General features: G+C 44.3%; 1 protein-coding gene, 7 long non-coding RNA genes and 1 pseudogene across 13 annotated transcripts in view; 6 read left to right on the top strand and 3 right to left on the bottom strand.

Moving 5' to 3' along the window:
- The window catches only part of LOC134474261 (dnaJ homolog subfamily A member 1-like), an 8572-nt pseudogene extending 2640 nt beyond the window's left edge, over positions 1-5932 (top strand).
- The window catches only part of Rad51b (RAD51 paralog B), a 569590-nt gene extending 514702 nt beyond the window's left edge, over positions 1-54888 (top strand). Inside the window, exons 10-11 of one of the 3 annotated variants that reach the window (XM_003472290.5) lie at positions 42983-43061; positions 52627-54888. In XM_003472290.5, coding sequence (XP_003472338.2) covers positions 42983-43061; positions 52627-52643 — 96 coding nt within the window. In that variant the 3' untranslated portion in view covers positions 52644-54888. Of the gene's footprint in view, positions 1-11300; positions 40783-42982; positions 43062-52626 lie in introns of those variants that run through there. The other 2 variants (XM_063241557.1, XM_063241556.1) reach the window with 2 other exon arrangements.
- A 31529-nt stretch (positions 54889-86417) lies between these two features.
- On the bottom strand, positions 86418-163409 carry LOC106028207 (uncharacterized). 4 transcript variants are annotated; one of them, XR_001201802.2, is made up of 4 exons: positions 163280-163409; positions 133441-133735; positions 113895-114033; positions 111009-111226 (listed from the first exon to the last, which is right to left on the bottom strand). It is a non-coding gene; the product is annotated as an uncharacterized LOC106028207 (long non-coding RNA). The 4 variants fall into 4 exon arrangements; XR_010044910.1 differs by lacking the exons at positions 111009-111226; positions 113895-114033 and adding an exon at positions 86418-88546; XR_001201807.3 differs by lacking the exons at positions 111009-111226; positions 113895-114033 and adding an exon at positions 118771-121039.
- LOC134474217 (uncharacterized) lies at positions 86860-89968 on the top strand. Its single transcript, XR_010044911.1, has 3 exons — positions 86860-86992; positions 88114-88265; positions 89618-89968. It is a non-coding gene; the product is annotated as an uncharacterized LOC134474217 (long non-coding RNA).
- A 347-nt stretch (positions 163410-163756) lies between the features above and the next one.
- On the top strand, positions 163757-191239 carry LOC106028208 (uncharacterized). Its single transcript, XR_001201808.2, has 2 exons — positions 163757-163895; positions 171662-191239. It is a non-coding gene; the product is annotated as an uncharacterized LOC106028208 (long non-coding RNA).
- A 9042-nt stretch (positions 191240-200281) lies between these two features.
- Positions 200282-212140, bottom strand: LOC134474219 (uncharacterized). The gene is made up of 2 exons (XR_010044913.1): positions 211041-212140; positions 200282-200710 (listed from the first exon to the last, which is right to left on the bottom strand). It is a non-coding gene; the product is annotated as an uncharacterized LOC134474219 (long non-coding RNA).
- Positions 212141-220415: 8275 nt separating this feature from the next.
- Positions 220416-233115, top strand: LOC134474218 (uncharacterized). Its single transcript, XR_010044912.1, has 5 exons — positions 220416-220547; positions 220900-220955; positions 228100-228306; positions 231690-231773; positions 232204-233115. It is a non-coding gene; the product is annotated as an uncharacterized LOC134474218 (long non-coding RNA).
- Positions 233116-254338: 21223 nt separating this feature from the next.
- On the top strand, positions 254339-257975 carry LOC134474148 (uncharacterized). Its single transcript, XR_010044793.1, has 2 exons — positions 254339-254607; positions 255999-257975. It is a non-coding gene; the product is annotated as an uncharacterized LOC134474148 (long non-coding RNA).
- Positions 257976-269221: 11246 nt separating this feature from the next.
- On the bottom strand, positions 269222-273275 carry LOC134474149 (uncharacterized). The gene is made up of 2 exons (XR_010044794.1): positions 273054-273275; positions 269222-269558 (listed from the first exon to the last, which is right to left on the bottom strand). It is a non-coding gene; the product is annotated as an uncharacterized LOC134474149 (long non-coding RNA).
- Between the last annotated feature and the right edge of the window lie 15083 nt (positions 273276-288358).

The raw sequence follows: 288358 nt of genomic DNA, 5'->3' as shown, positions 1-288358 counted from the left end.
CTCTTTTCCTACTCTGCTTTCAACCTACTTTATTCTTTTTTCCAAAGTTAGGCTCTTAGAGTAAAATTAATATGGCATTATCAGTGAATAGTTTGAGTGACTGCTGTAAATCCAAAGGAGGTAAAATCATTAGATGCATTTAGGTCTTTCCAAGAGAAAGTGGAGCCCAACCCTAAACCAGTAGTACTCAAGCCTGGCTACACTTCAGACTTTCCACAGGAGCATTTACAAAAAACCATTGAGAGAGGCCCACTGTTACCAATTAAATAAAGGTCTCTGCTGAGGGGCGAATTGGGAGGAGTGCTGGGCACCAGTATTCATGTTAGTTACAAAGCTGGCCCAAGCCAGCCATGGTTTGTGCACATCCGTAATCTCAGTCCTTGGGAGGCTGAGGTAAAGGGGTCATTGTGAGTTCAAGGCCAGCCTGGACTACATAGTGAGCTCAAGGTCAGCCTGGACTACAGAGTGAGTTGTCAAAAAACAAACAAACAAACAAAAAGCTTGCCCAAATAATTCTAATATGCAGCGAAGTTTGGGAATCCCTGCATTAAGTAATAAGTGCCACTGAATTGGCTAGAATGGAGAGATATTGAAGCATGGTGAACAACACAGAAGAAAAGCAGGAGTGGCAATCACATCCCCAAAGGCTGGGTTTTGCCTCATACTCTGAATAGACTTTCATTCGATGAATCTTTATTTAATCATCCCTTGTCTACTAGTTTCCATGCACAATGCTATAGAGTGAAAGGATGAGGAAAGTCGTGGTACCCTTTAGTTATTCACCATCTACTTGGAAAAGCATAGCAATGTGAAGAGTGTGTGCTGTAAGAGGATCATGAATTAAGTGAGCATAGAGGAATTGGAGGGCCCTCCCCCTAAGGAGGGGTCTGAGGTGTTTACAGAGCAGCAGCATGCAGAGGAATTGGCTGTTGTCTGCATCTGAGAAACTGTCACAGTAACCAGGTACGCTGTGGAGAGAGACTAAAAAAGCTGGAGGGAGGATGGTTACACTTGAAAGGATGAAGTAAAACCCTGATGAAACATTCAGAATATTTCTCTTCAAATTCTCATAAAGTCTGTTCCTGCAAACCATATATGGGGTTATATAAGTTGTGAAGCACCCTAGAAGAAATAACAAAATAAATTAATCCTGACTAAGCCGCACGCTCTCTTGATGAAATAAATATTATGACTCTCTTATTTCAACAAATTAGAAGGAGGTAATTTCTTCAAATGGTAACTTTATTTAAAAGGGCTTTATAATAATATTTTCAACTTTTATTTAGAACAACCCTGAAGTTACAAAACACTTGAGGGATGAGCCAGTGAATTGTTGACAGCACCAGTACTATTACTCAAGTTCCTGATCCTAACTTGGATCCATGGGCTTTTCTCAGAGTCCCAGGTTTTTCATGTTGAAATTATTCAGTGTTTCCTTTATGGTAATCAAAGTATTCTTTCAGAGTCTATTTTATATTTTCAATTTTTACACCTTTAAGCTCTGAATTATGAGCCCATTGAAGTCAATGACTGAATTTATTCATATATTCTCAGAGATAAGGACAATGCTTGACATTTAAACACATTTGATATATTTATTGGAATGAGAGAAAGAGATAAACTCCATGTATCTAGATGTGAGCCCAGTCTTGAGGAAACAGGACATACTGCTGATTTAGACTCGCTCTTCTGCATCAAATTGAAAATTGCAGCTTAATAGTTCCTTTAAAGTATTAGTCATTGTTGGTTTAAAAGTTTAGCATCAAACGTTGAGAATTACAAGTAGTTATCCATATGAAAATACACAATACTAGAATATAAGAATACTTTTTTGTAGAACCATTCAGCTAGGGTCTTTTGGAGAATAAGAAGCTGGCTCCCTCTAGATTCCTAGCAGGAACTTCTTTGTATAACCAAGTGAGCCCTGAACACAGAGACCAAGTGAGGAAAGAGTCCACAGCTGCTTTTAGAAACAGGCATTAGAGGATGTAGGGGCCAGGGAGACAGAGGTCTTTGTTGCCCTTTTCCATGAGTCTTAACTTCTCTCTGTCATTGAGAAAGCTTAATGGAGGATAGAATAGCCGAAGAAAAGATGATAAAAATTTTCTCCAATAGGCTGAAAGGTAGGCTTGGGGCAGAATGCTTGTGTCCACACAAAGAGAAATGTTGTTCACCCAAACTTTGGAAATGATGCTTTACTTGATATAAACCATAGTTGTACATTTCCTCCAGAGAGGGATCAGGCCTAGGTACCCTGATTCTGATGTGAATCCCTCATGCTTAGTAAAACACTCCCAGATCATCACATTCTCTTGTTTTCTACCTCTGCTCACCTGCTGTTTTAAGACACAGAGGCTTTTTTTAAATGATTGTATCCAACTGGAGGAGAGTTTGACTGTACTATAGAGGTAAGAAAAGAATATTTAAGCATATCTGCAGAAATAGCAAAGGGAATATAGAATCCCAGCCAAGTATATTGCCTTGGGTGTAAATGTTCTCTCCATTTTAGAGCTGCTCTAGTGTGAAATCTAAGCCCCTACCCACATTCTTTCATCAGAAGCACTCTAACAGATACTAAACAGACTGGGAAAATGGTGACTCTACAATGATTCTTTCTTTAAGTCACTAAACAAATGTATTAAAAGCTGAGAAAATCCTACATGACAGTACGCAATAACTACAAGTGAATGCAGTGAATTCGTACTCACAAGGCATAAGGACACACTACCTGGGAGAAAGGACAGCACAGGTGCCCCCTGTTTCTATCACCACATACAAACAAATAAACTCAATAGAACTCTTTTTGGAAAAAAAGTCATGTGTCTAAGAAAACATTCTGTGTGGGTTCCAGTAGAGAGCGTGGTCTCTTAAGGAGGTGTCACTGGGCAGCTCCAGATGAAAATACACAGCTTTTAGTGAGGATCTGATTTTCAGAGGCTTCGGCTACAATGGACTGTGAGCCTTGGATAAAGATAAGTCCATCTTTCCTAGAGATTTTGAACCCCCTGAGGACAATAAAAGCCTAATTAAAAATAAAAACACTTTTATCAAGTATAATTGTAAAATGTTACCTCCATTTCAAAAGGAAAAGGGCCTCTAGTATCAAAAAGTAGGAAGAATATATTTGTGAATGAAGAATATGTGCATTAAATTAATATATTTAAACTAAAAGAACTTATTTTTATGGCAGACTTGTACATTTCTTGAGACTCATGGTGTCCAACCAAAATGGGTCCCGCCACAGAGCAAAAGGTGATTTCCCCATGAGCTACACATTCCACCAGTGTTTTATCACCTCTGTCATTCTCCTCCAATGCTGACTAGTTTAATTTTTACATATCATTTGGTTCTAAATCTCCTAATGCAGTAACCCTCCTAGCTCTAACTACTACGTAAACCAGGCCAAATACCTAAAGGAGATATTTTTAGAGAAATCTGAGGTGTTGCAGAAAGTAGAAGAGACACAGGGCTTTGGAACCAAACTGAAGACCTGGTACATTGGGCTAGAAAGAAAATGTTTGAAGTTTAGGAAATAATGTTGGAAATAGCTATGAGATCTCTTGGACAAGGCAATGACCTGAGAATTAAGGATGCTGAAATGTATTTGGCACATTTAAGAAAGGAGATCGGGGAACTTTCCAGAGCATTGCAAAGTGGAGGAGCCATGGCTGCTCAACCTGAGCACGGCTGCACGTTCCTTCCTGCTTCTCCCGCTCTGGCCCAGCCCGCTCACCGCCTGTAGAAAATGGGGAAAGAAACCACTTACTATGATGTTTTGGGGGTCAAACCCAGTGCCACCCAAGAAGAACTGGAAAAGTTTGTAGGAAACTGGCTTTGAAGTACCACCCTGATAAGAATCCAAATGAAGGAGAAAAGTTTAAACTGATTTCTCAAACTTACGAAGTTTTCTCTGATGCCAAGAAAAGGGAATTATATGACAAGGGAGGAGAACAGGCAGTAAAGGAGGGTGGAGCAGGTGGTGGTTTGGGACCCCCCATGGATGTCTTTGATATGTTTTTTGGAGGAGGAAGAAGGATGCAGAGAGAAAGGAGAGGTAAGACTGTGGTGCATCAGCTCTCGGGTACCTTAGAAGACTTATATAATGGTGCACTAGCTCTGCAGAACAATGTGATTTGTGACAAATGTCAAGGCTGAAGTGGTAAGAAGGGAGCTGTGGAGTACTGTCCCAACTGCCAAAATACTGGAATGCAAATAAGAATTCATCAGACAGGACCTGGAATGGGTTTAGTAAATTCAGTCTGTATGCATGGAGTGCAGGGCCATGGGGAGTGCATCAGCCCTAAAGATAGATGTAAAAGCTGCAATGGAAGGAAGATAGTTAGAAGAAGATTCTGGAAGTTCATATTGACAAAAGCATGAAAGATATTCAGAAGATAACTTTCCATGGTGAAGGAGACCAAGAACCAGGACTGGAGCCAGGAGATATCATCATTGTGTTAGATCAGAAGGACCATGCTGTTTTACTCAATGGGGAGAAGACCTTTTCATGTGTATGGATATGCAGCTGGTTGAAGCACTGTGTGGCTCCCAGAAGTGAATATCTACTCTTGACAACAGAACCGTAGTCATCACCTCCCATCTAGGTCAGACTGTCAAGCATGGAGACATCAAGTGTGTGCTAAAGGAAGGCATGCCAATTTATCATAGACCATACAAAAAAGGTCATCTAATCATTGAATTTAAGGTAAACTTTCCTGAAAATGGCTTTCTCTCTCCTGATAAACTCTCTTTGCTGGAAAATCTCTTACTCAAAAGGGAGGAAGTAGAAGAGACTGATGAAATGGATCAGATAGAACTAGTGGACTTTGATCCAAATCAGGAAAGACGGCACCATTATAATGGAGAAGCCTATGAAGATGACAAACATCATCCCAGAGGTGGTGTTCAGTGTCAGACCGCTTAATGGGGCCATTTACTTCTGGCAGTTAGTGCAGCAGTGAATGCGTGAAGGACTGTAATCATCATATGCTCACTACTTGCTGTTGTTTTTGTTTCAATATTCAATTATAGTAGTATTTTAAAAGTTAGATGAAGAATAAGCACAAATACAAAAGGTCTGACTTTGTCCTGTATATATGATGACTTCGGTGTGCAAGATGAAATTCAATGCCTGCAAAAAGTATCAAACCCTGTTGTCTGTTAGGCCATACCTTGTAATTGATTTCAATTGTATACACGGACAAGATTAGATTGAATTGCTAAGTATATGTGTTGAATTTAGTGTATGACCCTTCATTGCTAAGCTATCGATTAAAAATGTATTTAACTGACAATCAAAAAATGACCAGTTTGTGGAAGTGTTGGTTTGTATATAGTTATTTGTATCAAGTGGGACTCATTGTGATGCCTCTGCATTCTACTGCCTCAACTATTGTTATAAGGTTGCATAAAATGTAATTTAGCCTGTGATATCAGTGATAGAAATAATACCTTTCTAAAGAAGAAATTTATCATAATATGCTGCTTCTTAAGGGCCTGCATCTCTAGGATTACATTCCCATCTGTGCCATCTTTTATATACATATACATATACATACACATACACACACACACACACACACACACACACACACACACACACACACAGACCGTGTTGACCCATTCTGGTTATTCTGTTTTTCCCTTCTCTTTGGACCATGATAAGCCCTTGAGTTCTGACTTCCGAGCCTGGTAACTTTGAAATTAAAGTAAAGAGACTACACAGAAAGGTAATTTGCATGTATAATATATGAAAGGTGTTCCTTAGGTATGTTACAGGCTTACTTTAACCCATTTGACTTAATGCTCCAAAGTAACGTAATTTAATGGTAATAGTATAGCAAATTATGATGAATAGCTTTACTTGTAAGTTAAAAGAGTACTATCTTCACACAGTTAAATCTGGGTATCAGGATTTAAGTAATTGTTGAAATGGTTTTTTTTTTTTTTATCGGTACCCGGGATTGAACTCATGACCACCTGCTTTATGCCGCTGAGCTAAATCCCCAGCCCCCGTAATTGTTGAAATGTATGAATGTTTCCTTAATATTCTGATTACAAAGCAAAAAAGAAAGAAAGAAAGAGAGGAGATTGGACAGGATGCTGTGTTTTAGCCTTGGTTCTTTAGCTGTGGGTGAAAAGAAAATGGGGCAAGTCATGGGATGGAGAAAGCAAAATGAAAAAGGGGTTTACCGAGTGGCAAACTATGAACTGATTTACAAATGACTCAGATATAACAAAAACTTTACAATATGACAGTATCCCATTTGGGGTACCTCTTAGAGATCTTTGTAGCTAGAAGATCACTGGCACTGCCCCCAGAGATGAATTCACTGAGGATGGATCTGCAAGCTCAGTATCTGCAGTTTTTGCAGGTACTTTGGATGATTCTCACATGTGTGATTCTTTACCCTGTGTTATTATAACCCTCTCATTTTATAGATGTGAGTAATCAATTGGGATTAAATGATTCATTTACACAACTAGTAAACAGAAGAAATGGAACTGGAAATCCAAGTCTCCCAATTCCTAACCTATTTCTATTTTCAATTTATTTGATGACTTTTATTATATAAGGGAGACTCTGGACCAAAATGTCTCCAAACCCAATCAAAAATGGCTCACAGGTAGTGTGATATTTATATCTCCTAAAACTTTTAGTAGCTCATGAAAGAATTCTATTGAACTCTTCAAAAAAATTTTTTTAATGGTAACATTTTCCACCCCACATTGAAATGAATTCAAGATAAAAGTCAGTTTTGTAAATCTCTGGGCTCAGACATACGAATACGCAACTTTTCCAAGTTGCACTTCCCATTTGAACAACTTTCAGTATAGAGAATGTTATGTGGCAAGGCTGGCTGTGTTACCCCTTTCCTCCAAGTAATCACTCATGCTTGTGAAGGAACAGGACACCATTAACCCCCCAAGCTTCCTAAGGTTTCCTAACTTCCTAGGGCAAAGGTACAGGAGGATTTGGAACCACCGGAGTTTTCTGGCCTTTTGTTTATCTGGTCTTCTTAGCATGAGGGAAGCTGTATAGCTATCATATTTTTGAGTGTCTGCAAAAATATTTCCATGGTTTCAGGTATCAAGTTAGATCTTTTGCATGCATATTTCCATTAATCCCCACAATAATCTTTAAGCATGCATGTTCTTAATCTCCATTTTTGTAAACTGAGAAACTGAGCTACTAGATAAACAACTTATATTCAGTGGTAGTATTAAGATCTGTAGTACCAAATTTGCATAGCTCCTGAGCCCAAATTATTTTTACCACATATTATATTCTCTAAAATGTAAAAGGTTTGTTGTGGTGGTGATAATGGTGATGTTGATGTTGGTGTTGTAGTTTTTAATTTTTTAAGTTTAGAAATAAAATAAATAAACTGGAAAATGAAGCTTCTTTTGGCATGTGATGAAGGGTTCTTGTTCTTTCTGTCTGATTTCCTCCAAGAACAACTGGATTTAGTATGCCAGTTAGGTTACCTGCCAAGCTTACTGAGTTTCATGTGACAATAGAATATCCCACTATGGGGTAGTGACATGAAGGGAAGGAGATGATGAGCTGCATCTTGGTTTTGTTTTTTTTTTTTTTTCCTTTGCTCCTAATGTTATTTGGCTTAGAACTATTCCTGGCATATTACTGTGAGTAAAAAATGTTCTGTCTGTGTGAAAAGTACAGCTTATCAACATGGAGCCAAACCAGGTCCTGCTTGTCAGGTTGCTACTATTGCTAGGGAACATCCTTACCGTGCATGACTTGGTCACTGCTTGTACATACAAGCTGTACTTCTGTCCTGGAGGAGCTATGGCTGGAGGGTCACAGTGTGGTACAATGGTGGTTTGCATTTCTAATCCTTTCCTGAAGTCACTGACTGGGGCAATGGATAAAGTAAAGTGCTTAAGGCCTTTCCAGCATCTTAATAGCTTGTGAAGTTAGGGGCAGACAAAAGATTTACATGATGGAAATGTGGGGCAAAATGAATCAAATAAGTTTCTAGTGCTGGGATTGAATTTATATAAATCTTACTATGTTACTGTATCATTTTTGCATATATAATTGATTGTCAAATACAATATAAGCCATCGGGCTTTCCTTGTTTCTACTGTTCTAAATAATTTCAGTTCTCAGTTTCCATAAAGTGACGTACATATTCCTTCCTTCCATTAACCTTTATCTTACCCCTTTGCCCCTTTCTCTGTCCCCAATATTCCCTAGATTTTTAAATCAACCAATGGCTCCTGTCAACGGTATTGGCATTAAAATACTTCAAGTAGGTTTTTTTCTTTTGTTCCACTGAGGGTGTCTTTCTGGAAGTTTCCTTTCTTAACTTGGCAGAGTTTAAAACTGCTGGCCTCTTGGACAAAGATCTTGTGTGCTTGAGTCTTGGACTCCTGTTTTATTGTTACCAAAGGGACTGTGATTTTGAGAACACCTTTGGAGAGCCAAGCTGCAGCAGTTGTACCTACTGCCTGTTTTCTGAATCCCCTCACAACTGGCAGTACTCACAGTCTTCTCACTATTGGCAATGAGAGATTGAACTGAGATTATGATCCATGATTCTCTAACCAAATTCTTCTCTAAATGTCAAATCTCCAGGAAAGAGGCACATCTTTACTAACTTTAGGAAATGAGAGCTGAGGCACCTGGTATATCTGGGAGGGATTTAGAACAATCCACCCAATGCCTTCACAGCCCTGACTTTCTAGTTTCTTTGCTTTGTCTACTCAACTTTATACTAAGAGTTTCTTTTATCAGTTACTCTAAGAGCTTTGTGGGCATTTTCTTGTTCAAGCTTCAAAACAACTGTACAGGGTAGGTATTTATGGGTATATCTTACAAGTGAGTACACTGAAGTTTATAAAGCTTCAAAATTGTATTCTAAATTGCGTGGCTTCTAAAAAGACAAAGCCAGAATTTCCTTCTCCTTTTCCCCTCCATTGCACCCCCAATCACACACTTGTACCCCATACTCTACATCCCTCAAATGTTAACCTTTACCTGACACTGATTCCCATGTTAATATAAAGTTATTTATGCATACCGCTTGGAATTAATTTCTCCTTTCAGTCCCCATGAGATAGGCACTTTAACAGCTACACTAAATAGAACGCTTCTTTCAAAGAGTAGAAGGGTCCTTTGTTTTGAGAGACCAGTTGTTTTAGTCTCTGTTAAATAATCATTATTTACTTTGCGTAACTGTGTGGTATCAGAACACTTCTGACAATGAACAAACTCTAGCAGATACTGTCTCCTGAATCTCACTTAGGGAACTCCTAGCTCTTCTCCTCTCAGCTTCCAAACTCTAGACTTGCAAGCCAACATTGTTTTCATGTCATGGGTTGACTTTAATGTTCTGCTAATTATTGGCAAAGAAGAGAGTCTCTGTGGAGTCTTGTCCACAGTGGGGACAGACTGTGCTCATCTGTCCAGAGTCTCTTCTAGTGAGCACCAGAAGGACCCAAGAATTATATGACGCACCCTGAAGATGCATCCTTTCCTTCATGGATGGTAAGGGATTACCTACAAATGATGTCTGCACCTTCGCTTTTCCTTGCAAAGTCATTTGCCCACATAGTAATCAATTTCGTGGTTTTTCTTTAAATCTATTTTGAGTTGTCTCTTCTCTGAAAGTGTTATCCTTGTGCTATAACAAAAGGTTTTATTTTGTTTTGGTTTGGTTTGGTTTATTTGTTTGTTTGTTTTTGGTCAGGGGATTGAACTCATGACCTCACTCTTGCCAGGCAGGTGCTTTGCCACTGAGCTAAATCCCCAGTCCCTGAAAGTTTTATCAATGTCTATAAAACAGGAAAACTCTCTGGCACGTCTATGTTTTTGTTGTTGTTGTTGTTGTTTAACTGGTTCTTAAAACAGAAAGGTTTAGTAGATTCAACATAATTCTCTGACCCTTCAACAGCTATGCTTATGCCAAACTATTCTCTCTTATTTCTGGCAACTTATACAATATTCTCTCCAGATATACTGTCTATACTGACCTACTTTAGAATGTGAGACTCTTACTCATAAGGCTCTCTAATTCCTATTTGTGCCTCTATCCTGGCCTTTTTATGCCATCCCCTACCCTTTTCAATTTAGACTTGGTTCCAAAATCTCTGTGAGTAGCTCTGCTAAGATTCTGTCAGCATTTGATTCCATTACTTGAAAAAGAGGCTGTTTCTTAGGAAAAATCTGTAACCCTCATCCTACTTAAAAAGAAGGCTATAGGACCTATCTGTATAGGGGATCTTGCTACATACTATGGTTGTCTCAGGGCCAAGTATTTTCCAATAAAACTCAGAGATGAGTTGAATAAGTGAACACTATTGCATCTATGAAGTCTTGCTTACTTTTTAATAGCCTAAAAATCTAATATTTTTCTCAATTAAGAAAAGTGCTACATTTTAAAAAAGCATATATTTCAGACTTATGGTCACTGTAACAATATTAACTGGAACTTCAAGAAATAATTGAGCCATGACCTGAAAATGTTGAGCAATAAGTCTTATATAGACTATACTCATAATAATACTTTGTTTAGCTCTATAAACATAAGTCCTTTTCTAACTCTTCTGTCTTCATTTAGTTAACATGATTAAGTGTTCTTTGTGTCAGATGCTGTACTTTTTCTTTCATTGCTCCTTTCTTTATTTTCTTTTAAATATTTTCCTGGAAGATATATGAACCAAACATTGGGACCATGAAGTCAAACAAAGTCCCATTTCCCATTCTGAAGAGCCACCCTAGTATTGTACCTAGGAGAAGGGAGCAGACATGTAAATACTGTATCAGAAGATAGTAAGCAACTGTAGAGAATAATGTGTGGTCATCAGAGTTGGGCTGGTTGAGTTCTTAGCAGGAAAGGGATGGTCAGAGAAAGATTTAGAGGAAAGTATAACGTTTTCAATAAACTTAAACAGTCTATAGGTATTTGTCAGGTACATAGAGTAACAGTGTAAGGGAGTAATTTGAGTCAGAGCCATGCTGAAGTGGGCACTATAAATGGTTCCTCTTTGATGTACAGGTGTTATGGTTTGTGTCCAGATGTTCCCTCCCCAAAAGCCTCATGTGATCATGGGGTTTTTTCAGAGGTAGCTGAATCTAGAATGTGTAATTGATGCATAGTACAGTGTTAGGATTAAGGATACTGGGATTAAGATTAGGTAATTGCTAGATCAGTCCATTGATTGGACTGACACCACCCTAATCTCAGTAGACTAGGTACAATATAAGGGACAAAAGATGCTTGTCTCTCACTTTTGCTCTTATTGCTTTTGCTGTCTCCCCCCTCCCTAAACAGTTGTCCCTCTGCCATGTGCCACCCTACCTTGGAGCCAGCTGATTATGGGCTGAAACCCCTACAAACTGTGAGCTAAATAAACCTTTCCTCTTTTAACTTTCCATGTTGGGTATTTTATCTCAGCGAGAGAAAAAAGACTGAGATAACAGGGGAAGGTAGAGTCTATACAGTCAATGAGGGTGGGAGGAAAGCTGAGGCCTGTAGTGAAAGACAAGCAAGCAAGCAAAGGACAGATCAGACTTGACCATGAAGGCTCTCAGGAGCCCCTCTGGGGGCCTCCCAGCAAGGCTGTGCCATCAGATTCATACTTTTAAACTCCCTTCAGCATGAGTTTGTCATATGGATTTGGAGGGATTAGGAGTAGGATGTAAGGGGCTGGGGATTTGGCTCAGCGGCATAAATGCCTGCCTTGCAAGCAGGCAGTCGTGAGTTTGATCCCCGGTACCAATAAAAAGGAAAAAGACAAAAAAAAAAAAAAAAAAAGAAGTAGGATACAAAGAAATGAGGGCCTGAACAGAGATATGATATGGTAAGGAGGCAGGATCAACAGCAATTTATTATTATTATTATTATTATTTTGTCTTTTTTGAGATGGGGTCTCGTTATACATTTCAGGCTGGCCTTGAGCTCACTTTGTAGCCCAGGCTGGTCTCACAAGGATCCTCCCACCTCAGCCTCCTGGGATTATAGGTGTGAGCCACCACACAGCTCAGCCATTTATTCTTGATTCCTATGGTGAGTGGTAGCTTCTAGATGCTAATTTCTGGATTGTCTCATTGTCTTCTATTTTCCTGTCAATTCTACCAGTATGTTTAGAACTAGTTCCCCAAATTAAATTCTGTCTGTTGAATTATCTGGAATGAGTCCTATTTTTCTGATAGATCTTAAATAATATGAGTCTACATAAACTGTCTGGTTGGCTTATGGTTAATGTAAGACCCTAGATCTGATCTTCTTTGGCTCTGTTCCCCAAAGGACTCCTATATCTTCTCTGGTTCTCTAGCTGTGAGAGCTGGGCTTCTGGGTTAAACTCTCTTGGATGGCAAAAATTTTGTGATCTGCTTCCTGAATGGTATAAGACAAGGTGCTCTTTTGGCCCAGTATCCTTCCTGTAGGATTTTTCAGAAATTTCCAGATGTATTTAAGCTCAGGAAATATTTTAATGATTGGAAGTAGTGTCTTATGGGGTTGGAGGTTTGAAACCAACAGAGCCTCCTCTAAAAGAGATGTGTTGAAATGTTCCAGGATCTGTATGCACACATCCAGACTTTACCCCTCCCTCGTTGAATGCATAGCAGGCTCCCATTCATTAGTGTCATACAAGAGATGGTGGCATTCTCTGAATGCCCCGATGACGTGAAGCAGAACAGTTCCAAAGGCTGGAATTCTCTCCAGAAAAGAAAGGATTGTTAAGAAGTTAGTAATGCTTTTGGACTCCAATTCAGATGCCATTTCAGATTCTATGAGGAGGCCTCTCTAAACTTTAGGCCATATTTGACCAATAGTAATGATTGTTAGATTGACTTCAATCATAATAAATCTTTTCTAAGTCCACTGCTACTAACTTAATAAATCAGAGCTTTCTGAGATTCATATAACTGCAAAATACATTATTGGGTCCCTTCAAGCAGCCCATGGCTTATACTTTACTATATTGCTGACATTTCATAGCATACTTTCAGTATGTTGGAGTATGAAGATTACTATCTTAAAGTATTCATCAAAGAAAGGCAGAAGTAAGGAGTTCTACTTTGGTGCCTATTCAGATCCTTCAGCCCTGGACCAAGAGGTACAAAATAATCATTTCTAATCTGTGAGTGAGAAATTCTAGAAATTGCTAAGAGATTTTTTACATGTTCCATCAATACAGAGAACAACTGAAATTACATCCTTTTGAAAATGACTTGAATCTAATACTGTATTGATTCATTTGGGTTGTGTCTAGAAAATTTCCAAATTCTTTTACATAGTAGTCTCTCACCAAAATACTTGGTTATTTGATGACATGTGAAATTTTATAGACCTTGAGGTCAAATATATTTTTTATATTAAAAGAATAGAATTCTAATGAAAAGGAATCAAATGGCGTACACAAATGTAAGTACAATTCCTGGTGTCTCTGAAACATCCATCACTGTGACATTGTTTGTTCTTTGTTCTGCCCAACTTTACCTCACTAGCCTTCCAGGAAGCCCACAAAATGAAACACAGCCCCAGAAATACCACGGGAAGACTTTTGCATTTGAGTTTATCCAAAAGCTGGGGTGATTCTTTTTCTTTCAGAGATTAAGATTAATTTATGGATTCTAGAATATTATTTATATACATAAACCACTGCCTTCATCTGTAGATACCAAGAAAAAAATTTTTCCATCATCAAAAAGATAATGATAATTTAGGATTAAATTCTAATGTTGCCTCCAAGGAGATACGTGATCTTGAGTGAATGATGGTGAGTCATAGGTTCCTCTTCTGTAAGAGATAAGTGATTTAAAAGATGATTACATTTTCTGGCTCTATGAAGAAAAAGCAGTGCCATGCTCTGCCTTCTTTACTGTTTTGTGCACTGATAATACTTTTCATTATCTATAGGAACTTTCCTCATTGTTCATTTGTGACAAACTATAGGATACAATCCTAGCACTCGGCTTATTTATTCGATTGAGTTCCTCTTATAATACTTCTTGAAAGTTAGTCAGGGGAACATCTCTTGGAATCCACCAACACGGCTTGTTAAAAATTCATCTTCCTGAGCCTTCCTAGACTAAATTAGCAGCTTTGGGAGTAGGGCAACAAACCTGTGTTTCGATGGTGGGGTCATTCTTAAGAACATGAAATCTGAGATCTTCCAGCTGGCGAAATGTGTATGTTCTGTGATGGAAATGGCTTTACTTCTCTTTACTCTGAGTCTAGTCTGTAGGGTCCTGGCCCCTCCTAGGCTGCTGCTCCCTAGATGATCTGGCCAGCCTCTTGAATCTAGGACTGTTTTCTCATTTATAAATCATAGGGCTGGAGTTCTAATCTCTAAGGAATCATTGAGTTCTAATAGTCCATGAAAATAGTTCTCTAGTGCCCTATAAGAGTTACTCAACATACCTTAATAAACCCTTTATCTTGAATGCCTACAATGTGCTGAGCACTATGTAACTTTTACATATCTTATTTGTCCTTAATTAATCTATGATATTTATATTATTTGCATTTTACACAGAATTTAAAAAGTAAAGTGACTTGTTCACATCTTCTTAATCAGTGAGGAACTACAGTGAAGGAAGATTAAGCTAAGTTGATTTAGTCCCAACACAGAGAACTGGTGAATTGCTGCTCCCCCAGAGTTTCCAAAGGCCCAGAGCTCAGCCAGTGTGATGCTTCTTCACTGTGTATTCCACTCCCCAGCAAAAAAAAAAAAAAAAAAGCCAGCTTTGGTTTCCTTAGATGTTTACTTGGCCTCTTGCTTAAGCATTTGCCTTTCCTACTCAATAACAATGAAAGGACAAAAAAAAAAAAAAATCTCTGGGCTGGAAACATTTTGTTTCCTACAAAAAGAATATTTTGCAGCCAGCTCTGTGGTTGAAAGTATTTTTCCTGTGGTCTAAGGATGGGTTGGATCCCATCTCTTCTTGGCCAGTGTCTGAGAACTTAGCCCATGGCTTCCCATCAAGTCAGCACACAACACACTGTTTTTTAAAGTGAGTGTCTAGTGCTGTTGAATGTGTGCATGAATGAACAAATAGGTCTGGGTGTGTAAGGATATATACATGAGCCCATGGCCCTTTCAGAGCTGAGAGAACCTGGGAATGGTTTTCCACATGCTGGACATATCAACATAGCTTTTAAGTTTTCATCACTCACAAGACAACCAAACAAATTCTTTTGCTGACAAAGTGAGACGAGAGTGATATGTGAGTCTTGTGTGGATTTGCAAGTAATCACAAAGCCAGGGAATCTGAGATTTTGACCTGTCACATTTCTTTCCGTTCTCAAATGCACAAAACCAAGTCATGACATCGGTTTTATTAGATGGCAGGGTGGTCTGATGGTAAGGCAGAAGATGGGAATTCTGAACTCTGCCTCCAACTTGGACACTCTCCAAGTTCAGTGTGCTGACCTCTGCCCAGCCTTAGATGACTCACTTCTCCTCCTTCTTCTTAAAAACTACATTTCCTTGTCAAAAAATGTAACTTTATTTTTAAAACATTAAAACTTTTAAAAATGTTGTATTTCTAAGAATAAAAGCTCTCAGTGAAAGATAAATTTTGACTATTCAAGCAGAATTCTTGAATAAGAAATATTACTAGTGTGAACTACCATTTCTTCCCTTGTAATTTGATTGCTATTCATAATTTATACATTTCTAGTAAGATTTTGCAGTGTGTAGTAGTACCTAGAACTTTTCAGCCTCACTCCTCATAATCTGGCCTTGATGACTGTATTTCTTTATGGTTTTGTCAACCACCATGAAAAAGTAGACTCTCCCATTGTCCCTGGCTTCCAGCGCAGTTACCTGCTGCCTGCTTTCCTGCCACACAGACTGCCTGGCTAAAAGTTCCAACACAATATTTGGCACAGTGTAGATGCCCAACATGTATTTTTTACTTGAGTGAAATAAACTTTTCCAAAGATGAGAAGCTACTATTAGTAACTTCAGAATTCCCTTATAGGAAATCCTCTACCTATCTTTCTAATCTGAGATGTTTTTAGAATTCAAAACATTTTGACTTCCAGGGAGACAAGCTGAAGTCACTGGATTTGGAGGCACCATTTAAAGAGAAGAGAAAGTCTCAATAAAAAGAACAATGAGCCCTTTTGTTTGTGTGTCTTGAGGTAAAGGGTGTCAGGGCAGATTGGAAAAGTTATTGGAATAGAAACTGAACCGTAAAGGTATCTTATTTTAGAGAGACAGAAATCAAGAGAAACTCAGATTAACGACACCAACCACGGGGCTGCTCCTATGCTGGGCTGCAGAAACTGGCCCATCTTAGTCAGCCTCGTGGGAAAAATGACCACAAAGAGATCAGGAATCAAATGTGGGGAAAACTGGCATTTGTTCCATTTTGTCACACAGGGAAGTAGGGCTGTTCTCACAGCAGGGGCTGGGGTCAGGTAGAGGGAGGGATGGTGATTTTAGTACTGATGATGGAGGAACATTTCTGCTTTTGCCCTTAACAATGAGACAACAACCCAAATAACAGATCCCTTACTTCAAAATGCCAAGGCTAAATGAACTGGTGGAACTTTGTGGCTTTGGCTCTTGGCTGACAGGCGTATCCGTGCATTAGGGCCATGGCTTGGCAGTAGACAAAGCATCTGTGTGGGTCCTCAGGGAGCTCTCTGGCTCTGTGGCTTTCTTTGATATACAGTTGAACTTTGGCTAATTTCTTTTCTCATGGTTTGGTTTATGAACTCCAGAGGTAGGCAGAGACCCTCATTATGAAGCCCAAAGCCAAAAGCAAACTGGATCTACAGGGTGTTTTCCACAGTCATATTCTGCCAGGCATGAAAAGCTGGCCCACAAAGCTGACAACCAAAGGACAAGTTAGGGGGCAAGACTTGCTGCTTTCTCTTCTCACTTTCACACAGCTTTGCGTCTCTAAGATTGGTCAGGTCTCTTTAACTGCTCTTGTTTCAGAAGCAAAGAATTCTTACTTGGAAGGGATCAGTCAGATACCAACAACAGTAGCATTCAGTATTTATCATGTATTTACACATTTGCAGGATACTAGAGATGCACACATGATCATTTAATTATCACATTTTTGTAAAGTAAGTACTCTTATCTCCATTTTATAGATAAAGAAACAAGTCACAAAAATTGTCAATTGTTGTTATTCCCCAAGTTGGGGCTAATTCTGCAAATATACCTTAAAAATGACTGTCCTGAGTCCTTTACTTCCTTCAATCTATAACATTGGGCCATAGATAATAAAATAAATTGAAATTAACTTCCTTAAATTGCTGATTCACCCTAAAACTGGGCTTTGGCCTTTTTATATCATTATATCATTCTTATATCATTATATCATTCTTATAATGGAAAACTTGAAAATAAAACTTTCAAAATCATGAACTTTCAAAATCATGAAGTATACAGTAAGTAATTGTCTTCATAAACAAGTGGGGTCCTTCATCGTACCAAACATACACAACACCGTGGAAGTAGATGAGCTGTTGGACTGAGAAGCATTTATAGAATTGGAGGTAACAATTCTGTTCAAGTGTCAGGACCAAGCCCAGAGACTGTAAAGGAGCTAAAAAGTGAGGCTGTATTCTATGGTTTGGCTTCTGAGTTGTAATTGTGCAGTTTCTTTCCTACTTATGTTCACTATAGTCTTTGTGCTTTCTATGGCTGTCCTGGCCCCAAGAAATGCTGATAGTAATGTTAAAAACCTCCATTTTTGTGCCAGACCCATGTAAGAGCTGCATGAACATCTTTATAATATACTATGAAGTAGGTTTTCCAAAAATATTGCAAAATGGATATTACTACCCTTAATTTACAGATGGGAAAAATAGTCCTACAGAGATTAAGAAGTGTCCTTAAAAAAGCAATTGATAAATAGTGGGAAAGGGAATGAAACTCATGACTCTAAAGTAACTTTTACCTACTAGATTGTCATTGTTTCATACACAGTATGGTAGATATCCAGTATTTTGTGTGCCCTTGATGTCTTATTCCTTGTTTTAATATCTGCTCCATGATTTTCCTAAAAGGAAATAGCCTTATTCAGATTTTAGTCTGTCTTGTCTAGGTAAAATGGACTGTATCTACTGGCTCCTTTTGTAACCAAGAAGTATTACATTTCCTTTCTTCAAAGATTGATTTGTAGTAACTGGTTAACCCAAGCTAAGCTGATTAAAGTAAACCCAAGTCTTAGCTAAACAATCAGAATTGTTAAATTAGTGGAATGTGAGCGTGGAACTTGCAAATGGCCACCTTTGCCACCATACAAACTTGAAAAGTGACAGTAAAGTCATCCCAGTATAAAACAAAAACAAGAAGTACAGAGAGAATTTTCCAGGAGTGGGGCAAGTCATCATCTGAAGTTATAGATCCAACTCTGCCTGAGGTCAGTGTCGCTTGAACCTTTCAGGTATATGAGTCGATATGTTCCCTTTGTTGCTCAGTCTCAATTGCATCTCTGTTACTTGAAAAAAAAATTGCTAAATAAGACACATTAGATGCTCTTAGTTGTATGTCCTTAATGTTCAGAAGCCAAAACATTCTAATAATGAGAACAATTATCATTAAATTGATGTTCTTATCTTCCCATTTAGAGACAAAGTCTGCCTTTTTCTAGATTACTTTGTTTTCTTCTCTTTCTCCTTATACATTTGCTTTTCCTCTTCCCAGTTTCTTTTTGGCCTTTTCCTCACTCATCTCCACCACCAAGAGAAAGAAGCATCAAACTTACATTATACAGCTTTGTTGGCTTATCAGTTTCTTTGAAAAGGTTCAGATAAAGAGTAAATTTAAAATATCAATTTAAGACTAATTAAAGGATCATTTGGAGTTTTCTGTTAGCCACTCTAGCCAGAATGTCTTTGTTACATATAAACTCTATGAAACTCCTTGATGTCATTGCTTGTACTACAAAAATACAGTCTTTTCTGAGTTAGTCTCAATCATTAATGGTGGGCTATAAAATAGTCTTTCCAATTCGAAAGTAGCATCAAATGAATAAGATTAAATTAGTAATTATTTTGGAAATGTGGTTATACAGCAAGTTGATACTTAAAAAACATCTGTGTAGAATCTGCTAGATTCTGGGGAAAGCAAAGATGAATAAAACATCATTTTCAAAATCCAGCCAGATGGGTAGGTCTCAGAATCACTCCTCATAATGTAGTATGTTGGGCAGGAGGATAATAAAAACGTGTAATGACATAGGAAGGGACCAGGCAGGACAGATGCTAGTCATTTGGGGAAAGGGGTGTTGGTTCTGGTGCAGTCCCACCCACAGTGCAGCAGACAGTAACCCCTGCAGGGCTGGGTCATATTGCAGTCTTGGGGTTGTGGCAGCCATGGGGCATTTGGAGGGTTTTGAGGCAGCTACTCTTTGCCAGATGACATGATAGTACGTCAGTGTTTATACAACAGAAACAGCTGACCTGGTACAGTCAGCCTGCAAATTGCTCTGTTAGCAGTGCTTCCTCACAGCGTGCAGGGGGATGGCTAGCTGGTCCTGCCTGAGCAGGAGAGAGGTGAGGTGCAGCTGAACTGGAGAGCTGGGCTCTAACAGAATCCACTCACAGGGAGTGAATAGGCCAGGGTATTCCCGTGTGCTCACTCAGCAAGGTTGTATTTGGAAATAATCAAAAGGTGTGAGGTAAGAGACGCGACCAGAGCATCCAGTCAGACCATGTGGAGAAGGAAGTGCTGAGGGGTGCAAAAAACAGATACAAGGAGCTGCTGGTGGCTTTCCAGAAGTCACAACATGGTAATCCATTATTGAGCACTTTGGGTTTCTATAAGGTGTGACTGAAGACTACAGTGAAAATTAAAACCTTTTAAAAAATATTACCACAAAAGACATGTTACCCTTCACCCCCTCAAAACACTCTCCCTGACTTCAAACATACCTATCCCATGTTTTTGGCACTTTCTCAAACATTTATGGAAGTTTCTTTTTTTGAGGGTTTTAAATTCACAGTCATGGCTGCCTCAGTGTCTTCTATGTTTCAAAATATTTACCTTTCTTTCATGGTCATTTTGACTTTGAGGACGAACCAGAAGTTGCACAGTGTCAGATCTGAGTAAAAAAGTGGATAAGGACACCCACAAATGTTTTTATGATCCTTTCTTTCTGTTGGATGCTACTCGCCATATTGTTTAATCACACCTTATAAAGACACAGAAAAGGCCTTCTAGAACTGTTTCAGAAAGCGGCAAGAATGATGGGCTAAGAAGTATTTTAGGGGGAATTAATACCAATGTGTCTTTTACTATAATAGATTTTTAAAATTTAAATGTTTACCAGATACATTGATCACCCCTTATCCACTGGGTTATTGCTTGTCTGAAAAAAAGAAGAAACTTACTTTCTTAAGATCGTTTGGACATATGACCCATCTGTTCTGCTAGGGCACATCTCTTTTAACATACACACAGGGGCTGGGGATTTAGCTCAGCGACATAAGCACCTGCCTTGCAAGCAGGCAGTCGTGAGTTTGATCCCTGGTACCGATAAAAATGAAAAAGACAAAAAACATAACATACACACATATATTTTAAATTTTATTTTATTAGTATCTGTTTGTAGTGCATATTGATTATGTTCACTGTGGGAAGTAGGTGGCATGTATGTAAAGTATCTTAATTCTATTATTCCCCCCTTTTCCTCCCCCAACCCTCCATCTCAAGATCTCAAAGATCTCTCTCTCTTTCCTATTGTCTATCTTTTCTTTTCCTCTTTGAATTATTTATCCTTTAGAAAGCTAGAAGCACAGGCAGTTAAGCCACTGGACTGCTGCTCGCCCTAAACAAGGAGCTATGAAGCAAGTGTTTTTTAAAGTATGTGTCATCTTCTGGATTCCCGAAGCCTTCTGGGTTACTTCAAAACTGGGCCTTTCAGATCCGTATGGGCTGGGACCTCATCACATTCATTTGTGTTTTCCCTAATGTGTAGCTTAGGACCTAGGACATAGGAAGGACTCAGTAAACATTTGTTGAATGAGTATAACGTAAAATAAGCCATTCAATTCTAAGTAATCATTGCTTACTTAGCATTGCTTATACTTCTTGTAAATATGGTTTTATATAATTACAAAGTGTGTCTGCCCTTTTTAGGTCTTGTATTTTCATTCTGGCATAAGAGCCTTCCATGGTGCTTAGCTAGAGGCTGTGCCTATTCAACAAAAATGTTCTAGCAGCAGCAAATTGCAAATCATGGCATAACTGCTGACTGAATATGACAGAGCACTCACAACTCTCCTTAATTTCCTACCTGTATAAGAAGAGGATGTTTTTGTTTGTTTATTCTGAAATGGAAAACAAAAAGTAATTCATGCTAGTTGTGGGGCAAATCAAGCAATGTAGGTTAATACAGAATAATAAGGAAAATCTTCCAGAGGGATATAGTCATTTAGACTTTTTCTCTCTATATAAGAAAATGTATATTATATAACCTGCCCATAAAATAACCTATACTTCACAGAAAGTCTCTGCATGTATGTGTATATATATATATATATATATATATATATATATATATGATATAGGGGAATGAAACTCCCGACTTACTTTATGTTCACTACAAGTTTGTGTTCTCTAACATTGAAGAATGAATTTTTTTTTAAAACAACAGGGCTGAGGATGTAGCTCAGCCACACAAGTACCTGCCTGGCAATCACAAGGTCCTCAGTTCAATTCCTGGTACAAAAAAAAAAAATTTTTTTTTTATCCAAACAAGGGAAACAGAAACATAGTTTAATTTCAAAATAATGAATTCTGGCTGGGCATGATGTTGCACACCTATAGTCCGAATACTCAGGCAGCTGACGCAGAAGGATCGCCATCAGTTCAAGACCAACCTGTATTACATAGTGAAGTCAAGGCCAGTCTGAGCTGCATTGCAAAATCCTGTCTCAAAAACAGGAAAAAACAAACAAACCTGTTGGGTGGGTGGCACATTTCTATAGTCTCCACACTCTGGAAACCTCAGGCAAGAGGATCCCAAATTCAAGCCAGCCTGGGCAACTTAGTGACTTAGCAAGACCTTGTCTCAAAATAAAAAATTAATTAATTAGTTAATTAATTACATAAAAGGGAACTGGAGATATACCTCAATATAAAAGCGCTGGGTTCAGTCCTCCCCACAGCTAATGCATACTGTAGCTATTCCTTGGTTCATTATTAACCTGACCTAGCAGCCTTTCTCCCTGAGACTCAGAAAAAGACAACAGACATCTTACAAAGACTCCATAAATGGTGTTCTGGACTGATCTGGACTGAATGGATCTTTAAATACAGTTGTTTTAAGTATATTTTAATTGAGCCCCCATGCGTTGGGCCTCTTACCGTATTTTAAAGGGAGAAATGAGAGTGAGGATATAACTCAGCAGTAGAGCAATTACTTACCATGTAAAGAGTCTGTGAATTTGACCCCCAGTACTGCACACAAGCAAACAAAAAGAAGTAAAAATTGAAGGAGGAGATGGGCACAAAACCTGCCCCAGTTCACCAAGTAAATTCAAGCTCGGAACCATGAGGTACCTCAAGGCCTATCCCCTAAACTGTCCCCACGTTCACATCCCTTTACCATGTGATCTATGAAAGTCCTAGATTCCGCGGCTGCACCTGAAGCCTGAGCTTTGCAGGCTCTTAGTTGCTGAACCTGGTTTTTGTTTTTGCTTTTTGTTTCCATTCTCTCTCCCTTGGCTGTTCTTTCTCCCTGGAGTCTTTCTCCCTGGAGTCTCATTCCTCCCAGATGCTGCCTGGCTCCCCTGGAATGAATGTGCCTGCCCCTGGGTAGGAATCCACTGTTTGGGGTGTAGTTATCTCTAATTCATTCTTCCTCCTTGTATTACAAGAATTCTGCTTCAGCACTGAAGAAAGCTCTTGTGGGTTCTCTTGTCTCGGAGATAAAAACTCCGTCCCATAGTAATTAAGCAGAGCTCTAGTTTACTTCTAAAATATGATTAACTCCTTGGGAAGGAAGGGAAATTTTGAGAGTTGTTATTTAAGATGGCTACCTTTGGAGAACAAAAGGGAGACTTTCACATTGTTGCACCTCCTAATTAGGCCAAGCCCAAGGTTGCTGTGAGCCATTCCAGAGGCAGTTGCCTGCCTGGGAGCTGGATTGGAGAAGAGGAGTGATAGACTAGAGCTGTTATTACGAAGCTCCACAGAGCTTAGGCCTTTTTAAGGCCAGCTCTTCTGGACTTGCCTCCAGTCCCACCTCTGAAGTGCCCTGGGGAGACAGGCCCACATTCCGTTCTGTAGATCCCAATGTAAAAATTTTCCCGCACTCAGGCAGAGAAGGGAATGGTTTGCATTATTTCTTGTATATCTTTCTATTGCTTGCCTTGTTTATAGTGAATATGTATTATGTATATTAAGCAGAAAAACATAAAATCATAGTCATAGTATGGGGAAGGCAAAGAAGCCAAAGCAATCACTGAGACTGGCTCTTAGGATTTCTGTGTAAGACTAGTCCTAGCATGATGATTCCCGACTTTCTAGTCCAGGGAACACCTTGTGTTGGACAGTTTATGACTCCTTTGATGGCCGATATTCATCTGAATTCTCAGCCTTGGGACCCCATTTTCCAAGTAAAACAAACTACTGACACATTCTAGAAAATATTTTCTACCCAGTAGTATATGTGTGCTTCTTGAACAGTTAGACACCATGAAGGCACAGGTTTAGTCTAAACGTATGAGAATTTCTTTTCTTTTCTTTTTACTTTTTTTTTTTTTTTTTTTTTTTTTGTCTTTTTCATTTTTATTGGTACCAGGGATCGAACTCACGACCGCACACTTGCAAGGCAGGTGCGTATGCCACTGAGCTAAATCCCTAACCCCACGTATTAGAATTTCTGACAAGTCAATGAGAGAGGGTCCACTAGTTCTCAGGCTTCTATAGATAAAAGTTGTAGGTATGGGCAGCCAGTTACCCCCCTGCATTCATCAGGAGACTTGTTGCACATGCTAGTTTCCTCATTGGTCAAATGGGGATAATATTTACCTAATAGGGTTGTTATGAGGATTACGTGCCTTGAAACAGTGTTTGGCACCAGTAAGATCTTAATTAATCAATGTTAGGTCTTATCACTATTATTATCCAAAGTCTGCCAAGTGTTATAATATTTGCAGTAGACCTCAAATGGAAATCTGGTTGGTTCCCAGAAGCTAGGATAGTTTTTAAATTCTTTACGTATTTAACCTGGTTGCTATCAAGCTCTTGTAACCAAATTCTTTTTAAAGTCCCTGTCATACAGCTCCCCATTTCTTGAATTATTTCAGTCTATAAGCTAATTTCTGCAAGTTAAAGATACCTTAATTTTCCAACAATATTTCATAAATGAGTCACTTTGTGTTTATATATAGTATAATACTTGGATACGTTCGCATTAAAAATACAAAATTCCAAGCTGACACATTCCCAGTTATGCCTTGACAGTACTGGAGTTATTACATGAAGTTCCAGCTCCCCTCCATCATACTGAGCACATTACAAAGATTAGCTCAAACTAGACTGAATTTGAGCTCAAAAGAAAAGGGCGAGAAGGGTAGTCTACTTCCTGTTGCACTTTTCAACAGAACTGAAATCCTGTCTAAAATGTTTCTTGTCTTTCCCCTTTCTTCACTGAAGAGGACTTTAGAGAAACAGTAAGAATGCTGTCATCATCAGAACTAATTTGACCATCCTCTGAAGAAAAAGCATGTTGATTTCTCACATGGGTTCCGCCACCCATCAGAGCAGGGTCAGGTATAGATGTGGTACATTACACAAACTAGTCCCACTTGACCAGTCCAGATTTCAACCTCTTTACATAGGAACATGTTTCCTTCCTTGAATCAGTTCCTGTGAGACTAAAGAAAATCCAATGTGGCATGAACATAATGTAAGAGAGATGTGTGCTTGAGAATTCAAGACACACCCTCTTAGTTCCTGGTATCTTTTTACCGTAATAATGATACAACCACAGGCTTCCTCCCTTGACCCTTGAAGGCCAAATCTCTGTTGGTGTGGCTGTGTTTTCTAGCGAGCCTGGACAAGAGGATCCATCTCTACTTCCTATGGGTCTGTGGACAGTGCTAGAAGTCAGGCCTGCCAAACCCAGTGTCCAGATTGCTCAGCATTTACAGTTGGACAGAACTCCTGTGATCCTTCTGGACCATATTATATCCCTGATGGAAGATAAAGGAAGGGAATGGGTCTCTATCACTTGAAATACTCTGGTATAGTATTTTGTTGCTTTAATTGGACATGAAATGAACTTTCTAAATTCAGATGATAGTAAGACCTGTTCATACTCATTTATAAATTGAAATACTTATGTTAACTTCTTTAAATTTTTTTTATTTTTTAAAAATATTTTTTATTTTAAAGAGAAAAAATAAAACAAAATTTCAAAACACATTAATTAGGGGTAACAGTGGTATATATATTAGGTATTATGTGTGTACATATATATATTACATATACATATATTGTTTCAGCTTCTCACACTAGTGAGACAATGTGATGTTTACACATGCATGACTGATTCATTAGTATGAGTATGATCTTATGAGTATGATCTTAAGTTGCATCCATTTACCTATAAATCTCAAATTTATCTTTCTTTATGGCTGAGTAGTACTCCACTGTATAAAAATACCATGTCTTTTTTATCTGTTCCCAAGTGGATGGGCATTTAGGTTGTTCCCACAATCTATCTATTACAAATTGTGCTGCTATAAATGTGGGTGCACATATATCTCTGTGCTATGGATGTTTTTAATTCGTCTGGGAAGATACCCAGAATGGGAAGAGCTTGGTCAAATGGGAACTCCAATCCTAGTTTTTTGAGGAATCTCCACACTGATTTCCAGGTGGTTGCACCAGTCTGCACTCCCACCAACAATGAGGGCTCCTTTTTCCCATGGCCCCTCCAGCATTTGTTATTGGTTCATTTCTTGATGATAGCCATTCTTGCTGGGGTATAATTTCAGTGTTGTTTTAATTTGCTTTTCTCAAATGACCAGTGCTGTTGAACATTTTTTCACATATTTATTTGCTGTTTGTATTTCTTCCTCTGAGAAATGTGTGTTCATCTCAGATGCCCATTCTTGGATTGAGTCTTTCTTTATCTGGGAGGATTGATTTTTTTAAAAATTCTTTATATGTTCTTCATAATAATCCTTTATCTGAGGAACAGCTGGCAAACATTTTCTCTCACATTGTAGGTTGTCTCTTCACTCTGTTGGTGGTTTCTCTTGGTCTATGATAGCTTTTCAATAGGAGAAGATCACAGTTGTTGATTCTTTGTGATAGTTCCTGTGCAATCAGAGTTTTGTTCATAGAGTCTTTACTTACACCAGTGTCATCAAGAATTTTACCTACTCTGCCTTGCAACAGATATAATGTTTCTGTTTTAATATGTAGATCTTCGATTCATTTTGAATTTTGTTTCATGTGTGGTGAACGATATGGGTGGGTCCACCTTTAATCTTCGACATGTGCAGAGCCAGTTTTTCCAAGCACCATGTGTTAAAGAGACTGTTTTTTCCAGTGAATGTATTTGACACCTTTGTCAATGATAAGTGGCTTAGTGTGTCTGGAGTCATTTTTGCACCTTTTTATCTGCTCCATTGATCTTTGGGTCTGCTTTTTTGCTATTACCATGCTGTTTTTATCACAGTAGCTTTATAGTTTTAAGTATAATTTTAAGTCAGGGATTGTGATGTCCCTTGTCTTGTCTTTGTTGCCCAGGACTGCCCTTTTGTAGGTCTCTTCTGGTTCCAGATTAGCTTTAGGATGGTTTTCTCTACTTCTGTGAAATATACTATTGGAATTTTGATTGGGATTGTATTGAATCTGTATAGCGGTTTTGGAAGTATGGCTATTTTCACTATATTAGGCCTTCCTCCCCAGGAGCACAGCATATCTCTCCATTTTCTAATATCCTCTTCCATTTCTTTTTTCAGAGTACTATATTTTCCAATATATAGGTAGGTCTTTTACGTCATTTGTTAGATTGATTCCTAGATATTTCTTTTTCTTCTTCTTCTTCTTTCTTCTTCTTCTTTGTTTTCTTTCTTCTTTCTTCTTTCTTCGGATGCTATTATGAAAGGTATTATTTCCCTGATTCTCTGTCAGTGAGTTTGTTACCTGTTTACAGGAAGGCTATTGATTTTTGAGTATTGACTTTATATCCAGTTATACTACTAAATTTGCTTCTTAAATCTCCCAGTTTTTTAGTGTAGTTTTTGGGGTCCACTATATTGAGTATCATGTCATCTGCAAATAATGATAGTTCAACTTCTTTTTTTTTTAATCTTTATTCCTTTTATTTCTTTTTCTTGTCTAATTGCTCCAGCTGAAGTTTTAGGACTATGTTGAAAAGAGTGGAGACAGTGGACGTCCTTGTTCCTGATTTTAGAGAGATACTTTTCAGTTTTTGTCCATTTAGTATGATGTTGGCTGTTGATTTGTCATAGATGGCTTTTATCAGATTGAGATAAAGACCATCTATTCCAATTTTCTGTAGGGCTTTTATCATGAATGGATGCTGGACTTTGTCAGAAACTTTTTCTGTGTCTATTGAGATGATCATATGATTTTTGTCCTTGGTGCTTTTGATATGATGTATTACATTTATTGATTTACCTAGGTTGAACCATCCCTCTATCACTAGGATGAATCCCATTTGATAATAGAGTATATTCTTCTTGATGATTTGCTGCATTCTGTTTGCCAGTATCTTACTGAGGATTTTTTTCGTCTATGTTCATTAGGGAAACTGACCTGTAATTCTCTTTTTTAGTTATGTCCTTCTCTGATTTTGGTATCAGAGTAATGTTTTCTTCCAAGAATGAATGTGGGAGTATTGCTTCCCTTTCAATTTCATTAAACAGCTTGAGAAATAGTGATGTTAGATCTTCTCTAAATTTCTTGTAGAATTCAACAGTGAATCCGTCAGGATCTGAGCTTTTCTTTGTTGACAGGTTTTTAATTATATCTTTGATTTCATTAACTGATATTGGTTTATTTAGGATTTTTATATTTTTTTTCCTTTTTTTATTTTTTTGAATAATGCTGGCTAAGGGTTTTTCAATTTTATTTAGTCATTCAAAGAACCAACTCTTCAATTCATTGATTCTTTGTATTGTTTTTAGGTCTACAGGACATTTTTCTGCTCTGATCTTTATAATTTCCTCCCTTGTGCAAGATTTTGGCTTAGCCTGCTCTTCTTTTTCTAGAAGTTTGAGGTTCACCACTAAGTTGTTTATATTCGCTTGCTCTGTTTTTTTGCTATGGATATTTACTGCTATAAATTTCCCTCCTAAAACTACTTTCATTGTGTCCCATGAGTTCTGGTATGTATGTTATATTGTCATTATCATTCATCTGTAAAAATTGTCTAATTTCTTCTTTCATTCCATCAGTGACCCATTGGTTGTTCAGTAGGGTGCTATTTAATTTTCCATGTATTTATGAAGTTCTTGTGGTTTCTTTTGCCGTGGATTTCCAATTTCATAGCACTGTGGTCTGATAGTATGCATGGGATAATTTCAGTTCCTTTGCACTTACTGAAGCATGTTCTATGAGCCAGTATGTGGTCTATTTTGGAGAATGTCCCATGGACAGCTGAGGATGTGTATTCTGATGTCGTGGGGTAGAACACTATATAGATATCTACAAAATCTATTTGTTTAAAAGTTTGGTTCAGTTCTAATATTTCATTATTGATTTTTGTCCAGTGATCTGTCTTTTTGTGACATTGGGTATTAAGATTTCCCAATACAATTGTGTTATTGCTTATTTGATTCTTCATGTTCATTAGTATTTGTTTTATGTAGTTGGGTGCCCTGGTGTTTGTTGCATATATATTTATGATTGTAATCTCTTCCTCTTGGACTCTTCCTTTTATGAGGATGTAATAACCTTCTTTATATCTCTTAATCAGTCTTGGCTTGAAATTCATTTTGTCTGCAAATTGAATAGTTAGCCCTGCTTTTTTCTTGGTTCTTGTCACATAAAGTATTATTTTTCATCCTTTGACTTTCAATCTATGAATTTATTTTCAAATTAAATACATTTACTGTACACAGCATATTGTTGGATCTTGCTTCTGAATCCATTCTGCCAATCTGTGTGTTTTGATTGGTGAATTGAGACCATTAATATTCATGGCTATAACTGAAATGTATTGACTTATCCTTGTCATGATATTTTTCTGTTTTTGGCTTCCCCTTCCTCCCTCTCCCTCTAATTATTTGCCTTGCCTGGTGGATTTCTTCTGTTGAGGTTCAGGGAGCTGTAGTTCTTATTACCTCTTTCTAGAATGTCCTTAAGTACATTTTAGAATGCTGGTTGGTGATTATAATTTCCCTCAGCTGTTCTTTGTCATGGAAATATCTTATTTCTCTATTAATTTTGAAAGATAGTTTTGGAGAATACATCAATCTGGGTTGAAAGTTGTTTTCCTTAAGGCTTGGAATACTTCAAGCTGTCCTTGACTTGAGTGTTTGTGCTGAGAAGTCAGCTATAATTCTGATGGGCTTTCCTTTATACATGACTTCTTTCTTTTCTCTAACAGCTTTTATGATTCTATTCTTGTGTTGAATTTCTGGAATCTTGACTATGATATGACTGGCTGTAGGTTTTATTTTGTTTTTGTTGTTGTTTTGTTATTGTTGTTTTGATTGTGAACAAATGGAGTTCTATTTGTATGTCAAATTCTGTTTCTCTACCAGGAAATGTTCTGCCATGATGTCTGTGAACAATTTTTAAACATCATTTGTGGTTATCTCCTGCTTTTTCATTGACTCCAATCAATCTTAAGTTATCCTTTGTCTCATCCAGCAGCTGCTGAATTGATTTTTCATGATCCTTTGATGTTTTTGAGAAATCTTTCTCTTCTTGGTCACTAAATGGAAACCTGTCTTCAATATCTGACCTCACATTGGTCTAATCTGCTTCAAACATTCAATAGAATTTTTACTCTCCTGGATATCTGCTTGAATCTGGTTTATAGATTTCATTTCTTTCCTATGTTGAGTTTACATAATTTTCTTAAGCATATCTAGTTTTTTTGTCCATATCTGCTCTAGTGTCACTAAGCATGATCTTTATTTTGGATAGCACCTCAGTAGTTGTCTGAGAGATTATTTCTGATTTCATTTTTTCTAGAGCTTCATTGAATTGCTTTATTGCTACCACTTCAGAGAGGCCTGGTAGGAGGCTTTCGGATTTTCCCACTTCATTGCCTCCTGGATTTGCCTTTGGTGAACTGGATGGCTGGATTGCATTTTGTTTGTGTGTCTTCTCATTTTCTTTCCTTTCTTTTTTAGTTTAATTCCTGGGGTGATGCATGTAAATTGCCTGCAGTGAGTTTCTTTATTGCTAGTATTTAGGACCCCTAGGTTATGACTGTTTTTTGAGGTATCATCCAGGTGTTGGGTTTTGAGTCTATTGAAAGATTTTACCTCTTCAGTTTGTTGACAGTGAGAAACTGTTGCTTGTTTGGCTCAATCCCTGGTTCTTTGGCACTGTGCCACAGTATTTTCTGTGACCATTAGTCAATCTCAGTTATGGAATACCAGGGCCAACAGCTGTTTAGATCAATATACCACTTTTGACTATAGTGATATCAATAGGATCAAACACAGCCTAGAAAATCACAAGCTGGGCTGGGGATTTAGGTCAGTGACATAAGCACCTGCCTGGCAGGCACAAGATCATGAGTTCAATCCCCACTACCAAAAAAAGAAAGAAAGAAAGGCAAAGCAAAGAAAATGACGAACTAAGCTAACCTTTAATTTGCCACTTTTAACCATATGAACTACATTTGTGGTTATATAACAAAACTTAAGAGAAACTAGAAAATTATATGCAGTATATGAGTCCTTAATATTTCAATTTTCCCCTCAGGGATTAAAATTTAAAATGGATTATGGAGAAAAAAAAGTAGAAGAGGAAAAGATTAGAAATAAGGTTGAAGGACAAAGGAGGGTCACACCAACTTTGAAAACTGATGCAGAAGATTAAAGGAAAAGATAGATGAAAGAGATAAAGGAAAAACAGAATAGAACAGCCACAAAGAGGCTAGGAACCACATTCACATTTATATAAAAACAGGATCAAACAATGAAGGAGAAAGAGAAAATAATGTCCACTTCCAGGGTTCTCTGTAGTTTCACTAGTACGTAACCTGTGGAGACAGAGTCCTGATTCATGCAGATCTATCCCAGCAAGTCAGCAGTAGGTTTATGGTGGGTAATGGATAACCTCAGCAGGCCTGCCCTAAGACCAGACACATTGGGCTCACTGCTGTCTGAACAGTTTCTGTAGGTCTGACCTCCACTGAGGGCCACTAGATGGAGCTGGCAGTTGTTCTGGTTTCTGAGCTCTGCAGGCCTGTCTCCAGGGTGGCTCTTGACCAGTTGCTATCTCCCATGGGAAAACTCCACTCACCATTAGCCAGTGCAGTCTTTCATGTACGCTACTCCCCTCCTCTGCTGTATCTCTTTGTAGAGGCCTCCAGTGTCAGCAGCCATCACAGTCACCATGCACCCACATGTTCGAACAACTCCTTTTGTATAATGAATCCCACCTTAGGGAGAAGGTGCTGCTGGCTACCTCTTTCTTCTTCACTGAAGTTTCTCTCTTCATTCTCTCTATAGGCTTCAGTTCACACTTCAGGTTCTTCCTGGGTCCAGTGGACCCATTTCCCTCCTTTTTGTCTACCTCACAATGTTCTATTCCAGTGTCTGAATGACAATTCTCAGAGAGGTGGTTTCCTCCACTGCTTACCACTCTGCCATCTTGGTTTCCCAACATTTTATTTTAAAAAGTTAAAAATAAAATTTACTAATTTTCTTACATTTTTATTCCTGTAAGATTCTCCTACTATAATGAAAAGAAACCAACATGAAAACTGATCAAAAGGCAGAGATTGGCATAGTGGTTAAAAGGAAATCATGATTCAACTGTATGCTGTCCATAGGAGACATACTGTAGAGTCAAAGAAACTAATAAGAAAAAAATAAAAGACAAATCAAAGTACATTATGTACAGGTACAAATTCCACATGGTGAATGTGATCATTATATATATGTAAATTATAACAAAAACCTAATGACATTTTTTAAAAAAAATACTAATAGGTTGAAAACAAAAAGATACTAAAATATACACCATGTAAACAATAAACAAATGAGGTTAAATATCACCTGGGATGGTTAAATATCACACAAGACAGACTTTAAAATTATTACTGGAAAATAAAGGATATTTTATCATGATGAAAATTTCACGCTGTTAGGAAGACATAAGTATTATAAATATATTTATGTGTAATAACTAATACCCCCCCCCAAAAAATACATGAACCAGAAACTAGCAAAACTGGAGAAATAGATACAGTAACAGTTGGAAATTTAAATACCACACTTTCAATAATGGATAGAACAACTGCACAGAAATTCAATAAGAATTAGAAGAGTTAGGGCCTGGGAGTTTAGCTCAGCAGCACAAGTGCCTGCCTGGCAAGCACGAGTTTGTGAGTTTGATCCTCAGTACAGGACAAAAAAAAAAAAAAAAGAATTAGAAGAGTTAAATAACACTATAACCTAATAGGTTTCTACAGAGCACTGTACCCAACACTATGATCTAATGGGCTTCTAGAGAGCACTGTGCCCAATAAGAGCATATATACATTTTTACCAAATATACATGGAATATTTTCTAGCACCAACTGTATGTTAGACTATAAAATGAGCTTTAATAAATTTTCAAGAATTTAAATCAAGGGGCTGGGGACTTAGCTCAGCGGCATAAGCACCTGCCTTGCAAGTATGCAGTCATGAGTTCGATCCCCAGTACCGATACAAAGAAAAAAAAAAAAGAATTTAAATCATACAAATTTTGCTAATCACATTAGAATGACATTAATAAGAGATGAACATTTGGAGAATTCTAATGTGTAGCAATTTTAAAATACAGACACACTGCTGAATAAGCAATCAGTTTAAGAATAAATCACAAAAAAATTAGAAAATGAGAAAAATTAGAAAATGAGAAAATTAAATAAAATATAACATACAAAAACCTGTGTGGTATAAAGTGGTATTTAAAGGGAAATTTACAGCTTTAATGTCTATATTAAAAATAATTTTATTACACATAAATTATATCTCTTTAAAGCAGGTATTAATGTTGAAAGAATCAGTAACTCATATTTCTGACTGTTGACTTACACACTACCATATATCTGTAGCCACTAAATTCTAATTCTACTATAATTTGAGAAGACTCACTAATTCTTTGAAACCACATGTAACATTCACTGAAAAAAAAATCCAAAAATTTTAAGCATATGAACAAATCTTAAGCTTATAATTAGTTATGCTCACACAAAGTATTTAAGGGACAAGATTCTAATGTTTGCAGTTTACACAAGAACCAAAGAAAGATGGATAGATGAATGAATAAATACATGATATAAATAAATATAGTACTTGTAGAACTAGTTAATAAGTTTATGGGTATTCATTATAAAATTTTCTCAATCTTGTTTTGTGTTCAAAATTTATAATAAAAATTTGGCAAAAACAACTGCAAATATCTCTCTAACCTGGAACTACATATTACTATGCTATAACTTACTAAATTAGTATCCTACTGATCTGAAAAAACATCAATAAATTATTTAAGGATGAAGCTGTTCTCTAAACAGTAGCTTTGTATACTTTTGGAACCTAATATGTAATAGATAAACACTTGACAACAATCACCAGAGAGGTATTATGAATAAACATAATGATAGTCTGTGAAGGAATAAGTTCTTCCAGCCTCAGGTACAAAATTTCTAGAAGCTTCTTCCAAGGGTATACAGTTATATTTCATTAGAGATTCAGACCAGCTTACTCTCTGACCCCAAACTGCTATAGGAAAAGTAAAGTTGGCCATATATAAGTAAATTAATAAACTCATGCCTGCTCAAATACATTTCATTTTTCCAACCTGTATTTTCCAGCACTATATTACTTCTACAGGTTTTACTCCCCGCTTTGAGGAAGGCAGTTAAAAGATGCCATTAAAAAGTCATTCCTTGCTCTACCCCACATCTATGGAGCTAGGTGTTGAGGAATCCCTGTTCCATGGAGAGTGACTTTCCAAGTGATGAAGTAGATTCTAATCAGCATCAGAGCCTGATAGGCGCTGGAACTGGACCGCTGCCACTTTTGCCTCCAGCGCTCTTAACACAATGACTAGGGAATTCCTATGAGGATCACTGGGTATGTTGCAAGTCTCCCCATCTCATAGCCTCTTTCTAGTTGTAGATCTTCCTGTCTGGAGCATTTCCGGCCCTTCTGTCCCTTGGTGTGGAGAGTTCAGCTCAACCTGGGAAAGGGACAAAAGACTCAAGGTTATCAAAAGCCTATTGAATTATCTGATGCAAGACGAACTGGCTTGTTTGCCTGCCTGGCTCTCTTCCTAGGCCTACAAGCAGCTGAGAAAACAACCTTTTTTCTAAGTCTTGGACAAGAAAGGAAAACCCTGGCATGGTGGAGTTTTGTCACAGACACTTGGCATAGCTAGAGGAAAGGTTTGTTTAATTTAGCAATGGGTTTTATTAGCCAAGGACTCCAGTCAAAGTGAGATAATAGGGCCCCCTGTTGAAAACATTCAAGAGTCAGTGGAACTCACTGTCACTTCTCAGCAGGTCCTTTGCATGTGGTGAAGCTATCAAACATATTCAACAAGGACGTGATCACTAAATTCATTGAGAATCAATCTTGCAGATCATGGGGAGATTAAGACAAGACTGAAGAACTAGCCAGACAACAAGTGTGGATGGACACAAGGCCATATTTCTAAGCTATCTCTTTCAGTTATTTCTCACCATAGTGTTCCCTGTGGAGCATATTATATTGTCACCTTATAGCAGAAACCAGGATAAAAAGAAAGCCAGTCCAACTGCCTAGGCCTAGAGAAGAAATTCGGCTTACCTTTTTCCTCTGGCAGCTCATTTCACTCCTCCCTTCGCCTGCAAGCCATGTGAGCTTTGGGATAGTGGGCAGGAATGGGAAGCAAACAGAAGAAAGGAAGAATTCATCACGGGTGTTAAAAGAAGCCTTCCTGCCACAGCAATTGAGGAAGAGAAAGTGGAAGAATCAGAATTGTGTGTCAGCTTGCCCTTGGTACATGGCTGCCTGTTTATATCTGCATTCCCAGGCCACAGAAGCAAAACTCACTGTTTGCTAAAGCTGGACTCCCCTGCAGGAACTCACAGAATCTGCCAGAACCAGAGTACTGCAGAATCAGCCTCCAAATTAGCCTGTACTCAAAGAGAAGGATTGGGCTGGGTTGACCCAGATGAGGCCCCACCTATACTTTAAAAGAGGACACAGAAACTATCCCTAGAAGGTGTCACCATTTTGGAGAACCGTTAGGGTTTCTATGCCCAGCACTTTCTGTTCTGTGGCTCCTTTTCCACTTTCTGAGACTCATGGAAGTGAGACATGCCAGGAAAAACATGTGATGCTATAGCGAGCTAGAACCAAACACTTGACTTTGGGCTCTGCCAAAGCTGAAAATCTTGGCAGAGATTGACTGGGTAGCCTGCTCTTTTCTATGGCATCTTATAAATCCCTTAATTTGAGGTAATAGATATCACAGTTCAGTCCTCAAAGTGATTATGAATCTGTAGAACTTTTGTGGATCCCCAATTTGTGTATTTATTCACTAGGTAATATTAACTGTACAAGTGATGAAAACAATATCATTATTAGAGCTATAAGTAAAGCACGATGGGATTAGAAAGTTGGCACTAGGCTGGGGAAATGGGCATACACTTCTGTAAGAGATAACCATTTGTTGTTCTATAAGAGATAACCATTTGAAAAAAAAAAAAGAGATAACCATTTGGCATTTGTAGGTAAGAGTAGGTAAGATTTGGACATTCAGAGGTGAAAGGAAAAAGGAAGATTGCTGGTATCAAAACTAGGAGCAGAGGCAACCATATGGTCCCCTACCTGGTTCCCTTTTCACCTTGATTCATGCAATATCCACACTACTGTGGCAATAAGGGTTGCCCTTACCTGCTGTTATATATTCTGGCTTATTTAATGTATTGATCTGTAAGTGCAAAATTGGGGGCTGCCATCATGGTGGTTCTAAGTAAGGACTAGAGAACTAGGTAGCCTAAGTTGGAGCTATCTTTAGCATTCATAAGTTACTTACTTCCAAAGGCTCTCATGAAGATTGATGTGTTTTTGTTAGTCTCTTCATCATTACTGCTATAGAATCCTGGAACACTCCTCCACCCACTTTCCTCTTCCCATTCCACTTGGCACCATTATGGACCCATTCTTCTCCTTTAAGAGTATTATGTTAAAATACGGATACCTGATAAGGATAATGCTGAAGGTTTAAACTAGCTGACCCTTTTGGGCTAGGGAGAACTAGTTAACAGCTTATTTGCTGAAAGCAAAATTAATACCGTAGGAGAGAGACATAGGAGTAGGAGGAAAGGATATACGAGGACTTCTACCTTTTATTTAGAGTCTCTGTACCTTCACCTGTAAATTGTGTGACACTTCCACACAGACAGCACAGGGAGATAATGAACAGTGAGAAACAATACTGCTAATCACAACTGCAAAGTACTGACAGAGCCCTGTGGATAGGATGGGAATGAGATCAGAGAAGATGCCTGCAATCTTGATCTCATACAGAATTCAGAAGATGCAACTGAGGAATAAACTGAGGTACAAGCAGATGGACATCTTTTCATAAGTGCAGATTTACACAGGGTACATTGAACACACCTGTCCCAGATTAGATGCTCAGTAAACTTCAGTCATTGATGGATTTGAATGCTTAAGAATGAAGGACATATGATAGAATGTCAAAATAGCAAAAATCAAATGCCCAAAGGCTTTCTTCCCTTGGCTTTCTTCCATCGTCATATGTCAGCTTCATGGGAACAGGGACTTTACTGTTTTGTTCCCTGTGTTGCCTGTACCTGGAGCAGCCTCGTGCAAGAAAAAGAGCCCAGTAGAGATTTGTGGACTGAGTGAGTGCAGGGATAAGTGGATAGTATAAACAATGGAAATTCCTTCCAGATGACTATGGGATTTGGAACCCAGCACCTAGTATGTATCAGGTCTACCTTACTCATTCCAATGTAATATTACTCATTTCCAATGTAATCTTTTTTTTTTATTTAAAAAAAGGAGATTAAGATTAAAGAGGACGGGGCTGGTAATATGGTCATCTATCTTAACACACCTAAACACACTTGCAGTTGTATCCTTTAAAACGCTTTTTTTCCCCCTCTCTTTTTTACAACAAAATTTACACATCTTGGGTTTATTACTCCCATAGTTCTTATTACTTTTTTTTGGAAGAGAATAAAACCAAATATGACAAAACAAAGCAGTCAGTCAAAACAAAGGATAGACATAGCACATAATATAAAAACAGAATACAAGGTGATCAACAATTGGTTACCATAATGCCTCTTGCTTCCTTAAAAAGAATTGCCTATATCATTAGGTATAATAAAATTGAACAAAACAGTACAGAACAAGATCAATAAAACCTAAACATTGGAAACATTACAGGACTTCAAAAGAAGATAATAGTCCAATCAAAATGGGCATCATAGTGAATCTTATTGCCTTCAAAGTAGTTGACTATACCCTCAAACTTGATACTATCAAACAGAACAGAACAGAGTAAAAATCAGTCAAAACAAGACAGAGGGAGTAATACAGGGCTTCAAATCATGTTAATAGGAAATCAAAAAAGTTACTATAATATATCCTGCTAATTTTTTTGACTTTTTCCCTTAATTAAAAAAATAATAATAATAAATAAAATTTTTTTATGAAAAAGGGGGAGATTGAGATAAAAGAGGACATAACAACATAACAATACAGGTCAAAGCATGACAATTTCAGCAACCTAGTGCTTCACCACAAGATAGTAGTAGTTACCCATAGTGTCTCTTTCCTTGAAATATTTGAATATAACTTCGTATACTATAGCATCAAACATATCAAGACAGTGTGAAACCATTCAAGAGGATGAAAGTATTACAGCGTATTTAGAACCAGCTAATGGAAAACAAACGATGGTTTCTATATTATCTCTTTGCCTATAGCATTTTTTGTTTATACTATTATATATAATAAAAGACAGCCAGACAAAACAAGATAAAACCAATGGAAACAGAACAACAGTTTTGTGGGACTTCAAAACAAGATGATATTAAATCAGCACTAGCTATTATGATGTCTTGTTTTCTTCAAAACAGGTGTTCATTCATCACAGGTAATAATATCAAACAGCCCAGAATAAAGCCATTCCAATAGGACCTGGAGTTTTATTAGGACTTGAAGCCTCCCTGTAGGTCATTATGTATGAGAGAAGATGGAATGACACTTGGCAGCAGCCCAAGTCACACAAATTAGAACACCCGAGTTTATATCATGGTCGAACATCTGAAACAGAATAGCCTAGTTACCTGCTGGAGTGGAGTGGGAAAGGGTGCTTTTGAATAGGGTGATGAATGGTTTGAATGACCAAAAGCACAGGTTCTGACGTATTGATTCAGATCTAAGAAAAAAGAAATCTCTGTGTATACAAAGGTACATAATAACTGTCACTTTTCCCCCTCAAATCTATTGAGCTAAAAGAATAATTTACACTTCCCCTAACTAGTATGTAGCATAGAATTTCTAGATCAGAAAACTCATACTAAATGCAATGTGTACCTTCCCCCCCAGTCTCCTTCCATCATCTTTGCACTGCAGTGTTCAGAGTCACAGATTGTTTTACATATCAGAGCACCTTGTTGATTCTCCTCTGTTTGTTTTCCTGTTTGTGGGTTTCCCTTTTAGACTTTGAGTGCCAATCAAAGCACATTTTACCAGGTGCATTTCACTAAGAGGAGAACAGTTGAGAGGTGCATCCCCTCCTGTGTTCCAGATACTGTGCTTTCATTGATACAACCTGAGACCACCTAGATTTTTTGAGATTCATATTTCACAGCAGACTCATATTGAACTGTAGTGAACCACACTTTTAAGCTATTTTCTGAATGCTAAATCTCATCTCTTGTATTCAATAACCAGTAGTTGTCCTCTGTTCTCAAGGACAAGGCCTTAAATTTATTTCATTAACATTGTATCCCAATAGATATGTAGAATTTGCCCTAGTATTTTAACCAAACTGGAATTTGTTTCACTATCATAGTTATCTGCTATAATATATGAAGCCTTTTTCTACATTTCTCATCTTCTGTTGCCTTCCTATCAATTCAGCATCCCACCAATTAGTTTAGTTACATGATAGTACATATCTAAATATTTGACATACCATGTTTATTTATTTTGTTTATCTTTTTCCTCCTTTGGAATGTGAACTTTATTAGAGCAGCAGTTTTCATCGATTCTGTTTCCTGCTGAATTTCATGTTTACTGAATGGATGTATATCCAGTGAATATATTTGCATCCAGTCAGTAAACATATTGAACATGACAGGACAAAGGCTGAACCCTGTATATTCCACCAGAGGTTGCAGCCACTCACAGATTTTCTGATCTTATGGTCACTTACAATCCACCTAATAATGTAAGAATGCAGCACAACTTGTTTTCACTTTATCCAGCAGGCTATCAAGAGAGTCTGTCATATTTTTGCTAAAATCAGATGTTTCATGTTGGTGATAACCCTCTGATCTGTCAATCTGGAGCTCTTTTCCAAAAAAGGAAAGGAATTCATCTGACACAATGTATCACTTCCTCTTTTTAACTGCACACAAATCATCCTTTGAATGACTCATGTTGAATGCTGCTCCAGAAAGACACAACATTAGTGGGCGACCCATCTGCAGGGAGGTCCCTCCAAGTTTGAGAGCCCCATGGCTGGGCTTCAAGCCTTGTTCACAGGGTGGCATTAGATGACAGGTAATACCCCAGAGTTAAAAGACAGGCTCAGAGGTCATTGTTTTGATACTGAAATATCAAACCTTTTTTGTCTGGGTCTTAAATTGTACAGCTTATAAAATAAAAATGATGAGATCATTTCAAGGAACCAGAATATAGCTCAAAAGCACAGTGCCTACCTGACAAGCATGAGATTGTGAATTTGATTCCTGATACCAAAAAAAAAAAAGATAATTTTCAAGAATATGCTGTGGTACTTCATTGATTGCTATTTATATCCTTTTGGTTTCATGTCTAGTTGTTACATATAGACAATAATGGTCTGCAATTTGGGAAATTTTTGGTTTCTTGTATGCTGCTTGATCTAAAGGATTTATACATCTCTAATCCATTATCTTTTTCCCATTTTTTCTGACAAGTTGTGGTTTAGGCCTCTATCATCTCATCACTGAATTATTGCAATAGCCTCTTTACTTGCTCCAGACCTCTCATCTCTTGCTTTTGTATCTTAGCCTCTTTGATCAGGCTACTCAAGATGTAATCTGTGGACCTACCATCAGGATCTCTTGGAAGCTTAACAGAAGTGCAGGCTCTCAGGCCCATCCAAAACTTTCTGGGTCAGAATTTGCACATCGGGCCGAAGATTTAGCTCAGTGGCATAAGCACCTGCCTTGCAAATGTGAGGTCGTGAGTTTGATCCCCAGTACCAAAAACAGAAACAAAATAAGACTTTGCACATCAGCAGAATCCATAGGGAATTTACACCTACATTAAAGTTTGAGAAGCAGTGTCCTTTCTTCTGCCATGCCATTTCTCTACTAAGAAACATCCCTAAATTTCACATGAATCATCCCCACACTGTTTCAGAAAATGATTTACTTTAATTTTTTAGATGAGTTTTTTTTATATGAAAGTATAATGTCCACCTATACCTTCTACTCATTGATTCTGAGAATGATGAAAAAGACTATCAGAGAAATATAGAACAGTTTAAGAAAACTACTGTCTGGTAAAAGTAAAGTATATTATGTTTTGCTAAGTAAGAATTACAGGGCCTGGCAAGCAAGACATCCAGAGTTAATTCCCAGTACCAAAAAAAAAAAAGTTACAGGGAACTTGGAAAGCACATGACACACTTAACATGTATCTGACACAGTGATATGCATCTCACATACTTAATTTAATCCTCACTATACTCCTAATTGGGCGAGTATTTTAATCCCCACTTTATAAGTGCAGAAAACTAAGATTTAAAATGTTTACTTTGTCCAAAATCACATCATCAATTATAGTTCAGACTATACTATAGTAACAAAGACATCTGAAATGCAGTGGTGGAGATGAGTGTCCTCAGGGGACAGGTGACCTGATTGGGAAGCCCTGATCCTCTATGAGGTCCTCCAGCTCTCTTCTTCCATGTTTCATCACCACCAGGATGTTTGTCATCAGCATCCCAGTAGTTGGAACGTGGTCGTGTCGTTGGGAAGGTGGAAAGAGGAGGTAAAGGACATGCAATACTCTTATGAAAACATACCTGTCAGTTATTCTCACATTCTGTTAATCAAAGCTAGCATGTGACCACACCTAGTTGTAAAAGATGGGGAGAAATGTGAGAGCTTGAGCAGTTATGTAATAAATGAAAAAAGAGAAAGAGCTCATCGGAGGTGCATAGACACCTAGTCAATCAGTGGAAGAGCTAGATTCAACTCATGACTAAAACCTGTGATCTTTTCACCCAATTATTCCATCACTTCTCATAACTGACAGTCAGTAAATGTTTGTTAAATTGAGTGAGAATGAATATTATGTGTAATCTTTTTGTAATTTATGATTACTTCTTCCTTCTTCCTTGATTCCCTGATTACTTTAGTAGTTCTATGCCAAACTATCACTGCTTTTGATGATGCAATAGAACAGATGATTTGTAAAACAGAAGGATGATATTCATTTTCCTTCAATAGACATAATATAATAAAAGAATCCTCCAATTCTGAGAGGATCTGTGGGATCATCTGATATGTGATAATAAGTTAATGTTTCTGATATTTTAAATAATCAAATGACCATCTCCTTTAAAATCGGTGCAGTATTTGTCTTGCTCTAATCACTTTCCATGGTTTGTTTTGGCTAGGTATGGGTCAATTCTTACTGCGATAATGCTGTATAACATCACCACCAACCCAAGAGCTATACAGAAATATTTAATTCACATGTATATGGACCTCCTAGAGGTCAACTCTTTAAGCTGGGCTTGACTGGCCGGCTCTGTCCTTTTTCTCCTTGTAGTAGACGAGCTTGGACGTATTTTCCCTGGTAATGGCAGAGCATATACATGGAAATCCTTAGGCTTCCTGAAGCCTAGGCTAGGAGCTGGCACAAATTTTTAGCTAGTCAAAGTCATGCGGCTAACCCCACAGTCCACTCTATGGGAAAATGTGCTACATTTAAAACATATATATGTAATCCCATAAGAAAGGGTGTAAATACAGACTTGCTGAGGGATTGGTGTTAGTAAAACTACTTACTATTGCTTTGCTTCTAGTACATTATCTTGAATATTTGCAGTGATGGTAAATATTTTAAGAATAGCTTTGAAATTTTTTAAAGAGCTAAGTTTATGAATACAATTAAAGAATCAGGCTATTTCTTTGAGCAGAAATATTGCTATTTAATTATGTCACATAAATAATGTCTTGCTTCTGAAAAAATTGGTTAAAGAATATGGCAGAACATTTGGGGTAGCTGTCATTCAAAGGTGGCCACTTTGAAACAATAGCACACAGTGGGCTGGGGATTTAGCTCAGTGGCATAAGCGCCTGTCTTGCAAGCAGGCAGTTGTGAGTTCGATCCCTGGTACCGATAAAAATGAAAAAGACAAAAAAAAAAAAAGAAGAAAAAAGAAAAAAAGAAACAATAGCACACATTTCAATATTTCTTTGAAAATACGTTTTTAATAGCAAGCCTTATAACCTGTAGTCAAATACTACCACTCCATCAAAGTAAGAAGGGGAGCAATAGAGGCTTATACCTGACCATTTGTCTTACTCTGGAATATTATGCTTTATGTGCAGATTCTCATTGCCAAGTCCCCTCTGGCTCCCTTCACCTCGTTTACCTACACCATCAAGGCAGAAGGCCTGGTTCTTCAAGGTAAGATCCTTAGAGTAAGCCACTTCTTTAAGGTGATTACACTGGCTACACTGCCAGTGTAGTTCCCGTGGTGGTCATTTTAAAAGCTGTTTCAGGACAGAAAGGTCAAGATGAATTGAACAGTAACATTACCTTGATAAAGTCAAGAGATTGATATCTGTGGCAAGAATTTAAGAGAAGTTTGATGTATGGTTGAAGGAGTACTGTAGGGCCTAATAACAGAGTGGGAAAACCAAAAAATGAGTGTCAAAACAAGGAAGCTAGGAATTGCTGCAACTGGTCTTCTTCATGAATCTTGCACGACACCAATCCAGACAGTTGGCTTCTTGATACCAGTGCAAGGAGCCTCTTGCTTCAAAAAGTGCAACCTATCAGGCCTGGCCACCTGTGAGTCACCATGTCATATTCCAAGCGCTCCATTTCTCAGGCTTCCCTGTGGTTCCTCTATTTCCATTCCCTGTGTTCAAGTCCCAGCAGACCTTTGTGCTGGGGGTGCCTTGCTTGCTTACCTGCCCCTTGTGACATGGGCATGGGACTTAGAAAGAGCTGAGACACCCAAGGCTACAAGCTGGAATTCACTGATCTGCAGCGGGGGCTCATTCCCAGATCTGGATGCTCTGGTGATTAGGAAAGGCACCTTACCCCAGGTCTTTCCAGAAAATAGTGAACATGAAGGGATAAAATACAGCGCCATGAAGCTCAGAAATATTGGCCCCTGGGGATTACTTATACAAAACTGCTTTGTGAATTCTTAATTCACAAGTGCTCAGGATACATATCTGTCTGTTCCCCAGTGTCAGGCAAACAGCCTCACCCACCAGGGACATAGGTAAGTGTCTGGCCGGAGTCACAGAAGAGTGGCACAGTAATATCCCAGTTCACAAATGCTTGTGTTTGCAAACAATTCATTTCTCAAACAAAAACATTCTATAAAGTTTTTGCTTCTTTTGTAAAAAGAATTTGTAAAATTCCACATCAGGTGACAAAACATTGCCACCTTCCCCCAAATCATAAAACAAATTAAGTTCGTGGACTGAGATACCACACTTGCCATTGCTATCCATGAGAACAGTGTCCGCCCTCCAGGATTTTGTAAGTTGGGGTCTTTCTCCAGGTTTATGAAACAGGGCAGTCCTTGCACCATCCCCACGGAGACACATTGTATTGCAAAGAGGGAGCAGCAATTCTGTGGGGCAGGCTGAGCAGTGGGCTGCAGCCCTCCTTTCCCTTCCTCTTCTAAAATGCCTTGCTTCTTAATGGACTCTCAAAGCAGCAAATTTGTTTGGGGCAGTTGAGCTCCACAGCAGGGACTCTCAGGGGCCACAGAAATTTGGGGTAAGAACTACTGACCTTTGGCTCTTAGCCTTTGACTTAAGCTATCCAAGTTCCTTGGTAAATATTTTTTTTTACAATTGCAAATATTGTATTCTGACAAAGAAGCAGAGATTTTAAGACCAGATTAAGCAAAGCAAACAGCAGGCCCCTTTGTTACATACACTTTAAGGGTGTATAACTAATAAGCAATCAGAAAGCTCAGTTTTATTTACCCAGTGCACAGTGTGGCTTTGAGCTCTTCATTTTTAAAGGTGGTGTTAAAAGATTAGAAATCTAGTAAATAGCAAATGTATATGAAGTTTTCAAGAAACTCTATGGAAAATTGCAAGATAGATTCAAAAGGAAAAAAATCTGTTCTACCCAGCAGGCTTGTATTGAAAGCCTTGCTAGAATGTTTTGTACCTTGATAACTAGCATTTCTAAGCCTGATCAAATGGGAATAACTTTGGATGTATTTGCATGAACAAAATTCATTGGGTTGCATCCCTGATTTTCCTTGCTAAGATCCTGATTTTGACAGCGAAGATGAAATTGTTTAGAGAAAACAGAAACTGGAAATACAACACACTGATAGAGGTTAAAAAACAAACGAACAAAAAACTGCAAGGAAGGACTAATAGAGACAGTTGGAAAACAAAGGGAAAATATAATTTACTAAAGGAAACTGACCTAGAGCAGTGTGTCCGGGAAAAGAAAAAATTCAGGAAAATCTCTTATGACCCAAGTTCCCCAAGCAGTAGATAAAAATGGCTGGGAATCCTCACCTAGCTAATTTCTAAATTGTTTTCCTGTCCCACTCCCTCAGGTACAGGACCCTTCTGCTGTCATCAGCAGAGCCATTGAGTTACAAACCTCCTGTTAGCACTCTCTGTGCCCTTATTATGTGCTTCACAAATTCTGGAGAAGAAATAGGAGTCTTACTGCCCAGAATAATGAGGACTCCCCTTTTATTGAAGAGAACCTTTGAGTTTCCATTCCAGCTTTGCTGTGATCTTGAGAAAATCTCTGGAAGATTTTGAAGATTTTGTCTGCTTGAGAACTGACAATGCTGATTAAAGCATTCGAAACCCAGACTGCAACCCATCAGTGGGTCATGAAATCAAATTGATGAGTCACAACCAGCATTTAGGAAGAAAGAGAGGGAAGAAGGGGGAATAGAAAATTCTGATTATGTCATGAAATGCATAATTGTGTATATGTGATTTTGTATGACTGTGTATGTATATGCCCATGAAGACTTTGCATAGAGGATGGCAGTGATGGTGTTTTCCTAGATTGCAGTAACTTGGACTGCTTGGGTGATCTCTTACCACTTCAGTTTATCTGATTCTCCTGGGAGGTGATATCCTTACCATTTACTTACCTCAGCACAGGTGTACCCTGATCTTGCATAAAAGCTTATTTTTCCCTGTTCTTATCAGATGACTTGAGTCGAAAGACACCTGTATAATTCCTCAGGTTTAAACCAAAGAAATCCTTGCTCCCTGAGTGGTAAACTTAGAAAGGTAGCAGCAGTCTAGGCCAAGCAGTGTTCCTGCTGTGAAGGGTTCTGGGGCATGACAGCTCCAGGTTGGTGTGGAATGGCAGCTGGAGCTCTGAGTGCCATCTGCAGCCCACATATGAGCAGCACACAGATGGGGGCATGGTGGTGGGGTGCATCATGAGGCCCTTTGCTACCACCTAAGAAAGATCAGCCACCACTTACAGCTTGACATCAGGCTCTGATGGAACCAAGTTGGAGTGGTGGGAAAGGACACAGGCTGGGGGGGGGGGGGACCGGGGTCAGTCAGTGAACGTGGGAATGATCCTCAGTGCTGCCTTTTACGCCCCGCCCCCCCCACCACAGGCCCCAGGAAACCTCCTAGCCCACCGACCAGGAGGTTTTCTAATACCTGCCGCTATCAGAGTGCACAAGCAGAGGAGGGAATAGAAAGTGAGGGAAAATGCCATTGACTGGCTCCCCAGGCCATTCCCTCACCAGTTCTCAAGGATTAAGATGCTGAGAACAGACAGCAACTAGGGGTCTGATACCCTTCTTCCCCTTTGTTCCCTGGGATAGGAGGGACAATGGAGCGGCCGGCTGGAAAGACCTGCTGCTTGGAGATTTCTCAGGCCATTTTTTTTTTTGTCCTTCTTGAAGGAGTCGGACTGTGCTATTGTTGTAGTTAAATAGAAAGTAGAACTATACTTCTTTTGCAAAAAAAAGAAAGATAAGGAAAGGAAAAAAAGAAGAAAAAGTAAAAGAAAGGAAACCCACTCTCCAGGCATCTTCAGGAGGCCTCAGGCTATTAACATGGTAATACTACCCGTTTACATCTTTGTCTGTCTGCTTTTGTATGAGACCCTGGGCTCTCTTGGCTAAAGTATTAGACCCTGAAAATACTTGGTCCCTAAAGTGATAGAGCCTCACAGCAGCCTCCAGCTCCTGAAGGCCTGGCATCTAAGAGAAGGCCAAGGGAGATTCGGCCCTTTGTGTGACTGGAATGGGAAGGGTGGGAGTTGATCAGGAGCCATGAATCCATTTTTCCTTTTACCCCGCAAGGAAGGCCCAGATACCTAACAAATGGAAAAACTCCAAGAACAGATTGGCCCCAAGTGAGGCCAAGGGGTGCTGGGATGTGATAGCAAGAGAAAAGCAGAAGAGTTGACTTTGCAAATCAGCTTTAATGGTGTAGGCCCCAAAGCACTTGGCTGCAGAAAGGAACGGGGATGGATTCTAGTGAACTCCAAGCCAACCCACTTCTGCTCTGCTCCTGTTCTTTGTTTCTTTAGCAGACCCAAATGTGCCATCCAGACCGCAACTTGGACTGTGACACTGAAAGCAATCAGACGGCACTGCTAAGGTTGCAGGAGGCCTCTGGGAAGCCAGGCCCAGGCCTTGCTAGAGCCACCCAGTATTCTTGGGGTCTGTAGAATCACTGCCTATGAACCAGTGAAATCGCTCCCAAGGAAGAGGCTGGCCCTGAGAATGGAGTGGTTGGATCAACAGGACCCACTCTTTTCACTCCGACACCTGTAATTCTTTCCTCAGGAATGTAGGGAACACTTGGGAAAACAGAAAGCCAAATTGTTTTGAGCAGGACAAATGACAGCAGGTTGATTTCCCCATGAGACAAAAATGTGTTTCCTATATTTGTTTCTACCTACAGAATCAGGATCTGGTATGACTGCTTAAGCTGGGATTCTGGTGCTGTCCTCTGCTAGCTCAGATATAAATGAATAGCGTAAACCTTTGGAGTGGGCTGGGAAACCTGAGAGGAGCCCAAGGCTCCCTGACACTTGTTCAGAGATGATGCTGGACAAAAACTAACTTAACTTCCTCTTTCTTCAACTAGTTTGTGTAGGAAACTCAGGAAAAAAAAAACAGAAAACAATGATTTTTTTTTTAAGAACTTGAAAGCTATGTCTTTTTTTTTTTTTTTTGCTTTGACTTTACAATCAAGAATAGTTTGTTTGATCACCTTTTGAATCATCAGGAAAGGCATTAATCTCTTCTACTTGTTCCCTTGTCACAAACTTGGGTTAAATCCTTCTACCCCATTTTCTTAGTCACCTAGCCAACTGGATGATTTATGAAAAATTCTTTCCCCCCAAATACAACTATCTGAGCTCATTTCAATTTGAATCGGTAGCCCATCTAAATATTTTCTGCCTGGTGGACTCAAAGTGACCCAGAAGGTTCTCAATCCATTTCCAACCTGGTATGGAAGTATCTGCACACTCAGTACCACCCACACACCTGGCACAGCCTAGCATTCTTGTGGGAGTCTGGGCAGATAGCCCTGCGGTTCAGTGGCACAGTACAAACTCCTCCTGGAGGTCATGGAGAAGAGAACAGAGCCTGCCTGTTGTATTGTCCTGAGCCTGCTGGGTACCACTGCAGCCTCAGAAGACTCATTTGGGCCTGTTGGTATGGGGTTTCCCATGGGGAAATGAGGAAGGATTCCATCTGCCCAGTGTTCTTCTCCTCTTTTGACATTAACTTTACATCTTCTTCCTCTGTGACATCTTCCTTTGCCTTGTTTACTTATTTTGTTATCTAGTTTGTTTGTGAAATGCTGGCAAACACTCTACTACTGAGCTATATCCCTACCCTTATAATATCATTGATATAGACAGTATAGAAAATCATATAGCATGAGTTTTACAAGACTCTACTACCTAAAATTAACAGATATTTGAAACTTTGGCCCATTGTTCTCAGATTTTTTTTTTTTTTTAATACAGCACTAAAACTTGACAAAACTCAGTACTCAATTTGCTCCTTTCCCTAGTCTAGGCCTTCCCTTGCTCCACATTCCTTTACAGAAGTTCCATAAATTTGGCACATTTCTTTCTTCTCCTTATAAAAGAATCCATATATGATTTGTTTTGAGTACATTCTAAAATTTGTATATATGGCTTATCACACACATAATTTTATAACTTGCCTTTGTCATTTAACATGTTTTTATGCTATGTCTCTGTGGGTACACACTGATCAGTTTGTGTTTTGTTTTGTTTTGTTTTACTTCAGGTATCCATACCCATTGTATGACTGTATCGTGCATCTATTCCCCTACTCCCCTACTTATGGGGATTTTGGTTATTTGTAACAATGAATTTCTTTATATATGTCTCTTGGTTGGCCTGCATGAGAGTTTCTCTAGAGAGATATCACAAATTAAATGATTTGAGGGTATGTACATTTTCATCTTTAGTATACATGCCCAAATTTCTCTCCAAAGAAATTTACTGATGTATACTCCCTCTGGAGGTAGTGGACTAATTTCTGTGCAGCCATGTTACCATGTTTCCTTGGTTGATCTTCTTATGCATTCTTTATAGATGCCTCTTTTGTATCTGCCTTTTTTTTTTGCTTGTTTTGTTTTTTTTTGTTTTTGTTTTTTATTTTTTGTACTTTAAATTGAACTCACAACCTCATGCTTGCCAGGCAGGCATCATGCTGCTGAGCTATATCCCTAGCCCTGTATCTCCCTTTGCAGTGTAAGCGTGCCATCTATGCTGGACAGATCTTCCGCATAGTGTGTGAGCTTTATGTGTATACTTAGATGATTACTGGTAAAAATTGTTTTACTGCTCCGAAAGGTAACTGTATATATACATCCCAATGTACTTTTAGTCTCATCTATCACCTTCATCTTCAGATAAAAAAACAGAGTCCCAAAAAAGCTGAAGAGAGGCTCAGTGCCTCAGAGTTGAGTTTGTAGCCCTTTACAAGTAGATAAGGTAGGTCTAAGATTTTAGAAAATCAGAAATGGATTTGGGCCGCCTCTTCTTTTATGGCAGCCACTGTAGCCACTTATTTATACGCAGATTTCATGGGCCTTATTGACATAGTCCAGGCCCATTCTGAATATTGAATCCTGAAATTCTAACATAAACTAGATCAGTCACACTGAAATAATGATCCTTCCAGAAATTCCCTGAGTGTAGTTGGGTTATAAGTTTGAGTATTTATAACCACTCCCTGCGCTAAAGTGGTATCCAAGATAAAAGTTTCCTGCTTCCTCACACAGCAATGTGGAGTACTAAAGTTCAGAGCTGGTATTGCAATTTGGCTCTGCATGTCTATCCCAGGATCCAGGGTTTTGACTTGTTGCTCTGTCACAGTCTGAATGGCTTACATCATGTCCTCTATCCAGGTAGCAAGAGTTGTGTTGAGACAGAGAACAATGGGAGAAAAATCATCCCTCTTCCTGTAAGGACAGTAACCAAAAGTTACACATTTGAGATTTCTGCTTATATTGTGGAGCAAATATGTAAATATATTTCAAGGTTAGCTACGACATATATTAATCTGAGTGGCCGGGTACCCATATAAATTTGGGGGGCTCTATAACCATGAGAAAAAGGGGGAAATGAATATTCAGTGACAAAGCTTTTTCAGAGGAGCCTAGCTTCACATATTACTTCCATATATATACATATATGGCTGGGCCTGTTGCATAATAGAATTATATCTTGAAATGCAACATAAATATTGAGTTTGTTAAAAATGCTATCAACCCTCTTTGGTTTCAGACTAGAGCAAAGAAGGATAGGATATCACAGCCAGCTATTCCCCCCAAAATCTTGTCCCCTCACCCTGCCCAAAATAGAATTTCCTTCAAGTGGGAACTTTTAGTGTGTTTTGCTGTTTGTAGTATTTAAGAACAAAACTTGAATGAGTGCTGTTAGCACACAGCAGAATATAGACCTGGGTCCAAAGTCATAGACTGAACACATGTTTTCCAAAATGTTTTTTCCTGCTTGCATTAAAAAAAAAAAAAAAAGAAGAAGAAGAAGAAGAAGAACAAAATTTCAGTTGAAATAAAGTTATAGAGAAAAACTTTATTCCAAAACCTGGACTATATTCCTAGAACCTGCAAGTCATTGGCAGAGTTAAGATTTGCATTTGTGAAAATGCTCAGGTAATAATACCAAGAGATGTTAAATCAATTCAGGTTGTTGGTTTTCTCCGAGACTTTCTTCCAAAAGGACTTAAGGTTCTTTCCAGAATATGATTTAAGTTCTATGTCAGTGAGCTCAGTTCAGTAAGAATTTGTTAAGCATCTATTGTTTGTAAAAGCATGGTGCTCAGGGCTCAGGGGATATAAAACTGGGAGGGGAAAAAAGTCCCTTCATTTAAATAGCTCAATATCTAGTTAGGAAAGATATAGTTAAGTAAGTTCAGTCACAGCAATGTGTGACACCTGTTGTGGATTTCAAACAGTTGGACTTGGACAGATAAGGGAGATCAGCTCCTCCAACTAGAATGACTGAGTACGTGGGACTGGAACTGGATTCGGCTTCTGACTACGGGCAAAAACTACATTCCATTGTCTCTTGACAGAGGCCAGTTTCTTTTCCTGCCCAAGGATAGATTCGGGGACACTGGGGAATGCTGATTAGTTCCATCACCAATGCTGATGAGTGATGAATTTGAATCATGCTGACTAATGTGTTCTAAATGGATGGACTCAACAATAAAGGGAACATTCGGAGTCAAGAGTTCAGGTCCCAAATCCACCATGTGCTGAAGTGTAAATCAGTCCTCCTCTTAGTGCTCACTCCTTTTTTTAAGTCCAATAAGTCACCTTGGATACTAAGTGCTTTACAGACCTCAAGGTAAATGAATTGCTGTTAACAACAACTGGGACAGGCTTGTGCAACCTTGAGTTATTCATGGTACACACAGAATCAGAACACCCATCACAGGCTGCTCACTACCCATGTGACATTGCCGTTTCCTCATACACGCCATGAGAACTGACAAACGGTGACCTGCATTCACAAAAACTGACAAATAGAAGAGCTTTTGAAAAATCTTTCTATCTACCTACTGGGGCGTCTTGTCTTTCAACAACAAATGTCTCCACAGAACTAAGAGCTTACACTGCACACACAGCTCTTTCTCTCTTTTGACACCTCCTCAGCTAGACTGCCTGAGAACCTGGCCTTCTATGTCCAGATGTTTACTGAATTCTGAAGGCCCCCCCAAAGGGCCCAAGTTCTTTTGTTGCTCTCCAAATCATTTCCCACAGAGACTGACCGATGTCCTGAAGGAGCCCTTCAATGGAGAGGATAAATGAAAGCCGATGAAGACATGACCCCCTGAGGCTCACCCACAGCCACTCTAACAAAGAGGCTGAGGGGTAACCTTGTAAGGAGTGTTTTGGTCAGCAGCGTCCCTATGAGAGGCCAAGTCTCCCCCACAGGGCTGCTTTCAATGGCTATCATCATAGTGGAAGTACTAGGCATTTGCTGAGGGCTGTGGTGTGCTAGGTATAGCACAAAACATCTAAATCATGGTCCCCGCCTTTGTGAGGGCTTTCTGGCTACAGATGGCAGCTGGCTTTCTCTGGGGAAACTTGGGGGTTGTAGAGTAAGCCAAAGAGGGACTCCTGTGTCCCTCAATGACCTTTTCCCACCCAGCCCAGATAGACTTCCCGTTGTCTGTAATCAGCTTCAGTCAGGCCAGTGCTGCAGGACCTTAGCCCGAGCCTATACTGAGTTTCTGGGTGTCTGTAGTGTGCAAGGCAGTTGGTTCTGTGGGTGATAGGTATGGGGAGGAGCTGCAACTGTGGGGAAATTTCATTTAGATTGTTGGTGAGAAGTTAATGCATTTTATGATCTCTCTCTCTCTCTCTCTGTCTCTCTCTCTCTCTGTCTCTCTCTCCCCCCTCCCCCTCTCCACCTCTCCTCCTCTCCCCTTCCCCCTCTTCCCCTCTCCCCTTTTCCTTCTTAGGCAAACAGAGGCCATAGGATACTGTGACCTTTGTCTACAGCTGATGGGGCCATGATTTGTGAAATGAAACAGGACCATGCAGCTTGGAAGAAGGAAACGGAAGCAAACATAATGGGGATTAATTAGTTGATTACTGTTGAGATGGTAACAGATTTGCTCCCTAGACCATTGAGCCAGCGATTTCAGACCTAGCAGGGAAGGTGAAGATGAAGAAGCCTTTGTTCAGATCTCTAGATGTATAGGGCTGAGGGCTTTGCTGCCATGGGATGTCAACAGCCATAATAATAATAATTTGCACTTATATAGCACCTTTCAACTGGGAACCTCAAAGCGGTTTAACCACATTAATTAATTAAAGTCCACAATCCCCCTGGGGAGAGGAGGAGGATGACTAACAAGATTTGTAATTACAGGAGGGAACATTTCCGAATAAAGTATTGTCCACCAAATAAAAAGAGTAGGTGTAAAGGAATTGGGAGACTCCAAAGAGCAACTGATTCAAAAGCAAAATCACTGAATGATGGGGGATATTGGGGGCAGGGACGGGTGTGGGGGACTGTTCTTGTGTCAGAGGGAGGTCGATGGCCTCAGAATTCACTGACAGGTTCAGATCCAGCAGAGAAGCCGTGCATGTATGATATTATTGGCATTTGGAAGGTTATTAGTGGCATAAATATTGGAGTGGAAATTCCCATTTTCCTGGTGTATTGTATGTAGCCTTGCAAAACAAAGTGAAATTCATGCAGTATTAAATAAAGGATGAAAGATTTCTTTAGATTTAAAGCCCAAAAGCAATAGGATGTGTGCTTCATCCTCAAGACGTACACTAAAAAAGGACTAACACATAAGTAGCTATGACACAAAGCAGAATAAAATAAAATAACAGAATAGATGTGCCTCGAAGCCCCACACTGCAAGGGCAGGAGGAGGAGCATCTCATTGGCCTGGAGCCAACCAGGGAAAATATTCCTGGTGCAGCAGGTGTAGGGGGCATCAGAGAAAAAGAAAGACTTGTGTAGGCCCCGAACTGGCAGGGACAGCAAGTACATGAGACTAAGGCCACATGTCCCCTCTGATGGAGGTATATTTTGAGAACTTATGGTCTTCCGTAGAATATATATGTGAAAAACCATACTGAGTTTTGCAACTGATTAAATGTACATTTCCCGTGAACTCTCATGAATTGAGTCAAACATGAAAGTATTTGAGAAGTTATTGATGGGGTTCAGGGCATGCTATCCCAAATGTGGGAAAACAGCAAAAGCAAAAGTCAGTATCTCCTTCTCCTCTCTCCTTAAGCAGGTCATAAAACCTAGCTGTCCTTCCCTTGAAGAGGGTCATAAAGCCTTCATTCCCGAGGTGCCCTCCCTATACCCAGAGGAAAGGAATGTCCTTATCTCTGAAGACACAGGGAGGCAGAAAGGAATATGAACAACCCCTCCATTTATTACCATGAGATCATACCCATTTATCTTCCAGTCACACTTCTACAGGACTGTCCAGTCTTCATCAAATTTGTGCATAAAAATGCACAGCCTGCACTGTTTCTTTGAGTTGTCATTTATGAAGGCTTCTGTGTCACATAAAACTTATGTCAAATAAATGTACATGCTTTTTTCTTATTAACCTTTTATTATAAAGGCCCTACCCATGATCTTTGTAATGGGTGAGGTGAAGATAATACATGTTTCCCCTACAGTTTCTGGTGCCCCATATGGGATGGCTGAGACACCCTAGTCACTCTGGAGCCTGCAGATAAGATCCTGGGACACCTGGCAAAAGCCCAGGGAATAAATTCTTAGCAAGGTCAACTGTCTTCTTGAACCAAGTTCTAGAGAACTCACTCTAGAGAAGAAGATAAAAATTTCCCCTGTCTTTTCCTTTCCAAATTTAGGAAAGAAACACGTGTTTAGGTTGTAATTCTCGGGCTAAACTTGGCTTTAAGGATAGCTCCTCTTTCCTTGTTTGTCTCCTTTTACGTTTAAAATTTGGCTTGTCTTTCCATCTGTTGGGACATACATCTTATGAATTTGCACGTGTAGGCAGACAGGTTCAGACTTCAGATCCCAAGCAGGTGGCTGAATAGAAATTGGCTTGCACCCATTAGTGGTTAATGTACCTACTGGCACCAGCTCTTGAGTCTGTGTTTTTCTTTGGTCGTCTTTGGGAGTACTGCGATTCTTTGACTAGATGCAAGTCAATTAGTGCCTTTAGTTTAAGAGAAGAAAACTGTAAATAAATGCATATGTTTGGTTCCTGTTAGCCTATGTTTTGTTTTGTAATAAGGTGTGAGTCTTGAACCTTGTGATTGGAGAGGAGAAGATAACTACTTTCCCCTACATTGGGAAAGAAATTGTTTAATTGCTATAACTCAGTTTGGTTTCTTCTCACCTTCACTGTACATAAGAAAAAACCTAAAAGGTTCACATATTAAAATGGGTTACTCAAAAGTATCATAGTAAGAGGAATACATATCCTGATCCCACATGTCAAAGTTTGTTTTCCTCTCTGAGACTGGTTAACCTCAGGAAACTTTAAGGCAGTACTCTACCCCTACTCCTGTGGGTGACAAACCCACTCAGTCCTCTCTACCTTTGAGCCCCATATGCAGGCCATCAGCACAGTCCTGATGCTAAGATAGCCCTCAGCACCACTTTGCATGTGGAGCACCTGCTGGTGCCTAGCATGTGATGTGTACCATCCTTGCTGATCCCAACAGCAATCTCGTGAGGCGAGTCTACATAATGGCCCTTCTTTTCTTTTCTTTTTTTTTTTTTTTTATTTAAAGAGAGAAGAAGAAAAAAAGAAAGGACATAAAAAAACAATGCAGTAAAAGGGTACAAAAATACAATATTTCTAGAAAAAAATATATGCAGTATGAAATCACCAGTTAACAGGCTACACATTATCTTCCCAGAAACAGTTGTCCATATCACTAAATTAAAGCATATAAAGTGAACATTCATACAGTGAAATTGGAGACAGTTCCATTCAATGATCCAACAAAAGCTCAGTTATATGGTTTTCCATCCTACACACTCGAACATACCTGCGGTTATATCCCTTAGTCCACCTTACTTTCCTCTCTTTTTTACAGTAACAATTAGACTTTTAGGGTTTTATTACTCTCACAGTTCTTATTACTTTTTTGAAGAGAATAAAAACAAATGTGACTAAGCAAAACAGAGTCAGTTAAACAGAAGAGTGGGCATAGCACGTGATGCAAAAATAGAATACCACGTGATCAAAAGTGGTTACCATTGTGCCTCTTGCTATTTTTAAATTGAGTTGTCTATATCATCAAGTATAATAGAATTGATCAAAACAATACAGAACAAAACCAACAAAATCTACACTGAGAACCTTACAGGACTTCAAAAAAAAAAAAAAGGATGATAGTCAATCCATATTGGGCATCATAGTATAACTTATTGCCTTCAAAGTGATTGCTTATACCCTCAAACTTGATACTATCAAACAAAATAGAATATATAATAATCAGACAGAACAAGATGGGGAGAGCAATACTGGGGTTCAAGTCAGGTTAATAGGACAACAAAAAAGTTACTGTAATATGTCCCGTTTTAATTTAGTTTTCCCTTAATTAAAAAAATGAGAAAAAATAGATTAATTTAAAAATAGGGGGAAGATTGAGATAAGAGAGGACATTGTAATAGAACAACACAGGGCAGAACCGAGCAATTCAAGCATCATTGTGTTTTACCGCCAGATAATCTAACATAATAGTAGTCACCATAGTGCCTCTTTCCTTAAATTGAGTGTAACTTCGCGTGCTATAATATCAAGCGTATCTAGACAGTGTGAAGCCTTTCAAGAGAATGCAAGAATTACAGGGTATTTAGAACCTGCTAATAGAAAACAAACAATGGTTTCTATATTATCTCTTTGCCTATAAAGAGTTTTATTTATACTATAGCATATAGTGAAATATAGTAAGATACAACATGTTAAAACCAGTGGAAACAGTTGTACTGCAGCTTGATGGGACTTCAAAACAAGATGATATTAAATCAGCACTAGCTTTTATGTTGTGTTGCTTTCTTCAAAATAACTATTCATGCTATCATAGATACTAAAATCGAACAACCTAGGTTAAAACCATTGCGGATAATGAGTGAAAATATATGGCTTCAAACCAATATGATTAGGAATCATGATTACCACATACTTCTGTGTATTCTTATCATTTCTTACAAGGAAACTATTCGGTATTTATACATGTGAGTTTGATTTATTTCACTTATGAGTATGGTCTCAAGCTGCGTCCATTTATTTATAAATGTCTCAATGCGGTCATTCTTTATAGCTGAGTAGTACTCCATTGTATAAAAATACCACAACTTTTTTATCCATTCTTCAGTTGATGGACACTTAGGTTGTTTCCAAGATCTGGCTATTACAAATTATGCTGCTATAACATAATGGCCCTTCTTACAGTGAGGAACTGAGGAAAAAGGGGTTTGTTGTTGGAAGGTGTTGTAGTCAGGGGTTGTACACAGAGAACTATTAGGATCAAGACATGGAGTTTATAATATTATTTTTATAATAGTCACCAAGAGTTAACACAAGAAAATGTAGGAAATCTATCCGTAACACCAAAGACATAGAATATTTAGTCAAGGGCCTAAATCCCACAGCAATGTCCCGCATGAATCCAGGTAAAAACCCAGAGCTCATGACAATGCCTCCCACAAGTCCAACTGGAGGTCCAGAGCCCACAAGAAGGACTCAGGCCAGTCTCTTTTACGGATCCGTGCCAGGAAGGCCCAAGGGTCAGCGGTGGAAGCCAGAAAGTCTATGCCAGCAGGGTGAAGGAGCTGTGCTAGTGGGATGAGGTTTCTACGCTGGAGCCGAGAAGTCACAGTCAAAACAAAGACGAGGACTATCCTGAAAGGCCATCCTCACAGCCATCCTCAGCGACACGGAGGCCCCGAGCTCCTCCGATGACAAGCACAGTCGGGTACGTGCCAGGAAGCAGCATGACGAGTTCATCCTGGAGACCAGGCAGCAAACATCTTCCCCTCCGGAGCCAGGAAGCAACACTTGATGTGAGGACCAAAGCTTCTCCAGGAGAACCAACGGCTCAAACAGCAACACATAGGAGAACCCACAATGCCTCCTTAACGCCTCAACCCTCAACACCTCTCTTCTTCTCCACCTATTACCCTGGCAACTTTCTTCAGATGGAGCATCTTTGGTCAATACCATGTTGATGTAATCCAGCTGGCATTAAGTTGGCCACCAGTTCTTAATCCATAACAGAAGGAATAGAATGGGGCTTTGAACATTCTGGACATTTTGGCTTCTTCTATGCCCAGGTAATATTTCTGTTCCCAACTATTGTAGCCTGTCTTATTCATCCTCAATTCACTGAAGTACTCAGCATGTATTGTATGTGAATTCAGTGAATATTTTCCAAATAAAAAAATCACCAAGATTAATACTAATGGTAGGATCTTGCATCCTGAGCAGCAGCTACTGAGAGCCTAAACAGTGGAAATGAGAAAAAAGCCAAGGCGTTACTCCTGTCTTCACTTTCTACCACTATTAAAGATAGGAGACAAGCATGTGAAAGTTGCCCCAGGGCAAGCTGGCAGGCAGGCAGGCAGTCACAGGTGGTTTTCTTCCCCATGAGCTGAAGACCCACCAGGCTGGTCCCACCCATGGCACGCTGGAGAGGCATACTATCTTGTCAGTTACTTTTACTGAAAGTGATAAATAGTGCAATCCAGCATTTTTGGATTTTTCGAGTTTTTGTTGTGATACTGAGAGTCAAATCAATTTTTTTGAAACTCCAAATAGATCTGCAAAGAGAGAAAACCTATAAACTCTTGCACATAAGTCAGAAGAGATTTCATTTTGCTGCCCATGAAACAACTCCTCAAATTTCAGTGACTTAAAGTCTGAGCTCTACAGACATGCTGTTCTCCGTGTGGTCACTCAATATTGTGCTGCAAGTGAATTAAGGTTCACTTTCACAGTTGCCACTTTAGAGGACGAGATAAAGAAAGAGCAAGATTGACACACCACTTGTACTGTCATGGCGACACAGTCACATAGCCACGCCTAACTTCCGGGAAGCAGGAGAGTCCAAACTTCCCATACTGGGAAGGGAAGGAGAACTGAGTATTACTGAGCACTTGTAACATTTGGTACCCGTTGCTTTTCCCAGCAGCTGGCAAATGCTTCTTTTGAATCTGCTTCTATGTGTTTCCCTTGGATTACCTGACATATATCAAAGACCTATGGACAGTGTTAAGAAAGGGAGACAAAATAGTTATGCAGCTCATTTTTGTCCATAGGTCCTTTTTAAAAATTTTCTTTATTTGTTTTTGAAAAGGACTAGTTAACTCTGGGCACTTTTCTCTCTAGTTCTCTCAGATACTAATAACTCTGGAAAATGCTAAGGAATTGAAGGGGTCCATAGTAGAGCTGTAGTAATACATTTAAGATGGAACAGTTGGCTTTGAGTTGTCCAGAATCTCCCTGCAGCAGAGGAGTGGGGGACTTTCCCTTATTATTCTTCCAGTAATGAATTCCCGATCTGAGTGGGCTGCCTCCATATGTTTTCAGTCAAGTGCTGATGGAAGCCTTGCTAGGGGACATTTCCGAGAGGCTGTGGATGTAACAGCTGAGGTCTTGTATCTGACTAGAGCTACTCCTGGTTTGCCCTTCAGTTTAGCCCTCCTGAGTCCTGAAGTCAGAGATGAGAAATGATTCATGAGATCTTGGTGAGCCAACAGGGATGCCACACCTCTTTGCTCCCTTTAGGTGAAAAGATACAGTTTGAAAGTTTTTTTTTTTTTTCAGAGATATTTGTGATCTGGATTTAGTAACTTAAAAGGGACTTTCTAAGACCAAACCAGCTATTTGTAGATGCCTCAACTTCCTTTCTTTAGGACCTAAGCGTAGTTCTGACCTACTCTGATGTCCTAAGAACAAAAAGAGAAATTAGGTCACACCATTTCCTACCTGAAACCTAATCTCAAGTAGGCAAGCAGCTTCTAAATTAGCTCTAGTGGTAGGCCGTGTTTGCTAAGAGCAGCCTGCTCATTCATCCGAAAACAACCTGTCTAGGTGAACTTACACAACTTTTGATTACAGTTGGACTCTTCATTTGGGAAAAGAGTCTACATTACCTTTGAGAGGTGACATGAATTATGATATGAGTGGCATGGGGTTAGAAAGCCTTTTGGAGAAGAGGTTCCCTGAGAATTCTTTACTTTGATGTCTGCATTTCTCTGCATGTCTGCCTAAAACTACTCTTCCTCCCAGAAGACTTATCCTGTATACTGTAAGTTCTAATTACTGAAAACTTTAGTTTACATGTGACTCCTCCTGGTGTATCTAGCTCCTTTCAGCTTTAGTCCCCTTTGGCTTCTCTCTCTGTCTCTGTCTCTGTCTCTGTCTCTGTCTCTCTGTCTCTCTGTCTCTCTCTCTGTCTCTCTCTCTGTCTCTCTCTCTCTGTCTCTCTCTCTCTGTCTCTCTCTCTCTCTCTGTCTCTCTCTCTCTCTCTCTCTCTCTCTCTCTCTCTCTTATTGTTTTGTCTAAGTGTCCTGTCATTGCTCACTAGCTAACCAACCGTGGGCTGGAAAAATTATTGAAACCCAGACTCTCAAAACAGCAGAAGGTGTGCAAAGACTGTTTTCCATTAGAGGGGCTGTGAGAGGGCACAGTAATGATGAACTCAGGTACACTCTAAATCCTCCAAGATTGCTCTAAGGATTTTTTGCTTCTATTACTGCAAACGTAACCTACACACACCTGTCACACCCAAGCATCTCCTATCATTTCTCCACCCCTATACCCAATGTCAGTGTCCTTCCTCCCTTTTAAGAAGTCTTGGGAGCATGAAAAATATTAGCACCAAAAAAAGTGTGCCCTTTTAAAAGTGCATAGTCACCAACATAAAGGACTGGTGAGTGGCAAGGAAGGCTCTTGAGATTTAAGATTGAAGAAGATGTGATACAGAAGAATGGCAATAAAACCTCAGCTAAAGAAAATCCCATTCCCACTATGAGACCAAGATATCTTTCCTCCTTCCCAGTCTTACAGCAATTTCCCTTTCCTCAAAATCATTTCAGCAGCAGAAAAGAAACTTCCACTGAAGAACTCTGTTGAGCATGTAAAACGATAGTCTCTCTTCATTAATCTCCCAACCTCTTCTAGTCCCAGATCCTAGCAAATTCCAAGAAATTTACTTTCAAACTAAAGCTTGGAACACACTAGGACTAGGTTTGGATAAAGTTTTTGTCACTCGTGTTCTCCTAAGATGCCGAGAGCTCTTCATTTGAAATTATTCATAAATCTTCATGATGTTTTTGGAAGGCTACTCATGCATGCTGTTGCGGTGTTTCAACTGATTTAGAGAAACTGTGCTTCATGTGACTCCAGACAACAACCAGAGGACTAGGGCAAGAGTTAAACTGTGATACCAGGCTTCCCGTTTTATACTTTACCTTTATACCGCATCAGAGATGTAAAAGCGCAATCCAAACCATCTCCTTTCAAATTCCAATACAGTTTCTGTTCTTTTTAGTGGACATGAAACTATGAGTAAATTAGAAGCAAATCTAAACAGTTGTTTCCCTGACTTTTCCTGAGCTCTGGACATGTCAGTGTTGATTAAATCATTGGTTAAAATTTATTGTGATGGACACATTTATCTACTGATTAAAATTACAGTGTTCCCCTTGGAGACTGATGGCACTGAAGGTAAGTCTGGCGGTGTTTCTAAGCCTGCTGCTGCGAGATTCTAGAGCCAATGCTTCTGGATGACTTCCAGACCCCTGCTCATTCCATTTTAAATTGGAGGTTGATATCTATTGCCATTGGCTGCCTTTTGGGGCCAGGAACCCATACGGGTTTGCCCAGCCTCTCACGCCAACACCATCATCCACACATTCATTCTATCTAACAGCTTGGAAGTGGAAGGAAAGATGAAGCAGAAGCCAGTTTGGCTTTCTCCCAGTTCTCTAAGCCCCTCTGGAGTTAATCAGTAACCACCTATCTTTGTGTCAATAGCATAGACTAACTAGGACACCTGGGGAAGACCCACAGGAAGGCTTAAGATGAAGCAAACTTTGTAACAATTATGTTGTTTAAGCTGGACTCAGAATCTTCACACAAAAGCAGCTTGCGAAACTCAGTGAACTAGCTGGAGAGACCTGAAGCTCTCAGTGTTCTTTAACCTAATATTTTTTACTAATATTTTCTATGCCCCCATTTCAGCTCCCAAGTCTCTTTACGCTGTGAACTTTAACCAGCATCCCCCTGTGTCAGACACATGTTTATCAAAATTGTCTGAGTTTATCTTATTGGTAGAATTCTTCAGAGGCATCTCCTCCGTCCTTTCCCCATTCTCTGAGCTCATACGAAACCATAACCCTTCTTGGGTGTGAGAAGATGGCCTGGACAGGGAAAGAGGCAGAGGGCAGTGGAAAACGTGGATGGAGGGTATATGAAAAATAGTTCCCTGCTGTAGTCTGCTTAGGCTGTTGTAGTCAACTTGCAAGGGAAACTACAGGATTCATAGTCATAGGATTGTTTTATATTATTCACCTAAAGAGTCAAATGCAGAAGAGTACAGGAGGTCTGTTCACACACTAAAGACCCAAAGAATCCAGCTGAGGGCTTGGAGCCCACAGCAACGTACTCCACGAGTTCAGCTGGAGGCTCAGAGCCCACAACAATGTCTCATGCAAGTCTGCACCAAGGATCTGCACTGGGAAGGCGCAAAGGTCAGTGCTGGAAGCTAGAAAGTCTGTGCCAGCAGGATGAAGGGTCTGCATGGAGTCTGGAAGCAATGCTCAAGGTAAGAACCAGAACTCCACTGAAAGAGATTGCAGCCATCCTGAGTGACAGCGAGGACCCGAGCTCCTCTGATGATAAGAACAGTGAAGTTCATATCGGTAAAGCCAGTGTAGCAAGCTTCTCTAGGAGAATCAACAATACCCCATCGTCCCTGCGGACACCCCATCTTCCCCGCGGGTGCTCTTTTTATACTGCTGGCAACAATTCCTCAGATGGGCCTTGGGCCTTCCACACCCAGCACCATGCTGATTCAGTTCACCTGGATGTCACAAGTTGTTTGTAGTTAATCCACCACAGACTGCCATATTAGAATACCACAAAATGCATAGCTTCAACAACAGACAATTGTTTTCTCATAGTTCTGGAGACTAGAAGTCCAAGCGGGTTTGGATTTCTCCTGGGGGCTCATTCCGTGGCTTGTGGCACTGCTCTATGAATGAGCTCCTAGTGGCCCTTCCTGTACTTATAAAGGCACCAGTCTTACTGGATTAGGACTCCACCCTTATGACTTCATCAGCCTGATTTACCCTGTCTTCAAACACAGTCGCATGGGATATTAGTGCTGCAACATGTGGATTCTTAAGGAACAGTTCATAACATGTCACCCACCATGACTGTTTTCCTTATCAGATCATCTCCCATCCTTTGGCAATGCCCTTCTAATCTGAATGGGAGAAAAGTAGACGTTGGCTAAGAAATGCAGATGTGACTGTGTGTAAAAGGAGAATTGCTAAGATAGGGAAGGAGGGTACACAGGTGGGGAGAGTCAAAGGATGACTGATGAATGCTTGAGTGAACTCTTGAGTGGATGGTCAAGTAAGTAAACTATGACTTTCATAGTATGTTAGTATCAGAGAAGAAAGTACATTCTGCTTTTTGGGGATTATAATCTTCCACAGTTCAGGGGTTGCAAACTGAGATGCTCATGCTGGACAGGCAAAAAGAGGCAAGGTGCAATAATTGATAGTCATGGGAAACGACAAATTGGAAGCTGCATGTCCTGTAAGAGGAGGTAGTAGTTATAGAGGAGCTAACCTGAGTCAGTCTGCCTGCTCTAAAGCCTGTGTCTGGATAGACCCCAACCTGGGACTCTGGCTCCCTTAGTTCAGTTTTAGCAAGAATCCTACTGACAACAGATATGATGGCACATACCTGTAATCCCAGCCCCTGGGGAGTCTGAGGCAGGAGGATGGCAATTCCAAGTCCAGTGCTGGCAATTTAGTGACTTGGTGAGACTCTGTCTCAATTTTCTGGAAAAATTCTGCTGACTCCATTTTTTGAAAATCCCTACCCTTGATATCTGATCAGCTTCCAGGTCTGATCAAATTTCTCATCCTATATGCCCAGTGTTATCCCGCTGGCCTGCCCTCAGTAACAATCCTATTGTAACATGTTAGCCCTAACCTTGACGCTTCCTCTTAGTAATTTTTCATTCACTGACTGCCATGTGCTCCTTGGCTATCAATTCCCACTCTTCTCTTTTGTGTTGAGTTGAGCCCAGTATCTCCCCACTCAAAACCCCAGCTTAGTGTCGCCTCTGGAATAGTCTTCCTTAACATCTTTAACAAGCACCATGAAAAACTTTTCCTCAGTACTCAGCTCCAACCAGTCATTACCATACAAGATGCTGACAGAACTTTTGATTTTTCAAGAGAAGCCAGAAATATGGGTCTTGGGTAGAACTATCCTTCTTTAAAAACATCTTGAAATTCAAAAATTATAAAATGCTATGCCAGCCAAATAAACACATTTATAGTCTGCATCCCAAAAGTTTTCAGGTTCCCTCTCTTGGTATACAAGAAAGACATGTGTCATATCATCGCATGAACATGGAGGTGTTTAAGAGTTCGGGGTGTGGGTAGACTCTTGGGATTACTGTTCCAGTCTACCACTTACCAGCTTCGTAATCTTGGGCAGTCATTCTCAACAATTCATACAGTGGTTGGGAGGATAAAATTAGTATATATTGGTACCTAAAACTGTACCTGCTGCCCGGTAAGAAGGCAATCAGCTGTGAACTGGTAGTACTAGCCGGTAATCATGAACCTCTTGGTGTCTTCATGTATAATGTGGGAGCAATACTTGCCTTCCCTATCCTATAGGGCATGTTTGGGAGGACAAAAGAAGAGACTAAATATGAAAGAGCTTGAAAAATTATGCACATTGCTAAGAAATATATTGATCATTACTTTTGTTACTTTTCCTATAAGTGAGAAACCGCCTTCCCCAGTGCGTACCTGGGAATCCCTAGGAAGAGGACAGTCGTGGCTAGGACTGATCCTTTGTTGTTCCTAAAGTTATACGTTACTTCATTGTTAAAATTTGGTGTTTTTCCTTTTTTTTAATTATAAAGAGATTAAAGTTTCAGAGAAGTAGAGAAAATAGTATAATGAACAGCCAGTTACCTTTCCTAGACTGAGTGATTGCTAACATTTGCCGTATTTGCATCACTCTGAGTTTTCCTTACGGATAACTGAAATGGAGCTTGGCAGCCACATGGGAAAGAAATTGAGGCCTGCTGACATTGACCAGGAGAGCAGGGGCTTTAACTGTCTCAGCCTCTACTTAATTTTTTTAAAATTGAGACCCAGTCAGGTAAGGGTAGCTTTCCTTTTAGAGAGCACTAGAAAGGATTCTGCACTAGAAAAATATCTGTGTAGGATAGTTTGTTAGAGATGCAACAATATATTGTTATTGCCTTAAAGAAAGTGGCATAAGTAAAATAACTAATTTATTAAGATTTTAATTTATTGCCATCTTTTTCTTTTTTTCTTTGTTTTTGTTTTGGGCCTTGCTATGGAGGCTCAGGCTGGCCTTGAACTCACTGTGTAGCCCAGGATGGCTTTGAATTAATGGCATTCTACCTGTTGAGCCTCTTTGAGTGCTGGGATCACAGGTGTGCACCACCATGTCTGGCATATTGCTATCTTTTAAGATGTTAATGTTTTTTTCAAAGACAAAATATTTATGTATTGCTCATGTAATTAAAAATTAAAAATTTTCTGAGAGACTTGATGTGAAAATGTCTGTCATACGGAACTTGCTGAAACTGGTGGATCCCTGGAAAGCCTGGCAAAAAGATGACAGAAAGGAAAGATGTTAGGAGCAGAAATACTGTGATTCAAAGAAAATATATACTGATTATAAATGATTCCCTTCCAGTAAACCATTTAAAAGATTATCTAAACATATTGCCCCATTTCTCAACGTCAACTGTTACTGAATTTAAATTCTAACATTTCTCCAGGGAAAGGATGTCTTAGAAGAGCAAAAGCAACTAAGCTTTAAAATTCTATTATTCAGACTCCTCATTAATTTAAGCTGACATTCCTCTTCAATTGGGGCAAATCATCAAAGCCCCGCTGTATTGAGAACCTTGAATTCAGCAACAAAGAGTGTGGGGTATGAGAGAAAAACAGGGCAGGGGAGGGTGGCGAGCTGCAAGGCCAGAAGAGGGAAGGGGAAGGGGAGGACCCTGCAGGAAGGACAGCTGGGTGGAGAGGCAAAGGGGAGAGTGCAGTTAGAAAAAGGCAGAAGGAACAACGGAGAGACCTTCCACCAGCAAAGGATCCAGCAAAGGATCAGGGCTCCGAGGGCCCACCCGTGCGAACTGTCTCATCATTATGGCAGAATCACCTCCAACCTGGCACTTTGCAACTGTAAGTTTTCTCCAGAGCAAGGCTAAATCACCAAGTTAAAGCCCAAGCCGGGCAACTTTGTGACTTAGCAAGCCATTGTCTCAAAATAAAATAATAAATTTTAAAAGGTCTGGTACAAAGGCCCGGAGTTGGAACAGAGAAGGGAAATATTCCTTTGTTCCTCCATTCAGGTACCTGGAGATCTCCTATCCCGTAGCACGATACCCCATGACCCAGTGCCTGCAGGGAAGCCCATCCCACAAACCCTCTGACCTAGAGCCCTGGCGCTGGTGATTTTCAGAGTCTGACCAAGTTGCAGGGAGCTCCCTCACTGTGTCTGCGGTGTATCGTGTGGGACGTGTTACACGGAGTGCACAGTATCAGTTCATTGTTGAAGTATACGGCAAGGAAGGATTTTTAAAATATGAAGTTATCCACAAACCTTCACTGACTAAGATTTATAACTAGAACATAATAAGATTCATAAGGTAACCAGCGCCCAAGAGAAAACTGTTTTTTTAAATGTATAACCCTTTCACCCCAATACTAGGAACTGAACCGAAGGCATTCACATTGAGCTACATCCCTACCCCTTTGAAAAGTGTGTTTTGTTCTGTTTTCAGTTTGAGACACTCTCGCTAAGTTGCCTGAGTTGGGCTTAACTTTGTGATCTTCCTCAGTCTTCTGGATTCATTGTGCAATGTTAATAAATAAAATATTGTTAAAAAACCAAAATAATCTCTAGTCCCACAGTCTTTCCTTGGTACCAAATAGGTCCTCAAGGACACAAGAAACACACATGGCCCTGTTTCCCTGACAGCCTCCAGTGTCTGGCAATGCTCCCAACACCAAGTCCAGGGACTATAGTAACTCAATCCTCCGCGCACCACTTTCCAGCTCTGGACCATCCAGGAGTTCCAGCAGCAGTTTGCCAGGAGTCCCTGCAGAATAGTTTGCCAGGGCACAATGTGGAAATAGAAATCACCTGCCTCGCCTTCATGCCAAGGGGATTGTGAGATGAGAGTATAAATAAATGGATATCTCTAACTCATCCCAGAGTTCTGAGCCTAGGTTCCTTCAGTGACCCATTCTCCAGTTTTAAGATATAAATCAGATCCCAACAGTCCTCCGCTCCAAGGGACCACCTTTTCATTCACATGCCAGCAAAGGCATCCAGTGTACCCCGCCCCACAACCTGTGCAGCCACACTGACTCCTTATTCTCCCCTCACTTCTGAACCCTTGCCTGGGCTGCTTCCTCACCTCGACTCCTCAACATATTGGCGTGATTTCATCGTCTCTAAGTGTTTGCTGAGATGTCATCTTCTCCGCAAGACCTCCCTTCTGTAAAAATGAAAACAATTTCCTCACCCCATCTTGCTTTCCATTTGCATTCCCAAAGCACAAATTGCCTCATAATGTAATAAACATCACCTTTGTGTTTACTAGTCTCTGCATGTCTGCCCTGCTATAACACAAGCTCTGGAGACAGGCGGCTTGGATTCACTGATGCGTCCTAGGCCCCTAGAGCAGGGTCAAGCACATTAATGATACCCAATAAATAAGTTGGATTTATCTTAAAAGTCTAAAATATAAAACTGATTTTTTTACCCAGGCTCTCTATGGATAAACTCTGGCTCCAAGGAGCAGGTATAAAAACCGTTAACCTTCGTTCTCATGCCTGAAGCCAGTTTTGAAGTTGTCAAGTGCTACAGAGCATCAGATCCAAGGGCCTGGCCAAGGGTCACATACAGCAGGTCCCTGGGTGACACACAGCAAAAAGAAGGCAGCTAACATTTGTTGAGTAGCTGCTATTTTCTAGGTAATGTCTGTTTCCAGTGCACTACATAAGCAATCTCATGAAATTGTCATTGGCTCTCTAGTACATCATTCCAGGCCTGGCCATTATTAGATGCTTAATCAATGCTCACTATGTCATTAATAACCCTTCAACACAGGTACTGTATCCTGATCTTGGAAAGCCTAAGGTTCCATTTCACATAGTTTGCTTCATCTCATACAACTGTTGGGTGGCAGAGCCAGGCTTAAGTAATTCTCAAGCAAGTCCTGAAAAAAATGCAGGTTAAACCATCCCTCGGAGCTTCTCCTGGCCACACAGGAGAGGAGGGATATTCTACCTCTACCAGCCCTCACTTCCTCCTCTTGCACAGTTGGCTAACCTGGAGGGGTCTCCTGCCACCTTCTGATTAATGACTCTGCCTTTCCCACCCTCGCTGGCTAGATAACCCTGGAGTTGCTACAATTCATTTTGAATCATAAATTAAGTTCTAAAAGATACTGCAGCTTTGTGCTCAGAATCTCTCATAAATTTGGACTCTTTTTGAAAGTTATTTCTCATGAGTAGAATGATAGGTTTGTCAAGTCTCTTTCTTTAAGAAAAATCTAAGACATCTGCTGGTTTCCCCTCTTCCCCTCCAAAAACACAGCACTTATGAGTCCACTTAATGTAGCTAGAATTCCCCCCAAGGACCTCATACTCAGTTTGCACTCTGGCCATCCTAAGGAAAAGCTTCAATCCTGTGGCCACTCAACATAGACAAAAAGAATTTAAAATCAGCACTTTCATTGTGCTTTCTGTATACCCACTATTGACTGGAATTTGACTTCCTAGGCATTACCAAAGTGTCAAATACCAGCTCTTTACCCGCATGGGTGTGGAACAACCCAGCACATGGCAGAGAGGCAGCCTCTGTGGCTCTAGCTGCCAGAACTCCAGCCCTAGGAGAAAGCATCTCTTAAAGCTAATGCTTTGTGCGGGTTGTGCTGTTCCCTTGGGACCTGGGAGATTGCTTCAGGGTTGCCTTCAAAGACAATGATGGGCTCTAGATGTCAGGCTGGTTTTCTCTTGGTGCTTTTTATTTCATCTAGAACCAACTATGACCTTGGGAATCAGATTCTCCTCAGCAACTCCCTCTTGAGTGTGGGATTCTAGTAGAAAAACTTGGGGTTCAATTGTGTGTCAGAGATGCCTGGTTCCATACATTTTGCTCTATTAGCAAGATGCAGGGCAGTTTCTTTCTTGAATGATGCTGTCTTGTGTGCTGGAAAACATTCACCCTTCCAGACTCATCCAGAAGATGCCAGCTGCATTTCCCATCACTGTAGCAGCCAGAGATACCTGCAGGCAATATTTCACCCCTGCCTTTGGTTGAAGATATGAGATGCTGACTCTGAAAGATTGTGAGTTCTGCTTTTGGGAAGAGGTTAGTGCACTTCTAGAAGCGCCTGTCCTCTCAGGGTAAGCTACTTCCTATCCATGTTGCCTTCAATGATCTTGGTTTGCCTTCAAGTCTAGTCTTAATGAACATTTAGTTTTACTTCCAATTTCTTCCATATAAATAGGGAGTAGGAAGGCAAGGAGGGAATACTGAAATATTCCTTGGGCTATCTTCTCCCAAGAAGGGTCTTATTCTCTGAATGACTGAATTCTTTTTCAAGTTAGTGATTGAGAAATTTTACCAAAAATAGATTCAAAAGCCCAGTAGCAAAACTTGAGATAAAAGATAGAAATGGAGTCACTAGAACCTAAACATTGGGCTGCAATCATGGGTCTTTTCTCTCTCCAACCCACATGAGTTGTGATTTGTCCATAGACACCTGAGTATTGCATATCTGTCCTACAAGGTACAGCGGGTTCTCTCTAGTGTCTAGAAACATCAGTATTCTCTGCAAGAGGAGTGGCCAGAGTCAGGGCAGGAACTGATACAACTCTGCAGACCTGGAAGAGTGTAACTATAAAGAACCCTACAGAGAGAGGCTGTTGGCTGAATCTGTCTGCTTTGTTTCTCCTAGGCGTGACCACACACATGCCAACGCCTGAGCTCCCAGGCTTTCTATCCAGCCCTTACATCCTGCCCTGCTCCTCTTTCTGGAGAGTATTCTCTGTAGCTCAGCGCATCCTGTTTGTTCAGACCCCTTTGTCTTCCACACAGCAAATGGGAAAGAGGATCCCTCTGAGTCGTTTCATCATTGAAGTCAGGTCCTGGCCCACTTGATTACACTCAATAGCTGGAAATGGTAAGGATGTCCGATGGCAGAGGGCTCTTGTTCTAAACTCTGCATGCCAGGAAGACAGGGGTCTGGAGCTCCTCCTCCAGGCTGTTCTAGAAGAAGCAGGATGCTCTGGTTAAAAAAAAAAATGGCCAACAGTGGAACTGAAGTGCAGTTCTCTTGGAAAGGAACTCAAAGCACGGTCATCAATGGGCATCCAACTGGTCCTCTGTGGATAAAGTGGGCCATAGGCTCATTGCTCTCTCTCTGTGTGCCTCTAGATGGGAAACATTTAGTTCCAGCTGGGAGGGCCAACCTGACCATCCCGCATTTTCTGTAGAAATGTCTCTGAGCCCTTGGTAAAGTATACAGCCACCCGCCTCTGCCACTGTGGCAAATACAGCAGCAGTTGAGCTTCCAAGAGGCCTTAGCCTTGACACACTGTTCCCATCCGGAAGGGAGCGTCACACTAGCCCGCACTAGCCCCTACTAGCCTCAAAGTCATGGCGAACGTTTCCACAGAGTGGCACGGAGAGCAGCCCTGTATCCAAGCTGAGAAGGAAAATATCACTAGTGTGGCTGAGTCTCCTGAACCCTGCCCTTCCATCTCAGCACCCCCAGGGTAATGCTCAGTCATTCCAGGGCATTTCCTCTCTGTAGTAGTTGGTTTTCCTTTTTTATATCATTCTGAAATCCTGGGGATTGAACTCAGAGTCTTTGGGCTAAGCTTCCCCTAAGCTACATGCCCAGCTGTTTAGCCATTTGAACCTCACTATCTTCATCTGTATAAACAGGGCTATCAAGAAGGTTAAAGGAAATGATTTATGATAAACATTTGGCTATTGTTCTTATGAAAAGGAAAAAGTCAACAGAGAGAACTGGGCCAAATGCAAAGCCCTTCCCAGTGTGGCCCTGACTTGCCCGGACAGCCTCCTCACCTCTTTGTATTCTATTCGTGAGATAGGCCACGTGTTTGCATGCCCCAGGACAAAGCAGATGCCACCTTTGCCCCTGCATTGCTTGTGCCCTGCATCATCTTCTTTAAACACTAGACTCAAGTGTCCCCACTCCGAAAGGCCTTTCCTAGTGCCCCAAGTGGTGAGTCCCAAGGGCTCCCCTGGCCAGCGCCTTTCTCTGAGCATTGCTTGTCACTCTTGCTGTGCCTGTTTGGTCTTCTCACTGAGCTACCTCGGTGGCAGGGACAGGGACTGGGTCTTCTCTAGTGAGTTGTCTAGCCCACTGCCCACAGGAACAAGGCAGGTGCACAGTCAGTGCACGAGTGAACCAGTGCCTTAATGAATGACAGTTCAGCTGGCAGACTCCAGCAGTCAGTTAACACAGGATTGTCTCGGTGTCCGCAGTTCCCCTCTTAGACATTTTCCCTTCAGAGGTACAAATTCTATGTTCTGGAAGGACAAACTCCTCAAATGAAAGGAAAAAATGGAAGGGGGGTATGAACTTTCTTCCAAAACCAATTTACACAATAGTTTCCCAAGAGAACCCTGGGCTGTCCATATGTGAGGCGAGAGCATCTTTTTCTAGGTGTCTTGTCATGTGTGTTCTTTTTTTTCTCTTGTAACCTGGTGGAAAAATGTGCAAACCTGTTCTCCTGCCCAGAAAATCCACCTTACTATCACAAAAGCAAAAGTTGGGAGACAGTATTCTGGCCATTCAAGGTGTTCTCACCCACACCCATTGTTGTCCTCTAGGGTGATCGCTTACTATTGTGTAGATGCAGGTTTGGTCATGGAATTTAAGGGGATGTGTCCCAGGAGGGAATCCCGAGTAAGCACAGCAGTAATCTGCTCTGTAAATGATTTGATATGGACACCCAGGTCTGCCCAAGAAGGAATTATGAATGGAGATCTACAGCAGAGACTGGGGAGTATGCATGGAACACGTAGGTCCACATAGCTTTTTATTATCATTCTCTTTTTTTAAAAACAGTTTTTGTTGTTGTTGTTGTTGTTGTTTTGTCTTTTTCCTTTTTATCAGTACTGGGGATCGAACTCATGGCTGCCTGCTTGCAAGGCAGGTGCTTATGCCGCTGAGTTATATCCCCAGCCCCTTAAAAACTGTTTTAATTGACCAGAAATTCACATACCATGAGATTAACCATGTTAAACAGTTCAGGGAGCAATTAGCATATTCATAATGTTATGCAACTACCACCTCTATCTAGTTCCAAAATGTTTTCATCACCCTAAAAGAAATCCCCTAACCGTAAGGCATTGCTCCTATTTCCTTTCATCCCAGCTCCCAGATACCACCTATCTGCTTTGTCTCTATGAATTTACTTATTCTGGATATTTCATGTAAGTGGAACCAGAGAGTATGTAACATTTTACATCTGACTTCTCTCACTAACAAGGTTCACCCGCATTGTAGTATACATCAGTACTTCATTCCTTTTTGTGGCTGAATAATCTTTAATTGCAAGAATATACTTACCACATTTTGTTCATCTGTTCATCCATCAATGAACACTTGAGAGTTACTGCATTTCTACCGTTTGGCTCTGGTAAATAATGCTGCTGTAAACTTCTGTGTGCGCTCCCAACAGCAGTTACTCATTTGAGTAACTGTTTTCAGCTCTTTCAGACATATACCTACGAATGGATTTATCAGGTCACGTGGTCATTCTATGGTTTTTCACTTTTTGAGGACCCATCACTCTACATTTCAGAGTGGCCAAACCATTTTGCATCTCTACCAACAAAGTATGAAGTCAGATTTTATCCTTCCAGTAGCCACATTCTAAAATGTCACTGAGACATTTAGCATGAAAGCCTTCTAAAGAGATGGCTTCCAAGCACACAGAGCCACTCGTGATCTATCTGTAAAGACAAACTTTACAGGCACATGACAGCAACAAGCTAAAAGATAATTCAGACAATAGATGTTGCCCATCTCCTTGCAAGCTGTACTTAGCTAAGACATAGGAGGCCCTGATATACAATTAGTGTCCATTGCTATCATGATCTCAGGATTATAGGGCCAGAGTGACTGTCCCAACCTTGGCCAGGTTCCTATGAACACAGAGGGTTCTGTGAATATGTGACCAAGTGTTCAGAGCTCCAAATGTGTGAGGACTAAACTCTACTCGTATGACTTGTCAACGTCTGTGAGTCAGAAATAGTAGGAACACCTTTAAAAAGAAAGCTACAAGCAGTTATTAATAGGAGCTGTTAAGGAGAAAAGCAAGGTCATTGCCACAGCCCACTGAACCAGCCCCGTCAGAGAGGAAGGGTGTGAACCTGACTTCTTTCTGGAGACCACCTGGATGGAAGGAGCTGAGACCTTTGTTAAATTTACATATAAATATTATTGGACTGAAAGAACAAAATTACTACTGTGTTGTAATCTTCCTTCCCTCATTGTCTGGAAGCTGAAGAATCAGCAATGTAAAGGAAGGTTTTCCCAGCCAGAACCTAGGATCCCTCGGGAGCAGGCATGGATCCTTATGATCAAATAAGAGGCTGAAAGAGGAAGGAGACAAGAGGAGTCAGGACCCAAGAGCGGAGGAAGCGAGAAAGCAGGAGAAGCAAGAAAAGAGAAGAGTCAAGTCTCTGGACATTTTCTGAGTGTGCAGCCTTGGGAGGATGGCGAGGAGAGAGAAAGCGAAGGGTTTGAGTGCCAGGAGAATCTGTGCTTCCTGTGGCCTTGGCAAGAAAGAGTCTCATCACGAAGCAAATCTTTACAGTTCTCTAGTGAGCATGCTGGCAAAGCAGTGGCTGAAAACTCATTTTATCTGCCAGTAAACAGCACTGATCTGAGACCCACCTTTGGACACTAGGGCTCCACATCTCACATCTTCACTATTTGCGTATAATGAATGAAAAGCCAGATTTCCTTCCCAAGGTGGGGGATCATGCTTTCTTTTTGGGGTCAAGTGGAGAACTAGTGATGTTGTCATGAGGAGAATTGACCCTCCTCTCTAGCTGCAGGTGAGAACACTGGCAACGTTTAGTCAAACTCCAGTAGGACATTTGGCAGAGTTACAGATGTAGCATGTTGATTACTGACCTTCACAAAAGGTGTGTCTCCATTATACAAACCAGAACTTATGAATTTCTGTGTATAAAGCATCTTTGCAGATATAATGAAGTTAAGAATCATGAGAAGAGATAATCTTGGGTTGGGCCCTCTTGACCCTATAAGGATAAGTGTCTTTATAGAGAGTCACAGGACAGAGACGCACAAAGAAGAGGAGGTGATGTGACCACAGAGAGGAGACCCAAGTTATGTAGCCCTCAGGCAAGGAACCCTTGGCATAGCCAGAGCCTGGAAGACACAGGAAGGAAGGATCCCCAGGCCCTCCAGAGAGAACACAGCCTTTCACACACTTTCACTTGTCCTTCTGGCCTCCAAAACTGCGAGAGAATAGTTATCGTGTTAAACTACCCAGTTTGTAATGGTTTGTCACAGCAGCCTGGAAAACTAATCCAGTGCAACCATGCTGAGAGATGATGTGATGAGAAAGACAGAATCTGCTTTAGATGAAACTTGAGTTTTGTCTCTGGACTTGCTGCTGGTGTCCAAAGTGGGATTTCTTAAAACATTGTGCCAACAGGTCTGTTTCCTCTTCTGCTCCTCATTCATTTATTCCTCATGACAGAGAGCAGGGATCGTGGCTCTCCTGAGCACACTACTCAGGACAAGAGGAGGTTGACCAGACCCCACAGCTGTTCATGTTCATGTTCATGTCAATGGTCACACACTGTAGAATCTTTACACAGAAACTATCTCATTTAACCCTCAAAATAACTATAAGGTTGGTATTATTCTCACCCTGTCTTACAGATGAGAAAATTGAGCTTCTGGAAGTCATGCAACCTGTTCAAAGTCACTTGAAAAATGCAGGTGGACCCAAACTTTGAACCCAGGTCTGCCTGTTCTCAATCCACAGCATTCCACAAGGCTCCAGCACCATAAGGACATTTGGCCTGGCATCCCATGGCATGCAGCTGCCTTGTGAAAAAGAACTTGTTTTCTGAACACTAGCAGCATTGGCACTGGAGTTTCTCTTTGTCTCTTTGGCAGTGAGAGTTTGAGCAATAAATTGATTAGGATTAAAGATGTTGAGATGACCTAGTTACCCTGCTAATGGCAAATAGACAGCAAAATCTCTACATTCACAAAGAAATGATGTCAGAAGTGGAACCAATAAAGCTCCTCTAAGCCCCATAGACTGTGAGGTTCTTTCTTTTCTTAGCCATGTTGGTTAAAAAAAAAAGAAAGAAAGAAAGTTAAAAAAGAAAAAAAAGATGATTCCTCCAGCCCTGGATCCTTCTGGTGTGAGCTGAAACATCCACTGTTACCTCAGTTCTAGGCTTCTACACACAGAAGACATATCCTGATGTAGCTCACTCCCCCAGCTAGAAGGCAAAGAGAGGGTGCTAACTAAGGAGAAAAGCTCTGACAGGATCAACGGACACTATTTGGAGTCCTGTCTTTGTGGAGCTGGACTCAGGTGGGCTCTGTCAGATTGAGGCTGGGGTGTGGCCAATATGGTGGCTTCACCCTGTCTTCCAGCGTGCCATGTGGCAGGGAGTGCAGCGTCAGGGAGGCAACCCATGGGCCTGCCAGACTTCCTCCCATGCAGACCTCTGTGCAAGATAAAGTCAGGCCAGGCCTTACAGGACAAGCACATAACAAATCACCCTCCGGCCTCCTCTCGGGGTTATTGTTCTACTGCAGTTGTTTTGAGTATGATCAAAAGGAAGGAAGAGCACTGTGCTATCAGGCTGAGGAAGAAGGATGCTCTCCTGACCGCTCCTGTTGCCCTTGGCCACTTCATTTTAAATGTGAGGAAACCGGAGGGCAACGTGCAGCCTAACCCCGTGCACATCGTGAGGAACAGTCAGCCACAGCCAGGGCCACTGGACCCTGTGGGGAGGCAGCAACTCTCTCCAAATCAGTGACAGCACCTTGGTGGTTGACACCTGGTCCTTTTCCCCTGTGTAGGCCAGAGCACGGGGTCATTGAGAGTTTGGGTCAGGAGCTGGAAGTAGGCCCTGCAGTGGCCAAATTCCCCATTGTTTATCCCTTAGGCTAAGAACTAAGTCCACAAGGCCACAACTGGTGGAAATAATAGGCCAGAAAAGGAACTTCCCCAGTTTGGCTGGCTTTATACCTACTTCTTAAGATAGTAAACAAATCAAGTTCTTGGGAAATGTGGTCAACTTCAGGACTTTCGGGCTTTCCTGTGGTAGGCCCAAGTTCAGGCTAGAGAATGGGTGGACAGAGTGCCACGTCAGCCTCATAGCTGGGCTCCTGTGAGGAGCTGGACCAGAGAGGGGCAGTTTGCCTTTGTGTATGCTTCAGAGGTAGTGAGGGTGGTGCTGAGTGTTCCTCTGGCAGACTCGCAGGCTCCGTGGTCTTTATCTCTCATAAATGTCTACCCTCTCCAGTGTCAGACGTGTCCGCCAGGTGCCTGGTTGCCTCAGCCCATTACCTTTGTCTGGGCTGGAAGGCCACGTGTGAGCCATCAAAAGCATCAATGAGAGAAGACGTCAATGTGCTTCCTCAACCAGAAAGGTGGTTTCATTTTGGCCAAAGCAGCCCAGCCAAACAAGCAAAAGCTTGTCAATTGAAAGATGGGGCTGCTGGGAGATCACACAACAAAATGGGAACCATTATCAGACTTGTCCCAGCCCGAAGGAGGCAGTCTTTGAAGCCACAGACAGGCTGAACAGAACTTTCCACCTGAGAGGCGCTGGAGATGGGAGGTCAGGCAACAAGCAGCCCCCACAAAACCTGATCAAAGCCTGCTGCAAAAAGGAGGGGGCACACAGCTGCAAGCCGGCTCCCCTCATGGGGCCGCCCAGGACTTTCTGAAGGAAACTGGGCTGCCTTTGCAGGGACCTGTGGGAAAACCCAACACAGATGCACTGTGCCGCCAAGCCCCAGAGCTCTGCTGGGAGAGGGAAAAATAAACCCCTCAGTGGTCCTGAAAAGAAAAGGGAGGGAATCAAAGCATACAAAAAATGCAAAGACCACCCACCTGATGTGCGCCTACCTTTCGGAAACAAATAACTCCTGGCTTCCAAGACATACTTCTGAAAGAACAAACGGACTGAACGCTGCCGCCACAAAGCTCCCGTGCACCAGGGGATTTGTGGGAAGCTGAGGCCCCTTCTAAGCACGGGAAGCTTAATTTAAAGTGGTGCCTATTCAGGGGCTTCCTTGCATCCGCTTTCTTCCCTGGGAACCTGAGGGACGGGAACCCTCACTGAGCGAGGGATGAGGCTTCATCTCTCAGACTGGATGGTGCTATCTGTCCAGGCACATTCTGGAGGCATCTTCCTGACTGGCCCAGTGCAATGAGGGCAGCTGTGATCCTGGTGAGACAGCTTCTCTGTGGCAGTCTTAGCCCACCCTGCTTGGCTTCACCCCGCCCTCCTGCCTGAAGCCCCCTTTGGAGGACCGGCTGTTCACAGAGCCTATAGTCTGATCTTTTCTGAAGTGGGTGCAACAAAGCTAAGCCACTTCTCTTTACTCCTTCTCAAAAGAACGGGAGACCATTTTCTTCTTGGGGATGGGCTTAGAGAGAGAGAAGGGGCATAGTAAATGTAGAGACCTTGGAAGATTCGGGTGGAGGAAGAGAAAATAACAAAAATGGCTTTGTGGAGAAGCACTTGGGGAAAATGAAATGAGAAACTTCCAGAACTACTGGTTTAACCACTGACATTCCTTGCAGAATGAATAGAGGGCCAGACAGAGGGCCTCAGGGAGGAGTAGGGAATGACTAGCTTCTACTGACACTCGGTAGATTTAGATCTTTGTCTTACTTGACCCTGTGAGCCGGTTGGGGTTATCTTCATTTTACAGGTGACAAGACAGACAGAGGTGACCCAGGCTCTCTCTCCAAGGACACAGATGGAACTGTCAGACCGGAGCTCAGCCCTCGGGCAGCCTAGCTCCAAAGTTCACAACCTTTCCTACTCCTTCCAGTCCCACCCCACCTCTCAGGGCCGCAAAGATGTTATTAGATGTTCTCTAAATATTTATTAGATGGAACTGGGCTGAGCAGCTGAACACACACAGATCCTTTGAGGGTCTAGGTTATGGAAAGAAATTCTTCTCTGAGACAGCAAATAAAATCCTGCTTGGAGGTATAAGGAGACCCTTTTTGAAATGAATACCTAATAAAATTTATGTGGACCCCCAAAAAGAAAGACAGAAGGAAACTGGAACTATATAAAAAGCAGAGTAGGTATAATAAAACTTCACAGTGTTGTCTTTCATCCAAGAAGCACAAAGCATCTTGGGCATTAATTACATCTTTGGTAGGCGCATGTTCACTGTACTCCTTGTTTTAAGCACAAAAACCTTTAGCAATTCTTCCAGTACAAAAAGCTTTAGCAAGTCTCCCCAAGTGATCAAGAGCTGGGCCTGGAGCACAGCTGGGGCCCCTAGACATGCAATATTGGATGCTACCTTGAGCTATGGCTCCTGACTCAGCAAAGAGAAGTTTTGAGGGGCAGGTTGCCCAAAAGCTTGAGAAATGAAGCTGGGCAAAACTGAGGAATTATGCCTCAGCTTTGACCTTCACAAATATACTCCTTTGCCCACCCAGATGCATGTTCTTAATTTAGGCGTGTGGTCATTTGTGCACCTCAGGGAGTTTGCTCAGAGTCACCAGGGTACTGAGGTCTGGGCAGAGCCACTCACTTTAGGTAATGCCACAGCAGCTAATAAGCACCTCTGTGGGTGGAGGCTAGAGAAAGGTGCCTGCTGTCCATCCACAAAGGTGGAGAAGAAACTCTGCTGGTGACTATGGCACTGGCACGTGGCAGCTAAGACTCTAGAGAGAGGAAAGGGAAGGAAACAAAGCAGTCGTCTTTTTTCTGCAGACTCATTTCCAATCATGACTTTTCCTGGCAGAAAGATAGGTAGATGATAGAAAGATGGATATATAGATAGATAGATAGATAGATAGATAGATAATATGTTAGTGGCTCTCTACAAAGAGCATCAGACACAAATTCCCTCCCTAGACAGTTGAGCCCATTGGTGGCAGGGCTCCTCTGAGGCTCCAGTGTTACTTGCTCCCCTCTTGAATTCTGTGCAGTAATTTCCCTGTTTGTGAGCGGCAGGCCCAAGGGAAACCAGGGGGCTTCAGCAATAGGCCACACCCAATATGAGCACGGTCTGAATCGACAGGATGTACAGTTCACGCTGATTTGAAAGACTGTCAAATTTCAAGCAGCTCATTGTCATTGTGTGTTTTCTTGCATATTAAATAAAGTTCAACAGCTACTATGAGAAGGGCCTATATTGTGGTAACAGTTTTCAGACTGTTATATGGAAGAGACCCCTCAGAGATTCCCTAAAGCATAGATGGGGAAAGGATCAGAAGCAGATGGGGAAAGGAGCAGGAGCAGATGGGATCGTACACACACACACATTCCCTAACCAAGGAAACTGCTTTTACCAGTTCTGTGCACTGCACTTTTGTTTGAAGATTTATTTGTAGAAAGAACTCTGCTGGGGAGGTGGAATTTATAAGCAAAGGCTCTGGACAAAGTACACGCACTTCTAGTCCAGCCCTCGCCCCAGCTCAGTGGGCTCAGAGAGGAATCTGTCAGCACACCATGACTAAGCTGTGCTGTGTGGGTCGACACAACACAAGACATTACTTCTTGTCCTGATCCACACAGCAAGAACTTGGACACATCAAGTCCATCTGGCTTTTGGAAATAAAAAATGAATGTGTCCATCAGCCAATCTGTCAGTGCAAGGACAGTGCCCACTTTGCATGTGTACTGCTGAGAGAATTAGCAGAACATCCACTTAAGAGCTATCCAGGTGGGGCGAGGAATTCTCTATCTACCAGCTTTTTCTGGTAGTAGAGGTCACTTGGGGTCCATTTTTATCTCCTTTAGTTTCTATCGAAATTCGTCTTTGCCTGTGTGACTGGTGCCTCCCTTTCAGATTTTCAGAGGACATAGTGCACCCCAGGCAGCCTGAGCCTGGAATAATTGGAGCAATAAGAGGTGACAAATAGGACCCCAACCCTGGTCTTCTAGAACCTTTGGTAAGCCTCTGTGCAGCCTAGTTGCAGACAGTGCAAAAAATAAACCCTTGAAAGAGTCTAAAAGAGCCCTCATTAGCAAAAGAAACTGCTGCAGGAGATTGGAAAGGATGATTTTGTTCCTGCATTTCACCTCACATCCACATGCAATTTTAAAAAGCTACCGTCCCAGCACTCGGGCTTGAGAGAAATGCTACCAAATGGACTAATAAACCTCCTCTGTGTTACCTCAACACCTGCTAGAGGTGAGTGAAAAACAAAGGCAAACAGACCTCGGCCTGTCCTGGTTGTGCTGGAGCCAGTGGGAATGTGGTTCTGTGTGTGCGCGCATGTGCACACACACCTGGGAATCCTTGGCTGTCAAGTTGCAGTGTGCTGTAGGTGTGGCAAGGGGGCAAAGGGTCCTTGTGTCTGTGAGGGAAAGGGGAGCACCTGCCTGCCTCGGTACTTGGGGTTATACATGGGGAGACTGGGGATGGAAGTTCTAGGACAGCATGTGTTTGGGTAAAGGCACCTCTCTGTGTGGCTGTGTGTTGGGGAACACTGGGGACATTTCTCTTAGGTTGTGTGTACCTGCATTCAAGCGTGGAGGGGGGAAGCTGGGAGCAGGAAAGTCTTGAAAGTCTCTGAAAATTCTCAGGTAGAAAAAAAATCTGGCAACTCCCCATACCACAAGTTGGTACACATTCACTGCTTGTAAAGTTCATTTCCTGTGTTAGTTACCAGCCCTTGTTTATACAGGACACAAAATGTGACTGATAGCAGGCATTCCAGGTTTTGGGGGTGAGCTGAGGGAGGGTGTGACATGACGGGCTGGGAGAGCTGGTGGAGGGAGGTCCCTGCCCTATTTCTTTTGAAAGATAAGTAAAATCAGTTTTCCATATTGAAGCACAGTCTGCACTCATTTGAGGAAAGAAAATACAGCTTCAATTTTTTAAATTGTGTCCTTCATTGTTCTAGAGCCCGTTAGCAGCCCGTTGGCTTCCACGGTGGCAACTTGAGCTCTCTTGTGTGTGTTTGTATGTCTTCACACTCATCCGGCTGGCTCGACCTTGAGCTTTAGTTTGTCAGCCCAGCCCCAGGAAGTGTTTATGAGCATTTTCACTGTGCCTCCTTCCGGCTCCGCTTTGTTTGGTAGCACAGGAGAGAAAGCTTGACTCAAATGCCCTGCTGTTTGTGTGGAGGCTCCAGGTTGCACAGGGGCCTCAGCCCCTGCACATGAGGAGTTGGACCAGACCCCACCAACACAGTCACATGGGCAGGCCTTTCTGAACAGCAAGTTATGAGGAGAAACTGCACTCAACGAACAAACTCCTTGGTGCAGGACCTTCTCTGTGTCCATCTTGCCGGTATGTCCATCCATGCAGTGCCCGGTTCATGACAGACACTCAGTGACCCCTAATTCGCTGTGATAGATGGCATTCCACTCAAGTTGTGATGCCATTAGCAGAGGCACACAGTGAGAACATCGCTCTTCAGAATGGCTCAGGACCCTGTTAAACCAGGTCCTACAAATCCGCCCTGTCCTAATGCCTCTGTTCTAGCTGTGCTGTGTACCTCTATTCTTCCTCTCACAGACCCAGAGAAAATTCACCCATCTCCTAGTTGTTGGGTTCCACAGAACAGAGAGCCTGAACCCATCAGGAAACCACCTCTAGACCAAAAAGGGTTTTGAAGATCATCTTGCAACCTTGGTGTTGTCCCTGGCAGAGTATCCAGGGGTGGCTCCAGAGGCTCTCTGGCAGGCAGAAGTTAGAAGCTATGTTCCCCGTAGCTTCAAAGCTTAAGCCCTCTGAGTAAATGCTGTTTCTGAATGCAGAGTCCCCAGGAAGTGTCAGGGAACTCAAAGACGCTGACCAGGTTGTTTTCCAGGCTCTTCCCTGACCCATGCCAACGGTACGGTTAACGGTGTTCCTGCTCAGCTGAAGTCTCCATCACCTGCAAGAGTTTACACCCTCTACTTACTGACAGTACTGAACAATAGCAGGACTCTAAAGACTGGGACTTGTGACTCCTCAGTGAATTGTGGAACTGTTTGAAGTGCTGCTAAAGTTTGAAGAAGGTTACAAGAGTGGGAATGGAGGCAGTGATATACAGACCACCAGCCTCTGCGTGAACTTCAGGTCCTGTCCACTGAGGGCCCTCGCACAGAGCTGACTGCTTGTGCAAGCTGGTGGGACACTCCTCTGATCTATGACTCCAACCAGCCTTCAGGGTGCTCCAGACTACCATGGGTTCAGCCTGGAGAGACGTCTCAGCTTAGCTGGAAGGGTCTCCATCAGAAGCCCAGGTTCCAACCTGCAGGAAACAAGTTCCTGGGGGGAAGTCCTGCTGCTCCAAGGGGGCAGCTTTCCCAGTGTCATCCATTTACCTGCCAAGACTAGTCCCTGAAAAGATGCCAATTTCTCTGTCTTCCCTATTTGTCCCTAAAAGAGCACAAGAATTATTGAGCCCTTGAGAGCCCAGGAAGGGTGCTCAACATTTCCAGCAAGTAGCATTTGTATTGAAGGCCTGTTACTCAGGGTTTGTTTTCAGGGAAGGGCAACGTTCAATTGCTCCGTCTTCCCTAACCACCTCCAAGTGTCTTCGTGTCTCTGTCATTGTGCCTGTCGCACAGCCATTTTCTCCTTTACTTGCTCTGTCCCAGCTAGCCTTGAAGCCTCTGAAATGCCGGAACTGTGTTAGAGCCATGCTAGGGGATTAGGGTGACCACTCGGGGTCCTAGCGGAGGTCTGGGTGGAGAACACCCAACATTCTCTAGCCTTTGGGTGTTGGAGAAAGGTAGGTTCAGCAGTGAGTAAAATCTAGCTTGATTTTCATCTCCACTCCCTGATACTCAGCACTACTTTCCTTTACTCTGTAAATGGAGACAGAGTACTCCCCACTCCCCACTACATTGTGAAATCATAGGTGCCAGAACTTGGGAAGATGGCCAATGCGACACACATGAGGAGTTGTCATACTAAAGTACCTCAGCCTCCTTCACTGTCATCAGATGAACAGAGGGATTGTTCTGTGGCTCAGAGGCCCAGCTCCTCCTCATTGTGCTATTTCCCAGGTGAGCTTAGTGTGTTGTTGCAGCTCAGTGACTGCTCCTTTACCTGTGAAATGGGAGTCGGGTTGTCAGGGCAACACTTTGCATCTTGATTCAGTGGCATGATTGTTGGTATTTTTAGTACCATGAGTTAAATGAGCATAAAGATGCTTTCCTGAGGGGAGATTTCTAGAAGCAACCTAGATTTTGGTATAAAGTAGGAACTGAGTGAATCCTAGATCTGTCCTTTGTTGTCACATAAGTAGAGTGCCCCCCCCCCATAAGACTCAGCATAGTTTTCTAGCTCAGAAATTGACAAACTTTCAAGGGCAGATAGTAAAAATTTTCAGCTTTGCAAACCACAGGTCTCCACCACTACTACTAAAACAGCCACAGACAAGACATAAATAAGTGATCCCTGCTATGTTCCAATAAAACTTTATTTACAAAATCAGCTAGGCTGTGTTGACCATAGTTTGCTGACCCCCACTTTAGCTTACGGTAGGGGCCCTTCAAGAACTTGGGAAACTAAGTTGTTGAAGATAGTTGAACAGAGACTTCCACTTGCCTACAGCCTTGATTCTAACTGTTTACACAGGCCCAGATCTGTGTTCCTGCCACAGGGTCACAGCAGAAAGACCTACATCTCTTCTTCACTCCCTCCTCAGGCTTTGAGAAATCACAGGCGCATTCAATGCAGCTGCTTAATGGAGAGCAGAGTTTTTGTGCCTCCCAGAATCTGTTCCCTTCCCCCTCCCCACCCAGGGCCTTTCCCCTCCATTCCAACTTTGTGGGACACACAATTTGTAATCTCTTAAAACCAAAGATGCAAGGTCTCTGATTCGTGTAGTTTAAAATCAGCTGCAACCTATTAATGGCCCAGAACCCCAAGACAGATTTTAGGAAACAAAAACACTGGACTAAATTAGACTGAACTGGCCTCTGTCTCCAGGGGAGGGAGATGGAGGAGGAGGCTGGGGTGGAGGAGTGGCCATGTGGTTTCAATTAATTTGGTTCTCTTCCTAAAGCTAATTCACCCAACACAAAGCATGTGCAGCACCATAGCAGCGGCCAGCCTCAGTAGTCCTGTCTCCCTGGTAGAAGCCCTGGGCTGTACTGGGGGGCTGTGGCAGGGGCTGGTTGTGTCTGTAATTAACAGGTTTCAAAGTAGTTATTTTGGAAAAGAGAATTTCAGTGGTGCATTAAAATCCTTTCATCAGCCATCAGCTGGCGTCCCAAGGCCTTCAACAAGGTCTTTGCCACTTAAAGGCTTGAGAGCACACTGAATTCCCGGGGTCTCACTGGAGAATGTGGAAGCTTTCACCAGGGGTTTTATGAGGCTAATGGTTGCCGTGATTTTTATTATGTTGTTTGGTTACAGGGATCATAAAAATGTTTCTCTCTTCCTCGAATACCTAGGGTCATTATAAAGAAAAGCCCTGTTTTAAAGAAATTACATAACAAGAATGAGCCCGTGGCCCTGTCATGGGAAAAGAGCTGGCTGTAGCTCTGGGCTGGACAAATGATGAGACTGGGAGAGCCAGAGCTGTCAGCCAGCACCCAGTCCTGATTGTGAGCTGAGAAAACTGAGGCCCAGAGAGATCTTCCAGCTGAAGCCAGTCTGGAGTATTCTGATGGCTCTCCCTGTCAGGTATTTTTCTCTTTCCAGTGCCTCAAGGCTGTAATAGAGTTGGGATCTTTCTAACAGCAAAAGACAAATGGTCAGAGCCAGCTGAAAGTCAAAGGCTAAGGTGGACACAGGAATAATCCCCAGTGCAGCTTTGAGGGAGCTCTCCTCTGAGCCTGGAAAGGCAGCACCGTGGCTCTGAGAGGAAACGGTCGCCGGAGCTCTCAAGTGGCATCCATGGCCTGAGCTATGGAAAGGAGAGAACTAGATGCTGAGCCCCACAAGCCACAGAGATGACTTTTTACTGCTCTGAATCTGAAACCTGGTCAAATTCCCAGCATCACCAAAGAGGGTAACAGGAACTTTGGTTAAGCTTGTGTTATTTGATAAATGCAACCTTATAAAGGCTTTTTTTAAACCTTTTTTTCATTATATGGACCTTACTTCATATTTTGATGATGGCTACCTTCTAGAACCTTCTGTCATGGAAGACATAAAACCTATTCTGGGAGAGGTGCTCAAAAAAAAGAGCTTTAAAGAAATAGGCCCTGTACTCAGTCAGACACTTGTGAAAACTAGTCCACAATAAAGCCATGAGGCATGTTCAAAGACTTAGAGAATGCCAGAGCTGGGAGAGAAACTGAAGCCCAGTTGGGCCAGTATTTCATTGTACAAATAGGAAAACTGAAGCTTCACGCATGTCCAAAGTTATATAATTGGCCCAGGGAGCCTGGCCCGTGGTTCCTGACTCTCAGCACAGAGCTGGCCACTTCGGCCATGTTTTACCACCCACAGATTCCTTTCAGTTTGACATGTTTATCTATTCACTCAATATTTATTGACCTCTCCTGTCTATTAACTATTTCTAGGTGCTGCTCCTTTTGTCTCTTTGAAATAAGGAGACACATTTCTATGGAACACGTTAAAGAAGAAATTTCCTTCCCAAATCCAGATTTTAGGAAAGTGAAGTGACTTTTGTGAGCTTGGGGCAGCCACAGAGGAAACACCTGGCATTCTGGGTGTGCCTCTCAGATAGGTACAAAATCTCATCGTATAAGGACTGGCTCTGCCTAGCCTAGAGGTGGTTGCTTGCAGCCACCTCTCCGCTTAGCAGACAACAAGGCAGTGTGACCCAAAGAGTTCTGGGAATGGAAATCCAAGAATTCTCTGGATCCAAATTTGAATGTGTGTCAGTGGGAAGCCAGGCCAGTTGAAGGCATGCAGTTTGCACAGGTCTCTCCGTCTGTTTTCCATCATTCTCCTCCTACAGCTTGCTTGTCAGTCCTTTACTCTTGTTTACCTCTCTGTGAATAATTCCTCGATTATAAATCAGAGAACTTGGCACTGAGTTTTGGATTATCTGTGATCTTTAACTTTCCCAGGGCAGAAAAAATTAAACTAGCAAATCTCTTTATTTCTCATGGTTCAGCATCCAAATCAGGAAAATACTGATCTGTGGAGGGTGAGCCAAGCCTGAGTCTACCCTTCCCGCCATCAAGGTAATCAGTCATGCATGAATCCATCCACCCATCCATCCATTCACCCATCCTGCAAATATTCAGAGAGCACCTATGTAACAGACTCTATTCTAGAAGCAAAAGACACAGAATTTTTAAAAAGACAGTGTTTCTACTTGGCTGTTGACATCTTAATGTTAGTGAAAATAAGCAAATAAAACCAAAGAAACATATGCAGGAATATCTGGTGCTCTCAGGGATTGGTCCCAAAGCTCCCACAGATACCAAGGTCCACAGATGCTCCAGTTCCTTAGATAAAATGATATAGTATTTCCTTTAACATATGCACATCCTCCCACATATTTTACATCATCTCTAGATGACTTATAATACCTGTGACACTTGCAGATACTCTGTAAATAGCTGTTGTACTGTGTTGAGAAGGGATAATGACAAAGAAAACCGTCTATACATGTTCGGTATAGATACTTTTTTTCTGAGTATTTTCAACTCGTGGTTGGCTGAATCTACAGAGGCAGAACTTGCAAATGCAGAGAACTGGCTGCAGACATGTGATAAGTGCCTTAAAGATGCAGAGCACGGAAAGAGATGGCAGTGTGGTGTGCAGCATTGATGACATTTGATCAAAGACCGAATGAAGAGAGAATAAGCCATGGTCAATCCAGGAAGAGCGCTCCAGGAGAAGAAACAGCAAATGCAGAGACAGGTACTGTTTGCTGTGTCTGGGGAACAGCAAGGAAGAGGAAGCCAGAGACCGGAGCAGAGTGAACCAGATTATAACAGTGTTACTTAGCTTAGGGCAGAGTAGTGGGCGAGGGCCAGCCGCGGAAGTGGCAACTTTGGATGTTGTGCTGGGCAGCATGGGGTGTCCTTCGCAGCTGTAGGGTAGGCGCTGATACAGCAGAGACGAACACTCAGAGACTGCAGAAGTTGATGAGGCAACGGCCTCAGACACATGGCACTGGTAGCTGCACCTCCTGGGAAGAGCCGCAGGTGGAAACTTTTGAGAGCCACACATTTTGACAGGGCGAAGCTGGGCTGGGAGTGCACCATCTCCTTGGTTAGTCCTAAGTCCAGAAAAATGAAACCCTGTTTTTTAAACAGGAGGGTTGGGACTGTTGAGTCAAAATCCTCAGCCGTCTGGACCATAGCAGGCTCTGGAAGGTAGTTGGTGCAGGTCTTGAGCCTCTCACTGGCTTGTTTGACCCTCATCGGGGTCTTCCTTGGGGCCTCAAATTGGTAAGAAGCAGGCTCAAATTCTAACCCAGCCTTTAGGGAGTCTGGCTTTATGTTTGGCTGATTGTGTACTGTCCGGTCAGTTTCCTTCCTAGGCCCTTTCACTGCTAAACGCAGGCCAGTACCAAACCTGGACATGTATGGCTATACTTAAATCAATTAAGTTGAAATAAAATTAAATTTTCCATTCCTCAGTTCCCCTTGCTATGCTTCAAGCACTTGCTAGCCACAGGCAGGTGGGGCTGCCAAGTCACAGGTCAGGTGGAGATGTAGCACATTTCCACCGTGGCAGGGAGTTCTGTTGGACAGTTTCACTTCTTTAAAAAGAGGAATCCTGGAGATTTGAACAAGTTAACATGCACAAAGTAAAGGGCATTTTCCTACCTCCTCACAGGGGCAAACAAAATATAGTCCCATGATTTGACATCTGAGTCTCCATGCACCACTCTGCGATTGGCTGAATTGTATGGCAAGTCAACCTGTCTTAGGTTCAGTTTTCTGATTGTAAAATGGGAATAATATGTACTTCCGAGTGATTTCCTGCGGCATATCATAATCCTTACTCTTCTCATTTCTTCCTGGCGTCATAAGAGCTTGATCCTTGCCAGCCCTCAGCTGCCTTATCCATACCAGAATTGGGAAGCCCCAGTCCTGCTTTCCTCGGCAGGAAGATTGACGTACTGTAATGGATGGATTCCGAAGATCCCGTCCATCTGGAAGACCCTGATCACGGCTAGCGAGTGGTATGAAGTTCTAACAAAGCAAGTGGACAAGTCTGATCAACAAAAATAACCACTTTGCCCCAAGTGAGATATTGACCCTAGAGTCCTCAGATGCTCTGGTGCTTGGCCGCAGGCCTCTTCTTCGTCCCTGTGCTCCTGCTGGGGATGTGGCTCCTGGAGAGAGGCCCTGCAGCAGCGGCTCTGCTATCTCCTCCCGATCAGTATTCCTTTTTACACTTCTGGGGTTTTGTTGTTAAACGTTGATTATGGACAGGCAGGTAGAAGCAGGGATTCGCCTGGGGCTGGAAGGAAGTTATTTGCCAGGTCAGGATAAGGTGTAGTTTAAGAATTAGAGCTAGAATTCCCTTCACCTGCTTCATGTACTTCAGGGAACATTTGTTTTCAAGTCCCAAATTACCTGCTAGTGTTTCTAGGCCCGAGATTCTATCTCTCGGGTTGTTTTGTTTCACTTCTGGTAAGAAATTCAAAGAAGGAAAAAAAAGTGAGAGGCTCAAGAACAACATTCCTGTATTCCCTTAAATAAAATTTGACACAGGGAGTGATTTGCTTCCCTTTTTACTGTTAGAAACTCTGCCTGGGAGGCTGGTTGGGACCTGGAGCAGTGAGTGTAGCTGGGTGCTCCAGAAATCAGGGAGCAGCCCCAACTCTCTGTCTGATGGAACTCCCTGAATCTCTCCTCCCTTCAAACTGGTCCACCTGCAGCTTTTTCTTCCTGCACACCCCACTCCCAAGCTGCAGGGCAGTCCTATGGGCTTTCCTTCCAAATATGTCCAGAATTCAACCAGCTCCCACCAATCCCACTGGCAGCATCCGCCTCTGCCCCTGGTCAGCTGCAATAATCTCTTAGTGGTCTTCTCCTAGTTCTACTTATTCTCGAATATATTCTCAACCTAATAACCAAATCAGGTCCCATTCTCCCTCTCCCTGCAACCCTTCCAACCAAATGACTTCCAAATGGTTCCCATCTCATTCAGAGTAAAAGCCACAGTTCTTACCGTGACCGCAGAGGTCCTAAATCATGTGCTCCTGTTAGCACACCGACCTGCTTCCCCCATCTCCCCTCCATTCATTCTTCTCCAGTCACATCAGCCTTCTTGCGTTCTTCAAACACACCAGATGTGTGTCCACCTCAGGGACTTGGCCGCAGCTGCTTCCTCACCTTTCCAAGTCTTCTCCTGATGTCTCCTCAGTGAGGCTGACCTGACCCTGAGCATCCTCATTTATCTCAAAAGCTGTCCATGACTCCTTGTGTTTCCACATCCTCCTTGACCTGACCCTACCTTTCCCCTTATCATTCTCTAACATACGATGTAACTCCTTTATATGTTTATTGTTTCTCTTTCTCCTTGTAGGACTATTAGCCTCATGAGGACAGGGACTTTGGTCTGTCTGCTTATAAACAGCTCACAGCTGCTCTTCTCTTCCCACTGGTGACCTCCTCTGGGAGACAAGGATTCTCCAGGGAGCCAGACCTGAGAATGATTAGAGTTATAAAGCAAGCCCAAGCTTGCAAAAAACTCCAACAGTCCGGGGCTAGGGGAGAGTGAAAACTCCTATGAGTCTTCAGTAAGCCAAACTCAGAAGAAGCTGGGCAGCAGAAGCTGAGTCCAAGCTTGCAGAAGTCAAGAAATCATGTAAACAAGAAATGATCGTAGCTATGAACAACAGGAAATTAATAAAATAAACAGTGATGACTCTTTAAAGATACGGACGACAGTTTTCAAATGTTTTGGTCTAAATGCGTCCTCTCTCTATCAATGTATTGAAAACCCTCAAAGAGCTTTTGTGTTCAGGTAGTATCTACCAATAAGCCCTGTGGTAGCCTGTCTCTAGGATAGCCCCCAAAGGTCCTCGTCACTCAGCAGTCACATCCCTGGGGATCTTTTTCCCACTCTGAATCAGGGCTGGTCCAGAGGACAAGCAGAAAATGGCAGAAGTGATGGGCTGTGATTTCAAAGACTAAGGCATAAAAGGACCTACAGTTTCCTGCTTGGCCTCTTCCATTCACTTTGGAGAAAACCAGTGACTATTGTTTGCAGACTGTAGGACAAAAAGCATATGGAAGAAAATCAAGTCCTCCTGCCAACAACCAGCAACCTCTAATCACACTTGTGAGCAAAAGTGGATCCTCCAGCTCCAGCCAAGCCATCAGATCACTGCAACTGATCTGAGGCCCCAAAGCAGCACAGCCCAAAAAAGCCCTCCCTGAATTCCCAGGGCCCCCACAACTATGGGAGAAAAAAATGATTTTTGTTTTTTTTAAGCAAATTTCTTGGGGGTACTTTGCTATAAAGCAATAAATAATTTATCATATTAAGAATTAAAGCAGAAAAATATTCATTTGTTGGTTTTAAATTTTTATTTATATGAATAAATTAATATTTAGCAGTTCATTAAAACTTACTAATTCATTACTTGATTAAAAAGTTTAAAATAAAATATTTTATCATAAAAGGAACTATATTTTCTTTCAAAAAAACCAAAATTTAGTGAGAAAAGTGTTCTAAATTTTTGTAGACGCTAATGTCTGGCTTAATAGAAGACAGCTGGCTTCCCATATCTACTTCTGCATTCGATCAGCTGTGATAATGTTTTGGTTGAAGTATGTGAAGAAAACCCAGCCTTCCATACATAGGTTGTTGGAAAAGGAAGGACTATTTTGATGGCCTTTTCAGATAATAATGAATATTCTTCATTGACATATCCCTAAACTCAGCTAATGGTAGTTTAAAGGTTAATTGCAATTTGAAGTTATAGCCATGAAATTGTGCTCAGTTATATTGAAATCCATGTGGTCTGGCTTGTGCTTTGAATAGATCATTTGCCCAGGCACGATTTTTTAATGTTATGCATGGGTCATTTGGAAAATATTGCTTTATTAAATTACACAGATCTTACTTTGATATATGCCACAATGAAAACTAAAATTTCAGATTTGTTAGCATTATCTCCTGATCTCATCAGAAACTGCTATAAGAAGAAGCAAGGTGTTGAGCTCACGGGGGCAGACACAAGTTTTCAAAAATTCCAGTGTTTACTCAGCATTTCTATTTAGACAATAAATACTGTCAATATCTTTCTTAAGTCGACAGTCACTGTCTGAATAACCACGAGCTATTCAGTGCTCTTGCTGTTCCGCGGAAGTGATCAGCTCTGCTTGCGACTCAGCACTGACCAGGTCCTTTGTACTTTTCCAAAGCAACTTCACACTGCAGAATGTACCAGCAGAGTGGATGCCTCCTTTCCAACTCATTACTCAGACTAGCTCAAAGTATCCTTTAGGCAAGGGTTCATAAAACTCTTAATTTCAATTGCTTCATCTAGGTTCATTCTTTAGTGAAACTAACTTTTTTCTCTCCCCTGTGAGTTTGTAGCGGGGAGGAATACTGATTGCCAGTATTGTCTGGCGCCAGCAGTTTTATCCAAATGTCAACATGGTGAAGAAAGCAAATAACATCTTGGTAGTATTATGAAAATAATTTTGGCTTTGCAGGCACCCTGATAGGATGGGAGGGATCCCAGGGGTCCACAGACCTCACTATGAGAACCACCGCTTTAGGGGAAAGGCTGCCGTGCCATTACGCGTAGCACATCTAGGTGATCATCCTACATGCTAAGAACTGTGTGTAAAATGTAATGGCTACCACTTATTGCATAAACTAGAAAACATATCACTAGGCAGATATTCTTGGGAGTGAACTAGATGTGAGGCAGGTTCTTTATTTAAGGGAGATTAATGTAATCTTTGTGCTTTTGTTTGTCCCACTTGTCTGAGAAATTCCTTGGACTGTCAGTGTTGAATAAATAAGGCAGGGCAGCAAACACCTGCACCTTTTTGCTGTGACCCTGCTTCCCCTTCATCCTACCAGAGGGGAAACCTCAGAGGATGCAAAGGACCCGCTTTCCAATGTAGCAGGCTTCCTCCTAGCCTGCCTAGGAATGGGCAAGGCTCTCCATGGTAGTAACCATCACATGGGCTCAGAAAAGCAGCAGACCCACAGGTGCATTTGTTCCAGTGACCACGGTGCCAGTGGCTTCTGAGTGGTTCCGCACCCTCCTACCCTGCCACAGATTTCCTACACCAAGGACAGAGTGTAAACAGCAGGGAGGTGGCTGTTTTTCATTCTTGCTCAGTTTAGCTTGTACATCCTTTCAGGGCAGAAATGTCAAGTAGGTTTTCGCCCCACACCTGACTGGGCTCAGCTATTTGGCATGTGATTGCGTAACTGCTCTGTCTGGGAGCACACACCCGTCTGCAGGCAGGACAGCAAGCCCTGGGAACCGGAGACCTTTCCACATCTGTTCGCCTAGTTGGGGGCAGAAGGAAATCGCCAAAACCTTCAAACCTGGGGCCAGAACAGAAGACAACAGGGAAGCCTTAAACCACTAGCGCCCCCAGGTCATGTGAGCACCCTGTCCCCTTCCATCCCTTCAGGTCCCTGACACTCAGTCTTTTCATCCCCCTCAGGTCAGCAGCAGGTTCATGTGAGTTGATGTAAGTTGTGAGCTCATCAAATGAAGGGGGAAACGTGTTTGAAAACCCTTTTATCGCTGGAAGTTGGACTGAATGAGCAGTATGGCTGAAGCCAACATCTTATACTTTTTCTTCCCTAGAATTCTCTCTCTTTCACCTTTATCTCTTTCTGGGTTAGAACCCTATTCAGTCTCTGGTGACCACTCACCAAAACAATCCATGCAAAGAGGTAAAGACTGAGAGAAAGAACTAGAGGTCTGACACGCTAGGCTGAAATGGTGGCCCTTCTATGCCAGAACCTAGGAAACAGCATTCAAAGGCATCCAGATGTTTCTCCTCAGTAATTTGCTGGACAAATTACTATAGACCTATAAGAACTGATTGCATGTACTTTTTCCTCCCTCACAATCATAGTATCTTGTTGAAAATTTGAACTGACCATGGTGGGAATATTTATACCACAGACATAGCAAACTACAAACCGACTTGCAACCCCACCATCCAAGCTAGTTGTTAGACATTTACCAGTCCATCAGTGCTGCCACTGTACCAGTGATCACTTCAAGTATGAGTCTCAAATCAGTTGTACTAGGGAAAAGATGAGATGGGGTAGGAGTGTTATTATTCAACATGCTGATTTCCTGGCCAGCCTGAACTGAGTCCAATTCTCTGGAGGTGGAGCCTGGAGAAATACTTTTTAGCAAGTCCCTAAGGCTATTAACAAATTCAATAAAACTTGAGACTTCAGGCTTAGGGAGTGAGAGAGAAGAGTGGGTGTGCATCTGGCTCTTGGCATCTGGAATAAACAGCTGGCCTGAGTCCCAGTTGGCCTGAGAATGGACAGCTGTTTTCCCTCGAGATATAGCTTCTTGACAGGAAAGGGAGGTGGGAACTCTGGGGTCCCAGCTACTCACCACCAACATGACTGGCTCTGCCTTGGATCTCAGGATGTCTCACTTTGCAACCTTGGGACTCTGACCCAAGCACATGCCCAGATACAGACACCGTCATGAAGGAAGTCACCATCATGTGTACCACTGGTGAGGCTCGTGGAGCACAGAGAGATTCCACAGTCAGTTTTCCATATGCAGTTGCTCAGGACAGCAGTTTCTTTTCAGATGTACACAGACCTAATCAGAAGCTGTCACAATCAGGCCTGCTTTGTAAGACCAAGACCTTATCGGCTTCGTCCCACTGAGTCTGGAAGAGAAGGTAATATAAGACAGAAGAAGAGAAAAGAAAGGGAGAAGAGGGAGACTTTCTTTCTCCAGACATGAAACAGAAAGTGTGTGAGGAACCCAACTGTTTTAGACTTGTTTTGCGCCTGCCTGAGGGTGCAGTTCAGATGAATTTTTCCTGAAAGCTTGACTGTGGTTCCTAACAGTCCTGGGAGGAAGCCACCCATAAGAAACCAGACTGAGCCAGGTATATGGAAACTAGCAAGCAAGCAGAAAAGCTGGCATTTGGGCCTCCATTTCTGTGACCGAAAAATCAACACATTTTCCTCCAAAGAACAATGCAGTGTTTTTCAGTATGTAATTATAGCCCCCCAAAGTTCGTAATGGGCAATTGAGCAGTGACGTCAGAAATATCAGAAAGTTCTATGAGTTCCTAAACACCAGAGCTCCCTATATCTGAAGCAAGTTCAGAAATATAGTCCAAAGCCCTTATAAAATTTCAGGGTTACCAAGATAGCAAAAGCAACCCTGGATCAAAAGAACAAAGCAGAAGGCATCACCATTCCAGATTTGAAGTTATATTACAAAGCCACTGTGATAAAAATGGCCTGGAACTGGCAGAAACAAAAAAATAGACATGAGGATCAACAGCATATAATAGAGGATACAGAAACAACCCCAAGCACAAAGAGGCCAAAAAAAAAAAAAAAAAAAAAAAACCACTGGAGAAAAGATATTGTCTTTAATAAATGGTGTTGGGGAGACTGGCTTTCCACATGCAGAACCTGAATCTAGACCCATACCTCTCACTGTGTACTAAGCTAAAATCAAAATGGATCAAAGAACTAAATGTGAACTAAACCAGAAACACTTAACCTGCTGGAAGGTAAAATACGTAAAGCTCTTGATGTCATATGTATAGGCAAGGTCTTTCTGAACAGAACTTAAGTTGCACAAAAAATAGTTTCAAGAATCAACAAACAGGATCATTTCAGATTAAAAAGCTTCTGCACAGCAAAGAAACAACCAAAAAACTGGAAAAACAACTTGTAGAATAGGAAGAAAATTTTGCCAGTGATTCCTTAGGCAGGGAACTCATATCTAGAACATATAAAGAACTCAGAAAGAAATAGATCCCCTCCATAAAAGATGCAATAAAAAGTGGGCAAATGAATTGAATAGACACTTCACAGAAGAACAAATGGCCAGTGAATACATACAGAAATGTTCACTATCGCTGACCATTAGAGAAATGCAAATTTAAAAAACAATTACAGTTCATCTTACCCCCAGAAAGAATGATTAGTATCAAGAAATCAAGTAAACCGGGCGTGGTGGCTCGTGCCTGTAACCCAGCACTCGGGAGGCTGAGGCAGGAGAATCGTTGCTAGTTGGGCTACAAAGTGAGCTCAAGGCCAGCCTGAACTGCGTAGCAAGACCCTGTCTCAAAAAGACAAAAAACAAACAAACAAACAAAAAATCGAATAAGAGCAAATGCTGGAAAGCCTGTGGAGATGGGGGAGGGAACCTTCGCCACTGTTGATAGGAATGTAAACTAGTGCGGCCACTGTAGAAATCTGTACCGTGATTCACCAAAAACTGAGTCTAGAAATTCCAATTGACCCAGCTATTTGCCTTCTAGGTATATTCCTGAGTCAGAGACAGAGATACATGCATACCTACGTTCACAGCACAATCAATAATAACGAAGGTTTGGAAGTGGCCTACTTGTCCATTAACAGAGGAATGAAAAATGCATTTTAACATCAATGAGTGCAAAGAAAGATAAACTTGAATCAGTTTTAGGAAAAGAGTTGCTCCTTGAGACCACAGTGCTACGTGAAACAAATCAGACACACAAGCTTAAATACCACGTGGTTTCTCTTATGTGAGAAGCCCAAAGTAAAGCAAAGAACAAAATAAAAGTCAGAAAATAGGCAGTAGGGAGACATCTTTTTCAAAGGGGAAGAGGATGAAGAGATGGAGGGAGGGAGGGACGGGGCAAGAGGAAAAGGGAACGAGAAAAGGAATGGCGTGTGTCCCGTGCGTGTGCCAGCTCCACACAAGGAGAGTAAACATCACGTACAAAAACAATCAAACAAGCAAAAAGCAAGAGGATCAAGAGCTGGACAGACAAGAGAGGGAGGGGAGACAGAGGGCTGCAAAGGAAATAAAACGTGGTATGTACATGGACCAACTCCACATTATGTAGTACACAGGTGTGCCAATGGAGTAAAATAAAATTTTTAAATATTTCAGGATTATAAGCCACTGAATTGTAAACTATTAGATTATTAGCTATTAGATTATTCAATGGGATGGATAACGGACAATTAGGTACTCCCTGTACCAGTGTTAAGTGAATCAAACCCTCAGCCCTTCACTAAGTTCATGATTATAACTTACATGTTTGTTCCCACTCGCTTGGGCTTTTATTAAACATGAAACCTAATCAAATAGGAAGGGGCTGAGGCCCATTTCAGGGAAACAAGTTGAGATCTCAAGAACGTTTTGCAAGCTTCGTGGTCTTCCTTTGCGCCCACGTCTCTCTCCCTGACCCCAGGACCCCCATCTCTATTTTGAAATCATTTATTCATCAAATCTACAGTGAAGACCTATGTCCATATTAGATTAATCAGGACAATGGGGGTTTTTTTGTTTTGTTTTGTTTTTGGATTTGTATTGACATAAAGAACTTTCACAAGTCAGCACTGGCCTGGTTGTAGGGAAGAACAAAAGAAGTTCCATGAAGTCCAGTCTACTGGGAAATAAGTGTAGGAATGAAAGTGTGATTAAAGTTGTCTTAAGGGCTAAGAGAGAAAAGTGTGTGGTACAAAGAGAAAGGTCAGCAGCCTTGAAAAGTCATCTGCAGTGGGAACATTTATGTTGAGGCCTTGCTGAGATGGAGCTTTTGTTTTGATTGGATTCAGTAGCACAGAGCTGGGATTAGAGGCCATTTGAAAGGAAAATGTCAGGCATACAAACGAATTCCCATCAAGAGAGGAGTCGGTTTGGGAGGCAGTGGCATGGAGATGACACGGCCCCCTAGGAACAGAGAATAACAGAGGTGAGGCTGAGGTAGCGGGCTGGGCACAGGAGGAGGTGTTTCTAAAAGCAGTTCAGGGCCCCCAGGACACCTCTGAGTCCCCCACTTCTCTTTGCTCATGAGCCAGTTGAAGGAATGGAAATTGGGCTTTCCAAATATGTGCCTCCCTGCTCTAAATTACCTTCTCTTTCCTCTGTGATTCCTGCTTCAACCCGAGCCTTTGCCGCTCTGAGCTTCTACTTACTTAAATGCTGGGAAGAAAACAGCCCGCTGCACACTGAGGTATGAGCGATGTTTAAACAGTGAGCTGCCTTTGAAATATACTGTAGCAAAAAAGCGACAGTAAATCTCTAATCTGTGGGGTCTGCGGCAAACTCACATGTTAACGTGATGCCCTTGAAAGGGCAGCCTTGGGGCAGGGAGCTCTGTTGCTCCGCTTGTTCCCTTCCAGTTTCCTTCCCATGGCAAGTCCTTTTCTTCCTGCTCCTCCTCCTCTTTTTTAATTTTTATTCATTTATTTTCTTGGACTGGGGATTGAACCCACTGCACTGAGGTACATCTCTAATACTTTGCTTTGTTTTGTTTCTTGAGACAGGCTCTTGCTAAGTCAATAAATTGTCTAAGTTGGGCTTGAACTTTTGATTCCCTTGCCTCAGTCTCCCAGAGTGCTGGGATTATAGGTGTACACCAGCATCCCCAGCTTCTTCCTCCATTTACGAATCCCCAGAGTTTTGAAAATGCCCAGATTGTAATGGTTCCTTTGGCGTCAGTAGCCAAGCCTCTGACAGTCATGGTAGCTGACATCAGGCGTTTATTAGATGTGGATCTGATACCAAGCTCTCTCCATGGGTTAAGCTCGTCTCAATCTCACAGCCACCAATAATGCCAGATCATTATACTCTCATCCGTGGTGAGGCCACATAGCGTTGAAAATATGAGTCTGTGGCCACCTGTGCACCTAGGTGCTGGGGTTTGGAACAGGGTCCCCCTTCCACGTTCACACTCAAGGCAGTGAAGAGGAGACTGCCCAAATTTGGGTTCGCTGTTCTAAGAGTACAAAACCTAATCTGGTTCTCTGCAGAGCTTCCATCAAGCTTGATTGGCTTTGACTTGTTCTAAAGTTTGACAGGAGAACAGCCCGTTCCAAGCCCATGATTGCTCACTATAAACAAGATGCGAGCAAGGTGGAATGTCAGCTTCTGTCTCTTGAGAGAGAAAAACCAAAACATCCCCCAAATTTTCAGGATAAAATTGAGGAACAGTCATTTCAGGGTGACAGCAAAAGAATACAGAAGCCTCCCTGATGTTTCTGAAATGCCTGGACTCATCCATCTCTGAAAGAGCCTTCGGGATTTTCTGTGACCCTCCCTGGGCTCACAGGCCTGGCCATCCTCTATAAACACCCAGAGCCGCCTGATTTCAAGCATGTACCGACTCGTGTGTGGAAGACAGTAATTACCTCCAATTCCAGTTAGGAAAGCTGAAACCTGCCTTTTTCATGCCTCAAACAATTATCGAAGTGCCTTTTGAAGCTCTGGATAGAAGAGAAAAGCAAAACAAACCAGAGCCAATTAGAGCCTGGGATTTGAGGGTGGCTTAGTGTTGTGCAGTGCAACTTGGGAGGAACTGTGGGAGAGGGTCGGAGGTCACCCCAAACCTCCAGCTGCCAACCAACTTTGCATTTGCCAAAAGAGCCATTATTTTGCATTTAAAATCAAGTCCTCTCCCTGGCTCAGGAGCAGTTTGTAGGAACAGCCTCCACAGGCTGTTGAAGAAGGCTCCCTGATTAGATAAGGCCCGGAATGTGTTTGATGTGGCACAAAACCTTTCTCTGACAGTCTTCCTCATTTGCCATTGGGATGGTTTTCCTCAGCTGAAACTTGTGAGAGAAATAGTCACCGGGACTCCTGTTTCAGGGTGCAGTTGTGGAATTCATGCAGCCCTGGTGCCGCTGGGAGTTAACAGTCCCGGCTCTAAAGTTCTGGGCTTGGCAGTGGCAACTGGTGAGTGACTACAGCTGGGAGTGGGAAGCAGAACACCTGGTGAGAAGTCAGAGGGCAGGAAGTGGCCCCTGGGTGGGGAGGCGAGCCTGCGGGAAAAGAACCAGGAAAAGATCCAACACTAAGATCCAGCAAAGTGAGGAAGGGAGTTGGGGCCAGGTAGAGAGGGTCTACTCAGGAGGCAGATTGTCCAGGAAGCATTTCAAGTTATAGAACTGGTTGACTGTCAGGCCAAAATAGTGCTGTCCAGGAGTTGAATTAGGATTAGGATTAGGGTACAGGGTGTCAAAGAGCCCAGAGAGAAACCATTCTGCTTATTTTTTGTCCTGAATGCAAACTGTGCACAAAGACCTTCTCTTGGCCCTGGCACAAGTGCCCAATTCTCACCTGCCTGTCATTTGCCCAGTGTTATAAGGAATAGCCTTTGTGGGAACAGTATCCCTACAGAGCAGAACAGGGGATGTTGCTTAGGAAAGTGACCGTAATACTCAGGATGGGGTACATAGCGATGTTCTGGTAGCACAAAATGGCTGGCTCTGCGGCTGTAAGAGGAGGGGCTCGTGTTCATAGCTTACATAATGTTTACGTAACAGCAGCACCTAAGACACTGCAGTTTGCCTGAGTGCCGGCCTCTGTTCTAAGAGTTTACCACAGTTCCCACACCTCATTCTGGTGCCAATGTGGTAGGTGCTGTTATTGTGCTTGTGTACTGTGCAGGCACAAAGATCAATAAGCCCACAAAGAGAGCCCCCCCCCCGGTCACTTAGACATGCCAAAAATTTAAAGGTAAAAATGAAAAGATGCTTAAAATTACTCCTTTTCAGGCTGAGAGCCCAACACTGAGTGACCTCCAAAGCACAACAGAAAGATAAGTACCAGGACAGAGCAGACCCTGACTCGGATGAAGGGAGGGTTATGGCTGCAACTCACTCCTGATGGGTTGTTTCAACCAGGGACTGGAAGCAGGTTGAGAATCTACATTCATTACCCTAGAGCATAGATGGACAAATCATGTTTGCATAAAGTGAGCCTAACAGATAGATAAAGACACATGCCTAGGGAATGTTCTGGATGCATTCTTTTGAGGTTTTAGAGCTGAATTAATTGGAGAATGTTCCTAATCTCCTATGACTAGGACTCCAGGAAGATTCCAGACTGCCTGCATTGGCAGCTTGACCCCAGGGGTCTAGCTCTAGACTTTAAAGTGTTTCAGTTCCTCCAGAAGGTGGACGAGGGCAGGGGTGCAATCAGTGCTAGGGTGCTTGCCTCACATGTGTGATATTTTCAGTCCCTACCACAGGAAAGGGGAAAGGGAGGAGAATGGTAATGACCTCCCGCAGCAGAAAACATTCAGACATGTGGGTATCTTACATAGCAAGAGAAAATTAAGATAGCATGTGACATTAAGGCTGTACTTCAGTAGTCTTTAACATAAGATTATCTGGACTATTCCCAATGTGATCACAAGTTTCCTTAAATGTGGAAGAGGACTACAGAGACTCAGTGGACTTTTGGTGGCTTTGATATGGAAGAAGCTATAAGCCAAGGAATGAGAGCAGCCAGCATGGCTTCTCCCTCAAAGCTTCCAGAAAGGAACACTACCCTGATGGTTCCTTAATGTTAGCTTGGTGTCAAACTTCTGACCTCCAGAAGTATAACATAATAAATTTGTTTTACCTTAAACTACTGTGTCTGTGGTAATTTGGTAGAGCAGTAATAAGAAACTACTATATTTTTCATATACCATGAGTTCTTACCCTCAGATCACAGGACAATTAGTTTTCTTGGCGAGGCCTCAGCTACATGTGGACACTTCACCATCAGAATTTCACTGGGCTGGGTGCTCTTCATGAGGAAGAATGTTCTGCCTCTAGACAGTAGTCCAAGTCCTCTCCTAAGTGTGGTCATCACAGTTTATGACTTTTTTGGTACTGGGGATTGAACTCACAACCTCATCCTTGCCAGGCAGGCACTTGTACCACTGAACTAAACACCCAGCCCCAATCTATGACTTTAAAATGAGTGGTTCTTCACACTCACCCAAGAAGCCAGCCTAGGATCTGCTTGGCTTGAGTCTAGATATCCCCCCAAAGCCTCATTCAGTCATAGGTGGGGCTTTTTCAGAAGTGGCTGAATCTAGACTCTGTGATACTGGGATTAAGGGTGTGTGGTGATTAAATCAGTCCACTGATTGATTTAGCTAACCCCACCCCATGGTGGTATCCTAAATACAATATAAGAGACAGAAAAAGGCTTGTCTCCTCCCTTGATGGCTTGCTTTTGATGTCTTCTTACTACTATGAATTGTTCTTCTCCTTGATACCCTTATACCAAGCTACTCTGCCTTGGAGCCAAGTGATTATATACCAAAACCTCTACATACCATAAGCTAAACAAAACTTTTCCCCTTTAGCTTTGGGTGTTATTTTGTCTTAGCAATAAGAAAAGTAACTAAGACAGTTTTTGTTAACAGGAGCGGGGTCATTGCTCTGACTATACTGAACCAATCAGGAGCCTTTGAGACTGGTTTGGGAGAAGACTTTCAAAAGATTTAAAGATGCCAGCTAAAAAAGAAGAGCTGGCATGCCTTATGCTGTACTTGATGGAAGATTCTGGTCAGAGCTCAGAGACCAGAATGCTCACAGAAATACCAGTAAAGACCAGGCTTGGTAGATTTCTGTTAGGAAGAGCTGTATTGGCTGTTGGATGCCAGACTATGTGTGTAATACCTTGACAGAAAATTTGTCTGCCTTTTGCTCCTGTTCAGAAACTTTGCCTGAAACTAAGATTAAGGGTGGTAGGCTAATCAATCTGGCAGAAGAAATTTCAAGTCAGTCTAATATTGAGGTGGTAGCGTGGCTACTATTGGGGGCTTTTAGATAGATTTATGTTGAAAATCAAGGGCAAAGAGATCAGCAAAATGATTCAAAATGTTTTGAGTTTGGTCCAAAAAGAAGGTTCAGTAAAGCTGTAAACTGCAAAGACAGAACAGAGATCTTGGTTGCTGAGAAGTAAAAAAGATGGCCTGAGGGTATCACAGAAAACAGCAGGACTTCATTCTTTGCAGCCTTAAAATTACAAAAGTAGGGGGCTGGAGATTTAGCTCAGTGGCATAAGCGCCTGCCTTGCAAGCAGGAAGTCGAAAAAAATTACAAAAGTAAAAGACTTTGCTTTATAAAGAGAGCCCCAGGGCACTATGTTCCTCAATGGCAGTGGCCTAGAAAAGTTGTTCTTTGAGATTTACATCACAGACAGTAGACCCCTAGAGCTGGGGTGGCAGGGAGCTGGCTATTGCTCCAGCTGGCAGCAGACCTTGGCATCATCCACGTGGTGCTGGATGCTTGTAGGATATGTGAATTGTGGGATCAGGAAGGCTTCCACCAGATTTCAGAAGGACTGTGAGGCCAGACCATACGGTCCTGAGAGGGCAGTGTGTGAAGCTGTGCGTGTGAAACCAAAGGTGTGGTGGAAACCCCAGAAGTTTGGAGAAGCCAAAAACATAGATAGTCTGAGAAAAATTGCAAAAATTGCATCTACCCCAAGAGAGAAGCCATGAGAACTACACCACCACCATAAGTTCCTGGGACAGACCCCCCCAAGCCCTCTAGAGTTCGTATCTTGCCACAGATTGCCTCAGATGCTAGTCATAAAATCTACAGGACTTAATGTCTGCCCTGCTAGATTTTAGACTTGCTTTGGTCTCATTCCTTTATACTCTGCTATTTATACCTTTTAAAGAGTAATGCTTGTCTTGTACCATTAAATGTTAAAAATGTTTAACTTTCTTTTCACTTATACAAGGGCTCATAGCTAAGAGTTGCTTTAAATCTCAGAAGAGACTTTAGACTTCTCAACAAAGCTAAAACTGTTAAGACTTTGGTAACCCTGAGATATAGACTAAATGCCTTTTACATTAAAAAAAAATGCACATGAGACTTTAAGGAGTGAGGGTTGGAATGTTATAGTTTGAGTCTAGATGTGTCCTCCAAAGCCTCATGCAGTCATAGGTGGGGCTTTTTCAGAGATGACGGAAGATAGAATGTGTGATACTGGGATTGGGGATATGTGATTGTCTCCTCCCTTGATGGCTTGCTCTTACTGTCCTCTGCCTGCCATGAACTGTCCTCCTCTGATATGCACCCTGTCTTGCAGCCAGGTGATTATAAACTAAACCCTCTACAAACGTGAGAGAAATAAACCTTTCCTCTCTCACTTTACTGTTGGATATTTTGTCTCAGCAAACAGAAAAGTAACTAAGGCAGGATCTGAGAGAATTTTATCTCTTTCCAGATAGCCAGCTATAACTTCCATGAACTCTGGCCTATGAAGTTATGATAAGACTGTGAATAACAAACACCAGGTGCCAACCTGAGTGAGGTTTGAGAAGCTGTCTGCTGGAAAATACTTGTGATTTGTGATTTGTGGTTTTCTCCAACCTTCCATTATTCCTCCCACATGAACCTCCAAAACAAACTTCTGAGCTGGGTTAAGAAGCTAGAACTCCTGGGTTATGGCTCAGAACTTACTAACTCTGTGGCATTTAGAAAGTCATTTAAACTTATGCCTTGGTTTTTTTATCTGTAAAATCCATGAATTAATACAGTATATATGTCAAGTGGTTTGAGAAGTGTCTGACATGTTTATGCCATAAACATACAGTTACTGTTCTCATTTATGCCGTAAACATACAGTTACTATTCTCATTCTTGTTCTTGTTATTATTAAATGAGTCCCCAAGTTCAGGGCAAGGCATTTGCCACTTCAGGAAAGCCAGCCTCTTCATGGTTTGCTGTGTATTACACTTCCAGAAATTGAGAATAATTGCACTGTCCATAGCATGCATGCTCAGGGGTGCATCTTCTTTTAAAATGTTTTTCTCCACAAGCATCTCTTTGAGGAAGTAGGCTCTGGTGTGCCACAGCCAGATGACTGATTGTCGGGGAGGACAAAGCTTGTGCCTGAAGTTATGTAAGTGTGGTGCGGGGAGGACACCTCCATGGCTGATCACACCCACCGCAACCCAGCCTGACTTACCCTGACTGGCACAGTCCACTCTGCCAGACAGCGCTCCATGCACAGGATAGGGGCTCGCTGCACAGGCAGTGGCCTCCAGCCACTGATGTCAGGGCACCTGGTTCCTTGGGATTTAGATCACTGCTCCCCAAAAGTGGTAAAAGGAGAGGGGAGAAAACTGGTTCATTTCTAGGCAGGAGGCGTCCCTAGTGTCTGGAACACTGCTTATGTTGGACAGAAGCCACTCACAACAGACTGCCCCTTCTGGGTTTGACAGCCAACCTCGCCTGATAACTGTGTGGCCTGGGTCTGTCAGTGGTGCCTAGTGACTGCTAGGGGGTGCTTCAGGGTACTTCAGTCTGTGGCTTGCCTAAAAGAGGTTTCTTGGGCAGATTACAGAGTTCAGGAGAGAAGAAATTCACATCTGCTCAAAGTGCCAACTATAAACCACAATGACCAAAATAACAATGACCAAAAAAATCCTCATACTGTTTGGTATAGTAAATCTATGCACAATAGAACTGAGTTTCTTGACTTTTTCTTAACTTGATCCCCATGAAAAAGGTTTGAATTACATATTCTATCAAAGCAAAGTCCATCAGAACAGCTCTCTGAGCTAACCTGGCAACCTAGATAATTTAGCTTCTTGATCTCTAGCATGTGGGGAAGCCGGGAAAAAGGGGGAAAGGAGAAAAATTTGGGAGAAAGGAGGACGGAGGAGCGGGCTTTCTGAGTTCTGGGATGGCCAGTTGAGGCCTCTGACATGGCTGAGCTGCTGTCAAACTCGGGCACTTTTGCTCTGGGAGACGTGAAAGAGCAGAAAGGGGACAGGGAGAGGCCCGTGTCTCTGAGAAGCAGGACGTTGTCAGTGAAAGAGAATATGCTGCTCAGACACACCCGGATTTGCGTTTTGGTGCCTCCTTTTATTCTGTGTGATTTAGACAAATTATATAACCTCTCTGCAAACACGGAAAACTTCCTTGTGCCTGTTGGTGTTGAGAGGCCTGGAGTTACACAGTGCATCTGTGTGGTGTCCAGCACATCAGGTATGTACTACGTGAGCGGTGTTTATGATACATGTGAGAGCCATTTGCACCAAAGGCTACTAATCTATAGAATCATCTAGCTAGAAAAACTACAAGAAGTCGGCTAATAAAAGTATGCATAGAAAAAGGTCTGGAAGGAAATTTATTAAATATCAGTAACACTTGTTCCTGAATGAGGTTGTGAGGTTATTTGTATTTTCTCCTTTATCTTCTTTATAGTTCAAATCTTTGATAAATATATACTTTTATACCTGAAATTTTGAAAACATTGTTTTGAAAAACTCTTCAATTTCAGTTTGCTGACGCCAGTTAGATTTGCACTAAGCAGTTCAAGCTCAGAGTTGTCTAACCTGTTGCCAGAGCTGTGTGGAAAGACACTACCATAACCCTGCAAAGAATTTCTTCCTCCCTTACACCAGACGGCTTGAGTGGAGAGTGGCCTCAGACGTTTCTTAGCCCACTACAGTTTTGCTAAACTACTTAAGAGAAAAAATTCAGTCACTGAGAATTATGTCACCCTTCACATTTCCTCCTTTTTGCCTTTAGCTGCCAGGAAGACTTGAAAAAATGTAACGTATGACTACAGTAGCAATTAACTCAGGTTTTTGTCCTAATTATTTACCTTTTCTCTGGTTTAAATTTCTCTTTCTTATTGAGTCAATTTATTGTACATGTGTCTTTTATTGTAAACTATCTTATACTTTGAAATGACATGAATCATAAACAAAATAAGCTGTTTCATCTGACTTATAAGAACTCATGATCAACCTGTTAAAATTCTTTAATTAAACATCTTAATCAGTAAGTGCTGGAAGAGAGGCATCAAAAGCATAGAGGAGAAAGCCTCTGGGAGGAGGCCCCAACCAGCAAATATGTGTTGGTCTGGAACTAATTGTTTACCTTTAAAAATGGTTACTTAATATTCATCCCAATCGATGCTGTGAACATTTACTGGGGGCCAGGCACTACGTTAAGCTTTATCCCATTGATCTTGTGAGGTAGGTGTTATTTTGTCTCATGAGTGAGTTAAATGAAACTTGAACTACCTTTGTAAATTAGCTCCCAATCTCCCAGTTAGTAAGTGATAATAAGTTTATTCCAACTTCGAATCATTTCTAGCTCTATTCTGTTTCAAAAAATACAGATTTTCCCCCCCTCTCCAGATTGTCCTCAGGAAGCAGGACAGCAGGCTTTTGTGGAGTACCAGGGACTAAAAATTGTTCCAAGTGTGGCAGGTCCCCAGAGGCAGACTTACTGCTTGAAAGGAAATAACAAGATAGAAAAAAGGTCAGATCACGGACCACAAGGCCATGGCTTTTATGAAGCTGTAATCCTGTGGATGAGAGAGGAAGTAGTCATATCCCAGCAACACAAGCTGGGATGCTTTCCCTATACAGGCAGAGATTACTAATACAGTGACCAAGCAGGATATCAAACCAGCACTCTGTTCTACAGCAGAGACGGGTACAGAATCTCTAAGGCAGGAGTGAAAAATGAGGAGAAAGAAAGAAAGAGAATCTTACGCTCAGCATTAGCAACCAAAGATACGCAACATAAGAAACACTGAATAAAATCAACATTTGGTGTACGAAGTCTGCCTAAAAGAAAGCAATAGAAAAATCTGACAAAGTCATTAAGTATCTTTAAATACTCAACGAAGAGTAACATCTATTTTTAAATGAAAATTGTGAAATAAAGCAAGCAGAAATGAAATAAATAGTAAATATGAAAAAGAACCAACTATAAGACTAAAATAGGATAAATTCTAGATAGGGACATCGTTAAAGAGAGGATCAGTGAATGGGAAGATAATACTGAAGAAGTCACCAAAACATAGAAAAAGTTAAGGTCATGGAAGACCGATTGAGAGGCTCCAATTTATATCTAGTTGTAGTTCTGGAAGAAAGGTATTAAGGGGCTAGCAAAGAAGCAGTATTTGAAAAGATATTAATTGAAAAGATGTACTTTAAATAGTGATTAGGGTAAATAAAAATAAATCCATGTATATTGTTTAAAACTTTACTGAACTTCAGTGACAAAAAATAATAATATTCAAAGTTGCCAGAAAAAAGAGTTTGGTTAGAAATGACGGCTGTGTTGATGATAATGCACATCTCATTACTAACAGTAGATTCTAGGAGACAGTGAAGTAGTAGCATGTTTAAAGATCTGAGGGGTGAAAAAAACTGTTAATCTGGAATTATATATAACTAAGCTAATATTTAGATGCAGGTTAAGAATAAAGGAATCTATAGAATTTTTTAAAAATGAAGTTTGTCTTAGTCTTGGATTTTCATTAAAAGAACTATTAAAATGTATAATAGAAAAAGAAAACTGAGTCTTAGAAATAAATTTATTAAAATGCACTTATTTCTACAGATTATAAAAATAAATCCAGAGCTGGGCATGGTGTTACACACCTGTAACCCTAGCACTCAAGAATCTGAGGCAGGAAGACTGCCAAGAACTACACAGGCCAGCCTGAACTACACAGTAAGATTGTGTGTCAAAATACAAAACAAAACCAGAAAAGTAAACCCTGCATTTAAAATAAAAATAAAATTGAGCTTAGGGTGTAGATCAATATTTACTGTGCTTGCCTAGTATGCCTGAGGCCTTAGGTTCAATTATAACCATAAGAAAAGAAAAGATTAAATCAAAAGACCAATTGAGATAATATAAGAAGGGTAATGTTCATTGGGTAAAGTATGCTTAGAGGCTTACCTTGCTCAAGAGGAGAATAAGATACCAAAAATCTTTAGATTTTGAAGAATTTATAGTTAAATGTGTGTGGTAAAAGTTGAGTATAATCCTGAAGAGAAACCAGCAAAGTTTTCAAACCAACAAAGGGGAAAATATAGAACGTAGAAAACTTTATAACCTAACAGAGCATGGGAACAGAGAAAAATGAAGGAATCAAGAAGGAAGATAAATAAAAACTGTGAATAAAATGGAAGAAATAAATCAAATATGACAATACCCACAATAAATATCAGTGGATTAAATGTACCTACTAAAAATCAGGGCTTATCGGACTAGAACTATGAACTTTTTTCAAAAGACACAGATAGGTCAAACCACACAGAAACTTAGAAATGAAGAGGCAGCAGATGATGGAGTAGGGACATGGCTCAGTAGTAGAGCACTTGCCAGGGTTCAGTCCCCAGGATAGAGGAAGAGACAGACAGACAGACAGACAGACAGACAGACAGAAACACAGAGAGACACCATAAAATACTAACCCAAAGGAAGATGAGGATACACTATCAATAGCATACAATTTTTTTTTTTTTTTTTTGTCCTTTTCCTTTGAATCGGTACTGGGGACCGAACTCACGACTGTCTGCTTGCAAGGCAGGTGCTTATGCCGCTGAGCTAAATCCCCAGCCCCACATACAATATTATTAAGGGCCATATATGTTAATAGTGATTAAGAGAAACACGTAGTAGTAACAGAAATTTGCCACCAAAAACATAACAATCATGAACCTGTAGGCACCTAAAAACACAACCAAGCCTCAAACATGCGAAGCAAAAATAGATAATTGCAAATTGTGTTATCATGCTAAGAGACTTAAAGTGTACAAAAACTTATTAAAAACATAAAAAATGTAACCTTAAACTGATACGCTTTTTTCTCAAAATCTAACAATAGGAGACATAAATTCTTTCTTAAGAAACATTGAATGTTTACATAAATTGACATAACAGGCCACACAAAAGGGTCTCAACAAAATTTTAACAAAAGTTTAGCATATAAATGTTTTCTGAGCAGAGTAGAATTACGTTTTTAAAAAATCAATAAAAGATACTTAACATACATTAAAAAACAATCTCTTCTAAATAGTCCATATAATTTAAAAAATAATGAAATTATATATCAAAGCTTAAAAACAGAAATAAGCATTTAGAGGGAAATTTTAAAACCCTATAATTCATTAAATTAAAAATTGAATATAAGGGAATTAAATGTTTAAATTTAGAAGCAAGGGAAAAAATAAATTCAAAGAAAACAAAATAAACATGTCAAAAGTAAGTGTAAACACCCAAAAAAGTGAACAAAAAGACTAGAGCCAACAAATCTAAATTCAATTATTTGAAATGACTTTTAAAATAGATAAAACCTCTCTGGTCAGCAAGACCTCTCTGGGAAAAGAGAAAAAATGTAACATTCAACAATTGAGCATGACCCTGTCTCAAAATAAACAATAAGAAATGCCCGGGGCTTAGTGTGAAGGTCCTGGTCTCAATCCCCATTACCACACCCATAGAGAACATATAATTCCTTTATAAACATCACATTTGGGACTGGGGATGTAGCTCAGCGGCATAAGTGCCTGCCTTGCAAGCGTGTGGTCATGAGCTCGATCCCCGGTACTGATTAAAAAAACAAACAAACAGCACACTCAATGGTAAAAAGGAGAGTCAGAAGAAAGATAAGGATACTATCATCTCTCTTACTCAATAGCATTTTGGAAGTACTACCAGTGCAATGCGATATGAAAGAGAAACAAGAGATACAAATTGGAAAGGTAAGGGATGAAATGATTTTTCTTTAAAGATATTCAACTTGGACCACGGATATAGCTCAGCACAGCACCTACCTGGCAGGCTCAAGGTCATGTGTTTGATCCCCAGTACAAAAAAAGATATTAAACTCATTTATGCAAAAATTCTATTGTGGAGGAAAATTATTATAAGTAATAAGAATAGAGTTTTATGAATGTGACATCACTATTCAAAAGTTAACAGCATTTTTATATACACTAGGTACAACTACTTAGAAAGAGAACAAAATGACAGCTGGAGGAGAACATAGCATCAAAGAAGGGTTTTCTAAGAGGAGACGACCCCTGAGCTCTGTATGCTCATGAGTGCGATCCATAGCGTAGAAAAAGCTGATGGTGCAGAAGAGAGACGCAAAGTCCTTGGGACCTCCGGGGAGGTGCAGATCCAAAGCACAAGCAGAGGCGTCGCTTTTAGTAGGAACAAGGGAAGATAGATACCACACCAGCAGTTCTGCAGATGTCATGGCAGAAGATGAGGAGGCTCTGTCTTGAGTATTTCTGTTTTTTCAGTGAAACCTGAATTGAGATCATTAGCAAAGAGTGGATGGTCAATGGGATTTTGACAGAAGAAAGAATCCACGCTCTTAGAAAAGTTACAATGAACTTGCTAAAAAGGCCATGTAGCATTTCTGGGCAAGGCTGAGTACTCATCTGAGAGCTCAGTTATGCATTTACAATGGAATCAGTGAATTCAGTTGAATTATTTTCTTCACTCATCTTAAACTACATTAGGGACATTTTCAGCCTAAGTCAGTAACTCAGTTTGATCTGATACTGGTGGTTTACTAGGAATATAAGACAGTGTTTATTCATAATGGACCATGAAATTGATGATGGATGAAGATAAATAAGAAATAAGAGGGGGCAAATGAGCTTCACTGACTGGAGGTCTCTTGTAAAAAGAATTATTGGAGTTGTAACACCAGAGAAGTTTGACTAGACAGACTGAAGTGGTGTTATTGTATGACAGCTCAAATCTAGACCTGAAAGGGAATGATGACAAGTTGTAGGCTGTGGTCCTACTAACACAGAGGAGGAAAGGTCACTGGAAGTGAGGAGGTGCAGGGACTCAGAGATCAAAATTATTATTATTATTTATTTAGGTACCAGGGATTGAACTCACAACCTTGCACTTGCTAGGTAGGCACTTATGCTGCTGAGCTAAATCCCCAGCTGGATCAAAATTATTAAGGGCATCAAGAATGATGACAAGCATGGGAATGGAAGGCAGGAGGTGAGTTAGGTGCCCAAGCGTTCAGGAATTCAGTGATGGAGAACTTGATTGATGGCAGCAGGGTAGTGCAAGGGTTAGGTAGTCTGAAAGAGTGGCATCTGATTTAGTCTTTTTTTTGTGTGTTACTAGAACAAAATGCGTGGCCCACACAGCTTAAAGGAGGAAAGGTTTATTTTGGCTCCTGGGTTTCAGAGTATTTAGTCCATAGCTGGCTCCAACCACGACTGATTTAGTCCAGTGGCTCCAAGGCAAGAAAGACATTGTGGAAGGGTCCAGTGGAGGAGAAGCACTTCTGGGTCTTGGTGGTCAGGAAGAGATCTGAGAGAAAGGAGCAGAGGAGGACGATAGACCTTTTCCAGTCAGAGTCCTGGCGACCTGCCTCTTCGAACCTGGCCCCACTTCCTAAAAGTACACATAGGTCTGTCAGTGGATTGATCCATTAATGAGCATAATGTCCTCCTGATCCCATCACCTTCCCAAAGCCCCATTTCTGAACACATGAAGGGGACTTTTTAGATTTAAACCATGATGGCATCCAAAGAGCTATGGTCAGTGAAGGATAAAGGAGGAGGACTGGGGATTAACAGTGGCAAGCAAGGAAGCCAGCTTCTCTTCAAACTCTGGGATTCGTGTAGACAGTGGTAGAAAAAGCAACCCCAGTTTTGAATGCTGTGGGAAAAACCATTTCCTCAGCGCCAATCGGGTTTTAGATAAAGCCTGAAGATGAACAGAACATTCAAAGAAGAGGATAAAGATTTAGAGGAGTTCTAGAAAGCTCAGTGGAGTGGGTGAATAGTGGGTCAAAATCAGTAATACCACCGACATTGTATCTCCCCTACCCCAGCCCCCTGCCGTGCCACTGAAGTATAAATCCCACTGAAGTATAAATGCCACTGAAGTATTACCCCTTGAGGGTAAAGATCTTTGTCTGTTTTGCTCATGAATACATCTCAAGGGCTATAACAGTGCCTGGAACATTGTGAATGATCAATAAACATTTTAAAATTGAGGAATCATACTAATATTTATTGTGCACTAATGTACCAGGAATGTTACCAAGTGTTTTATATGGTTTGGTTGTTGTTGTTTGTTTTTGTTTTGCAATGCTGGGGGATTGAATTTAGGGTCTCATCCATGCCAGGCAAGTGCTCTAGCACTGAACTACCTGCCCAGCCCTTTTATGTGTAGTTATTATTACTGCTCTCATTTTATAAAGAAGGACATTGAGGTCCAGAGGGCCAGGTCCATAGTAACTTTCCTAAGGTCACGGGTCCAGCAAGTGATTGAATTAAAGTTAAGACATTCTCAGGGGCTGGGGATTTAGCTCAGTGGCATAAGTACCTGCCTTGCAAGCAGGCAGTCGTGAGTTCGATCCCCGGTACCGGTAAAAATGGAAAAATGGAAAAAAAAAGGAAAAAAATAAAGTTAAGACATTCTCTAGCTTTGATTTCAGTCTAGAACCTTTATATTCTTTACCTCCACATTATCCCCTTCCTGTTTGGTAGATACACAGAACAATCCCAGAGCACAGGGGATAATAAATGACCAAAGAGGCTGGACTCTAGTGATAGCCGAAGGTAAAAGTTAAATAGTACTTATTAACACTGATTTTTAAAAGTTAGCTGGAAAGCTGGTCCAGGGCATGTGCTGCTCCTCACATCCCATACTTTACTCATGTGCATCTGCCTGGTGGCCCAGGTGCTTTCTGCTATCAGTTCCCAGATCTTTTTTATTTCTTTCCCCCACATCCTTACGCTTGTTATCTCCCTTCTCTGTCATTTTTAGCCCTTGCATAGTCCCACTCCACCACCTGGCAAACCCTCCGCCCTTCCCCACTAACTTCTCTCAAGGGCAGCCAGTGTACATTGGAACCTCATTTCTAACCATGTGAAACTGGCCCGTGGATCTGCCAGCAGGCCTTGTGAGCATCAAGCTGACTTTGTTTTTCTATCGATTGCAACTACAAACTCACTCTGGGAGCCCTTTGCAGTGCTGGGATTCTGGTGTCCATTTTATGAGCAGCTCACGCTATTGAGTGAAACACTCAATGAATATCCAAACATTCCAGAAAAATCAAGAAAGAAAATGAGAACATGTAACTGGGTAGAGGAGCCCTGGCCAGTGCCACTGTTTCAGCATTAAGCCTCTGTGTCATATCCCTCAGGGAGATACACTTGCTGGGGTCGGAGCGTGTGAAAGGGCGCAGCAGAACTTACAAGCTGACTAAAGGTCAGCGCCACCATTGCCAGTGCCATTATATTCACCAAGGTTCTCTGGGTGCATGCAACAGAACTGCTTCTGGGTAACAAGCCAGAGGGAGTTTAAAGCCAGGATGTGGAGGGACTCACAGCATGTGATGGCAGGAGAGCCAGTCTTAGAAATGGAAAAGAAGTGAGCAAGCTTCCAGGATCCAGGTAAGGGTCACAACCCTCCCAGGCAGGATTCTCCCTTTGGATGGGATGATATATGCATTCTCTTTGTCCTTCTGTTCAAAGTTCACGTTCTTTTAGGCACCATCTGATCGGCCTAACTTGGTTCACAGACATCCTAGTTACCAGCTATATCCTCAGATTGTATCCTACCAGGAAAAGACTGTCCCCAAAAAGGAAATTGGAGTGTGTTAGAAGGGAAGTGAGTGCTAGATGTTATGACACAACAAACATCCACGATGCCCAGCTGCTCTGTGGGAAATTGAAATCTTTATTTCCTCTCCACCTTATTTTAAATCTGTCTGAATTGGTCTAACTTGGATATCTCTCAGTAGCAGGCCAGGCATGCTTTCACATGGTTATCTGTATCAAACAATATTTCTTTGGAAAGAACTCTTAAATTTACTGTCATGCAAATATTTTCCTGATAGTACGAGTTTCCCTTTGTAAAACCTGGTCTACCTCTATGGTTTGAAATTACTTTTTTTTAAACCTCTAAACATAAAATTCTTGGATCCTTACTTATTGAGAGCCTTCTGGAAAATTTTAGTATTTACTTCCTCTTTTAAATAGTTTTTCCCCTTTTACACATTTCCCATTATCTTATATTAAGAATCAAAGCTGGGCCTGATGGCACCCACCTGTAATCGCAGCCATGAAGAGGATGACGTAGGAGGATTGCAAATATGAGGCCAAGTTGGCTGAGTTAAACCCTGTTTCAAGATTAATAAGGGGGGCCCGGGGAGAGAGCTCAGTATCCATGAGTTCCAATGCCCAGAGCTACAAAAAAAAAAAAAAAAAAAAAAAAAAGAAGAAAAGAAGGGTAAAAAAAGAAAGAACTGAGACTCAACATTTCTAGAATGACTATCACAATATGACAGCTTCTGCCCCTAACGATAGATTCTGCTTTAATGTTGATCATAGGACGATGCTCTTGGAAAGGAGCCAGAAATCCCTGGAGGCTTCAGGTTGTTTTCTCACATTTGCAATAAATTTTTAGGACCAGTGTGATACAAAATTCATCTTAAGAGATCACTGAAAGAAAAAATTCTCAATGATTATGTACTATTGTTTAATTTCTTCTAGATCCAGTCCATACCTGGGATTAGAAGACTTTTAATGAGATATTTTGAGTGAAATCTTCAGTTATGTTTGTGGTGGATTGTAACTGGTGATCAACTTGTAACACCCAGATGAACTGAATCATCGTGGTGCTGGGTGTGGAGGCCCCCCCTCCCCGCCCAGGATAGTTGCCAACAACATAAAAAGGAGAACTAGAGAGGAAGAGATGGTGCTGTTGGCTCTCCTGGAGGAGCTTGTTGCACTGGTTTTTCTGATATGAACTCAGCTGTTATTGTCGGAGGAGCTCTGGTCCTCGTGGTTGCTGACCACGGCTGTCAGGAGCGCTCTAGTTCTTACCTTGAGCATTGCTTCCTGGTTTCAGTGCAGACTCCTCAGCCTGCTGGCACAAATCTTCATCCTGCTGGTGCAGACTCTCTAGCTTCCACTACTGACCTTTGGGCCTTCCCAGTGCAGATCTTCCCAGATCAGTGAAACAGACTTGCATGAAACATTGTTGCAGGCTCTAGGCCTTCAGGTGGACTTGTAGGAGGCATTGTCAGGGGCTCTAGGTCTTTAGCTGGACTCATGTAGGACACTGGCATGGGATCTACGCCCTCAGCTGAATTCTCTGGGTCTTTAGTGTATGGACAGATTTCTTGTACTCTTTTGTATTTGATTTTTTGGGTATTATAAAATAATCCTATAAATTATGTGTTCTGTATTAAATTGTTTCCCTTGAAAACCTTGTACAACAATGTTCCCTTTGATAAAATTTGTCTTATGGCAGTGATTTTCTTGGTCATCGTTATATTTTCACAAGCATACTTTCATTTTATTTCTTAAGCAAACTGGTTAGAAGAGCTATTTTGCTCCTATCTGGTCAAATAAAAACCAGTGGTTTAAAAATTGTCATTCACCCAAGTTCACATAGCTAATTAGTCAGAAAGCCAGGCCAAGACTCAAAACATCTTTATTCTTCAACATTTCATTACTGTTACGGCTTATGTCTAAATGTCCCTGCAGTGTAATGCACTCATAGGTGGAACTTTGGAGAAGTGGCTGGATCTAGGATGCACGGTGCTGGAGTAAGGTATGTAATACTGGAATTAAGAGTGAGTGTGAATATAGGAGCTCCACCCTGGTTGTGGGTGGCAACAGTCAATAGGCTTGCAGCCTGGATAGAATATAAAGGGACAGAAAGAAGGCAGGCTTGTTGCTTTTGCTTGCTGATAATGTCTTCAGCCTGCTTCCATGCCTGTTTGTCCTCTGTGATGTCCCTGCCATGCCATCCTGCCTTGGAATCAACTGACTGTGAACTAAAACCTCTACAAAGTGTGAGGTTAAATAAACTTTTCCTCATTTAATTTATGGGAACATTTTGTCCCAGCAGTGAGAAAAGCAACTAAGAGAATTACTCAAATCAGAGATCTCAAATTGGGGCCAGTCACATACTTCGATCTTGCTAGGAAGGACCCTTGCCTTGAACCTGCACTGAGGCCCTCAACGTAGCCCTCTCTAGTCACATGGACTGAAGGGAAGTAACCACCCATGCTCTTCATTCGAGACCGCTGTCCAGTTCCTAGGATCCCAGAGTCCTCCTATTAAATATGCCCAAGTCCATTGCAGTATGTCCCCCAGGGCTCGCTAAACCCAGTGTGCACAGCAAGACAAGGGGAAGCTGTTCACAGGCACCAGGGGACAGACAGCATGACCTACAGGCTGAGGGATCCACCTCGTATGCCCGTCCCTGATGATGCTGGACAAAGCTACGGGTGGGAAAAGAAGTGGGGGGGCAGGAACACCCCTCCCCCACATCCAGGGCCCCATTTCAGCGAGCAACCTCAGGGTATCCCAGAACTCTGAATTCACACCTGGCTTCTGGGTCATTAGGAAGGCATATGTTTTCATTGTAGGCAGACAGAACATATTTTGTTTAACAGTTCATGGGCTTGATTTATACCTTTTAAATATTTAGACATATGATATGTAGGCCTCCATTTGTTCTCTCGCCCCAGGCCCTGCAAATGTTAGGGGTGGGCCTGCAGTATGCCAGCGTATTTTGTTTGGCTAGCACAGTTTCCAACATTAACAACTGGGAATCTTTGTGTAAGAATAGAGGTGTCTGGTTTTAAAGAGAGAAAGGAGGGTGAGTGGGGATGGAAAGAGGAAGAGAGGGAGAGAAGAAAGAAAAAAGGAGGGAGGGACAGAAAGAAAAAGAGAAAAGGGAAAAAACCATCTCGTCATCAGGCCCTGCCTGCTTGTATGGCCAAAAGGGGCTGGAGCTGAGCAGCTACTGCCTGCTTTAACTAGGACTGGGCAGTGTTTTCTAATTGGTCACAGTTCCCACCTGTCTTCCTTCACTCATTTTGGTGACCTCTGACCTTGTGGCCTGGGGTGCATTTGAGTTTGTCACCCTGATTTAAGTCCTTTGTTAGATATGTCTTTTCCATAAAAATCCACCACGTTCTCACATTGAATACATGGTTTTGCCATCTTTTCTCCAAGTTCCCTCAAAGAAAAGTTGTGAGTCGACCCCCCCAGCCTGCCCCACCAGCTAACAGAAAATTCCAAAATTTCAGTATGGGTAGCCTGTAAGTTTGGCAATTCAGCCTCTAACTTCAGAATGTTGGAGACTCATTAAGACAACAACTAGGAATTTCAAGAGAGCAGTCTCTCTCCTCTCTGTGGGATCCTCCCCTTTCACCATGCCTTGTGAACTGGAAACCCAACGGAATGGATTTTCTCACTTTGACCCCATGGAGGGAGGGAGATTTTTGATAACCAACAAAAGGCTTTTGTTCACGTTTGCGGCAGGATAGATCAGCTCACCCCATCTCATGGCCCCTTACTTCTTTGGGGCTCATCTTCCCTTCCTGCCCAGAACAGCCCCAGCCCTTCCTCCGCTGGGGCCGCAGCCCTCCTCACCCTCCAGTCCCAGCCCTCTGCCCCCTCCTGCCTCCGCCTCTCAGTCTGGAAAACAGCTTTGCGCGTTAACCTCCAGGGCATTCACTGGGTTTCCAGCGGGGTCCCCAGCCCCACGGACTGCCAAAATAGGCTCTTTACACTCCATAGATGGGAGAGAAAAATCTGCTTGTTCCGTTGCAACTGTCAAGCAAAAGACGTGCTGAGCTCAGATAGAAATAGCAGCAGGGTCAGGGCAGGGCAAGGCCCCAGCATTTCATTAGCTCAGCCCAGCTAAGAGTGATTAAATGCACACAGTGACCATGAATGGGGCCAGGGAGGGCAGCCACACAGTGCAGCACAGAAAAATCATTCTTTGGCCGCTGTCAGCTGGCTGAATAGGACTTAATTATCGGGATAATGAGGACTGATTTTCATTGTTTTAACTCTGGGGAAGGAGTAAGAAAGGAGGCACTCTTTTTCCTCCTCTGGGTGAAAGGATGCTAAACTGTGGCCTCAAATGGGTCCCAAATCCTCCAGGCTGCTGTTAGATGGTCTCTGGGTTCTACTGTTCTCTACCAATGAAGTAAGAAGGTGTGCTGGTCTTGTCCTGGGTTGGTGCTCACTTTAGGCCTTGACGTCCCAGCAGGATGTGGCTTCCTAAGAGCTTGTCTGTGCTGGCATCCATTCCCAGCAGCTGCACCAAAGCCCAGAGACCAGCCACGACCCACAGAGCAGATTGGCCTATACTCTGCCCCTTCCAAAGGCTCCCAGTGATGAGTGACGGGTTCCACAGAATTCAAATTACTTGCTCAGGGCAAACATGAAAGTCTAAGTTCCTTGTACCCTGTTTGAGGCTCAAGAGCCCAGGCCTCCACTGCAGACTGCACCCCGATACTATAGGAATTAACAAACTCTTACACAACCAGAACCTCTTGACAGTTGAGATAAGCTCCCCATGAACCATGAAAGTCATTAATCATCTCCCTCTTATTCAGTTTGTTTCATCTTCTACCCTCTCAAAATCTAGCCCTCCACTTAGAAATGTGAGTTACATATCCAGCTCAGTTGATTGCTTCTGCAGAAATGAGAAATAACATGTCCTCCCAAGCAAGTCAGCTGCGGGGACCTGAAACAGGGAAACCCTCACTTAATGCGAATCTCCAGAAAACCAGCGGGAGGAGGATTGGGTAGGGTTAGGAGCCATGAGAGACACTTTATAAAGAAGTGAAGGCTGTGAGCTTCGAGGTTGGGCAGAATTTCAACCAATAAAAAAGAATGGAACTGAGTGGCATGTCTGAGAGGAGAAAAAGAAGGCTGTTGGGATGAAGAATCTGAGTGAAGATAAGGTTCAGTAGGGGAAGAGGGCCAGAGGCTGTGGGATTGTGACCGGCAGTCACAGCAAGCTGTTCTCCCCCAGCTCCATTTGTGGCCATAGAGAGTAGTTGTGGTTTCTGTCATTTGTTTATGTTTTCATTTTCTCCCTCCCAAGTTCTTCAAAGAGACCAGCAGTGAGGCAGAGCATGTGCTGTCCCTTCACGGAGTGCAGACAAGAAAATGCTTTTTGATGCTTCCAGGTTTTGGTTTGGGCTCAAGCCCTTGCCCATGTCTCCAGGGCTGCTACACTGTGCCTCCAGGGATCCATGGATTCTTATTCGGCTCCTCCTTTCTGAGACTTACCAGGATACAGATTAAGTTTTTCACATCTGACAACTGGGCTCTTGGTGACAAGGAATATGAGGCTAAAGAGAGTTAACTATACCAGGTTAATGGCCTCCCTGGCTGCTTTCCAGGGAGAAATACCATAGCCCTTCCCGCAAGCCACATCCTGTACACGGGTCCTCGTAGACTGTGTCTGCCCATCAGAATCAATTAATCATGCCTGTCAGGAGTGGGCATGGCAGCTGTGGAGGAAAGTGGCCTCATCCCTCATGACTAGAGACTCTTTGCCATGTGGGTCAGTAAGGGGAAAGTTGCGTCCAGAGGGCATGTAGTATTCCTAGAGTGTTTCCTAATCCTGAAAATTTTATGTCACCCAACTAAGTGCAATATTGTCAGTGCACACCTATGCCCTTTTGCTTAAGGCTGATGCCATTCAGTACCTGAAGGACAGAGAGAAGTGGCAAAGTGGAACTTGGATAATAGGTCTTGGTATTTACACCTTTTGTTTCACTTAAAAATGGCCAGAAGCAACCCTCTGTAATAAGGTATCTTCCCCTCTCTGGTCTGGCCAGCTGTGGGATCCTCCTCAAAAGCAAACGCTTTCTTTATTGCAATCCCCACTGGTTCTCCATGTCTATACAAGTGGTTCCCGAACTGTTTTAGCTGATCATCCCAGCAGTAAACAATTCTTGAATATACAGTCTGAATATACATATATTCATTTATTGATATACATTGATTACCAATATATTATAGACATATACAAAATTAGACTTTTAAAAGACTGAGATATAGATGATGCAAGAAAAAATTTAAAGTATCTTTTAAATTATGATGGCTTCATAGTATCCGCTAATACTCTAACAAACAATAAATATGTAAGGTAAGGTGCATGTAAGTGATAGAAAATTTAAATTTTTTTTGTTTAAGAGTTTTGTTGAAAGAAACTTTAACTGTTTGGTTTGATTTCCTATCCTATGTGAATACTTAGTAACTGTTTTCAGCTTGTCATATGGCCAAAGAGAACCTATTGTTAGGGAAATGTCAGTGTCACCGTTCCATTTGCATGTACTTATTTGCCTAATATGATCTTTGATCCATTGTTTCTATGCAGGGATATTTTTAACACATGTGTCCACATTGGCTATATTATGTTAAAGTGGATATAGCTAATGAGTCAGAAACGTGTGAACCTTGGTGGTTCAGATCTTGTTGAAAGCTCTAGGGGACTGAGGACTCAGCACATCACTGTTGTCCCCTCTGCATTTTGCAATTCCTAATCTTGCTAGAGGACATCTCATGAACTGGCCATGACACATGATCATGGATGGAACGAGAGCTCCATTTAGATTTTAAAAATTTAAAGTTCCAATAATTTCTGCCTGAACCCTTGCTGATCAGTGTGTAACTCTGAGACGCCTATTCCGTTTGGAGAAAAAGGTCTACGTTAGCTTTGACCCATGGGGCACTTTTCCATCAGACTTCAGTCTGTGTTTCTGTGTTTCTTCAGTCCCTGTTTTTTTCTTCTTTTATTGTTTTACATTTTAGCAGTTTTGGGGAAGCTGTATGTAAGATTATTTTCATCCTGTATCTCCTGAGTTGATTCTTTGCCGTTTGCCTTTCCTACTTGTCAGAACTTGGCTTTCTGTTCAAGGATCTTTTTGTGGTCTTTGTCCAGATTTAGCACAGCAACAACCACCTGCTGGGCCGAGTGCTCACACGGACAGTTGTTTCTGCAGCCTTTTCCTGCCGCACCTGTTCCACGTAGCTGCCATATTTCTTCCTGTAAACCTAGACGGTCTTGCCAGCTCACTGACCTTTTTCATGTCCTTGCACAACCTGAACTTCATCATCTTAGAAGAGTTTTACTCCTGTCTTAGCTCTTTGAAAACAGAGAGAAGACAATCTTGCAAACAGAGGAAGGTGCGCTGGCATGTATTTTAGGGCTGCCCCTTTGGTCAGAAGTCACAAAAACACTGAACGTCATTATGGCCATTGCCACTTCACCAGTGATGTCCACAGAAGGGGAAAAGTTCATTTCTTCTTAAATGTGAAATATCCGCTAACATCTCCAGAATGCCTTTCTTTTGTTTGCTACTTTAGCCCAAGTTAAATCTTTGAAAGACTTGATTCCCTTACACTGGAGGTCACCAAGCTTTTTCTAAAAAAACCAGAAAGTGAATAGTTTAGGCTTTTCAGGTCAAGTTGTCTTTCTTACAACTACTCAGTTCAGCAGCTGTAGTGCAAAAATCAGCCACAGATATGTGTAAACCAAGAAGTATGGCCATTTTCTTACAAAATTTTCTTTACAAAAATAGACAATGGGCTCAACATGGCACTCGGACCAGCATTTGCCAACCACTGCCCTAAAAGCTTGTCGCTGTTTATTGTTTTCCTTCTGGCTTTTTCTCCATGATTGTCTGTGCATAAGCACATTTTTTTCCAAAGGACTGAATTTCTTTCTTTCTTTCTTTCTTTTTTTTTTTTTTGGTACCAGGGATCAAACTTACGACCTCACGTTTGCCAGGCAGGTGCTTATGCCACTGAGCTAAATCCCTGGCAGGACTGAATTTCTTGAAAACAAGGACTTTTCTTCCTGCTTCCTAAAAGCTCGATGTCTGGGACCTAGAAACTGTTCAATAAAGGGATTTTATTGAATATCAAGAATGATCATTATGTTCCTAATGGAAAAAAGGAGAGAAATTCTCACAGTGGGTATAAGATTGAGAGGCTTACTGCTAGTATCTAAACTGAAAGGTTACATAACAATCCCAATAAACAAGATTAGGGAATTTGGCTTGAGTTTAAACTAGGCTTTCTAAAAGGGCATCTAGAAGCCTGCTCACCTGACCACCCTTTCATCTCCCAGTCACATTGGTTTGGCCTACAGCTTCAATAAAATCTACAGAATTACCTCATTTTCAGTCAGACAGCCACCACTAAAGCCAATTCGTTGCTATATTTGTATAGGGCTTTATGATTTTCAAAGCAAGTAATACAATTCCTATTTTGTAGATCTGGCAACTAATGAACATCAACTGACTTGCCCTGTGAGTGATACATCTGGGACTTCTGATCCCCAACCTAGGACTCTTTTCATTATGCCAGACAGCTTCTCAGGCAATTAGAACAAAAAGATACTGTGCAAAATGAAGCCAATGGGTAAATTAATCCCATCTGAAATTCCAAGGAGACCCTGGGACAAATGTGTATCCGAGTTTCAATGGCATTTGGTAGAACTGGCCCAGTGGCTGTGTAGACACCCTGCCAACTTTGCACAAGATACATGAATCTCAAAATCAATTTCACTCACCTTCATTTATCTTGGAAACGCAAAATTTTACGCTAGAATTTGGCTCAAATGAAGAGATTCACACCAAGCCTGCATCCCTACTTCTCCTAGAAAACATTTGCAAACCTGTCTTACAGACCACGCTGTTCTGCTTGACTGTGAAAGCTGTGTCCCCACACTTGTTCCCAGGGGAAGGTCAGTACTGACTCTGAAGCAAGAGCATCACTGCCACTTTTGACCATCTTCTGTTCTGTGTTCCTTGGAAACCTCCTGCCTCAGTTTGGGCATGACCCAACCCACTCAGAAGGAGAGAGCAATTTTACAGCCCTGTGTGGAATGACTCCAAGCCAGTCGTATCTATTTCCAAATGATCTGACGCAGCAAGCGGATCGTGTTTCTTCGGAGGCTTGGCCGAGAATAGGCAGTCTGGCCACACTGAACCAGAGCGGATAAAATGAGCCTGTCAAGAAAAATCTGAAATGGCCTCTAAGGAAGAAGGACCAATGAAAGGTTCAGATCAGGAGTAGGATGCTTTCTGGCAAGACAAAAGAAAGGTGACCATGTATGAAATTCGAGAGAGCAAACAGTTGCTGATAATAGCTATGGTAACATCTGATGAGAATATAAACTGGTATTTCAGAAGAATGTGTGTATTCAGTCAGGTGTGCATGTGCAAGGAGAAAGAAAAGACTTATTGAGAAATAGAGAAATTATATCTGCAAAGTTAGAGAGATGAAATGTGGCAGAACCCAAGTTTGATTAATATAATGGAGAATGGAAAAGCTGTGACAGTTGTACTGCTAGAAAAATATTCAGAATAATGATACAGAAAGTAAAGGAAAAAATAATCAAAGAGATACCTTTCTCTTCCTCTTCCTCTTTTCAAATCTCTCTACTAACCTTTTATATTAAAATATAATGTTTGCAACCCATTCAACAGTTCTAAAAGTTTACCTACTCTGGAGGTGATAAACTGTGGCTTACAGCCGCTAAGCAATTTACTCAGAAGCAAAGTGACAGGGGGAATATGTACACTGAAGTCTATATTACTGTGAGGGTCACCGTTTTCAGTCACCACTAGTATTAAATAAGCTGAAACCACCTTATTTTTAAAAAGAAGAAGAAGAACAAATAGTGATGATATGGAGAAGCAGACTGGCACATGCCCAGTACTTTCCTGACAGCTGGCACTAAGCCTAAAACAACTCACAAAATCCACCTCTTGTTTTTATTCTTACCTTTAATCAGACTTTTTATTGGAAATTTATGGCTGGTTACCTGTCCACCTTAGTGCCATCCTACAGAGCCCAAGAGATCCTGTGTTCACTTATTCTGGTCTCAGGGAATAGTGATTACAGGGTTCCAGGAATGGGATGTGGGAACAACACAGAAGTTGGGTTTCACTTAAGGTCTTTAGCAAGAAATAAATATCCAGTTGCCAGGATGAAAATAGTATTGGTTCTTCACAGATCATTTGACGGGATAAGCTGAGCCCTAGAAACAACTCCTAACCTAGATGACTCTGCTCAGATGGATAAAAGCACATTTTTGAGCATCAGATGCCACAGGCACATATCTAGTTGGTTATTTCCTGCTTTGGTTGCATAGAGATATTTTCAAAGCTGAAGACACAGGGACAAAGTTGGGCTCCCTGAGGCAAGAGGAGGTGTGTGTCTCTGGCTGCCCACTTGGCAACAGACGTATTCACAATTCTTTTTTACATCCAACTAGCATGGCCATTGGAGTTAGCAGGAAACAGCCAGTCACTTCCCTTTGCTTTGTGCCTTTCATAGTCAACTTAACGGGCCTGGTTCAGGCACTTACTGTGTGCCAGGCATTTTCTCAGAATATAGTAAGACTGCCTGGCCCTTACTGCCTCAGCAGTCCATCATGAAAGACAGAAGGAGAGGCACCTGTGGCAGAAATAGTGACCGAAACACTGTGGGGGGACATCATCATAAAGAAGCCTCAGCCTTGACGATGTGCCCACAAGGCAGCCTGTCCACCATTCCTTCATCCACACATTGATCCCTAAGTGTTTATATTCCGCTTGTTATTCATGGGGAACAGGGGCTTGGACTCAAAGGGAACTAGAACAGGGAGTCCAGGGAAGCGGGGTGGGAGGTGGGAAGTAGCCTGGGCCACATGGGTAAGGGTTTTGCTTGTCAGGCCAAATTTGAACTGTGTTCTGTAGGTACAAGGGTCCTCCTTAGGACCTTCTGCAGATGGAGGCACAGATAATCACCCCACCTGCTTAAAGACTAAAAAAGGCTAAGTAGATCTTGTGAGTTGTTTTAGGCTTGGTGCCAGCTCTCAGGAAAGTACTGGGCATGTGCCAGTCTGCTTCTCCACATCACTGTTTACCACCCTACAACTTTAGAGGTATTTTATGTGTCTGTTTTATTCTTGTTTTCTGTTTGGTTCCCCAGTTGGGATATGAACCCCATGAAGACCGGAAGGCTGTTGGTCACAGTCACCATTGTGTTCCTAGTTTTAAGCACAAAGTCTGGCACAGTGTAGACCTTCAACAAATATTTCCAGAATGAATTGTCTTTCTGCATTTAGACAGTTGTCTCCAGATTGTAGAGAGGAAGGGGACTAAAGAACTAGGAGATCCATAGGAGGGATTCATAGTGACAGAGAGGTGCTAAGATCTGAATGCAGGGCCATGGTGATACAGATGGAAAGAAAGTTTAAAGGGTGACTCCTCAGGGTTAACACTGACAGATGTTGGCGAGACAGGGGGATCGGTCAGCATGATTTTAAGGTTTTCATTTGGATGTCTGAGTGGCTAGCGATATGGCTGACTGAGAGGAAAGATAGGGAAGGAACATGAGGAGGGGCTTGTCATGGGAAGCAAGAGAGCGTAGATAATAAGATCAGTTTTGGACATGTGTGATTTGACGCAACTGTCCAACGTCTAATTGGAGATGTCCAGTAGACAGTTGGAAATAAGTGTGGGCCATTCAGGAAGATGGCTGGGCTGAGGGTACAGATTTTTAGTGCTAAATGAAGCCAGAAGAGGGTAAGGTCACTCAAGGAAAGCAGACAGAGTTGGAAGAGAAAACAGAAGCCTACATCTAAAGAAATGTCATTTGATGGGTGAGTGTTAAAGAGGAACCAGAGAAGGAGACACAGGTGAGATCTAAGAGGGAGGAAGAGGAGAGTAGGTGAAGACTTCTGGCTACCTTTGGCAAGAGGTTAGAGCAAGGGTCAGTAGGCCCAGGAGCGGCATTCTTAGGCAAATAGTACCACCCAGTTCTTACTATGTAATGGGAAGCGCTTGGCAATTCTGGGCCATTGCGAAAAGCAGAACACATATGTGGAGTTTATCAGGACTTCCAGCCTCTAACATTCCCAGAGGGCAGGGCCAGATCTAGTTGAGTGCTGAATGGCCTGCCTATTGAAGGATGTCCTCAATTTATTCTGCTTTTTTTTTTTTTTTAAATCAGTATCAGGAATCAAACTCACAACCATTTGCTTACAAGACAGGCACTTATGCCACTGAGCTAAATCTCTAGCCCCAGATGTCCTCAATTTGAAAACATCACCAACTCCCACATCTCCTCATCTCCTAAGAATGGCTCTCACAGATTAGACAAAGGGCTTAACAAATGGCCATACTTTGGAGTCTGTATTCAGACTCCCACAGGATTACTCCAGGTGGCTTCTGGTTCCAGTTCTCTGAGGGGAGATGTTTCTTTGGGGGGCCAGTTCACATGTTAGTACTGGTCCCGGCCTCTCTTATGGTTAACCTCCGTTCTCAGAATCCCCTGCCACATCCACCATCTGCTACTACAGAGAGTTCACCTTGCCTTCCTTCCTGCCACCTACGTGCTCCCTTTCACTTCCTGTCCTCCACTTCAGGCTGGTGATTGCTGTATTCATTATAATCCTGAAAATTCCATAGAAATGACATGGAAACTCAAAGGGATGCTGTTGCACAACACAGATCACAGTGGAGATGCTTTGGTCCAAAGGAGAAGAGGTGGGGTCCAGGCACCTCACTCGCACAGCAGAACTCTGGGGTGAGTCCATCGTGAATCACTGAGGCAGGAGGCAGAGCGGTGTCCTCCAGTCCCCTCCAACCCCCAGGCCCCAGAGGCATCAGGAGAGCCAGCAGCTCTACCCTCTTTCCTGAGACGTTCTTGTTCTTGTTCTCCCTCTCCAGGAAAGAGCAGGCCAGGCCAGGCCAGGCTGGGGACACCCTAACACAGAACACTCCCCATTCTGGTGTCCCTCTCCTCCAGAGTGAAATCAGACCTTCGGACGTTTTTTTTGAATGGAGTCCTTTAGGCCCCACAGGCTAACCAGGGGCCTCTGAGAAACACTCACAAGACATGGTGCTGCCTACTAAACGAGTGCAGATCAAAACCCCGCTGGAGACCCCGTTTCCCACACACACAGGAGACTCAACGCGGGGGTCCTGTCTTAGGGGCCTCTGCAGTGTCTTCCTGGAGAGTCTTGGGGAGGGGGCAGAGGCAGAAACTTGCTAAGCTGGCACAGCTTCGTCTCCCCTGCTCCCACCTGCCCTGGCTGTTGGGTGCATCTCGTCCAGCTGGGCCCATGCTGCGCCCTAACCGAGCTGCGGGGTCCCCAGCGCCCCGCCCCGGCCCGCCCGGCCCTGCCGGCCGCATTCCTGGGCTCCGGCTCAGGAGTCAGGCCTGTTGGTCTTATTTAGAGCTCGGCTCGCTGCAGAGGCTGCGGGCCGCCGGTAACTTTAGACTCCCTGATTGGGAAGGGTTGCGGGGCGGCAGCAGGCGGGGGAGGAGAGCAATCTGATTCACCGGTTGCAGCCGGTTCCGAGCCGGCTCTGCCTCCCTCCTCAAGGGCCCGCGGCGTCGGGGCGCCCCGGGTGGGGTTCTGCCTCGCAAGTCAGCGCCGAGGACCGAGGACCGGGCGGAAGGACTAGATTACCTCCCGCCCCAGCTCAGGGCCGCGTGCGAGGCCCAGGGCCCAGGTGGGGCTGCTCGAGGCCTCTGGGCCCTCAGGATCCGACTGGCTTTTCCGTTCTTCTCGCCTGACCTCCACCGTGGGGGGCCATGGCTCCCCAGAGCCCTCCCACTCGGCTCCCAGGGCTCTCAGCTAGCCCCGTGGTGCTTGAAGACCTAATTTGCATTTGATTACAGGACACCCCTGTCCCCAAGATTTAAATCCCCAGGAGGGAGCGAGGCTGGTGGGAGCTGAGAGTCTTGAGCTCCAGGCCTCAGATCCTTCAGAAATCACCAGAGATATTTTCAGCTGCCTGTCCACCTCCTCAGAACAGTCCCAGTTCCAAGGCTCTTGACTGAGTCAGACTTGGAACCTTCCCTGCGCTGGAGCCACGGTAGTCATGCGTGGAGCAGGGAAGTCAGATGTCTTTGTGCCCCCAAACCAGAGGAATGAGAAATCACTTGTGCCAAATCGCAGCAAATCACAGGTCCTGGTAAACACAAGACTATTAGCTCATATCTGGTGTTTAGTTCCTGCCCTGGGCACACTTTTATAAGACAGGATCCAAAAGAAGGAGAAAAAGATCTGATAGGTTTTTCTTTTTTCCTTTTGCTTCTAAGCCCTGGAAGGAAGCCACTGTGAAATCCTGGAATCCTGCTACTCTCCCTGCTGAGTGATGTTGAGCTCATGTTTGGTTGCCTCTGGTGACAGGAAACTTGCCACCTACAAAGCAGCCTAGTAAAACTTTGGCTGGTTCTGTCCTTTGTCTAATGACTCTTTATTGCTGCAAGTTTTGCTGCTATCCACCAGCATCTGTTTCTGTGGCGGGCTTGAACCGGGGAGTGGAATTAGGGGAACCCAGATGGACAGTAGTGGTCGTCCTGCTACTAACCAAGAACTAGCAGGACTCCTTTGGGGGTACAAAGTGCAGTAATATTCTCCCCTACCCCAGCAGGCTGTGTCCCTCTTGCCGTATCAGGGTGCTCTGTTCCTGTGCACGGCTTCCTGCTAGCCCAGGACAAGCCAGCCACCAACACTTGCTTTTGTTTACTTGTCCTGCTGGAAATGTGGACATTTTACTGCTTTTCCAAACAAGGGCTTCTTTCCTGGGAAGTTAATGGGACTTAAGTGCCTGTGCCCCTAGGACACTTGTTTATTGCAGTTTTGTGCAGGGGAAGTTTAAATGATTATTCATGGATTCTTTCATGCTAAAGATTTGTTGCAGTGAAATGTCACTGATTTGGACAAATTTAGCTTGTGGTTTGAAGATTCTCAGGCACTATGCAACCCCAGCAAGACTCTTATTCCTCTCCATCCTATAGAGTTGATCAGAATCACTGCCAACAAAATCTTCCGTAGGAGAGGTGTGCCTGGTCTACTTATAAAAATAGATGTTCCTCCTGTGTAAACATCATTTTGCCTGTTGGAATGTAAATGATATTATTGGAATGCTTGGAGACAGTTTGTTCTTTTAGTGGATTAGCAATTTCCCCTTGAAAATATTGTTTCACGGTATTCGCTAAGCACATCCTTCCTTCTTGTGTGGTTTGGGATTCCGTATCAGCCAGCCCAGGTGGATCAAAACTCTGGAAGATTTGCTGTTCCCAACCCATCAATAATCCTAGCAAGATCTGTACTGTGAGGGGATGAGGTTGGGGATAGGTATAGGTTTTCTGGAGAGATTGAGAAATAACAGAAAATTGCCCAGAGAAGGAGTTGTTAGCAACATTTTTTTAAAAAATAGTTGAGAAGACACATTTGTAACCATGAGGAACAGTTAATAGGGAGCAAAGTAGTAAATGAATCCTACAACTGGAAGGTGGAGAGAGCTAAGATAGCATAGTGGTTTGTACAAGAAGAGTTTAAAGTTGTTTCATCTAGGAGTTGATTGATTTTGACCACCCCGATCTTCTCCCAAGTTCTGCCTAGTAAAGCATCTTTCTCTGTGACCTCAACCTTGCCAGTCCCTGTCCGACCTCCCCACAGGACAACTGCCCCTGCCTCTACTTTTGTAAATTAAATATTCACAAATTAAATATTCTCTTCATGCTTTAGACTAACAGTATTAGGACCTGGCTTCTGGGGATCTTTCCAGACTCATGCCTTGTCCCATGGAGGTATGCAGTCTGAAGGGACATTCACCACTTTGTGGAGTACTCAGTGAGTGCCTGGCATGTGTGCAGAGCACTCAGTTGTTATTAGGATTATATCATCTGTCTCTTTGCCTGTGTTCAGGCTGTTCCTCTTCCTCCCATCCTGCCTGGCCACATTCCACGCCCCTCTGTTACAATCCTCTGGTGAAGACAGCGATTGTGTCTTTTCCTAAAACAAAGTTGTGAATTGGCAACCTGAGAGCCAAATTTGAACCATAGATATGTTTTGTTTGGCCTATGTAGTATTTTTTAAAAATCAGGAAATTGTACATCATCATCTAGATTTATGACTTTGCTGGAAAAGCTGGGAGATGTAGTAGCCCCGAATTTCAGTATGACTATGTCTGGGGCTGTCCCAGGTTCCCCACAGCCCCTCTTGCATGGCTAGGGTATAGGGAACCATCTTCTGTACTCAAAATGACCACTTCAATGTCCACCCTCCCAGATGTTGGCATTTGGGGTAGGCCAATCTTTGATTACATAAGACTGTCCCATGTATTATAGAGTGGCTAGCAACCCTATCCACCAAAGAACACCCCCAAATATTTCCAAGCCCTGATAGCCAATGTCATTCTATTTACTACTGAGCTGTCTACCATGATCACATAACCCTTGTCTCACCAGTGCTGGCACACAGTGGGATCTCCATTAACTAGATTAAAAAGACATAACGTGCAGTATCCGTAGCTGAATGGTTCTGCATATTAAAAGTTCCCATGAAAACAGAGGCAGAAAAATGCAATAATCATAGCATTTTTTAAAAAATAAATTATCTGTAGTAAATGTAGTACATTCCCCTAAACACCTGTCCCAAAATGGAAAAAAAAAAAATAGTTACGAGCGCGTTCCTGTTGAGGCATTTCCATCCTGCATACCTCAGTTCCCGCTGTAATGTTAATTGGTTCTGGTTTCCTTTGCTGCGAGCCCTTACTTGTAATGAGAGTTGCTGTGCAGCTGTCCACCAGGCACCACCCCAAGAAAGGCTGTGTGCAAAGGGAGCACAAGAAGAACTGAATCCCAGGCAGCTTTTCCATGGAAAGTGTTGTCATTAATACTGTTGGGGTTTTTTTGTTTCAATTACAAAAATACTATACGCTTACAGTAGAAATTTCAGAAGCTAATAAAGTACCAATAATAAGTTAAAAATCACTCATTATCTCATTGCCTAAAGATAATCATTTTATTTTTTGAATATTCCCTTCCTAATTTTCCCTTATGCACCTATATTTATGTTTGCTCTTTATGGATTTTGTTTTGTTTCTAGCAAAATTGGGATTGTACTGGTTATAAAATCTCCCCAGGCCATCTCATGGCTGTATATAATCGGTTTAACCAGTTCCTCTTGTTGGACTTACATTGCTTCCTAGTTGCTTATAAATAGGACAGTGATCAACTTCGTCATTTATAAATCTTTCTGAGTCGGTCTGATTATTTCTTCAGGGGAAGAAGTCATCCCCTCCACCAGGGAGATGCTGTTGGTTGCAACAACTAAAAAAGACGGGTGAAGTAATTGGTAGATCGAGGTCTGGGTGAGGAATTTCCAGCCAGGAAGACGCTCCTGTTATGTCACTGAAGAGTGGCCGTATGCTGAGAGCCAGGAAGGAGCTATGGGACTGGGGACTTGGGGCAGTGGACAGTGTTTGTAACTTCTACCAAAGGACACAAACAAGGGTTTAACCACAGGATGAGAATCGTTTGGCAGCACCCAGAGTCCAGTCACATACTGGCAGGGATACGCAGCTCTCTTCAGTGAGGCTGGACAGGGGGTTGGGGTGGGGATAGTGAATTATCTCAGGTTTGGGAAATGGCCTGATAGATCCACCCAAAGATCAGGCAGGCTGGAGCGCAGCCATGAAATCTTTCCCCACCCAAATAATAAGATTATAACACATAAGTAAAAAATAGACTTTGTGACCATAAGCAAAAAACTATCTTTGCTTACTAACATGACTTCACAAATCCTGCATGAGCTATACAGAGCCCAGAGTTATGTTTATGGTGTCATAAAAACACGAATGAACACTTTCTACAGCATGTCACGGTTACCAACGTGCCTCACACGATACATAAGCCCAGCCTCCTTTGGTAGATATTTTTAAGTGAATTCCCCCATTTTATAGAAATGGGCGCTCCCAAAGGGGGATTTGTGTAAATCCAGGCATGCAGTCCACAGACAATCAGGTTCCAGAACAGCTCCAAGGGCAGTGTGTGATAATTAATCCACTTTCTTAGGCGACCATCTCTTCTGTCCTTGCAAAATGACTTTCGGTTAGGAAACAAATGTAGCCTCCCCTGTGGCCTTGACCTTTGCAAGATGAATTAACCAAGTGAGCCAACAGGATAAGCCAGTTCTGTGCAGGCTTTAAGAGCAGTGGGTCGCACCCCTGTAATCCCAGCACTTGGGAGGCTGAGGCTAGAGGCCTGCCGTTTCAGGCCAGCCTGAGCTACATTGTGAGTTGGAAGCGAACCTCAACTACATAGAGAGACCTTGCCTCAGGGGGAAAAAAAAAAAAAAAGAGCAAGCGAGACAGGTCTGCCTGCCTTTCCATCAAAAGACCTTTCTCCGTCCAGTGCAGAACCTGCCTATACCTGGAATCTTCTTTCCTAGAAATGAGGGCACCTCATCCTTAACCTATTCCTATTCCACACTGCTATTCCTAATCTCTGGTTCTTCCCAGCTGCAATCCCCTCTGTTGTATTTTCCTTCTTTACATTCACTGCCTTCTAATTCATTAATACGATATCATTTTCTTGTTTCTTCTTTGTGTTCTGCACTGCAGTGCAAGCATGACAGGGCAGGTTTCTTTTGTTTGTTTTGTTCCCTACTGTTCCCCCAAGTCTAGAATATACTCTGAACAAAGTAGGTGCTCAGAAAGTAATTGATAGATGAACAGCGGCAGGAAGCATTAGAGTGAATTAGCACAGTGACTAGTTCATAACAGAGAATCGCACACATTGGCTCCCCTTTTCTCCTCCTCCTTCTTACATTTAAAGTTATCAGCTCAGCACAGTCACCTTTTGAATTGAATATTTTCAGAAGAGGTAGTACTTTAAGTCCATGGAGCAGGGAAAAGCCCCATATTGGCTCTCAGGAAAAGTGGGCAGGTCACAAGCTGAATGGTGCATGGTTTCCCTGTTTATCTTAGGGGGGAAAGGTATGCATGGCTTTGGGGTCATTTCTAGTACTGTCTTTGCTTCTGCCCAGCTGTGAATCAGGAGGGTGCCTTCCTTTCTGTCAGCTGCTGGGTCACCAACTTTTAGGGGAGCATCGTGGGCCAGTCCTGATGTCTGCCCATTGACCTGCCATGGTTTTGTGGAGGGCCTTTCTCTCTGACTGAATTACTCATTGGAGTGCTCTTTCATTCATTCTGACATTTAGTTATCCATATAATACATATGGAATGGCCACCATGGATGCAGGTGGGCATCTCAGCTCAGATGGCTCAGATTCAGGGATCCACAGTCAGGTAAGAGAGACCTTGATGTGACATTTCACCCAAACCAGGGACACCTTAGGGCAAGCCCAGTGCCCACCAGAGTTTCCTCTCCTACCTGTGGGTCCTCTTTCTTCCCGGGACTCTGCTCAGGAACATGTGGCCTCCTAGCGGCTCTCCTTGTCTGGAGCCTCCTCTACATCCCTCTCCCTGCCTATTTCCCACCTGCGGTGTTCCCCAAATCCAGAGCCAGAAGTTGGTCAGAAGAGGACCGCAGGCACAGGCTGAGGAAGAGAGGTGTGCACGTGCCAGAGAGTGGGCGTAGTGAGTGTAGGGGTCAGGAGGAATGAGCCAAGGATGAAAGCCTTCGATGTGAGGGGCCTATGCAATCTGGCTAACCTAAGAAACAGGGGAGGCTGAGAAGAAAAAGAGAGAAAGGAAGACACTGGGGTGTGTGTGTGTCGGGAGGGTAGTTTTAGAGTGGAAAAGCTGAGGAGCAAAGGCTCCAGAGGTTTGGGGAAAGGTTTGCTGGGAATTGCACCGTAAGAGATGCCTACATGGCCTCTCACAAAACTCTTTGTGCAGATCACGTCAGATCTGAGAGCATTTGGGGGCAACTATTTGTAAGCGGGATACATGGAGGCCATCTGCTAGCAAGAGCTGGCCCCATTTATGCAGATAACAAGCACAAGGTCAGTGGTCACTGTCCCAGCTTTGCCATTCATATCCCAGCCAGACTGCTTCTACCCACCTGAGCCCTGTGCACACACTGGCATTCCTGCTGTCTCTTGGGTAAGACTGGTACCTTCCAGCCTCCTCAATTCCTTGTCCATGTCCACAACGTACGCACAAGGTCCCAGGGTCAGCAGCCATCCTTTCTCCTTACTTCTGTGTTCCCAAAGCAGACCTCAAGCTTCCGCCCAGAGCCACCTTCTCGTCCTGCAAAAAGCCTTCGTTGGTTCCTGGAAACATCTTCTGGGCCTCCCATACCACTCCTGAACACTTCTTATAAGCACGGGGTCATTACCTTGATGTACCTGAGTTAGCTTAAAAAAAAAAGAAGAACCAGAATTAAAATCCCTTTAATTTAAAATCCCTTTAGATTTACAATGGCAACCACTCTGTCAATGCTGACTGCATACTTTCCCAGGAAACCCTTCGGGACTGCCCAGAAGAAGGTGCTGGCCGAGGGGAGAACCAACATTTCCTTCCTACTCCCTGTGGCGCTGGTCCCTGGAAAGCAACTTCAGGGGCCTTGAACAATAATGTTGTCACCAGAGGGGTCTGCCCTTCAAAGAAACAGGGCCTGATAGCTCTTGTTATATGCAAAGTGGAAAAGGTACCAAGACTGTTCTGTGCATTTCCTGCCTTTGAATTGAGTGAAGACAGACAGATGATTTATTGGGCATTTCCTAGCCTCCTCTTCACCATAGGAAACCAGTATGAAAAAAAAAGGTGCAAATTTTAAAAAGATGTGTGAGTGTTTTGAGGAGGCTGGGGAGAGAATTCCTCTGTACCATTAAAGTAAAAAAAAGAAAACTCTCTAGCAGCAGGACCTCTGATGTAGAAGCATACTGACCATAAATTTACTGCAGCCTCTGAGAGCTCAAAGCTGCTTGTGGTGGAGGAGGTGGGAGTGGGCAGGGCAGGGAAGGCCGTGCAGGCTGTCCTCTCTCAGCTCCCCATTTCCAGGTGACCTAGCTCAGGCTTGAAAGGGGCAGCGGGTTGTGTGCCTTAACCAGCACAGAGAAACAGAGGGCCGCAGGGGCCTTCTCTACCCTCAAGTGTTGGTTTTAATCAGAAGAGGTCAGCATCCCCCACCCCACCCCAGGCGGCCAGGGGGAAGGCCAAGAAACAGGACTCAGCCACAGCAGCTCTGCTTGGTTCCACTCTGTTCTGAGCTGCCCTAATAAAGAACCACGACACTTACTGGGATCAAAGCAACAGAAATTTATGGCATCAGAGTTCTGGAAGCCAGAGGTCAGCGATCGAGACATCATCAAAGCCACATTGCTCCTGAAAGCTTCTGGGAAGGCCCTTTCTGGCTCTTCCTAGCTTCTGATGTTTGCGGCAATCCTTGGCGTCCCTGGCTTGGAGCTGCACTGTTCCAGTCTCTGCCTCTACCTTCCTTCTCCCTGCGTCTCACATGGTGACCCTGTGTGAAGCTGTCTCTCTGTGTGCGCCTCTCTCTGCTTACCTGTCATCCTAGCCGAAGGACCCACCTTACCCCTGAAGGACTTCATCTTAACTTACATCTTAATTACATAGGCAAAATTCCTTCTCCAAAAATAAAGTCGTGTGCACAAGTACTAGGAATTAAGACTTCCTTTTATCTTTTGGAGGGTACAGTTCAGTCCACACTGAAATCTAATGCTTATCATCTGCAGTTTCAGGTCACCAGACTAGTGACTCTGTGTGCATGTGTGTACATGTGTGTATATGTACATATATTTACTACCTCTAATTTACATTTATATACTAGCATATATACACAACAAATGCCTATGCATACAATGTATATATACAAATACCTATGGTTTGTATTCAGTGTCATAATGAAATACACATATAAATTGGCATCCATGTAAATTAATAAGTTACATTATCTGTCATATATAACACACATGTCATATGTAACAGTAAAATATAAGTCACATATACATTGTAGGACATATATAATCTCAAATATATAACTGTAAAAACTATATGACAGCGACTACTAATCACAGGAACAATTCTGAGTAATGTCTAAAATTACTCAAAGTAAGAAGACTACAGAGCTTTTTTGGTCATTTTTTCATGAAAGAGATGAGGGGAAAGATCTAGTTTTGCTAAGGAAGGATCCAAGCAGTGCAGAGGCCTGTGTGTCTGCCTGGGCATCCCTGGTGCCACAGGGCAGCTGCTCTGTTGGCCACTATATCAGTCTCCACTGCCCTGTTGGGGATGAGAAAATTCAGACCCAGAGTCACGAAGCAGCTGGTCTAGGCCCATGAGCCACAGACACTTCTAGAAGTGGAAGTCGCGCTTCTACGTGCCCAGCTCTGACTCCTTCTCCTCTAGCCACTTCCCTTCTCTCGCTCCTGCTTGCCCCACTTTTCCAGCTAATAATCAAATTTTTCATTTGAGTTACTTCTGCTGAGTGTGCCCAGAAGTTATAGGTAGTCACACAAAGAACACTATTTTCCCTTCAAATGAGCTGGGAAATGACTTTTCACGGAGGTCTTGCCCCATGCCAAGGTTACAGTACTTTGGGTTCAGTTGCTTTGGAATTATTGGTAAGGCGGAAAACAACAACTTCCTTTTTTGAGTTTTATGAAAGTTTTTGTCAAAAATGTACTGACTGATCTAAAGCTTAGCATCAAGCCTGCCTGGAATGTCTTTCACTGATGAAAGCCTGGGGTCTCGAGGGTCTCTTAAGTGCTGCCCAAACCTCTTGGTGAGTGACCCTTGGAAGCACTGGAACAGCTCTCCCCCAACTTCTGCCTTGGTCGCCCACCTTTTTAGCTCCCTACCTGCTCTTTCCACCTTGGAAAGCTGTTTGACTTCCCTCTGAAAGCCCCAGAGCCTGATCGCTCTCCATCCTGCTCGCTGGCATCTCCAGCAGGGAACACAAAGGATGCTGCTTCCCAGCAGGAAATGGCCAGATTCCAGGATGCTTCAAATGGGGCTCTGGAGGCCTGCTGCTTGGAAACTTTGCTAAAGGATGTTTTTGCCAGGGCCTTTGCCCACCCTGGAGTTCCAAACAGACTGGCAGAAACACTGCCCAACCTCCAACAGCTTCCTCTGCCACTCTCCACCATTTTTCAAACCAACTTCCCTACGCAAAATGCCCTTGGTACAGTGTCATCATTCTCACAGCCTCTACTGCTTTAAAAAGTACAGATTTTTCAGCAACCCTCGTATCCCAAGGAGCACCCCCAGGATTCTGAAGTGGGTAGTGTGTTAGTAGAGAGGCCACCCTGGGAAAACTATGGTTTAACTGTTAGGCAGGTATGCTGCTTACATGAAGCCTCAGCTTTGCAAAGCCTGCCAGGGCACCTTCGGGAGATAGCTAGAGGAAACAAAGACTAGATGTGAGGGTACAGGCTGAGGTAGAAGCACAGCCCTGGTTGGCCAGGCCTTGGACCTGGGCAGGATCAAGAGAGAGGCAGGCTTATGTGATTCCTAAGAGCCAGCAGCACAGGTTCCATGAGGAAATGCTGCCAGGGTGGTCATTCAAATCGGCTGCCATGCGAGAGCCAGCAGTGCCTTCCCTTGGGCTAGGACAGGCCATACAGCCAGAGAAAGGGGATCCAGCTTCCCTGCAGTGCTTCTTAGGAGGGGCCCCTGCTTTCTCTCAGAGGTGGCACTTGGTGACTATAAATACTGTGCTGGCTTTTGAATCACACTGCTGGGTTTTGGTCTGCATTTGTCCTGTTTCTCTAGGTAAATATGAGCAAGCTGTATATTCACTCTGTGCCTCAGTTTCCTCAACTGGAAAAGAAAGACAACTGTGCCTACTTTGGAGCATACTTGAGAGGACTGCATGAGGTAATATGTACAAGGCGCTCCACACAGCCCTCATGGCAGCCAGGGCTCCACACCCCACGGCCGCTGGTCTCGTGCGTGAAGCTGCTTCCTTCTGCCCCACAGCGCCTCTGTTCCGCCATCCACATAGTGCAACTTGGTGTGTGATTTGGATAGTCCGCAAATGTCCTTGTCTCTGGCTCCCAGAAAAAATTCTGTTTTTCTCTTTTTCTTTCTCTAAGAGCCTGCATGTGCCAGTTCAGAGTAGGCAGCCCAACAGCATCGGCCTTCTTCTCCAAAGGTCCCTGCCTCGTGGGACATTTATACCCAACAGTGACAGGGGAAAAACTGCTCAGCAGTTGGGGGCCAGCTCTTTGCAGCTGAAAAATTCAGTTTTGAACTGCAAACTTCTGCCTGAGGAAGGTCGTGTGATCTACAAGGTGACGCAGGGAGTTGAAGGTGGGAATCAAAGGCTCCTGAGCAGATGGAGGAAGGAAGCACACATACGCAGAGGCTGACAGCACCCAATTAATCCTGCCATGGCCAGGCTGCTGTTGGGCATTTGCTCTGGTCTCAGCCGCTCAGGATTCTGTCTTCAGTTTCCCCCTGCAGGGCGGAGCCGGCACCCACAGGCGTGCTGTGGCACATGGTAAACTAACTCCTTTTGTGTAGAGTGCGATACTAGGGACAGTGAGGCACAGATATTATTATTGGTTCTCTGTGCTGATGATCTGCTGTGAAGTTCTGAGGAAGTAAAAGTTGCTGCTGCTCTGTGATGAAAAGACTGACTTGTTAGAGTAACCCCCACAGTAGTCCTCCATCCCCTGGGTCCTCAACACTTCAGAAGGGAACAATGGCTGCCAGTGAACCAGTTTTGCTCATGTGGAGGATGGCACAGATGACATGAGGCCAGGGCAGTGAGAAAGAGCTCAGCGACACCTCTGGAAGACAGTGACTTGGAGCCTTTGGGCATTTTCTGAATGGAGCCCTCTCTCACCTTGGCCACTTCCCCTGCCAGTGGAAGGGCAGAGCTGGTGGAAAAGCCACGTGTGCCTTATTGACTCTGCCAGGTTCAGAGAGGCCTTCACGGTTGACTTGGCAAAGGAGAAAAGTTCTTTATTTCCCCCAGTCCCAGAGCCTGCCAAGCCCAGGGCTGAGCGGGCAGCTGTGTCCTCCCTCCTCCGACTCCCACCCCATTACCTGCAGAGTTCACTGGGAAGCCGTGTCCAGGCTGGGCCAAGCTGGGTTTGTGAGTGGCCTGTCTTAGGCTCACTGCAGGCTCCTCTTTCCTCACAGCGCAGACAGCCAGGCCTGCCCAGTGATACTCCCAAGCTGGTTTTTTTTTTTCTTCTTCTTCTTTCTTTCTTCCCCTAAGTTCAGAACCCAGTTATTTACCCAAAGAAAACAGGGAAGTGACAAGGTAACAGAGTACACATGTTGTGAAAATATGCAGGCTGGGGCTGAAGAAAAGAAAACATTCTTCCATAAGTAGCTGCCTTGTTAATTCATTTTTTTCCTCCAGATTAGAACCAGCCATTTCTTGTGCTCCTCCAAGCACCTTCTGTGGTTTCCTGACAGCTGCCTGCAAGGGGTGAGATTTGGCTTGAAAAATGGGCCATCGGTCATGCTTCGGGGAGGGGGAGGAGAGCAGAAACCAAAATTCCCAGATTGCTCACGTTCACTGCTCCCTTTTTACACAGGGATGAAAAAGAGGGGGTGCTGGGATTGTATAAACGCTGAGGCGTAGCCTGATTTTCCACAAGAAGCGACAGCTCCATAATGAACAGTCCTTGGTATGAGGTTTTTCACCCCCTTTTGAAGCTGGTTTTCAATTCCTGGCAGGCTGGTGCTCTGCAGCCTTGAGGAACAGGCACAGACTGATTCTCAGCAATTAAAAATAATATTGCTCCTGATAGAGAACTCTTGGGCCCCCCATCATACACACCCTTTTCGTTGTATGCCAAAGATCACTTTCCCAACCTGTTTCGGAACAGCTGGCCACAACGGAGGAGCGGCCTCCAGCCCTGCACACCCTGCACGGCTGGGGAGAGGCCGCAGGTATTAATAGCATTTGCTAGACCTGGTGTTTGAGGCAGAAGGGGGAGACCTGTACTTTAGGACCTGCTTTTTCTTCACCGAATTCTTTAAGCCTCAGGACTTGCAGACGGCGCTGAGAAAGCCCACAGAGAGGCTGGCTGGGGCTAACCTCTGGTACAGATCTTTGTGCTTCTCATTTTTCCCTTGTCCGTGTTCTCCATATCCTCTTCAGCCTGTGGGTATTGGCCCATGGCTTGGCCTGACTCCCTTCAGCAGAGGTCACACCACAGAGGCCTGGACAGTCCCTGTCGGCCTTGGCGTGGCACTTTCTGTGAACAGGAGGCTGCAGAAGCCAGGCAGTGAAGCCCGAGCGTGGGACATACTCTCTTCCCAGGGGGCACGCAGGCCTGAGTGGGTGTGGATCCCAGGAGCCTCCCCAAAGCTTACTTACAGCCACAGAGTTCGTCAGCTTCCCACGACCAGCACCCAGCAGGCTTAACCACAAGATGGGTAGAAATTCTACCGTCTCCCCACATGGCTTAACCACCACCACATCGGCATCTTCCCAGGAGGGGGCTGCATTTCAGGCCTGGAATGGTTTTGATTATCAGATTGGACTGAAGCTGCAGTGGAAAACCTTGAGAACAGGCAGAGGATGGGTGTGAGGACGAGGTTTGGCTGTTTCCCCTCAAGAGAGCACTGGTGGGTACAGTTGGTTGAGGGGCCTTCAGAGAACCAGTATTTGGGTCGGGCTGGGAAAACCCAGCCACCCATGTTAGTGAGCATCCCTAACATGGATCATTAGATCCTCATGGGGCGAGCACAGCCTTTGCCCAGTTGGGCCAGAATCCAGTCTCTAGCCGAAGGTGAAAAACTGTTTCCGATGATTGTTTTTGAATATTTTATATCCAGTGCATGAAAACACAATAATGACAGGAAAAATCCATACACAAAGCAAAGGTGGTCCCATCCCTCACTGTAAGGTCAGAGGACCGTTTTCTCAATCCAGTCCTTGATGTGGATCCAAGGGAAGCGGTTTCTTTGAAGTCAGCAGCAGTCGCAGCAGGCCCAGCTGTGAGGGTGTGGACAGGGAGTAGACAGGATGCGCTGCGTTATCAGAGGCCCATCAAATTCCCTCCTGTAAGGACCAAGCTTCCTCCAACAAAAGGTGACTTTAAGGCCATTTGTTTGATAATCTAAGGAGACTCCTTGTAACCCAGGATCAGTTGGGATCTGGCTCTGTCAGAGCTGGGCCGTTCTCTCTTGGAGTTTCTGCCCGGCCCTTGAGCGAAGCCTTCTGTGTTCTGATTCCAGACAAGTCTCTCCCTTTCTCTAGGTCCTTTACTTTCTCCTGTGTTGATTTCAGCCATGTCTTTCTTTCTTTCTATCTTTCTTCCTTCCTTCCTTCTTCTTTTTTTTTAACTTATCAAAACAGAATATTGAATAGAGCAATACAATTAATCAGAACAAAGCAAAACAGTGATAATAATATTTGCCTTCAAAGAGATGGTAGAAGGAAATCCCCCTATTTGCTATCTTGCATATGGTCAACCTCCCAAGAGATGCCCAGACCTCTGGCTCCCATTTGCTAATGGGGGTGAGGTGGGGCGGATGGGATGTTTGATTTCCAGCCCGTGCACTGGTAGGGTCATGGCTGCTTACCAGGGAGTCGGGCTGGTTGCTTGGTTTCCCAGAGCCCTAAGTTCCAACATGGCAGGATCTCTCTCTCTCTTTTTTTTCTTTTTTTTTTTTTTGAGACAGGGTTTTGCTATGCAGTTCAGGCTGGCCTTGAGTTCACTTTGTAACCTAGGCTGGTCTTGAATTTGCAGTGCTCCTCCTACCTCAGCATCCCAAGTGCATTACAGGCATGCGCCATCGCACCCAGCTCTCAGCCATCTTTCAATGCCTCTGTGCCACAAAAACTGACACAGAGAAAATGCCCTTGATGTGGAAAATTCAGCAGGGAGTAACACCTAGTTTTAAGAATCAGATTTGGGGCCCCATGATTGTTGCTGAAAGGTTTATTCTCTGGGCTCTGGTTAAAGGTAGGCATGAGGTTCCTCCTCCTTCTTCCTGTTACTGGTAGGAGGGATGTAAAGCACTGGAGGGCTTTGGTCAAGGAGTCCAACATCCCTCACACAGATGACCGGGGTTGGAATTCTTCCAGGATGGAGCACTCTTGAATTTGTAAAGACGTTTGAGCCATGAAGTTTTCACCCTCAGGAGTTCTTTCTTATCCCAAAATGGAATCTGCCACTCCAGCTTTGTGGTGGATTAACTAATTGGCAGCTTCTAACACCCAGCTGAACTGAATGTGGAAGGCCCACCTGAGGATTGTTGCCAATAGCATAAAAAGGAGAACTGGAGGGGAAGATGGGGTGCTGTTGACTCTCTTGGAGAAGCTTGTCACACTGGTTTTCCAGATGTGAACTCAGTGTTCTCATCGTCAGAGGAGCTCAGGTGCTCCCTGTCACTGAGGATGGCTGTGGTTCTTTTCAGGGGAGCTCTGGTCCTTACCTTGAGCATTGCTTTCTGGCTCCATGCAGATCTCTCAGCCCGCTGGCACAGACTTTCTAGCTTTTGCCACTGACCTTTGGGCCTTCCCACTGCAGGTCCTTGCATGAGACATTGTTGTGGGCTCTGAGCCTCCAGCCAGACTCATGGAGGACATTGCCATGGGCTCCAGATCCTCAACTGGATTCTTTGGGTCTCTAGAGTATGGACAAATTTCCAGCATTGGTCAGCATTTGACTCTTTGGGTGACTAGTATATGAGTGTTGTGTTCTATATTAAATCTATTTTCCTGTAAACCCTGACTACAACAGTCTTGCAGTAATTCTTAAAAGCTGGAGAGGGGTGTAGCCATGTTCTAGTCCCCAGGAGAACAGGTGCATCTGGAAAGCTGAACCCCCTTCCCTTGCCTCTGCATATTTTGAACAGACCTTTGAGCTGTTCCTTTGAGCTTAATGTATTTTCACTACAGCTTGACATTTTCATGTCTATATTATCTTTTAAATATCACTGAGAAGATGCTGTCTTCAGAGAATAGTGTCTCACTCCATCAGGGGCTCCAAAGTAGCTGGTGAGTGGATCTAAGTGCCTTCCTAAGGGGCTCTGGCCGCTCTCATTCCCTCCATATACAGCCAAGGTCACAAGCCCTGCAAGGAAATTGTGTGTGCAACCTTTAGTATGTTGGGTGGATAACTTAAGGACCACTCATAAAATAGAGTAAGCAGTACCTCTTCCCTCTCACATTTCCCTTGGTTTCTAAACACTTTCAGGACTCACCCTTCTCCTTCCTCCATACCTGATGAGAAGCTAACTTCACATGCCTCTTACTAGACTCTCAGCTCTGTGAGAGCAGAATTTTGACTGTTTCCTTCTCTGCTGTTCTGTCTACAACTATTTGGTGAACAACAGACTGGTTTCCCAGATATAGCTTAAGAAGAAACTCTATCTTTAGCTCTTACACACTGAGCTAAAAATCCAGACACTCAACAAGTGGGCAAATATCATCCTTTTTTGTTTTGTTTTGTTTAAGGAACTGTCTGATTATCATCTTGCTAAATATTAAGGAAACAACCTGAAGTTCAAATTTCACACAATGTGTCCCCCACCGTGAATGTCTCCTCCAAAACACCTCCTGAAATTTGTCATTGTAAGTGTTGGGGTGGCTTTTAGAAGTGATTAGGTCATGGTGCACTGTCCTCAGGAATGGACTCAACGTTTTGGAAGTGGGTTAGTCTGCATGGGAGCAGGTTCCTCAGAAAGGGATAAACTTGGTCCTCATCCTCTCCTGATCTTGTACACTCTTTCCATTTTACTCTCTACCATGTTATGATGTAGCATCACCATGAGAAGTCCATTTCTCCAGAACATTAGGATATAAATAACTCCACTGCATAAACTAGTCTGTGGGTTCTGTTACAGTGACATGAAGTGGATGAAGCAGGCCAACCCCTCCAAGCTTGAGCACTGAGTTCTGTTACTTGATCTTGACCCAGCTGGAGCAAAGCTGGTACTCGTGGAGCCCTGTAGTGCTGCCCAGTTAACCGCTGCTCCCACAACTGCTCATAGGCAGCCACAGGATCCAACATGCACATATCAAGCTAGGAGAATCTCCCCAGTGTCTGGGTGACCAGAGGCATGTTCTAGTCTTGCTTCTCTCTGAGTATTCATCCAATCCCTCTTCCAATACTCCTACTTTCATTATATCCCCTCTCAATTCTATATGTTCTATGACCTTATTGTGGACTCCAATATCAGGTCCCAGTATCTTTGCTCGGCTTTCAAGATTTTCCATCTGCCCTCACCCTGACTGTCTAATCTAATTTCTCGTGTTGCTTAGTGGTTACTCTCTTCTCCCATCTATAGACAAGTCACATTTTCTGCCTTCCCTGTGCATTTTGCTTGTTTATTTTCAATATGCTTCATTTTAAAAATATCCCAATTAAGCTTGCGCCTCCTTCAGATTTTTAACAGGCTTTATTTTTAGAGTGGTTTTAGACATAGAAATATAGCATTTCCATGTACAGGTACAAGCTCCTGCACTACTGACTCCCCCACGACAGTACTATGTTGGTTCCATTCATGAATCAACACTGACATGTCATTACCGTCCAAAGACACTGCCTTACACTAGGTTCACTCTTGGTGTTGTATTTTCTATGGATTTGAGCAAGTATCTAATGATATGTATCACCTTAATAGTATCATACAAAGTAACTTGCCTGCCCTAAAACTCCTCTGTTTTTTTTTATCATTCCTATGTGTTTCACAGTCATCTTGGAGAGTGTACGTTCATGGTGACATGTGCCAACTGCCAGTGGCTAAAATGAAACACAGCATTTCCTTCTATCTTCAAAGAAACTATCATCTTGTGAGAGATCACCTTAATATAATGTGAAAATGCTAAGATGTGAACATGTGTAAGTACGGTATTATATAAGTAGCTTGAAGGATCACCAGGAGTCTGCCAGCTAGGTGAGTAGATATAGAGTATTCCAGAAGGTCCAGCATTAGTAAAATGAACATGGCATATTTAGAGAATGATACCGTTAATTTTCTGATGATAAAAACTAGAACCCAACAGTCAAATGCCTGCGGTCCCCAAATAAACGTATAGTAGATCATTGGCATAACAGGATTGTGTGATAACTTTCCGTTACTGCTTCTGAAACCATAAAGGAAAGAGTGGCGCCCTATCCTGCCGGGCCATCCTTGCCGCTCTGAGGGCTGGGCAGAGATAAGCCACCGACTCATCCACCCTCGCCCACCGTGTCATTCTCACATATTCTGTCCTCACTGTATGTACGATATGGTGCACCAACCAAGTAGCAGGTCTAGCTCCCTCTAGAATACTCAGGAAGGGACCGCCATTCTTCACAGGCTTTCCTTAAAGCTTGCACTGTTTCGGTCCTGTCTTATAAATTCTTCTTTTCTTCTTTCTCTATCCCCTTTTCTTCTTCCTTCCCAATCTTCTCTCACATTTTGGATATTAGCACTCTAGTTAATTAGATAAAACTCAATGTAGGCCCCTCAACAAAACCATTAACTCCTTATTCATGTCTTCCTCCCCACAACCCATTTGCCCAGTGGCCACTGGCCACTGGCCACCATGCTAGAGCCGGGATGTGACTGAACCTCTGCAGTCCATGGCCTGGTCCCGGAGTGTGCAAAGGGTGTTAAGGCTGGTTGAATAAAGGGCTGAGGCCCACTGTTGTGGCTCTGGGCACCTCTTATTTCCCCTTGCTCTATTTCTCCTCTCCTCATCAGCAGGAGTTTGTTAAGGCTTCTCAGGCTTGTCTTTATTTTACCTGGGAAAGTCCCTGCAGGGAGAGCTAAGATTTCCCCAGAGGAAGGGGCTGGAGTCCTGACCTCTGTCACCAGAATTGTTTGGGCCCAGAAGCCTCCATAGGGGTTAGGAGGGTGATCAATTGGCAACCTAAGGAGTAAAGGCCTCTCTCTTCTCTCCTCCTCCGCTCATTGTGCGCGGAAGGGCAGTGAGGTCAGTGGCAGCAAACTGAAGGGCTGACTAGCGGGGCCTTGAAAGAGGCTCGTTTTGTGTTTCAGTAATGAGCACTCTTTCTCCCCTTGGATGCACTCAGATTTCACAAGTTACAGGGAACCTGTCAACTGCTGTTTTCATTGTATGAGGCTCACAGGGAACTTGGATATAGGGCAAGCTTGTTTCAAAGAAAGCAGGGGAAAGAAAAGTCCTGAATAGCTGCAATGTGCTGTCATATGCAGATCACAGCTCCAGTTGCTATGGGACACCTCTGCCCGCCGAGAGGGCAAGATGCCGAACGTCCCTTATTGATGTGACTGCCTCCTTGGAGATGGGAATGCCACTGCTGAAAGGGCACAGCTAGCAGTCAGGGTGGAGCCGGGCCTGCCAGCATCTTGAATCCCAACAGCCTCTGCCCCACCACCACCTGTAGTCGTTCCCCTGGAAGCCCCTCACCCACAAGCTGAGGGAACAGGCCAAGGTGACCCTGGAAAACTGGCAGGGCACATAGAAAGAGACTCTGTGTTCAGGGCCTTTGCACACAGCAGGGCTGTAGAGGGCCCTGGTTGGGAACTGGGCCTGATGGTAAAGACAGGTCTCACCTTCTTTGTTTGTCTTGCCCTCTGAGAACACTTGGCAATAACATTCCTTTCCTGACGAGTTCATTTTGCAGCCCGCAGACATTGTTTTCTTTCCCCTGTTTACCTAATGTGGCCCAGGGTACGGTAACAGTACAGGCCGTGCCAATGATTGGGAAGAACGAGCTTGCTGGGATGGCCACTGGGTCCTCACACGGCTCCCTCTGTCTTGCAGCTACCTGTCCTGCATCTCTTACCCCATCGAGGGGAACAAGAAGTACCCAAAGGGTTGTTGGCCAGACCTGTGAGGCCCACGAGAGTAGAAGAGCGCCCAGAATTATGACTCTAAGGGATCCTTTGCCTAAGTTAGGAAGCTCTGTAGGAAGTTGGCATTGCCACTTTTCATACAATAGAACAATGGGAGCCAGGGCCAGCAATGCAGCTCAGTGGCACAGCACCTGCCTGGCAAGTGCAAGGTCTTGAGTTTGAGTCCTGGAACATTGGGAGCCAGGACTTGGAGTTTGGAGGAAGTCATGGTGGGGCCTTATATAAACTGAAGAAAACACATCCAGCAAGTGTTCACTGCACACTGTATCTAAAGAGACAGAGTGTGGCTGGGCTCTGTCCTCGAGGAGTCTAAGTCTGGGGGCTGTGACTGAGCCATGCAGCGGGGCCAGTGTCCTTGGCAGGCTGCAGTAACCTCCTGACCCTCTGCTTTTCAGCTCCTGCCCCCATTTTTACCTCCTGCTGTTTCTCCCTTTGAAGACTAGCAAGCACTGATGTGTACAACCCTTCCATCAAGGATGCTTCAAATCTACTAGGAGAATAACATTTGAATATATGAAAGTAGAACTTAAGGCTATAGTTAATGCCCTAAGAGGAAAAGCCCAGAGAGCATTCAGAGGCCTGGCGCTCAAAGACCTGAGAGCCACACACTCACATAAAAGCACAGATTAGTTCATGTTTGTATTAGCTTTCCAGTTTGCAAATCTCTCACATAGAAGGCACTGCCTTTGTACTTCACATCAACCAGTGAAGGGGCTTTGGAGGCCTGAATGTTCCGTGCAAACATAATCCTTAACGATCCTTCCTGGGAGAGTCTTGAGTATTGGCAGGGGTCAGGGTCAGGGAGTGTCAAGCAACAGTGAGTTTTCTGATTGGCTGGAGCATAGAGAGGCGACCTTGTGAGCTAAGACCAGACAGACGGGCAGGCTGAAGGCCTGCACACTGTGGCACTGGGCTTCACCATGCAGACTGGGTACAGTTTGCTGTGTGTATTTTCTATTGCTGCTGTAACATAGTACCACCAGTGGCTTCTGCCATGTAAATTAAGTATCTTACTGTTTGGAAGTCAGAAGTGCCAAATGGATCTCACTGACCTGAAATCGAAGTCTTGCCAGGGTCCTGTTTCCTGCTGGAGGGTCTGGGAAAGAATCTGCTTTCTTGCCTTTTCCGGTCTATAGAGCTGCCTGCATTCTTTGACTTGTGGCCTCTTTCATCCACTTCAAAGTCACCAATGTGGCAGCTCTCTGACCATTTAGGCCCATCTCTATCTGTCTCTGATCCTTCTGCTTCCTGATTTTACTTTCAAAGCCTCTTGATTCCATTGGGGCCACTGGGATGATGCCGGACAATGTATTTATTTAAGGTTAGTCAGTTAGCAACCTTAAATTCCTTTCTTTATAAGGTAGTGAATCATAAGTTCCAGGTAAAAGACACAGACACCTGTGAGGAGCCATGACTCTCTTTATGTATTTGATCAGTTGATTGGTTATTAGTGCATCATCCATTGGTTAGTTGAGGGTTGGTGGGCTAAGTTTTGGTGAAACTTCCTTACTCAGCTCCTCGTCCTAGAGCCTAATAATCAAGTTGATTGAAAGAAGGGAAAATAAGAGTGAACAGCACCAAAGGAGAGGAAGGGGCTGCCAGAGCAGACAGAAAGTAGACGTCGACTTTATCTCATTGCTTATCAAAACCCATGTATAAAGTACATCCCCGAGAACCATAAAACAAGCTGTTCTGGGGAGATTACTGCCCACATATCCCCACAGGCCTCAAAGCTGTGCTATTTTATCCTCCACATAGGAATTTGAGCTCAAGTCCACAGCATCTTCCAGCTTAGAGGCAGAGATGTTTGCAGCCCACGTTTAGATGTCTGGCCAGCCCTTTGAGATATCATCTCTAATCCAAGCACACTCATGGGTTCTGCTAAGTGTCTCGGTTCCTGGAGCCTCTCCAGCCCCTGGTGGGTTTACACCTCTTTCCCGAACAGCAGCCCATCCCTGCGTCATGGGCCCTCCAGCTGCCTCCCAGACTCCAGGTCTTGAAGCTGAAATGTGTGTGTGGCTGCCCCGTTCCCTACCTTTTTGGAAGCCAAAACTGATCTTCAAGATGTTCCCTGAAACTCTTGAAATAAGATGGGGGCACTGGCCACTTACTCTGAGCTGTCCCTGGGCAGGCTGGTTTCTTGATTTGATCTCTCTCCATGCCCCTTTATCTTTGCTCTGCCTGAAGCCCAATTCCTCATTTCTCAGTTCCCTTGCCTGAGGTTTTTCATTCCAGTCAGCCATAGCATAATTCCTGGGGTGCCCCCACCCCCACTGCCCACCTGCAGACTGTCATCTGGTCTCTGGAGCAACCATCAAGCCTGCTCCTACCTGTTCCTGGACTGCCACATAGCTATGATCTGTAGTTTCTCCTCACTTCTCAGTGTATTCTACAACTGACCTTGTAGGCAATGACTTCAGTCTTAGTACCCTTTGCCCCCATGACCTTGACTTCCTTCCTCAAGTCTCTGTGTTGCATCAAAAGCAGCAGTACAATAGCTAATATTTATTGAGCTTTTCCTACACGCCAGGCATTGTGCATGCATTCACTCACTTAATCCTCCTGCAGTCCTATGATGAACCCTAGGAAGATGGCACTAGTCCATTTTATGGGCAGGCAGACAGAAGCACAGAGAGATACTGTTACCCTAGGTGACACAGGGGATGCAGTCTGGTCTTAATCCCAGGCTCTGGGACACCATTTCCCTCACCTGATCACTGCCCCATCACCCTTTTTCTGTGCTATCCTTTTTACATCAGCTCTCAGGAGCCAGGGTGATTCGTGTTCACTGGCTCATACTTTCTCTGGCTCAGATCCTTCTAGACCTTCATCATACCCTGTGGAGCCGGAGGCCCCTTATCAGCCCTGCTCCTCTTCTGCCCTCAACCCCTGCAGTCCCCTCACTCTCCCCTCCCCTCAACCACTCCAGGGTCCTCGCTGCTCCTAAAGGAAGCCAGGCAGACTCCTGTCTCAGTGTCCTGGACTGCAGTCTTTCTTCTGCTTGGATTGCTGTACCTCCCTTAGCATCCCAGAGCTGTTTAGCCTATTCCTCCTTAGGGCATCTTTGCTGACAGTAAAACCCAAAGTGGCTACCTTTGCAGACACCTCTACCCAAAGATTCCCTGGGCCTCTCAGCTAGTTTTATTTTTCGCCATCAATTGATCGTAAAGTAACACCCAAAACATGACCTAGTTGCTTCTCCAGCTGGGAAGAAAGCACGTGGAGTGGCGGATCATTGTTCAGTGCTCTGTACCCCATACCTCTGCACACTGGTGCCTGGCATGTGTTTGTTGAATGCATAGAAGAACCCCAGCACTCTCCGAGCACTCCTCCGAGCTTCTGGGGGAGACCTAAGGCCTATGGCTGTTTCTGGGTCACCAAGTAGAAGACTCTGCTGCTCATAGTTAAAGACTTCAACCTCCCTTTGGTGCATTTAGCCTGACAGATAAGAAAACAGAATTCATATTTCTGCATTGAGCTCAATTTCCCCTTCTCATTGGCTGCTATGTGTGTGTGTTCCCATGTGCCTGCTAACCCACCCGCTGGAGGCACCCCAGGACACTCCCTTCTCCTCCACCCTGACTACAGCAAGCTAAGGGTGAGAAAATGCAGTGAACTCTACAAACAACATGCTGACCTCACAGGGCTTAATTCTCAGCCCTCAAACTCGTGTCCACCCCACTCACTGGACATTATTTAAAACAATAAAGCTGGGAAGTCGTTGTGGCTCTGTCCCAAGCTACAGCTGCAGCTCTCCTGCCCAGTGCTCCAGGAGCTTGTGCAAAGGCACCTGGGGGGCCTCCGTAGCAAGTGCGGGGAGCTCAGCCCTTCATGTTGAGCCCCTGGGCCTGGTATAGCAGGACAGGGAGCCTGGCTAGAGGACCAGGGCCAGGGAAGCAGGAATGTGCTGCCGTGTGGTTGGCGAACACTGCAATAGTAGGCTTTGGTTGGGTGTGTGTCCTCATCACTGGTCTCCAGCAGAGAATGTTTTATTTTTATGTCTTTCTGGCTGGCAGCAAGGCACCTGCGGGAACCTCATGAGTCAACTCCAAGAGCTCCAGAGAGGAAGAAGCCTGCCAGAGTAGCCAGGGTTTTATCTCAAGTTGCCTGGTGTCAGGGGACTGGGGAACTAGGCCAGGGGCGGCACAGAGAGTGAGCAGTCTCCTCGTCTAATCCAGCCTGAGGTCTGAGAAGGACAAAATGGTTTTCACTGTCCTCTGCTTGCCTTAGTAAGTCTTTGACCTACCTTATCTTCCAAGAAGCTTCTCAAGAATGACTATTGCTTTAATGGGAGACTAAGAAGAGGGGCTGAAACAGGAAGCACAGCCCTCTCGTGCTGGGCATTGTGCTGAGCCCGTGGGCTGTGGGCTCCTCAATGGGAGCTACTTGGCCACGAGTGTTCTGTCCAAACAGTGAGTCAGCGGTCCTATAAGGACATTTTTTTTTAAATTCTCAATTGTCAAATAAGCATATTGAGTCTCTGCAGGGTTATGTGATTTTTCCAAGTTCATAGCATCTAAGTAGTGGGGTCCTGCCCTTTGACCTCCCACCCTCCACCTTTCTGGAGGTTACCAGGTTTCATTTTCCCCTGACATGAGAATCTGTAAAGGTTTGGATTCTCGCTGATTTGGAGTGAAAGAATCTTAGTAGGTGCTTCTCTAGCTCTCAGCCCTACTCGGTAAGTTGGTATTAACCAATAAATCCCAAATCCTTGCTTGGTAGATTCTGAAACATGTTTCTGTCCCTGCCCCCATGCCACTCTGACACATACACACTGGGATCTGAGATTCTCACAGAAAGGAAGGCTCAGCACTTGCCAGCGCCCGCCATCTTATTCCTGCTAGAAGTTCCATAGCCTTGTCCTGGTCCCAGCTGATTCTCCAGTAGGCAGCCAAGTTTACGTTTTGGACACTAATGAAGTTTCAAAAGAGTAAAGGTTAGAAAGCCTCTTATTTACTTTATGGTAGTGTTTATTTGGAAGCACCATGGACAGTCAGGTGTATCAGGCAGGACACAGAATTCTTTTCAGAAGCATGTAGTGAAGGAACAACTTACAGACGAGGGAAGGGTTCAGGGAAGCAATAAGGACCACTCAGGTCCCCAGGATCTAGCAGTAGTGGGCGGCTGTTCCTAACCTTGAGCTACAGGACCAAGGCAGGAATAGGTGGCTGGGTTGGATGAGAGATGGACCACGGAGGAGGTCGCCAGTGAGAACAGCAGCCTGAGAGACACCGTCCCTGCCAGAACCAAGCTACTGAAGCAGGGAGGCAGCTGGGGAAGAGATGCCCTCTCAACCTGTAATTGCTCAGCCTCACAGTGGCCAATCCCATAAAGAAGCCAGCGGGTAAGGAAGCTGGAGGTTCAGTTCCTAGCAGCCAGCCCCAAGGTCACAGTGCAGGGTAGCAAAGTGGGGAGCACAACTTGAAAGGACCAATGGGGAAATACTCACCCAGGGGCACCTCACACCTGCTTGCTGTCCATGTCCCAGGGGTCTAGAGGCTCTAAGGAGTGAGAAGTCAAGCCCCTCATAGAAAAACTGAGGAGGCAGAAACCTCCCAAGCCTTGTTTGAAGAAAAGTCTCTGGGCACCTTTTCAGTGGCAGGGGGTGATGAGGACTGAATCTTGCTATGCAGGTAGAGACAGAAGAGGGACAAGACTTTCCCTGCAGAATGCAGGGAAATATCCTAAGGAAGCACCCTTGGCTTGGGTGCTTGAGAGCTTTAAAGGGAGTTTCAACGGGGTAGAGAGACACCCATGCCTTTAACAGTCGATTGATCATCCCGAACTCTCTTATTGGATTGGCTTTGTGGAAGGCAAGGATTGTTTGGGACCTTGATTTGGGGTGGAGGCGAGCCTAAATTCAGCAAAGGCCTGGACTGAGTGCTCCACCTCTTGATCAGAGCCTGGGCTCTGTGCGGAGCTTTCTGCTGCCTGTGGATCTACAATAGCAAACGCAATGTGCACATATTTCAAGAGTAAGAGAAATATTTATTGTCTTTTGTTTAGAAAATGTGCTGGATACACTGGATGAAAGAGGAACAAACAGAGTGATTCTTTTTGTGGTTTGCTGAGATTCCCTGGAAAGCAAACTTGGGAGGCCAGTGTCTATGTCAGAACATGAGAAACCAATGCCCTCTCCAAGATCGGTATAAACACAAGTGCTTAGGAACTGACGGACCGTTATGGGGAAGGAAAGAGAATTTCTACTTTGGCTCCAAGTCATTTCTAGCCTTGACCTTTTGTCTAGAAGCAGAGAGCCAAACTAATCTCCATGATTACTGTAACTCAGGGAGAGACACAGTTGGGTAGGGGGATACTTGAGAGCAATGGTGGGCTTGCAGATTCTGGGTCCATGGAACCCCAAGGAACTAGTTGCCCCTTCACAGGCTAACTGTAGCAAAGCCCCAGGACCCTCCTTGTCCTGTGGGCCTGTCCTTGATTTCTGTGATTTTGAAATGAAGCCCAACTTGAAAACAGAAAAACCAAGGATGAGTCTTCTTTTTCTCCTTTAGTCTTGATGTTTCCATAGTGAAATGTGAAATTATTTTCCTTGTGATTTTATTTACTGTTCATCTGATTTTTACTTTAAAAGAAGACTTCTCCTTAATGCTGAGCTGGTCATTGCATGAGGTCCTCCATCTTGGGCCAGGAACTAGAGTTCTCCATTCCACTTCTCACTGTACACTGTCCTCACTGGTCACCCCGGATCCCACTGTGCAGCTTTTGCCTGGCTGAGACCTGGCCTTAACCCTTTGCCTACCGCCAGTCTCTGGCCTGTGTGGGGCTCTTCCCCATAATAGATCCTGTATGATCTAACAAACGAAAGGGTGAGGCCAGATGGTCTTACGAAGCACTTTTAGGTTTCCCCTCTATAAAGAACTCATTGGCTGCCCCTCACTGGTCTCCTGAAGCTGAGATCCATCTTTCTGTAGATACAGATGCTAGGCCATCAACCCAGCCTCTCCAGCCCTGGGTTTTGAACATCTCACATTATCTTCAGCACATTCTTGCCCTCATGAAGTGTGAAGATGTGTTTAAAGGTGTGCTTCTTCTGAGATTCTTCTGCAGTATTTCCCTCATAAAAATAGAATTTTTCTTGTGCTATGTTAGAAGTAGTGATTTCTGGTAGTCATTTCTGGGTCTGTGCCTTAAGGTGACGGTGTACTGTGATTCATTTTCTGAGCTCTGTCCTCCAGTCTTGGTCTGACTAGATCTGGATACAAGCAGTTTGTGCTAACCAATACTAGCAGCTAGCACTTATCATCATCTGTCATTAGCCCAGCACAGGGTTGAACTCTAACTCATAGTGGGGATAGTGACTTAACCAAGGAGTTGAGTTACAGAGCCCACTATCTGCCTTTTCCAATTTCATCTGAGAACCTTCTGTGGCCCACAAGGCCCCAGAGCCTGTGATCAGCACACAAGCATCCCTAGATGTCAGCTATGCCTGAGGACTCCTCCCCAAGCCGTGGGGCTTATATGTACTCAGCATCTCCCACGCTGTACTCCTAATACCTCATGCACTGCCTCACGATCCGAGACTGTTTTCACTCACAACACTTCTGATGCCACATGGGTGTGTTTTCCCCTCACACCAATCAATTCTCCTACTCTCCAGACATCAACTGTGTATCATAAAGTAAAATTCTATTTTGACACTAATTGTCCAGAGTTAGCAACAGATCCCATAGGTTTAAGGCTTAGTTCCCAGATTCCTCCCACTTCACATACCAGTCCCAAATCCCCTATTGCCAATTATACTTCTGACCAAGCAAATAGAAATTTGGGGGTGGGGTGCCACATTCTCTTCTGAGTTTCACCAATTCACCAGAATGACTCACAGAACTCAGGAAAACATTTTACTTACTATTTCTGGTTTATTATAAAGAGTCCACTCATGCACAGCCAAATGGGAAGGATGCATAGGAAGGTGTGGGACCTGGCATGGAGCTGCCTGGCCTTCACCAGTCCATAACCTTCCAGGGCCTTGATGTGGGAACTGACCCAGAAGCTCTCTAAACCCTGTTGTTTCAGGGTTTTATGAAGACAATATCAGCATGATAGTTTAAATCTTTGACCATTGGTGATTAACTTAGTCCTTTTCCTCTCACTGGAGTCACAGAATGGGGCTTAAAATTTCAACTTTCTAATCAGGCTTTGGTCTTTCTGGCTGCCAGTCCCCATCCTAAAGTTATCTAGGGGTGCTTTGCCACCAGTTAACTTATTATCATACGAAAGACACTCTGGGGAGTCCAAGGGTTTTAGAGACTATATACTAGGAACCAGAAAAAATGGCAAAACACATATTTCTTTTTATATCACATAAAAGTACCAAGATCTACCCATCTCCCTGACCACCTCCTCCAGGGAAGTAGGCTCCATCTTAAAGCATCCACTTAGAGCCTCCTCTTGATTTAGAAAGTCTACACCCGAAGGGAATTGGTCTCTGTTGGGGGTGACCTGACCTGCCCTGAACTCTGAGCAGGCTTTTCAATGCAGCTGGTAAATATTGTAGAAGAAATCAGGGATCCAGTTTGAGACCGTGTCTCTATCTTCTTTCATTCTCCTCTGTAGTGTGACTTTACAAGGCGTCCACCTGCTGGTTCCCTAACTGAATCTCTGGTCTGGACCTCTCCCCTAAACTCTAAAATTAGATAGCTAATTGCTTGCCTGACATCCCACTGGAATATCCACTAGGTATGTCCAAATGGCCTCCTCAAAATCAAACTCCCAATTCTGTCCTCCCCAACACACTCCTCCCTCCGCCCCCTAGGTCCCTTAATGGCAATTCCATCCTTTCAGTTGTTCAAGCCAAAAGTCTTGGAATCATTATTATTTTCTCTGGGAATTTTATATTCTACAACCAGGCCATCTGCAAATCTTACTGGAATTTCCTTCTAAATAAACCCAGAATCCAATGACCACTTCTTTCCCTACCTTGTTGCTGGTCAAAACTACCACCATATCTTGCCCACATGATTGCAAAAGCCTCCAGCTGGGTCTGCTTCCAGCCTTCCCCACACCTCTTTAGTTCATTCTCAGTGCGCAGCCAGACCTAACCCAATCATGGCACTCCTCTGCTCAAATCATTCCTGTCACCCAGAATGCTGACCAGTGTCCTTCAATGGCCCACTAAGCCCTGCAAAATATGAGCCTACTCTTTCATATCTTCTACCAGCTCTCTGCTCTGGGCACACTGGCTTCCACATTACTCCTCCAACATGATGGGCAGGGCCACCCCTCCCCCCGCTTGAGAATCCGGCTGGATTCTCTGCCTGGCTACAAGAGGATATTCTATCCCTCTGTCCTGACAGCTAGCTTCCTTACTTTAGGTCCCCATAAGATCATCATAGTAGAAGAGCCCTCCCTCATCTCCCTCCATGAAAGAGCAATCTTGTCACCTTGAAGCACTTTTTCCTCCCTTCCCTGCTTTTTTTTCTGTAGCATTTATCATCACTAGGTTATTTGTGTTTATTAGTCATCCGCTCATTTCATATCTGGATATGTGTGCACACACATGAAAAGGGCAGAGACTTGGTTTATTTTTCTCAAAGTTGTATCTCCACCATTTACAATACTGCTTGCCATGTTGTAGGGGCACAATAAATGCTTGTTAGATGAATGCCAAAGTCAGAAATGTCCACAAAGGTAGGTTCAAATGAGAGGGGATGGTGGGTTTGCCCATTGCGTTGTAAGCTGATCCAGTGCTTGGGTCATTGCCATAAGACAAGCTTCTAAAAAACACATGACACTCTGGTGTCAAACATTGGTACCTGTGTAACAGAAAGGGGCACCAGCTGGTGGAGACTGTTGCTAACCAAAGTGAAAGCCACAGAAGGAGAAGGAGAAGAAGAAGGAGAGGAAGAAGGAAAAGAAGAAGAAGAAAGAAGAATAGGAGGAAGAGGAAGAGGAGGAGGAGGAGGAGGAGGAGGAGGAGGAGGAGGAAGAAGAAGAAGAAGAAGAAGAAGAAGAAGAAGAAGAAGAAGAAGAAGAAGAAGAAGAAGAAGAAGAAGAGGAAGAGATAAATTTAGTAATTTCCCTCCATGGAGAATGTGACATGGCAGTATTCATAGCAGTTTCAGAATATGCTAGCCTGCCTCATGCCTGCCCTGTTAGGCAATCAGTTAAAAACAAATAAACCTCATGTCTAAGGCCCAGATCCTGAATCTTTTGGACAGCTTCCCTCCTTGAAGTATACATACATCAATTCATAGGGAAACAGCCTTTAATGAACTTGAAGATAATGAACTTGGAGAGTCTGGAAGAAGTAAGTTGCAAGGTCATGAGAACCAAAATTCAAAAAGGAGTTCACGCCAGGATGCACTTCCGTAATCCCAGCAAGTTTGAGACCAGCCTGAGCTGCTAAGTGAGCTGAAGTCTGGCCTCAAAAGGACAACAGGAAAAAAAATAGAGCTCAGAGAAGGTGATAGGGACAGATCTTGTACCTTCTAATACCTGGCAGACAGCAGTGCAGGAGACAGGAGAAGTGAATGAATGGGGGTATAGAGAGCCTTTTCCAGTCCTTGTCTCAGTCTGGGAAGTTTGTATTTGTAATTCCCTGGAAGCCTTATTGGAATTCCAATAAGTTAATTCCAATCTACCTCTTCCAGTGCAAACCGTGGCGAAAAATAAATACACTAAAACATATTTATAGTTATGGGGAGCCAAGGGGTTCCTAAGTCCAACCAAGATGGTGGTTCACTGGAACCAAGCCTTTGATGCAGGGCCCAGATTTTATTAACTCCTAAAGAAGGAAGTGCTTTGAGGAGGTGACTGTGAGAAAGGCAAGAAGTATGTGAGTGCTATGAGCGGGCTACATAGGAGGCCAAGATCACTTCTGCAACACGCAGAGGGAAGGATATGCAGAAAGCGTAATCTGCATGACACAACTGAGGTAGCATCTAATATTTTGGTGCTTCAGTTCTGATGTGCAAACTTTTCTGCCTTGGGAAGTCACAGCCTCTTGTCTTGAGGCTGCTTGACAGCATGGAACAGTGGCTTTTCATCGGGCTTGGCTCAACCATGCTTTTTTAGAGTCACAAGGTAGGGAAACAGACTGTCACCTAGTTTCAAAGATTACTCATCAGCATCTCAGCTAACCCTATTTACCTTGCTTAAAGCCAACTGAAGGGATAAAAAAAAAAAAAAAGTGGCCTAGCCAGCTCTGTACATATCAGTAAGTAGAGATAGAGCCAGGATTAGCCAAAATGGAGATAATTGCTCTTGATTGAAGGAGAGTCCTCCAGATGGTTCTCCACAGGACCGGGTATCTAATTTGTCTTTCAACTTCTGCAAGACATAGCTCTTTGGAAGTATTGGAGGTGATCTTGGTGGGCACTTTGGTTTCTCTCCAACTTCCTATGTTGACCTGGGTAAGTTGCCTGGCATATTCCTCCCATTCTTAGCACCTCTGCTAGTCACATTCCATGGCAGCCTGCAGAATAGCAAGGTATGACACAGAACAGAACCAAGAGCGGCCTCCTAGAGTCACAGATGCTGGCGTTAGCCCTCCTGACCCTCCTGGAACCACCATTATTTCCCTGTGCACATACGGACCCACTCACCTGAAAGTTCAAGGGTATGAAGACAAAATCACTCCTGAGCCTCCCAGGTGATCTGTGTCTTCTGTTTCACATCTCCCATCCAGCTGCTCCCAAATGACCAAACTTGCCATCTGTTCCCTCCAGCTGCCACCCACAGAGACAGAGCCTCACTCCAAGTGGGCCAAGAAGGGACCTCTCCACTTCTCAGACAGTGAAGGAGGCAGCTCGGAGAAGTCCCTGCGCAGGACCTTGACAAGGGTCCACTGGATCAGAGGTCTATGGATCGGTCTGACCTTCCCTTTGGCTGAGCCTTCAGGGCCAGATTGAGGTGTTAGTATTTGAGGGCAGGCTGGCCAGATTTAACAAATAAAACTGGAGGGGCCACGGATATAGCACAGCTGCACAGCACCTGCCTGCCAAGCATAAGGTCCTGAGTTCAAGTCCCAGTACCCCTTCCCCAAAAATGCACAAATAAAAATAGAGAATTACTAATTTCAGGTAAATGATGAATAATTTGTACAAGCCTGTTTCATAAAATATTCAGGACACACACAGACACATGCACACACAAATGATTCCTTGCTTTTCTGAAATTACACTATTACTGGATGCTCTGAATTTTATCTGCATGTGTGGTTCCTAAACATACCAGCTACTCCAAATCAGTCTGCATAGAGCAGACCTCTTGTGAAGGACTCAACCTCCAAACCCAATGCTGGTCACTACCCACATCTTGAGGAGCTGGCTGTCCTCACCTTTCTTCAGTCTTCTCCCTGACTTTGTTCTTAGTCCCAGCACCCTGTGAGCTCTCTGCCATCCTGTGCACACACCTCACCTACACTTGTGCAACCTCCTCCCTAGGAATCCCTGACTTGCACAGTGTCATCTCTGTGCCCTTCATGCAGTGATTGTCCACTTTTGGTCCCATCACTCTAGTACTGCTCCCTAGGCTCCCTATAGAGTGCTCTTGTCATCTTTCTGGAATCCCTTTGCCTTGGAGACCTCAAATAACAACCGGAAGGACCAAGTCCAGCCTTGGATGAGCACATACAGCTGCCGCAAGGGGCAGGAGCAACTGTGCTCTGCGGTCTTCCCTGGAGAAGAGTGGCGGGGACACGAGGCGGGGAGGGAGCTTCTGCTTCTCATGTTCAACTCTTCTGAGTTATTTTTATGAGTATTAATTACATTAATAATAATAATGACAATAATAATGCAGACTTTTTAAGACTTTTAAGAAGAGATGCATGTTTCTGTCTGGGCTCTCCAGCCTTCTTTATTGAGTTATCTGCCTTTGAGATGCAGGGAGAGAGATATTCAAAGTATACAGAGCAACCTGAGCAAACCCAGAGAATGAGGAAGAGACAGCCCTGAAGTAAGTGCGAGCTTCTAGTGCCTGTGGAGCTATTTAAGGCCTTGGCTACTGGAGGCAAAGGACATGTGGCAGAGCGGGAACTTTGGGAGGCCACGGGCATCTTCCAAGTTCCCTCAGCATCACCGGGGACCCACTGTGCCCCCATGTAAGGCAGAGCCTGCAGAGGGATCCCAGGCCTTGTGAGCTGGTGGAGGCCATGGGAAGACCCTGGGAGAGTGCAGGGCTCTCGCTGGTCTCCTGCAGCTAGCTGGGGGGAGGGGTGCAGACAGACTTGGGGCTCACTGAGGCCTTGAGTCTTTTGGGTTTGCCCATCAGCTCTGTGTATGGCACCTACAGGCCTGGCAGGAGGCAGAAAGGCTCTTCACAGACAAAATGACTCTCAATACTGATGTGAATGAGAGGAAGGCTCTAGTAAGTTAAGAAATGTAGTTCTATCCTCTGTCTAACCTTTGGGAGTCCCGGGGAAAAGTACAATAGAGCCTGTCTTCTGTACATCCAAATACCCGGAAGTTACAAATGAAGCTACCAGTTACTAAATTCCAGTGCATCCTCTCCCTACCTTTTCAAACACTCTTTCTTAACATCTTGAGGGCCAAGTTGGAATTTAGAACTTGCTTCCAACTGTATCTGCATCTATCACTAGAAAGGGGCTTGGTGTGTGGACATGAACACCCAGCCCCCAGGTCCAAGCTCCACCCTACAACCCACCCCTGAACCACCCCCTGAGGCCTATGGGTGTGTATACCCATGCATGGCCCACACTACCTGACAAGACAGATTTGTGTTAGAAGCTCACATTGGCCTTGAGTTTAGGCTCAGGGAACTGGACAGGGAATTTCAGGATCCAAGTACCTGAAGCAAGGCCCAGCAGAGTTCTTAGAGCACAAGTTCCTGTAACTCGTGGACACTTCACCCAGGGCTGGGCTGTGGGTACAGGAAACCCGAGCATTCCCCTGTACAGGTACCATGGCACAGGGGCCTTGCCACCAGACCAAGGCCAGTGCCCAGTGGGCATGAAGTCAGTTAATGAAAATGTTGAGGAGGAGCTTCAGAGTTTCCTTGAAGAGCCCTCTTGATGGCCGGGTGCCGCCGCCTCTCCACTGCCAGAGTTGGGTGTCTGCCCGCTACCTCATGCTTGGGGGTCATGCAGGTGTCACTGTCTCATGCTCCGGCCACAGTGGAAAGCTTGTTTTCCTCCTCTCATACTCCCTGACTCTAATCCCCACCAGCCTGTGCCACTTGGCTGGCCTCCTTGGCAGAAAGGTGACAAAAGGATGTGTCTCATGAGAATCAGATCCCTCAGCTGCAGGAACCCAAAGCCTCCTTGGGGTCACATGAGCCAATGGCTGAGAGTCCTGCCCTCCTCTGACTGCCCTGGTTACCTTTCGCCTCTTCTGGCTAGGGGGGAGGGTATCACTCACAGCAGATTCATTCTGTTTAAAAGCAAGAGCTTTCACATTGCTTAGAGCAAGCATCTTCTCCCCTACACTCACACTCCCACCATGGCATGGCCTGGACCAGCTTTCTCTGTTGAGCTTCACTTTCTGGTCATTCCCAGCATCCTCCTCGGGTCCAATCAGGTCACCCACACAGGGTTCCTCCCAGCATCAGCTCATCTGCCCCCTACTCAACTGGTCTTACTTTGTTCCAATGCCTTTCATCTTTTAAGGTACACGCAAAGCCTCCTCTCCATGGAAGACTCTTGGCACTCCGTTAATCCTTCTCCTGCTTTGTCACTTGTGCCATTTGCCACCTGCACCCTACATTTGGCACAAACAATATTTATGCCCGTACTTTATACCATATGGCACTTATATTCTTTCCTAGTTACATAAAAATCACACAACAGACTTGCCCCTCATTTTCTGAAGATGGGGAAGCTCAGAGAGGAAAGTTTCATAACTTACTCAGGCTGAATCTGCTGGGCTTGACAGAGCTCCATGTGACACCTAAAATGCTCTCAACCTTACAACCCAATCCAGAACTTGTTCCCGACCCCCTGCTGCCTTCCTCCATGGAGTCTGTCATCCAGGGGATGGGGGCTTCAGGAAGGGCAATTATGTGACATATGCTCATCAACTGGGCAAATGGTGTCTTCCCATTCACTAGCAGGACACAGCCTCCAACTTCATTCTCCCCCATGCAGCCTGATTTTTCAAGTACTTTGCATTTTAATAACCGCTGGACAAAAAAAAAAGAAAAAGAAAAAAGCCATTAACAGAGGTCACACAGACTTTCTCAGAACAGCTTCAAATCCCTGCTGTGCCCACATGAGGAATTCTAGGAACTGCCTCTTTTTCAGAGGGAATAAGCGTGGTAGTTCCTGCTCCCTGAGGTTGGGAGGAGCCCCGTTTGCTGCCAGTGCCCACCAAACTTTGCCTTTGCATTTTGGCAGCATGGAGCTTCTTAGCATTCGTCTCTCCTCGGTGACTGCCAAGTGTCTCCAAGCAGGGAGGTTGGAGAGGCCGGAAGGGGGCTCAGTACAACAAAGGAGTAGCAGGAGGAAGGGTCTGAGCTAGAATCCAGCTTCAACAGAGGGTAGGGTACAATAAAAGACAAACTAGGAGGCCCGAGGACAGAGAAGGGCAGGAGATAGGATGGACCTGCCCAAAGTCAGGCCCCTTACTCTAGGTAAACTCCCTGAGTCAGAATCAGCTGGAAGAGGGCAAGGGGACACTTTTTCCTGCCTACCTCCCTCCTTGCCTCCCTCCCTACTGGTCCTGCTCACTGCAAGAAGAAAAACAGAACAAAGAGCCCCAGGAGTGTCACTGAGCAGCTCCAGAAAGCCTCGGCAGACGCCTGGCCAGGCGGCCTGGCTTTCTCTGTTTCTGGTAGAGGTTTTATAAATATTCGGGGAGTTTGATCTGCGCCTGTGGATGGGGAGGCGAAGAGAGCTTCACAAGGAGGAGATAACTCAACCCACAGGGGTTCTTGGCCCTCTCTGAGGCCTGCTTTCCATTAGTATCACCAAGGCAACGGCTCATCCACTGCAGATCTCTTCACAGCCTGCAAGGCACCCGCTATGTGGTGCACTTTCCGTCTGCCTAAGTCTGCTGCCATCAGTCTTCCTGAAGCCCCCTCCCCTCACCCTTGAGGCAGAGGGAGGAAAACTGCAGTGACAAGTCCTGAGGCCTGCATGGAGAAGAGGGAGCGCTGCAACACCTGGGCTGGAGCTCCTCCTCCAGCACGCATCCCTCACCCCACCTGCATTCCGGCCTCCCTGTTCCTCCGTACACATTTCTTTCTTTTTCTTTTCTTTGTTTTTTTTGTTTTTTTTTTTTTTTTTTTGGTCTTTTTGACACAGGTCTTGCTATGCAGCTCAGGCTGCCCTTGAGCTCACTTTGTAGCCCAGGCTGGTCTCAGACTTATAAGGATTCTCTTGCTTCAGTCTCTCAAGTGCTGGGATTACACACATGTGCCACCACGTCCCCTCTATTTGTGACCAAGGCAAACATTTGTAGAGTTCCCAAGGAACTGCCTCCCTGGCCACTGTGTTGATCAGCTTCAGGTGCCCGTGGAATTCCAAGCACACGGTGACTCTGGCTTGAACTAAGTTGTCCAGGAGATGCTAAGAGGAGTCATTGGGAGGGCAGATGAGAGTAAAAGGGAGAACCACGTTTACAAAGAACATGAGCATGGGGAAGTCCACCCAAAGAGGAGAGCCAGGCTGGATGACCTACTTGCCAGCTGGGGAATGGACACCCAGAGCGTGTAGCCTCTCCCTAGCAGACACCTTCCTCCTCAGCAGGTACCCCAGGAGCTCCCTGCACTGGATGAAGAAGACTCAGCTCCCTCTAGCTATGAGCTCTACAGGGCCAGCCGACAGGCAGTTCTGTGGTCTGCTATAAGCAGCAGCCAGCACAGCACCTGCCCATCGGAGAACCCCATTAATGTCTGCTGTAAAAAAAAAAAAAAGACCTCTCTGCAGAAGTAAAGGAGGGAAGAAAGTCATCTGAGTGTCGCAGGGGCTATGTTGGGGTCAGTCTTGCTCACCAGGCTTTGTGCTTGGGAACAAACCTGAGCCCCAGCCTCTCCCAAACCCCTCCTTTCTGTGGAATGCAGATCACCTTTGCCCTCCTGAAAGATTTGTACTCTGAGCCCTCTAGCAAGCCCTGGGGAACTACAGACTGTCCGACTGAAACTAAAAAGCCAAAAGAGGAGATCCCTCCCCCAACTTCAAATGAACCGAACCAGGAACCCAACTCAACCGGGACCCTTACCTGCTTGCTGCTGCTTCCTGTTTCCCACTGAGATTGGCCCTTGTGGCGCAAACTCCTAATTCCTCTGCTGATCTAAGCAGAAAATTTCCTCCACCTTACGCAAGAGGCCATAAGAGGGAGATTTCATCACATCAGTCCCTCCGAGATACAGAGTCACATCGAAGTCTTATCCCGATCCGGGGGGAGCAGGTGTCTTTCTCCACGGGTTTCTGGGCCTCACTGAAGCAGGCCACTGCCAGTCTTTGTGACTCAAAGCTGATGTTTAGGGTTTAAACACTCAGCCTAGCAATAGGGAAAGGGAGACAATGCACAGCAGAGCTGCCAGGGCTGTCAGGGTGTTTTGCAGCAGGCTCCAGCATCCTGGTGGGAAGGCTGCATTGAAGATTCAGGGCAACACCAGCTTACGTGGCCCAGAGGAATGTGGGTTAAAGAAAGCAGCGTGGTCCTAGAGCCTGGAGTGTGCCCCTCCTGGGAGTTGCTCATTCCCAGATTCTGCTGATTCTGAGACTGCCTTTTCACAAGCTGGCCAGGTGACAGGAGGCACAGCAGAGCCTGAGGTGTAAGGGCATTTCCCGCCCCAGCGCGTGGGTTCTACTCTGGAATTCTGTGACTTTAGGTAAGTTACCCCTTCCTCACCTTTAAAGTGGAGGCAGTGTTACCTTCTGTAAAGGGTTGATGTCAAATCCAGCCGGCGCCAGTGAGCTCCTATTCTAGTAAATGACGGCAGCGCACACTCATTGTTTAGGAAACATCAGTGACCTCTGCTTCCCAAGGCAGCTGCCCAGGAAAGGGCTTCTGCCGGTCCTCTAGCTGTTTCACTATTGTATTTTCTGGAGGTTCTAGTTCCTTGTCCATGAGCCCTGCCACCAACAGTGGTAGCCTTTTATCTCCAGGACCCCATATATGAAATAAGGGTCCCCATGTTCTGGGAGGCTTGAGCTGCCTCGTGGTGGGTGGATGCTGTCCAAATGAACACAGCCAGGCAGGACCAGGTCTGAGGAGGGGTTCAAGGAAAAGGAGACACATCTGCTTTCGAATGAGGCCTTATGAAACCTTTGCCATTCCCCACAAGAAAGCAGTATAGGATCTGGTTTTCATTTCTTTCAGCATCTATGTGCTTCCTTGAGAGATGGCAGAATTCTGCTGTCATCGTGGGGACTGGAGTTTTAACCCTTTCCCTTTCTTTGGCATTGGCATCTTCTGTAGCTAGAGCTGTCTCACAAGTGGCCAGATTACTGTGGCGGAGCACAGAGGTGGATGAGACACAGAGTGTGCAGGGCCCTTGAGGTCTCCGGAAATGTTGGGCTGATTTTACAAAGCTGCTTTCCCAGTGGTGTTTGACTGAGTCACTTTTTCCAATGAGCTTTGTGGAAGGAAGAGCAGGGGCAGCTCTGGGTGCTGCTTGGGATGTTCTAGCCAAGTGACCTAGGAGAACTGTGTCACCTCCTTCAGCCTCTGTTTCTTCCTGGGATGCTAATACAAATAGGAGACCCTCCCTGAGATGGCCATACATGTCTCTGCCCACTCTGGGGAGGATTAAATGAGGTGATGATGCTTACAAGGAACATGATGCAGTGAGTGGTAAATGGTCAATAAACCATAGTTGCCATTTTGGTAGGTGTTAGAAGAGATGAGCCTTGGACAGTTGGCCCAGGTCAAAAAGCACAAATAAGAGACCAGCCCACACTTGCAAACAGCAAGCAGAGCCTCCCAACCCCCCACCCTACCCCCACTCCACCCCCTACTCCATGCAGGTCATCAACTCCCCTCCTCCCTCCCCCGGGTTCATTTTTTCTTTCTTTGGCTGCAGGAGTTGAGACATGTGGCTCCCCAGGCTACCCTAGTGAGTTAAAGCTTTAAATAAATACACACTCCAAACTGCTGTCACATCCCTGCCCCGGCTGCTACAATACCCCCCCCCCCCGCCCTTCCTCTTGTGCTTGGAGCCAGTCCTGGCTGAGCCCTGGAGAAGGTATCTCCTTTGCACGTATGCGTCCCAGGGGCCCCGCACAGCCAAGCAGGGCAGTCCTGATCCAGCACAGACTCCCTCTTCCTGGGTTTGTTAGAAGCCTGATCAGGCTGAGTCTTATGACTTCAACAGATGTTTCTGCTTAAGGAGCCCTGGCATCTTTACGGCCTGTTTTTTCCATTCTTGCCTCTCTTCCTCTGTCCCAGCAGCCCTGAACACAATTTGGACTTCATTTTCTTTCTAATGGTTACAGGGACAGAAAGGACTTTTTTTTTTCAGTTTCCCCCTTTTTCCTTTGCTTGTCAAATCATACCCATGCATACACCCACATATTCCATATGCATCAGATCTACGCTTCTGGTGTGGATTCATTCTTAATCTCACGCTAACATTTATGGTCTTATGAGACTGAGCCTTGTTTCAAACCCTCACTCCCTGCCTCCACCCACACCTCGCATTCCTCCCTGCCTGTCCCTGCATGGGTCACTCTGGGCAGCTGATTAGTGTGTCCACCCAGATGCTGAATCTGAAAGCTAACGCTGGCCTCGGCTGTCCCTCCAGCAAAACATCAAGAGCCTCACTGCTATGGATCCAGGGAGGTTTCAGTCAAATGACAGAGTGACAGCTAAAACTGCAGATGCCACACATATCAAACTCTGCCTGGTCAGCCTGCCTACTTAGGCTTAGATGGGGCCAAGTTGACAGTAATTGAAAATGGAACTTGTTCTCCATAGGCAGGTCACAGGCTGGGAGCCAGTCAAACCACTCCTCAGACCACACCCATAACACCCTGAACCCTGGCCGTCCATGTGGCAGGGTGCTCCCAGGCACCTCCCTGTAAGGGTAGGGGTCCCTCAGGCCTCAGCTCAGGGTCTGTGCAAGCTTGAAGATGCAAGTTCTGTATTGCCTCCCAAGACCAAAGATTTCTCCTCTGGGTGCCACCTGGGTGTACAGACAGATCTACCTGGCATCCTGAAGCCTGACATCAACTGGCAGTCTTACCTGGATTGGAGCCTCTGTAAAGGAGCCATTGACTCTCCCGAAGAGATACTGTAATCTCACCTCCCAGGGTGTTTTCATACTTGAGCTGACTACTCCAGATTATCAGACTATCCCAATCCACCTTGAGGCTGGCCATGGGATAGTTGGGGCATCCTTCAAATGTCCCTCTTCACCTGCCTTCCTATGACAAGGCCTTGCCTGATGGCGAGGCCAAGTCTCCTGATATATATCCTCCCTAGGCAACTGCCCCCACCTGAGAAGGCCCAGATAACCAACTTTGTCCCTTCTCCTGCACCTTCTGGTGGTCCTGCCACATACATCGCCCCTCTCTCCTTTCCTCTCTAGTTAAACAAATCCAAACGCTAGGCCTTGTTTGGTTATGCCCTAGACTCTGAATGGGGTGTTGTCTCCCAGATGACTAGGCTGCTTAGAGAGACAGAAATAGCCAAATGGGTAGGTTTCCAGCAGCCAAGTGTCACATAGGACGGTGAGAAATAGTTGCAAGAAGACTCAGAAGTGGGAACAAGAAGAATGGCCAACCTTCGTACCAGGCTCTGCCCTAGAAGTGGCATGTGCTGAACAGCCGAGCTCCTGGAGTCCTGAGGATACCCCTTTCTATTTGCTTCACTTTTCATATGTCAAATTACAAAAGAAAAAGGGAGCTGTGCCCTTGGCTTCGCCATCAAAATCCCTTCTGAGTCCCCCTCCTGTATGGGTACTTCCCCAGACCACGCTGTGATGACAGTGTAGTCAGAGTTCCTGCTGAGGACTCCAATCAAAGTGACATAAGGAGCCATGTTGATATGACACTCTCCCCTGGACACTTGCACCTGTGTGTGGCAGGGGAGCAGGGAGGCTTGCTCCATTTCTGCTGTTCCCCAGGGCTCCCCAATCAGGCCGTAAGTGCCTCACTTGTGACTCAGGAGTAGAGGGTCCCTGCAGCTCAGTAGAGCCCTGGCTCAGCTGGGCAGATACTCAGGGACCCAGAATGGCCACTTATGTGGCCACTTATGACCAGACCTGCGCTCTTGGGATGTGGATGTGACTGGCCAGCCCCCTTGACCCCCCATACGGTCTTGCAGCATAGAGGAATGGAGCCCTCGGAGCAGCCGTACCACCTAGATGATGCGCAGCAAGGCACAGACTCAGGTGGCCAGTGACTTTCAGAAGGCCAAAGGGAAGTTCTTTTTCTCTGAAGGTCTCAGTTCCTTCCAGATAATGGTGTCCCCTCTGAACCAGGAAGAAGGAGACACCTGCTTTGAGGACGGCAAGCACTAAAACTCCTTCCCAAACCAGGAAGCCCTGCTTCCAGGGACTGGTAGGGGAATGGCCAAGTCATTGGCCAATTGCACTGCCAATGTGTGTGTGTGTGTGTGTGTGTGTGTGTGTGTACGCACTCACCAAGACAGCAGTCTGTCCTGCAGGAGTATTGAGTGACCCAAAATGCTTTAAACATATGCATCCAGTTTTAAAATAGCAATATCATTAACACTAAAGATGTTTTGTGGTCATTACTTGAGAGCTTTTTCTGTGCTGATCACAGAACTTCATTTCGCGCTTTAAAAACTCCACAAAGTTCAAGTTCTGAAGTTAGGTCAGTTACCAGAGATCATAGATCTGAGCAGAGGTAGAGCCAAGGATAGGAAGCCCTTCTTGACCTTATCACTGTCCAGAAAAATCCACATTTGTAATTCCATGGAAAAATTATTGGAATTCTAATAAATTAATTCCAACAGTGCAACCCACAAAGAGAATAAAGACACTAAGACATATCTGTAGTTGTGGGGAGCCAAGAGGTCCTAAGTCAAGCTAATATAATGGCTAACCAGAACATAAGCCTTGACCCAGGGCAGAACCCAGGTTCTATTAATTCATGAAGTGGCTGGGGATAAGTGACTATAGCTGTGACAGGAAGTCCATGAGCGCTGTGAGGTGGGAAGCCTGAAATAACCTGCAATATGCCAACAGAGAGAGAGAGAGACAGACAGACAGACAGACAGAGACAGACAGAGACAGGCAGAGAGACAGAAACAGAGAGACAGAGACAGACAGAGGGAGAGTAATCTACATAATTCGAGACAGTATCTAATGTTTTGGGGCCTGTGCTTCAGCTCTGATGTATAATGTCATGGCCTCTTTCTCAAGGTTCAGTCCCAGCCAACAGCTTGGCTGCACGGGCCTCGCTCACACATGTTATTGGGGAGCTGGAGGCGGGGTTTCACTGACCTGTCACCTTGCTTCAAAGACCACACATCAGCACCTCAACTAGACCAATTTGCATTGCTTGAAACCAACTCAGGAGATGAGAAAAAGTCCTAGCCAGCTCTGTGCACACCAACATGGAACAGGACCAGGTTAATCAAAATGGAGACAATTGCTCTTCTTTGAAGGAGAGTTGTCCAGATGATCCTCCACACCAGGATTGCAATATCAGAGCGCAGAGCCTTTGCCACATTGCCAAAAGTGACAGGCACTTTGACAGCAGCCCTCATGGTGCACATGCCATGTGTCAGACCTGTTCTAAGTGCTTTACACAGATTTACCACTTTCATTCTCACAAAACTGTCTGTGCTACTACTGTCCCATTGTACAGAAGATGTAACAGGCACAGAACACTTTGGCATTGATTTCTTTCAGCAACGATCATTGGGATACCTGGAATCAGGCCCTGTGCTGTGAGCAATATGGAGTCAAGTAATATTATTCTCTGAGGTCCATAAAATAAAATCCTGAGTTATTTTATTTCCACCCTCAGTGTAGCATTAAAAATATGACTCCAGGGCCAGGCTTCTGGATTGAAATTCTTGCCCCACCCTTCCTTAGCTGTGCAACTTTGGGCAAGTTAATGAAACTCTGGATTCAGTGTCTTCATCTGCGCACCAGGGACATTGTCAACGTCCACTCTGGGCTTTGTGGTAAGATCTAAATAAGCAAAACACGAGAGGCTTATAGTCAGGGGTGGCCCATGGTGGTCTCTCTAAATGGAGTCTCAACTCCATCAGCACCAATCACTTTGAGTTCTTCCTACTGCAGGGACAGAGGCTGTGAGTAGGCGCCAAATTGTCCCTAGTGGTAGAGGGAAAAGAAAAGTGGAATGAGAACTGATTAGAGCCCGTCTCTGGAGGCTTGGCGCAGAGGGGATTCACATCTCAGGCACAAGTAACTGGCTCAGAGCACCTTTGCTAACCACCAGAGGATGAGTGGAGGTGCCTGGCATCCGGGCTGGGTGGCAGTGGGGACCATGTCTGGTCTGGCATCTGTCATGGCACCAGTGCCATCCAATTATGAGTATGAAGAGAGGCTTCAGCTGCTTTTGCAACAGCTCCTTGGTCACAGAGTGGGAATACTGATCTGTTACCAGCAGCCCCTCTATAAACCTTTACAGCTTCAACCTTTTGCCTGGAAGAGGGATGGAGAGGGTGGAGCGGTGGAAGTCAGCCCTGCACTGCTGCCATAAATCTTTCCTGGGAGAGGAGACAGCCGAGCTCATGAGCCAGGGCTGGACAAGCTCAGAAGGAATTCTGTCCACCCCCCAAAGACTCCTCAGCAGCTTGGGAAAGGATCAGCTTACTGGGGTGCCGGGTTTTGTGTACATGGTGCTGTCAGACTGGGCAGGGGCGTCTGGTGACATATCTGAGCAGCAGAGAAGAGAGGGTGACCTTTCAGAGACGAGACAAAAATGTTGGCCCACGGGGACTCTCATGCTTCCCTGCCCCACCCCTGGCTTTTGTGCCAAAACATATGCATTTGAGACCACAGTTTCTCTCCCAAAAATCCATTAAGCTATAAGACAGGAGAAGGAGAGAAATATGCTGTGCGTGCGTGCGTGCGTGCGTGTGTGTGTGTGTGTGTGTGTGTGTGTACACTTTGCACACACCTCCATCTGGTGCAATCCCATGTTACCTCCCTGAGCTCTCATGGAGATGAGCTCCCTTTCTTGTCCTATCTTCCTCTGGAAGCCTGGGGCCTCAGAGAAAAACAAAGAAGTCTGGTCTTCACCTTTGTAAATGAGACTTTCCAGTGTCCTGGCGAAGATGCATGCAGGTCTCAGGACTAGAATGGGACAATGAAGAGGGAGGTGACTGCTGAGCTGCACCGCCCACACCCCACTTCCCAGGCCTGCAGCAACTGCCCCTCCACCTTGGAGCTCAGTCTCTCGCCTGCTGCTGGGCTGCAGGACCAAGGCTGTGGAGATGCATCCCATGTGGCAGCTTGAGCTTCTTGAGGGTAAATTAAACTAACGACCTGTGGCCTAAATTCTGCCCCAGATTCTCCAATGGGAATCTGCTCAATTCTCTGAACCCAGGGCTTCCCTTCTGCTTTGCAAGCCACAGCATTTCAGTAAACTCCTTAGGCCTGCTGGGAACTCTTAACTTTTTGTGCTACTCCCCTCGGGTTATCTACACTCATGGAGGAGAGCTATGGCACTGAAGATCCTAACATGGAAATGATTCCAAGCAGATTTGGTCTGGAATGCATGTCTCCTGTGACCTCTACAGACAAACCTTGCTGAAGGCACTTAGCTTCCATTACCAACAATGCGCAAGCCTTTCCTACAAAATAGATGGCCAAGGTCTAAAGGGATCACCAGTCCAGGGGTCCTACTTTGTCCTTAAAAAAAAATGCATCTATGAATAAGATTCCACTGAATTGAATCCCACTGTCTCTCTACATTGGTGACTGTTTCTGTGGAATTAAAAAGCATATTCAGGGATGCTGCAAGCTTGAATCAATTAAATTTGTCCTTGTGTTCTGAGCAGGGGCTGTGAAGTCCTTCTGGCTCTCCTCAGCTGACCATGGCTTTTGAGTAAGGACTGAGTGACATATGACCAAAGCAGTGGGCAGCTTGAGTCAGGCTGCCCAAAGTCTCCATCATGTAATTCATGATAGCAAACAAGTGGACACCAGCTCAATGATCAGCCATACAGTATCAGCTAAATTAACATCTATTAGATGGATTACTAGGCCACCATTAAAACTGTGTTTTTAGGGGCTGGGGATTTAGCTCAGCGGCATAAGTGCCATCCCCGGTACTGATAAAAAGGAAAAAGACAAAAAAAAAAAAAAAAAAAAAAAACTGTGTTTTTATCCATGAGAAAATATTCATAATATAACCTTAAAGGAAAAAGGATAGATTATAAACCATCCTACATAGAATAAAATGGTTTTGTAAGAAAAGAACTATCATGTGCATTTTTAACTGGAAGAATATATATATAAAAATGTCCATAGCACTCTCACTGGGTAATAAACCTGTGCTTTGCGTTTAATTATTTTCTAGAATTTTCTCTATACTGTATTTCCAATTTCCTCTTACGAACATACTTTCCAAAATCAGGAAAAAAATAAATAACAATTTTTTAAAAGATATCCACCGGGCCAGCACTTACATTTTCTGTTTCTTATCCCAGGCCTTTTCTCCCTCTGGTTTTGGAGAGGTGAATTCCCAGCCCTTCCCACACGGACACTGAGAATGAGAAACAGAGGCGCCCATGCCCTTGACAACATTGCCAAGGTGACTTTCTGGCTGCCAGAACCAGCTTTGGAAAAAGTTCCTTTATACCTGATACTGGGAATTAATTGTACCCCAACCATTTTTTCCCCAGTCATAAGCATCTCCCAGAGATCATGAGTAAGCTTCCAGGGGCTCCCAGGGGACAGTTCCCACCCTGACAGCGCCCCATGGGCTTTCCAGTGAGAGGAGGATTTGCGCTCCTCCCCGGCCTCTTCCCAGCAGCCTGTGCCTCCCAGCTTTGAAACTCTGCTGTTGCTGTGAGAAAGAAAGAGCTGGGGAGAACAATGGCCTCTGCCTTTTGTGGAAGGATGATGAAGGGAACTGGAGAGAACAAAATGAAGGGGCGCAGACAATTCATCTTTGTCTGCCTAATTCACAGGAGTGTCCCCCATAGAGCGGAGCCCAGCAAGTGGATGAAGGGGTAACTTGTGAGTCTGCGGAAGGAACAGTCAGGCCACTGTGAAGTCTGCGACAGAGCAGATAGGCCTGGGTGCACACCCTTCCCATCACAGATTCTAAAGGACCAGCCAGCTTTCAGCTGCTCTTCATCGCCACCTCCTTCTGAGGTGGAATCAAGACCGTGTCCCTTCTCACCATAGGGAAATGGCTCTGCAGTGTTCCAGCTGTCCTGAAGTCACTAATCCCATCAGTGACAGATCCTGGCAACACACATGGGGGGGGCTGCCCTCCTGGGCCAAGAGTCCAGCAGTCACCTCCGCTGCTCCAGGAGTGCCACGTTAGCTAATTCTGGTGCACGGTCAGATGGTGGCTATTCTTGGTCAGCCTGTCCTCGGAAAATTCATTCCCCTGTTGTATTGGAAAATTCCTCTTGTGCCTGACGTTGCACACATCAGGAGACCAAGGTTTCCATTTTCTCAGAAGAAATTAACCAGCGACTGTCATTGAGAGCAAGCCTGGTCCTGGAATTTTTTACTCATCTTCTTAGAGCCATAATCCGGCAGAGGCAGTCCAAGGCTACGGCCTGCGCTCTACCACATCAGAGAGACGAGACGCAGCTAGATGGGGACCAGTACAAGAGGCTGGGAGGCCGTAGTTGGTGGGACATGGCCTGTTCTACTGGACACTGGCATCTTTAGTGTCATCTACTCCTGGTTGTCAGGGGACATCTGAGTTTGGCAGAAATAGAGAGTAGGGATGGAAGGGCCAGCCAAGGAGTACTTCCAGGGACATATCAAGACCCCTGTCTTTGATAAGACTCTTATCAATAGTGACACTGACATAAGCTGACCTTCACAGAAGCAAATCTGCCTGGTCACAAGGAGAAATGTTCACTTTCCAAGTGACTGGCACGGAAATGTAAAGAGGCACAGACCCAACAGGCTAATGGAAGGTCTTTACTCAGTTCCTGGAATGCACTAAAACAGGAAAGTCAGCTTGAAAAATTAGCAGATTCCCTCTGGCCGGATTCTCACTGTGGTCTCAGTTGGATATAAAATCTAAATTCTCAACTGCAAGTAGCTTCTTGGAAGGAAAGATCTACTTATATACCAAGTGGTGCAATCCGTAGGAAATTCTTACGTCTTAACATTTTATTATCAGTGATGGGGAAAGTGAAGTTTTTGATAAAGAACATTGATGGACTACGCCAAACACACCCATTCAATGGTCATTCTTCACTTAAGTATTCACTTAACAAAAAACCTATTGAACACTTAGTATGTTCCTGAACCAAATACCATGCTAAAGACTGAGAATTCAAAATGCATTCACTACCACCCTCTTTTCTGGAGCCCAGAATGGGGGGGGGGTGCTCAACACAACCAAGAAATTACAGTAGGTTACAGGTAGAGCCTAAGTCAAAGTACAAAGACTGAGCCTCAGGAGTACAAAGAAGCATGCTGGCTCCTCTGCCTGTGGTCTGGGGGTACTTCACAGTAACGGAAGCTTGTAAGTGGGGTTGACAATGAGGAGCAGTTTTCCAGGCAAGTGCACTTGCTTTTTGTTGCAGACATGAGTATATTACCCTGAGCACTTGAGCTCCAGGAATCAGAAATGTAGTAGGTGACAACCTCTTAGACAACATGTTTTATATCCACTGGGAACAATGGTTGTGTTCTAGGACAGTGGGTCCAGAGAGCCAGTGGCCCAAAGCATGCCTTAATGTTTGTCTCAGAGCAGGGTCCTGAAGCCAGAGCCCCATTTCTTCCTTTTTCTCAAAAACTCTACTAAAAAAAATGGCTGGATAAAGGTCAGAAAAGGCTTGCACACTGGTGGTCCAAAAACTTGCCTTGGATTATTTGCCTAGCTCCCTTTACCTGCTGTGGATCTCCATTTCCCTGAAGTAGCCACTGTTCAAATGCCATCTCCTCACAGTCTTTCCCAACACTCCCAGGCTGAGTGCCCATCCTCTTCCTTGCCACACCCCATCCTTCCTTAGCATATCTCCACCCACCTGTAGGAGACGCCATGTTTTCTTGTCTCCCTGAGGGAAGGAAGTAGGACTTTCTCAGCTCTGCAGCCCCAATGCCTTGCTTAGTGCCTGTGGGACTCTTATCAAATGGACTCAGCCTGGCCTGGCACGTTTAGTTTGCCCTGACGTCTTCTAATAGAGCAGGACAATATTCCCTTTGAAAGGCCCTTCCTGATAAAATCACACAGAGTCTTAATACCCTTGTTTCACATACAAAGCCCCTGAAGTATAGAGAAAGGAGGCAAGTCCAGAATGTAGTGTGTGGCTGATCCAGAAGTTAACAGCTCTTCTCAGTCTGGGAAAAATCTCACCAGCACTGTGTTGGGACAAAAATTCCTTAGAGTCCACGGGCCGTCCCAAATCAAATGAAATTTTAAACAAGCCATCGTGCCAGGCTATTCTGGAAGGTTCTCTCAGGCTGTGCCTCCAGCAGGTCAGAATAGGGAAGAGCCCACAGGCCCAGTGCAGTGTCAGGTTCTGCCTTTTCTGTCAGCAGGCCTGGAAGAGCCTTTAAGAAAATGGAAGATTATTATTTGTTTGTTTTTACAGTGACTCAGTCTGTAGTAACTGGGTTAAAGTCCACTTTGAGAAAAGGAGAACAAAAGACCTCCTGTTAGTGCTGGAAGTTTGCCTCTTAAGATATCACTGAGAGGAACTGGGAAGAAAAAAAAAACCAGCAGGGCAGAGGAAGCTGCAGGCCTTCAGGAACACAGCAGCACTTTGGAAAGGAAAACACGGCTGCTTTTCATCTCCAGCGCCCTATCTGTGCTGGCCGCTCCCTCTGCCGCTGTTTTATGGACCACTGCAGGGCTAACCGTCGGACATGGGCCAGTGCCCAGTTCCCACACTCCTTGAACATGAGGAAGCTGCCAGGAATTGTGGTAAGATGGATGAATTTCCAGCTAACCCCAGATAGAGGAGAAGAAGGAGAAGGGGAGGCAGAAGGGAAGAAATCATGGAGGAAGAAGAGGAAGAGGAGGAGAAACAACCTTACGTAATTTACTATGCAGCTGGTACTCTTCTTACAATCTATAGTACATCATAGCTCATCTCTTAAGCACCACAGAGCAGTATACACTTCTCCAGGCACAGCAGAAGGGAGATATCACAAGAGAGAAACCTGGCCTTGCTGTTTAGGAAGCCCACTGGCCTCATCTGGGAGAACCATGAGGCTAGCAAGCTAAGTGGACCCTTCAGGTTGCAAACTCAGGCCACCTGGCTCCAAGACCTGAGGAGGACTTATCCAACTCTCTTCAGAGGAAAAAAAAGAAGTTAGAGAAAGACAAGTCAAGAGAGGTTCTCTTCCCACAAACTGCCTTCAGCTCAGTCGCCCCCACTCACGCACGTTACACGTTATGCTCACACTGTGTCCTTTATCAACCCCGCTGTGGAAGCACTCTCACCCGTGACACCCAGACGGTGGGGTGGGTATGTGCTATGGCTGTCTATTCTAGAGCTGACCTTCTTCATCTTAAGTGTAGGAAGCCGGAATTCTCTGCTCTGAGAGAATGAGAAAGAGATGGGAACAGGAAGGAAATGACTGAGATGTGTCAAAACTCTCTGGCCCTTCCTCCATTCAGACCACTTCACATCACCCTCTTCCTTCCCAGAGTCCTCCCAAGATTAGGCTTTGATTTATAGCTCCCAGAGTGGCCATGCCTTCTGGGTCTCCCAGCTCAGAAAGCAACTCTATTCTGTCTCCTAAACAATTTATATTTTTGCTGGATTCTGACCAAACACAAAAGATTTCATGAAAACCCCCAAATGAAAGTGTCACTGTGCTAATCTCCGCTGTCTCTTTGTGGGCCCCTGTGCTCTTCGGGGTGCAGTAGAAGGCCTGGGAAGCAAGCAGTGTGATGGGATGGCAGAGGTAGCCAAATGGCACCACATTGGGCTGGTCCTCTAGTATTCTGTGCAGCTGCCAGGGACTTGGAGCAGATTAGTCCCACTAACAAGGGATGTCTCTGCAAATGATGGCGAGACAGGGAGGCTCAAGAGGAGCCATCCAATGCTCTTTGGAATGTTTCTCCCTTTGCCTGGCCCCAGAAGGATCATTAGGGGAGCCTAATGAAATCCTGGCTTTGTACCACCATGCCCCTTGAATTTTCCAGGTCCACTCAAAGAGCAGCAATACCAGACCAAGACTGTGTGTTGCTTATCAGATCCCACAAGTGCCAGTCCTCACTAGAGTATGGGCAGTTCACGGGGCTCTGTGGACAATGGCAGGCCACAGCCTGGAAAGAACGAGTGCCTTTAAGTCAAATGCTGTCTGGGGCCACAGTGGGGGCTTTGCAGATCACCTCCACCAAGGAGATATTTGGCATTCTCTTCCTTTCTAGGCCTGATAAGGCCCGGGTTCACCGCCGGAAGTAATCAGATCATCTTAGTGGAATGTCCCTGGGATCCCTTGTGTCCCAGGAGTATTTGGCTTCTGAGAACATGGTTGGCTCTTACATAGCCAGCTTAAGGAATTACAGTACTTCTGTGACCTACAGCACTAAAGAATTTCGTGTGTGAGCGTGCCCACAAAATGCAAACTGAGCAATTGCATATTTTAAGTTTGACAATTTGGTCAGTGCTTGTAGTAAATATAAACAAGTAACCAGAACTCTCAATTTAGTCCAAGATACAGCTTATGAAAATCCCATTCCTAGAGCCTCACACCTGGCCCCAAGATCACTGGTGGATTATCCTAAATCCATTCCCAGAAGCATTAGAATGTGTAGCTGGTCTCACAGCCACAGCTCACTGGAAACACTAAGGGATCTGGCAAAATGTGGGTGATATAGCAAAGGCCTGAGAGCAGAAAGAGGGGAGCCAGGTAAGGATGCCTCCCATCACAGACGCTTTGTGATCTGGGTTGAAGGTGCCACTCTCATATCCGCCATAGATTCCGTGCCTGTAAACAATGACGCTGCCTGCCACCAACTTGTCCCTAAAGGAGGCTGAGAAAGTGAATTAATTAATGTTTATCGAGCACTTGGAGTTCTTTGGAGAAATGCCTTTATAAATATAAGGCATGATTAAAGGATATCAGCTTGCTCACTCTCAGGGGAAGTATTTAATGGGATCAGGCCTGAATATCTTGATGACTGAGTTTCATTCTTTATTCAAATATGTGCAGGGCTTCCATCACTCACCTCTGCTGCCCATTCGCATGCTTATGTTGTTGTTTTTTCCATCCCAACACCTCCATAGTGGGCGTCCAGCAATTGTTGCCGTCCTATTGCACACGCTCACAGCCTCCTCTTCCTTACTGTCAAACCTGGTGGCTTTTTCTCATTCCTCAGTTTCCTTTCTGGAACATGATGCTGGTCACTGTCTTTACCTTTCCTTTGGAAGTCTGTGCCTTCCTCAACACCGACAGGTCCAACCTGAAGTCGTCATCAGTCTCAGAACAATTCTCTACCCTGTGCTGGCCATAGAGGAACACTCCTGTAATTCCAGCAATCAGGAGGCAGAGCAGGAGGATTACTGGGAGTTTGAGGCCCGCATGGGTTACATAGCAAGACCTGACAAGTTTGTCTCAAAAAAAAAAAAAAAAAAACACCCAACAAACAAAAACTTCCTACCCTGACTGTCCTTTTTCTCCTCTTCCTTCTCATGGGGCCCAGCCCACAGGTCTCCTGCATTGCCACCCCCTCAAATAGGCCTTTACTGACCCTGCTTCTTTAAAAACCTATCTCTGAGCCGAGGATTTAGCTCAGTGGCATAAGCACCTGCCTGGCAAGCATAAGGTCATGAGTTCAATCCCCAGTACAAAAGAAAAAAACTATCTCTGAGGAAGGAGGACCTGTGTATGTCCCTGGACTGCCCTCAAAGCCTGTCTGTGCCACTTTTAGCTTCTGACTATCCTGTTTCCAAACCTGCCTGCATCCCCTATCCCTTTGCTGTGTACTGCCCCAGCTCTGTCTACCATGTGATCTGGTGTCCTGCTTGTCCAACTCTCTGTCCCACTCCCAGACACAGCTTGTACTCTCCCTCCCAGAAAGCTGTCTGAACTGACCAAGAGTCAGGCAAGAGGTGCCCTAGAAAATGATTGAGGTGTTGGTCCTACTGGTGCAAGCCTGTAAACCCTGCACTCTGGGAGGTTGAGGCTGGAGGGTCCCAAGTTTGAGTCTAGACTTAGCGAAACTACCTCAAAAAAATAAAAGAGATGAAGGATGTGTTTCATTGCAATGACCCTGAGTTCGATCCTCAGTACCAGAAAAAGCACCATGACAGACATCCCCAACAGACGCAAGAACACTCATGCAGATAGACACGCATCAACCCAGGTCAAGGTATGCATATATACAGACACAGACAGACAGACTCATGTATTCAGATATACATGTTCACGTGGACATACACCAACACAGATACTCAACAGAGACGAAAACATACATGTTCACTTAGACATTACAGACACACAGAGGCACATGTATGAATACACACACAGACACACACACAGATTCATATATGGAGATACACACAAAGCTTCAAAGACAACCATATGCAGAGATATACACTCTCCTATAGACATACATAATCATGTACACAGAGAAGCATGCCCTGACATGTTCAGAGACACAAACACCCAGACATGCACAAAGAAGTTAGAACAAGTTCATGTACAGCTGAGAAACACAGAAGTATATCCAGAAACACACAGACACACACACTCATGTATGCAGACACAGTGACACACACAACAGCGTGCAGACACTCCTCTTTACTGATCAGCCAATATCCTAACTGACCTCCTGCAGTCTCTCTGAATAGCCATGTCTCTACTCTGACTTTCTCCATTTCCATCAGTGTTAGTTTGGGTCCAGAGCACGACAATGCATGTGGGTGGATGGATGGATGGATGGATGGATGGATGGAAGGACAGATTTTGAGGGAGTAGTTGGCAAGTATGAAATCTGCAGGGCAGACCAGCAGGCCAGACACCCAGGGAGAGGTAATATAGCTGGACCCAACGGCGGTGTAGAAGTTAAAAGCCCTCTGCCTTTCTCTTCTCTTAAAGCCTTTACTACCCACATTCCAGAGGGTAATATGACTTACTTGAAGTCTTCTGATTATACATTAATCTCATCTAAAAACACCTTCATAGCTATATATAGACAAGTATTTGACCAAGAATCTGGGTGCCATGGGCTAGCCAAGCTGACAAGTAAAATCACCCATCACACCATTGATTTGGTAAAACTGTACAAATCTCCTAAATTACTCCTAACACAGTGCTTCCCTGCTCCAAATCCTAGATGCCTTTACACCTGACAAGTAGTAGGAACAAGGCAAATATTTGTTGAGTGAGTGAATAATGAGGGACAAACACCATCTGCTCAGCCTAAAACACCATCGTAAAGGCCAAGCGCTCCTAGGAGCTAAGGATACAAGTATCAAAACCACTCTCATGTGTTCCTTCCTCCAAGTCTCCTGATGTTTCCTGGACCCCTTAATCCCCACAGTACCTACTGGAGGGCCTTACACACAACAGGCCCTCAATTACTTATAATTTTTTTATTGATCCCTACTACAAATTTACCTGAAATCCTGCACTACCAAAAATCTGTTTCCACTTTCATTTTTAAGATACAGATGTAAAGAGCTATTTTCATAATCAGGAAGAGTATTTATACCCCAGAACACTGACAGTAGTCTCTAAGGATGGGATTGTGGGTGGCTTCTATTTTATACTTTTTTGTGTTTTCTAAATTATCCTCTGTGATCATGTGTTACTTTTAGAAACATAAAACTCAGTACATGTTTTTTCCTTTCATCTTTTCTTGTCTGAGTCTGAGGAGGCTTGGGCTTTGTTCTCAGATCTTTTTGGGGGGCCTTCAGCATACCTCTCGGCTTCTCCTTGATAAACGCCAAGGATATAGCTCAGCAACACCAGCACTTGTCTGGCACGTGCAAGGGCTTGAGTTCGAGTCCTGTACCAAATGCAAGAAAAGGTCATCTAGGACTTCCTTGGAAACCTCTGCAAGGTCATAAAAGGTGAAGTTAACTGCAACTGTTGTTCTGTTTTAATTATATCCAGTGCCAGGTAACATGGAGCTTTTAATGAACGAATTTGGAGAGTTAATGATGATGGTAGTCTTCAGGCTGTTTCCAGGAAGGAGCAGGAACTGGGATATAGTGTCCGCTTTGGCCACTCCTACAGTCTGTCTGGTCCTGCCAGCCTGTCCTGAGCCGCCTGCAGCATGCCGTCAGATTGCCTCTATGCCAGACAAACACCCAGCCACCGTGGAAGCGACTGTTCCTTGAACTTTGCTTCAGCCCCGCCTGCCTGCTGGGGTCTCTGGAGGGAAGCATTCTCCTCTAGCCCAGATGAAATGGAGCTTCAGAAAAACCACAGCAGAGGCCGCAGCGGCCTCAGGCTCTGAACTTTGTGTTGCTTAGGTTGCCAGCATCACTCACTGCTGAGTGTCATGTAACTCCCAAAAATGCAAAGGGGAAACCAAAGAGCCAAAAGAACGCAGACATCTTGTGGCTGGAGAGTCCGTCTAGAAAGTCGCCTTTCACGGTGCGGCCAGGTGTGCAAGAGCAGCTGCTGGCCTGTGGGAAGGCGGGTGATCCCAGAACGAGGAGCCGGAATTTCAAGAACCTCACCCTGCACAAGGCCAAGTTTGTGAAATCTCCCGAGTTCTGGAAAGAGTCCTACACAAACTGGTGAGGTTTCCAGCCTGATATTTGATAAGTGCAAATGGGCTGAAAATATTCTGGAGATTTTTCAGTTTTGTACAATTACTAGTGGCCACTGAAGCCCATCTCCTCTTCAGCCAGGCGGGGCCTGGCTGTCCCTGAGCAGTAAAGCACACCTCACCAGCATGCCTTGTCCCCACACACTCATGTCCCCTGCAGCCCTCCCATGCCGAGTCTTTCAGCAGCTGTTGAGTACAGAAAAGGCCCTGGCAGTCGCGCAGCGGTCTCCAGCTGGTCACCTTCCTTTTTCTTCTATGTCAGCCCATGCCAGGGCTGGAAGGAATCTGAGCGCTCCTCAGCCTCCTCTCGTGCACACCGTGGACTCCTCTGGCTCCAGCTCCTGAGGCTTGGTCTTCAGTACCTCTGTGTTCCCAGAGCTGGCTGACAGTAGGCTCCATGAGCAAATGCGAGTCAGTGAATGAATGAAGGAGTCCTGATTCCTTTGTTGTCATCTTTTCCTCAGAGCGACCCTTTGCATGGGCCACATTTCACTCCAACCTCTCAGCTTTTTTGCAAAATGAGTTTACCTGTGATTGTTCCCTCCCAGCTGTACTGAACGGAGCAGTTACAAGGGATCCCTTGGCACCCACACACTGTTGGGGGGCAGCAGGACCACAGACCCTCTATCAGCCACAAGAGGAGCAGGACAGCTGGAGCCTACTAACAATGTTTCCCCTCCGTGGACTCTGTCCCGGTTCCTAGAGCTGCCACAACAAAATGCTGCAAGCTTGATGAAGTTTGCTTTAAAAACAGAAATGTATTCTCTTCAGTGCTCCCAGTCTTCCTACAAGGACAGAGTGATATTAGATTAAAAGCCAACCTACCCTAGTGTCTTACCTCATTATATCCACAGTGACCTTATTTCCAAAAAAGATCATACTCTGAGGCTCTGAGAAGGACATGAATTTTGGGGGGAACACAGTCCAACCTTCCTGCCTGCTGCAAGGTTTCGTCTTGCCTCCACCTCCCCTTAACTCTCTACCCCTTCCTTTAGTTGTGGGCAGAGACTTCTGAGATGCAGCCTCTTGTGCCCACTAGCCTCGGAGGGGGCCATCTGTGCCACTGTGTCCCCTCTGTGGACACTGACACTCCAGGGACCCGTAAGCCCTGAAGTCTGAACTCTTAAATCAGCTCACCCTGCTCAAGTTGCACTTTGGAAACACCCCAACAGCTTTTCAGACATGAAGCCCTGACCACATTCCCAGGAAGTCTGATGCACTTGGTCAAGGCAAGACTTTGGCATGAGCACTTGTTTTTTTTATTTTAAGAATGAGAACAATTGTGTTAGATGCTGTGAAAACAGCCCTCTCTTTGGGAAAGGGAGTACAGCCACCTGGCATTCACCAGGAACATGGGTTTCTACACCCCATGGTTTGGCAGCCTAAAAAGCTACATCAGGCTACTCAGAAGGCCTAGCTCAAGGTGGGGACTTCAGCAACACCGCTTCCAAAATCTCCTAAGTTCCCAGAAAGCAGGAAAGAGCAAACACATTGTTTAGGAGACCTGCGACCATCTGCAGAAACAAAATCTCCTTGAAGTTTCCTATTTTGTCTTTAAAATGTAAATGTTGCATCTCCTTCTATAATGTAGACAACTTCTTTTACAGTTTTTAAAAAATCATTCTTTTTTTCCTCCTCCAAATCAAGTGTTGAAATGAGGCTCCAGAAAGATGAACTATGTTTAAACTGTGGCTTTGTACATCCTATTGGGTCCCCCTGAGTTCCTGACCGTGAAAAGTCCAGCCACAGAGAATTAGGAGGGGTGACAGCTGATCTGTTTACCATTCGGAACGAATCATATCGTGGGAAGAAAGCCAGGCCCGGAGAAGGTGAAGAGCTCACCAGGATCACACAGTGTGTTACTGACTGGGTCGGAGCAGCACCTCAGGACACACCATATCCACTGTTTTGGGCAGCGTGGGGAGCCCTCCATTCTGCCTACCTCAAAACTGTCAAGGAGGCTCCAGTGAAGAGGACCTGTGAGGTGGCACTTTGAACTTATGGAGTCAGACATAGGGACAAGGGGCTGTCATCATAAATCCAGCCTGACACTGCTAAGCAAGGTACCATGCTCCTAGCAAGAGTGACCTTCTGGGTCATGCCTGGCAGACCTCCGAAGCTGCTCAGTGACTCCCTGTGTCCCAGGCACAGGAGGCTGAGGCCTCACAGCATGCAGGTCCTCTTTGCCAGCACATGCTTTTCTCTCCCCCACCAGCGGCAGACCACAGGAGTGACCCCACCAACAGCACTCTCAGCTCAATCCCCTTCTCCACAAGGAGTCATGGGAAAATGGCATGTCCCACATCTCCTTTCTCCCTTGCCGAGGCCACAGAGACCTCCCCTACAATCCTCTTCCAGAGGAAGTCACATCCCGTCCTGCCTCTGACCCTCCCTCGCTGTCCCAGGCCTGAGTGAGGCTCCTCAGCTTTCTGCTTTCTTCTGTTTACATTGGGAGACGAGCTTCTGCTGAGCTTAAGTGCAGTTCTGGCCCTTTTGTTTGTTTTTAAGTCAAGTTACAACTTTGCTCCTGGATTTATTACAACTTCCATTTATCTTCCTCTGCCCAGGGTCTCTGCACAGATCCTTTGGAGCTTCCCTCCCCCGCTGAGGACAGCTATCAAGGGGCACGGGACAGGCGGGAGGCACAGACTGAGAGCCAGAGGCTGGGGAGGAAGCCACAGGCAGGCGCACAGGAGGAGGGGCTGCAGATCCTGCAGGGGCGGCCAGCTGCATGCCTCCTGCCCTTCTACAGGCCTTAATAGGAAAGAAGAGCCAGGCTGAAAGGTGAAGAAAGCCCAGGCCTTAGAGGAGGAGTAAAGGAAGAAAGACTGGTTTGGAAGAAAGGAGCCTGTGGCAGTTTCCAGCAGGCAGTCATTATGGTGCCTAACATCCCAAGAGGTCTAGATTAGGCGCTTCTGCAGGGCTGGCCTGACAAGGGCTGTGGTCTCTGGGTGAGCAAATGTCCATGGAGGAATGCCCAGGCCTGCAGGGCACCAGCACAGCCTCAGAGTGTCCCCTTCCTTCTCACAAGCCTCCCTGAGCCTCTGCAAACCCCATGGTGTTCTTGCACTGTTGATGAAGAACAAACAGGTCCGAAACCAGAGCTCACTGGGGAGAGAAAGAGAATCAAACTGAGCCATGAAAATTGGGAGCAGGAACTCCAACTACGCTACTGCCTTGTCCTTCCGAGACAGGAAGTCCCGATGGCCAGTCCTCACTCGCATGCATGCCCTCGCTCAGCAGTACGCAGTGGCCCCTCAGGGATTCACAGGGATTGGGCAGCTACGTGAGAGTCCCAGGAGCTGGGGAAGAGCGACTACTGGGCTCTCAGGACCTAAAGATATGACCTCAGAAGGGGGTCTGAACCCTGCCTGGCCCCAGAGAGCCACTGTGGTCCTGGGGGAGCTACAGAGTCCCTAGCAGGCTGCAGCTAAAGGGGTCAACGTTCATGGTCTCCCCTTAGCATCGCAGTCCCAGGGTGTAAAACTCAGGTCTCAGGGTCTCAACCCAGGACCTCACGAAATGGGGATAAGGAATCTGGACGGAGCAGGCTGCACAATCCTAGGAGCATCCCAGCTTCAAACTGCCTAACAACGGGGGCTTTCCACAGCAGCCTCCCTGGCAAGAGCCTGGGCTTCATTCCAGTCCTGCTCCCTAAGTCACCCAGCAGCTCAGCCCCTCACTCTGCCTCTCCCCTGCCTCAGAGCCTGGCCTGCAGGCCTCCCATCTGTCCAACTGCCACTTGGCTCCCTCCAGACTTCTATGGCATCCCCTGAAACCTCCAAGACTTCCACCACTGGCATCCCCTCTCTGCCCACAGCTACCAGCCCTCACCCTTCCTTCTTCTACCTCTCCCCATGACCCCATAGGAGCTTTCCTGGGCCCCCTCCCCAGCCTGACTCTGTGCCCTTAACCCCTCGAACCTCTGACTCTCCCCAGGGTCTCCTGAGGGAGCCACCTAGGCCAGCCGCTTCTTTCTCTGCACCTGTAGCTGCCGGGCCCTGCCAACACCAGCTGCAGACACAGCAACCCAGCAGTCCCAGCTGTCCCTCCAGCTCCTGAGTCAGCTGGACACCATCCCTGAGGCCTTCACTCTCCTGAGGCCTGCCCGCCCTGACCCCACCTCCATTTTCTATCCACAGAGCCTCTGACACCCCTCACTGAGGAGGTCCAGCCTCTCCAAAGCACCCTTTCCTGCCTCCTCTTGTCCATCCATGGCTCATATCCCCACCCTTGCTCAGTGGAGAGGAGCAGATATATCCGCCCCTTTAGCAAATGAATAATTTACCCCTTGGAGAATGGCAGCAACATTTATCTCTTTTGTCCCGCATTGCCACCCATCCTCCTTCCTGGATTAGAAGCTTCCTGTGTGGTAACAGGAGCCCCAGTGACATGAACACGTGTCCATGTTTGAGAAACTGTCCCAGAGTGCAGCTGTCTCTGATGCTAAGATGGCTGCCCTTAACTCCTTCTCTCAGGTGCCATCCTTTTGTTCCCCTTGTTACATATCACTCATAGTATCCTTTACACCTTTGTCTACTTCCTGTCCCCAGGAACTGGCCCTTCCTCCCATGAGCCACCCCATGTCACCTCTGCACAGTGACTGGGCCTCCCATCCACCACCTGAAACCCTTCCTTGGATTCTCCTGGTTCCTTTCTGCCAGGCTTCTGCTTTTCTCTCTGGCCAAGTGCTCCTTCCTTGCTTCTCTGGCCACCCAGTCTCCTTGCCCTCACATTCCTTCTATCTCATCCACGTGTACCAAATCTCTCCAGCTGAGCTTCCACATTTCTGCCTGCCTGCTGACAGTCCCTGCACAGACACCCTCCAGTTTCTGCACAGAATGAACTGAGCACCTGTCTTAGCTCCATCTTCTTTTTCGTGGTTGTTTCTTTATGTATGTTCACTGCACAGTGTCCACCTCTCCTGTCTCTCCCTGCACACCTGATCTGCTTCTGGAACCCAAAAGAATCCTCTTCTGTACTGCTTTTGAGATCTCTCACCACCTCCAGGAAGTCATCTAAATGTGAGCCCTTCCCTTCCCTCTCCTGGACATTTTCTACGACTCTCTTGTAGTCCACTGGTCCTCTGACACAGAGCCCACTCTACTGACCCCTTTTCCTTGCAGAAATTCAGACGCACGTCCTCCCCAGCCAGCAGCACGGACCTGCCTACCCTGCCGGCCCGGTCTTCACTGCTGCCAGTGTCACTCAGCAGCTGTTGCTGAGGATCTGCTGTGTAAGATGCACCTGCACTCTGCTCATAGCCACCTAATTCCTGCTCACAGAGCTTACCAATATGCACTCATCCAGTTTTCTGGTCCCTCTTTTGATGCACTGTTTTAATCTGGCAGAAACACCCTCTCTTTTGCTCTCAAATCCTCCTCCACTCTGCCTTATAATACTGGTTTTTCCCCTCTTACAACTGCACTGAACTGTGTGTGTGTGTGTGTGTGTGTGTGTGTGTGTGTGTGTGTATTGTGTGTGTGTGTGTGTGTGATATCCATGTTTGTGTAGCCCTGAAAACCCAGGAACAATCCCTATATGTATTGAATGTGTAGTTAGTAAACTGGTTGCCATTGAACCAGATCTGATTCCCTCATTTCACAGATGATAAAGCTGTAGCCAGAGCTGGGCCCAGGTCAGAAGGAGAGGAAACAGCAGAATCACATCTCAGTCCAGCTCTCCTGATTCCTGACAATACTCAGGCAAATAAGGAACTGCAAGCTCAGTTGCCCAAAGCCTGACTGCATGTGCCCTCCATGTGTGCATCAGCTGCTCCTCCACTCTTCCTCCTACAAAGTGGGTGGACTCGAGCCAGAACCGAGAGACTGTGGATGAGTATCCGGGGCTTATCCAAACCCACCCAAGGTCTTACCTCATCTAGTTTGCCACCACCACTTCCTGGTCCACATTTAGTATCTAACAGCAAGTGCGTGTCATCGAGTTTTCTGAAGCTCTAGGGCAGTAGCTTCCTGTCTTCTTTCAGCCGTGGAGGTACCACCTTATAAAGTCTGTAGCGGAAATGTCTCTTGCCTGTTGAGATATTCCTGCTATGCCTTCAACCCTCATGGCCTGTAACTGGCTCTTCTGCAAAGTAGAAGAGCTCCTCCCACCCGCCTTGCAGCATCGTCTTTTAGTGTAGAAGGATTTCTGAAGCATATTAATTCTTATAGTTCCTGGCAGGACACAAAAACCTATCAGCAAACTAATGTGTTTTGTAGAAGTTGAGCAGGGCCCCGGCTGTCTGTGGGGCTGCCCACAATGGTAGCCATCAGTGCTCTCACATGGGGATCTGGAGAAAGCTAAGCTTTGTCACTTGGGAAAGATTTACAGATCCCTGTGTCTGGGCACACACAGCCCAGGATGCACTCAGCTCTCCAGGTTCGACCTGGGACATCCGGAGCCTATAAAATCCACCTCTATTTTGGGGTCTTCTTGCTTTCAATCCAGCTGTGGCCTTACCCCAATCCAGTGAAAGATTTTCTATTTTAATAACAAAGAATTTGTTTATTCAGTTTCATAAAATCCGATGGAAGGGTCATGCACAAGACTCAAATCCTTGCTATGAATTTCAAAGAACTGGACAAGTAATAACATTGTCATCCTAACCCAAGGAGGTGGAGATTACATTAGCTGCTGCAAGCAGCAGAGAACAACATTTGGAAAATGTGCCATGTCGCACTCTGTGCAGCTTGGAACAGCAAACCAACCATTGCTGTCAAGTAGCCTGTGCTCTCTGTCAAGGGTGAGCTGGAGCAGGCTGCCCTGGGAAAGGCAGTCACAGCTGAGTGTAGTCGTTTGCGTGGGAAGTCCAGCTGTCTCGATAGGGCCCAGGAGACAGACTGACGAAGGGAGAATTCCTGTGTTTGGGACTGGGCTTGAGAAGTCGCCTGTTTGTAACACTCAGAAGAGCAGAAAGAATTTCCAGCTGTCGACATAGTGCAGGGAGCCGTCCTGATGCTGACGGGGCCTGTTTTTGCATTACAGATTCTCCTGTCCTCCTGGGCTGGCAGCAGACACCCAGTCCAGGGACCGGCTCTGGATCCACATGACCCTTTACCTTACTAAAAGACAAACAGCAATATTGTATGATTCTACGTATATGAGGAACCCAGGGAGGTCAAATTCATACAGCCAGGAAGTAGAATGTTCATTGCTAGGGCTGAGGAGGGGAGAGGAGAATGGGGAGTTCATGGTTACAGAGTTTATTTCGCAAGATGAAAAAGTTCTGGAGATGAGTGGGTGTGGTTGCAGATCACTATAAAGGAACTGAATACACAGAAATGTACACTCAGAACAGCTGGAACACTAATGTATGTTATGTATATTTTATCATGAAGAAACAAAGAATAGATTCTGTAATGTTTGGAGGGAGTTAGCCTCACACTAAGTCTATCTATTATCAATAGTGGGTGACATTCTTTTTCATCAGAACCTTATTTTCCTTTATTGAAATGTAATTCGGACACCATAAAATGTATTATTTTAAACTATATACTTTAAAATGACTTGTAGAATTATAGGGACAAAGAAAAAATTTCCCCCTTTGTCCGCCAAAGGGTCACTGGAATGAACTGACAACAGACAAACAGGAGAAAGAGACACACAGATTTATTTAGCATGTATGGAGGGAAATCACAGGAGTGTGAATCCCACCAAGCCAGCAAGATTCAGACGGCCGCCTACTTGTCTTCATAGGCCAGAGGGACAGGGAGGAACGTAGGCGATTGTATTTGAAGAGTAGCAAATGGCTGCTGAGAGGATGGATAGGTCAAGAGAACATAAATGATCTCCTTAGAATAATGAATGGACCGGGGACATAGATGATAGCTTAGGACAAAGTCTGCCGAGGTGCAGATCTGCCTGTTTTCCTTCTCACACCGTGAGTTAGTTAGCGAAACCTCAAGGAGTGAACCAAAGGTTATTGTTTTTCCTTTCTGGCAAGTCTGGCTTTTGGAAAGATAAGGGAATATCAGCCAAGCCTCTTGTTGCATCAGCTGCTTTCCAAGGGCCTTGTCTGAAAATAATTAGCATGCCGGTGTGGCACATTTTGAGGTGGAATTTCCCAGGCTCCTTAAGTATATGCACAAGGCGGTACAACCATCATTACTGTTTAATTTAAAGATATTTTCATTACCCTAGAAAAAATCTATTAGTAGTCACTCCCCATTCCTCCCTCCATCCGCCCCTGGCAGCCATTACTCCACAGTCTGTCTATATGGATCTGCTTATCTGACATTTGATACAAACGGGATTGTACAATATATGATATTTTGTTCTGGATTCTTTCAATTTGCATAGTGTTTTCAGATCCATCCTGTTTTAGCATATATCAGAATTCATGATACAAAGCTGATAACATTCCATGGGTCACATACACCACATTTTGTTTATCTACTATCACAAGTGCATAGTTGGATTGTTTCACATTTTTACTAATATTTTTCTGCTAAGAACATTCATGCACATGTGTGTGGACCTGTGTTTTCAATACTTGGTTACATATGTATCTAAGAGTGGAATTGTGAATCATATGGTAACTCTGCTTTATTTTATGAGGAATCACTAAACTTTTCCAAGTTTAAACATTTTAGCTAGAAATATTTGAGGGTTCCAAATGCTCCACATTCTCAGAACACTTGCTATTGTCTTTTCTTTATTATGATATCCTTCCCAGGAGGTATGATATCTCACCATGATTTTGATTTGTTAGTGACTGAAAATGTGCAGCTTTTCAAGGTTTGGGCAGCGGCGATTGGAGATGGAGCTGAAGGCCTTGCATATGCTAGGCAAGCACTCCCCCACCGCACTACATCCTCAGCCCTGTTTGTACAACTACTTTAGAGAAATGGCCATTCAAATCCTTCACCCATTTTTAAAAATTATGTTGTCTATCTTTTTATTGTTTCATTGTAAAAGTTATGTATATAGCCAGGCATGGTGATGCACACCTGTTATCCCTGCACATTGGGAGGCTGAGATAAGAGGACTGCTGTGAGTTCAAGACCAGCCTGAACTGCACAGTGAAAGCTTGTCTCAAAAAGACAAAAAAAAAATTATGTATATATTCTGTCTATAAGTCTTTTATCATATCTCTGATTTGCAAATATTTTTCCCATTCCATTATTGATTGTAGCCTTCTACAATCCATTACATCCATGTTTCTTCTAAGAGTTTTATATTTTTAGTTGTTAAATTTTCAGCTATATTGATCCATTTTGAGAGTTTTCTGTTCTCGGATCAGGGATTGAACACAGTGCCTTCACACTGAGCTATATCCCCAGCCCTTTGTTTTAATCTTTATTTTGAGACAAAGTCTCACTAAGTTGGCTAAATTGGCCAGCCTGGGCAGAAATTTACAAGCCTGCTGTCTCAGTCTTGAGCGCTGGGATTACAGGTGTGTGCCACCATGCCACCTGATTTCATTTTCTGTTGTCCATAGCAGGAGATGCAGGTCCAGTTTCATTCTTTTATCCATTGATAACTGTAAGTCTAATATCACTTATTGAGAAGACTGTTTTAACCCTGTTAATTATGTTGGTAACCATGTTCAAAAAAATAAAACTTTCTCTTTTTCTAACATAAGAATTTAAAACTCTAAATTCTGAAAGAAGCCAGACACAAAAGGCCACATGGTGTTGAATTCCATTTATATGAAATGTCCAGAATACACAAATCCATTGAAAGAGAATATAGATTAACGGTTTCCAGGAAACGGACAGAGGAGGAAGTAGATGCTATAGTTAATAGATATTTTCTTTTGGAGGTGACGGAAATGTTCTGGAATTGGTGGTGATTGTTGCACAATATGGTAAAAATAATAAACAGCACTGTTTTTATTTTTTTCTTAAAATACACTCAAAAATGATGTTTTCATGTTTTCTTTTTAAAATTTTCATTCATTTCAAATAATTTTAAATTATCCTCACATTTTCTTCTTTGACCCAGGGATTATTTAAAATATAATGTTTAGCTTCCAAATAGTTGGTTGTTTTCCAAACATCTGTTTGGTTTTTACTTCTAACTTAATTATTTTGTGAAAAGATTTCAAATTTTTAAAACATGCCTTAGTTCTTTTTTATGGCTCCAATTATAATCCAATTTGGTGGGTGTTCCTCTGGAATTTGAAAAGAAATAGATGTTCTACTATTGTTGGGTGGAGTGTTCTGTAAATGTCAGTTAGGTCACACAGATTGGTGGTATTATTCAAATTTTCTATATTTTTAATAACTTACTGCCTAACTTTTCTATCAGTTCCTGAGAGTGATGTAACTGTAGATTTGTCTATTTCATCTTTAAGTTTTGCCAATTTTTATTTTATGTATAATAAATTCTGTTAATGGATGCACATGTTTAGGAGTGTTTTATCTTCTATTTTGGGGGGCTGGGGATTTAGCTCAGCGGCATAAGCGCCAGCCTTGCAAGTGTGCAGTTGTGAAGGGTACCGATAAAAAAGAAAAAGACAAATAAATAAATCATCTATTTTTAAAACTCTGTTGATATTACTTGCTCTTGGATCTTCTTTTTGTATAATTACGTTTTAGTTACTTTTTCATTAATTATGTTGGTATTAATTATTTTGGTTCAGTTTGTAGAGGTTTCAGTCCACAGTTGGCTGGCCTAAGGCAGGGCAGCATGGCAGAGGGGCACAGCAGAGGAAAGCCAGCTCTTGGTTTGGCAGTCGAAAGCAAAGAAGGTGAAGGGAAGATGAGGAAAGATAAAACACTTACAGGCCACACCCACAGTGACCCACCTCTATCTACCAGGCTTCATCCCCCGACACTATGCCCAGCCATAGACACAACAGTGGAGTATCACACGCCTGTAACCCAGTGTCCCACACCCATGACCCAGTCACCTGTCAAAGCCCCTTTCATGAGAACATGAGGTTTTGGGGGGACATCCAGACACAAGCCATAACAAATTCCAGCTTACTTATGATGTGTGACATGACATAACTTTTTCTTGTTCTTTTACTTTTGAACTGTTTGTGTTTTTATCTTTAAAAAGTTTCTTTAAAAAATAAATAAAAAATTAAAAAGGTTTCTTTCATTATAAATAAATGAATCACATTTGGATTAGGTATACCAACTTACCATTTATTTTCTATCTCTCCAGTTTGTTCTTCCTTTCTTTTTGCATCTTTCCCTGCCTTCTTTTGGGTTTTTAAATTTTATCTGGCATACTTACTTTTGGCTATACATGCATTAATATATGATCAACAAATTTAGTGAATGCTTAAATTTTTTAAACAGTACAGTAAAAGGTACGTTGCCATTAATCCCCCACAAAATCCTTCTCCTCTCTTCAAACTCACCTACCTATTCTTGCCACTTTCTGAAGCAGGTCTGGAAGTCCTCTTTTGTAAGTGTCTTTAGTCACGCTGTCATGGCTGCCTCAATGTCCTGAAATGATTCAGAACATTTACCTTTCATGATCATTTTGACTTTGAAAAAGAATCAGAAGTTGCAAGGTTTCAAATATGATGAATAAAGTGGATGAGGATGTAACGTTTTGGGCTTTTTTAGTACTGGGGATCCAACTCATGACCTTGTGCTTGCCAGGCAGGCACCAGTGCTTCTGAGCTATATCCCAGCCCAGAACATGATGTTTTTATATACCTGCCTTTCTGTGGGATGGTACTTGGACTAGCATTCGCTGTATTTTTTATCATACATCATAAAGAAAAGCTTGCAAAAGAGGAGTTTCAGAATTGCTTCAGAAAGTGGAAAGAACAATAAATACGGGCATTCTAATCAAGTGAGGGGAATTAATGCAATATGTCTTTTAAATTTTTCAATTTGAACATTCATTGTGATTTCTAGGAAGATGGCAGAGCAGTAAGCAACAGAGAAAACAGCCTCTCAGAGAGACACATCCAGGTGCTGGAATATAACATTGTGAGGAAGACGAGAAGGAATGAAAAATTAAGTTTTGCACAGAAAATTTGGTAACATGGTGCCAAAGAACCAGGGACGAGGCCAAACAAGCAACAATTTCTCATTTTCAGCAAACTGAAGAGATAAGATCAAACAGACTCAAAACACCTGGAAGATACCTCAAAGAAGTAATCATCACCTAAGGGGCCTACCATAGGCCCCTTACCATAGCAACCCACCATAGGCAACTTACAAGCATCACCCCAAGAATTAAACTAAACAAGAGAGAGAAAAGAAAATGAGAGGACACTTAAGCAAAATGTAGCCCAATATCCTGCCCACCAAAGACAAATACAGAGGGCAATGAGGTGGGACAATCTGAAAGCCGCCCACCACGGCTCTCTGAAGTGGAAACAGTGAGCAATTGAGTGAGGCTCTGGAAAAGACGAGATCAGAAATAATCTCTCAGATAACTACAGAGATTACCAAAATGCACACCATGCTTTGCGACATTAGAGCAGACAGAGACAAAAAAATAGATGAGCTTTAGAAAATTATGGAAGATCAGCACAAGAAAGAAAGGGAATCCATAAAGTAGATTCAAGCAGATTTCCAGGAGAATAAAAACTCCATTGAAAGTATTCAAAGCAGATTAAGCCAATGTGAAGACAGGATCCCAGATATTGAAGATAGGCTTGCAGTTAGTGACCAAAAAAAGAAATATTTCTCAAAAATAGCAAGGGACCATAAAAAAATCAACTCAGCAGCTGCTAGATGAAACAAAGAAGAATAACATAAGATTAATTGGAGTCTATGAACAAGCAGTTGATATCATAAATGACATTAAAATACTGTTCACAGACATGACAGAAAACTTTCCTGGTAGAGAAAAAGAATTTGATGTATAGATAAATGAGGCATATGGAACTCCAATTAGCAGTGGTCCAAAAAAAAAAAAATCTACATCCATGCATATCATAGTCAAGAATCCAGAAGTCAACACAAGAATAGCTGTTAGAGAAAAGAAACAAATCACCTATAAAGGAAAGCCCATCAGAATTACAACTGATTTCTCAGCACAAATGCTCAAGTCAAAAAGAGCTTGGAGTAAAGTATTCCAAGTTCTAAAGGAAAACAACTTTCAATCCAGATTGATGTACCCCCCAAACTATCTTTCAAAATTGATGGAGAAATAAAACACTTCCATGACAAAGAACATCTGAGGAAATTTATAACCACCAAACCAGCACTCCAAAATGTTCTAAAAGACATTCTAGAAAGAGATAATAAGGACACTGCTCCATGAACCCCAACAAAAGGAATTCACCAGGGAGGGTAAACGATTAGAATAAAAGGGGGAGGGGGAAATAGGAGATCCAACAACAGGAAAACAACATGACAAGGATAAGTCAATACATTTCAGTTATAACCATCAATGTTAATGGCCTCAATTCATCAGTCAAAAGACACAAATTAGCAGAATGGATCAAGAAGTAAGATCCAACAATATGCTGCATACAAGAAACACATTTAATTCAAAAAGAAATTCATAGACTGAAAGTCAAAGGATGGAAAACAATGCTGTATGTGACAAGAACACAGAAAAAAGTATGGGTAGCTATTCTATTTGCAGAAAATGTGAATTTCAAGCCAAGACTAATTAAGAAAAATAAGGAAGATCAATACATCCTTGTAAAGGGACCAATCCAAGAGGAAAGAGATAACATGCATAAATATATGTGCAACAAATACCAGTGTGCCCAGCAATATAAAACAATTACTAATGGACATGAAAAATCAAATAAATACTAATACAATTGTATTGGGAGACCTCCATACCTTACTGTCAGAAAAACACAGATCAACTAAATGTAAAATCAATAATGAAATATTAAACTAAATCAAGCTTCTGAACAAATGGACTCAGTAGATGTATATAAAGTGTTCCACCCTACAACATCAGAATGCACATTCTTCTCAGCTACACATAGGATGTTCTTCAAAGCAGACAATATACTGGCTCATAGAACATGCCTAAGTAGTGCAAAAAAATTGAAATTACCCCATGCATACTATCAGAATGAAATTGCACAATGAAATTGGAAATCCAAGGCAAAAGAAACCACAAGAACTTCATAAACACATGGAAATTAAATAGCACCCTACTGAACAACCAATGGGTCACAGGCAAAATTTAAAAAGAAATTAGTTTTTACAGTTGAATGATAAAAACAATACAACAATACTGGAACTTGTGGGACACGATGAAAGCAGCCTTTAGAGGGAATTTTATAGCAGTAAATATCCATATCAGGAAAACAGAGCAAGCACATATAAACAACTTAGTGGTGAACTTCAAACTTTTAAAAAAAGAAGAGCAGCTCATGCAAGGGAGGAAATTATAAAGATCAGACCAGAAAGTAACACACTGGAGACTAAAAAACAATAAAAGAATCAATGAATCGAAGAGTTGGTTCTTTGAAAGGTTAAATAAAATTGTGGAATCCTTAGGCAACCTTATCAAAAAAGGAAAGAAAAGACTCAAATCCATGCAATTAGGAATTAAAAGGGTGAAATCACAACAGACCCTGCAGAAATCCAGAAAATCATCTATACCTACTTTAAAAACTTGTATTCTAGTAAGTTGGAAAATACAGAAGAAATGGGCAGATTCCTGGACACATATGGATTACCAAAGTTTAATCAAGAAGACATAAAAATCCTAAATAACCCAATATCAATAAATGTAATGAAAGATATAATTAAAAATCCATCAACAAAGAAAAGCCCAGGCCTTGATGGATTCACTATTAAATTCTACAAGAAATTTAGAGAAGACCTAACACCTTGCTTTTCAAATGAAATTGAAAGGGAAGCAATACTTCCACATTCATTCCTCAGAGCAAGCATTACCTTGATACCAAAACTGAGAAGGACCCAACTATGAAAGAGAATTATAAGCCAATTTCCCTAATGCACATTAGATGCAAAAATCCTTAATAAGATACTGGCAAACAGTGATGCAGGGATGGTTCCACAAAAGTAAATCAACAAATGTAACATATCATATTAACAGAGCCAAGGACAAAAATTATGATTGTCTCAATAGATGCAGAAAAAGCTTCTGATGAAGCTCAGCACTGATTCTTGACTAAAAAAAAAAAAAAAATTCCATAGAAAACTGGAGCAGATGGTCTTTATCTCAATCTGATAAAAGCCATCTATGACAAACCAACATCACACTAAATGAACAAAAACTGAAAGCTTTCTCCCTAAAATCAGGGACAAGACAAGGATGTTTACTTTCTCCACTCTTAGTCAATATAGTCCTGGAAACTTTAGCTGGAGCAATTAGATAAGAAAAAGAAATAAAAGGAATAAAGATAGAAAAGGAAGAAGTTAAAGTATCATTATTTGCAGATGACATGATTCTCTACTTAGAAGATCCCAAAAACTCTACCAAAAGACTACTAGATGTGATAAGCAAATTCAGTAATGTAGCTGGTTACAATGTCAACACTCAAAAATTAATATCCTTCCTGTACATGAATAACAATCTCACTGAGCAAGGAATTAGGAAAACAATACTTGTTATAATAGCTTCCCAAAAAATGAAATACCTTGGAATCAGTGTAACAAGCGATGTAAAAACCTCTACATTGAAAACTATAGTACCTTGAAAATGAAGATGGAAGAGGGTATTAGAAAATGGAAATATATCCCATGATCTTGGAGAAGAACAAATATAGTGAAATATAGTAAAATTGCCATACTCCCAAAACTGTTATACAGATTCAATGTAATCCCAATCAAAATTCCAATAGCATATCTCACGGAATTAGAGAAAACAAGGACACCCCAGGGAGAGAAACAGACAGCATCTCCGTGTTGGAACTTAGGGTGCTGGGAAAGAAAGCAACCGGCTCGCCTCCCTGGTAAGCACCCATGAGACTACCAGTGCATGGGCTGAGAATCAAACATCCCATCCTCCCAGCCCCACCCCCGTTAGCAAATGGAGCCAGAGGTCTGAGCATCTCTCTGGAGGTTGATCATATGCAGTATAGCAAATATGGGGGATTTCCGTCTACAGTCTCTTTGAAAGCAAACATTGTTATCACTGTTTTGCTTTGTTCTGATTAATTGTATTGCTCTATTCAATATTCTGTTTTGATAAGTTCTATAATGTTCTGTATTTGGTTTGATTTTGCTATACTAGATTGAAAGGACAACTATTGTGAAGATAACAAGATATACTAGAAATTACTATTATCTTGGTAACCTGCTGTGACATTCTGTACCAGTTTCACTTCATTGTCTCATTTAGCTTTGTTCTGTCTTGTTCTGTTGTGTTTTACTACTTTCAAAATAAAAAAAAAAGTGGATCGAGAAAACAATCCTAAAATTCATCTAGAACCAGAAGAGATCTAGAATAGCAAAGGTAATCCTGGGCAGCAAATATAAAACAGGAAGCATCACAACCCCTGATTTGAAATTATACTATAAAGCTACTGTGATTACAAAAGAAAAAAAAAATGTGATACTAACAGAAAAAAAAAAAAGACCCAAAGATGAGTAGAACAGATTAGAAGATGCAAAAACAACTCCAGACACACTAACTCACCTAATCTTTGACAAAGGTGCCAAATACATTCACTGGAAGAAAGATAGCCTCTTTAATAAATGGTGCTGGAAAAACTGGCTCTACACATGCTGAAGATTAAAACTGGACCTATTCCTTTCTCCACGTACCAAGCTAAAATCAGAATAGATCAAAGATCTTAATATTAAAACAGAAACATTAAATCTGCTAAAAGATAGAGTAGGTAAAACTCTGGAAGACATTGGTGTAGGCAAAGACTTTATGAATAAAACCCTGATCCTACAGAAACGATCACAAAGAATCAACAACTGGAATCTCACCCTACTGAAAAGCTTTTACACAGCAAGAGAAATCAACAGTGAAGAGACAATTCACAACATGGGAGAAAATGTTTGCCAGCTGTTACTATTGAGAACATATAAAGAACTCAAAAAAATCAGTCCTCCCAAATTTAAAGACCTAATCCAAAAATGGACATCTGAAGTGAACACAGATTTCTCAGATGAAGAAATACAAACAGCAAATAAATATGTGAAAAAATGTTTAACATCACTGGTCATTCAAGAGATGCAAATTAAAATAACATTGAGATTCCACCTTACCCCAGAAAGAAATAACATATGTATATGTATATGTATATGTATATGTATATGTATATGTATATGCATATAAAAAGTAGTTATGATAGTTATACTATTGATTTCTCTGAGGTCATGGAAGAGAAAGATTTTTTGCTGGAATTGCTCGGGCAATTGAACGCAGGTGTCTTGTGCTCTGGGTGAATGATTTGGGGATGACAATGTGCAATGTATCACCATTGTTGCCCTGAAATTTCATTTTAGTTTTTTTTTTCTTTTTCTCCCTGAAATAAAATGGACTTTGAAATTTTTTTCCTTTTAAATAAAGCTACTTCTATTTCTAAAAAATAAATAAATAAAAATTTACTGAATATTTTATATCTTATACCTTTGTTCTTTGTGCTATTGTTATAAATTTTACTTTTCCACATGTTATAATTCTATAGTACTTTGTTATCATTTTTGCTTCAATATTTTAAAGAGTTTTTTAAGCCAGCTGTGGTGGCCCTTGTCTGGAATCCCAGCACTCAGGAGGCTGAGGCAAAAGGATGGTAAGTTTGAGGTCAACCTGTGTTACATAGCAAGACCTTGTCTCAAAAAATAAAAGAAGAAGAAGAATAAATAAAAAGAGTTTTCTAAATGAAAAACAGGATTCAGTATTGACCCTCATATTTACTCTTTCTGCATGCTTTATTCTTTTATGTATACCCAAATATTATTTTTCTTCTCTGAAAGAGTTTCCTTTAACATTTCTTGTGATGCAAGTTGGCTGGTGGTGGACTCTCTTAAAATTTCATCTCAAAATCTTTATTGTGCCTTTACTTTTTAAGTATATTTTCACTAGATACAGAATTCTAGGTTAATCCTTTTTTTTTTTTTTTCTTTTAGTACCTTAAAGATATCATCGCACTGTCTTCTGGTTTGCCTAGCTCTAATCAGAAGTAGACAATGTCTCTTAGACTCTGTAAAGTTCCGTAAGTTACAGTTACTTCTCAAGATGCTTTTAAAATTTCCTCTTATTAATTTTAATACTTTAATAATGATTTACCTTAAAGTGTTTTAAATTTGAGTTTCATTGTATTTTTTGCTCACTAGTACTGATAGTTCGTTTTTTATATCAAAGTTTCGATCATGATTTTGTCAAGAATTTGTTCACCTCTTCTTTCTGTATATTATACCATTTGGTGTTGCCCATCATGTTACTGAGATTGTTTCTTTCTTTCTTTTTATTTTTTAAGTTGTTTTCCCCTCTGGACTTCACTTTGGAGAGTTTCTGTTAATATATTTTTATTTCCCTTTTTTCTCCAGTGATCTCCAATCTGCTTTTAATTCCAGCCGCTGACTTTGGATGTGGCGTTCTTTCATCACTGAACGTTCTATTTGGTTCTTCTTTTGTATCTTCCCATTCTCATTTTCCCCTAAATTCCTGAGCACATTTTTGCATACTCATAACAGCTATGAACGCGCCTTTCTTCTCATTTGGTCAACTCTTGTCACTTTTCGGAATGCTCCTGTAACTGATGTTCCTCTTGGATCACCACTACCTGATGAGTCCAGTAGTTTGCTTTTATCGGGTACAAACAATATTTTGAAGTATTTGTGCTTTTTGCTTTTGTTTTGTCTGTGAGTTACTTTATCTTCCCTTAAAGATCACTGAATTTTAAGCCAAGCCTGGTGGGAGGATGAGACAGGGGGACTGGAAATTGAAGGCCAGCCTGGGGCTACATGGGGGAGTTCAAGGCCTGCCTGGACTCATTCATGAGACCCGAGGTCAAAATAAAAAAAAAAATATTGAGTTTTTATCTGATAGGCCATTAGTTTACTTATGGGTATTATCCCTTTAAGGATTGGTTTACACTTTGTCAGGAAGAGTCTAAGTTTCTTTCTTTCTTTCTTTCTTTCTTTCTTTCTTTCTTTCTTTCTTTCTTCTCTCTCTCTCTCTCTCTCTCTCTCTCTCTCTCTCTCTCTCTCTCTCTTTCTTCTTTCTTCTTTTTAAATACCCCAAAGGTAGTTCAGTCCTTGGGTACTTGGACATGATCTCTACTAAAGGCCCTGGATGATCAAGCTGGTTGGTAGATATTCATTTCACAGTCTCCTGTGAACCTCCTGGATTGTTCAGTTCATACCTGCTAGTTGCTCTTTCCCCAGTCTGAGGAAGCTTCATTCTGTGTGTGTCTTAGGATTAAGCAAGCATTCAGTGGGCCTTCATGGAGCCTTTTCTACGCAGCCTTGTTTTTTCTAGAACACTGTCCCACAGCTCCCATCTAAACTCTTTCAGACGTTTATTTCTGTCTTTCAAATCAGCATGACCTCCGTGCTCTGCTTGACATTCCTTTCCTGTTGGGAAGTCCAAACTCTGCCTCCAATCAGAAACTGGGGCGATCAGAGGACTCACCTCATTTGTTTCCTTTATCTGAGAGATTACAGTCCTGCCTAGCCTGTTGTGCAATATCTGAAGCCATCAGTACATTACGTTGTTCCCTTTTCCAGTTGTTTACAATGAGAGGATAAATCTGGATCCTGTTGCTTTGTCACGGCCAACAGCAGGACTCTTCAGAATCAGTTTTGATAAAGAAGTGGCGGCCAAGAGAAGGCCCATAAACTAAGCACTGATGACCACAGCAGAGGCCCTCACAGTCTGGGGAAGTAGCAAACATATCACTTGCAAGCCACACAGCGACAGGTATTTCAACGGAGAAAAAAGCAGAAAGGCTGGAAATTATTAAAAGCAAATCCCAAGCCAGCAGAAGAGCTCCGTAGCACTGAAAATAAAGAAATAAATACATCTCATCAGTGCTTCTAGGTGGGTATCTTCCATCTGCTTTTCCAGCCTCACTCACCACCCAGTACCCTGTCCTGTGCCCCAGAGGACTGAGCTGTGGATGTTGCATTAATGAGGCATCTCCGACCTCTGGTTTCTAGTTGTGCTCAGACAAGGCGCAATAGGCACAGGAAATTGGAAAGCAGAAGGATTGTTTATTCCCCCCAGTTCTTTTCCTGCTGAATCATGACCCTGCAGACTCAGGAATGACAATGTCTCCTTTATTTTACAAAAGCTAGAGTCTTCCTCTATGAGCTCCCCCAAACTCTGCTTTATTAAGTTCTCCTTTGCCTTTTTCCTATCAGAATGCTGATACTATACGGTTACTGAAGGTGTCCTTCAATGTGAACTGCCTATGGCCCATTAAATGTAAGGCGTTAGGCAGATCACAGCACTGACCCCAGCCTCAGTTTCCCTTTGAAATGCCCCTAACTAACACAAGTTCTTAGAAATGAGAAGCTCAAACTCAGGAGGCTGCACTACAGCAATAGATTGGGAGAAAGAAGCACCCTGTTTGGTCTCTTACCATTTTTTAGTCTTTTACTACTATCCTGGAATTTGTAGCTTGGCTGCTCTGCTTCATAGGATATTCTAAATCCTTCTTCCAGAGTTCAGCAACAGAAAACAACTGGTGAGGGCTTAGAGAGCAGGAGGCAAAAAGAAATCCATCACATGCAGGCTACCATCCCTCGGGGATCATCATCAAGGTCAAACTCACACAAGCAGCAAAGGTTTCAGCCTTGGTCAGTAAGGCTCAGCACACAAGGAACTCTTTTCCCATCTGATATGTGCTTCCTGAAGAAGACTTATTTTTAAACCTTCATTCATTCATTCATTTTTGAGATGAGGTCTTGCTGTTTTCCAGACCAGTCTCAGACTCCTGGGTTTAAATGATCTTTCTGCCTCAGTTTCCCAAGAAACTGAGGCTTCAAACAGTGTCATTATGCCTGGCTATTATTTTTTAATCAGAAACACAGATCAACAATACTAGTAAAGTAAGAACTTTAATAAAGAGCAAAGTGTTTGAAAGTTAGTCTTATTAAAGTCTAGGCTTGAGGTAAGAAAGCAAGATGGTCAGAGCTAAGAAGTACCGTTGCCTCCCCAGGCTGAAGCAGATTTAGAAGCGGAAGCCAGAGAGACAGTGGAAGAAATCCACAAATGGAAGAGCCAGAGGGTTCACCACAGTCTACCCTGAAAGACTCATGAAGACCATAGGCAGACATGAACCACTCAGGCATGCATGCCCAGACCCCTGAGAAAGGGAGGATGAGATGGTCTCCCACCCCTATGTGAAAATCCATTAAACTGCTCAGCTTCCTGGGAAGGGTGTTTCTGCATGGTGTACCTTGGTTTCTTCGAGTTCAAAGCAGCCCTGTGGAGGCTTATGACAAAGCAAGCCATTCACCCTCCAGGGGTGATGGTTTTTCCTGGAGGCTCACTTGACCCGTGCCCCACATATAATACTCCTTCCCCTCGCCCACCTCAGGCCTCTGTGCCAAGCCTCCAAGGCGGCTTTCCTGGGTCCTCCCTGCCCTCTCTCTTGACTTCATAACTCCTGAGATTTTGAATGAAGCTGATGCTTTTCTGGCAGTCAGACCTCCTTTCCTTTCTCTTGCATCAGCTTGAACATCGTATTTCCTCCTTTTTAGAAGAAAGGCCAGTATTCCCATTATTGTTGACATTAAGGCAAACTAGACTTATCTGAGAACACAGTCACATGGTGTGTGCACTGAATCCACCTTCAGGGACTTCCCCAGTGAGTCAGTAGGTCCCTGAGATGGAGGGACTTAAGAAAGACACCCCTTCTCCAGCCTCTGCTCGACCCCCTTCTGACCTATCTCACCATGGGGAGCCCTTGTGACCTGACTCACTGTGTCCCTCTGGTTTCTGATGAAGCCTTCTCATGAAAGAAGAGGCTTGCTCACCTCTGAGCTGGCTGCTTATGTTTTTGGTTCAAGACTTACAGGGTGTAGCCCTTTGACCCCTGACCTTTGACCCTGACTCCTATGAACTATTGCCTCAGAGTCTTTCCTGGGAAAAAGCCTGTACTTAACATTTTTTACTGAAGGGCGAGAAGAGACAATCCCCCCAATGATTTGTGATTGTGAGAGTAATCAATACCCCAAATCCCTAAGTAGGAGTGACTGAAAGATTTAAGGCTCTTTAATGCTTTCTACTCTCAAAGGAATCTACAGCTTATTTTCCCTACCCTTCTAATCACGTTTCAGGTCCTCGCCTGTCTGTCCACAGCTTGAATACATTTAGATGGGAGTCAGAAAAAGCAGACACAAGGCCTTGCAGGTGAACAGGAGTGATTCTGCTGGGTTGGGTTTGGTTTTGTTCATTGGCAGTATTGGGGATTGGGCCCAGGGAGCTACATCCCCACTCTTTTTTGTCTTGTTATTGTTATTGTTTTTGTTCTTGTTTTATACAGAGTCTCATTAAACTGCCCCAACTGGGTTTGAACTTCAGTCCTTCTGCCTCAGCCTTCTGGAGCGCTGGGATGACAGGCACGGGCCGCCATAGCCAACTCTGGGTTTTCTTAAAGGAAGAAATGGAAATGAAGAGGTGGCAGATATGGGAGATTGGAAACTTTTTCTCAAAATGTATACTGTGTAAACACTCTATGCTTCGCCCAGATTCTGTGTTTATTTAGGATTACTTTGGGAGATTGGAGAGGAGGGAGGATCAAGGTCCTCTTAGCCACCCTAAAATGGTTAGACCCCCTCATAAGATGCTCTTATAGTTCACTATTTTTCACCTTTCCCATTTTACTACTCAATCCTCATTTTTTTTTGTCTCAATTCATTTATTCCTCCATCCACTCATCCACCTGCTCATCCATTCAAGATGGTAGTTCTGTCTCAGTGGGAACCCAAAGCCCCTTGCCAGCAAGAACTGCTTTCACGCAGGCCTCTGGTCACCCCACTTTGGCTTCATGTCCTAAAATGATGCATGAGGCTGCTGATGGTGTCACTGTCCTTCTCCACAGTCACCTGTCTTCTCTTGCCATTCCCTCATTCCTTTCTTTTAGGTGCCTATTCTTTTTTCTCCCCTTTCCTGGATTATAGGCTTATGCAAGTGGCTACCGTGTATAGTTTCTAGCCATTCAGAATTAAAAAGGGCAGCTGAATCCAATCCCAGAAGAACCAACAGCTCTCCACTCATGGAGCCCACATCACCTCCTGGGGCAGAGCTAAGATGATCTTTTTCCACACTGGCTACCAGGGCCTGGGTTAAGGCCTCACTGGGACCCTAATGGCATCAAACCCACAACCCTCATCTGGTTATATAGTTCATCCTACAAGAGAAATAAATAAGGTCCCCAAACAGAAAAAAACAAACTTTCCTTCTGTTGCTATTAGAAACCGAAAAACAGAGCCAGAAGTTATTGGCCCAGTGAGAACAAAACCATGCTGTCAGCAACCAGGGCCCAAGTTACTGGTGACATAGGTTCTGTGCACTGCGACAGTGAGTGTAACTGGACCCAGAGCTCTGAAATGGAAGAGGTAAGCCTAGAAAGTACCACACTACTCCCTGTTCCCACATCACCTCCATCTCTGGCAGACCTGCTCACAGTCACATGGGCTGCAGTGAAGGATGGTCAACGGCAGGCCTACAGAGAGCTCCTTCTTACATCTGTCTGTCCTTCTTGAATTAGATCAGGCCAGGAGCCTTGTCACCTGGAGTGGCTGGCCACCTGTTACCTGGTTACCTGGTTACACCTGTACTCTAGTTACCTTCAACCCGGCCAGCCTAGGATCTCTGGATTTAGTCTAAAGAAATTTGGCAATCATCTCATCCCAGCCTTCTCCAGAGCAGAGGACTCTGCATGGAACCTGACCCTCCACAGGAGACAGATTTCCTAAACACAAGGACATCCCTAGAAGGACAGCCATTCTATTTCTAGTCCACTTGGGAGCAAACTCATTCTAGCTACACATCATTTGTGGTCACAGTGTGCCAGGGAAATGGGGGTTGGTTCCCTGCTTAACACAGACATGGTACAGTCTCTCTGGGTCTCTGGAACCAGACACAGTAGGTCCAATAAAGTGAATGAGGTTTCCCGAAAGGTAGTACACACAGGAGCCCCGAGTCTGTGAGTGAGTGCTGGGGGAGGGCTTTTGGAGGAATTGATATTTCAACTGAAGCAAGAGGGCTTTTTTTCTCATTTGCTTCTGTACCCAGAGCCCAGCACAGGGCTGACACATGTTATGTATTCAGTTAAGTTTGTTAAATGAATGAATGAATGGATGAAGGAAGAAATGAACAAATATCTCTACACTTCCTGAAAGCCCTTGTCCATAGGATTTGGTGGGTCCCGCAATGTATTTACAAAATATGTAACTAAAATTGACACTTAGGTCTAAGTATGTTGTAGACCAGCTGTGCGCTTTTCTTCGGTTTTAGAGGTGGTTTGCTGGGTCACAGGTGGGGAAGATGACCCTGCAGGGAGTCTTCTAGACTGTACCACAAAGAGCTCTGTAAATGGAACCATCAAAGTAGATGTCAAGCCCAGAAAGGAGACTGGATTTAGATCTGAAAGCAGAGATGGGTGAAAACTCTCTATGCCCAGATGTCCTAACCACAGGCCAAAGCTCCAGAAGGAATGAGAGGAAAGCAGTACCATGAACCTCCCCTCTTTCTCAGGAGAGAGTGACAGGTTCTTGGAAATTCGAGTAAGGCATCCAAATGAACAAATCCAGGCTTCTGAGCAGGATTATGGACAGACTGACCAGCTGTTCCACCTCTAGGAGCCTAAACTTCAGGAAGTGAGCCTTCTTTCCCAGGAAAAGTGAGCCCTGCTGTACATTATCACCAAACTCTCCCAGACCTCAATGCATTGCCATCCTAAGGTGTCACACTTGGGTCTCTATAATGTACAGGGACAAAGATCCCCTTCCTCTTCTCTCTTTAACAGGCACTTTTCCAACATGAGTAACACTGGGTGGAGGCATACCATGTACAGTTGTGCAGCCTATTCCCTGCACAAAGGCAACTCAACTGGTAAGCAAATGGGTAAGCAAACAGCCTGCACTGTAGCCACGCTGTGCCCAGGTGGGGTTGTATTGATGGAGAAGCAGTGCCCTTTCAAGGTTTGTCCATAGGCACCACATGGGATAGTAGTGACCCTGGGTGGAGAGCCCAAAGAATTACATCTGGGGAGGCAAAAAACACAATCACTCCCCTGCTCCTACCTAAATATTCTAACCAGGTGTGCTGCACTGATCAGATATTCAAGTAAGGTAGACTTCTTAGAAGGTAATAGAATATGATGGATAAACCAGTCAGACCAGTAGGGCTTAATACCTTATTTTTCTGTCTTGAGTTTGGATGACAGTGAAAATCCATCTCCTGAGATGTGCCGAGGAAGGATCCAATGTCTTCTTTCTGTTAAACTACTTTAAGGAAAGCGAAGATTTACTTTGACCCTTTCGTGTTGGAAACGCCAGGGGTTTGGAATCCCGCCCAGACTCATCGTCCAAATGTCACTTACTTGAGCCTGTTGGTCAGGAAGTGGGCCCCTGAAAGATGAGGTAAAGTGGACATTTTCTTGAGAAAATGACCCTCCCCGGAGAGGCCCTACATCTCGGCACAGAACACGTCCTGTGCCTGAATGAGTCACTCTCAGTGCTGTCTGCGCGGCGCTGTGACATGGATATGATTCTGCCTCGTGCTGATGGCTTGCAGCAGAGCGCTGACACTGGGGACGCTGAGCAAAGGCAGTGCAGACCTCAGTGCGGGGCAGCTGTCCCTTCAGGAAATGCATGCCCAGCATGTCCCTGGGCATCCCTGCTTCTGCCCTCCTTAAGATCAAGAAGGAGCTCTGGCCCTGAGGAAGTCACAGGGAGGGTGGGAGCTGGGCATGTACATCCCAGGTCTCTGGACACGGCTGGGGACTAGGCAGGCCAGAGTTTGGAATGGGGGTCAAGATGAAATAGAAATGCTTCCTGGGGCTCTGGGGACCTCTAGCCTCATCCGCTGCCCTCCTAACCCCTAGTCTGCCTTCTGCTCCAGCGGGAAGCAAACTAATCACAAGTTCAGGACAAGGAGCTGAGGCACAAGGCTGTGTGAACTCCTAGCCTGAAGGAACAGCCCTGGGTGGGGACATAGCACACTGGCTCAGAGGATCAGCCTGGGTCTGGTGGTGCCTGCCGGTCTCCTCAGGAAATAAGCCTTTTAGAACTGCTTCAGAAAATGGCAAGATTGGTGGGTTAAGTGTGTCCAGTGAGGGGAAGGAGGAAATGGCAATGTCTTTTACCAGAATACATTTTTGAAATTTAAATACTCACTATATTTTTGATCACACCATATACACCCTAAGTACTATTGTTACTGATAAGAATACAGAGGGCAAGAGAGTTTAAGTAACCTGTCTAAGGTCACAAAGTCAATCAGTGGTGGAGCTAGGACTCAAACCCAGATTGTGTGGCCCTGATGCCCCATACCTCACACTATTTCTAGATCTCTATTGATGTCAGCAGACAGTGTCAGAAGTAATGTGGAGGGAAGACCATAGCTCCCCCACCCCACTGTCACCCCATCTGCCCTATAGTGAGGTGTGTATCAGATTCCAAGTGTTTTACCTAAGAGCAGGGACTGGGCCTCCTTCTCAACTGTGTCCTACAGCATGAAGCCAGGTTGGGCTCACAGAAGAATGTTGATTGAAGGATTGAGGAATTCCTCCTGCACCTCCATCCTGGCCTGCCACCACCCCCGCCAACACTCTGAGTGTGCATTGAGCACACAGGGTTCCTGAGAGGCACCAAGGTCTATCTGAGTGGCCCTGGCTCTGCTTCTCAGTCAAGGATGGCCTAAGCACACATTTCCATCCACAGGCAGTGGCAGGATAACAGGAAGACATGAGTGTGCCTTTGTGAGTTGAGCTCCTGGCTGGTCCAAGGAGCTCTAAGGGTGGTTCCTGGGGCTAACACCTGGGTGGGGTCTTGTCCTTCCCCAGGTTTTGGCTCCCTGGGATTGCCTCTGGGAGCAAATCTGAACAGGTCCTTTGGACCTGGTCATCTTCCCTGAGTGGCCATAGTATGAGTGAGGTTCAGACTCTTTCACAGTGTGGCTAGCAACTGGATGGGCCCAAGCAGCAGCCATCCAACTGCTAAGAACAAGTATGCAACACTGCAGACAAGAAGCCAAGTCACTTACCCACCTTGAGGTGCTCTTCTGGGCTGTTACTCCCCACAGTGGTCCATTAGAAAAGTTTGACAAATCTGTGGGAGCTGAAGAGTAAAGAAATAGATGGCAGGCCCTCCCCTGCAGGCATCCGCCTTTGGGTGGAGCAGACTAATGTACTTAACAATGGGGCTGGGGATTTAGCTCAGCGGCATAAGCGCCTGCCTTGTAAGCAGGCAGTCAGTTCGATCCCTGGTACCGATAAAAAGGAAAAAGACAAAAAAAAAAAAAAACAATAGGTGACCACACAAGGTTTGCATGGGGCCATGTGACACGCAGGGATCCTAAATGAGGATAGATGGGGTTGGGGAGGTGGAGCAGAAAGGCTGAGAAAGAGTTGAGTTCTCCAAAGTGGCTAAGACCTCCAAGATACTCTCTTTTCACGCACCACCCAGCATTTCATCCTTGCACAGTTACATTTTGGTGCATGACAGACTGCCCTGAAACTCAGCGACTTAGCCCAGTTATGAAAAAAAGTCTTAATAACTTTCTCATTGCTGAAACAAAATAGCCAACACTCAAAGTTAAAGAAAGAATGGTTTATTTAGCTTACAGTTTGTAGAGGTTTCAGCCCATAGTTTTCTGGCTCCATCGCAGGGTGGCATGGCAGAGGGGACTTGCAGAGGAGAATGGTAGGCAGGAGGCAACTAACAATAATATCAGCTTCTTTCTGCCCCTTTTATATTCTACCTAGGTTACCTGTCTTAGGGTAGGTGCCAACCCAATCAGTAAACTAAATTAGTAATCACACACTCTAATCCTGTGCCTTTAATCCTAGCATTTCACCATGAATCAATCCCAACATCACACACTCTAGATCCATCCAACTCTGAAAAGCCCTGGCTATGACCATGACCACATGAAGGCTTTGGGGGGACATCTAAACACAAGCTGTAACAATGACTGTAACATCATTCACATCTTCAACAAAGCCCAACTAGCCAATTCTCTCTCAGGAGCTCTTGTTATTCTAGTCAAATGGTAGGCTAGGGCTAGAGTCATTCAAGATTCCATAACTTGACCACCCAAGACAGAGTGGCAGTGGTACAGAGGCTGGCTGGGAGCTCAGCAAACGGTCTTGACTGCAGTACTGCAGTTCTGGCCTCTCTCTGTGTTTGGATTTCTCCTAGGGCAGTAGCTGGTTCTAGAGTGAGGGTCCCAAGAGCAAAGCCTCTAAGAGACCCAGGCAGAACAAATCCTTGGAACCAAGGCTTAAAAGTCCCAGGATGTCATCCTCTCTGTATTCTCTTGGTAAAAAAAAGTAACTATGCAACTCCCCTCCCTGGTAAGTGGTGGTGGTATGGCAAACTGCCACTCTTCCAGGGGGAGAACCACCAGCAGCTCCTGAAATCCACGCCATGTTGGAACTTAGGACACTGGGAAACCAAACAACCAGCCTGCCTCCCTGCTAAGCAATTGTGAATCTACTGATGCACGGCCTAGAGTCAAACATCCCACTTCCCCTACCCCCTTTCTCCTGCCCCCCCATTAGCAAATGGGTACCCCCCTTTTCCTGTCCCCCTGTTAGGAAATGGGAACCAGACATCTGAGCATCTCCTTGGAGGTTGACCATAGCAAATAAGGGGGACTTCCTTCTACCATCTCTTTAAAGGCAAATATTTTTATTACTGTTTTGCTCTATTCTGATTAATGGTACTGCTCTATTCAATATTCTGTTTTGATAATTTCTATAATGTTCTGTATTTCATCTCATTTTGATATACGTGATTGGAAGAATAAGTATTATAAAGATAACGAAATATACTCTGATACCTATTACTGTTATCCCGGTAACCTGCTGTGAAGTTCTGTACCAATTTCACTGTACAATCTTAGTTGGCTTTAAAAAAAAAAAAGTAACTATGGCTAGCATTAGATAGAATTAATCCAATTGTATGTGGATGTACATGCATAAGATCAAAGAAGGAAATATAAATAATAGATATATTTTGTTGTTATTGTAGATTCAAGAAGTGAGAAGTAGCATTCATAACTGAGGAGGTAGGAGACAGAGGGCTGAACTGTGAACAGTGTCCACCACAACTTATATAAGATGACTTTACAGAGCTACAAAGAAGACAGAAAAAAAGAGGGAGAGGAAAGGATGGGGAAGGAGGGGGCAGGAACTGAGCTGAGCTGTGGTATGGACTAGGAAAGCCAAGAAGAAAACTTTTTCCCTGAGCCTCGAAGAATTCTCCAGAGTCCTAACCCGCAGCGTTCCTCACCTCACACCCCAACATACATTCTTAGACTATGTCTTAAGCCCAGAATTCTAGGTCCAGAATGTGGAAGAGAGTAGAAAAAAACCGCTTACATCATCTTAACTAGCCAGCCCACATTTAAGAATAAGTTGGTGACGTTGACTATTACTGCAAAATTGTTTATCTGCCTTTGCTATAGCACTGGCATTTAAGGGACAGGATCTGGTATGACTGACATCCCAGCAGCAGTTGCCCTGGAGACCTGAAGGTCAAGGATGGTAAAGGAGCTTCTTGCCAAGATATCCCACATAAAATCCCTTTGCCAGGCCTCAGGGGTAAAGCACATGCTTAACATGCCCAACGCCCTAGGTTTAAGCTCCAGCACCAGAAAAAAAAAATCTCTTCATTTGCCAGTGACCACCACCTGGTAATGGAGTTACAAAGGAAAAAGAGCCATAAATTCCTCAGATGTGTGTACACAGGAAGACAGGGTGGACTAACCAGAATACTAGCCTGCAAGTCAGGAGATGCCTCTTTGATCCCTTCCACCCCCTTGACTTGCTTGAACGAGCTGAGCATCTAACCAGGCTGAATCTGCACCCTGGAGCCTGGTTCAGAAGACTCTGGAATTATCCGGTTGTTTGAAACCACCTTCCCCAGCCATCTGGCTAATTCAAGCACAAGCACTCACTTCTAAACCTGCAGTTGGCTCCCCCAACCTCTGCCTGTCACTTCCTCATTTCATTGCGGGGAAGGGGAGCAAATCTTCCTAAGCATAAGGCAGAAAGAAGACTCTACACATCACATCCCCAAGTTCCGGTCTACTTAAGAGACCTCTTCAATCTCCTTCCCCCAAAACAACAAAATGTATTTATTACTTACACTGTATTCTCTCTTGCTCTCGTGAATGTGCATCCATAAAAAACTGAATTAATTCTATTTCTTGGTTCACGACACGATCCCTACACCACAAACACTTCACTTGTATCTAAGTCATTCGGTTATTTTTAAAAATAAATAAATGCCATCCAGCTCACAACCCAAAACAAAAACCAAGACTTTGACAATAAACCAACATATCTTCCAAATCCCAACTGGCAATAAGCAGGAAAAGGAAGGGCCGGTCACCCAGCATAAACAAGACAGAAGAGGCTCATTCCTTCAAATAGATTTCACTTCTTGCATCCAAAGAAGGCGTCTTTTCCAAAAGACTTGGTTTTTACACGGCCCAGGCGTCCTATTATTCCCAGTCATTTGAAACCTGGATTCCCAATTGGTATATCATTTTATTTTAATGATCTATGCTTCCTGCAGAAACATGGAAAATGACTAGTTCTTTTTTCAATTAAACACGTCGTGGCCAGTAGACTAAACCAGCTTCTCTTTCAGCGCGCAGCGGGGAGCAGGCGGGGAAGGGTTAACGCTTCGCCTCGCGCTCTGGCTGGAAAATGTTTGGGAACCCGCGCGGGAGCGCGCTCCGCGCCGAGCCGAGTGCGCAGGGCTGGGGGGTGGGCAGCGCCTCTCCGCTCCCGGCCGCCCGGCAGCACAAAGACCCACTTTGTTCTCTCGGCTCTGTTTTAAATATCTGACGAATATTGCCCCGATCCTTGCGCCAAATCCCCCGGCCTGGCTGCAGGCCCGGTACAAGGGCGCATTGTGGGGCTGAGCGAGCAGCGCGGGGGGCTGGGGACCGCCGGCCGGAGGGGGCGCTCGCGTTGCACTGAGTGGACTCAGCCTTTGGGGTCGCCTGACGGTGGGAGGTGTCAGTCCTGAGGATGGAGGTGGTTTGCAAATGCCAGGAGAACTGGGAAGTAGAGGCCCTGGCACTGCACAGAGCCGTTTCCCAGGCAGGCCTGAATGCTGAGCTGAGGTCTGAGCCCCAGCCCTGGCCTCCAGTGGGCACTGGCCGTGGCGGGGGCCGTGAACTCACGAACCAGACGCTTGGCTTCTTATCAGACCATCGCTGCACATATTGAGAAAGTGCCGTGCACTCAGACACTTTGAAAAGCATGGCATTCCAGCGCAAACCAAGCCGAACGGGGCGGAGCGCCACAGTCCAGCCTGCTCCCAAGTTCAGGGCCTGAGACGCGTGCGCAAGAAAGGCGTCACCCACTGCCGGCAGCCACAGCTGCGAGGCCGAGTGGCTGCCCACTACGTTTTAGGAATGGACCCTCGGGAAAAATCACACCTTCCATGGTATGGACCCTCCCTCCAGAAAGAGAGCTAGCAGATGATTGAGGTGTAGTTCGAACAAAAGTAGGCTTTCAACTGGCAGGGGAGCCGCTGCGCCCCGCCTCTCCCTGGCTGTGTCTTGCTGGCAGCCTCAGTGGACCGCAGGTAGTTTGCCTTCCCAGCCCAGGTGTTTGGTTTCCTGCGGCTGCAGAGGAGTTCTTGCATTGTCTCCCGGGAGGCTTGCAAATAGGAATCACAAATCCCACTGCTCTTCCCCAGTTCTCTTCTTTAAAGGTAGAGAACAGACTGCCTTTCAGATTCGGTCCTGGAAACTCTAAGCAAAACAAAATGTAGGCCTTAGCAACTCTGAAAAATGTGCTTGATCTTAAATTTAATTAAAAGGAGGTTTTTCATATCCTGTCTTGTGAACAGACCCTGCCTACTCCTCAGCATCCTGAAGGGAACTTACAGCCCTTCAACCCCTAGAGGTGAGAGGAGAGGAATCATCAGGCTGGGAGGATTTGATTCAGAAGCAAATGGCTTTGTAGTTTTCTAGTGCCTGTTCTAGGCCTGAATGGGAGCCCCAAATTCTTCCCTCTGTTATAAATCTCCAAATCAATCATATTTTTGAATATAGAGTATATTGTTGAATAAAGAATATAACTATCTTCTAAGATAATTTAAATCATACACTTTTTCACATTTCAAATATTGTAATGTTCTGCCAATACAAATACCTTGAGTATTAGAGCTGATAGGTCAGAGATCAATGCTCTCATTTTGCAAATGAGGGAACTAGTCCAGAGTCACTTAGAAAGCCCAGTCCAGGCTACTCTGGAGGCGTAGACTCTTAGACCCATGATCCACCTATCTGTCAGGTTCCATCTCTGCCAACATGCCAGTTAATCACTGAGTAGAATACTTCCTCATATGACTTTGCCCACATATTCTTTAATGAAAGGCTCTTGGCATTCGGGTGGCCTTGAGGAAGGGGTCTCTGCTCAGTTCTGTCCCCTAGAACTGCTGAGTGTGACGACCACACTCCCTACAGGCTTAGAGACGTGAGTCACGTGCTGCTGCCAGGGTTGCTAAGAGGCACAGAGCTCCTGGGAATCTGTTTCTAGGCACTCTTGGGCCTCCTGAGGAATTTCTTCAAGCTAGTAAGTGTCCTTTCAGCACTCTGTTGGCTGTAAGCCCCCTATCTCTGGAGATGATAACAGCCTCCCTCCTTTCCCCCTGCAGCAGATCAACCTGGATAAAGACACACTGTCCAGGGCAGTGCTGCCTAGAACTTGACCACCCCACCCCCCTTTGATGTATGCACAGACTCCTCAGCTGTGAATTCTGCAGAAACCCCCACCCTTCGTGCACCTCCGGATGCAGGGATGCTGGGAAGTTCTGATAATGCCTGTGATGCCACACACAGCTAGGAAAGCAGGCCTACCCCCAGCCCCAGCTAGCTTCAGGGAGTGTCCTCATTCTAGATGTCTGTAACCAGTACCTCTGCCATTGGTGCGCTCTTCTAGTCCATACTTTTTGCCTTGATCTATGTATGACAACACCCCCCTCTCAATCTGGGCCAAGCCCTGGTTTCAAGCTTCCCCACTTTGGTGGATAAACCAGCATATCAAGCTGTCAGAAGACACCTCGGCCTGCTGGACAATGGTTCCATGTCAGCACTGTCACCTTGTGACTGTTGAGTAGTGTTTATGCAAGTATTTGAATACTTTCTTACATTTTGACCTTATTATTTAATAAGAATGAGTGGAAATGGAAAAATGAAGTGCCGATGCTACTGATAAGAAGGGTAAGTCTCTTAAACCTAGTAGAATGGAGACAAAGATGGAAATCATTAGGCGTGCCGAAAGTGGGGAATATTTAGCCTCAATCAAGGGTCACTGGATTTAAGCCAGACAATTGCGTGTTCAATTGTGAAAGAAAGAATACACTTAGAAAGCGTATGTGAAATTCAGGACATTTACGGTCAAAGATTTTGTCTGAAAGATAGGGATAATTAGGTATTTACCATATTCCCTCAGTTTCAAAACTCCACTCATTTAGTAAGTTTGTCTGGGCCTCGTTGGGGAGATACTATGACATTGAAAGTCAAGAAAATTCTGTGGTAATACTGTTGGGCTTCCTGAGAAGAGAACTCTTCCTTCTAACATGCAAATGTACTGCTCGTCTTTTGTGGGTTAGGCTGCTTGGTGGTCAGGAGTACAAGTACAAAGGGAGGAGACCCCTGAGCCAGTCTGTGGGGTGCTCACCACAGCACCAAGGCCTGGGACGAGGCCTTTTGTGAATGTGCTGCACAGCCCCCTGTGCCCAACTTACAGAAAATCATAGTCAAAAGCCAAGCATGATGGCACATACCAGAACTTCTGGCAATCTAGGAGGCTGAGGCAGAAAGGCTTTAGCTTCCAGTGCAGGCTGGGAGCCTGGGCAACTTATACCCTGTTTCAAACTTAAAAACAATAATTTTTTAAAAGGCAGAATGGAGTTTAGCTCAGTATGAAGACCCTGAGTTCAGTCCCCAATACCAAAAGGGGACTGGGGCAAAGAATAAGGCTGGGGATGTAGCTCAGTAGTAGACAGCTTGCCTAGCATGCTCGAAGCCCTGGGATTGGGCCCCAATACCCAAACAAGGATATTGGGCACTGGCTTCTTGTTTAGCTGTTGGGGTGGGGGTGCTTTCCTTCCCAGCCACCAACAGTAGTCCCTGGTTTTCTTAAGGCAGGAGGGAGTGTAGGGGTCTCAGGAAGAGAGACCCCTTAGGCACACACCGGTGATCTTTACCTTTGGACCTGTTCTTCCAGGTTACACTTAGCACAGCCATTTGGCACTTCTTAGAACAAAAATCCCCGTTTTACTCTCTGGTAGCCAAACCATTTGTTTCTGAATCCGTTTCTTGGCCTCTCTGTGGGTGCCTTCTTGTCTACTCTAGTATCTTTAGTCCCAGCTGCTACACTGCCCTTCACATCCCCTGGATGGCTCTTTAATAATACTTTCAGTAAATCTGCTGACTTTTCTTCAGTCGTGAGCTTCTTGCTGAATTCCTCTCGCACTTCTCAGCAAACCAACCCAGACGTGCTCTGTGCGCCAGAGCGCTCATTTGCAGGGAAGGGCGGACGGCCAAGTGAGTGCAACCTGGGCCCGTGAAATGATGTCTGAACAGTCGGTGCAGAAACACTTTGGCCTTTTCCGGGGTTGCCATCCAGGCAGGACGCTCCTCTGGCTGCCATGGCTCTTGGGGATGGAATGAGGAGCTCTGTTTTAGTGCTCAGCCTAACTGGTCATTGCCTCATGGCTCTACCCGGCTGGCCAGCCAGCCGTGAACAAGAACGTGTCAGAGCTCTGCTGGATCCATCTAGTCACCAACTTTTCTTGACTTAGTGCACCATACCCCTGCCACCCTGGGCTTTGACTGTGAGACAAAACTGCCCAAAGCAGCCTGAGAGGAACCAGCTCAGAGGAGCCCACCATTGGCCCACTGCCCACTCCAGCCTGCACAGCGGGCCTATGTGAGGACGCCTATGCCATGGTGTCCAGGCACAATGCTCTCAGCACATTAGCCCCACTTACCCTCCAGGCCCTGTGGACCCTTCAAGCTCCCTGGGGCTGTGCCCAGAGTCCACTTGATAGAAAGCTGATTCTTTTCCTGGGGGGCAAACAGCTCTGATTGGGACACATCTGTCCAGGGGTGGTTTGGCAGTGTTACAGTGCCAAGGCTCAGATGGATCTTTCTTGTGTGATTTCCCAAAATCCTGGCAGGAAAACATGCCTTCCCACTGACCAGCCCTTGGTTCCCCCACCAACATCTGCATTCCCCCAGTGATGTAGAAGAGGAGCCAATAGCCGGCCTCCCTCCAGCGAGGACAAGGCTGTAATTCAGTGGGGCTCCAGTGACATCCTGACTGTGAGAGTGCAGCTGGGGCAGTCTATGAACAGTGCTCGAGTCCCAGGGGGAAGGCAGCCCTGTTCTCTAGCCCACAAGCGCTCATTGTTCACTTTCTTGTTTTTCTCCAAATGTTTAGATGTGCTTAGAGCACAGAAAAGCCCGAAACCAAGGCCATCAGCCAGGGTGAGCCGAGGCAGGGAAGGCTGGGCTGGAACTTAGTGGGGACCCCACCCCTCCCCAGGTGTTCCAACCTCTCCTAAGATGTAACAGCGCTGGGGTTAGGAGGGAGAGCTCGACCTCTTCCTGGCCAGCACTGTGTGGACAGCAGTGGGTTTGGGTTGTTCCAGCAAGGGAGGTGTGAGAACCCAGCTCTGGCTGCCTGGTTGGCAGCCATCTGCAACTGCCCACGCTACACTGGGGCTGTCTGCAATGTGGGCCAGAGCCCGCTCTCTGCTGACTGCTGGTCCCTAACCACAGCTGTTGAAGGCTGATGGGAAGAATTGAATGATGGGCAAGAACTGGGGTCCCAAGGGGTTTTGACTCCTGGCATCTTCTCTCACTAGCTCTGCAACCTTGGGCAAGTTACTGAGCCTCTCTGAGCCTGAGTGTTCTCCTTGGTAAAATTACACCTACCACTTAGAGCTAGTGCAGATCCCACAAGATCATCAAGCACGGCCATAAATCGAGTCCTCAGTGCCTGTGGGTTGTTCTTTATGTGATTATGACTCGTGGTTAATATTAGACCATCCCAAAGCTACCCCCTGCTCAGAGTGTCCCCTTTGCACCTAAACCAAATGCCTTCCCCCATCTTTAGTTGTGGGTTGGAACACTTGTGTAGAGAGTGCTGGCCGGGAAGAAAGGATGGAGGGGCTGTGAGATAGGGGAGGAGGGGCTGGGGATAGGGGAGGAGAGAACATGCGCCAGAGCCCAACTTCTCCACCCCCACCCCAGTTCCAGTCCCTTTCTCCAGGACTCATATTTACCTGCCCTCCGTTGCTCCTGGGATTTTCAACTCATCGGTGGCTCCTGGTCCCCAAAAGCACACAGGAACACCCCACCACCACCGAGTCTGGACAGGAAAGCATCTCTCCACTGTACACACACCTTGGTGGCCACCACTGTCAGTTCACCTTTGATGAAAGGAGGTCTGAGAGATGTGGGGGCAGGGAGGTGGGGGGAGTCTCTGGAAATTACTACGTCACAGTGGGTGGAGAGCCACAGTCAGGTCTGGGATGCTGAGTGCAATTTAGAGTTTAGGGGCTTAAGGGCTTTAGTGTGGAGGAAGATGGACAGAGGGGGAGGGGAGAGCCCAGTAAAGGCCAGAGAGGTGAGCTAGGCTCTGAGTTCTAATCCTCTGTGCCTGCCAGGTGGGGCTTTGGGGTTTCTTCATCCTCAAGAAACAGAACTATAATGATCCCCCTTCCAACTCATTAATCCTTCCAGGAATAAGACCCCGGGAGCCTCTGGGTGACAGGGCCATATGGTTTCCTTATCTCTCTTATCTCCCAGCACTCACCTTCCATTTGGAATGTTTATCCCAAGATAAGGATCAGATTCCACTTAGGGTGATTGAATGAGGGCCTCCCGCAATTTCAGATGAATGGGCGATCTGATCCAATCATAGTTGAGCCAGACAAGGCTCTGCTAATGGATAGGACTCCTCCCACTCTCCCAGCCCCCTTCCAGGCACCCCCACCTCCTCCTTTCTACCAGGTAGCTCGTTCTACCTCCTTTACAGGAGGGGGTTCTGCAGAACATCTCCATGGAATAGAAAGAATAAAATGCACACATACCGTATCCGCGTGCCACCTTGCCCTGTGTGATCTACCCCAAACCTGTCCGTATTTTATGTATTACATAAAAATGTAATACAAATACAAACTACACATACCATTTGGAGTTTTCTTCGTTTTTTGTTTTGTTTTGTTGTTTGATTTTTGGGGGATTTTGAGACAGGGTCTCTCTGTATAGTTCTGGTTGTCCTGGAACTCACTATGTAACCCAGGCAGGCCTTGAACCCATGTCAATCCTCCTGCCTCAGCTTCCTGAGTGCTGGGTTTACAGGTGTGCACTACTGCACCTGGCAAAATTTTCTAATAGCCATACTAAAAAGGTAAATATAAACAAGTGAGTTTTTTTTTTTTTTAATGTTTTTGGGAGTTTCACTGCGCAGTTCAGGCTGGCCTTGAACTCAACTTTATAGCCCAGGTTGGCCTCAAACTCACAGCGATCTTCCTGCTTCAGCCTCACAAGTGCTGAGATTATAGTCATGTGCCACCACGCCTGGCAAAATTAATTTTAAGAATACACTCTATTTATAACTCATTATTACTTATGTCACATTTATTTACTTAATATAGTAATACATTTTCTTTAACCCCAAAATATCATTTCAACATGTAACCAATATAAAAATGATTTGGGAGCTACTTCACACTTGTTTTTTTATACTTAATCTTCAATATCTGGAGTGTACAATATACCATAAATCAGTTCAGATTGGCCACATTTCAAGTACCCATTAGCTCCTGTGGCCAGTGGCTGTGGCAAGGGGATGATGGGCAGGTCTGGGGTAGGTCAACTGGGAAGGGTGGCACGCGGACACAGTATGTGTGCAGTGTCATCCCGCAAGCTGGCAGCCAGAGACAGCCCCTGTGAACAGAAGTGTAATTCACACCTTGCGCCCAGTCCAAACTGAGACCTGGGCTTCATCTTGCTACTCCTTGTTCATCCTCCTCCCAGGGAGCAAAAACACATACAAATCTGTTTAAAAAGTGATAGCAATTTTGAATTGCTCCTAACTTAATGTTTGTTACCTCTCCTGCTAATAAAATTATTCACTGAAGTCTCCATCACCGGACGCTTTTTCCTTTGATAAAAAGCAAAGACTGTGCCCGTGGTCACCGAGCCTCTGGGCCATAGGTTCTGCTTCCCTTCAGAGGAAGAGGATATTGTGTGGCTACACAGAGCCAGCTGGTGGTCACCCTGCCAGAGGACTCTCCCTGGTTCCAGGTAACACTGTATCTAAGGGACCACTCAGGTTTTGGACAGGGAAATGGAAAGGATGTTGAGTTAGTTTGAGGATCTGTGTGTGTACCATGCATGTGGTTTTTATGGTACTACTGATTTCTTTTTCTTTCTTTCTTATTTTCTTTCTTTCCTGTACTGAGTGTTGAACCCAGGGCTTCTCCACTGAGCTACAGTCCCATGCTTTCTAGTAATTTTTTTTTTTTTTAAATTTTGAGAAAGGTCTCACAAAGTCACTAAGTTACTCAGGCTGGGTTGGAACTTGCAACCCTCCTGCCTCAGCCTCCCAGAATGCCAGAATCACAGGCCTGCACTGCTCTTAAAGACTCTTTAGAGAGTCAGCAATGTAACCCACCTCCTGTTGAAGCAGGATTATGCTCAGTGGCTTCCTGACCTTACAATCCAGATGGACATAATAAAAATGAAGGCAGGCCAAGGGTCTTGAGGCCCAAGTGAAGGAAAGGTGAGGAGTTGGTGTGTGTTTCTTCCAAGAGGACCTCCCTAGGCCTCCCTGGGTAAGAGCTGCTCACCAGCCCCTTGCCCTGTTTTGTTTTCTAGCGCTGCTAATTCCTGGCATCCTGTTATCCTTGCTCGTGTTGACTGCCGTCCCCAGATTTGGTTCTTGCGGCTGCTCCAGAGCCAGAAGATGCCTGCACATGCACCAGCTGAGGCGAGAGTGTCGGGAGGTGGTGCCAGGCGGACAGGACTGGCCTGGAAGAGAGGATGGGAAGAAGCAGGTGAGGAGACTGCGCGGCGGGGGTGGGCGCAGAAGCAGAGCGAGCCGGTGGTCTGTGTGTGTGATTCCCCTCGTAATGGGGAGACAGGGAAGAATTTGCGAAACGGAGGAATGTGATGGCAGCACAAAGGCAATGAGATTATTTTGTCAGCAACATTTGGATCCCATTGGTGATGAGAGACATGTGGGCCCAGCACGGAGACAATTGTGGTAGTCAAGACAGGATGTGAATAAGACATAAAGAAGTGTTTCATCAGTGGGATGGAAAAGAACCAGAGTTGTGGGAGCCAAGAGGAGCAGAAGGGACTGGCCCAGGCCTCGCATGGGCCTCTTCTCAGGCGCCCTCCGTGTGTCACACATGCACACTCGCATGCCCGCTGGGAGCATGCGTCCAAAAGTGCCCACTGCACATCTTAGCACAGCTTTGAGCCCCACTTTCCACTGCTGACTTTGGTCTTTGTCCCCCGTTTGCATCTCATCTAGTTGTGATCTTTGTGGAGAATGTGAAGGGAAGAGCCTGCAACTTTGGAGGAACCACTGTCTTCTCCAGTAACAGGTTAGATGCTTCTGGGAGGGAAGTGGCCTCAGAGAAGTCTCCAAGTCCTCTGGGACAAGAAGGAGAAAAAGGCCCAGAGGAGAAAGGCCTGGGAGCAGAGGGAGATCCCTCTAAACTGGGCAGGAAGGGCACTGTGAGCTGACATCCTACCTCACACATGTGTGAGCCATGTGAAGGCTCTGTAATGGAGACTGGGGGCCAACGGGAGGCGAATGAGCTTCTTGTTAGGGGTGGAGTGGGTGGAGATGTGCTGGGGAGCCAGCTGAAATAGGACTTTTTATTTTTAAAGAGCTTTAGATTGATGTCTCCGCTAGCCTAAATATAACTGAGCAGCCAACTTCCTTCCACTCAGGCCAGGCCTTCAAGCAAGCTCTAGGACCTCGTGTTTAAGAAGAAGGAAGAAAAAAAGTGAGCACACAAGAGTGAGCACAGCGGGGTGGGAGTGGGGGTGTCCACAGATGGAAAAGGTCACACAGTCAGCCCTCTGGATGTGCTGGGGGAGGGAGATGGATGAGCTGGTTGTAGAGACGCTGCAGTCCCCTGGCTCGTGCTCAAGGAAGAAAGCTTGAGGACTTGTAGGCAGCAAGAAAGGGATCTGCCTGGCCTAGGAAGGGACAGGTAAGCCCCAGGCTTGCACTCAGAGCTGAGTCCCTTGGGAGGAGAGCAAGCAAACATGTCCCTGCAGAGCAGTGCCACAACTGAATCCATTCATTGAGGATGAGTCTGGTTAATCCTCTGATTATAGTACCCTCTGAGCTAATTCCAAAAGCCCCACCTCTAAGCACATGAGACATTTAGTGGGAATTTTAGATTTTAAGCATAACAGGGACCCCTTTGCTTCTTACCCAGTATGAGGTGAGCAGATTTGCTCCTCCAAACAGTCCTGTCGTGGCATACTGCCTTGCCATAGGGCCAGAGGCAGAGGGCCAACCAGCCAGGGACTGAACCTTTTGAAACCGTGAGCCATGTGTTCATCACTGATTATTACAGTCACAGACAGCTACCAGTGGTTATTCCTGTGACAGGTCTGGGGGAGGGACTGAGATCTGAAGGAGTGTATCAGCCACAGAAATGAAGAGGCAGGTAGGGACAAGGGATTTAGTTCAATGGTGTAAGTGCTTGCCTGGCAAGTGTGAGGTCATGAGTTCAGCAGGTCAAGTGTCTCTGTGTGTGAATGAAATTAGGAAGAGAATGAGCCGGAGAAAGCAATCAGGGAACAGAACAGTGTCCCAGAGACTTTGAGGAAAATGTAGACTGAGAAAGGCTCTTCCATTTGGCCTCCAGCAGGCCTGTGGGGAAGGTGGACAGAGCCAGGTTTCATGGCTTTGGAAGTGTCCAGCAATGGGTCCCCTAGTACTTTCCCCAAGCACATCCCTGAATCAGGCATCCCTAATCACCAACCCGACATGCCCCTGAAAAAACTGCTTTTCAGGGATTTTCAGGATAATCATGAAATAGGCACTTTGATCTTGAGAAAGCAACCTCATCTTTCTGAGTGGCAGCTTCCTCATATGCTAAGTGGGCATATTGGTAGCTGCTTCTCATGCACATGCTGTATGAAGTGCTTAGCACAATCCCACTATGAGGTAGTCCATGCAACACATATTTATTGTACATCTACCAACAGCCAGGAACCTTCTGAAGTGTTGGGGATTTATAGAAACCAAAATTCCTAGTTCAAGAAGCTTCTGCTCTAATAGAACCAACAGGCCCAGAAGCAGATTCTTAAAATACAGTGCAGCAAATGCAAGGATGGTAAATCCAGACCTGGCTGTTGGTGGAGGTACCAACTGACTGTTAGTGAAGAAGAAGAGGTCCCAAAGGTTGGATTGGAGTACTCAAGATTAAGAAACTGCAGGGAGGAAAGACAGCAATGAGTAGCAATGAGCTGGGGCAGGTATGTCACATGGGCAAGGATGGACTCTCACAGAGCTGATGTCTCTGACCATAAAGTTGAAATGGGGTGGGACATGATGGGAAATGTAGGCAGCATCTTGAACTTTGAGACCTATCCATTGTGTTGATAGGCTTTACACTGTAGGTAATGAAGGATTCTTGAAAAGCTTTAAGTAGGATACTGATAATGTTTATATTTGCATTCTAATGAGCTCATCCTGGTTGCAATTTGAGAAGAGAACAGAGGCAATGAAGCCCAAGACATAGTTCGGATAAAAGATTATAAAGACATGCAGAAAGCTAAATAATAATGATCACAATCACAACTACTATGTGTTGCTGTGTGTACTACATGCCAGCCTGTGCTAAGGGTCTGAATTTCACGTGCCACTTGTTCATTGCCAATACATAGGAGAACAGTTGAAATTTTTATGTTACTCTTGTTTCCTGCAATCCTCCTGTAATTGCTTATGAGTTTCAGGAATTGTTTGTTGACCAGATATTCTACACAGATGATTGTGTCATTTGTAACCAAAAAGACTGCAGAGAATTGCTATAATTTCTTCCTTAAGTACTTCGTAGAATTTACAAAAAAACAAAAGCACCGATGGGATGACCTTGTTCCTTGTCTATGGAAAGATTCTTATTTATTGAAAAGTCATAGACCTGTTCAGTTTACCTGTTTCTTCTTATGTGAGTTTTGCCTGATTGGGTTTGTTCAAAAATTCGGTTAATTTCATTCCACAAAGTTTGAAAGTTGTGTTTCCATTTCCATTTAGTTCAAAGTATTGTTTAATTTCTGTTGAGATTTCATCTTTGACACATGTCTTATTTGCAAGGATGATGCTTAATCTCCAAGTGTTTGGAAATTTTCCAACTATCTTTCTGTTATTGATTTCTATTTCATTTCATTGTCAACTGAGAGCAGGCATTGTATGATTTATATTCTTTTTTCTTTCAATATTTTTGTTATTAAAAAGGAAATTGCAACCAAGAATTGTCCATAAATCCTTAGCTGCTTTTAGAGTATTTCCACAGGCAAAGGTTGCCAGACGAAATACAGGATGCCCTGCTAATCTTGAATTTCATATAAACAATGGATAGATTTTCAGTATGAGGATATTCAAAATATTGCCTGGGATAGACTTATTCTAAAAAATGTATTCATTGTATACATGCAATTCAAATTTAAGCAAGCATCTTTCTTTATATTTGCTGAGCCTAGCAATCTTAAAGGGTTAAAAAGTTCCCAGGAGTGGGATTAAAACAGATGACCATTTTCATGTTCTGAGTGTCCTGGGTGCATCCAGCCAGATGTGTACAGTAAACTAGTGCCGTTTTCCTCTCCCCAACAGTGAATGGAAATGTCCATTTCCCCACAGACCTGGCAGCTTTGAATCGTATCACTTAAAAATAAACAAAACTTTGCTTCTTTGATGATATATTGGAAATGATTATTCATGAAGCTGTGATTATCAATGAAGTTGACCTTTTTTTCCCTTCATAGATTTTTGCATTTCCCTGTGTGGATGCTGTCCCATCTTTTGCTCCTTTATTTATTTTTTGTTTTGTTTTTCTTGTCAAATCATCTGAATTTTTTTTTTAAATTTATTTATTTATTTAAGGAGAAAAGAAAAGAAAAAAAACAGTGAAGGGGTACAAGTTATACAGATTTACAGAAGAAAAAAATGTGCAGTAGGAAATCACTAGTTAATGGATTACATATTGCCATCTTAGAAATAATTGTTCAAGTCACAAAATTAAAGCTTGTAGAGTGGACATTCCAACAATGATACTGCAAACAGTTCTGTTCAATGATCCAATAAAACTCTGTGATATCATTTTCTATCTTATACACTTAAATATACATGCAGTTATATAGTTTAGAGCACTTTCTTTTCCTCTCTTTTGTACAGTGACTATTACACATTTTGGGTTTCATTGCTCCCACAGTTCTTATTGCTTTTTTGGAAGAGAGTAAAACCAAATGTGACATAACAGAACAGAATCAGTCAAGACAAAAGGGTGGATATAATAGATAACATAAAAACATAATACAAGGTGATCAACAATGGTTACCATAATGCCTCCCGCTATTTCTAATAGAATTGCCTATATCATTAGTTGTAATACAATTTAACAAAACAGTAAAGAATAAAGCCGACAAAACCAAAACATTGGAGATATTGTAGGTCTTCAAAAGTAGATAAAAGTCAACGAGAATGGGCGTTATAATGAATCTCATTATCTTCTCAGCTGATGCCTAAACTTTCGAACCTGATACTATCCAGCAAAACAGAATAGAGGAACCTCAGTCAAAAACAAGATGGTGAGAGTAATACAGGGCTTCAAATCGAGATAATAGAAAGTCAAAGTGGGTTACTATATTATATCCTGCTATTTTTTTCCCTTTAATTAAACGGATAAAAATAAAAAAGTAAATAATGGAGTGGAGATTGAGAAAAAAGAGGGCATAACAGCGAAACAGGGCAGATCAAAACATAACCATTTAAGCAGAATAGTGTTTCACCACCAGATATTTCCGACCCAAAAGTAGTTACCATATTGACTCTTTCCTTGAAGTCCTTGAGTACAACTTCGTATACTGTAGCATTAAGTATATCAAAACAATGTAAAACCATTTAAGAGAATGACAGCATTATAGAGTATTTAGAATCGACTAACAGAAAATGAACAATGGTTTCTGTATAATCTCCTTGTCTTTAAAAGGTTTTTGCTTATACTATCGTACATAATAAAATCCAATAAGATACAACCTGTTTAGACCATTGGAGACAGAAGAACAAAAGCTAGATGGTACTAAAAACAAAAACAAGATGGTACTAAATCAGTATTACCTATTAAGATGTCATTTTCTCCAAAATAGCTGTTCCTATCATCCAATCTTCTCTGTCTCATTTCTGTTGAGCTCTTTTTCTGTCAGTAGCTGTCAGTTTGTCTTCTTCATTTTGTTCTCTGCTCCATTCGTTGTGGCCTCCCCGCCACTATTTCTGGGTTCTTTGTATTTTTCTTTTTTTAGAATATCCTGCAATACTTTCTGTAGGGTTGAATTGGTGGTTGCAAATTCCCCCAGTTCCTCTTTATCCTGGAAGCACCTCGTTTTTCCATCAATTTCCAGGGACAGTTGTGCAGGATATCTCAATCTTGGCTGGAGATTATTATCTTTCAAAGCTTGAATTATTTCCCCCCATGCTCTTCGTGATTTGATGGTTTGTGAAGAGAAATCTGCTGTAATTCTGATGGGTGTTCCCTTGTAAGTAGTCTGTTTCTTGTCTCTTACAGCTTTTAATATTCTGTTCTTGTATTGAATTTCTGGAATTTTTATTATTATATGCCTGGGTGTTTCTCTGTTAGGGTTGTAGGTAGCTGGGGTCCTGTATGCCTCATACATCTGAGTATCTTTACCTTTTGCTAAATTAGGAAAATTCTCCTGGATTATTTCTGTGAGTAGCTTTTGTAGTTCACTTGTTTGTGTCCCTACTTCTTCTTTTATGTTCTTAATCCTTAAGTTATGGATCCTCTTATCATCTTCTTGTCTTTGTATTATTGCTGTTTGTTTCTTTGTTATTTTTAAGAAGTTTTTCATTTCATTCTCCCATATTACAAGTCTGCCCTCCAGTTCAGACAGTCTGTCCTTAGTTTCTTTCAAGCTGTTATGCCAGTCTTGGATAGACTTCTTAATTTCTTGATAGTCCCTTTGAACCTGCTTCACATACTCAATGCTTTCTCTGTTTTCTCCATCAAGCAATTCTCCCCTCTTTTTCTGTTCTTCCATTCCACCATCTGTTTTTTCCTGGGTGGTGCTTAGCATTTCTCTAACTATTCTGCATACTTCTAGCTTCAGGTCGTTGATAACTTCATTCCTGAATTGGTCTATGAGGCTCTCTATATGGCGCTTAATGTATATTGGTGCGGTGTCCACTATTGCCTGTTTCTCAGGATTGGGGGCCGAGGAGCCTTTTTTGTTGCTGTTTTTTCTGTTCCTTATAAAATGCAAGCTTACATAGGAGGCCCGGCTTCCCTGCCTGTCAGCCACAGCCTGATCAAATTGTGCTGGCTAGGTGTTCCCGCCCACCGCTGCGCACCAGGGAGTTGCGGAGGAGGCAGCCTATGCGGGAGTCAGTCGCTCCTCTGGGCCACCGTCCAGCTCTGGGATCTGGGTTGGGCCAGCCTAGGGAGTCCGCCAGCAGCGTCACGCAGGCCAGGCACTTTTCACCAATCCCGTCCGAGAGGGGAATGTGTGGCTGGAGTCGCCACCGCGCCCTGCTCTTACAGGACTGCCCAAGCCCAAAAAGTCCTCCGCTGGAGTCAAACTGTGGTAGGGGGTCAGTTTCCTCTCACTCACCTCGCCACCAGTCAGTGCCTCCTTGTCCGTCCTGTTTTCGACTCCGTTCGCAGACTCCCGTTCCCAGAGCTCTGCGCGTCTCTCCTTGCCGAGCCGCTGTGGAGGCAGCCAGCCGCCGGGCGGCGGGAAACCCAAATCGCGGTTTCCAATGGCGCGCGGTCGAGCCTCCACACTGAGCCTTTTCTGTTCCTATTTTAGCGCCAGGACTGTATTCTAAGTTGGTTTCTCTCAGCCCAGTTCGTTCCTGAATCAGCAGAGCATATCTCTACCGGTTCGTGTCTCCTTAGTCCGCATCATTCCTAGCCTCTGAGCCAAGCCTTTCAGAGAGCCTCCGGTAGTTGCTGTTGTCTGTCCGCCATGTTCTCCGGAAGCCCAAATCATCTGAATGTTTAAAGGGTATTTTCCTACCTCTTTCTCACAGCTTTTTGTTTGCTTTTTAATTTGGCTTGTATTAATGTCTAACTTAAGAGCATTTTTATAATTTCATGTAATCAAATCCCTGGGCCTTCCATGATTCCCCTGTTACTTTCAGTCTCTAGTCCCTTTTTATTAGAGATTAGGTATGACTCTTCCAGAAATCTGCATAAGTTCTTTTTTGTGTTTTTGTGGGGTTTTTTTTTTCACCTAAGTCTTTCTCTATATGGACATTATTTGAAAATGCTATATAATGTGTTTCTACATTGATTATGCTCTCCTCAGATCTCCAATCTGTCTAAGCCCCATTTGCTGAATAAAATCTTTTTCTTTTAAACTGGGAATCCTTTCACTTGCCAGGCAGGTACTGTGCACTGAGCTATATCCCCTGAATGTTTTCTTCCATGATGTGCGATACCTCCTAGTCTCATATGTGAAGAAAAATTCATTTTTCTTAAAAACAACCTTATTTATGTCACTTAATTTCCCTAGACCTTGCTTATTTAACTTCAAAGTTGTTATTTTGTAATTCATTCATGTATTCAAAAAAGACACTTATTGAGCATCTTACACACAGGTACATATGTAACATTTCTTCTAGCATTAAAATTCTAAACAAGAAGGGAATTTTTATTTGTCTTCTGCTCAATAGACAAAATTTCTATAATTGCTTCATCTGCTGGTTTTTATTCACATATTTTATGTTAATCTATTCCACTGAAGCTTAGTTTTATTCATATCCTTTCCAGGAGCTTTACCATTTGATACTACATTGCTTTTTATTACACTAGAAAAATATTTCAAAATGATTATTATGTAGTAAAAATACATGGTAAAAGTGGTAACTGATATCATTGTTTATCTCTGCTCTTAAAGAAAATGCTTCCAACGTTGTGCCATTAAAAATAACTTTGAGGAACTTAGGATGCTGGGAAACCAAGCAACCAGCTCGCCTCCCAAGTAAGCAGCAGTGGTGTGGCAGGCTGCAGCCCCTCCAGGGGGAGAACCACCAACGTCTCCTGAGATCAGCACCATGTTGGAACTTAGGGTGCTGGAAAACCAAGCAACCAGCCTGCCTCCCTGGTAAGCAATAGTGAGCCTACTGGTGCATGGGCTGAGAGTCAAATATTCCACTCCCCTGCCCCCATTAGCAAATGGGAACCAGAGATCTGAGCATCTCTTGGGAGGTTGACCATATGCAATATAGCAAATAAGGGGGATTTCCTTCTACCATCTCTTTGAAGGCAAATTTTTTTATTACTGTTTTGCTTTATTCTGATTAATGGTACTGCTCTATTCAATATTCTGTTTTGATAAGTTTTATAATGTTCTGTATTTCATTTTATTTTGCTATGTGTGATTGAAAAAACAACTATTGTGAAGATAATGAGATACACTGTGATACCTATTACTGTTATCCCCGTAACCTGCTGTGAAGTTCTGTACCAATTTCACTACACGGTCTCAACTGGCTTATTCTGTCTTGTTCTGTTGTATTCTGTTACCTTCAAAATAATAAAGTTAAAAAAATAACTTTGAGCTGGGTATGGTGACAGATGCCTATGATCCTAATACTTAGAAGGCTGAGGTAGGACAATTGTCACGAGTCTAAGACCAGCCTGGATATACTGTCAGTTCAAAGCTAGCCTAAACTACATAGTAAGAGACACTCTCAAAAACCAAAAACAAACAAACAAAATCTTGACCTTTTAAGTTAGAAAGTATTTTCAGATTGTCAGAAATTATTTTTTCTTATGTTCTAAGAGAGTTTTTTAAAAGCTCAAGTTAAGAATGTTTGATTACTCTTTCTAGATGTATTTCTCAGAGTCTACTAAGGTTATTGTATCATTTTTTTTGTTCAAGAGTGTTCTACTTTGAAGAACAAGTACTGTTAACTTACTGTCATTTTACTAATGAAGAAACTGAGCCTCAAAGAGGCTGGATAGCGAGGTCAGGAAAGCAGAATAACTTGTTTTTCCTTCTCCATGAGTGTGTCTGTGCACACACTTTTGCCATGATTGAGCTTTATCCCTCTCACTTAAAAATTCTTCAGTTCTCAGAAGGCACTTTATACTATGTTTACTCACATGCAAACATTTACGATTTTCTATGACCGCTAGAAATGAGTGAGCATATATGAAACAATGAAAATTAAATGCAATTCCACATTATATCATGCCTTATATATATTATTTTTATTAATTTTATTGGTATGCTTTTAATATACATGTTTATACTCATCACAGGGAATTTGTATGCGTACATAATATTTTTTTACATGACATATCTTGAGTCTCTTTTCCCCCCAATTCCCTCAGTTCCCTTCGGTGCTTCTTCCCCTCTTTATTTACAAAATCTTTGTTCCCATTTTTTCCTTTCTATTCTCTTCTTCCTCTTTCTTCCCTCATCCCCTCCCCTCCCTTGTTCCCCTTCCCATTTGAATATTTTCTTCCTATTTCCCTCTATCTATCATGTATTTGCTCTTTATTTACACTTTCAATTTCTCATGCAAGAGAAGCAATGTGATATTTAAGCATGTGTGTGTCCTGATGGTCATTTGGGCTGTTTGCAAGATTTAGCTATTACAAATTGTGCTGCTGTAAACATGGGCGTGCATATTGCTGTGGTATGATAATTTTAACTCTCTGGCGAAGATACCAAGAAAGAAACTAATTGGGTCAAATAGAACCTCTAGTTTTAGACTTTTGAGAAATCTCCATACTGATTTTCATATTGGTTTACCAATTTACTCTCCCAATAACAGTGGAGAAAGGTTCCTTTTCCCCACAGCCTCACCAACATTTATTACTGGTTGATTTCTTGATCACAGCCATTCTTTCTGGAGTGAGATACAATCTTAGTGTTGTTTTAATTTCCATTTATCTGATCAGTGATGTTGAACATTTTTTTCATATATTCATTTGCTGTTAGTACTTCATCTGAGAAGTGACTATTCATCTCAGATGAAGAGTCCATCTCAGATGAACAGCCCATTTTTGGATTGGGTCTTTAAATTTGAAAGGCCCTGGGTTAGTTTTTAGTTCTTTCTATACTTTAGCTATTAGTCCGTTGTCTGTGGAACAGCTGGTCAAACTTTTCTCATTCTGTGGGTTGTCTCTTCACTCTATCAGTAGTTTCTTTTGTGTATATTATTTAGACATATATGTATGTATACAATAAGTGCATATAAAATAAAATATCTGCACACTTACTACAATCTATAAATTGCAACAAATTTAAATTTGTTTTATTATTTTCCTATAACATATTTTATTACATTTGTGGACTTAGCCTTTCTTGGGTATATTCAGCATACTGTGAAATATCTGCACACCTGTGTCTGCTTTGTTTTTAACAGAAGGGGGTCTCATGATGTTGTCTAAGGCTGTCCCCAAATTCTTGGGTTCCCCAGTAGTCACACATATTTCTATCAGTCATAAATGATCTAAATAATATGTTCAAGGTTGAATAAACACAGTTTAAAAAGCCTTCTAAAGCGTAAAGGAGAATTTTTAAATGAGTGAGATAAAGCTTAATAAAGGCAAAAGTATGCACACACACACACACACACACACACGGAGAGAGAGAGAAACAAGTTATTAGGCTTTTCCTAACCTAGGGTAAACTCCCTAGCCTCTTTGGGACTCTGCTTTCTCATCACTGAAATGACAGATTGAGCTAGATGATCACTAAGCCCCCTCCCTGCACTGATGTTTAGTGGCAGTGACGACCCTGAGGGGAGTATCAGGTTGTGAGAGAAGCAGGTCTGTGTGTCAGTCAGCTGGCAGCTCCGTTATTGGAAAACCAGCAGAGCACAGTCCCAGGATTGATGACCCAGAGGACAGCGAGCACTAAAATCAATCCTCACTATCTCCAGGGGCAACGCCAGCACCAGTCATAGCAATGGAGCACAGAGGCTTTGGGGACTTCCGGAGGGATCAGGGCAAGATGACATCAGGATTAACCCTGGAGAATGGGTCCTCTGAGGCAAAGTGAAAGAAATAGAATTCCTTAAGCTAGAGAGGGACATGTTAGGATGGATCTAGCTCTGAGTTCCTAGCACTTGAGCAACTGTTTCATAGGGATCCTGGCAGACTTAGGCAGAGGTTTCTTTGTTGCAGGAAACAGAGACCCACCCACAAGGGCTCTTAGAAATTCACAGGTAGGACATAACTATAAGTGGGACTCCTGGGACAGACCAAATGTGGGGAACTCAGCTCTTGCTCAGGGGTTTTCTGTGCTGTGAGTTCTCTCTCTCTCTCTCTCTCTCTCTCTCTCTCTGCCTCTGTTCCATTTTGTACTCCCCATCTTCCTTCTAGCTTCCACTTCTCTGTGGAAACTTCCAGACAGACAGTGGACCTTACCAGTCTCCACATGGACATGGAGGTCCCACTCCATATCCTCCGTGACTTTTCCGCTGCAGCAGCCATGGCCAACTGACCCAGTCTTTCCATTTCCAATTCTAGATTCCCCTGAGAGGATTGATTTACCCAGCTTGGGTTCTTCTGCCAAGTCACATCAATCACTGGTCATCGTTTGCCAGCCGATAGGTGGGTCACCCGGGGGTCAAGGGCGTTCTGGTCCACTTGCCCAGTAGAGGGAGGAGGCAGGCAAGGGTTGCAGACCTTGGCTGTGGGACAGGAGAACTGACTGGCCTTGGTGGACACCTTAGCAAAGGAGCAAGTGTCTGGTTTTTTTAAAATTTTACAAAATGTATAATAAAATTTCATAACAAAATAATAAGAGAATAACAAGAGGTAATACACAGTGTATCGTTATCTTCAAAGTAGAGTATAGGCAAAACAAAAGGATCCTTTCTCATAAAGAAGAAACAAATAGATATTAGCAAAGAATTTTCTTTTAATGAGAAATTAGTGGAATAAGTGAAATAGATTAGCATATGTATTAAAATATTTTGAAACAATGGACTTCAGGGAACCACCTGAACCTTTCCTCACTTTCTGTTTGTCTGTCTTCCAGGGTGCTCCTCTGGTTTCTGATGGAAAGGAGACCGTGAAATATTTCAGCGTGTGTATCTGACCAATTTCCTTAATGTTATGCTCTTAAGTTTCACCCATTTATGTATGAATCCCTCAAGTTTATCCTGTTTTCTGGCAGAGCAGTACTCAACTGCTTACAATACATTTTCCTTATTCATTCATCTCTTGACAGACATTGTGCTGTCTCCAGGATCTAGCTATTACACATTGCACTGCTATAAATGCAATGTGTATGCATGTATCCTTGTAATATGATGTTCTACCTTTTGGGGAAGATATCTAGAAGGAGAAAACCTGGGTCAAATTTTTGAAGAATCTCCACACTGATTTCCAGAGGGGTTGTAGGGCTGATATCTCTTTACCTGACATCATATGAGAACAGAATCAGCATGCCCCTGAGCTTTTATACAGGAGTAAGTTGTAAGAATGTGTCTTAGAAGACTCTTTGAGAGCATGTAAGACTTCTTTCACCTTGAAGCAGGCTGCTGAGGTGGCCCCAGGCAGCGGCCTGGGTTGTGCAGCTTCTGAGAGCCTCCTCTGGTGTCCTAGTGAAACAACATGGTCCTCTCCCATCTGTCAGGCCTAATTTTGCCATCAGAAATGTCTCATCTCTGCTGATGGGAGGTCATCTGGTTGAGAACTTTATGAGACTGATTCTGATTAACTATGGAGAGTTTCACCACCTACCAGAAGATGCTAAAAGATAACCCAAGGACACTCTAGACCTTCCTGGGTTGGAGTTAACTGCTTTTATCCATTTGAACCAGCTCAAAGCCCAGTGCCTTCAGATGACTGTCCTCCCACTCTTTGATGCTAAGAGTGACTGCTCAGCATCCTGCTCAGAATCCCCATCACTTTTCAGGACAAAGAAAATAAACACTGGTAAACAACAGAGCAGGGTAGTTGTCATTTTGGTTCGATTCGGGTTGGTTTGCCTTTTCCCTTGCACTGAATTTAATCACACTGCCAGTTTCAAATATAGACAGGCAAAAAACTCAGTGACCTCAAAGGCAAGGGCCTTGAGAACATGAAGTTCAATTTAGAGCAAAGCTTCCTCTACTCAAAACACAGCTCCTCAGACATCTCGCTGTCTAAAATCAGAGCAGAATCTGGGGATAAGCCAAGAGATATCCAAACAGCCAAAAATGATCAACATGGGCTCATACCGATGTATCTAAAGCTGCATATAATTGAAAGTGACTGTTTCCCAGAGGGCTGAATAGCCCAATGCCCTTTAAGCAAGGTTGCAGTGATCCTATAGGAGCAGGACGGGCCAGGTTCCTCACTTGTAATCTGCTTGATTTTTGTTTATATGTAATGTTAGCTAGTTTGCATATCTGGTTTCTCAACCCAGAGCAGACTAAAAGAAACAAATTAGACTAAAAGAAGGTGGGCTGTAAGGTTGCTATAGGCAAAGCAAAATTGTCTCTGACAACAGGGAAAAGAAACTCCTGGCAACAAGAGAAGAGACTAGAAAATGATGAAAAGTAGAACCTAGGAAACCCAAAAGTACAATACACTTATCTCGAAGTTTTGGCACTCCTGGAACAACAGCAAAATAACTGAGGTTTATAAAATTAACCCTAAGCAGCACAAAACATGTTCAATGAAGATGAGTGTGTTCTAGCTGGATGTAGTGGCATACTTCTGTAGTCTCACCTACTTAGGAGGCTGGGGCAGGGAGAATTCTGACCGAATGTTTAAGGACAGCCTGGACAACATACCAAGACCCTGTCACTTAGAGAAGAGGAGAGCAGAGGGGAGGACAAGAGGGAGAGGAGAGGAGAGGAGGGGAGGGGAGGGGAGGGGAAGGGAGGGGAGGAGAGGAGAGGAGAGACCAGTCAGTATATTCTATTTTAAAACCTAGTACGTGACTTTAAAAAAGACTTCCGTCCAAAATTATTAAACTTCTAAAATATGTTATTTAGAAGGACAAACTTTCGCTGGAAAACTTCACCATCTGGCATGATTCCTATTGGTCTGAACAACTGAGATTTTACTATAGCTCTGCGTGAAGCCTCCAGACTACTTCCTAAAGGACAATCGGGCACCTAGGCAGCCCAGGAAATGCCAGGGCTTTGACTGCTATGCTATTTGGAATAAACCAACAGGGGCTTAAGGAGGTTTTACTGTATTTGGTTTGCTGGCTTTGCTTGGCACCATCTCTTTAAAAGGCTGCCTGCCTTTGAACTAATCCTCTATTTATAGTCCAGCTGGAAAAAGGCCTCGGCAATGTATACACATTCCTAGAATTTACAGAGTGCTGCTCACGTATGCCCCGAGCCCCTGCCTCGGCCCTCACTTCTGCAGCGAGCACCCTGAATCATCCCGGAAGCATCTGGGTGCTATGGGCGACTGCTGCTATGCCTAGGAATTCACCCCACATTCTTGGTGGGGAGCACAGGGTAGGGCTGGGGATGGGGCATGCGTGGGATTAGGCTGGGTAAACACCATCACTCACTCTTGATTGCCTGCGCTGTTCAGGCCCCTTCCTAACAGCCAGAGGCGGCGGCCCCATGCACGGCTCATCCCTTCAAGCTGTTCCTCTCTTGTAACTCATTCCTGCCCCAAAACGCCGCCAACTTCACATTTTCCTCTTTCCCCTCACACAAATTGTTGCAAGTCATGGCGGTCTAAATATAGCCCCCGGTCTGTTTTCCAGATGCCGCTTCCCCGTGGCCTCTCAGCTGCCGCTTTCCCTTCTCTCCTCTCCCACCCCACCCGTGCTCCTGCCCTCTACCTCCTCCGTCTTTCCTGCCTCTCCAGCTCAAAGGCAGATCCAGAGGCAGGGCCTGAAGCCTGATGGCCCCTCCGCAGCCCTGGCAGTGTGTGCATTGGGGTACACCTAGAATCTCAGGAGACGAGGTGCAGAGTCCTCTAGGACCCTCTGAAACAAGCTTCCACGCTGACGCCCAGCCCGGCATGTACTCACTTTGTCCAGAAGCCATTTAACCTCCTGCTTCCTCATCTGCTCCTTCCTCTTGGGCCCTGGGAGCAAACGGTGTCCAGTAGCCCCCTCCGCCTGTCAACTTCCTGTTTACTGTAAAGCGGTACTGGGAATGCTTGTAGTCACAGCTTTCTTGAAGTTAAATTCCTTCTGTCTTTCTTCAACGGACCCAGGTGTCCAAAAATTAGTCGATCTCATAGAGCCTGCTTTATGGCCTCCAACTTAGCCATATTCCAAGTGGGAAGTAGGGCAGGCCCACCATCCTCTGCTCTAGTAAGGGTTTGGTTCCTGCTGCACGAGTGATTGGAGGAATTTCCCCAAAACTTCCTAGCAGGCCTCCAATTTAAAAAGAAGCGCTATAGTGGTGGGTGCTGTGTGTCCTCTCCAAACTTGACATCTACTGTAAAAGGTTCAAGGGTCCTTTTCTGCATTGAAAGTGAAGAATATGATTCACATGCACAGTTTATTCCATTTTCTTTGGTGTGTTTGCTGGCTCATTATTAGTCACCTTACTTTAGTGCCACATGTAGGCAATATATAACCATTAAGTCAGCTTGATCACTTATTTATTAAAAATGAAAGGCATTTATTGGATACCTCTTTAATTCCAGCACTGAAAATACAAAGATTTTTTTAAAAATGCCTCAAGAAACATGTACGGTATTCCAGGGCTTCTTAGCCTCAGCATTATTAAACATTTGGGCTACATAATTGTTGGGGAGGCTGTCCTGGGCATTGCAGGATGTTAACAGCATCTCTGGCATCACTCACTAGATGCCAAGAGCATACCCATAAGGTATCACAAGGTGTGACAACCAAAATGTCTCCAAATATCCTCAAAAGGCAGCTGCACCCAAGTTGAGATCACCAGCCCAGTGGGATAGACAGAGAAACAAAGGATTGTTACAACAGAAGACTGAATACAGGGGTGTGCTGGGAGTTAGGGGGCATTTGAAGGATGGATACAAGTTTCCCACATAATGAGTGTTGAAGGAAGGCTATTCCAAGCAGTGGGAACAGCATATGCAAAGGCACTGGGGTGTCATAGAACAGTTCATTGCCTGGCATGATAGTTGCCTGGGAACGAACAAGAGAAGAGAATGAACTGGTATTGGCCCCGGTTTATAGGTGGTCTCCTGCAACTGGGATGCTTATACTTGATCCTGAACAGATGCATTGTTAGCAGATGCATGACAAGAAGGTATGGGTACACCAGGAAGAAGTGATGTGTTCTTAAATTAAGGCAGTGGTGCTTGGAAAAGGAACAAAGAGAGCAGGATTGGAGAGTTCTGTCAGAGACGGAAGATGCAGGACTCGGAGGCAGCGGATGTGGGGAAGGAGAGGCGGTAGAGGGTAGAGTTGAAGGTCACCCCAGTGCCTCCGAGTTATGGACTGCTGCCAGGTCAGTCTCGGCAGTGAGCCTTTACTCTGCTGGAAACTTCGCAGAGTTTGGACCATGTCCACCTTGTCTGGGGAGATGAGGCTCTGGGGAAATGTTTACGCTAGGGAGTGTTTATGCTAATCTTCCTCTGACCTTGCGTGTAGATCAGGCTCATGCAGGCATCTGGTGAGAACCCAACCACTAGGAACTGGGGAACGGAACTGAGCTTCTATTGCAGTCACTGGCAATCCCAGTAATCAAGTGGCCCTGTGCCTCAGTTTATCCATTTATGGTGAGACCTGCCCCCTCCCACCTACTGGGATGTGGTGGATGTGAACAAGCCTGTTTCTGTGGGTGGTTCAGACCCCCATGAGTACTTGGCACACGATGCCTGCCATTAGCAAGGATCACGAGTGGTTGTAATCAGGCCCGATGCGAAGGCCCCTGACTCCACCGCGGCCTTGAGCGACTGCCAACTCCATGATCAGGCCTGCTTCAAAACTTGCCTGCAAGTGATTTTTTCATGGTGTCTGGTTCCTGCAAATAGGCTTTTCCAAACTTCTCAGCTTTGGGAAGCCCCTTCGGATGTGCCTCTGTTGTCCGTCATGTCCTCCAGCTCAGTAGGAAACTTTGAGCTGCGTATACCTTTGTCTCCAGTCCCTGCCTACCTTCCCATTGAAGTTAGGGGTGAAAGGGGGGAGAAGGGGGCTGGGACAGAGGCCATGGAAGGAGAGGCTGGCCCGGCCAGCAGTCATGATGGCCTTGGGCCTGCTAGGCAACACCTTTCCCCAGCATTTGCCCTGAGTAGGCAAGATGGGGGATGGCACCAGGAGGCAAATGGGGTGTGTGTGCGTGTGTGTGTGTGTGTGTGTGTGTGTGTCCTCACTCCCAGGAGCCTGGCGCTGATGGTGATCTCTCTCTCTCTCATTGCAGGAACAAGGGGCTGCTTTGTTAGCTGGCCTATCTCTTGGTTTCTGATTCACCCCAGGCCACTGCAGCCTGAGCAGGTTCCCAGCTGCTCAGGGATATACTTTGCAGCATATTTAGGGCTTGGAACAGCCCCAGGTTTCAGAGACACATGGTGATAGGGGAGGGAGGGGGCTCAAATACACCAGGAAGGGGGAAGCAAGCTCCTTCTTTCTTTCTTCAAGACGAATCTCCATTTTCATCATCTGATAGCAGGAACAGCATGTGAGGACGGCGGATGAATTGCAAACCTGTGCAGGTCGGGGGAGAGGGCAGGCGAGTGGGGGGAGATGGGCAGATTTAGTTCATCCTGGCTGAGGTATTCTTGTGCAGCCTGGTCCCCTCTGACTCGAAGCCCTCCCTCCAGTTACAGTCTCCGCCCAGGCCTAGCAGGCACAACTGAGCATCCACCACAGCGGAAGTCAGGCTGTGGAGTGAGCTGCCAGCAGCCAGAGGAGCTGCAGACTGTCCCCCCTCCCAGGAGCCAGGGAGCCCCGGAGTCCCGCCTTACAAATCAGTGGTGCCTTTTCTCTCCCGTTGCTGGGGTTTGCTGTCCTTTTCACTGTGGCAACTCACTGCCTACTGAGAGACAGGACCAGGTGACACAGTGTTGTCCCTTGCTTGCTGCCCACATTCAACCACAACCATTTATCTCTCTATCTAATGTCTCTTGGAGGCCTTCCTAAAGCAAGCCTGGTCCAGTGAGGAGCAGCACACAGCTCATGCCATTGGCAGCCCCTGCTTTCGGGAAGAGTCTAAAGATGGAGCCGATTGTTTGCAGCACAGGAAAAAACCAGATGGGAGCCTGTGAGCAGCCTCCTCCTAGACAGCTTCCTCTGCCACCATACAGTGGGGTGTCCCGGGAGGGTTTCTCCGGGTGCCTCTGTCAGCCAGCTCTTCAGTGGGGCTGATCGTGAGGGTCCACTCACCTGCCAGGGTGCCTGTGAGACTTAAGTCAGAGTCTGTGCACCCACCTCAGCAAGTAGACAACCCGTGTCTAATTCTTGGGCTCCTTTTCTCCCCAGAGTAAGTGAGAATCTAGGACCATCACTCAGGAGCCAGCATCAGAACAGGGAGGCTGATGTGCTGCTGGATCCGGCCACTCCTCCCGGCCAGGCTGTGCGGCACACAGCTGGCCTCTGTGCGGGCTTCAGAGCCGCCCAGCTCCCACACAGAGCCCTTTCTCCTGCTCGCGTGCACAGAGCTCCCACAGGCTCCCATTCAAAGGGCTGCATGACTGAAAAGACGCCACAGGCTGGTGGGGTGAACTTGGGGCCTGCCTTGGTGGGGGATTGGGTTAGGACCCAAGGTCCCCCAGCCCTGTGAGAACCAACCGGGTTCTCATTCTGCTCAGATCCAACTAGGAAGGTACCACATGGCCCCAGGACAAGGCTGAGGTCCCATCTCCCAGCTACCATGGATCACTCGCTTTTCAATGTCCCCATTCACAAAATAGGATGAACAATCACACAGAGACATCCTGCCCTTTGGATGGACTAGGGAGGGAAGAATGAATAGATATCAGTTTGCAGCTGAGAAAATGGGTTTAAACAGTATATGAAAGCATAATAGAGTTCGATACAGTCTAGTCACTATGCTATAAGCACTTTCTGCAACAATGGAATGTTCCATGTTCCACAGGACAGCCACTTGCTAGCCACAGGCGGCTACTGAGCCCCGAAATGTAGCCAGCATGGCTAAAGAACTGAACTTTTAGTTGAAATGGATTTGAATAGTCAGGGGCGGCAAGCGACATCTTCCTGTGGCTTTGAGGCCACAGCAGCCCCAGGTGCCCCAGGTGCACCCTGCAACATATGCTTGTCACTGACCTCAGCCTTGTGGGACTCAGTGTTCCCGTGATTAAACATACAGGTAAATAATAATACTAAGCAAGCCTGGTAGGGGACCAAGCTTCTGTGTAGCTGGCACCAAGCCCCAGGGGACCAGTTTGCAGGCACTGAGGTGACCTCACAGGTCATCTGGCCACCATGGCCTCAGTCAGGCACACCCCAGCAGAGATCAGTCTGGGGGTTCGGGCCACAGGAGTTGAAAGGAGGGTGCACACCCAGTCTTTTCCTTCTTCTATTTTTGCCAAGGGAGGCCTATACTCAAGAAGAATTGCCTCTCCTCAGTGCACGGCAGATTCGACAGAGCAGTCCGGAGCTCAGCACAGCCCATCGGGCCTGCGTCTTCTGCTCTTGGGCCCCCAGAGTAACCCTCCATGAGACTGGCTCTATAATGATGTGGCTGGACAGAGGTTCCCTGCCCCAGTGCTGCTAAGTGCCTACTTTTCTTCCTCCTGAGTCATAACTTATCTGTCTCACATTCCATCCTGGTGAGAATTTATCCCTTATCTTGCCATGGTCCCGGATACCAATGTCCTCTTAAAACCTGGCCCTGACTTTTCCAAGAAAAGGCAGACTAAGGCTGGCAGTTCTGAGCCAGGTTGCCGGGTTCCCTGCCTTGCTCTGTGGGAGCCTCTGAGCCAGGCACTTGCAATCTGGGGCTCCATACTAGTTCAGGGGCATGGCCTGACCAAGCCTCCAGGCCCAGGATGCTCAGCCCCAGCCAGCACTCATAGCTGTGTCCTCAGGGGACACAGCACCAGGAGCTCATCTGGAAGATGAAGGTCACAGTCCTCCCTCCTCTGGTGACAGTGGCCAGGAAGGAGAGCTGGCAAGTGCTGAGAGAGTCAGTACACAGAGAGTAAAGCAGCCCTCATAGTGCCCAGCGTGGTGAAGCTGGGTTTCCCCGTGAGCTTTTTAGCTCTGGCACACAGGTAGCCTCACTACATAGGTCACAATCCCTCTACATGAGAGGAGGGTAAGAACCCGGCCCCATGTGCAGAATGGAAGATTAAGGTCCAGAAAGCCACACAAAAACTCCACATGTGCTCTCTCCCTCCCTCCTAGATCACCTGGCTGGGCCATCACCAGCCTCATTATCACTTATTAAATGCCACTTTTTGTGTGGAGCCTACATTTTATATCATCTCATCGTCATCACAGCTCTGGGAAGTACATGTCATCATTTTCCTTTTATAGATGGAGAAATTGAGGACCGGAGAAGTCACCAACTTGTCAAAGAAAACACACACCTCTTGAGATGTGAGAGAGAAGCCCAGGCAGGTACATCCTGCACTGCACTCAGGAGAGAGGAGCAAGAGAAAAGAAAGGCTGGTGGGCTGGCCGCTCCCCCAGAACACGCCACCAAGTCTGCAGCCTGGAACCGGAGCAGAGCAGAGAGTGGAGGGAGCCAGGTGCTGCAGATCCCACAGGAATCCCCCGCAGAGCCGGCTACAGATGCACAGAGCTCTTCCCCTCTGCTCCACCCTCCTGGGGCGGTTTCCTTAAGGCCAGTCTGTTCTACTGGAAAACCAATCTTTCCTGCCTGGGGACCAGGGCTGGCTGGGCCACCTTCTGTCTGTCTCCACTGGGCGTTCCTTGCTGTGGAGCTGGGGGAGGCAGTCCCACTGGGGAAGACATGGGTGGGGATGAAGTCTTCATCTGTCCCCCTGTAAGCCACCCAAAGAAAAATAGCCCTCTGCCAGGATCTTTCATCCCAGTCATTTACTCTCCCAGATGTTTTCTGCAATATAAACAAGAGGCAAGGAATGTTGGGGAGGAGAGGAGAGTGGGAGGCAGGAAGGAGGAGAGGGCGGGGGAGGGGGAGGAAGAATGAATCCACAACTTTGAAATCTGGTCCTGCAGAAGACAGGGAACAGAACCTCCGCAGGGTCCCTCCTGCCCTGATTGCGTGGGTAACCTGGGGTCACTGCCCAGGATGTGTTTGAAAGGTGAATCTGATGAAGTGGTCCAGCCCTTGAGTGGGGATTACCCCAAACAGCCTCCCCTATCTGGGAACTCACTGATGGGGAGCTGCAGCTGGAGTCCTTGTTAGCATGGTGCCAACTCTCCACAGGCTGGGCAGGCCCCTCAGGGGACCCTCAGCCTGCTGCCAGCAGAGCTGTAGCAGACTGGGAGAGGGATCCCTCCTGCCCTCTGGTGTGTGACACCCTAAATGGGACTTAGATTTAGTTGCAGTGGGAGGAGAAAGAATCTTGGGCTGAAGGAGGAGGAGGAGCCTATCTACAATGGGTCAAGAAATAAGCCCAGGAAGTCAGATGTCTCCACATTCAGAATTACAAAATGTTGGTCAAATGAATAATGCTAACTTGGTGTTTATTCTTTCCACTCTTGACTTAATAAAGGGATCTGTGAAAAGGATGAAAAGAATCAAATGGCAAGTTTTCATTGGGTGCCTACCATATCCCCAAAATAGAGCTGATTTCTACCTGAGTTCAGAGAATCAGATACTGATCCCAGTTCTCCAATAAGTTTCCCGTAGTTAGGGAACAGAAGGACACAAGAATCCTTGACAGTAGCTGGCTGTGTGGCACAGTGTGTCTAGGAGGAGCCAGGCAGTGTCCCCCAGAGAAGGTGGCTTTTGGGCTGTACTTTTAAAAGTGGAGAGGAAGAATGGCTTGCTTCAGGATGGTTGCAAGTTACAGCCTTCCACATCCTTCTCAAACTGGAAGGCTTCTTACTCCACATGGCACTCTGATTCTGCAAATCAGGACCGCAGAAATGGGGGCTTTTTGCCTGCTGGGAAAGAATGGGAACAGCACCCTACTGCAATCAGCCTTTCGCCAGTCACTGACTCCCACTGCTGCCGGACTGCGTGGGGGCTCCTAGAAATGGTGCCTCAAGTTTGAGCTCCATGCAAGCAAATGGAAAGGTAACCAACTATAGTGGAGTCCCAGGCTTCCCACTTACTCATGATGGCATGCTCTGGGTGGGACAATCAGCCAACTGAGGAAGGCATCCAGCCACCCACCCCACCCCCCAAATCTGCACCCAGAAGTTGAAAATGTTGAGTGGAAGTGACTGGTCTAGGGTTTCACCGGCAGAGCAGCTGGAGGAGATTCAAATCCAGACCTGCCTCATGTTCCTCCACTACATGGGACAAGATCCCCTACATGTCCCAAGATCCCCAAAGGTCACTTGAAGAGGAATACCCTGTCTTATGTGCCTAAGGATCCACATATGTTAAAGACTGGGTGTGCTCACTCCCCAAAGCCATGGCCGATGAATTGTTAGTCTAAAGCAGGTACAGTGTGCAAACACTGCTCATGTGCCAGGCATTTGGACTCAATAGAGACTCTCTGAAGCCATGTAGTCCTCTTGTACATTTAATGCCAAAATCTGCTCGCCAGCAGCCCTGGGCTGGGATGCCACTCAGAGAGCCATGGCCAACTCCTGTGCAATCTGCCTGCCATTAGGTCAGCTCTAGCCAGTTCCCATTAATTGTCACCCACTGCCCCTCCAATTGCTTTTTACCCTACATGGACAGGCTTTGCCATACACATACTCAAAGACCTCTCTAACTGCCCTCTGTCTTATCTCTTCTGCTTTTCCTTCAAATGTTTCTATGTGACACACACACTCTCAGGGCCCCACTCGTCCCTGTGCCTCACCTCAGATGTAGTCTGATTTCTTCTTTCTTTTCTTTCCCCCCAGTACTATGGATTGAACGTAGGGCCTCCTCACTGAGCTATATCCTCAACATTTTGTTTGAGACAGGATCTCACTAAATTACTTAGGCTGGGCTCAAATTTGTAATCCTCTTGTCTCAAGCTCCCAGAATGTTGGAACTATAGGTGTACACTCACCCTCCCAGCCAGTTTAGTCCAATTTTTCTTTGATTCTTCTTTAAAAGTGATATGGAGTCAGTTTCAGGGACTCCTATCAGCAATCCCTGCCACTCAGGAAGAGGAGGCAAAAGAATCAAAAGTTCAAGATGTGCAACTGCTTTAGTTTTTCTCAGTGCTGTGACAAAATACCTGACAGCCAAAGTTAAAGGAGAAAAGATTTATTCAAGTTCACAGTTCATAGAAGTTTCAGTTTGTTGTTAGCTGGCTCCAAAGCAGAGTGACATGGCAGAGGAGAAACAGTCCATGGCAGGGCAAGCAGGAGGCCACAAGCAGCAAACAGCAGCAGCAAGCCTTCCTTTCCCTTTTATTCCATCCAGTGTACAAACCTTTTGGGTGGTGCTACCCACACCCAGGGTGGACCTTCCCCTTATCCACACCCAGAACCATGCTAAACCAGTCAGTGGGCTGATTTAGTTATCACACCCTGAGTCCCTAATCTGCATCCCTAATCTGCATTCACACTTGTAGGTCAGCTACCTGCAAAAAAACCACTTATGAATGCATGAGGCTTTGGGGAGACACCTAGATACAAGCCATAACTACAAATGAGCAAGATCCTGCCTCAAAATTTTAAAAAAATTTTAAAAGGCCCAAGTATGTAGATCAGTTCAGTGAAGCTGTAAATTTTATCTCCCGCACAACAAAAAGAAATGAGAAGGAAGGAAGAAAGAGAAAGAAAGAAAGAAAGAAAGAGAGAGAAAGAGAGAAGGAGAGAAAGAAAGGAAAGAACCGCAGAGCCCTTCAGCCTGCCCCTACACAGCTTTTCCCACCTCATCCCTCTACCACTGACATTCCTTCCAAAATAAGGCTCAGAAGAGAGTCTCTTAACTCAGTCCAAAAGCTAAATCTGAAGAGGTCAAAGATTCTCTGGTCAGTCACATTTCACCCAACTATATTTAGCAGCCTTAGGTCAAAACAAGGTTTCCCAAAGATCCAGGCCCTGTGGAAGTTGAAAATTCTGCCAAGATGGAGGAATGCAGCGATCCCTGTGGAGAAAGAGAGAGGTTCCCTCCTCTCAGCAGGTTGTCTGTGGCCAGTGAGTCGCCTACCTGCTCCATCTTGTCTGCATCTGACCACATTGGGTTGCTCTGCTTGTTTGCTGCTCCATCCCCACCTTTAGTATTGAACCTATTGAAATATTGAGGTGCCAATTCGTCCCCTGGGCCATCGCATGCTGTGCTATCTATTTATTTATTTATTTTTGGTCTTTTTCATTTTTATCGGTACCAGGGATCGAACTCATGACTGCCTGCTTGCAAGGCAGGCGCTTATGCCACTGAGCTAAATTCCCAGCCCCGATGCTGTGCTATCTACTGCCCCCGTGTCAGAAGGTGGGGGGGGGGGGATGGAAATGGAAATGTGTGACAGGGCACCCTGGATATTATCCTGCACAAACCCCCTCCTCTGCTACTTCTCTCTCCTGAGAGACCACGCCTCGCAGTGTCCCTTCTGCCCCTTCAGCCCCTTGCGTGACTGCACCAAAGGGAGGTATCTTTTTGCTCAGACACACCGAGCTGCGTGCAGTCTTCCATGAGCCTTCACTTTCTGATCTCTGTTGCCAGAATCCTTTAAAGTTTGAAAAGCGGAGATGTTTTCCTGGTTTTCCAGGCTGCATTGGCAAAATAACAAAGAGAAATTTGAGTGAGGGGCCAAGCTCGAGGTTTTGGCTTGATCCCAGATTGCCCCTTAGGGCCGTGCCATGGGAAGGTGACCTCCACACAGCCAGCAGAATGCAGAATGGACACTCAGTGTCCACTGCTCTGTTGCTCTGCTCTCCAGGCAGGATACTGGGTAGATAGAAACCAACTTTTAAGTTAAAAGATGAAGCCAGAGCTTCATTCAGTGATTTATGGCCTTGGCCAAGCGTTCCAAGACTGCAGAAAGAGTTATTACTGGCCATGTTCCTCACGAGTCACATGCGTGAAAGGGAAACATCAGCTTTGTCAGAAATATGCTGCCTCCCCCATCTCCATCTGTGTCTGTGGTCAGATTCTGGGTGGAAGATGCCGGTGATAGAGCTGGGTGTTAGGGAAGAACACTTTACAACCAAACTCGGTCACCCAGCAGTGGCAGGCACCAAGCACATGAACAGGAAGCCTGGGGCAGTCAGAACAGGGTGGGCCAATCTCCCATTAGCACAGCCCCAGACGTGTTTCCATAAATGAATGGATTATGCACGTTTAGGTTTGCTCGTTTGTAATTTTTAACTACTCAGCACGCTGAGTTTGTAATTTTCAACTCTACTCGCTTCTGGTTCCCAGGCCTCTGCTTCTTCTTGGGAAGCCTCATGCCGTCCCTGCACTCTGTTTGTGAGGTTCAATCCAACAACATCACCCCAATTCTGGGTGACACAAATGATCCAAGCTTAAACCAATCAGATGTCCATTTCTCTTGGGCACAGTGATTACCTGGGGAATGGACGTATGTCCGTCACAGCCAATGAGAGGTTTTCCCTAGGACTTCTCTAACGACACACATCCTCTCACTTTGACTCTCCTAACTGAGAAGTATAAAACCGTGACAGCTGTCCCTTTTTCTGGCATATGAACTCTGACTCTAAAGCCATCAGAGCAGAGAGCAGGGCAGAGAGATTGGGAATAGCCAAGTCCTGGTGACATATTTTTTAGTACTGTGTCTGCTACTAACTCTAATTCTGAATCTTTCCATTGTATGAATCATTGGATTTCCCTTTTGCTAAAGCAGTCAGAGGTAGTTTTTCTGTCCTTAATAACCAGAAAGCCCTTATATACAAATGCTCTTCAAAAATATCTCTATAGTTAAAATGGAACTGAAGGAAGGAGTCAGGCCAGCACTCAGCCTTTACTTTGCAAGCCTAGATACAGAGACAGAAGCTTATTTTCTGTTTCAATGTAGAGGAGCAGCACCAGGAGGGCCTCTGATAGGGAGGGGACAAACTCTAGACAAGAAGTTCCCCCAGTCAAGGTCCCCTTTTTAGAACTGAAATTGCTAAAAGATCAAACCATTTATAATGAGTTTCGTCTTTGTAACACCTCACTTTATGTATTTGCTATAATAAATAGTGCTACTATAATGAAATGTCAATCAATTTTGTATTCCTTAATAGTTTATGCCCAGCCAGGTATGATGGCACATGCCTGTAATCTCAGTGCTCAGAAGGCTGGGACAAGAGGATTGCCATGAGTTTGAGGCCAGCCTGCAATACACAGCAAGAGCCTGCCTCAAAAACAATGAACAAATAATTGTTTAGTCCTTTTCCTTACAAATAAATAAAAAGTCTATTAATCATGAATAACTTTAATGTAACCTGCTTTTCTCCTCACTTCTAGTGTATTAGTCTAAGTTCCCCAGGCAAATGAAAACAGTAGGATCGATTCTCTCTCTCTCTCTCTCTCTCTCTCTCTCTCTCTCTCTCTCTCTCTCTCTCTCTGCCTTCATGCCTGCCTCGGTCTCTGTCCCTGTCTCTATCTCTATGTCTCTACACAAGCAGACACCATCAGAGGCTTTGACCTGGGTCATCATCCCTAAGCCCTAAAGAACAGCCTCAGAGAAAACTCCAGATGTGAGGGCAAAGTGCTACTCTGGGCTAACAGAGCCCGTGACTTAAGCTTGTTTGCAAGGAAAGACAGAGAGGGTTTGGGGCCCAAAACAGTGCTGGATCCCTTCTCTTTTAGTTGAAGCTGAAAAGAAGTTATGCTTGCTAGAATCCAGAATCTGTTGAGGGTCCCTACAACTCAAAGTTTTGCGTGGCAGAAAGCCTACCTAGCCTGCTGGGTGGCGTGACCCATGACTATGGGTGGGACTGTTTGGTATTTTCATACTGATGGAAACAGTGGCCTTGTTGATCTCAGAGTCCCAGATTAAGCTGATTTCACTATTTTTAATCTCTCTGGAAATAAGCAAAGAAGAGAAGTCTAATTACAAACAGACCAAACTTTACATAGGAAATATGCAGGTCCCCTGAGGCACCTAGAAAGTGTCTGAAACTCTCACTGGCCCCTGCCTCCCTGAACCCCCCACCCTACCCCCAGAGCTCCAAGGCTGCAACCAGGGAGGCCTGAGGTTGCAGGAGGGCTTGGGAGCGGGAGTCCAGCCTTGGCAGTGGCCATAGACCGGCCAAACCAGCCTGACCAGCCAGCCTGCTGTGCCTGGGGCAGGGGTTCAGGATGAGAAATAAGAAGATGTTTAGCCCACAGCTTGCACCATGGCTTTGGGAAAGCTCTTTGTTCTCTTTCCCCCATTATTTTGGGTTTTCTGGTCTTTCTCTATTCTCTGCTTGTCAAATTCCAGACATGGGAGGGTTTTAAACACTACCACCAAACCCACCACCCACACACAAAAGCGCACGTGCAAACACACACACACACACACACACACACACACACACACACACACACTTCCCATCCCCACTGCATTCCCATCGCAATCCCATTTGCTACACAGCCCTGGGATTTGTAGCCAAGTGGGGCCCAGTAACAGCTTTGAAACAGTTCACATGGCCCTGGCCTTCCCTAAGAGCTCCAAAGTTAAAGTTTCAGCCAGAACCCTGGGCCTTGCTGGCAGCTGTGCTTCTGGGTCACTGTGGGAGGTGGGACAAGGCCCCGTGGCCTGCTGTGCCTCAGTTTCCCTGCTTGTCAGTTTGGACAACCATGACCACAAGTAATTCTGAATTGTCTGTCTGCTGGTGGGATCCGGCACTGCGGGGGAGAGGGGGTGGCTCAGATTCATAGCATGGAAGTCCCAGAATGAGTCAAAGAAGAGAGAGACCAAAATAGATTGGGAGCCCAATGCTCAGAAAGGCAGCCAGAAAAGATTAGACACGCTGCCAAGAGAACCATTCCAACGACTTTGCTGAGGGCGCTTGCTCAGAAACAGCGACTGTGTTATTGTAACTTCCATGGGCCAGCCAGACCCTTCCTAGTGACAGGAAGTTTGGGACTGGAACAGTCCATGGGCCCTGCTGTCGCTGAGGTCACCCTGGGAACTGGTGCTCTTCCAAGGGAAATCAGCATGGGGTCCCGGGGCTTGGCGGGATGGCTGGACAGATGGACAGTCTTTGAGTGAGACCATCATGGTTATGAGGCTGGGAGGAGTGGCAGGCGCCCCTGCTGCAGCTCTGTTGGTGGGAGTAAGCCCTTCTTTATGGGACATTTCTGCTGCAAAGCCCTTCTTCCCTTGATTCTGGGTCTCACGAATTCATATTCAGGGCAGTAGGCCAGGAATACTGACACGGAAAGCCAGAGAACTGCTTCCATAGTTCACATTCCCAGAAGCCCCCAGCCCCTAGTTATCTCCAGCAATGGCTTTTCTTCTGTCATCCTGACCCCTCCCATCCTCTGTCTCTTTGAAGGGTCCATCTTTACTGCCTGGCCATTGGCCCCTTTCGATTGTCCTTTCTGTTAGGTTTATTCTACTCTTATCTTCCATTGAAGGGCTTTAGGCAACATGCCAAAATTTGATTATCTTTACCAGCAACGTGAGCTAAGGTCAGAACTCATGCACTTATAGATAGGGGATCCTAAATACGTTTCTGCACTGAAGATTCTTTCTTCTCCATCACTGCCAGCCCTCAACCACCCTCCATCTCCCGCTCATCTCTACTGGAAACACTATTAGGCAAGGCGAGCCAAGCCAAGCAGGTGTCTAGGGGCTTTCGACCCTCCAAGGGTTTCTTCTGTAGCTACCAGATTGTACCCTGGTGCTGGCCAGCTCCAAGCGTCTGCCACTGGCCCTCCCAAGATGCTAGTCTGTGGAGACACATCCCAAACACTTGATCCATCCCCTTCCCAGTCCAGATCTGTTGGCAAAATGAAATTCCCTGCCAAAGCAGGGGTACTTATCATAACTTGACAAACCACCCATGGTGGAGTGGCCAGTTTGCTACTCTACTCTACTTGGTGGGCCAGTGTGAGGAAGAGAACAGCAGGAAGAAGCCCAAGGCAAATGTCAGGTTCTTGGACAGACCATTGCCAGCAATGCATCTTTATCAAGAGAATATCACAGAAGAATACACAAAGCAGCTTTGAAATCCCTCTCCACCACCATCCTATGATATAGTGTTGTCCTACCTTCCCAAGCCTTTCCTCCACATGATTGTACCTTGAGCAAAACCAAAATCCTGCTGTTTCCTGCTTTATCTTTGTCTTTGTCCTTGCTCAAATCCTTCCCCCAGCCCAGGACATCTCTGAGAGGTCCTGCTTCAGTCTTGCCCGCCCTTCAAACTCTTCCTCTCCCCAGCAAACTTCTGGGGCCCTGGAGTCTACGTGGTCTCTCTTGCACCACTTGCCACACTTTTGTCAAATCTGTACAGTCTGGTTATTTGTTGAAGACTGTCTTATATGCTTTTTGCTGCAGATGTGTTGGCCTTCATCTCTCTATTGAATCTCTATTTCCCCAACCTGGACCCAGAATTCTTTCTATGTGACAACAGCACTCTATAGTTTTTTTAACATGCTAGGGCCTTCAGCAATACTTACTGGGTGTCTAAAATGGAATTTAAGTGACCAAAAAGATGGATAGCAAGCAAGAACTAGAGACATGTTTAATGACACTGAGTAGACACAGACGGTTCCTTCTTGGGGGCCGTGGTATAACATGTTTTCCTTTCTAGGCAATCCCCTGATAGTCCTAGAATCACACACAGGCTCAGGGGAGGTGGTGGTTGGCTGAACAATGTCTTACAATCAAAGAAGACCATAAAGGCAAAGCCGGAGGAGCTAAACAATGTTAGCTTTACAACTCCAGGTGATGAGAATGGTATTTATAGACTGAGTGAATCCCAGAGGCTAATATTTTAAGCTGGACATCCTGAGACCCTAATGTTTTGTTTTTATTCTCCTCCCCATCCTTCCCTCCTGGAGCCCCTGAAACTTTCCATGTAGTTTGTACAAAACCATGAATTCTCTATTGTTTCTCAATCCTTACTCAAGCTAGGGAAGGATTTAAAAACTGTTTGGCAGAAGGGTGGTTTACGATGAGTGGAAAACATTCTGATACCTCCATGGGACATGTGCTGTGACACCAAAACATCCATCAGAGAATTTAAAGCCCTAGGTAGAGACAGAGGCCTTCCGAGAAGTCTACAGGCAACAGGACTGGGGAAAAAACAGTGGGCCTGCTCCACCCACAGGTGGACCCACCTTAGCACAGAGGTTCTGCCTAGTCCAGACACACTGCTGAAGACTATCTTCCCCGTAAGCCCTTCCTCATATTGGATGATGGTGACTGAGACAAATCAGATAGGAAACTAAAACTTCACTATTTGTATGGCCCAGAAAAAAAATGGGAAAATCACTGTTTTCCTTCAGAGCCATCTAGAAAGTATAAGCCAAAGAATAAATTGCAAACAGTTACATAAGCGTCAGGGAAGTGCTGTGGATCACATGGGATGGAAATAACCAAGAGGTCATTGAATTTACCTCCCCTGGGGCATGGACGGCCAGGATGCAGCATCACGCTCCCATCAAAGGGTGTTTGGTTCATTACCTGGCTCTTGCTTTGCCCTGTGGATCATGCTCCTGATTAATCTCCCACTTGGCCCGATGTTGGGCAGCACCCACAAGGCTTAGTCCTCATGTGAAGGATTTAAATCCACAGCATTCTCTCCTGGGGGTTTTTTGTTTGCTGCAAGTAAGCAGCTCTAGCTGTTCATCCATGGTTCACACAACTGTGCTGACCAGTCCTGTGCCCTGCCCCGGCCAGGCTGAGCTTGCACACACTCCAAAGCCTGCAGCAACAAAAAGCCCAGGTCCAGCTTTTAGAAGCTGCCAGTGAGGCTGGAGATTTAGCTCAGTGGCATAAGCTCCTGCCTGGCAAGCACAAGGTTGTGAGTTCAATCCCTGGTTCCAAAAAATAAAATATTTCTCTACGAATGGACATATATATTTTAAATATATATAAAATTCATGTTACATTGTTTGTATATAATACATAATTATATAAGGAAAGAGGAATATAGTTTTTCATATATATTTATATATGAATATATTTATGTATTTAACTAAAATTTTCACATAAAATACAAGAAACCATCAACTTTTCTCTTAATTCCTACTGTAATGTCTATTAGTTATAAAGGAAAATCAGAAAATACCTATAAGCTAAAAGAAATTATGAAAGTCTCATAAATCATCACTATTCCAAAAAGAGCCCTTTCACTTGCTGTGTGCCCTTCTCATTGATTCTATATCTCCACACACAAGCACGAATAATATGTCCGGTCGTGTAGAAATAGACCAGGATGGATAGATGCTCTATCTTTCTTTCTTTCTTTTTCCTTTTTTTGTTTTTTAGACAGAGTTCAGGCTGCCCTTGAGCTCACTTCGCAGCGCAGTTTGGTCTGGAACTTGTAACAATCCCCCCTCCTCAGCCTCCTGAGTACTGGGATTACAGGCATGCACCACACCTGGCTAAAGGCTCCATTTTGTAAGTATGCCTGGCTACACTGAGGAGCACCTTATGCTATGTATCCTTCTCTCATCCCCCCGGAGGTGATCTCAGGCTGTGCCAGTCCATGGATTAAGTGTTCCCTTCTTGCTGTGGAGGGGACCCACCAGGGGTTGTGGAACACATTACTCTGCCTTGAGGGTCCATACTTTTTTTTTTTGGTAGTACTTGGAAATGAACTTAGGACTTTTGCACTGAGTGATATCTCCTGCCCTTTTTTTAACATTTTATTTTGAGATAGTCTTATAAGGTCTCTGAGACACCCAGGCCAGGTTCAGACTTGTGAACCTCAGATTCCCAAAGTGGTGGGATTATAGGCATGGCTTGAGCCTGGTGTCCTTCCCTTTCTAATCCTTGCATGTGCAGGTGCATTACTCATTGTTTTTCACCAGATGAAAAGTCTAGGTTGAATACCATGCACATACAAAAGCATTAGCAACATTCTGGCAGCATGCAGAACCAGTTAGGTTTCAATGGTGACAGCCCCAAAGCCTCAGGCAGGTCCTCTTGAGTCAGTGTTACTGCCACAAAGCCTCTCTGCAGTGTCTCCAGACTGGCAGGATGCCATCTGCACACACAGAAGTAGAGCTCATTGGCTCATTTGACTTCCCCTACCTCCTCCAGCTGTGTCTTGATCAATTCTCTACCTCCAACTTCACAAGGTGATTGATGGCCTTGCAGTTTGGTTCTGGTGATCACATGAGTTTACATAGAGGAAGGACTGTTCAAATTTCAAAGCACTGTAAATATACAGTACCCTACACTTGAATTTAGAAGTGATTTTGTGTTCCACTGATGTGCTCAGTTAGACAAATCTTATTCTCCACATGGCTTATTGTCCATCTGGCTTATTCTCCATGCTGCTGGCTCTTAATCCTATCTTCTGTGTTCACTTCTTCCCAATAGTTAGTATCTCCTCTTTATGACTGTCCCTCAGGCATGCTCCTTCCTCTTGATATTCCTACTGATACTGTAGATATTCCACAATGATCTTCCTTCTGGAGCACCAAGAGTGTGGGTCATAGTAGTATACTGGTAAATGTTAACCTTGGCTTTCCAGGTGTAGATCAGATATCAATGTTGGTTGATAATTTCACTTGCAATAATGAATAAGAGAAAAGCAAAGCAACAAAATGTCTAGTCAGGAGGTGCACATCAATGATTTGGTCAGCAATGGACCAGATATGTGACCATAATCCTGTAAGAAGGAGAATCTAGTCCATTTACACTTATTGCAATGATCAAGAGAGTTTCAGACATCTTGATTTTTCACAATTATCTACTGCTTTTATGTTTCTCCTTCTTCTTTTTATTCTATTAAATATTTTCTTCATTTCTTTTTCCCCTATATCAACTTAGAAACTTGCATACAAAGATTCTAGATTCCAGCTATAGTAGTATTAAAATCAATCTGATATTCTCAGGTTCATATTCAGGTTTTACAAACTACTTAGCTTTATGACCTTAAGTAAATTACTTAATCTCTCTGTATCTGTTTCCATATAATGAGTTAATAATATTTTTAAAAGATTGTATCACCTACTGGCTCCCTAGTCATTTTAGTTTAAATACACTCTATGCTGCTCATACATAATGAAATCATCTAACAACACATTTCTTAGAACATATCCCCATCATTAAGCTATGCACGACTGTATTTTAGAACTTCATTAATTTTTCCATGGTGTGAGCACTTCTTTGAAAATTAATGACAGTTTTTGAAAACTAGAAAAACATTATCTCAATATTTTGAGTTATTCACCATGTCATTGCTACAGACACAACACACATTTACACTTAATATATTTTATTAATATTTTCTCTATCATTTTCTTAGATCTAGATTATCAACAAAACAAAACCAAAAAATCAAACCCTGAGAGTACAGTCTGCCAATTTCTGTAGAGTAAATATTCATGCCATCGTTGATTTCAAACCACCATATGATGTCACTGTGTGTGGAATTGGGCAGAGGTTCACAGTGGCTTACCAATACAGAGTATTGCAACTATGTGTAGCTCCATGTGGCAGATATATAATTCAAGAAAACAGATAGTAGTACATTGTGGTACAATACTTAGGATGTGATCCGGGTTGTTTTGTTTTGTTTTTTAGATTTATGACTTTTGTTTCTAATATCTCATTTAGCTATGTTTAGCATTTAATTTTTAATAACAATTGTGTTTAACAACCACCTTGCAAAATTTCTGAAAACTTATCAGCTTTCATGAGGCATCTAAAACAAACCACTGATCCTCTCCCCATCAGTTCTGATGGACCTTGTACCATCAGAAGGCCACACCATTCATTTAGTGGCCGCTACTAGTCCAGGTCCACACCAGTCAAAAGAACATTCTTTAGTGCTCAGCTTCCTCAAGTAAGCAAGGTCAACAGCCTTAGTTGACTTAATGATCTATTTCTTTCAACAAACTGTGATTTCTGAACTCTAGTCAGATACCTGAGTACCAGTGTGAGCAGAGAATGAGGCCTGAAGGTGTCCATGATGTAATATACTAGGTTTAAACTTGGCAAGCAGATGACATTGTGAGAAATGGACTTTCTTAGGCTGATTTTGGGAGTTTCGAGTGTTGTTTTAAGAGTTAAGCCAAGGCAAAAAATAACCCTTAGAACACATCACTTCACAGTTGGTTGGCCTGGAGAAGTTATTCTGGGATATCCAAGTTAAAGATGCCTCCTAAAACTCCAGGCAAAGTGGAACTGGTTTTGGGCTTTCTATTTCTGTCTGTATCACTGACTTGCTGTGCAAACTCTGACCATTTAGTTCCCTGGCGGGTTCCTCTGTTTGTCCTCTGGCGAAATCAAGCCAAATCCTTTTGTCAAGAGCCTTTGCACCTATGGGGAGTGAGAGGAGACAGCTGCTGAAGCTTACTGGAGGGCCTGGCATGCCTGCATCAGGTGTTCTTCATCAGTGGAGACTCTGAAGGAGCCAAGGGTAAGTGGAAACATACAAAATGACTCTGCACAAGTTTTAATGTAGAAGAGGAGGAATGGAATAGGAGAGAAGAGGGCCTCTAAGCAATGTCTCTTGAAAATGCTGGGTCAGTGGCTAAGTTGTGTCCATTGCTCACTCCAAGGGACAAAGTGTGTGTGCACAAGATGAGTCAACACAGAACAAAGGGCAGGCAAGATGGGGTAAGTGGTGCCTTTCGCCAGCTTGGTCAAGAAGGGAGTTTCCTGAGCAGGGAAAGACTGTGATCAGTTACAATCCCAAGGCCTGCCTGAACAATGATAAGGGAGTGGGCAAAGCTGAGGCCATACCAGCCTCCAACTGCCCATGAGATAGCATGACCCATGAGTCTTTATCAGTGTGCATTGTGGCTCTCAGGGTTCCTAGCCGGCCTCCTCCCTCAAGAGCACTAATTGATCCTTTGGACGAAGAAGTGTTAGAAGGATGGGATTGCTGCAAGCTGCTTCACAACTCCGGCTGAGCCTCTGCTTGTGTCCTCTCGCTCTCATCATCAGCCTAGTGGGCAAAGACACTGCCTGAGCCACCAAGACCTGCAGGCATTAGATGTCTCTCTATCCAATTCACAACTGATACTCAAACCCATCACCTGGCCACCAATCCTATGCTTTGTCTACACCAATCTGTGTCTACTAAATGCAACTAGCTAGCTCATCTTCCCACCCACAGGCTAGATGCCTTTTGAAATTAAAAATCATTTGATCTCCAGAAAAACAGGAAGGCCAGTTGCACTCATCAGGCACTATAAACGAGAGACAATCTCTTCCAAAAGTTCTCTGGGAAGCCCAGGGACTCAGAACTGCAAAGCCAGCCAAATTTGTATTTTCCCCTGTAAAGAGACAGACAGTTCCTCCCTGTTTAGAACATATCCTTACTCATTAAGCTAGTTCCATGTTTTCTAATAACTTTTGCTTACACCACAAAACTGTCATAGATTATGGAAACACAAAGGCCCTGGAAAAAAAGCCCTGAGCCCCTGGAAGTCATTATTCCTTCCTTTAGCAATTGCTGAGTTAAGCACCATAAATATGGTTCCATCCTGCTCCCTTCTCCGGCTCCTCGCCTCTCTCCCCCACCCCGCCGTGTGCGCACACACGATCTGTTGGACATATGTTCAGAGGAAAGCAGGGCCATGGGGGTGGGAGAGAAGATTCACATGGCGTGAGTCAAGAGCTTGAGCGTTAAAAAGTGGAGAGAGGGTGGGGAGTTTGCAGCCCTGGAAATGGAATATCCAGAGGATTTATTGCCTTTGAGTATCTCACAAGTCTTTTATTTTTTATTTTTTTTAATGCATAAAAATATGTTGCTTATGGTTTTTTCTTTCCTTTTTTTTTTTTCTTTTTTCTTTTTTGGTATAGGGCAGTAAACAAGAGCTCTGAAAAGGGAAGGAAGCCAGGAGAAAGCCAGCTCCATTAGTCACGCAGCTGCATATCCTGTCACAAAGGACCCCAGTTGAGTAATCACCCAAAATATGCCTGTTATTTTTTTTCTGTCACCAAAAAAAAAAAGAGTGAGGCCTTCAAAAATGTACTGTAAAAAAAGAAGAGAGAAAGAGAAAAAAAAAAAAAAGAAACTGGTCTCTGAGCCCCAGAGGGAAAGGGAAATAAAGAACAAACAGGCGTAGCTTCTCAGCGCTTGCTAACCCTCTCTCCGACTTGTCTTTAAAAGAAAACATTTTCCAACTGTTCACGGCCATGAAACCCACCAGGCCTGGAGGAAGCTGGCTTCGTGGGACATTTGAGAGTTCTTGGAGATATGCGGTGCCTGGTACTGAGACAGACAGCAGCAGTAGGAGACAGTGGAAGGGAGCAGTGTGGAGACAGGAGGGAACATTAACAGGAAAGGGCCAGGCTAGTGAACAAGTCCTTTGATGGCCCTTACATGCACAGCTTCCCTACGAGCATCAGAGGAGCCCAGCAGGGGTCATGGACATCAGCCAGAGGCCAAGTCTGCTTTGTCCTAACCTTTCCTGATGGCCTCAACAAAACGGACATCATCTCAGGCCTCAGCCTTGACAGTGGCGTTTGAGTCACAGATGAAGGACAGTGGGTTTGACTCCAGGGCAGTCTGAAGAGCAGGACCTGGGAAGGACAAGCTGGTCAGAGCTGCCTACAACTGCAAATATTTTCCTAGATGAAGCTTCCCAAACCCCAGGATGTCGGGCTTCTAGTGAGGAAACTGAGACACAGAAGGGAGTCCTGTCCAGTCACTGCCACTGTCCCATCCTTCTAGTCCTCTGATTCTCAGGACCAGGCCTTGGAGGGGAGGGCTTGGTCCAAGTCCAGAGTGTTCTTGGAAAGTCATGCTTTCCTTCCCACTAACATTTTGATCCAATCAGAGCTATCCCCAGGGAAAGGGGCTTTTAGTTCCCAATTGAACAAAAAGTAACAGGAAGCCTCCTCCCTAAGAAAGAAAATCGGAGACTACTTAGGGGGAGCAAGACAGACACACTCTCCCTTTTGCTTTCCGGCTCTCTGGATCTGTCCTAGCAGGAGCAGTTAAAAGAAGGGCTTTTCCTGGGGTGCTTCCAGGGACTTGGGCCCTAGCACTTGGCTGTTCAGCCACTTTGGGCCAAGATAGTGTCCCCACCATGGTTACAGAAAGGCCAACATTTACCCAAACCAGGGCTCCCTTCAGCTCTTTGATGCCTTGGGTCCTGTCTGAGGCCCAGTACCAAAACCAGTCCCAAATCTCCCAACCTGTCCTGCCTGGGTTGTGCCTTCCACCAGAAAGCTCATAGGCACCCATGCCCACCCGAAGGATTCTTAGAAAGAGGTTGGTATGGCTTGCTGTGGAGATCTGCCTGCTCCTGGAGGGCGCACTCTCCTGCTGGCTGCCTCGCAGATTCACTGTGGAATTTATGTGACTTCAGCATACTTGCTCTGACCATTTTCCCCTCACTTCAGGATTTATCGGCAACAGCCTTTAGTGGCTTAATAACAGGAATCCACTCTGGGGAGTTCATCATTAGGTTACATGGTCCTTGTGTGGACATCACAGAGTGACTTGCACAAACCTACACAGTACAAGTCAGTCACTTGGTGTGGCCTTTTTTCTTCCTCTTTATTCTTTTTGGCAGTAACAGGAATTGAACCTAGGTCTCAGCACTGGGTTGTGTCCCCAGTCTCTCTCCCTTCCTTTTTTCTTTGAGATAAGGTCTCACTAGGTTACTGTTGTACATGCAGGGCTCAAACATGTAATCTCTTGCCTCAGCCAGTAGGGGATTACAAGCATGCACTCTGTGCATCCTTTCAATGCAATCAAAACATGCAGTAAATACAAGATATATGAAACTGCTGTCCGTGTAACATGGCATACCATTTTATAAGTAGAAAGAAGACATATTAGGAGTTAGGGATTTAGCTCAGCAGCATGAGCACCTGCCTGGCAAGCACTAGGTTGTGAGTTCAATTGCTGGTACCCCGCCCCCCAAAAAAAGCTTGAAAGAAGATATTTTAAAATAATGATAAAACATAATATATAAGGCTCAGTAGAGTGCTTGCCTGCTAACATGCACAAGGCCCGGGGTTCAATCCTCTTGGAGTAAAAAATAAAAAGCTGGAAACATACCTCAGTGGTACAGTGCTTGTCCAACAAGTGTAAGGTCTTGGGTTCGATTCTGGGTACCAAAAAAGAAAAAAAGGAAAACAAACAAGCAAAAGAAAGGACCACAAAAAAATAATCCAGAAAGAAAGAATGAAAGGGAAACCATACAGTATGGGTAGTCTAGTAATACATAACCAGTAGCATGGTCATTTATTCCCATTATCAAGAGTTACACACTCTGTGTAGTTGTGCTATATCTTATATGACCAGTTGCATAGTAGGTTTGTTTATACCAGCATCACCACAATTGTGAGTAATGCACACTACACTTTACAATGCCTATAATGTCATTAGGTGACAGGAAGTTTTTACCTCCAGCATGCTTTTATGGGACCATTGTCCAGTATGTGAGCTATCATTAACCCAAACCTTGGCATACAGCAGTGTCTGAATTAATTGAAACCTCTGTCTGCCTGTCATGCAAAATCCTGGGAATTCGCCTGTGAACAATACAGTCACAATCTCTTTCTGCATGTGAAGCTTGGGCAACCTTTTCCATTCCTTCTACATTCCTTCTTTCTGGAGTTTCCAGATGCCAGCTCCTTAGATGGATGAGCCAAGGATGGGCACGGGAAGAGAGAGTAATAAATACATTTTTTAAGAGCCACACATGCTGCAAGAAAAAAAAAAAAAAAAACCCTATGCGGATGCTAGTATTTCCAAAATACTCCAAAGGTAGAGGGTAGTTCCTTAGCAACCTGATCGTAATGAAAATTCCACAAGGGCATCTGGAAATCACTATCTCAGACATTCTGGCTGATTGGAAGAGAGAAGGCCCAAGGCCATCTTATAATGCACAAACTATGCTAACATTAATGCTGGTGCCTATTGTCTAGCGCATAGGGAGTCTCACACTCATCTGGCTTTGAGTGCATGACGTACCTGAGGGCTATGGTCTTCCTGAGGCCTCAGCCCCCTTTTGGGCCCAAGGCTTTCATATAACCAGAAGCTGAGATCAGAACTGTCAACACCGACCTGGAGTGACAGAGGGAGATGAGCACCAGTGATACCTCTGGCCCCTGGATGGTAGGTGAGGAGGTGCAGCGGGCACCCACTCCCACATAGACCGTGCCTTTGTGGTAGCAGTGATATCTGAGGACTAAGCATCGACTACTGTTTAGATTCTCCGCTGAGTCAGGCCGAGCAAGCCTGTAGCTGAAGGCACTGCAGAAACAGGTCTCAGCCCATTCCCTTGGAGACTTTTGATGTTTCAAAGCTGACAAGGTTGGCATATGCCAGGGCACAGAGAACATGCCTGCCAAACTCACCTTTCAAGCAGCTGACTACTATATCATGAGGTCTCTGGTCATACAGGAGTCTAGGGACATGATGCAGTGACACGCTAGACTTGCCCTTCCCTGGGGGTACTCACCTGTCAGCAAGTGGCCTTCTGGGGTAGATCTGAGAGGGAGAAGCTCTTCTGTCCAACAGCCCACATCTGAAATGAGGGAGGAGACAGTAGATTCCTTCGCCTGCTGGGTCCCCTGAACCCCAAGTTTTGCTTAGGAATCCCAGCCCCATCGTGCTGATGAGAAGCAAGAGGAGTCTCTCCTCTGAAGCCCACTCGCCGGCGCCGGCCTGTTACAAGGCACCACAAGATCTGTTCTGGGAATGGGGCAGCAAGGGTCTCAAAGTGTGGGAAGTGTTAAGGGCCTGGCAAAGCACTTACTGACCAAGGAAAATCAACTCAGGTGCCGCAGGAAAGGTCTGGTACCAAGAATGTCTGGGGTTTTGAGACACTGGAAAAGATTGCCTAATAACGTAATGGGCTCCCTTCCCTGGAAATAATCTGGAAATAGGATAAGTACTCTCCAGGCCTGGATGGGCCAGCAGTGCCCAAGGAAGAGATGGTCACAGCAACTCATTAGGAGGGCTGACCAGCAACTGCACATCTATGCCATGGCACATTTTCACACAAAGGAAAACATAAATGCCAAAATTTATCTAACATAAAACTTACATTTTTAAAATCATGTTGAGAGTATGTTTCAGGGGCATTAAATATATTCACAATGGGGCTAGGGATATAGTTCAGTGGCACAGCACCTGCCTGGCAAGCGTGAGGTCCTGAGTTCAATTGCTGGTACTCAAAGAGCAAAGAAAAACAAAATATTTAAATACGTCTTACAATCATCACCACTTTCATCCCCAAAACTTTTAATCTTCTCAAAAATGAAATTTGTAGTCATCAAATAAAGTTTGCAAATTCCCTTCCTCCAAGCCTCTGACAACCACCATCTTACTTTTTGTTTTTGTAATTTTGACTACTGTATCACTTGTATGTGGCATCATGCAATCTTTGTCCCTTTACAATCAGTTTATTTCAATAGATGATAGACGATATATAAGAGATAGATAGTTAGATGATAGAATAAATAGGGGAGAGAGAGGACAGACAGATATCACATTTTATTCATCCATTTTTCTCTTGGTGGACTCTTCAGTTGTTTCCACCTTGTCACTGTCATGCAGTCCTGAATCTGGGTGTACAAATATCTCTTCCTTCTTCTAGTTCTTTTGGATATATACCCGGAAGTTGAATTGCACACACACACACAAAGGAAAAAGCATTATGCCACAGAAGAAAATCTGTCAATGTCTTCACATCAAGACCCAATATAGAAAACAGATCCCTAAAATTGAAGTAACCTCTCAGGAAACATGGGAGAAGGAGCTAGCTGTTCAGGGTGCAATCAGTAAAGTCTTCACAGAAGGGTTGATATTTGAGCTGGATTCTGACAGATGTCTAGGAGTTTCCCTGGTAGGAAAAAAAAAAAAAACTGAAAGAAGAAAATGCTTTTAAAAAATTGTAGACAAGTATGAAATGCACATCTTTTCCCTCAGCAACCTACTGATAGGAGTTCTTATACACATGTACCCTCCAGAGTATGTCCGAAGATCATGCAGGCAATGATAAACTGGAAGCTGCCAATGGCCATCCCTGGCTCACTGGTTAATAAACTGTGGTGTAGCCCTACCATGCATTCAAATGCAGCCACTGAAAGGAACAGGAGAAAGCTGGGTGCTGCTGGGGAGGGGGAGGAAGTGGGCACTCAGGACAGCAGAAAGGGAGGGAAAATTGCAGGAGAGAGAGAGGGAGTGACAGAGAAAAAGGAAAGAAAGGGGAAGGGAAAGAGGAGGAGAGAATGGAAAAGATCTCTGTGAGCTGATATGGCAAGAATTCCAGGCTTAGTTTTAATTGAAACAAAGAAGATGCCCGCATTTTTCCCCTGGAAGGGTACTCAGGAAACTGTAAACAGTCCCTGTCTTTGAGAAGAGTCACTGTGGCGTGAGGGGAGAGATAGCACAGTTTCACAATATACCTTCACGGCTTTTTTTGTAGAGCCATGTGCATGTGTTTCTTTAAAAGAAATGCTAACGGGGGCTTTCAGGGTGATGGGATTATGGGGCATTTTTATGCTCTTTATTCTTTCCTTATTTAAAATATTTTAAAGAGAAAAGCAGCTATTTTTCTGGAATTGTTTAGCTTAAGGCAGAGGGCTGGAAAAGAAGTTTAAAGGGCTAGCTTTGAGGTGTTGATCTTGAAGGACTCTATTCAAGGCAGAATAGTGTTAGAATCTTCTGGGAAGAGAAATGAGGGACCGTGATGAGAGAACTAGGCTGAAATTCTCTTAGGACAAGGCGAGCCCAGAGCTAGGGAATCCCAGAATGCCTGAGAGCTGTGTGAGGCAGGACTCCCCCACCCCCGCTTCTGGGAACCCACATTTTTCTGCGGAAACCCAGCCACACAGGGTTAACCCTTGTGTTCTGCTTCACTGAGCATGGGGGTGCGGAGCGAAGGCTGAGGGGGTCCAGCCCAGCCCCAGCTCCAGCTCCAGGCAGCATTAATAAAATGCAGGTGTCTGTACAGTTGCTGTAGAGAGGGCTGAAGGAGCTGTGGCAGCAGGGAAACACACAGCCTAGAGAACAGGGCGGTAGAGGAGAATGTCCCTGGGAGCCATGAGAAAGCAGTTTGCAGAGAGGGCTGGCTGGGGGTGCAGAGGAATGCAAAGGCTCTGGCATAAGCCTCCGCGTAACTCCCCCTGGGAGAATGTGTGTGTGTGTGTGTGTGTACACGCACACACAGGCTGCTACACACATGCACATGTATACACGCATGCGTGCTGCCACCACAGATATTTCCCCCAGCAGCCCCTCAGGCTGCTCAGCCCCTGGCCCTCACTGGTCCCTCTCAGCCTTTGGGTGCCGCCTAGATCTCCCCCACCACCAGTTTCTTAATCCCAGCAGCGACCTTAAATCAGCATTTTGGGAGCCTGACTCCCTTCCTCCTCCCTTCCTCCTCCCTTCCCAAGTTCCATTTCCCTGGGGTTAGGGCAGGACTTACCCCCCCACCCACCCAGGGGCGGAGGATGGCACCTCAACCTGGTGCCCAGCTCCTGAAGATTTAGCTCTGGCCAGGAGCCACTGAGACTCAAAGTCCGAAAGTGTGTGTGACAAAGCAGACAGGGGAGCTCCTTGGGCCATCGCAGGGCAGGAAAGGGCTGAGGAGACAGAAAGGTGAGGGCAGCTGCTGAGGGCCATGTGCCCACCTCCTCCCTGTGCCCCCCTCCTTCCTGTGCCCCCCTTCCCAGAGGTGGGGAGGGCCAGGCAGGCCCAGCCTTCTAGCGCGCTGTTCTCTCCTTGCCAGGCAGAAAACAGCATAAAGCCAGTTACTTCCCTGTTTGTTTAGTTTGACTCCTTGTTTGAGGCCCACACAGGAGGACAACTGAGAACATGTCCTGCTACAAGGAAAGGCTCTGGGTAATAGAGCATACCCTCGGCCTTGCTGGGCTCCAGGGGGGCTGGTGTTTGAAGAAGGTCACAGAGGAGGTGAAGTTCCTCCAAATGGATATGGATTCCTGAATCCTGGATGGGGGAAAAGTGTTGGGGACTCAGGGAAGACCCCTGTCACTGGTCCTTGGCTGCCCCTGAGTGTTGGTGCACGTAAAGTCCCAGTCCACAGAGCCTTGTGCAGGGCAAAAGGCCAGCCCAACTACATAGCAAAGGTGCTCCCCAGAGTTCAGGGCCCAGCGGGCAGAGGGGAGCAGGTGCTGGCAAGACTCTTCAGCTCTCAATCGCCCACCTCCCTCCTCATCACCTAGCAAAAGCAGATCAAGTGGGGTGGACAGATGGCCAACAAACTGTCTCCCACTCAGCCCTGCCCACGGCTCACAGACCTCTAGTGGTGGCTGATTGGAGAAGGCAGGTGTGGACACCAGCTCAAAGAGGTGCATTTAAAAGCTCTAAAGTACATACAAGCCAACTGGCCAGACTTTCTGGTAAGCCATGCAAGCCATGCAAGGCCCAGGAAAAGAAAAGTCAGATAGCACCTCCCATGAGCCTCCTGAAGAATCATCAGCCCTCCCCTGACCTTTTAAGCAATAGGCTGGTTGGTAGGACAGGCTGAGTTGATAGCAACTGAGGCACAAAAAGCAACTGAATGCTTGCCCTGTTTACAGCCCTAAGGCCAGAGGTCTGGGCATCTATAGGGAGGATAACAGTATGCAATACAGCAAATACAGGGGTTTTTCTTCTGTCTTGTTTTTGAAATCCAATATTGTTCTCACTGTTCTATTTTGTTCCAATTAATTTTGTTTTATTCAGTATTGTGTTTTGATTAGTATTATTGTTTCGTTTTGGGTTGATTTTGCTATATCTGATGAAATGGACAACTATTGTGAAGATAACAGGATAGACTATGGTAGCTATTGTTGTTTTCCTAGTATCCTGCTTTTGAAGTTCTATACCAGTTTCACTGCTTTGTTTTGATTGGATTTATTCTGTTCTATTCTGTGGGGTTTTATTATCTTTAACATAAAATAAAATACAACTCTAAAGAAGCCAGGTATGGGGATACACGCAAGTAATCCCAGCACTCTGGGAGATTGAGGCAGGAAAATCACAAGTATGAGCCTAGCCGGGGCAATTTAGCTACTTAATGAGACCTTGTATCAAAATAAAAAGGGCTGGGGATGTAACTGTGTGAAGGCCCTGGATTCAGTCCCCAATCCCACAAAAATAACTTAAATAAAAACTTTAAAGCATCTTCTTATAAAGTTTCTGCGGCTTCTTTTCCCAGACTTTGAATTGAAGCATCCTGTCTGTAACGTCCAGACTTGGATTTGTTGCTTGTCAGGATAACAGTGGGAACCACCCAGAGGATGCCTCATCCCCAAACCTAGACTAAGTGGCCTTGGGGACCCTGTGTCCCTACACTCAGCCTCTCCCCTTTTCTGGAAGTGACATAGAGAAAAGCCGGGCAGCCTCAGGGCCCACCCTGGTCTGAAAATCGCACGGAGCTTTATGGCTCCGCCCCACCCTGTGATGGAGGTCGGGAGCCCCAGATGTTTCCAATGAAGGCCCGACCAGCCCGGCCGAGGTAACAGGCGTGCCATGCAGCCCCAGCTCCCATGCAGGGGCCGCAGCCCCCAGCCCTCTGAAAGGGACCCCCGCTCACTTGCTTCCCCAGCTCCTTTCAGGAAATTGCCAAGTTGGCCCTTGGCTTTCTCCTACCTCCGCCCATTCCCATAGCAACCGCCTCCGCATCCTCACGAGCCTCTTGGCGCCGCCCCCTCTCCCCACCGCCCCCCACGTCTCATCTGTCTGGGTGGGAAGTGGGATTAGAGTTCATCAGGCCGAGGACGCTTTTCCCAGGGCCGCTATGCCTTCCTGAATCCTTTGCGGCTGCCGGCTCCTGCCCCGGGCTTTTCAAGTCCCTAGACTTAATGACCGGCCCTGGGTTTCCTCTTCTCTTTCCCGGCCTCCAATAAAGCCAGAGAATTAACCCAGGTTTTAAGTGCCCGGGTTCCAAGCTGCATATCAAAGGGGGCTTCCCCCAAGCTGCGTCTGCATTTCAAAGGGGCTGATTTATCGCTTTCACTTAAGCCAGCACATTTTGGGGTAAGAGTTTTATCCAGAGGTCAAACTCTGGAAAAACAAATGGATCCCCATTCACCCCCTCCTGGGGTGCGGTGGCCGTTAGTATATAAACTGCCCATGGGGAAGGTGGGAACAGGCAGCACTTCAGCAGCCGCCCCCTGTCACAGCAGCTCGGGCTCCAGCTCCGGGTTCTTGCTGTGAGGAGGAAGGAAAGGCTGGGGGCTGGTCCCGAGGAGGCTTCCCACCTTTCCTCCAGCCTCTGTGCCTAGATTCCCTTCCTGCTTCCCTGGCCTCTCCTGGAGCCCTAACCATGCCCCGAGCCAGCTGGGACCAGTGTTAGCACTTCCAGCTGCCCAGCTGTCCCGTCCAGCCCAACTCTGGGCTCCCTGCCTCCTGGTCCACTTCTTTCTTGCAGCCATCTCGCATTCAGCTGCCCTGGGCCTGGCTAGAGTAACCCACACCCTGCCACTCTCTCCCCTCCTCACAGAGAACCCTCGCCCCCCACCTCTCCAACTACCTCAGCACGGGTATCCCTCTCCACAACCACCTCCCCACACCATCCTGGCCAACCTCAACTCAACTGTCACTATTTTACCTCTCATTCCTCAGAGGTGCAGTGATAACTTTTCATCTCACTGCAGAATGGGCAGGTCTTCCCCTGGTTTAACGCTGGGGCAGCATTCCGGGGCTTCTGGGGCATTAAGTCCCTGCCTACACACAAGTCCTGCTTTGGGCTGACTGGGGAACCATAAGCAAGCTGTCGAAGAGCAATGCTTGGAGGAGGTGGGCAGATGCCCAGCATCTTTGGCCCATCACTGCGGTGCCCCGAAAATATTGACCTCTGGAGAGGGCAGCCCGAATAAGGTTGTGAGAGGCATGACAAGGCAGTTTCCCCTTAAGGGACACATCTGTTTCCTTCTCTCACCTTCCCACCAGGGCATTCATTCATTTACTCATTCTTACATTCAGGCACTCAGGACATGGACTGAACCCTGACCATGTATCAGGGCCTTAGATACAGGCCCTGCAGTTCATTACAGTTCCCCTCCCCCTCCACAAAGAGCCTGGCAATATGCATAATCATGGCTCAGCTCTCTCCATGAGGACCCAGGCAAGACTCCAAAGGAGCGTCTCAGCTTGAAGATGTGTGGAGCTCAGCAGAGAGAGGATACAGCAGATGCAAAAGCTCAGAGGCAGTCATGTTAGGCAGATCAGTATGTCCAATAGCGAGGACTGTGGACATAGGTGTTGAGAGAGGAGCCTCAAAGGGCAGAGGGGCAAGATGGTGAATGTCAGGGCAAGGAATCCATCACCCCTGCCACCCAAATTTAACCCTAACAAGATTTTTTTTTTCTTTTTTTGTACCTGGGATCGAACTTACAACCTCATGCTCGTCAGGCAGGCACTTACACCACTGAGCTAAATCCCCAGCCCAACCCTCACAAGATTAAAGCTATATTCTTGAGACACATCAGTGTGGAAGTTGGCACCACACCACCACACCTGCCCTCCACCCCAAGATAGGCCTGGGTCTGTCACCAAAAGAGGTTGGTAATAATGACATCATCAAGCCATGCAGTGGCCAAAAGGGTCCGAGGATTACAGTGAAACTGGTCATTCAGAACAGACAGCTTCAGGGAGGTGGCACTGGCCTGTGTGGTGATCTCCAAAGCCCTCAAGAAGCTGCTCTGGAACAGAGACAAGCAGAAAGACATTAAGCAAAAGCAAAACATCCCTTTGGGTGAGACTGTCAACATTGCCTAACCGCTATCTTTAGCCAGGGAGCTCTCTGGAACCATTAGGGGCCCCAGGTTCTGTCCCTCCTGTGGGTTTTGATGCTGATGGCATCACCCTTACAACTTCATAGATGGCACTGACCGTGGTGTGGTGGGATGTCCAGCTACTTACAAACTACAAATGAAGGATCATTTGACAACTAAAAGAAAACAAAAGCAGCAAAGAACTGGCCTGAAGAAGGTTGGCAAAGGTGACGCAGGAAGCCCCCCAGGCAGGAGGAAGAGCGCAGGAAGCCCTCCAGAGCTGTGCTCCACCGCAGCGCCTCCTATTATCAGCACCCCTAGGCTCTTTGCTACACATGCTCACACCCTGCCTCTGTTTACCCCCCTCCCCCAGCAGGACTAGCTTTTCTCCAGAAGTCCTTCCTGCAGCAATCACTGTCACTACAACCCTGGGGCCAGCCAGAGAGCAGCAGCTTCTCACTCCCTGGAGAGAGATGAGGGACCCAGGGAGAGGCTGGGGACTGCCAGTGTACACCGTGGGAGCTACCATGGTGTACACCGTGGACTGACGGTGACTGACAGTGTACACCGTGACACCTCCCACTCGGGCCTACAGTTTGTTAGAGCTCCCTCCTGGGTCTCAGCCTCCCCATTTGTCTTTGTGAGCATCTTCTGGCTCCTGCTATCTGCAGTCACCTTCAAGGAGTCCTCCACACCCTGTTTCAAGCCCCCAAGCTGAGGATGCTCTGAGATCTTGGAGAGAGAGGGAAAGAGAAGTGACCATGTGCCCTTAAAGAGTTTACTGGGGAGTCATGCTGGCTGCTTTTCTGGGGGAGTCCTGAGAGGCCTGAGGCCACAGAAAGAGCCTGCTGACCGCCTGACTGGCAGGACGGTCAACTTGGTCAAATCCTCCCTGTACCGCCCCCACCATTCCCAGGGGTGAACCCATGACCCTCCCAGTGAGCTACATCCCAAGCTCTTTTTTTTTTTTTTTTTTTTAACATGAATCAGGGTCTCACAAAGTTGCTAATTTGCCCCGGGATGATCTTGAATTTATGATCTTTCTGGCTCAGCCTCCCAGAATACTGAGATCACCTGCACCACAATACCCGTCTTCTGGGGCCCTTTCAAGGCAGCAGTACTGAGGATAGGGAGCATGGGCCTTTCCAAAGGCTCTCTACAGCCAGAGACTCATTTCCTGATTTTACTTCTCCTCTATTCAACTCTGGAGAAGGAGGGTTGGGAGAAATGTAACCTTGCTCAAGGGTCCTATTTTACATCTTTTCTCTCTGTGCTTTCTGGGCCTTAACACCACACATTTCTACTTCTTTCAGTGGACACAACAGCCACACCCTCTCCCCTGGACCGACCTGCTCTTTCTCCTGTGTCCTACCAGCCCTCCATGAAGTCACAGCTCCCGTGACACCATCTCCTGGACTGAGATTTTCCCTCACCAGCCTCAGGTCCCATCATCAAGACTCAGGTCCCATGTTCTGGTGACCAGAGACCACAGAGGCAGGTGTTTGGGGGCATCTGGCCTCCTCTGACCAAAGGAAATACCATGGGTCTGATTCACGGCTTTGAGAATGAGTCAGCCCCCAGCCCGTCAACTGTTGCTGTTACCTAACATCACGCCCGGATTACTCATGAATTACTGTCTTCGACTTACTAGACAGCAGAGCCCAACCAGGAAGCCGGGAGCCTGAGGGTGACTTATTGGTCTGTTGTGGGGCAACGTCAAGAGCATGCCTACCTCTAGCCAAAGAATGCAGCACAAGAGTGCCAAGTCAGGAAGTTCACGCCTCAGAGCACCTTCCTGAAGCTTCTTGCCACCCCCAGCAGACTGCTATATGCCTCGCTCCTTGGGAAATACCCTCACCCTCACCCGTGAAGACAGCGGATGGGAAGAGTCCTGGGTGAAAGGTGCGGGCCGGGAACAGCATGAGCTGTGTCCCTACCCAGTCGCTGTAGCCTGTATCCTATGTCCCCTGGCAGCCCAAACTGGGGGCCCATCCAAGCTGAGTTAGATAGAAACTCTCCTTCACACAGGGGAGAAGAGGACAATACTGTAGACATAAACATGGCTTTGGAGTCCGAGAGCTTTGAACTTTTGTTCGACCCTGCCATCTACCAGGTTAGCAAGTGACCTGACCTTTCAGAGCCTGTCTTCTCGTTCATAAAATGAGAATAATAAAATGCCAACTGGAGGGCTGTTGTGAATGTTGAATGTCATGGTGCCATAAATGCTTGGCACATAGTAAGTGCTCCTTCAATGATCCTGCCATGGTTATTGTCACTGTCATTATTATCACTATATTATTACTATAATTATTACTACCATTCTCCCAGGGCCAGTCTTCTTTAACATAAAGACCTTTGTCTTATTTATTTTTGTGTCTACAGTAATGCACAGTAAATGGGAGCCAAACAATTTCAAAAGGTGAGGGGCATCCCAGAGACAGGGAACGGCATGTCCAAAGGCCCTGTGGTGAGAAGATATATGAACATTTTGAAAAAAAATTCTGTACATGAAATACAGTTTTTAGAGGGTCCAATCAGATGCCCCAGGTAATTCTCCTACTCCATGGTCTTGCCATGCAGATGACTTTAGTCTTGCTGAAGCTGAGTCCATGATGCCTACTCAGAAGGAGTACTGTCCACCTTTCACTGATGAACTCCTGAGCCCAAAAGACACTGGGAAATAGAAATATGCCGAGAGAATTTAGGGATTAGTTGCAACAAAAAACAATCCCCCAAACCTGTCAGGGCAATTTGTTCTTGGAATTGGACAATTAGGAGATAGAGGAGGAAGTTACCGGGAAGGAAGCCCATGTGAGGGCTATGGCTTCCACGGTGGAGGCAGGATTTTGAGATCTAAGCCAAAAGCCAACATGGGGGGTAAGTAACAAGGGTGCCTTGCATGGAGCTCCTGAGCCCGTCCTTAACATGCCATGGTGCCCAGCAAGAGCCCAGTGCCAGAAACCAAACTGCAGGCTGCTCCTACCCAACCCTGCTCCAGCCTCTGTGAAGACAGCTCCCTTCCCGCTCGACTGCTCTCATTCTGCGGGGCCTCCCTCAGCTTAAGTAGTGTCCTCTCAAGGCACTAGCAGCTCACAAAGACAAGGGCCTCAGTGCCCCAAAGAAGGAGCTCATTCATGTTCTCTTTGTGGCCAGGGAGCCACAGGGAGTGAGGTTTCTGCATGAGCTTGCTGAGGCCGCAGGGATGGGAAACAGGGTCTGGACAGGGAAGGTGTCGTCTAGCAATCGGTCCCAAGGTGGGTCTCCTGGTACTACTCATGCCCTGCAAGCTATTTGCATTGTGGGACTTTTTTAAGATCAAGTTTGTTGAAATAGAATTTACACACAGTTAAATAAAAATCGAAACTGTATTTCTATGAGTTTTAGCAAATGCACGCATTCAGGTAACCATTACCACAACAAACAGAACCAGAGATACCTCACCCCCAGATTCTCCAGTGCTTCCTTAAGAGTCAGACTCTTATCCCAGTTCCTCAAAACCCCTCACTGAGTTGTCTTTAGTTTTGATTTTTCCAAAATGTCATATCAATGGAGTCATGTATAACCTACCCACAAAAGCCTGCCTTCTTTTGCTTAGCCTAATGTGTGTGAGATTGATCCATGTTACTGTATGTATCAGAAGTTTGTTTTCATTGATAAGCAGTGTTGCACTATATGGATACATAACACTATTTAGTAACCAAAGGCTCTTTAGGTTATTCTAGTTTTTTACTATTATGACTAAAGCCATTATAAACATTTGTAAACAGGTTTTTGTGTAGACCTAACTTTTCATTTCCCTCAGTAAATATCTAAGAATGGCATTGCTGAATCATGTAAGGGTATCTTTAATTTTATACTAAGCTGCCAAAACATTTCCCGAAGTGGATGTATCATTTTGCATTTTCAAGCTATCTATGAGAGTTCCAGTTGCTCCAAATCTTCTTTGGTACTTTTTTTGTCTTTTTTTTTTTTTTTTAGATGAGGGCTCCTATGCAGTCCAGGCTGGCCTTGCGCTCACTTTGTAGCCCAGGCTGGTCTCCAACTCGCCATGATCCTCCCACCTCAGCTTCTCGAGTGCTGGGATTACAGGCATGAGCCACCACGCCCGGCTCCATTTCCTTGGTACTTGAGATAGTCAAAGTTTTGTTTTAACCACTCCAAATGTATGTCACAGTTTCAATGCTTTTTAACTTAGAGGTTAAACATCCTCTCCTCTGTTTATTTGCTATTCATATATCTTCCTTGGAGATGTTCAAATAGCTTGCCCATTTTACAAATGGGGTTGTGTTCTGCTTACTCAGTTTCAAGAATTTTTTATATACAACTCCTCTATCAGATACAGTATTGTGAATATCCTTTCCCAGTCTGTGGCTTGCCTTTTTTTATCTTATCAGAGTATTGTGAAAAACAGATGTTTGGAATCTTGATGAAATCAAATTTATCAAGTTTTTCTTTTATAGACCTTGCTTTTGGTGTTATATCAAAGAAATTTTTGTCTAACACAAGTCACAGAGGTTTTCTCCTATATTTCCTTCTTTTTTACTATTAGGACTTTCTTTAGCACTTTCTTTTGTGAGTTTCTCTTTTCTACTTTAAAGTTTACATTAGGTCTGATCATTTTTGAACTATAGGTTCGTGCTAGTTAATGGCTTTGTTTTTTCCTCCATTTTTTCCGATTAGGTGTCCACATTTTCTGGCACTGTTTTTTGTTTTTTTTTAAATCTTTCCTCTACTGATCTTTCCTTTACTCTCTCCTCCTTTTGCTCCTTGCAAAAAATCAACTGACTTTCACGTATTTCTGCTTTCTTCCATTTGTTCCACTTTTACAAACATTTATCCTTCCATCATTCCCACCTTCCTGATCACTCTAGCTGCCTAGCAATTCTGGAAGTCAGGCAGTATAGATCTACCTCTTTGCATTGTTTTTAAGGCCCTCTCTTCTCTGTAGAGCCCTCCTCTTTCCTGTGGTCTCTCATGCCGTGGAGCAAATTCTGGACAGAAGTCATAGGCCCTGCGATAGCCTTGTGATGCAAACCCTGAAGCTCCTCTCCTGTCACTCCTGCCCCCTGCAATAGCTACTTTCTTGTAGTTCTCAACCATGCCTAGCCATAGGCCCAGACTTTGCCCACACTGTCATCTCTGGCCTCCTCAAAAGTCTTCTCACCTAAGTAGCACAGTACAGTGGCCAGAATGTGGACTCTGGACCAACCTACACAGGCTTGAGTGAAGAATAAGGAACCCACTACCAACACTACCACTGGGACAGCTCATCTCCCTTCTCTGGGCCCCAGATTGTTGACCATAAAGTGGAAATAATCGAAGTACCTCTTCTTTGGGTTGCATTGGGGATTAAATATTTCAAAATATGTATAAATGCATGCATGTACTTACTGAAACACATACTTTATATAAATAAATAGCTGACAAAATGCGTTACTATCATTAGTTTGTTTCTGAGACACCTTTGCTGTCCACTTTTTCTGAGAAAACCTCTGAGTACAACTCCTTCCCCCCAACTTGCCAACCCCTCTCCAGCAAGGGTCAAGCCCATCTGAGCAGCTAAAGGCAACCACTGAGGCCACAGCCCCCACTGTAAAGTTGCTGAGCTCACAGACAGAAGCATGTCAGCAACACTTCAAGGTTGGAACAGCCAGCCACCAGACTTTGGCTCTGCAGAGAGCAAGCCCACTTACCAGAGCAGGGTGCCTCTGCCCTGGGAAGCAAAGCTGTCCACCCTGAGGCTACACTTTCCCGAAAAGGGGACCAATGAAAACCAAGAGCACCATGGGTTTTATACGAGGACAAAGGGCAGCTCCTCGAGCCAAGAGGAGTCTAAACACGATCATCATAGCGATGCGGAGGCAGGACAGGGTGGGGCGTGGAGGCTCAAAGGAGCTCAAGTCTCAGCTCCTTTTGCTTCCCTGAGCTTCAGGTTCCTGTCTCTCCTGAGGGGGCTGGTCCACCCACTTAGGGGCACCTGTACAAGGATTAAGTAGGAGGCTGGAGAGAGCTCAGGGTTTCCAGCCCCTGCCCACATCCAGTAGAGATTGGTAGGTATGTTCTACCCAGGTGGGGACAGACCACTCTTGGGGGTCCTAGACAATGCAAAAGGCTCTCTGGGGAACCAAGAACCAGAAAAGCACTTCTGGCCTTAGAGAGCTTACCCACCTCCTGCAGCCCCTCCTACCACGCATCCTCAAGGTGGGTCACTCAGAGCCCTGCAGGAACCAACATTCTCCTCTTGCCTCAAGTCCCCCTCCTTCTAGCCCCAGGCAGAACAGGGGAAGAGGGACAGTGGGGCCAGCCAGGCACTGCCGGACCAGGCACCTCGCTGTGCTGGGCTGGGAGGGGAGGGTAGCCGGCGCCTTCGCCGGAGCCTCGGGCAGTTGGCAAAGCATTCTTGGGAGTCCATTCAGCTGCTCAGCTATTTCCTGCCTGTTCCAGCACCGCACGCTCCACCTGCTCCTACTTAACCATTTCCTGTTTACCGCCTGCCTCCTGCAGCCTCCAAGCTCCATGGCGGCAGCCAGCAATGCAGACAGAGCTTGTGATGGACAGACACACAGACATTCTGCACGCTCTGGCAAGGCCTGGCCTTTCCCTTCAGGCAGCTCTATCAAGCCTAGGGCTAGGGACCACTGGCAGCCACCTTGGGTAAGATGGGGCCTGGGATGGGAAGAAGATGTTTGCTGGCTAGCTGAGGCTGACATAGGACCGTGTTAGTCACTCCTTTACAGAAGCAGCCATGGCCTCCAATAGCTTCTCTGTACTTTACATCCAAACTTCTCTCCTGGCTGCCCCAACCCATACTGGCCCTGTTCAATCAGGTCCAACAGCTCCTGTGTCACTTAAGTGTCCTCCTCTAGGGCTTCATGTAACAGCAAACTTTACAGGCTTCTAAAGACAGATTAAAAGGTCAAAGATTTGGCTCTGATTTGAGCAATTTATGTAATTGCCTGAACCTATTTTTTCCAAAGACTAATAATAGTACCTATCTAGCAAGGCTCTTGTAACAGTGAGATCATGTCATGTATGTGAAATTTCCTGGTAGGAAAAAAAGTGGTCAGGGCTTGGGGCGTAGCTCAGTGATAGAACACTTACCTGACATGCACAGCGTCCTGGGTTCCATCCCTAGAACTGCAAAAGACAAATTCATTAAATAAGTGATCAATACGTGGTAATATATGCTATAGTTACATGAGGATAATAGGACACCCACAAATAGCATTTTAAAAATAAGTGTAACAAAGACTGGGAATATAGCTCAGCAGCTTAGGATCTGCCTGGCAAGCACAAGGCCTGAGGTCAATTCCTAGAACCAAAATAATAATAATAATAATAATAATAATAATAATAATAATAATAATAAGTGTAACAAATCATTTGCCTTTTTGTCCCTCTGAAACTGTGAGTTGATATGGGACAAAATAAAAGGAAGTAGAAGAGTTTCTCAGCGTCCCTGGCAGGGAGAGGGGTGAGTAGTGAGTGACAAGGTCAGGGCAGGGGCTGTGGCTCTGCGGGAAGACCGCAGAAGGTGCAGAGCAAGCAGATGTGCCCTGAGATCCAGTCATGCGCTCTGCTCATAGATGCCCACTTGAGCTCTCCCAACCAGCTAGTATCCCTGTCCTCTCTACTCCAGATGTCTATAGCACTCTTTCCTCCTGTTTGTGATGATCAAAAATGTCCACAGACACTGACAGTCCCTTCCTCCATAGAGCACCCTTGCCTTGTGCACCAAAGTGGGCCCTTGGTTCCCCCCCCCCCAGCCATCTACCACCTTTCTGCCTCCTACAGGGCCCCACTCTTTAGCTTGCCCAGCCCAGGCCTCAAGGCACTTCTCCTCCTACAGTTGCTGAGAAACCAGACCAACCAGCTCACTGCATCTGGGAAAGGCAACCTGACCCAGCTGCCTGGCCCTACTCCACAAGAAAGGCCAGCGCTAGGCCAGGAGTGGTCATGGAGAAGTGTGGGGTCACGGGAGGAATCCAGTGCCTCGGGAGGAGTCTGAATTCAGGCCACAGCGGGCATGTGCTGGGGAGGCTTGCTTGACAGCAGCCCACCTCAAGAAGGCTTCTGAGAGCTAAGAGGGAGCTCAGAGCCTCAGCTCTCGGCACTGCTTCCCAGCAACCCTAGAGAGTCTTAGTCCAGGCTAGACTCCACATGTTTAAGAGGCTCAGACTGAGTCAGAGAGGTATCAAGAACCAAGTTTAAAGCCTCACATGTTGCTGGGAACACAAAACTTGAAAACTTTCAGCGCAGGGTACTGTACAAATGCTCTCTCTTCAGCAAAGGATCAGGAGAGCCTGAAACAGTGTCTGAGAAATGGCAGACTCCATGGAGGAGGTGCTTTGGAACAGAGGGTAAGGAGTTCACTCTCAATGAGCACAGATTCGCTATTAGGATTCCGTGTCTATCTCCCACAGTACCCTGGCCCACCAGGACACACTTTCTCTCCAGGTCACCCTGGAAGGATGCATTGGCTGTAAGTCCAGCCAATCCTCAAACCCCCAGTGCAGGGAGACATGGAATCAAGGTATCCAATTCAATCCTGCCTGGAGAAGACTCCTCCCCTTCCCCACCCCCATAGGCCCCAGCCAACCCTCCCAGTCCCAGGAAAGCACTGCAATGTTTCCTTTCCAACCTTGTGTGTCTTGCCCAAGTGGCTCTAGATCAGCTGAGTGAGCTTTTCAGGACTGGCTGGTGCTAGGGCTGGAGCAAGGGCCCAGCAGGCCACACAGCAGCATCTCATGTGCTGCTGAAGGACTTTCCCTTAGGACATCTCGAAATCTTTTACCAGAAGTGGGAGTCTGTCTCCACTATGGGAGGACCCAGAGAAGGTCACACACCAAGGGATTTTACAGCCTTGGCAGTAAAATGAGTGCTTTAAAAGACCAGCTCCCTTACAAGCACAAATGGGACCCAAAAGCTAAAATGCATCCCTACTAAATATTACTTAAAGTTCAAACATGAATTTGCTTGTGTGTGTGTGTGTGTGTGTGTGTGTGTGTGTGTGTGTATGTGTGTGCGCGTGTCTGAGACAAGATTTCACCATGAAGTGCAAGCTGGCTTTGAACTCACTTTGTAACTCAGGCTGGCCTTGAACTCTCAGTGATCCTTCTGTCTCAGCCTCCCAAGTGCTGGGATTGCAGGTATGTGCCACCTCATCCAGCCAGGAATTCACTTTTTATGCAAACCTAATAAGCAGAGCGATGAGGGTGCGTGTGTGTGTGTGTGTGTGTGTGTGTGTGTGTGTGTGTGTGTTTTGCAGGGCAGGTTGTAACAGAACAAAACATGGCTCTCAGTTTTCCTGCCTCCACCATCCTTCCTTGGACTGTTGTGGGAGCCTTTAACATGCACATATGGCCTCTGAGATCCAGTGCCCGTGGCTGCCTCTGCCTCCCCCATCCCAGCAGGGTCAGCCACCCATAAGACAGGTCAGTTCCTGTAAGCTTCCTGTCCTTTTAATGGGCACCTGTGTGTTCTGCCTAAAAGATGAGATCATCCCTCTGGATTGTCCCCTGGTCACCTTTCCTTTTTCCCTGACACAGGCCCTAAGGCTTAAGCTCCTCACCTCGGTTCATTCACTCACCATTTCCACCAGTCCTACACACTACCAACCACATTAGCTTTCCTAAAATCCCGCCTTGATTGTTTCCCCAGCCCTTATTCAAAGGACTTTGACCAAAATTCTTTCGGGATAGGCTGGGTATGGTGATGCACGCTGGTAATCCCTGCACTCTGGAGGCCAAAGCAGGCAGATCGCTGCAAGTTCGAGGCCAGCCTGGGCTACATAGTGAGTTTAAAGCAGCCTGAACTACATAGTGAGATCCTGTCTCCAAAAACAAAAACAAAAATATCTCTACCAGGATATTCAAGACCTTCCAGGGCTGACCTTCTACATCTGGTCCTACAGCAGGAGTCTCCTTTAGACATTTCACTCTCTGTTCCTGTCCCCACATGTGTCTTGAGACTTCCTCCCTCTCCACTGTCCCAGATCTTTTCCACCCACCCAGGAGCTCTCACATCACAAAGCCCCTGCTAGGTCTCTTATCCAGAACATCTGTTATCTCCTTGGGTTTAAATCCACAACTCTCCTTTCTCCAACCAAAGGCCGCATTGTCTCTCCTGCCTACTCTGCCCTGATTAACACACTGCCTGGGGGATGGGCCGTCTCCCCAAAGAAACTGTGTGCCAAATTTAGCAAATAAAAATACCAGACTCCCAATTGTGTTTAAATTTCAAATAAACAGCTACAGCAACAAAACTTTCTCAGTTTAAAAACTTTGTCAGTTTAATATTTGGAACATTTATGTTAAAATTTTGTTGCTTATCTCAAGCTCTGATTTAAATGGGGATCCCATATTTTCTCTGGCAACCCTAGAAAGAAAGCATCAGCTCATGTCTGAAGCTGCCCGCCCGGTCCCCTCAGGCTCTGACGCTCAAAGAAATTCTTCAGAACCTGGATTGTTGATTCTTGCTGTGACTCAGCAAAGAATCACTGGCTTTCCTGTGCTATGTCCCCAAGACCCAAGACCTAGTTAACTGCCTTTGCTCCAATCCAAACATCAGTAACAAGTTCCTAGCAGGCCACCTCTGAGTGGCCTTTACTGTCTTATGTTCTTAAATGCTCAACCTTGGGATGGCACTAACAGGTTGAACAGCAGACAGGTTGCAGGCAATGCATATTTCTTGCTAACCAAAGAAGATAGCCACTCTGGAGCCAGCCTGCTTGCTATCACAATAACTGCAGAGTGACTGTGATGCCTCAAACAGATGATTTAGCATCGCAGGTCTCAGTTTCATAATTTATAAATGGCTGGGGGGCTGGGGATTTAGCTCAGCAGCAAAAGCGCCTGCCTTGCAAGCACAGGGTCATGTGTTTGACCCCTCGGTACCAAAAAAATAAAATAAAATAAATGGGAAGTTATAAAAAATTCCTGCCTGACAGGGTCATCACGAGTATTCAGGAAATCGTGGATGGACACTGGTGAATAAAGTGAGTCTTAAGCAGAAAGCACTCAGTGAATGTGACTGATTATCAGTGATGATCTAAGGTCTATCCTTGGCTGCTGGCACCAGCAGTCTCCTTTTGAATGCTCTGTCACTAGCTGCTCAGCAAGAGGTGGCCATTCGTGATATGCATAAACAGTTGTGTCACAAGGAGGGTGCCCCAGGGAAGGAAGGAGATTCTCCCTGGGGAACTCCCACCTCTAGGTGAGGCAGGGTAAGATACCTGGGGCTTCCTCCAAGGGTGCAGTCTGTCCCTGTGCCTCCAATTAAATTACAAACGCTCCCTTTTAAAGCTCCCCAAAGCATGAGTTTCACATTTTTAAAAGACTGATAAAGAGCTCTTCTTCCCTGAGATAAATGGCTGGGTGGATCAGATCCCAATCATGAATTCACTGAGGTCTTTTTGCAACTTTCAAACCCATCCTCAGCTTCTTGGCCCCAGACTGTCCCCGACCCTCAGCATGAGTGGGGTACCCTGGGCTTCTTCAAGGAACTCTAGGTCAAGTCAATCAAGGTTGAATTCCCAAAGGATCAATTAGCCAAGTGACAATTCTTTGAAATCACTATACTCACAATTTCTCAAGAAGTTCTGGAATTTTCTCAGGAAATGTATTTTTTTTAACTACCACTTAAGGAAGATTCAATTTATCAAACACTCAAAGGCCTAGAACAATTTCTTATAGACACATTCTTCTTATGGATACTTTTTTCTTTTAAATATACTATTTTAAATATTTCATTTTTCTTACAAACATATTTGAAAAAAATATTCATAATGAATACAATGAATCAAATAATATATGCCTGATGCATAGTTACTAACATTCAGGCAGAATACAATCAGTTGTTCATCGAGAATATATTCATTGAATGTATTTCGGAGGTTATTGCTTAACATGTTTTTGGAAATTTGCAAATTTGGTAAAGTCAAAGAATCAGTGGGTTGACTCATGAGTAAACAGGCTTTCAGAGAAATGGCCTACTTCTCAAGAGGAAACCAGTCTCTCTCTCTGGTTATCTGCTGACAATGTGATTCTCAGAACTTCTAGAACAATGATCCTCAAACATGAATATGTATTAGAATCACTGGGACGCTTAGCAGAACCTGCTGGTCCTTGAATTGCAAACCCCATAGGGTTCTGTTCTGAGATGGGTGGGGCCAGGGAACAGCCAGATTGAATACAATTCTGAAGTCACTCAGATGCCTGCAGATTCCGTATCTCATTTTGAGAACAAATTTTAGGGTAATTGGGAAAACAATTGATCATGAGGAGTTATTCTGATATTGAAAAGTAAGATTATTTTTCTTCTCTTAGTATGCTTTAAAACTACACCCAGCGTTAACACTGACTTCGTAAAATAAAATTACCTATATCTCATTCTACAATAGTTATTTTTTAAAGCAACCTTCAGTGTACATGCATACACTTACTGATTGCCAAAATATCCCTTGTTATTTATACTTTTTTAAAAAAGTTTTTTGAGACAAGGTCTCACTATGTAGTTCAGGCTGGTCTTAAACTCACTATTAAACTCACTAGTAGCCCAGGTGACCTCAAAGGTACCATGATCCTCCTACCTCAGCTTCCCTGAGTGCTGGGATTACAGGCCTGTGCCACCACACCAGTGTCATACTCTATCTTTTTCATTACTACTATATATAAAACATTTTTCACCATTCTGCAAAGGCATTGTCATTATCATTTCTGGAGGTTCTGTAATATATGCCGCTGTAATTGATTAGGAGTGTTTTTATGCTCAAGGGTTTCTATAGTGGAGGTTTAGTGTAGCTGTGTTGAGGTGCTAGAACTTTAAGAGATGGCTCCGAGTAGGGGTAGGGAGCTGTGGGGTCTCCTGGAGGTACTGTACTCAGCGGGCACGTAGGGCTCCAGGCTCTCTCTATTCCAGTCTGGTCATGTGATCTCCTTATCCCGTCTGTCCTCACTGTTCTTCTGCCATCACCATGAGGCTTCACCAGAGCCAGGATAATGCCGGCACCTCCAAAACAGTGAGCTAAATAAACATCTTTTCTTCATAAACTTCTCCAGCCTCCACTGTTTCATTTTAGTAATTAAAAAAACTGCATACAAACTTACTACTGTCTTTTTTTTTTGTGAATTCTTATAAATTTTATTGTAATTTATTGGTTTTTTAAAATTTTATTTAAAAGGAAAAAAAGAAAAAACAAAACAAACAAAGTGGTGTAAGGGTACAAGTAATACAGACTACAAAAAAAAAAAAAAAACAGTAAGAAATCACCAGTTAATAGATTATACATTATCATCTTAGAGATAGTTGCTCAAGTCACAGTACTACTGTCTTTTCAACTAGTCCTCTAATGTTTTATATCTCCTTTCTGCTTTAGTTCCCAATTTTTAGTAGCAGTGAACATCTTCAGACCTGCAGTGGTTTGCTTGTGTTAAATAATTTCCTCCAAATTCATTTCCAAAACTGAAAGTCATGGTGTGGTGGGAATCTATAGTGGCTCTCTACAGTGAGAATACAGCAGAACGAGGACCAAAGACCATACTGTCATGACATGAAATGCATATTGTAATCTTCCTTTAGGTCACTTGGAGTCTTTGGCTAAGGGTCACTATTGGGTTTTTTGTTTGTTTGTTTGTTTGAGAACTGGGAATCGAACTCAAGACTCATGCTTGCTAGGCAGACGCCATGCTCCTGAGCTATACTCCCAGCTCCTAGGGTCACAGTTTTACAGATCAGTTTAAGGTCAGAATAAAAAAGAAATTGGATAAGTAGGTGTCATGAGCATCTTATAGAATCATGCTTTTAACGTAACATGTATGAGGAAGGTCTGAGACACTGTAGGCGTTTAACGTGTTCCAGTATTTGATGCATAATAAAGATAGAGTACTTAGCTCATTAACAGCCTGGCATAATGGAATTGCATCATTAACTCTCCTTGCCACACCACCCAACACATCTGGGTACTCTCCAAAGGCAGCCCATTGCATCTCCAGATTTTGGGAAGACTGAGTCAACACCCCAGTTCCCATTCTGCTGTTTCTTCAGCTGTTCCACAAGTGAAGTGTGGGAAATGCAAGTCTAAGTGTAATGAAGAACACAAGTTGAGTTTCACTTCCTTCTTAGAGCTGATCTCGGGACAGTCTGCCAACAAACCAGGGAGTACTGCGAGGAACAAGCTGACTGCTCTCCAGATGTGTGTTACAAGGATGTTGCTCCAATTTCCCCTCCATGAAGGCAGAATCTTTGTCCTGTTGATTGTAGATGCTCACCAGCTACCAGCTGACATGAGCTGATGACTGTCTAGGCTTCCATACTGTCCCCCAGGCTGCCTCTTCCTGATGTGCTCTGTAGGGAGCGCTCTCATGACTGCCTATGTCACAGCCACCACCAAGGATACAGGTAGCAGTGTCTCCCTCCTCCTCAGGCAGTGCTGACTTGGGCTTTCATTATCTCCTGGATCTGACCTCTTAGAAATCAGCAGTGCTTGCTCACAATAAATTCTGTGAGCCGGATGAAGGTAGACATGTAGGTGCATCAAAGCCTCAGTCTGTTCATTAGCTACTTGACTGTTCTAGTAGCTAGAGTTCCAGTTTGCTGGGGTGCAATGGGAAAAAGCTCTGTCTGGAAATCTATCACTTCTTTGGCTGACTTCTCTGTCTCATTCCAGCCTGCCTGAGTTTCTTCCTTGGCTGAGCAACATCTCTTTTCAGTCCTTACCTCCTCCTTTGATATCTGGAGCCTACCAGTGCTGTTTTTCTTTTCCCTGTATTCTCTCTTCTCTCAGGCCCACAATCTCTTTGACCCTCTCTTGGAACTGCCCAGGACCTGTCTGCTATTGTACCTAAAGGCCCAGCTCTTATTTTGTAACAATCAGGAATCAGTTCCATTTAGGTTAATGGCAGAACTTTGATCCCACCAACTGCTGACCATACATCAGGTGGTGACAATACTAGGGGATCTGCCAGCCTTCCCCCTATCTTGTCCTCTTCCTGGGATGCTGAAGCTTAAGTAAAAAGTGGAGACAGAGAGAGCTTCCTGTCGCACTCAGCTGTCAGGAGATGAGCCAGAGAGGTCGGTCTCAATCCAGTTGGCCCAGGTTGAGCCCCAGACAATTAGACACCTAGTTCCCACGCTCAGGCAGCAGGCCTGAAGCAGAACTGGTTTCATAATCCATAATCTCACCTCTGCCGGTGTGCTTTGCATAATGACCTGACATTTGGTTCCCACATCACAATCATAGTATTTATCTATGCAAAACAGTACCTCATTAAAAAAAAAAAAAAAGAAGAAGAAACACATCACTATTGGCCCAACCCCTTATTAGAGTATAACGCAAAAGCTCTGGGCACACCCAGGGTGGAACCATCACCCTAGTTGGGTTTTAAACCTATCACACTAGCACAGTGCCCACTCTCATCACGTTCCTCCTGTGTGAGCCTTGCTGCTCCCATCTGTATGCTGGGAGATGACCCAGAGGAGCCCTTTGACCTGAGAGATGGGCTGAGTGGGAAGTCCCTTCCACCAAGGGCCCTTCTCCCTGGAACTATTCTGTTTCAAGCCACTCTTAATGCCTTCATCCCACTTGTACAATAACATCAGCTGACTACTGACCTGCTTTTATCTTTCCTGCTGGAATGGATGATCCATGAGAAAATTAAGCATATTCCATTTCCCAGGGTCTAGGCTAATGCTTGCCATGTGGTAGTCTTTCAATAAGTAACAGCAACAGCTCAAATGGGTTTCTGACTTCATCATGACAAATTTCGCACTTATATATGCACACCCATATTTATAGGCAGTAGCTAAATTTTGGAAACAGTCCAGATGCCCATCAACTAATGAATGGATAAAGAAAATGTGCTTTTTATATATACTAGACTACTACTCAGCCATAAAGAAGGATGAGCTTGTGACATTTTTCGGTAAATGGATGCACCTTGAGAACATAATTTTAAGGGAAATAAATCTGACACCATGTTTAAACATCACACTGTTTCTCTTGTGTGAGAAACACAAGGGCAAGTAAAGACCAAAATGGAGGACAGATATTGAGAGGTAGGAAAAAGATGTGTAAATGGAAAGGGAAAGGGTGGGGAGAGAAAAGGAATAGGGATTTAAAAACAAAAAAGGATGCGGAAAACAATAGAAACAAAGTTTTGTAAATAAAGAGAAGAAGGATTGAAGGGGCGGGAGGGAAATAGGAATAAAAAGAATTAAGATGTATTATGTACAGGCAAATTCCCTATGATGACTATGATCGTTATGCATGTCAAAAGTCTAACCAATAAAGTTAAAGACAAAGAAATCTCTCATTTGTTTCTCTGTCAAACAGTCCCCTTCCCTTTCTGCTAGAACTCCGTCACCGCGGCGCCTTAAGCAAACCTTCTTATCTTTGATATCGAGTCTTGCCTTCATTGTGAACAATAATCTTATGCTTGTTGTATTGTCTAAATGACTTTAGTATCCAATACTCAAGGTATACAGAAAAGAAATATGATACATATTTGTATTTCCTAAGTAGCCAAGTGTTTACTACGCAACACAGAGTGAGGGACTGTGTTACCATGACAACCAAAGTCTGGGCTCTCCTGACACCCGCACCGATCCCCTTCCCCGCCCCCAACCTCTATCCCAAATTTTGTGATGATCTTAATTTCTTCAGCCGATTTGATGAGTCCGCCGTCAGTATGCCCTGAAAACTGGGGTCAGACCCGTGTTCTCAGCCTCAACTCCACCCACGCACCACACCTGCTCTGCGCCCCAGTTTTCCCATTCATCAAATGGCGATAATAACACCCGTCTCTTCCCCACGTCTCAGAGTTTACAGATGAGCAAGATAAGTGGGAAATGCTTGGTGCGTCAGGGAGGAAAGGCACTAGATAACTCCAAGGACACAGGCAACGCGTAGCAGGGCAGCCGGCTCCCCCAGCACACGTGCACGCCACCGTCCACCCGCGTCCATGTGGAGCCCCCAGCAGCGCTTGTGGCAGGAGGCAGCTGGCCACGCGGACTCGATTCAGCCACAGAATCAGCAGTTTCTCACTAGGTCTTTCCTGTTTCTCTTCCTGCTGGCCTGTAGGCCACGGTGATGCTACCACACAACAGCTCCTAAGCTGTCCTGGAGAGAGATCAGGTCCCTGAACTCAGGAAGAAGGGGGAGAACGGGGTGTGTCCGCGGACACCCTTGGCAGTAGGCCACATCTCAGCAGCAGCCTCTGAGTTTAGTGGTCTAAAGTAAGTAAACCCGCCAAGAGCTCTCTACAGTCCTGCTCCCAGGACCCAAACTGAGAAAGATACTAGGTTTGAAAACACAGGCTAATTTTAAACAATAAATAAAAATAAACCATCTATATCCACACTCACAGAGGGTTTCCAATGTGGGGATCACAGAAGGAGAAGGAGACTGAGATCCCCTTGCCTGGCCTTTGAGGCTCATAAAGCCCGGTGATGGAGGTGGAGGAGCAGGACAGAGGTGGAGGGCTGGGGTTTGCCTAAGATGCCATCTGTGAACCAGCACAGGCCTTCCAAGCAGTGTGACAGTGTGATTGAAAAAAAAGTTATGAGCTAAGTAGGTAAAAGGGTTTGTGAACGCAGATGTTATCTATGGTGGAGAAGTCACTGTCATCAAAAATTGTCCCCCATGTGCTGAGTGCCGGAGAGGCGATTTAGAACGCTGACATTGCAGACAAGTGAGCCAGGAGCAACTGGTGGCTCTGTCTGTCCGTCCATCTCAAGGATTCATTGCTGACTCAGGCGCCATCCTGTACCTAGCATTCTAGAGGCCTGGAGGTCAACAGTGCTCTAAGCAGGAACCCTAAGAGGTGGTCTAGAAACCCCCACACCTTGCGGGGTACTGAATCGGTGGCTTGGCTCTCGGTCCTGTGCTAATCAGGAGTTGCTGAAGATGAAAACTGAGAAGGCCAGGACTGGGAAGCTTCCTGGTGGAGAAGTCAGTGTGAGCTAGTGGCTGGGAGGGCTGAGTGACAGACTGAGCCACTTAGGGTGTGCAGCTGGAGGGGTGATTTTGTCTCTCTGGGCCTTGATCTCTCATTTGTAACATGAAGTGTTTGGGTCGAACTACAAAAGTCCCCCTTATCTATGGGGGAATATATTCCCAGACCCCTACTGGCTTCCTAAAACTGTAACACCAAACCCTATATATACTCTATTCTCTCCTGTACATGCAAGCCTGTGATAAACTTAACTTATAAATTAAACTCAAGAGATTGACAATAATAACTAGTAATCTAGTAATAGAACAATGATAGCAATATACTGCAATAATGTGAGAGTGTCCCCCTCTTAATCTCTCTCTCTCTCTCTCACAATCTTCTTGTCCTGTGGTCCTCACCCTCGTGTTGACATGCAGCGGTACAATGCCTGTGTGATGAAATGGAGTGAGCGGAGTGACATGACCTAATGTTGGCCTTACGCATTAAACCATGACCAACCTTCTGGCCATGCATCAGGAGGACTATCTGCTTCATTTAGGAGCTGGACAGCAAACAATTTCATCACTCACTCATTAGAGCTTTACACTTACGAATTATTTCTAGATATTTCCATTTAATTTTTTGGACCATGATTGGTAACAGGTAACTCAAATCACAGAAAGCAAAACTGCAGTGAAGAGAGATTGCTGTACCTCTAAGGTCCTATCACATTACCATCCCAAGTACAGAGAAGGGACTAGCAATAAATGTAATGCTTAGGGACAGCCAGGCATGATACAGTGCAGAATTAGAACATGGACTGTCTCTGAGAAGCGTCAGAACAAGCGGCAAGGCTCTTCTACCACCAGTAAACCTAGTGCCTGTCACCCTAGGGACACAGGGGGAACCAATGGGCTCCATGTTGGGTCACCCAATCCTAGGCCCAGTGCTTCTGCTCTCCATGGGACTTCAAGGCAGTTATCTTTCTGCCAAGCCTGTTTCCTCATTTCTGATAATCTTTGCCTCCTCCCAGCCTCAAGAGGAAGCTGTGAGAATTCACTGAGTAACGTCCACAAAACACTTAGCTTGCAAGAGAAAAATACCACATAAATAGAAGATGACGATGATTGTTGTGACAGCTGCTTGATTCCCTTAACTCTTCCTCAGCCCTTCATTTGCTGCTGATGGAAATTAACCTGTTGTGAGTCATTATTGTCTTGTTCTCTCAAGGTTCAGTTAAGAGAATTCCCCTCGAGCATTGTATTCAGATCCAGCTGGGTGCCCAACTAAGGAGAGAACAAGTCTAAGTCAGAGAACAAGACTAAGAAAATGTGATGTCACAACCCTTCAACACCTGATTGCACTTTGGTTCTTTTCTACTAACTTGTCTTTTTTTTTTTTTTTTAACTAGGAATTGAACCCAGGACCTTGTGCTTGCCAGGCAGACACATGCTGCTGAGCTATATCCCGGGTCCTAGCTTGTAATTTTGTAAGGGCAAGGACCTCTGTGCCACCTAGTCGAACAACTGTAGGGAATACCATTCGCTTAGTTGACATTCAATAAACATTTGCTAAATGAATGCCACCTAATTCCAAGCCAATATTTGGTGGAAACTAATTAATATTCACTATGTGCAAAGAGGTTTATTTGGTTGGTTGATTGATTGGTTGGTTGTTATACTGAGGAATAAACCCAAGGCCTTCACACAGAGCTATATCCCCAACCTATATTTTTATAATCTTTTATTCTGAGATAGGATCTCACTAAATTACCCAGGCTGAGCTCAATCTTACCATCCTTCTTCCCTCAGCCTCTCAGAGTGCTAGGATTACAAGTATGCACCACCACACTCAGCTATTGTAGATTTTTTTTTTTCTTTTTGAGACAGGGTCTCATTATACAGTCCAGGCTGGCCTTGAGCTCACTCTGTAACCCAGGCTGGTCTCAAACTCAGAATGATCCTCCTGCCTCAGCTTCCCAAGTGCTGGGATTACAGGCGTGTACCACCACGCACAACTTATTTTAGATTCTTTATTTCATTACGCTCCTCTGCAGATCCATGGACCCAAAGTTAGCTTTCCATTTTACAGGTGTGAAAATTGAGGTTCTGTGCTATAAGAATTTAAAACTCAGATGTGTTTGCCTGGGCTCCAGCCATAGAGTCTTGAATATAGGAAGTAGACAAACTCCTAAGACATCATTTTTACAGATGTTTCAGTTAGACCAACAGGGATTAAAATAGGAAAGATATTGCTTGAAAGCAAAAGAGGCCTCATAAAACCAAGGCGTTTAGGTGCACGTACTGGCCAAAAAGGAGCCCACAATTGAGTAGATTCTCAACACTCTTGAGAAGGCCCCTGGAGCCGGGCTGCCTATCCTGCCACCACCTTTCAGGCCCCATCAGGTACACACATGTTCTGCCTGCAAATACAAATATGCAGATATACAATCTGCATTCTCCTTTAAGACTCCACAGTTTTGAGAAGACTGGTGAGAACGAACAAGAAAGATCATGGGTAATATGAATCACACAAAGAACACAGTGGTTTTTGCCTGGCAGTTCTTAAACTGAAGCATATAGGAAATTGCCTTCTTCTGCATTTCCATAGGGAACATCTTCCTAGCGTGGACAGTGTTGGCAGGGCTCCCCCAAGCATGGGTTGACTCAGGTTCAACCCTTGCAGTACCTGAGCTTGGCTGACCTTCACTAGTCTTTGATATAGGAACAATAATCTCAGGTCTGATATCAGAAGGAATGAGCACTTTCAAACCCCCACAATAGCTTTGTTTGAGTAGCAATCTTTAGGAAACCCATGGGGAGAAGCACATATTTACTTAGGCCTTTGGCACAGGCAAAGGAATTTTTGACAGTTGCAAGGCCCTTCCCGCTGAATGTAAATGCCACAGTGTGGTCACTCCGCTCACCAGGGTGTCCCCTCAAGTCACTGAGCTGCTCACAGCTACCCTAACTGCTGCCTAGAGCTTCTTGATGAGACTGTTGGGCCTGTAGACTTCCTCTTGTGCTTTCCACAGCTCTACCTGCCTCAGCTCTCCAGGAAAATTTCACCTATAGAATAACATCACTGACCAGGGGACTCAGGACAAAGACTTGTTCTTCAACTTGTGAGCCTCAATCCCAGCACTGCCAAAACCTGCTATATTTGTTGGGTAGGGCCGCCATAACTACAGCCTACAGACTGGGGAGCTTAAACAACAGAATCTTCTAGTTTCACTGTTCTGAAGGGAGAGGTGTTGGGTCAAGGTGCAGCAGGTTTTGCATCATAGGAGGCCTCATTTTGTATCATTGAGGACTCTACTGGCTTGTAGATAGCAACCTTCTTGCAGTGCGCACACCCTGGTTGCCTTTCTTGTGCATCTGAATTTCTGCCAATACCGGTCGGATTGGATCACAACCTACCTAATGGCCTCATTTTACCTTAACCAGCTCTTTCAAAGGCCTCTCTCCAAATACAGTCACATTCTGAGGCACAAGGAGTTGGGATTCAATCTATGACTCTTTTTTTTTTTTGGTCTTTTTCGTT

This window comes from Cavia porcellus, unplaced genomic scaffold (genome assembly GCF_034190915.1).
Source record: "Cavia porcellus strain 051 isolate PalLab524CR breed Dunkin Hartley unplaced genomic scaffold, mCavPor4.1 scaffold_31, whole genome shotgun sequence".
In the NCBI taxonomy this organism is placed as follows: domain Eukaryota; kingdom Metazoa; phylum Chordata; class Mammalia; order Rodentia; family Caviidae; genus Cavia; species Cavia porcellus.
The sequence above is the reverse complement of the archived record's forward strand: the minus strand, read 5'-3'. Positions and strand labels throughout refer to the sequence as shown.